This window comes from Phaseolus vulgaris, chromosome 10 (assembly GCF_051622355.1).
Source record: "Phaseolus vulgaris cultivar YP4 chromosome 10, ASM5162235v1, whole genome shotgun sequence".
In the NCBI taxonomy this organism is placed as follows: Eukaryota; Viridiplantae; Streptophyta; class Magnoliopsida; order Fabales; family Fabaceae; genus Phaseolus; species Phaseolus vulgaris.
Window position 1 is genome coordinate 6,751,195 of NC_143507.1, and position 288,358 is coordinate 7,039,552.

Genomic DNA, 288,358 nt, shown 5'->3' on the forward strand with positions numbered 1-288,358 from the left:
TACCCTTTTTACCTCATACCCCACCCATTAATGTTAAACCATATCGTTATCCCTACTCCCACAAGGAAATTATAACCCAACTCATCTCTGAGATGCTTCAAGAGGGTATCATTAAACCCAGCACAAGCCCGTTTTCTTCCCCCGTCCTCCTCATTAAAAAAAAGATGGTAGTTGGCGTTTGTGTGGACTACAGAGCCTTAAATGCAGCCACCATCCGTGACAGCTTTCCCATCCCTACCATCAATGAATTGCTCAATGAACTAGGCTCAGCTACAGTTTTCACTAAGATTTATTTATACTCAGGGTATCATCAAATTCGACTTATTCCTCAAGACACTCACAAATCAGCTTTTAGAACCATTGATGGACATTACGAATTTTTAGTCATGCCTTTCGGATTGACTAATGCACCCTCCACTTTTCAGGCAACCATGAATGACCTTCTCAGACCTTATTTATGGCGGTTTGTCGTTGTTTTCTTTGATGATATTTTTATTTATAGTCCCAATTTGCAGGAACATATTGTGCACTTAAAGATTATCTTAGAAGTTTTGCATACTAAGAAATTTTTTGCTAAGTTATCTAAGTGCAGTTTTGCCACTTCTCAAGTAAATTATTTGGGCCATATCATTTCGGCTAAAGGAGTAGCCCCTGATCCAGAAAAGGTGATTGCCATACACAATTGGCCGCAACTACGTTCACTCACGGAATTACGTGGTTTTCTCGGCCTCACAGGATTTTATAGGAAGTTTGTTTATCACTACGCCACACTCGCCGCTCCTCTCACTGATTTGTTGCATAATCAAAAGTTTACATGGAGTGTCTCGGCTCAGGAGGCCTTTACAAAATTAAAATTACAAATATCTCAAGTTCCTACACTACACCTACCAGATTTTTCTTTGCCTTTTGTTATGGAAACAGATGCGTCTGCAGTAGCCGTGGGGGTTGTACTCAGCCAAAAGGGGCACTCGCTAGCCTTCTTCAGCAAGAAAATGTGTCCAAGGCTCCAAGCTTCATCAGTGTATGTCCGAGAAATGTATGCAATCAAAGAAGCAGTAAAAAAATGGCGTCAGTACTTGTTGGGGCAACACTTCAAAATAATCACAGATCAAAAAAGTTTAAATACACTTCAGTCACAAACAATACAAACTCCAGAACAACAAAGATGGACATCAAAGTTACAGGGATATGATTTCCAAATTCTATACCGACCTGACAAACAAAATGTGGTTGCAGATGCTCTCTCACGCCAAGACACAGATCCACCTTCAATGTTGCTTGCACTCTCGACGCCAATACCATTGTTGTTTGAAGAGTTACATCAATTTTATTCCACTATAGAAGGAACAAGATTAGTAGACGCTTGCACTAAAGATACACAAGGACCCAACCTCTTCTCGGTTCGTCATGGTCTGCTCTTCTTTCTTCACCAAGTGTTTATTCCAGATACCAACAATTTCAGAAACCACATTCTCCTATAACTACATGAATCGCCCACAGCGGGTCATTCCGGTATTAAACCCACCCTTGCTCGCATTGCTGCTGCCTTCTACTGGCTGGGGTGGACTAGAGATGTCAAGAACTACATTCAACAATGCACCACATGTCAGCGTAACAAGTATTTGCCAACAAAGCCCCATGGATTACTCCAACCCCTCCCATTACCAGATCAAGTGTGGGAAGATTTATCAATGGATTTTATAACACACTTACCCTCATCAGTAGGTCACTCGGTGATATGGGTCATATGTGATCGCCTCACGAAGTATGCTCACTTTGTGGCACGTCCCAAACAGTTCAATGCCCACCAACTTGCCAAGCGATTCTCGGTTGAGATTTGTCGTCTACATGGGCTGCCAAAAACCATTATCTCAGACCGAGATCCCCTATTTATCAGCACTTTCTGGAAACACCTATTCAAGGCACAAGACACAACATTAAAGTTCAGTTTTGCTTACCACCCGCAAACTGATGGACATACAGAAGTTCTTAATCGAAGTTTGGAAGATTACATACGATGCTTTGCAGGCGAACATCCTCACACTTGGTTCCAATATCTTCATCTAGCAGAACTTTGGCACAATACGACTTACCACTCTGCCATTGGAACCTCACTGTTCCATGCTCTGTACGGAAGACAACCTCCCACCACCCTAGATCTGTTGCACAGTCCACGCTCAGGCACCACCGTTGCTGATTTATTGCACCAACACACGCTGGTTCTCCACGCCCTCAAACAAAACCTTCGTCGGGCTCGTCAACGAATGTGCGACCAGGCCAACCGCCACCGATCTGAACGCTCTTTTAACCCCGATGACTGGGTATGGGTACGTCTTCAACCTCACCGCCAACAATCGGTGGAGCGTCGTACATGTTCGAAGCTCGCCCTTCGTTACTCGCGACCTTATCAAGTGCGCTGCCGCATCGGTGTTGTGGCATACGAACTTTGTTTACCAGCCACCTCACGAGTACACCCGGTATTTCATGTATCCCTCCTCCGTGCTTTCAAAGGAACCCATGTAGCCACGAATATTAATTCACTCTCTCACGCGGATAGGGACTCGCCAAACTCTTTGAATACCCGCACGCCTAACCCCAAAAGCATTTCAAATGTCCAACCACTTCACTCACCTGACTTTGAAACCTAGGGGTGGCAAAGCGGGCTAGCCCGCCCTGCATTGGCTCGCTCGCGCTTGGCCCACGAAAATGCGGGACGGGTTGGCCCGCCCCGCAAAATTATTGCGGACTAGAATTCCCAACCCGCCCCGCATAAGAGCTGGCCCGCGGGTTTGCGGGCCAGCCCGCATTCTCTTTTTTTAATTTTTTTTTTTACATTTTGTTCTTAAAAAATTGTCAAATTAAACCTATATATTTGTTACTATCAAACCTATTTTTTTTTCTTCATTTTCAAACATAGTCAAACACCAAAACATTAAACATTAAGATAAATATCAAATATCACTATTCTTCCACTTTCAAAATATTAAAAATACCTAATTCTAAAACATTAAACATAAACATAAACATTAATTCAAAAACATTAAACATAAACATTATTGACATTCTTCCATTTCAATAACATTGGATGTCGCCTTAGAAAAACTTTCATCCATTTTTTTTTCTTGCGGGTTAGCGGGCCAGCCCGTCCCGCCCCGCTGCTGGCCCGCGCGGGCTGCGCGCTAATGAGGGGTGGGTTAATGCAGGTTAGCGGGTTGAAAAAGTCAGCCCACCCTGCGTTTTTTACCAGCGGCCCGCGGGTCGGCCAGCACGGCCCGCCTCGCTTTGCCTTCTCTATTGAAACCCCTTTAGAAGAGCAATTAATGCCCCACCTAACTCTACACCACGTGACTCATCACTTTCCAACCATCATTAATAGCCCCACCTAACCCTGCAGAACTTTTAAACCCACCATTAAGTCACTCACCTAACTCTCTGCCCCAACCACCCATCCAACCACTCACCCAAGGCCACGTAATGACCACATTACAGATTCCCAAAACAAAGACTTCACTCCTAACAATGCTATAACGTTCCAAAACAATCCACAAATAGGCCAACCCAATGTTCACCCTTCACACCCAACACATCCGCAAGCCCAATCCAATAATGACTCTTCAGCCCAAATCAATCAAACTACTCACTTTAAGGACAAAGTGCTGGAACCGGCGGATGGTACTGATACAACATGGCCCAACAATAATAGGCCCAAACGTCAGATTGTTAAGCCCAAATGGATGAAAGACTACATTATGTAATTAATTAGGTGTTATTAGAAAGTTTAGGGAACAATGTAAGGCCAGTTTGGCCCATACAACTTCTATTTAGGTCAGTTTTTAACAGTAATGAAAAAGAGGAGAATTTTGATGTTACCCTAGTGTCAATTATCTTAGTGTAGCTCTAGAAGGAGCCTATCACAATGAATAAGAGTAAGGATAAAGAGATTCACATAAAGATATTTATACTGGTTCACTCTTAACCAAGAGCTACATCCAGCCCTCAGCTAACCACTGAGAATTCACTAAGCAATCAAAGCAAGATTACAAAACACACACCAAGAGTGTTGATCTTGAACCTCAAGATCACACAACACTCATTGAAAACACCACAATTTTTAGAAACCCTTTCTGAAACTGCTTTACATAGATTACACATAATTATAGTGTTCAAAAGAAGTAAATAGAGTACACGTGGGTTTTACAAAGCAATAGTACAGAAGTATAAAAAACCCAGTTCCTATTTCACACACAAATGATGATCCAAAAGCTCTTGATCTTCTCTTGAAAACATTTTTAATAAACTTTCTTTCTTAGGTTCTTGAAAAGATCATAAAACAGTCTTTATATAGACTTAAGGAAGTGGTTAAAACTATTAAATCATAAATCAAAAGCAATTGGAAACATTTAAAAACAGTTTGGAACTCTTAACAGAATTCTGTTAGAAAAATAATAAACTGATTGAAATTATTTTTCTATTAAGGATTTCATATAAAATAGCGAGTTGTTTTATTGAAATAACCGGTTTTACAAAAAAGACAAAATAAAGCAAAGTTATTTCAAAACCTTTTAAAAATCACTAAGTGTCAAACAACCGGTTGTTTCGACAAATCAATTGGATAAAAACTTGTTATAACCTTAAGACCTTTGAGTAACACCGTTTTCAACATATTGATTTGAAAAACAACTAACTAAAATTTCACAACTTTTTAGAAAAAACTTCTTTTAAAAGAGATAAAGATTCAAGTGAGCTTGGATCAATACAAGGTGTGAATTAATAATTCAAAAGCTACTAAACAACACACACAAACACAACAAGTTTTTCAAGTCTTTTACTTAGATTTTGGAGGCATCAAAGCACCTTGTTCAAAAATATTTAGAATTACAAATCCAATTGAATTTGAATATAACACCTAATTAATTCAAATCTAATATTAATTTGAAATTAAGATCACTTTCATTTATAACAACAATTTGGAAGAAAATACTAATTTGAAATAAAAATCCAATTTTAGTGGATTTCAATGGTAACACATGTAATTACAATTTCAAATTCAATTCAAATTTCAAATTCAAAATTGAAATCCAATTCCAATTCCAAATTCAATTGTAATTCTAATATAACATCATCTAATTAAACCTATTCTAAATCAAAATCAAATTCAATTATAACACCTACAAAATTGGATTCCAAATGAATATTTCATTTGAAAACATGATTTGGTTATCAATTTGAATTTGAATTGAAATTCTAATTTTTTATTATGACAAGTGTTGTTCGACCTTTATAAGTTTAAAATTAAAATTAAAATTATTTTCAATATTGGAGGTGCTTGTATAATTTAGAACTTCAACTCCAAAGCAAGTATATAAAAATTATATCGTTAAGCAATAAACCAATGATTGTACCATTGATATTGCATCAATAATTTAAAAAGTATGATAGGCTAAAAATGACTAGAATTTGGAATAAATAATGTATGAAAATTGAAAATAAATATTACAAAATATAAGGAAAACAAATATTTTGTTTGAAAGCTACATAGGTTGGCCGAAACATCATAATGCATAGTCAATTAGAAGTATTTGTGGAAATAATTAAAACAATTATAATGAATACAATACTTAAGATGGAACAAGTGAATCCAACAATATATAATTGAAAATGATAAAATTATTACAATTGAATAAGAAATTATCATATTCCAAAATAATTTGAGAGAAGAATATATTACAATATAACAATAAATTATGATTTAAAGGAGACCATATATGTAAAAGTATGAGCTAGAAAGATAAGAAAAGTATGGTTTATAAAGAGTATGCATTTGTACTAATGACTAGGCACGTTTAGAGAACAATGAATTACCATAAGACTATTGTACAATTTAAAGTATCTAAAGATTTTTTTTATGTAATAGGAATAAAAGCTTTGAATTACTAAATGCTACAAGAAATGCAATTAGTATGGTGAGAGAGAAAAAATAAATTAGCCATTTACATTTTCATTTCAGTATGGCTACAACCACATACACCATCTTTTCATAATGTCATTTGTATCACTTAAGGTTGCCTGAGATGAGATAAAATGTTTTTGGTGGCAAGGATAGAACAAAATATATGGAGATCCAAAATGGTAGCTTTTTATGCAATCATAGCCATAGAAATTTCAGTATTAAAATATCTAACTATGCAGATCAATTGGAGTAAACTAGAATGTCCAACATAAATTAGAACTCAACATCATCATTTTTTCTATCGTATGTATGCTTATTCAATACATGAAAACAATTAGCAATTCATTTATCTCACAATGTAGGTAAACTTCAAGTAAGAGGTTGGTCATCAAAGTCTTCGACATAGTGAGAGTACACCTGACTTATACCTATTGGAGTGTCGCCAAATTTCTGTTTCATCTTCATGGTTAATTGTTGTTGCATCAACTTTACTTTGTCCTCCAATAAGGAATACCTTTAATTTTCTTCAAGAAAGCCTGTTGTTGTTGCATTAGCCCTTTCAATTGCTGCATTAGTCATTGTAGTTGCTTCTTGGACTTGTTGGTGAATTTGTTCATTCTCAACTAATTATTCATTGTGATAATAATGAGGGTTGAGTGATGGATGACACTTCATAGTGAACATTAGCAACCAAGTTCATAATGCGCAATACCTACTTTTACTCTTTCATCCAATAACATCCTTCCTTTATTGAAACTTTATTGCAACATTTATCTGTTGGAAGTTGGAGGCTGATCCTTTGGAACTGTCTGATTGGATGACCCTCAACTGCTTATGGTAGGTTTCCTAGTTGATTATTAGGAGTTTCAAATGTTAAGAATTTATGTTAAATATATGAATAAAGTGTCAAAATTTGAAACAATAACTTACATAGGTCTCACGAGCACGATCATCTACCCAACCACCATTCTTCTTGGTCTGAGTGGCGATAAATAATTCATTCGGTTCAATAGGTCAACCATATTCTCATAAGTTTTTACACTTACAAACATTATATCTTACACTACTAAATTGAATAACATGTAACCAGGTATACATAAGTCATGAAAAATACTTACTAGGCCCAATGTAATGTCTAGGTGTGATTTGCACCCAACCGAGTGAAATGCTCCACCTCAAACCAAAGACTGGTTGATTTTGTTTTGCGATGAATTTTCTTTGAACTTCTGGATATCCCAAGTTCAAAAGTTCAACCCATGCTTGTTATCCAATGCAACTGTGTATAGTCCCATTTACTTTAGCTTTAGTGAACATATCACAAAAACATTTTCTAAATTTTGACTCGTATACTTTTCTAATTTCCCAACTCACGAGGGACCCAAGTCACTCTAATAGGTAAAGTTAAAGAACAATTAAGTAAATTTGATCATATAAAAATTTGGTTAAATTGTAATCGTTGATATATAATTACAGTCACCTAAAATTTAGCCCACCATTTAAGTCGGGTTTCATAAGTCATTCCCTCATAATGATGGTAGGGACTCCTAAATTATAATCTAATTACATGGCCAATTGCCTTAATAACATCATGGTTATGTTTTTAACTATAAAACACAACCCAAAATGTTAAGCATTAAGTTTAAACAATAAAACAATATATAAATGACATAGTAAGTTTACCCTTTATCCACTGGTCATATGATGACCCTGCCATTAACATCATGTTGCACTTTTTCATTAGGGGCATCATGGTTCGAAGTAAGAGGTGTGGGATGAACTATAACAACATGGAATGGCTCGACTAGGGGAGCATAGGTGATCTGGACTGAGGGAGTAGAGGATAACTACATTTATGGAAGAAACATGGATTGTATTGTTGGAACCCAAGTGGGGTGGAGTGTCAAACTATAAAAAGTTTGGACTAATGGAATATGGGTGATCTGGACTAACCAAGCAACAAGTGGATTGACTAAGGGAGCATATGTGTGTTGTATCGGTGCATCCCGGGTGTGGTGGAAAGTTGGAGCAAAGAAGGATTGGACTAGTGAAGTAAGGGTGATACGTAGCAATGGAACAAGTGTATATACTAGTGGAATAGGGGCGAGATGAGGTGATGAAGTAGATCTTTGATGGGGTGATAAATTAAATGAGAAACCACTTAATCTATGCAACTACACAACATGTTCTCAAACCAAAATATGAGGAACTTAATGTATAGAACACATATATAACCGAAAAGATTTGACTTGATCACTGAAGAAAGAAGGAGTGGAGGAATGAGAAAAATGGATTTTTGGCATAAAACTATTGACTTGATGCCCGCCACTAGTAACATTATATCGTGATGATAGACTAGAATAAAGTATATGTATCAACTCTACTGCTAAGATAACTGTTATGTTTATCATATCTCTATTTTCTTTAAAATAAACAATCAACCTCACTCATATACAAACATTTGCAAGCTCAAATTTCTATTATATTAACTATATTAACTTCATCAACCAAGTGAGAAGAAAGTACATTTTATTATCAAAGTTTTCTATCAAGTATGTTTTGTCATTTATAAGATTGAAAAATAGTGAGCTTTTAAAAAAACAATGCGTTAATCATAGGTGTGTAGTGAAGTAATTGATGTCAACAACAATGTCAAGTTTTAAAGAAATAAAACTAGTGATTCATTATTTTATTATATAGTAAAAATATTATACAGTGTAATTTTATATTACTTGTGTATGATATAAATGTTAATATAATTTAAATTTTAGTGTTATTTAAATACTATTTTCAAAACAAAATGTTTGGCATCGCCCGGACTCGAACCGGAGACCTTCAGTGTGTTAGACTGACGTGATAACCAACTACACCACGACACCATATGTTATAATTAAGAAATATTAACTTTTTGTCTAAATGAAAATTCAAAAATTTCAATTAATATATTTGATTAAAAAAAAATGTTATAAATCTAAGCGAGTTTGTTTCTAAAACTTAAAACTTGATAAAATTCTCCACAAAATTAAGTATCCATAAACAAGTGTTAATATACATACCTTCATGGAATTTAAACCTACACATTTCTAATAGTTTTAAAATATAGTTTATATACTTGGAGTTGTACATAATAATTGTTTAAAAACTATATTTATTTCTTTAGTCAACAGATATATTATTTAAAAAAATATAATTTATTGTTTTAGATCATATATTTATTTTAAATAAATCTTATTATTGTAATGTGAAAATATGTTAAATTATACAAACAGTTAGAAAATTATTTATTGAAATTTTATTAGATAATTAATGAACTAAATATATTTATTAAAGGTAAGTAAATTAATATAATATTATAGTTTGTACTAAGGATGATATAAATCAAATTTATAATATACAAAAGTGTATTTCAATATATAATTGACACATAAAAAACCAGTTCAATACATGAAAAAATCATAATTAAAACTAAAAAATTAAATTAAGAAAATATCCAACTTGTTTCTATATTTTATTTAATGAATCTTATTCATCATTTCTTCCTCAAAATCATCTGCAAGCCAACTTAAAAAAAAGTAAGAAAACAACTTGAAAAAAAGAGTAAGAAAACAAATTATACAATCTAGACCAAATTTAATTATGTTGTAATAAATTTTTAACAACAATAAAAATTTGGAAAATGAAATTTGCAAGAAAAATTTTAGAATGTCATTAGAAAATGAATTCACCACTGAATCATAAAATAAAATATGTATTAATTGAGTTTCATCATCTAAATGTACTATAATATTACATTTCAACTAAAAGATTCTCCATGTTTCAATTTTTTTTTTCAGAAATTGCTTAAACATCTCATTTGCTTAAACATCTCAATTGCTTAAACCTCTACCATATTGAGAAGGTGTTCCTTCAACTGTAAGTTTAAAGATATGAATTTTATCTTATCTATTTAGGTCACACTATTCTATGTGTTGATTATTGATAAATTAGACAACATATGAAAAGTGTGGTTTTGTGGTAGTTTATTCACGTTTAGACAACAATTATATAGTTGCAAACAAGTTTAGTGTTGTATAAGGTAAAAAATATCATAGAGAAACTTTAAAAAGTAATTTGTATTTTCTTATAATATTTGATATAGTGTATTATTGTTGTATTAGAAACATTAAACCATTATAAGAAGATCTTGATTTAGTGTTTGCTAAAAACTAACACAAATTGACGTTATGACTTTTGCACCAACTCCCACAACAAACACTTTTAACATTGACTTTTTTTTTTATCAGCAATAAAGAATCAATAAATATGAACCACTTCAGGCGTGATTCAACCATTATACAAGGATTGCACTTTATCCTCCCCTAACGGCTAAAAACACCTCTAGCGGCTAAAAAAGCAACCCTACTGACAGAACCTCAAAAATCGACAATAGTAGTAACCCGTAAGGTACAACATCAAGAAACCAACCTCATAAAAACCAAATGGACTAGACACCAGTCAGTGTAAGAGAACGAAACAAAGCGTGACTTGGAAGAAATTCAAGACCAAACCTTTACTTGAACCAGTGTGAACAATTCTGACTCATCAGCCACGCCCCTTTTAAAGATGACATTGTTATTGTGTTTCCAAATTTCACTTACTACTCCAACCCAAATTGCTGCCCAAATGTCATTACCTGAATTAGAAGCATTGCACATCCTGAACTGTAAAAACTTTGACAAAGGATCATTGTGAAACACGAACGTCACTCCAAGCAAAACAAATCATTGACTCCAAACAAGCCAAGCTAATCTGCATTCGAAAAACAAGTGACAACAAGACTCATCCTCCATCTCGCACAAACTACACAAAGGGCTTTTGACCGCAATCTCACGCCTTTCCAAATTGACCATAGTAGCAATTTTATTCTCCATCACCCTCTAAGCAGTGATTAGTGTAGAAGACAAAGCTTCACACCTCCATAACTTATTGTACGTAGAAGATTCTCCCCCTTATTGATCCCTCCTTAAAGAAACATAGGCAGAGTTAACCGTATATGTTTGAAACTTCCCAACCTTATAAACCCAACTATCCTTCTCTTCCAAGTCCAACCTCAACCCTTGCTAAACTTGGAAAAAGTGACTCATCATAGGCTTCTCCCATTCGAAGAAACTCCTTCCCCAAGCTAAATGCCAAACCCAAACACCATTATTCCAGACCCCAAGATCGGCCACCTTAACAGCTTTGAACGAGCTCAGAGAGAACAACCTCAGGAAGAATCTCTTGAAAGCACCACAACTCAACCAACTGTCCTTCCAGAAAGAAATTTTTCTTCCATAGTCAATCTTCCACTCAAAAGCATATTCAAAATTTCTTCCCCAACCCTCTGAAGCCCACACCTCCTTCAAATCTTTCCACCAAAGAGAGCCCTACAATTTCCCCTTCCAAAGTCTACCCTTAACCGACCCCAACCTCCAAATCCACTTCCCTAACAAAGTCGTGTTAAAAATCCTTAAATCGATAATTCCAAGACCCCCAGCCTCGCGGGGCTCACAAACCTTTTTCCAAGAAGCCTATGCCATCTTTCTTCCGTTAGAACCCCACCCCAAAAGAAAATTCTTTTGAATCCTTACTAACTCATTTGACACCACTGAGGGAATTTTGAACAAAGACATATAGAATAGCAGGATAGAAGAAAACACTGACTTAATCAGACAAATCCTCCCAGCCAATGACAAAAACCTGCCTTTCCACCTACACAACCTAGCCTTAAGTCTCGCTACCACCCCACTCCAAAACGCACATCGCTTATGACACCCTCAACCGGCATACCCAAGTAAACAAAAGGAGTTACCATCACATCACAGTTAAGAATTGTCGCAAAACGCTGGAGCGTTAGCTGATCTATCCCCAACCCGCCTATTCTACTCTTCAAAAATTTACCTTAAGCCCAGAAGAAACTTCAAAGCAGTGCAAAATGGCCTTAATATTAAAGACACTTTTCGTGTTGGCTTCACATAGAAAGAAGGTATCGTTACTGTATTGTAACATGTTTAACTTCACTTTCGCCCTTCCAATCTACAAACTATCTATCAATTTTTTCTCTACTACCATCCTTGACACACCTGCCAAGCCTTCTACCGCAATAAGAAACAAAAAAAGGAGCTAACGGATCACCTTGACGAAGCCCCTTCTTTGGGAAAAACTCCTTAGTTAGACTACCATTCACTAGCATTAACACTGAAGCAGATTCTAAGAAACACTTTATCTAATGAATCCATTTGCCACAAAAACCTAACCTTTCTAACATATAATAAATAAACTCCCAACTGACTGAGTCATAAACCTCCTTGTAATCAAATTTAAAGAAAACACAACTCCTTTTCTTTCTTTTTAATTATTCTAAAACTTCGTTAGCTAGTAACAGACTATCCAACAAACCCCTTCCTTCAAGGAAAGTTGACTGTCTAACGTCAATAACTTTGCTAATCACTTTTTTCAAACATAGAGACAACGCTTTTGAAATTATTTTATATAATCATCCAACCAACGAGATGGGTCTAGACTCGTCGAGTTGTTGAGGATTTTCAACTCTTGGAATTAAGCATAAGAACGACACATTGGATCCCCGAGGCCATTTACTGTTGGCCGCAAAATCTTTCACCGCGACACCATATCCTTTTTAATGAAATTTTAACTAAATTTAATGAATCCAAAATAAAACCCATCACGGTCAGGACTCTTCGAACTGTCACAACTCCAAAATGCTGCCCTAATTTCTTCTTCGAAAAAGTTACCAATCAACATTTTGTTGTCATCCTTTGAAATAGTATTGATCCCAACATTGTCCAATTTGACCTAACAAGCATCGTTCCTGACAAACCTATCTTCAAAAAAAATCTCTAACCATGTCCTTGACCACATCCTTATCCTCACACCACCTACCATTAACAAAAACCCCATGTAACTCATTCCTTGCTCTCCTCCATTTAACTAACGAGTGAAAAAACTTTGTGTTAAGATCACCCTGTTTCAACCACTTTTGTCTTGCTTTTTGATGCATACTCTCCTCTTGCTTAAACAAAAGTTTGCTAAAGTCAGCTAAAAGAGACATTTTTCCTCTCTTTCTGACTCGTCTAAACCACATTCATCATCTCTTGCATCTAACTCATTAATCCTCTTTTGCAAGCCCTCACTTAACAAACTCTTAATTGCATTTAAAATAGATTGGTCAAAGCATTTAATGACTGGAACGTATTCAGTTAAAGCATTTAAAGCTCCGTCAAAGAAAACAGTTTTTCTGTTATGGTTTCAAAACAAACAATCGATTGTTTCCTCGAATCAATCGGTTGTTTTGTTACTTAACAGATTTCACCATTTAAAAACAGTTTTCAAACTTTCTCAAGACACGTAAGTGTAAACAATCGGTTGTTTCGACAAAACAATCGGTTGTTTCAACTTAGTTTGAAAAACATTTTACTTTGATAAAGATTGAGATGCTAATTGCTTGAGATTTAATCTAAGGGTGGATTACAACATTAAACTACCCCAGAACAAAGCTTAAACCAGCACAACAACACACAGCAAAGCAGAGGCTTCAACATCCTTCAACACACAGCAAAGCAGAACCGATTGTTTACACTTAGGTGTTTTGAGAAAGTTTGAAAACTGTTTTTAAATGGTGAAATCTGTTAAGTAACAAAACAACCGATTGATTTGAGGAAACAATCGATTGTTTGTTTTGAAACCATAATAGAAAAACCGTTTTCTTTGACTGAGCTTTAAATGCTTTAACTGAATACGCTCCAGTCATTAAATGCTTTGACCAATCTATTTTAAATGCAATTAAGAGTTTGTTAAGATTTTATAACAAACTATATTCTTGAATATATTCTGAAAAACTGTTTTTAAGGATTAAGAATCTTGAGACAAAGTTTTCAAGAACAACAACTAAGAGTTTTTCAACGAATTCTGAGATTGATCAAGGTGCTGGAATAGGATTCTACTTGTATTGATTTCAGATATTCATCTATAACAAGTGTAATCTTTGTAAACTGCTGAACAATTCGTTTGTGTGTTTTGCTGAGATTGGTTGTGTGTTCTTGAGGTGTTCAAGATCAGCAATCTTAGTGTTGGCCAAGGAGAGTGTGTTTCTTGAGGTTTTCAAGGTCACTCTCTTGGTTGTGGTGTAAGTGATCAAGTGGTGATTGCTTAGTGGATTTCCTCAGGGTTCTGAGAAGACTGGATGTAGCTCTGGGTTTGGAGTGAACCAGTATAAACAACTGTGTACAATTTCTCAATCCCTATTTCTTTAATTCAGTTTTGTGTTTTTGAGACTGGTATAAACAACTGATTGTTTCGCTAAAACAACTGATTGTTTCGCTAAAACAACCGATTGTTTTTCCAACTTTGTGCTTTTGCTGTTTTGTTTTGAAAAACTGAATCCTTAATCAAGGTTCTTTTGAAGAATTTTCATTCTAAGCTTAAAAATTTACTAAAATCTTTCTTAAACAATTCACCCCCCTCTCGTTTAAGGCCATATATTCTAACAGTTAACATCCTAAAAAACTTCTTTGTTCCAAACTTTTAAATTTGCTTTTAAGTTTTTTCAATTTTTCTTTGAAAATATACATTCCTCTTCATCGTGCGTACTCTAACACCTCCCTTTTTGTTGTTGATTCGTCTACCTCAATAATCTCCCCAACAAGAACCCTGATAATAACAAAACACTGACTACTCCAAAGCTGCATAGAGTTGCCTCTACAATTTATCCATGAAAATTCTCTTCAACCGCAAAAGATGTGTCCCAAGAAAAGACCGAAACAAGCATTCCATCGAACCATTTTTTGTTATCTTCAATAAATTTTCCAATTTAGTAGATTTTAATAGTAACATGTAATAATAAATTTTAATTTTAAGCCCAAATAAAATTGTAATAGCAAATCCAATTTAAATTCAAATTCTAAATTGAAATTCAATTTCAATTCCCTCAAAATTAAAATCCAAATTTCAATTTCAATTGTAATTCCAAACTAACATCAATATAACATGTGTTAATTAAGTTTAATTTCAAATTAAAACTCAAATTCAATTATAACACCTAAGAAACAATTGAATTTCAAATAAAAATGTCATTGGAATACAATATATGTTATCAAATGAAATTCCAATTTTATCTTTAACCTTTATAAGATTAAATTTCAAATGAAAATTCATTTTTAATAAGTTTGTATAGTTTATAATTTTAGTTCCAAAACAAACATTTCAAAATTATATTTTTAAACACATTATTTAAATACTATTTGAAAGAATAATATTGAAACCAGTATATATTAATATATTTAATAAAAAGAGAACAATAGGAAGTTGGCGTCGCCCGGACTCGAACCGGAGACCTTCGGTGTGTTAGACTGACGTGATAACCAACTACACCACGACACCATCTGTTCAATATTTTTACATTATTATATTTGACAAATAAACAAATGTTATAAATCTATAATGTACAAGCAAGTTGGTCTTTGATTGGGTAAATAAAATAATTAAAATTGTCAAAGTTAAAAACACGTGCCATTATATTTATTTAAGAATCAATTTTTTTAAGAACTTAATTTGTTTTTTTAATTTCATTGCATTATATGTTTTTAAAATTTTCATGTAAGTTTTATTTTAATAAAATATTTGATATGATTTCATACTTTATTAATGTTTTATGCAATTATTATATCTTATGATAACTAAATTTTAACTAATTAATATTTTACTTGGTTGTTAGTATTTGTAAAATAAAAAAGTAATTTTTTATGACCCAAAATTTTGTTTAAAATTTTCAGTTTTTTATTAGATGTCACTTAAGAATAATTTAATAAAAAAGTCATATTTTAAATTTATCACTTCATAATTTTGTAAATCATATTGTAATAGAAAGCTATCTTAATGTGTTTGATCATTATTTCATTCACAAAATTAATTTCGTGATCGTTTTTTGAATTTTACTATCCGATTTTGGTGATCGTTAAAACATCTTTTTTTTAGTGAAAATTGTAATTGCAAATCTAATTTCAATTATAATTTCAAGTTCAATATTAATATAACACCTGTTAGTTAAGTTCAATCTTAAATCAAAACTCAAATTCAGTTATAACATTTATGAATAAGTTGGATTCCAAATGAAATGTCTTTGAAAACAAAATATGGTTATCAATTTGAATTTGAAATGAAATTCCAATTTTATTATAATTTTATTATGACAAGTGTTGTTTAATCTTTATAAGTTTAAATTTTAAATAAAAATTTATTTTCAATATTGAAGGTGTTAAATAGTTTATAATTTCATTTTCAAAGTAAACATTTAAAAATTATATCGTTAAATAAGTATTGTATCACTAAAATAACAACTCAAAAAGTATGATAGCTTAAAAGTCGACTAAAAGTTGGAATAAATAATGTATGAAAATTAAAGATAAATATTAGATGATGTAAGGGAAAAAAGTGTTTCGTATAGTCAATTAGAAGTACTTATGGAAACAATAGAAACAATTACAACGACTACAACATTATACAACAGACGAATCCAATAATATATAACCAAAAATGATAATAAATATTAATAATAATAACAGCATAATTAATAATAATAATAACAATAATAACATTTCTAAATTAATCATTAAGGCTGTATTTCTAAATAAATGAAAGAATTTACTGTTTCCAAAGCACAAATATTAATACTCATAAAGACAAAATTATACAAAAATAAAAAAAAAAATTGCTCAAAACTTTCTTCGTTGGATTGCAAAGAAAGTTGCAATTTATTAAATTATATATATTTTTTAATTGTAATTTACTTTCTTAACCTTTTCATTTTACATTTAAATTATTATTCTTTTTATTTAAAATAAAATTATAATTTAAATATAAAATATAATCAAAATTATAAAAAAATAACATAATTAATCCTATTATATATAATAAATTATAAATATAAATAATGATAATAATAAATATATTTTTTAATAATATAGAAATAAATTTATATAATAATTATATTAATTACAAAAAGGTAAAGATAAAAATAACATTATTATTTAATATAAAAATAAGTTTTTATCAAATATTTATAATTATTAATATTTAAATAACATTTTAATGAAAATAATTCTAATTTATAAATAAACAAATCAAATTAATTTTTTAACAATTTTTAGATATAAGGGTAAAATTGTAAAATTACATTCTTATCAATTAAAAAATATATAATTTCAATCATACATATCATATCACTCACCAACTTTCATAAACTTTTCCTACACTTTCCACTCTATTTACCTTAATCAAAACACCCCAACTTTCTTTACACTTTCCCTTCAAATCATCTCAAATTCACTCCCTCATTTCCGCTCCCTTATCCAAACAAAGCATAAAAATGATTTTATTTTAATTATTAATGTTTTTGTCACTATTTCTATCATAACTGAATTTAGTGACCAAGACATATTTTTAGTAAAAATTGCAATTGCAAATCAAATTTTAAATTAAAATTCAATTTCAATTTCAAATTCAAATCCTATTTCAATTATAATTTGAAATCCAATAACAACATAACACCTTTTAATTAAAACTAAATTCTAAATCAAAACTCATTCATTTATAACACAAATAAATTGGATTCCAAATGAAAATTTCATTTGAAGGCAAGATCGGGTTATAAATTTGAATTTGAAATGAAATTTCAATTTTATTATGACAAATGTTGATTAACCTTTATAAGTTTAAATTTTAAAATGAAAATTCATTTTCAATTGCAGGTGTTTGTATAGTTTATAATTTACATTCCAAAGAAAACACTAAATTATATCATTAAATTAGTGATTGTATGCTTGATATGTCAATTCATCTTGTATGTTTTGAACTTCAACATGATCTTGGGGTTTTGTTGTGATTGTCATGCACTAGTCATAAAAGTTCTTACATATCTTTGGATAAGAGACCTTGATTTTTATGGAATGATGGATGAATCATAGAGAATATATTTTCCACTCATGTTGATTTCTACAATGTTATATTGCAAATGAACTCTCACGCCAACATCCATTGTTGGATAAAACCATTCACAATACAAAAGAGGACTCTTCTTACTCATTCCAAGATATTTCGTTCCATTAATATGTTGGATTATGCTAAAAAGGTCATTCTGTCTTCCTTCAGTCACACCTTTTACATGCACATCACAATTTGTGATTTTTCTACCATCACCCCATATCTTTGTATGAAATTTATATCCCTTAACGAAGTACATGTTCCATGATGTTGCACATTAATTAAGTCTCCAAGCTAGTGCCTTCATGTTTGGGTTGATCACCTCATTCCTTTCATCATCAACCTATGGACTAGTAATACACATAGATTAGATATACTTTTATTTTATTAATGAAATATAATCAACCAGTAATGACATTAGACTTACATAGTTCTCGAACCATCACGAAAAACACTTATGTATAGTAGTGGAAGCTTCTTAGTTATCAATGGAGTTAACTTGTGAGAATAGTCTTAAAAAATGAAATCATTCATAAAACTATAAAGGCTAGCATAATGAATACAAATTATGCCCAACTCTACTTACTCAAATATTTATTTGACCTCATTGCTTACTAGCTTAAATTGTATTTGCAGGTTATGGATATCAGTGAAGGAATAAAATTTAATTTGTGCATCACAACAAAGGCTATCACTTAGCCATGGAACAAGGACGTATTATCACTAAACATTACTGATTCAGTACTCTAAGAAATGACTGTCATGAATTTTCTTTACCCTACATCAACATTAAGTCTCCAACTCAGAGACTAAAAATTGCCTACAATTGAACTGAATTTATGAACTTTGGTTTTTGACTACCTACAAATAGTAACCTAAATCAAACACATTATAAAGTCACAAACAACAAAACAAACTTAAGCACTAAGTTATTTGTGAATTCAGTAAAAACCACACATTTCAATGTCAAAGCACATGCATATAATAAAAATGGTCACAACCTAAACCAAATAATAATTTCAAACAAAAAAACACATCAAAATCAACAATGCACTACACTTTTACAATACGAAGTAAAAAAAAAGTAACCTTTATGACATCCTCAATATAGGGTTTAAGCTCCATTGAAAGCCCTAGGCCCGTCGTCACAACACCATTTATTTTGACTCCACACCATCATGTCATGCGCATGGTCACCTATTTCAGCTCGCATTAGGGAAGATTTTAAAAGATTTTCGTTGTGAGATGCTAAACCATTATGAGCATACGACGCAAAAACTCAAGGTTTTCAAAATTTATTGAGAGAAATTTGGATAGTATTCTATTTTCACACCTGAATTGTGCATTGAGAGTTATATATATGACAAGGAAATGTGAAATTATTGCTAGAGAAAGGGGAAAAAGGGAATGTGAAACTAGGGCAGGAGAAAGTGGAAAATTGTGCTTTGAAGATCGAGGGAACTGTTAAGGGAAAGTCAAAATTCGCAATTAACACATTAAAACATGTGCTCGATAACTTATTACTTTATTTTTTTTTCTTACCAAAGCTCCACTAGTGGTGGTCAGACTGATGCTAATCTATTACTTCCCATTAGCATTGGCTAAACCCACACTACTTGCATTAAGAAATTGTTTTCTTAGTGTCTACTTAGCCAATACATACATTTCTTGAATTTAATTTATATTTATTTACTTTTGAGTTATCTAGACTGATACTAAATTATTGTTATTCAAATAAAAAAGAATAGTAGAGTCTACTTTAGAGTCGCATAGATGGATGTTGATTATTTTTCATTACTTTTTATTTTATCTTCTTAAAACATCGGTTTAGAGTTCTTTTAATCGACTCTAGATTATAATTAGCATCGACTTGACCAACAAAATCTTTAAAAATTTAACACTTAATTATAATAATTATAGTGTGGTTTTAGCATTGACTTAGCCAATTCTAATATGATTATTTTTTAGCGATACTATGTTTTGATAACTAATCTTTAACATTTTTGTAGTGAACTATTTGTAAGTTTTTATGTATGTTGAAACTGCTTAAATTAAAATGAAAAATGAGTGTTGTAGGTGTGTTTTCAAGGAGAAAAATGAAAAGAAAAACAAATATATTGTTTTGAATTTCTTTTTACTTTTTAAGTTGCACTGGTGCAAAAAAGGTGAAAAAATGACAGTCATTTTGACATTAAAATGACGACTATTTGACCGCTGTGTTAATGTCGATCTAAAACGACGGCTATGGTAAAAACTGTCGTTTTATACCTTCAAATAACTTGTATATATAATACATGCATGAGTTATAAAACAGTAGTTATGGTAAAAGGCATCGTTTTATACTCTCCCTAACATCAACACAGATGGTGCCCTAAAACGATGATTATTACCATAACCACCATTTTACACTCTCCCGAGAGATATAAAATGACGGTTTTGGTCATAACCACCATTTTTTATTGGTTTTTTTAGTTCATTATGTTTAATGCTAATTCCTGTTTAAATTGACATGTTCAATTAAAACCCAGTCAGCCAAATACATAAATTTAGAGAATCAAATTATGTATGTTGATAAAAATGTATTACAAACACTAATAACATATTCCTATATATCTATCTAATTCCTACACTATTGATTAACTATCTTAGAGTTATAGAAATTAAGGAAATATGTGGCCCAAGCATGTCTTACATATTTTGTGGCAGGCAAAGGTAGTGGTCTCTCATCCGTAAAGAACTGCATTACAAAATAAGGTTCACATTAATTAGTGTTAAGATACATATATGTTAAAGAGTTATAAAGAATAATTTAAATATTATTACCTGCTCTCAATCCCTTGTAATGCTTGCTCTTCAATTAGGGGACTTGGATAAACATCTATGTCATTTCATGGTTTTCTTGGAACGAATATCATCATAGACAACATCATGCATTTTCGTTTCATGCACATCAGGAGGTAAGTTGTAAATAACTAGTAAAATAGACAATGAACTGTGATTCGTACTCATATTCCAAACAAATTCATTCAGTCTATAGTTAAACCAAGTCAGATATTTCTTGATTCTTTACCTAACTCTGGAAACTCGTCATCAAATTACTTCCATTGAATAGAATCAATTGGATGTTGGTACATACCATCACATTTCCTCTCATCTTCATTGGGGGTCCATGCTTTTCTATCTCTTTAATAGTATCATCATATTTTTATTTCAACTTATAACATGATAACCCACATCTCGGACAAATTTTCAACAATTTAAATCTTTCCTGTATAATATACAATCATTAGGACATGAATGTATCTTTTTATACTACACACCCATCGGAAAAAGAATATTTTTGGCCTAATAATTACAATTCGGTAGAGTATTTCCCTATGGAAGCATATTCTTCAACAACTGAAGCAATTCCGTGAAGCTTTTATCAGTCCATCCATTTATTGCCTTCAAATTCATCAATCTTAACACTGTCGACAACCGTGTGAAGTTAGTTGATCCAGAATACGATGGAGTCTCTGCATCGCTTGGCATACTTCCACATGCATGTGCTTCGGAAAATGACTCAGCTCCAACATCATGAATCATGTCGTCCAATCGATCATCATGTACTTCACCATGTACTGCATCATCCATGGTGGACCCCACACATTCTTCAGATACAGAAACACGTGATAAATTTAATAATTCACCATGTCATGTCCAAGTTGTATAGGATCGAAGAAATCCATTACATAGAAGGTGCTCCCTGATTTTGTTAACATCCAGTCTCCTTCCGTCTAAACAATTAATGCACGACCACCTAAACTTTACTCCATCATGACCACTATTATTGGCGTTACGTTGCACGAATTGTATAAATTCTTCTACTCCTCTTTTGTACTCATCACTTATGTGAACAAAGTTATTCCAATTTTGATCCATTATGTTCTATAATGGTCATTCGGGTGTTTACTAATGAGTGTGAAATCTCACGTTTGCCAAGGGTCGAGCACCTTCTATACCAACACGTATCAATTGCTGAAGGTTGAACACCCTCAGACTCAATACCAAAATGATAATTCTATTATAACCTAACAAATAACTATAAATTAATAGTATATACAAATTATAATAAATACTAAATATACAAATTAAAAATCATTAAATTAATTATAAATATTAAATATACAAATTAAAAACCATTAAATTAATTATAAATACTAAATGTTATAAATCTATTTACAATATAACAATTTAATAATTCTATTCTGACCTAACAACTAACATAATATAAATTTAAACTAAAAATAAATACAAATTATAATAAATACAAAATATACAAATTAATAATACTAAAAAAATATTTAAAAAATTAAAAACACCACAAACCTTGTGTGTGAAGGCAACAGTGGTGAAGAGTGGCGGTGGCTAACAACAACAAAGAACCAATGGTGGCGAAAGGAAACTAATGAAAATAGTGGTGGAAAGCAATGAAACAGTAATTGGCAGTAGAGAAAACCTTTATCAATGGAGGACAGAAAAGATAAGAGAAACAAATAAGCAATGGAGGATGCCAGAATGAGTGAATGAAAGAAAGTTACAATGAGTAGAGAGCACGAAGATGAAGAAGAAGGAGAGAGCACGAAGGCAAAACACGAAGGCAAAGTGCAAGAAAAAAAAGGAAATACGATAGTATAAGTGACACGCTTCGAATTGGAATAATAAAATGACAGTAAAATGACGGTCATTTTCATTTTACACTCGCTTTAATTTTAAAAAGAGCACTGCGTTTTGTTGAACAATGTTTAACAATAAATATTGTAAATTTATTGTCAAAATTGTTTAAATCTATTATGGACGTAGAACTAATATAAAAAAGTTATTTTTGTTTGGTATAAAAAGTATATTTTTTAATAGGTAGTGAAATAACATGAAAAGTTTTCAATCAAATAAAATTCAGCATGATTTATCATTTCATACTTACATGAACACTTCCTATTCCAAACACCTTTATTTTATTTTTTAGTATCTTTACGTTTCTATCATATTTCTATTTTGCTTAAAATTATGAGTAATGCTTTAATCAAGAATATTGATGTGAAGAACAATGTAAGTTTTAAATGAATTACAACTTTTAGTATTATTTAAATACTTTTTGAAACAATATATTACATTTAATACTAGAAAAAAAAGAAGAACATGAAATTGAAATCTTAAAAGTTGAGTTTAGTTTATAGAAAAAAAGAAGAAAATTGGCGTCGCCCGGACTCGAACCGGAGACCACAGTGTGTTAGACTGACGTGATAACCAACTACACCACGACACCATTTGGTTTAGATTTTTCAATTAGTTTATTTCATACAATACATAAATGTTATAAATCGATAATGTTTAAGCAAGTTGGTCTCTAAAAGTAAAAACTTAATAAAAATGTCAGCTATTGGGTAAATAAAATAATTACATTTGTAAAGATAAAAACACGTGTCATTATATTTATTCTAAGAGTCAATTTTACAAGAACTTAATTTTTTTTAAATTTTATTGTATTATATGTTTTAAAAACTTTCGTGTAACTTTTATATTAATAAAATATTTGATAAGATTTCATACTTTGTTAATGTTTTATGTAATTATTATATCTCATGATAACTAAATTTTAATTAATCAATATTTTATTTATTTGTTAAATAAAAAGGTAATTTATTTATTTATTTTTATGACGCAAAATTTTGTTTAATTTTTCAGTATAAAAAAGTCAGGTTTTAAATTTGTTACTTCATAATTTTGTAATAGAGTATAAATTAATTTTAATTTTTTTATTTCCATTTTCTAATAAGAATTTTGAGAAAAATAATGATTATATTATTTTCACAAATATTTTAAAACCTATAAAGATTTGAGTTAGTTCACTGCAGAAAGCATCGTACACACGTTTTTGCAGTGCTTACGAGAAGCTAGAAGTGAAAGGTTGAGAAACGCAGGAGTGGGACACGTGGCACAATGCAGAACAACGAAACAACTTTTAATTTATTAAAATAAAAATAAAAATAATATTGTGGTGGAGCAGTTAGAGGCTCCAAACGACGAGTCCGTTGCGTTGTGACTGCGTTTCATGGCTTCTGCAAATCCAACACTCCCATTAGCCTTCGCCCCGCGCCACCGTCACGGTGTTTCGCAGCGTCCACTTTTCTTCTTTGCTAAATTCCGTAACGGAGTTTCCCTCTCTGCTTCGGCTTCCAAACGGAGAGTGTTGGCGAAAGCGCAGAAGGCTGTGAACGAGGAAGTTGTTGAAAGCCAAAGCTCGGAGTTGAAGAATGGTACCCAACGCACTCCTTCTTCCTCCAAATTGGTGCTTGTTGTTGGTGGCTCCGGAGGCGTTGGTAAACACACACTTTATCTTCATTTATTTATATTGCTCTTCAAGTTCTTGTTACCATATTTATTTCTTGAACATGTTGCTGCTCTAAAAATATATTGAAATTTAGTTCTAGTTTTCTAGATTTTGATTTCCGTGGTTTTGTCGAAGTAGAATATCGGTTTCTGTAAAAAAATAATTACACTTTTGAATACTTCAGTTTTCAAAGCTAAACGATTTTGTTGAGGTTTCTCTCTAACCACAATAGAATTGGATCATGTAGACCATAATTACTTAATTTTAGAAAAAACTGAAGAACCAAATGTGCTAAAATTGTACATTGACGAGACTATGAGAACCAAAAGTAGATTTAACTCTACTAGTGAAATATTTTATATTTTATCTTTCTTATTTCTATTTTTATTAGGGTGAAAAGTAAGAATATAACTGGTATAATAGCAATTAATGCCATTTCGAATTTTGAAAACCAAATATAGATGTAAACAAATTTTTCTCAAAAATAGGACAATTAAAAAAGGATGGAGGAAATATATTTTAGTTTTTTGTATTTATTAAAACCAAAGTGATTTTAGTTATGATTTTAAGTTACATGTATGTACTCTTAGGACATTTAGTAGGAGGATAGAACACATGATAAGGAATGATATGTGTACCGTTCAGGATTCTAGCAGTCGGTTATTAGACACGATCTGAGTCGCCAATCATTGTTTCATGAGTAATGTATCCGTTAGACGGTTGAATTAGCCCCTAGACGATAATAAGTTTTGTATAACTCAACTTATGTACTTCTATTATTTACTCAATGAAAAAAACAGAGTGCTAGTGTAATTGTAACTCCCCTTGAATATTTGGTAATTAAGTGGCAAACATAGTTGCTGTCGTTTTTTTTTCACCCTTTAGTCTTCTATAAGGATAAAAATGGTGATATTTAGATTTGTAAATGACTAATTTGGTGATAAAATGTTTGAAGGACTAATGCAGTAAAATGCTAATTTTTTGAGGGATTAATCTGGTGACAAACATCTTAGGAGGACCATTGTAGTGATACCCCAATTTTTAGAGGATGTAATTGAAGGTTTACTCTATAAGTAATTGAAATACTGCAATTAAATAAACATGACTGTAGTAGTAGTAACTTCTGTTATTTGTGTATCCTTGTGTATTTTTCAAGCCTTTTGGAATCCCATTTTTAGTGTTATTTTATGCATTAAGATTAGTTTTATAAAATGTGGAAATGCATACATAATTATTGACAATAGTTTGCTTGGGGAAGTTTGTTAAGCAGTTGTTCCCTTGCTATTCAGGGCAGCTGGTAGTTGCATCACTGATTCAGCAGAGTATTAAGTCACGGTTGATACTTAGGAATCCTGAGAAAGCCACAGAACTATTTGGTGAACAGGATAAGGAGAAACTGCAGGTACACCATCTACTCTTTATTGAGCTGTCAAAGTGAAAATTTAATTGCTTAAGTAGTCCCACTCAGGTATCCAGCAGGTGTGACTCAGTTGACATTACACAATGAACCTGTGGGGCAGGACTTGGGTTCAATTATAACAAAACACATTCTTAGAGATGCTTAAGGAGTTTTAAGTGTGACTAATCTCGGGACAGAGGATTAGCCTCATAGTAAATCCGAAAGACTGAAGCTTGTGGAGATAATTCAGGGTCTCATTAGGGTGCCAAACTAATTGCGATGGTTATCCAAAAACAAAAAAGTAGTTCCTCTGAGGAGCAACAAACTATGTTAATTTATTTTCATCCATTCTGGATTTATTTTCTACTTATATAGAGCTTCTGAACATAACAGGTATTCAAAGGTGACACAAGGAACCAGGAAGATTTGGATCCATCCTTATTTGAGGTAAGCTCTTCAGAGTATTTTACAGAATAATACTTGCTTGATCTGAATTATTTTCATTTTCATGATTCATTTCAGTTAGAAAGAAAGTGTAGGAAATAATTTCCATTTCTTTTGCTTTCCTTGCTTTTTATTTACTTGCTTTTTAGGGTGTCACACACGTGATTTGCTGCACAGGAACCACAGCATTTCCTTCAAGGCGTTGGGATGATGATAATACACCAGAAAGGGTTGGTAAGAATCATGTCATGCATATATTGCAGCATTTGATGTCATAACTAGAATGAAATAGAAGATTAGTTATCTGAAGATTCAAGAGTGGAAAATGTAAGCATAATACTGATGCCTTTTATTGAAAGTTGCCTACAACATAATCTTCATCTACTTTTCATGCACTTGTCGGTATTTTGATTTTGACTAAAAGTATTTAATTTGAAGATTGGGTGGGAGTAAAGAATCTAGTATCTGCATTGCCTTCCTCAGTGAAGAGAGTTGTTCTTGTGTCATCAATAGGTGTGACCAAATTCAATGAATTGCCATGGAGGTAAGCATACCTCATATTTTGTTCTTAATTCATGAAGGTTTTGTAGTATCATATGTTGGCTTGCTTGAAAGTAGAGTTTATTTTACTGGTAATTCTGAATAAGACCATTATAAAATTATAATGAGAAACTAATTTATACTTTAAAACACTTTTCCATCAAGGTATAAAGAGTTTTTCTTTTGTTTTTAAATTCAAGTGTTAGACGAAATGAAATTACCTTGTGTTTATATTGTTATTGAAATTCCATAACTGGTTTTCTGTTGGCTATTATTGATTGCAAACGAGGTTTCATTAGGTATAGTCAATATTGTGCTTCAAACTTAAATAGTCAAAATTGTCTTACTTTTCCTAGTTAATAATCAAGATTCAAGACTCAGACCCTAGACCTTTTCTTTGGTGCTGTCCAACCCGTTAACCAACGCTCATTGATAAAGTTTTAGTTTACGATATAACTAAATAGCATTGATTAATATATGTAGTCACTCCCACCTTGTGGGATATTGCATATGTTAAAAAAAAGTTACCCCTAATTCTGAGTGCATGATTCCCCTGTTCATCCTTTTGAGACAAATCTTTGTGCCTTACGCTGTTACTATGAGTCCAAACCGTGAGATGTACTATACCACTTATTATTCTCACCGCATCTTCATTTTAAATATTCATTCACTATCATAATTATTACCTATAACTACATAAAATACTTTTTTTTCTGGGGTAAATAATTTCCACTTTCCAGGCGATTAATTATATAATTATTCAATGACAAATATTATGTTTATTATGTTCCAAAACTTTTCTCATGGACTTGTCATTGTCCCTTTTTCATGTAGCATTATGAACCTATTTGGTGTCCTGAAGTATAAGAAGATGGGGGAGGATTTTCTGAGGAGTTCTGGCCTTCCATTTACCATAATCAGGTAAGGTGAAATTTTTGCATGCTCCACACCTGGTGTTACTACTTGATGAATATAAAGGTGTGAGACTTTTAATTTAAATGTAAGTCTTAAAATTTTGAAGTCTTCTCATAACACATTTAAATGCATTTTAGACCTGGAAGGTTGACAGATGGACCATACACATCATATGATCTCAATACTTTGCTCAAAGCAACAGCTGGCCAACGACGAGCAGTCCTTGTAGGTCAAGGTATGAGTAACACTCATTTATCAGTATGGAACAACACAAGCAATTTTTTTATTTTTGTTAATTTCCTAAGCAATGCTCACCTGAATCAATTAGCTAGATATACAAGATGTATGATTGAATATTTGAATATATACTAGCATTCTAGAAAATCAGTAATGTGACTTGCTAGCAGTGTAGCTTGTTTCAAAGACAAAAGAAGAAAGCAGATTCCCACCACTTTTTGTCTACTGAAGCAGGAGCCTGAGCTATGGTTGAATTAACCTCGGCTTGATCTAGATGTATAACTGGGTGATGGTCTTGGTAAACGTTGTTCAATAGTTACCCTTTCACACGTCTATTATGATCAGTAACTGCTGCTAGGTGCCTAAAAGTGAGTTCCCAGTGCTGATGGCATAAAAGGATTTCTGGTGTTTTTACTGTTGTAACTTGTAACAGTTTGATTGATTATCTCACCAACCAATCTTTACTGCCCTAAAGTGTAATAATAATTCTGATTGAATCACTGAGTGTGGAGTTGAATATGTAGAGTTTCATTCAGTAGGCTCATTGTGTTTGTAAGGGGGTTTATCATAATTTCATAACCATACAAATGCACGTGTGGAATCATAGCAATTAACAGAATGATAGGTAACCCCCGGTTGTTAGTTACATTGTTAGTAGACTAATTAGAGAAGGTTAGATATTGTTGCCTGTAACTAAGAAAAGGGTTTGAGAGGGAGATTTTAACCTGTGATTTGGGAGGGAATTCAGATTTTTGTGTGAGATTTCGTGCCTCTTCAAATTCTGGATAATCATTTATATACCCTTTTCTGTTAATAGAAGGTTTTTCTTTCTATAATTTTGATCCAGTCCAGTTCCTATCACACAACCAATCTAACTCTTTAGAAACTCATGTATCATGTTTAATTTTGACTGCAAAAGCTACACTTGCAACATACGGCATGTATGTCTTCTCAATGAAATGAAACATAATGCTAGGCATTACTCCTCTCAGCCATCATATTCTCCTGCATAGACTTTTGCTACACATCTTGTGTAAGACACTCAGACAAACTTTGGAACCGTAACAGATCTGGGAAATCAATGCCTCAACAGGAGGAAAGTCATAAACCATCATATAACAAAGGAGCTAGCTGGATAGAGGCAAAATTGCTTACTTCCAGCAAGCCCATGAGGCATCAAGAACAGTATTTTATCTGTTGGAGGTAGAATAGGAAGCGAAGGGACTATCCGTGGTGGTGAAGCTGATAGTAGATCAAGGGCTGCTGGTGGAACTGTGAGAAATTGTTGGTTAGGAATCTGAGAGGAACATCCCTTCAAGTGAGACACAGAACTCAATTCAGATGTAAATTCTTCAACAAAGATGAAGGAGGAAGGCGTGAATGCGATTGTAGCTGGAAGTATACAAAGAAACAATGCAGGAAAATGACTATGGTTCTTGTGGTGCACTATGTTGATGACCATTAAAAATGATCTTTGTGAACTGGTCGTTACATTTAAATGATTGTTTCTGAAAGAACCATCTCGTAACCGAGGAATCTAGTAAGGAGAAAGAAAATAGCAGAAGAGGATTGATTGGAGGCTTATATGGCACATGTGAAAGGTGTGAGATTGGGTCCGGCTAAGGGTAATTCAACTGTAGGCAAAGGATATCAGCATATCATGTGAGTTGGCTTGTATGTTGAAGAACAAAAAAAGAAACTGTTAACGCTTATACCATAAGATAATCATAAATATAATCTAACATCATGAAACATGTCTGGTATGATGACTACCTACCCCTGTTGACACTGTACATATGCCCACTCATTATATGAAATCTTATGGATAAAAGGCTTGAGCGAATGGGCATTTTTTTGGATGTATATGTTTCATCCCTACATGTGAGATTGATATTGAAACTAGAATGTTAATTTACCTTATTTCCCTTCGCATTTTAGATACATGACTATGACTAAGTTATAGTATACATTTTACTAGTATGTTTGTTTAAAGTTTTAAAAATTTGTTACGGGCTTTCAGGTGATAAACTAGTTGGAGAAGCCAGCAGAATTGTGGTTGCTGAAGCTTGCGTGCAGGCACTAGATCTCGAAGTCACTGAAAACCAAGTATATGAAGTTAACTCTATTGAGGTAAAGTTTAAGTGGTAATTTGTTTGGTATTAGCTTATATAAAATGATACATATTTTTTTAATAAAAAAGAAAGAATGCTTTTGCACATGGCTCTCAAACCTTTTTTATTAGTGTCAGTTTTTTAATCTCTTAAGAATTTGAACGTGTTTAATTCAATTCTACAAGATCCGCTTACAAATTGAGAGTTGTCCTCAACTTATAACTTATATTCTATATTCTGACCATATATATCTAGACGGTGTGCGATCTTCAAACATAATCCCATAAAGAATTAGACAACATAAGCATTAGACAACACGACATGTTATAATTAAAAAAACCTAACTTCACCCAGATTAAGATAATCAGTTAACTATATTAAATTTTACTAATCTCTTAATATTCTTCTTAAAATGTTCTTATGTAAAACAGTGTAATCAAAAGTGAGACATTAATTAAAGTTAGGGAAATTTTAGGAAAAATATCATTAAATGAAGAGTTAAAATATACTTATATTTGAATACAGAGTAAGGGTGATTTTTTTGCTTATAAATGAGAATGGGGATAAGAACTAACTCTTCTTTTGGTTACATTTTGTTAGCAATTTATATGGTGCATGTATTTTAATATAAGTAGCTATAATTTATAATATACTGTATATAAAAAAGTGCATATTTGTTAGTCGATCATATTTTTAGTTATATATTCTTTACTCCATCTGTGCATATTGTTGGTGCTAAACTGCAAACATTTTAGGGGGAAGGTCCTGGAAATGAAGCTAAGAAGTGGCAAGAATTATTTGAATCTGCACTGTCCAGCTAGCATTTCAAGCCATGTGTACATCCCAACATACCAAACACTGATTAAAGAAGACGTGCCTACAGAAGAAAAAGAGGGAAAACAAGGGGCAAATCAAAAGTAAGAAACCAGTAAATAAAAAATAAGATATGTTGCATCAATTTTCATTCTATTCTCTTACTGTAATAAATATTTTGTAGCAATATTATTTTGATATGATTTTTCTTCATACTTTGACAAATGATTTTTGAATCTATTAAGAGAAGAGGTGTAGTGAAAAAGAGAAGAGCTTCTAATACTTGCAATAAGATATGTTGCATCAATTTTCTTTCTATTCTCTTACTGTAATAAATATTTAGCAGCAATATTATTTTGATATGAATTTTCTTCATGAAAGTATGACAAATGATTTTTTGAATCTATTAAGAGAAGAGGTGGTGTAGTGAAAAGAGAAATGATCTAGTGTCTAGAAAAGCACTTATTGCAAGTATTAGAAGCTCTGAAAGGAAAATAATCTTTACTCTACAGATAGAGACAAATCAGAATTTTCTTTCCAATTTTGAGATACCAAAAATGTTTTTTTTTTTTTTTAAATTTGAAGATGAAAATAAAAATTATTTCAAATTTTAGGAATTAAAAGCATAATTAAACAAAAAAAAGTTATAAGAAACTGTTAAAGTATAATTTGAATAATTGATAGTTACCTTTTTGTCGTTGACAGAAATTGTATCACCTCATATCATTATGATGAAATTGAAAATATAAGTAGGAATTTGGTGATATTTTTGAGTCTTGAATCATCTGTTGCTGTCCTGGATAAAAAATGAGCCACAACATTTGCATGCCTCTAACTTTTTAGTTTAGATTGTGGTAGTTAAGAAATAATAGCAATTACTTTCTTCACCTCCATGATTTCCCTTGAATCTTTATGGGGTTGGGACATTATGGATTGGTTGATATATAATATTTCTGAATTGAATAATTTGAAATAAATAAGATTTTTTTGGATTGTTTAATTATATATGTATATTTCTGAATTATATAATTCAATATATATTTGTCAATATGAAAATAGATTTTGTATTATACAATTTTAAAAACAAATTTTAGATTGCATTTGTAATTAATTTTTTTTGTTTACAAATTGATCAATCTGAAAATATTTTTTTCAACGGATTAATCAATTCAAAAATGTGTTTTTTTATAAACATTGTTTTTTATTTTTATGATTAAGAAGTGTGGAAGTTTGTCTACCTTGACCATTCTCAAATAATAGTTACCATATACAAGCATACATACAATAGAAGAATGAGATCCAAAGAATGTAATAGATGTTATCCTTCCTTGTAAACTTATGGGGATGGTTCAAAACCATAAGTTTATGTCAAAAATCCAGAAATGAGGGACCAACAATAGGTTTGGTTAATGTATCAACGACTTGGAATCTGGCAGGTAGATGAAGCAAACGAATTTTGTTTTGTTGAACATAATCTCTAACAAAATGTAACTAATTCAAAATGCTTGGTTCGAAAATGCATGATGGGGTTGGCGATGAGAAGAACAACTCCCAGGTTGTCCGAGAATAACTGTGGTTGAGTGGAGGAAAGGTGCAGTTCATATAGGATAGATTGCAACAAAATGACTTTAGTTAGAGCTGCAACAATGCTGCGATATTCAGCTTCGGTGCTGCTACGTGAGACAACATGTTGTTTGTAAGAGGATCAAGCAATGATGTTGAGACCATAATAGACACAATAGCCAGTGGTAGACTTCTCGTCGTCAATGTTTCTGCCCCAATTAGCATCACTAAAAGCACGAACATCTGAGGAGGAGAGCGAGTACATCAAGATAGTGTAGAATTCGTTTTACTGCCTTCCAATGAATCTCTTGTGGGTTGTGCATAAATTGACACACCTTGTTCATCGCATAGGATAATTCTGGACATGTGATGAGGATATATTGAAGAGCTCCCACAACTGAACGAAATATGGATGGATCATGCATTACAGAGGACGCATCTTTCAGTATGCGAAGGTTAGTTTTCATGGGTGTGGGTAGAGGTTTAGCAGCATGCATGTTTGTACGTATAAGGAGATCATTAATATATTTATGTTGAGATAAGTGCAGACCACCATTAGGAAGACGATTAACCTGGACATCGAGAAAGTAATGAAGAGGGCCAAGATTCTTGCGTGCAAAACAATAGTTGAGTTTGAATATGAGGTTTTGAACTTCTTGTATGCAAGAGCCTGTGATGATAATATCATCAACATAGATTAGAATAAAGATTGTGTATGACGAATGAAACTGAACAAATAGAGATGAGTCACTTTTGAAAGAGTGAAAACCAAAAGCTTGAAGTGTGGTACTTAGCTTTTGAAACCCATATCGTGGAGCTTGATTTAAACCATATAAATCTGTGAAGTTTGCAAAGTAGATGAGGAGAATTGGACACAAAACCCGGTGGCTGATTCATATAGACATCCTCCTGAAGATCTCCATTAAGAAAAACATTATTTATGTTAATTTGATGGATAGGCCAATTAACAGAAACCGCATGAGATTAAGTACTGATGGTTATTGTTGGAAATAGGTCGGAGAATTTGGGTCATGAATTGTTATGATGACAAAAAGGTAAATTTAGAAATGTTAATGTTAGTAGGAGAGACTAAGTATTGGAAGTAGGTCAGAGAGACTAAGTACTGGTGGGAATTGTTGGAAGTAGGAAGGATAATCATTTCATAGGAAGTGTTTAAAATGATATTTTTAGAAAAGTATTTTCCCCATGGTGTAAGGAGATCAATAAAAGCTTGCATTCGAGAATGTTTTGAAGCTTCAAGGCGCATTAAATGCTCTTAACTTAGTATTGAATGTGTGTGACTTCTTTAGAAACACCTTTTTTTGCAACATGGTAGAAATTCATAGACCAAGACAAGTGTCTTCTTTTCTTTCTTTAAGCAAAGTGTAGGATCTACCACAGTTGATTAACTTCGCAACACTGATGTATGCCTTTATTCGAAAAGTTGTTTACATGAAACACATTTTAGCACATTCTTTAAGAGATTTTGATATTGATAAGATGTTGAAAAGTTTTATTAAAAGAATGAAAGAGTGACAATCCCTACAAGTACAAAATAAACATTTATTAAAGTTTAACATATATTATGAAATGTCTAAGGTTTAATTTTGTTAGACGAAGTTATTATTTGTTCAAGCAAAAGCTTGTTTGACTAAGTATACTACCTTGCATCTTTTCATGCAAAGTTTATTAGACAGTGAATGTGCACACCACTTGCATCTGTCAGAAAAAACACATTTAAATAACGGTTATAGACTGGATACTTTGCATCTAACATAATCTAATACACATAAAATTATGTTTTACACTTAGTGTTTTAAGCACACAATCAAAACCATAAAAATGATTTGATTAACTTGAATCTAACAAAGAAATACTTTATTTAAAGTATATTAAAATTATTTATAAAATTTAATTTTTTTATACATAATAAGAGGACTCAACTAAGCCTTTGTAAAAATATCATTTGTGGATATCATAGTTTTACTAATTATAAGTTAACTTATCATTTAACATCATCAATGGACATTTATTAAAATATACTTGATTTTTACTGAGTTATCAAGATGGGTTAATCAATGTTGCACGATATGACCCACTCCGTGTTGACCACTTAGTAGGTCAACTCAATCTAGCTTATTTATTAGTGAACTTAAAAAAATAAAAATTGATCTAACACAGCATGAGTTGGTGGGTTAAATAGGTCGAGTAACTTAATATAAAAAATTTATAACTTTTTAGTTTTTTTCTAATATATTTTTTTATATGAAAAAACTAGAATCAAAGTTCAAATTATATGAATAATCCTCACAAAGAAATCACTGTATTATATATATATATATATATATATATATATATATAAACTAGTACATGTAAATGGTAGTTTTAAACTATCATATTAATATGCATACCCAACACAAACACTAAATAATAATTCTAAATGGCGAGTGTTGGAGAGATTTTGTTTTTAAAATTAAAAAAAAGTAAGAGAGAAGGAGTCTTGGAGAAGAGAATGAGAACCTCTGGATCCTGTGTATTTTGATATTTTTTTAGTTGTGTTGAATTGTTATTAGATTACATGAAAGTGTTTCTATTAATTTTTTTTTATCATTGGATTAATGAGTATGTCTAACTCACTATGAGTAATTTTACTCCAATAAGTTAGGTTCTTAGTGGACTGAATTTAATTTTAACCTGTACCAAAATTAATCAATTTTCTTAATTGAATCTAATTTAAATCCATAATAAATTGGAGTGACTCACGAATTTTGACCCATTTTTATAGTTATAATTTTTTGTTCAGTTAAAAACTTGTATCGGTATGGGCGAGGCCGAGACCCAATTGGTTGCTCGAGGCCGAGTCTACCTGATCGAGATCAGGGGAACTTGGCGAAGACTTGAGAGATTTGGCCGAGATGACGAAGCCGATGACCCACTTGGTCGAGACCTTAAAAGACTTGGCCGAGACCTTAGAAGACTTGGTCGAGACCATGGGAATTTGGCCGATGGCCGACCCACACCAGGGGAACTTGGCCGACGGCCGACCCCTATTACCGTTAACGCTCAAACCAAGATCAGTGAAGTTAATCCATCATTAAGAATTAGGTAATACAACCCTAAGCGGTATCCATTTCGATAAACGGGCCCAACAAGGTAGGCCCATTAGAATAATATAAATAGCACGCATCCCAAGGAGTAAGGTATGTCATTTATTACTGTTCACCTACCTGAGAGTTGACCACCCGCTTTACTGACTTAAGCGTCGGAGTGCCTTCGTAGGTACCCCCACCATCCGGTGTTCATCTGAGACCGAGGGCCGAAGGAGAAGCAGGTGGACGAGAGGAACTCCAGTTCATCACCCAACAGCCCGATCGAAGGAAGGAGGAAAAGACTTCAATAGTTCTCTAGGTCTCATATTCCTAGTAAGAACAAAACTTAACAAATATGTAAGTTGGTGTGAGTATAAATTGATTTAGAAAATATAATAAATTGAAGTATTGTACCACTAAAAAATTAGTTAAAACAGTGATATAATGTACCTTATGCCTTTATTTTAGAGGATTGAACTTTTTATGCTGTAAATAATGTAAATAATATATAACAATGATAAAATAAACACACGTAAATGATGGCTTGCTGATGGAGAAATTATATATATATATATATATATATAAAATTAATTGAATTTAAAGTCCTATAATTCTCTAATAAACTATGCAAAACGATTATGTCATATTCTTGGAAGATGAATAACACATTTTTTCTTATAAAGTGGGTAACATATGAATTCACATGATTTGTCAAAATCACTAAAGTGATTTTTGACATCCTTAACTTTTTAAAAAGTTCTAGTTCACATTTGGACACAAGTCATTATAATTGTTTTTTGTCTCCTATTGCGTAGAGAAGAAGAGGATGATTGAGTGGAATTGTAAAAAAATGTTTTAGCAATTGATTTGGAAAATAATTAATGTTATATATATATATACTTGAAAATATTCAGAAATTATTTTATATTTTATTTTTAAATTATTATTAAAATGTAATTATATTTATTGATTTGAAAACATATTCATTATGTTTTATTTATTAGGTAAATGGTTAAGAAAACGATTTTGAAAGTACTTAGAATTATTTGTTTCGAGTCGTACTTCCAAAGTAATTTTCAATAATAAGATGGCTATTAAGCAAAAACTTTTTTTTTACTAAGTACACTAGCTTACATATGTTCAAGACAACACTTGAATCTGTCACGAAACACATTTAATTTTTTTATCAATAATAAAAAATAAATAAATGAAAACTACTTTAGGGATGGTTCAATCCTTATGCAAAATACACAAAAACCAACTTCAAACAAATACCACCAAACTAACGGACAAAAATCCTACCCATATTAAAAAAAAAACTTCAAGAAACCATCATCATACACACTAAAGGTTCCAAACACCAATTAGAATAGGAAAACTAAGCAGAGCAAGATTTTACCAAAATCTAAGACCAAATCTTTACTTGCACCAAAGCAAACACTTCTGACATGTCCGCCACACCCCTATTGAATATGAGAAAATTTTTGTGATTCCAAAGTTCATTCACCACCCCAACCCAAATTGTGCTCCACACGTCATAAACCGAATCTGAAGCCAAGCACATCCTGAATTGATCAAAGTTTGACGTAGGATCAATGTGATACACAAACGATACTCCAAGCCACTTAGAGCATAAACACCATATATGCCAAGCAAAACTACAATAGAAAAACAAGTGACGGTAAGACTTTTCATCCTTCCCACACAGACAACACATAGAATTTTCAATCAACACCCATCGTCTTTCCAAATTAATCCTATTAGCCAGCTTATTTTCAAGCATCCTCCAAGTAGTAAGAACAATAGAAGGTACAACTTTTGCACTTCCACAACTTACTGAACACTAGAGAACAAACCACCTCTCGGTCCTTCCTAACATGAATATAGGCAGAGTTAACTGAAAATATTTAAAGACCCCCAACCTTCCAAACCCAATTATCCGCCTCTCCCGGAACCAACTTAGCCTCAAGCAAAACCTTATGCAACTGATCCACCAAAGGTTTCTCCCAGTCGAAGAAAGATCTTCGCCAGGGTAGCTGCCATACCCAAACACTACTAGTTCAAGACCCGAGCTCAGCCACCATAGATTCTTTGTTCGAACTTATAGAAAACAATCCCGGGAAGACTCTCTTCAGCGCGCCATAACCCAACCAACTATCCTCCCAGAAAGAAATATCCTTTTCATCACCAACTTTCCACTTGAAACCATCTTCAAAACTTCTTCCCCAACCCTCCGAAGCCCACACCTCTTTTAGATCTTTCCACCAAGGAGAGCTCCTACTGCTTTTTCCTTCATCGGCCAAACTTCTCCAACCACCATATTTGGAAACAAGAATCTCATTCCAAAGACCACCCTTTTTCGAACCCAACCTCCAAATCCACTTACCTAACAAAGCCACATTAAACAACTTTGTATCAATGATACCTAACACCCCGAACTCGCGAGTCTTACAAACTTTTTCCCAAGAAGCCCAAATGATCTTCCTTCCTTCAGAACCCCATCCCTAAAGAAAATTCATTTGGATCTTGACGAACTTATCTGCCACCCCAGAAGGCAATTTGAATAAAGACATGAAGAATAACGAAATAGAGGAAAGAACAAACTTGATCAAACAAATCCTCCCAGCCATCGACAAGCACCTACCTTTCCACCTGCTTAGTCTAGCCTGAACTTTCTTTATCACCTCATTCCAAAAAGCATCGTGCTTATGACTCCCACCAACTGGCAAACCCAAGTATACAAAAGGAGAAACCACCGTGTCGTAGTTAAGGATAACTGCAAAACGCTGAAGCAAAAAATGATCCACCCCCGTCTTGCCAATTCTACTTTTCAAAAAATTCACCCTAAGCCCAGAAGAAAGCTGAAAGCATTGCAAAATCGCCGCTTTTGGTGTTAGCTTCACAGATGAACAGAGTATCGTATGCATATTGTAGCATATTTACCTTCACTTTATCCTTGCCAACCTCCAAGTTATCAATCAACTTCTTTTCTTCTGCCATCCTAGCCACCCCAGCCAACCCTTCTGCCACTATAAGAAAGAGAAACGGAGCAAGCGGATCACCTTGGCGAAGTCCCCTCCTAGGAAAGAATTCCTTAGTTGGACTACCGTTCACATGAACCGAAACAGAAGTTTGTTGGGTTTAATAGTGTCAAAGTTCAAGAGGGGGGGGGGGTGAATTGACCTTTTAAAACTTCTTCGCAGAAACAGTGTTTAACCCAGTTTTACAGAAAATAAATCGATTTATGTAAAAATGAACAGATTTATTTCAGCACTGTTTTTGTTTGAAAAGCTTTTAATACAGCAAGATTAATCACAAGATTATGCAGTGAAAATTTTCAGCAGCACACACACAAATATCAGATTTGAAAAATAGTGAAACACAAAACTGCAGGCTTCAATTTCAAGCAAGTGATTAAGGTTCAATTGATAGCATGCTAATTAATTGAGTGATCTTTGCAGACAAGCTGTTTCAGTGGCCTTTAACAGACTATGAATGTTCTTCTTGATGTTAAGCAATTTTCCAGAAATTAAGAACACTTAATCACAGAACAGCAAGCTTCAACTTTTAGCAATTTGTTTAAGGTTCAATTAATGATATTGACAGTTTCTTGATCAACCTATCACAGTCAATCTGTTCCAATGGTTTTAGCAGATTATGTATGTTCTTAACAGATTACAACAGCTTTTTCAGAAATCAAGAACAGTATGCACAGTGCCCAGAAAGAACGGATTTATTTTCAATTGAACAGATTTATTTCTTTGCTGTTTTATCAATTATGCAGAAACGAAATTGCAGAGTGAGGGAGAGAATGAACACAACCAATTATACTGGTTCACTCAACCTGAGCTACATCTAGTCTTCACCAACAACAGGTGGAATTCACTAACACACAGTACAATCAAGTACACTTCCCACTGTTCTTGAAACCTACAAGAACTTAGGTACTCTTGCTGAAAAAACCTATTTCAGCACTCATACACACACATCCACTCTCCAAGAACACCTATCAAGAAGAGGATTCAACCAAACTTTTACAAGTAATAAGAAGTGAAACGACTACACCTGATTGAGGTAACAAAGATCTGCCTTAAACCAGTAGGCAAGATTGCTAGAACAGTAGCTGCACCTCACACCAAGCTTTTGGAACCAAACCAAGAGCAAGCACTTTTTGATTTTTGAAATCTTTGAAGAACAAATGCTAATCCTTGAAAACACTTAACTCTCTGCTGTCAAAACTTGTTTTTTGCAAATGTATATATTGTTTGAATCGTTATTAACCTCAGAAACAAGTTTGCATTTTATAGAAAGCCAGCTTATAACAGAATTTTGAAAAACAGTTAAAGCTGTTATAAAATGAACATATTGAAAATAAAATGAACAGATTTATTTTCAAAAGCAGTTAGAGAATCTGTTAAGTGAGGAGACTTAGTCAACCATTCTGGTGCTGAGATAAAACTGAAAAACGTTTAAGCATGACATGGCACCAGAGGCAAAAAGAATCTATTCATTTACAGATGAACAGATTTATTTTTCAAAACGAAAACAGAGGAAGTTTAACTATTTGAAACTCAGTCGTTTTGAAAAGAAGAAGACTTAGTCAAAATGCCTGATGCACAAAATCAAATTTTTACAAGACTTTAGCCAAGGCATCAGTGAAGAAAATGAATCTGTTTATTTAGAAAAGAACAGATTTATTTTTATGCAGTAAAACGTGTTTTTGTGTAAAACATGTGAAAAACAGTTTTAGAAAACTTATGCTTGTTCTTAACACATGGCCAATGGTTATGAGGTGAGTTACTCAGCAAAAAGCTACTCTTAGACAACCTCTAAGCACTAACTAAGACATACTTAAAGCAAAGCACAAATACATGGAAAGTACATAAATGTCTTCATCAAACACTACATACAAGTCTTCATCAAACACAATCTTGAAGGGGCAGCAACCATCTTCAACAATCTCCCCCTGTTTGATGGAGACAAATCCCCATAGCTAAACCTCATAGCTTTGTTGCTTTAAGCACTTGTACTGCACCAGATTTTAAACCAAAAAAAACCTGCACTGCACCAGAATTTAAACCAGAAAAAAAACAGCAGTATTGCATAGCATATGAATTAATTTAAAGGTGCAGAATTAACTCCCTGTTACAGCTAGCATCACCTAGCATGGTGAGCTATTTTTCTCCCCCTTTGGATTCATCAAACAGCATATAAGCATAGGGAAATACAGGGGTATAAAGCAGAAATTATAACCATAATAGTTCAGAACCAGAAAACCAAATTGTTCAGCATTACAGAAACTTGAAAACTGATAAAGAAAGCATTAAAAGCAGAAAAACTACTGATCCTTGTAGTAAAGCTCTGCAAGCTGTGCCTGAACTCCTTCAATCTGATTATCAAGGTGTTGGAACCTTGCATGAGTAGCCTCAAAGTGTGCCATTTGTTCTGCAGACATGACATCAAGACGGTACAGCACTTGCCTCTCAAACAAAGACATTGGTTCTCCACGGTATTCTGGACTTTGATAGGCAACTATGGCATTTGCAGCAACTTCCTCATGTTCAGATTGGGCAGCAGGAGAGTCATCATCCATAGGAATAGCTTCATCCTCATCTTCATGTTCTGCTTGAGTGTCCTTCTCCTTGAGGACCACCCACTTGTTTTCAATTTTGTGAAAACCCATTTTGGTGAGAGTTGAAGTATCAATCTCACTTACAGCTTTGATAGGGTCATTTCTCTCATTTGTAACATCAATACCAAAGTAATCAATTAATTTGGAAACAAGAATAGCATAGGGAAACCTGTAATCAGCCAACCTTTTTGACTTGAGCATGTGTTCGTTGACAATGAACACCCAGTTTACCTTAATTTGGTTCATGATGCAATATAGGAGAATAAGATCCTCTTCATGTAAGACAGCATGGTTTGTCCCTCTAGGAATCAGTTGCCAAGCTATGATGTATGCAACTAGACGTGGAGTGAGGTTCAAATGTCCTGCATGGAATCTGTTTATGCTCTCTGTAGGATTCCTCATGCAACTTTTGTAGTATTGCAGCTTGTTGAATTCTAAAATTCCACTGGTATTTCCTTTCCCTACTTTCAGTCCAGCATATTTTATTCCAGCCACAGAATTCCACACCTCACTTGTGATCTTCATCTTTGTCCCTTTCACATAAGAGACAACATTCTTCCCATCCAATGTGAGGTTAGTATAAAACACCTTAACCAAGTCAGGATAGACATTACCCGTTAATTCAAGCATCTTTTTCAGTTTCTGGTGCTTCAACACAGCCCTTGTTTCTACCAGTTTTTCAGATTTCAGCCAGTTGAAATCCAGCACCTTAGGTATGTTGATCTGCTTCCTGCTTGTTTCATGAATGTAGGCATTGATGCCTTCTTCATTTCCAGCGAACCATCCTTCTAACACACCTTGAGAAGTGGTTTGCTTTCCCTTGCCTTTCTGTTTTTGTCTTGAAGACGAAGCCATGTTTTGGACCTGAATTCTTTTCTTGATTTCAAATGGTGAGAATAGAAAGAGAATGGCCAATGTGGGTAGCCAGTATTCACACAGATTTATAGCAGAATAAATGGATTGATATGGCAGTTATGAGAAGATATGCATGAAGATTTTATGCTTCTGAATTTTGTGCAGAGTATCTTTGAAAATAAGCACCAAATCTTTAGGGTCACGATGCATACACTCAAATTCTTATTGAGCACCCAAACCATCAAATCGGTTACATAACCATGACCAAAACCGTCAAAGGTACAGAGGTTAATGCCCACTAAGTCAGTAAAGCAGTCAAAGCTCAGAATTTTCTCTTTCCTAGTCATCAATGCGTATCAGTGCAGAAAATAAACACATTTAATTGCGAATAAACAGATTTAATTTTTCACTGCTAGGTACACTTTACATTTAAAATACCCAATTCATTAAGCAGAAAATTAAACCTATCTTTGGCTAATGGTTTTGTGAACAAATCAGCAAGTTGTAAATCAGTACCAATGAACTTAATATCACATGTTCCATTAGATATGTGTTCTCTTAGAAAATGATGCCTTATTTCAATGTGTTTGGTTCTTGAATGCATGACAGGATTTTTGGTTAAGTTGATTGCACTTGTATTATCACACAGCAGAGGTATATGGTTAAGTAAGATACCAAAATCATTCAATTGTTGTCTTAGCCATATAGTTTGAGCACAGCAACTCCCTGCTGCAATGTATTTTGCTTCAGCAGTGGAAAGTGCTACACAAGCCTGCTTTTTGCATTGCCATGAGATCAAGCTTGATCCAAGCAAATGACAGGTTCCACTTGTGCTCTTCCTATCAATTTTGCAACCTGCAAAATCTGAATCAGAATAACCAGTTAAGCTTAATGAAATATTACCTGGATACCACAAGCCAACTTCTTTAGTTCCTTGCAAATACTTCAAAATCCTTTTGACAGCATTGTAGTGTGATTCTTTAGGAGCAGACTGAAACCTTGCACACATGCACACTGCAAACATTATATCTGGCCTGCTGGCAGTAAGATACAGCAGTGATCCTATGAGTCCTCTGTATTTGGTTTCATCAACAGAAATTCCAGCTTCATCATGATCCAAATGACAGCTTGTTGAGAAGGGTGTGCTGATTGGTTTACACTTGTCCATTTCAAATTTCTTCAGAAGATCCTTGCAATACTTGGCTTGACTTAGGAAAATGCCATCCTTGAGTTGTTTGACCTGCAAGCCTAGAAAATAGTTCAACTCACCCATCATTGACATTTCAAACTCACTCTTCATGACTTTCACGAAAGCTTCACACAATTCTCCATTGTTTGATCCAAAAATGATGTCATCCACATATACTTGGACTAGAATTGAGTCATCTCCTTTCTTCTTAATGAACAGGGTCTTATCTGATGTGCCTCTGTCATAGCCTTGAGAGGTGAGAAAATCACTTAGCCTCTCATACCATTGCCTAGGAGCCTGCTTGAGTCCATAGAGAGCCTTTTGGAGTTTGAACACATATTCTGGATGTTGATGGTCTTCAAAACCTGGTGGTTGTGAGACAAATACCTCTTCATTTATATAGCCATTTAGAAAGGCACTCTTCACGTCCATTTGAAATAGCTTGAACCCTTTGATGCATGAAAAGGCAAGCAGCAGTCTAACAGCTTCTAACCGAGCCACTGGTGCATATGTCTCATCATAGTCTATTCCTTCTTCTTGATTGTACCCCTTAGCTACAAGCCTAGCCTTGTTTCTGGTGATCACTTCATGCTCATCCATCTTGTTTCTAAATACCCATTTTGTTCCAATTACATTCATCTCTGGTATTCTAGGAACAAGAGTCCAGACCTCATTGAGAGCAAACTGATTCAGTTCCTCTTGCATAGCTAAAATCCAGTTACTGTCCTTGAGAGCTTCCTTCAAATTCTTGGGTTCAACTTGAGATACAAAGGCCATTGCTTCACAGAAATTGTTCAAGGATTTTCTAGTTGACACTCCTTTCTCAATGTTTCCAATGACATTATCAAGGGTTAAGTCTCTTGGGGTTTTCCACTCTTTTGGCAAACCTGCAGCTGCAGTAGATTCTTGTACAATATGTGTATCAGCAGTATCAAAATGAATCGATTCATTTTGATTTAAAACAGATTTAAACTCATTACTGTCAGGTTCATCAGCAGTTTTAGATAGGCTATGATCAGTTTCATCAAAAACAACATGCATTGATTCTTCTACTATGAGCAACCTTTTATTGAAGACTCTATATGCATGACCATTCAAAGCATAACCAATGTGCACACCTTCATCAAATTTAGCATCAAACTTACCAAGATTTTCTTTACCATTATTCAATACAAAACATTTACACCCAAATACTCTAAGGTGACTCACACTAGGTTTTCTGCCCTTATACCATTCATATGGGGTTTTCTTAAGAATTGGTCTTATTAAGGTCCTATTTAAGACATAACCAGCAGTATAAACAGCATCAGCCCAAAAATACTTAGGAAGCTTAGATTCATTTAACATAGTTCTAGCAAGTTCCTCTAGTGATCTATTTTTCCTTTCAACAACACCATTTTGTTGGGGTGTCCTAGGGGCTGAAAAGGTGTGAGCTATCCCATGCTTCTCACAGAACCTCTCAAACTTAGCATTTTGAAACTCTCCCCCATGATCACTTCGAATTGATTTAATGCAGCAACCATTTTCATTTTGCAGAATTTTTGCTAATCTCTTAAAGGCAGAATAAGCATCATGTTTATGTGCAAGAAATAGAGTCCATGTAAATCTAGAGTAATCATCCACAACAACTAAAGCATACAAATTTCCAGCCAAGCTAGCAACTCTAGATGGACCAAATAAGTCCATATGCAACACATCCAATGGATTTTTTGTAGAGACAATATCCTTTAACTTGAAAGAGGATTTGATTTGTTTACCTTTCACACAAGCATCACAAAGCCTGTTATCCTGAAATTTAATGTTAGGTAAACCAGAGACTAAATCTTTAGATTTCAATTTATTCAAGTGATTTGTGTGTATGTGAGCTAACCTCCTGTGCCACAACCAAGACTCATCACTTCTGGACAGCAAACACTCATTTGAAGGGTTAGTTTCCATGATATTCAACAAGTAAATGTTATTCACTCTCTTACCAGTAAACAATGCCTTACTAGATGAATTACTTGAGATTGTGCAGCCACTTGACTCAAAATTCACTTTGTATCCTTTGTCACAAAGCTGACTTATGCTGAGAAGACTATGCTTAAGTCCTTCTACATACAGCACATTCTCAATGGTTGTTGAATTTCCTGTTCCAACAGTTCCTCTGCCCAAAATTCTCCCTCGGTTATTGTCACCATAGGTCACATGTCCTTCTGCTTTGAGCTTTAAGCTGGTGAACTTTGTAAGATCTCCAGTCATATGCTTGGAACAGCCACTGTCCAAGTACCACTGGTTTTTCTTGCTTCCAATCTGCAAAACAGAATAAATAATTTACAAATGGTACCCTTTTCAGTATAGGGTCCAGCACAGATTAACACCTTCTCTTTGGTAGCCATTTAGCTAAGTTCTTAGGCACAAGATGTCTTCTAGCAATGCAAGACCTAGATGTATGACCAGATTTCATGCAGTAAAAACAGGTTACATGAGATGCCTTTTTGCCACTGTTAAAAGCTGAAAAAACTGATTTTGCTGGAACAAAAAAACTTGAAAGCTTTTTGACATTGGTTGTATTTCCAGGGGTATAACCAAGTCCATTCTTATTGAAAACAGCATTCTGTGATCCAAGGAGAGACTCAAGGTTTTCTCTTCCCTTGGTGAAATTGGAAAGGGTTTTCAGCAAATACTCCACTTGTTTTTCCAATTTTTTGCAGTTTTCACAGGATTTAATCGAGGCATGCAATCAAGTCAGTTCAAGGCTTACCAAATCTGTTTTGGCCTTATGCAATTCTTCCTCAAGTGTTTTTACTTTAGGTGCAAGCACATTATTTACCTTTTGCAGCTTATTGCATATTACAGCTAGCCTATTGGCTTCCTCATGTGTTTCCTTGAAGGCAGCAAGCAAATCATCATAGTTATCAGAATCAGCAGAAAAATTACTTACTGATTCAGAGTTTGACTCCTCATCCTTCATCATGAAGCACAAATTATTCTCCTCATCTTCTGTTGAAGAACTGCTAGTTGAGGATACTTCATTTTCCTCCCATGAGATGTAGGCTCTTCTTCCTTTGTTCCTTTTAGATTTCTTGCTGGCAGATTTGTCCCTTGTTTGATTGTCTGGACAATCTGTTTTGATATGCCCTGTTTTGCCACATCCAAAGCAAGTATATTTAGAGGAATTTGAATCATTGGGTTTAGGATACCTTCTTTTTTGCTGGTTCCTGTTTTTGCTTTTCTTCCTCAGGAATTTGCTGAATCTTTTTGTAAGAAGGCTGATTGTATCATCATCTTCAGCATCTTCTTTTTCTTCCTTGATCTCATCCAATTCAGTTGCTTTCAGTGCAAGCCCTTTGGGTTTTCTCTCTGTTGTTTCCTGCTCTTTAAGTCTTTTAAGCTCTAGCTCATGCTCCATCAGCTTTCCAAACAATGCAGCAGTTTCCAATTTTGACAGGTCACGGCTTTCAGAGATAGCTGTCACCTTTGGTTGCCAGCTTCTGTCGAGGCACTTCAATATCTTTGTGTTGAGCTCCTCTCTGTCAAATTCTTTTCCCAAGCCAGTGAGGTGATTCACAATGTGGGTGAATCTCTTCTGCACATCAGCAATGCTCTCCTCGGGTTGCATTCTGAACAGCTCATATTCTTGGATGAGTGCATGTTTCCTTGACCTTTTCACATCTTCAGTACCTTCATGAGTCACTTCTAAGACTTCCCACATCTCCTTAGCTGACTTACATTGAGATATCCTGAAGAAATCATCCATGGTCAATGCAGAGGTTATGATGTTCTTGGCCACAAGATCATGTTGAGCCTTCCTCCTTTCGGTCTCATTCCATTCTGATCTTGGCTTTTCAACTTGTTCATCCTTGACAACCTGCATTGGCACATAAGGTCCATTGACCACAGCTTCCCAAATTAATGCATCAATGGATTCCATGAAAATTCTCATTCTAACTTTCCAAAATGCATAATTCATTCCATTAAACATAGGTGGTCTATTAACAGCAGAACCTTCAGCAAAAAGCACATTGAACTCAGACATTATTACAAACAAACTTGATTAAAATACAAGTCCTAGCTCTTGATACCAATTGTTGGGTTTAATAGTGTCAAAGTTCAAGAGGGGGGGGGGGGGGGTGAATTGACCTTTTAAAACTTCTTCGCAGAAACAGTGTTTAACCCAGTTTTACAGAAAATAAATCGATTTATGTAAAAATGAACAGATTTATTTCAGCACTGTTTTTGTTTGAAAAGCTTTTAATACAGCAAGATTAATCACAAGATTATGCAGTGAAAATTTTCAGCAGCACACACACAAATATCAGATTTGAAAAATAGTGAAACACAAAACTGCAGGCTTCAATTTCAAGCAAGTGATTAAGGTTCAATTGATAGCATGCTAATTAATTGAGTGATCTTTGCAGACAAGCTGTTTCAGTGGCCTTTAACAGACTATGAATGTTCTTCTTGATGTTAAGCAATTTTCCAGAAATTAAGAACACTTAATCACAGAACAGCAAGCTTCAACTTTTAGCAATTTGTTTAAGGTTCAATTAATGATATTGACAGTTTCTTGATCAACCTATCACAGTCAATCTGTTCCAATGGTTTTAGCAGATTATGTATGTTCTTAACAGATTACAACAGCTTTTTCAGAAATCAAGAACAGTATGCACAGTGCCCAGAAAGAACGGATTTATTTTCAATTGAACAGATTTATTTCTTTGCTGTTTTATCAATTATGCAGAAACGAAATTGCAGAGTGAGGGAGAGAATGAACACAACCAATTATACTGGTTCACTCAACCTGAGCTACATCCAGTCTTCACCAACAACAGGTGGAATTCACTAACACACAGTACAATCAAGTACACTTCCCACTGTTCTTGAAACCTACAAGAACTTAGGTACTCTTGCTGAAAAAACCTATTTCAGCACTCATACACACACATCCACTCTCCAAGAACACCTATCAAGAAGAGGATTCAACCAAACTTTTACAAGTAATAAGAAGTGAAACGACTACACCTGATTGAGGTAACAAAGATCTGCCTTAAACCAGTAGGCAAGATTGCTAGAACAGTAGCTGCACCTCACACCAAGCTTTTGGAACCAAACCAAGAACAAGCACTTTTTGATTTTTGAAATCTTTGAAGAACAAATGCTAATCCTTGAAAACACTTAACTCTCTGCTGTCAAAACTTGTTTTTTGCAAATGTATATATTGTTTGAATCGTTATTAACCTCAGAAACAAGTTTGCATTTTATAGAAAGCCAGCTTATAACAGAATTTTGAAAAACAGTTAAAGCTGTTATAAAATGAACATATTGAAAATAAAATGAACAGATTTATTTTCAAAAGCAGTTAGAGAATCTGTTAAGTGAGGAGACTTAGTCAACCATTCTGGTGCTGAGATAAAACTGAAAAACGTTTAAGCATGACATGGCACCAGAGGCAAAAAGAATCTATTCATTTACAGATGAACAGATTTATTTTTCAAAACGAAAACAGAGGAAGTTTAACTATTTGAAACTCAGTCGTTTTGAAAAGAAGAAGACTTAGTCAAAATGCCTGATGCACAAAATCAAATTTTTACAAGACTTTAGCCAAGGCATCAGTGAAGAAAATGAATCTGTTTATTTAGAAAAGAACAAATTTATTTTTATGCAGTAAAACGTGTTTTTGTGTAAAACATGTGAAAAACAGTTTTAGAAAACTTATGCTTGTTCTTAACACATGGCCAGTGGTTATGAGGTGAGTTACTCAGCAAAAAGCTACTCTTAGACAACCTCTAAGCACTAACTAAGACATACTTAAAGCAAAGCACAAATACATGGAAAGTACATAAATGTCTTCATCAAACACTACATACAAGTCTTCATCAAACACAATCTTGAAGGGGCAGCAACCATCTTCAACAAAGTTGACTCTAAGCAACCCTTTATCCACTGGATCCAAAGATCACGGAAACCCAACCTCCTTAACATATAGTAAATAAAGTCTCAGTTAACCGACTCATACATTTAAATAGCGGTTGCATATGTTCAATCGTACAACTTGCGTTTATTAGACTAAAATGGATACTTTGCATCTGACATAATTTAATACACATAAAATTATGTTTTACACTGAATTGTTGAAACCATAAAAAATATTTATTTAAATTTTTAGAAATACTTTATTTAAAGTATATTAAAATTATTTTTAATTATATTTTTTAGGTACAATTAATTTATATAACCCATGTTGCAAGGTGGATATAGTCTATTATAATTTATGACTTGAACTATACTAATAATTTTTGTTAATTGTGGGTTAATTTTTAGTTTAAGTGAGTTACCCTAGTTTTCTTGTTATGTTCAAAAGCAATGATATAAATGAAAATAGGTAAATAATGAAAGGATGGGTGGTAGGTAAATAATGAAAGGATGGGTGGTGGTGGAGGGAAGTATATATAATGTTCTCATCTTCACGTTTTTTATAAAGTGGAAATTATAGAATATTTTTTTATTCCTTATGACTTTTGAAAAAAATATAATGTTAAAGTGATTTGATCAACCTTCACAGACAATCATCGTCATTTATTTATTTTGGAGGATACGGTTGTCTCCAATCTTAGAGGAAAAGAAAAGCCTATGGAATCTTTTATAAAAAGGCAAATAATTTTTGGAAATTAATTTTGTTTAAATATTAATACATATATTTTCTTATAAGTATTTTTATATTTTTTAAAATTTTATTAGAATGTATTATATAAAAACAAATTTAAGGTTTTGAAAGCTTAATTTTTTTTATTAACAAGTAAAATAATATTAAAATAAATTTGTTAAATATTTTCAAATATTATATATATATATATATATATATATATATATATATATATGAACTCACATATACATAAGAGCATAAAAATAAAAATAAACTCGATTTAGCCTATATTTTAATTTCAATATAAATTTAAATATGTCATTAGTCCTTAAAAATGAAAAATTTAGTCAAGTGAATTAAATCCTATAAAGAACATAATCATAAGAAAAATAATTATTCTTGAATTAAATCCTATAAATAACTTATTTTTTATTCACCACTCTTAAATTTTATTTTATTTTGGTTTTGTGAATTATTTTTCTTTGATTTTTATCTCAAAAATATAAAATCAGTAAATTTTATTTTAAGATACATAACTAAAGTTTATTTTAGAACTTTAATACCCATAAAAAATCCTAACATGTTACCAAATTGCAGTAAATATCACTTAAGAAAGTCATTTGATCATTGTTAAACATATAGGGAATTATTAATTTTTTTTTATCAGCAAAACAAATTAATAAATATGAATTACTTCTGGGGTGATCCAACCCTTATACAATCGCGCTTTAACCTCCTCTACCCTCCCAAAAGACGTCTACCAAACAGATGAAACCATTAATACCAAGGTAAAAATCACTGAAAACCTCAACAAACCAACTTCATACAAGCCAAAGGGTCCAAACACCAATTAGGATAAAAGAACGACCTAAAACTAGACTTAGAGTAAAACTAAGACCAAACCTTGACTTGGATCATTGCAAACACTTTTGACACATCAGTCTTACCCTTATTAAAAATTACATTGTTCCTGTGTTTCCAAATTTCGCTCACCAGTCCAACCCATATTGTCCCCCAGAATTCATTAACTCCAACCCATATTACCTATTCTTATATAATGCTAAAAGTAAAAACCATTTATTTCTACAATCCAAACTATTTTTTAAGAAAGATTAAAATTAGAGTTATTTATGTTAGAAAACTAAAACCTTAATTAAGTCTTTCCTATACTATATATCATTAAAAAATAAACTATCTATTAAATATTATAAAATATAAGAGATCTTTATAAAATTTAAATATTGTATTACTATGCATAAATAATAATTCTAAATGGTGGGTGTGGTTCTTGATAAATATGCGACATTGCTAATGGTGGAGATGATGTGTGCAACAATTGGTGGTAAAAAAATAAAAATAAAAAAATCCTAGAGTAGAAGGAGAAAAGAACATGAATTGAGAGATTTTGATTTTGAAAAAAGAAAAAGTGAGAGAGAAAGAGTGTTGGAGAAGAGAATAAGAATATGTTGGTCGTGTGTATTTCCATCATCTTTTAAATGTGTTGGATTATTCTTGGATTACGTCAAAGTGTTTCTATTAATTTCTTTTATCACTCAATTATTAAGTTAACTCCAATAAATTAACGTTTTAGTGGGTCAAGTTCCATTTTAACATATACTATAATTAATCAATTTTCTTATTCGAGTCTAATTTATATCTTCTTATATTAAGAGGATTCTTATTATAACCGATTTTTTTGTGTACATAATTTTTCTTCTTTTGATTCTACCCTTATTTAATATATCTCATTTTATTGATATAATGAAGTACTTTATTATTTTATTTGAATTATTCAAAAAATAAAATTATTTTTTATTTTTTTAAATTAATATTAATGTACAGTTTTTATATGACTCTCAAACTCTTTTCTTAATTCCTTATTTTAAGGCAACAACAGGAAGAAAGAGAGAACACACTCTCACACATTTCCACACCAAATCTCACATATAAAATAAAATAAACTACATTTTCAATCACTGCATTCCATTTTTTGTTTTTTAATTTCGACTCGTACAAAATTATTTTTGTATGTATGTTAAATTTCTATTATCATAAAAGTTGAGTAAAAAAGGGAAATGGGGATACATAGGTGCGGTTGCACCTGTGTTTCCGCTAGTAGATAATAAAATGGATTGATTAATAAATTTTGATCCATTTTTATATCTATAATTTTTTATTCAATTAAAAACTTTACAAATATGTAAATTGGTGTGAGTATAAATTAGGGATGGCAAAGCGGGGCGGGCCATGCGGGCTGGCCCGCGGCCCGCATGTAAAAAACGCGGGGCGGGCTAACCTTTTCAACCCGCTAACCCGCATTAGCCCGTAGGCCGCGCGGGCCAGCAGCGGGGCGGGGCGGGCTGGCCCGCTAACCCGTAAGAAAAAAAAAGTGTCATTTTTTTTAATGTGTGCAGATGATGGGGAAGATTATAATTATGAAAAAATGGATGAAAGTTCTTCTAAAGCGACCTCCAATGTTATTGAAATGGAAGAATGTCAATAATGTTTATGTTTAATGTTTTTTAATTAATGTTTATGTTTATGTTTAATGTTTTAGAATTAGGTATGTTTAATGTTTTGGAAGTGGAAGAATAGTGATATTTGATATTTATCTTAATGTTTAATTTTTTGATGTTTGACTATGTTTGAAAAGGAAGAAAAAAAAATTTAGATTTGATAGTAACAAATATATAGATTTAATTTGACAATTTTTTAAGAACAAAATGTAAAAAAAATAATATTTAATTTAAAAAAAAAAAGAAACGCGGACTGACCCGCAAATCCGCGGACCAGCTCTTATACGGGGCACGTCGGAAATTCTAACCCGCAATAACTTTTTGTGGGCCAAGTGTGGGGCGGGCCAATGCGGGGCGGGCTGGTCCGCTTTGCCACCCCTAGTATAAATTGATTAAGAAAATATAATAAATTGAAGTATTGGAAAACTAAAAAATTAGTGAAAATAGTGATATAATGTACATTATGCCTTTATTTTAGAGGACTGAACATTTTATGCTTTAAATAATGTAAATAATATAACAATGATAAAATAAACACGTCCATGATTGGAAGATGATCAATAACACATTTTTTTATAAAGTGGGGAACATATGAATTCACATGATTTGACAAAATCACTAAAGCTAAAGTGATTTTTGTATATCCTTAACTTTTTAAAAAGTTTTAGTTCACATTTGGACAAAAGTCATTATAATTTTTTTCTGTCTCCTTTGCGTAGTGAAGAAGAGGATGATTGAAAAAATGTTTTAGCAATTCAATTGGAAAATAATTAATTAATATTATATATATAATTGAAAATATTTCGAAATTATTTTAGATTTTATTTTTAATTTATTAATAAAATATAATTATATTTAGTGGTTTGAAAAGTTAAAACATATTCATTATGTTTTATTTAATAGGTAAAAAGGTTAATCAAACGATTTTGAAAGTAATTAGAATTATTTGTTTGATTTCGTACTTCCATAGTAATTTTCAATGATAAGCTATCAAGTATATATATATATATATATATATATATATATATATATATATATATATATATATTGTTTTCCCACAAATTTTTTGGAGTTCACTTAGTCTGAAATTAATTCTATTTATAGTATTATATATTATTATTGATTTGAGAATGTTTACAAACATATATTCAATGTAACTGAGGCTTCAACACACACCTCTCCCTCACTTCTTTTACTTTTCTCCCCAACAAATTTTCTTTTAAGTTTTTCAAAACCACATATCATTTAAATATAATAAAAAAATTTATTTTAAAATTTTATTGTTCTATACTTTGTTTTTTTATGATTTTATCATTAATTTTGATGAGGATAATTGAGAAAACTAATCATCTCAGTTTGATTAATCTCATACTAAAAATTTGTTATGTCTAAATACTTTATTCGAAGTCTAGATTTTAAGTGATTCTCTTATTAGATTTGAAATTTTTCACAAAATAAGAAATTTCAGGTAGAACACACTTAACACGAGTCTTTAATAGAATGTTAGTTAATATTTCGTTTATTAAATATTTTTGATGGTATAAAATCATGTGTGATTTACATTGTTCTTGTACGTTGATATTTAAAAGAGATTGAATGATTATGATCTATTGATTAAAAATATCTTCTTTTATATATTTTTCTTATGCTAAAAGTTTATTTCAATAACTTATTTGTATATATCTTGAATTATGAGAAGATATACATAGAAGCGTAAGAGCAACATCTTGATGATCATAAAGACTTTATTTTATTTTTTTAGTGAAAAATTATATTTATATATAAACTCTTCTATGTTTAAGTTGTATTTATGAAATATATTATAATTTGTACAAATCCTCTATTAAGTTTATAGTACAATGAATAATTCTTTTGGATGTTATGCAACGAATAATCAAAGGAACTAGACTTTAATTATTCGTTTACCAATGAAGTCCTTCAACATTTTATATTTTATATTCATCAACTATATAAAAGTTGCAATTATTTAATTTTAAAAAATAACAACTTTTGACTATCATTATCAGAAAACAAAGTGTCAAAATTTCTAAGCTTAAGGTGTCCCTCCACTACTGAAAGAATCACATCGAAGTGTTTTAAAAAATGAGAGATCGAATCGAACTTTTCACAGAAAAGCAATAAATTTTAACAAAGTAAATAGCAATAAACAAAATTAATAATTATAAAAAAAGTTGTTAATGGTAAATTATTTTAAAAAATTCTCATTATTTCATGAAAGTAATTGAAAAAATCAAATTCCAATCACATACCTACCACTCAATTAAAGAGAAGGATATAGGGAAAATCTGCAAAAGAATAAGTAAACATAATAAAGAAAAAGTAAGATGCACAAAAATCTAGTGCACCTTTACACCTTTGTAGGGTTTGAAATGATCTTTAATAAGGCTCTTTTGCATAAAGTTAATTTAGTAACAATTATAATTAATTTTAAAAATACATAAAGACAACTCATTTAAAATAAAACAATTTAAGTATAAGACACACTGCAATTTTGAGATTGAGTAAATCCCTTTCTCTTGTTTAAATTATTTATTTTAAGTTATTGACTACGATATTGTGATAGTTCTTTTTAAGTGATTCTAAAAATATTTTGATTTTATTTTTCAATTTTCAATATTTTTTGTTATAACAATTTATATTTTGCATCATAGAAAAAACTAAAAAATGTAAGAGTTTCCAACACTCCAACACATGTCAGCCAGAGAATTGTAAGAGATAATGGAAGAGATATATATAAATTAAATTGTTTAACTTAAACGTTTTAAGTTTTTTTTTTTTATCTATTTTGAGTGTCTATTTTGGTATACACAATTTTATTGTAAAAATAAAAATGATAAACATAAATTATTAAATCATATTTAAATAATTAAGATAAGCAACTCATAACTTTTTAAAAATAATTTCGTAATTATTATCTATCTTTTCATTTTTAATATGTAAAATTCTTATTTCTCACATGCATAATTCTCACCTTATATATATCCTCTCTCTCTCTCTCTCTCTCTCTCTCTCTCTATATATATATATATATATATATATATAAGTTTCTTATTGTGAGTGATAAAGAATGGATGAAAAGCAGGTGAAGGAAGGAGGAGAGTTGGAGAGAATGGAAGAAACGAAACTGTTTTGTGAGGAAATGAAAGAAGCTCAAAAAGCAGCCATGGAGAAACAATGGAAAGAGTTCAAGAAAATAATGATGCAAAAGCCGGAGAACATTCTGAAGCAGTTTGATCTGTTTGGGAACACTGCGATCCATGTTGCAACTCGCTCCCACCCTCAACTCCTCTCAGAGTTGCTAGAAATGGTGCCTGATGAAGAAGAAAGGTGGAACGCTTTGTGCAGGAAGAATGTTGAGGGAAACACTGTCTTGCACGAGATTGTGTTTTCAAAAAAGGCCAAGAAAATGGTTGATGTGGTGTTCAGATTTGAAGATCAGTTGCTGACACCACAAAAGAAGCCATTGCTGGAGCTCACAAACAACCAAGGAGAAACCCCTTTGTTCGTCGCTGCCATGCATGGAAAGCTCAAGATTCTCAAGCATATGGCTAACCGTGTTCAGAATCTTGGAAAACATTTTCGTCGATCTGACAAATATAATGCTCTTCATGCGAGTGTCATTGGCCAACATTTTCGTATGTCTTTCATTTCTCTCTGTGTCTGCGAGTGTTAGGAGTAAATTTCTGATACGTTTCTATAGTTGATTCAAAGTGTTTGATTGTGGAATATGAGTAAGTTTTCTTGGTGCAGATGTTGCAATTTGGCTGGAAAGAATGGATGAAAAACTTGCTCTGGAAAAGGATGAGAAGGACTTAACTTGTCTTCAACTACTCTCCAAAATGCCACAGGTTTTCCGAAGCCATACTCACATGGGACCATTGAAGAACACCATTTATCACTGTACTTTCCCTATCTCTCTTTTTTCTTTAACCTTTATAATAATTGATGCCAAGATTCTAATTCAATTCTAAGCTATTAGTTTTTCACAAGTTAAAGAAGGTTAGGATTAGACACTTAATCTTATTTATTAAGACTTTGATCGTTTAAGCTAATACGAATCCAAGTCAAGGTGGAAGAATTTGTTTTTATTTTCTTTACATATTTCATTGTTTGCAATTATTGTAGATCAATTATTATTATTGTAGATTACGCTGATCCCAAAAACGGTCTTTAACTAGACTGTCTAATTTGTTAGTGTAGATTCTCTAATAATTAACATACTGTCTAGTTTGTTTCTCTAAACTAGAATTTATTCTATTGACAAACCATCTTGACAATCTTTTAATGCTAGACCGTCTAGTCTAATAAACTTTCTAAATTTTTTTCTGTTAGTTAGTTTTCTTTTACTTTTGTAGTGTATATTCATTACTTGTCTAATTTTGGCATTCTAGAAAATATATAAGTCATTTGTTTGTTCACCTCTTGTTTCTCTCTCTCTCTCATTTTCTTCTTTACATTGTCTAACCAGTTCTTTAGAGAATGTAATTGAAGAGCTCTGCTACGCAATCTCTTGTTTTTTTGTTTCACTCTTAAACTTTCTTTCATCAGGAGTCCAAGTCCATAGTTGCCTCTATCTACATCCAAACAAAAACCCTGCCACCGTCTTAGTTTCTCATGTTCTTGACTTCTCCAATTATTATTCTTGGAGCAGATCTATGACCACTACCTGTTGACTCTTTTTTACGGCAATGTACCGAGTTAGAAGTAATAATTTATTCCTAAACATAGATATCGAATCCACAAGGAACAATTATTTAAAATCCTAATAGTAGTATTCACTAAGTATAAGACTATGTACAATAATTTGATTTGATTTAATATCGACAATACTTTGCATGAAAATTAAATAAAAGTAAAGTAAATGAGTAAAATAATTCAATTAAGAAAATTGGGAATGAGGTTAATCTTTCTCACTCGTATGTAGTTTTAAACATATAATATTTCATCTTGACATTGATGCATATATAAAAATCATTCATATCGATTCCTCGTATACAAAATTATTGAGAGTCTCATAAATATTGATTCCTCACATACAAAATTATTAAGAGAGTCTTTCGATTCCTCGCATATTTATAAAAACTCCTTATCATTACGAATAGATGTTATAAAGCGATTAACATTTCAAATCTATTCCTAGCATTCAAATATGTTAAACATTATCATTTAGGTCAGATGCTTAGAAGTACTTTCTTGTCATAAATATTATAGATAAATATCACCTCAATACATAAAAGTTTGAATAGATTACTCACAATCCCAAAGAAAAGAGAATTAGCCACTCATGGTGGCTATTACAAGCATGAACAACAAGAAAACAAGATCTAGAGCATTTATCCTTGACAGCTACCTCATTTAGGGTTTTCTTCCTTTGGTTCTTCCCAATGATGCCTAGGGTTATGCCTCACGCCTCACTATTCATAATATATTCATATGTTTCATCTCTCCTTAAATTCTTGAAAATAACACAAAATTAGGAATAAATAATTCCTTTTCCTCTCATAATCCAAAAATATGTAAAAAGGTTCAAATTCCTAAATTAGATGTTGAATTATAACTATTTTATCAATTAAAGTGCACAAGTGTCTATCTTTTTGTATGAAATATTACTGAATTATGACACTTATCACTGTCCTTACTACCAAGAACAAGGTAAAATTTATCATTGGAAATATGTCGAGACCACCTAAAACGAATACAAATTACTCAGTCTGGAATAGGTGCAACAACATGGTTGTATCATGGCTACTCCACTCTATTTCTACTTCCATAAGACTGAGCATCATATAGATGTACATTGTTGTTGACATTTGGAATGATCTTAAGGTTAAATGCTCTTAAGGGGATCGATCTTCTTCATATTTTTGATTAGCAAATGGAGGTGGCCTCTTTGTATTAATGTGATCTATCTATTATTAAATATTTTACTAAATTTAGAGTTATATGGGATGAATTAGAAATTTTTTGGCCAGATCTTGTATGTACTTGTTAAACCAAATGTTCTTCTGGTGTTTCTTCCACTATTCTTCAGAGTGAGCATGAAAACCAAGCTAGTTTTTGCGTGGGCTTAATGACCAATATAACAACATCAAATTCAATGTTCTCCTCATGGATATCATTCCTCCAATAACCAAGATTTTCTTGTTCGTTTCCCAGTAAGAAAGACAATTGGCTAACAATGCGTTTATAACCAGTACAAAGAATGTGAACCTACATGTTATACTAATCAAGTTTCTTAAGCTTGCTCTCATTGTGAGCATAATGGTCACGTTGAAAGTGTTTGTTACTACAAACATGGTTTCGCTTCCAATCAAGATAGTAAAAATATCAAGAATGACTACAACAAGAAGATTTGTACGTACTGCAAAAAGTAAGGTCACTATTTAAGTCTACTACCTGCCAAGACATAAATTATACAATGGTAAGGATAACAAAATCAAGAAAGTAATTATATTCTAATTACCCTTTAACAATAAGACACTGATCAATCTTCTACAACAAAATAACACCGCCACACAGTCTCAGGTGAATAAGATAGGGTCAATATCCACTCACCTTGTTAAGCAAAACTCGTCAATGGATAATTGTTTTGTTAATCAGATTAATTCATATAAATATTCTTGTATAATTGGTTCAGAAGCTATTGACCATGTGTATGCCTTTTTATCCATTTCACAACTTAGAAATCTATAAAACCTATTTTTATTAAGCAATAAACTAATTATACAAGGCATACACATGGTCACAACATAATCTTTAAACTATAACATCTTAACCCTTTCTTTCCAAAACAAGTATTGACAGTGAAGAGCGTGATCAAGCTCCTCCTTAGCAATCTTTTCTTGATAGAGAAACCTATCAATATCAGACAAATTAATAGTCTATAAATTTGTTGAATACCAAGGAGGAGACTCTACTTAGGAGTAACTGCATTGTGAACATTACCAAAAGAATTTTTATTCCAGTCTCGGAGCTCAATTTTCAACCTTTTTAACTTATGTTGCAAAATAAACATAGGACAACCAACAAACTTATTAGCCTAAGAATCATGAATAAGCTTCATATACAAAGTGTCTTGAAGCCACATATAAAGAAACTAAAATTGATAACTTTCCTTAAAGAATTACTAGCAAGACTAACAAAAATAGGGGAATGATCAAAATAATTTTTAACAAGAACCTAATAAGTACAAGAATCTCATCCATCCAGACACAATCCATTATATAAAGACCTATCTAGTCTTCTATGAATTCTATGCAACCCTCTCCTTCCATTACATCAAGTATAACAAGATCCATTAAAAGGCATACAAGAAAGATCATCAGTTTTAATCCAATAAAAAAATTCATTACAAGAAACGTGCCTAACTAGTCTTGTTAATCCTTTCGTTACAATAAAATAATAGGATAAGAGCTAATGAATTCTCTTGCCTCAGCCTTTTAATTGGTGTAAATTACTTAGTTGGGTCCATTAACTAGAACTTGATAAAAATTCCAAACAACCATCTTTCTACTTAAACCATTTTGAAGAAAAAAAACCTAATTTTTCTATTATATAATATAGGAATTTCCAATTAAGTGAATCATAAACTTTCTTAAGAGCTACTTTCACAATAACCCGAATTTTCTTTTTCATTCTTATTTCATCCACCACTTCGGTAGCAACTACTACACACTACATTGTGTAATAATCCTACTACACTTAGTTATTTACCCATAAAGAAAGTAACCAAGAAGAATATTTGTTCTTCTTAAGTCTTATAGGAGGTGATCACATTTACTGGAACATTGAGTGTTACGATGGTCCTTTGTTAGACTCTTTTTAAATTTATTGCATACCTGGCCATGCAATAACTCAAACCAATAAATTTCACTTAAAGTTATGATTTAAACTATACCCAATAAATAAGTTTTGTTCTTTTTCTTAGAACTGATGCAATATTTATCATAACTCTTTCACCATTGATCCATATAATTGATGTTAGTTGGTTATGATTTGGGTTTCAGTGCTTCCTGATGGATATGATAATCATGAACAGTCACAATTGTTTAAACAAAAGAAGGATGAAGAAAATGGTAAAGAGGATGATGAGCCTACAATATGCAAATCAGGTATTCATGTAAATTTAATTTCTTTTTCCTAAAATATTGGGAGTGACATGTGTTTATAAATATTTAACATTAGAAGAAATTTACAAAATTTCAGCCATTTCAGAGATCAACTACAGGTTTTGGAAACGCATGGCCAAAGGTATTTCTTAATTACAAGCTTTTTCTCTATATTCCATTGTCTTCAATTAATCATTATTACATTAATTTTTTCCAAAAGTATCAATGTTTTAGCTACTAACTACTTATGTTCTAAAATCTTGGTAGTTAATGGTTAGATACTAATTTAGAAATTACTTTATAAATTTTTATTATACTTTAGATACAATAAATTTTTAGTTTATAAGATGATATCTGATTTAATCAATATAGTAACTAATTATTTTAATCTCTAAAATTACACACATTTATGTATTATAAAATATTTTTATTTCTAATCGACGTGTTCCAACTTATAATCATTTATATCCATCAATTATTTTTTTATGATAATGTTTTTATTGGATCTTGATTTCAGAGTTTGAAGGAATTGACCAAATGTGGAAGGAAAAGAAAAAACATAAGTTGGCTGAACATCTAGCGAGCATTTTAGTAACATATGACTTATCATGGCAAGTATCAAAAAATGAGTATAATAGGACAATATTGATTACAATGCCACGTGATCCTTTAAACGTGGCCAAAAGAAGAAGAGTAAATGCACAAAAAAGGGAAGAGAGGCGTAAGAACACAGAAGAACGTCCAGAACGCACTGCACTCTTCTTAGCAACTAAAACTGGAATTGTAGAAATTGTTAATAAATTTCTTCAAGTGCATCCTGCAGCTATATATCATGTTACTGAGAATCAGCAAAACATATTGACCATGTAAGAATATATCAGACTTCTCTCTTATTAGAAAATTATCATTTATACCACTATAAAAAAATAATTAATTATTATGTTGACTAAATTAAATATTATTTTAACAATTATAATTTTCTTACAGTGTACATACTAACTTTGTTTAGTGTAACTTATGCACAGGGCTGTTAAGTATCGACAAAAGAAAATTCTTAAACTGATAGAAAGAACAGGTACAATTGAATCATTGGTTGCTCAAATCACAGATAAAGGAAGAACTGTGTTGCATGAAGTTGCAAGAATGGATTACTACAAAGCAGAACACTTAGCTGGAGTGGCATTCCATCTACAAGATGAGTTGCGTTGGTATGATGTAAGTACTTAGTTAAACCTTTACAACTTACTATATATCCATTTCAACACTATTTTCTACATAAATTTTATTCACTTCTACTCAATCACAATTAATGGGTTAGGTTTTTATTCTCACCAAATAAAGTTACACCTATTCCTAATACTTTGATTTGTTAAAATCATCAATACATTTATTTCATTTTCTAAACATATGGAATCATAATTAAGAAATGTATTTATTTCATTAGCTTCATAGGGGTCAAACCTTATAATCTTCAAACTAATGAGTTAGAAAATAACTATTGTGTGTTCAGAGTGTGAGAAGATTCACTCCAAAACATTACAACATGCACTGTGACATAGATGGACACACACCAGAAGACATGTTAGAAATTGAGCATGATGGAATGCTTAAAGAGGCACAAAAATGGTTAAAGGAAACGGCTCAATCATGCTCCACTGTTGCTATTCTGGTTGCTACAGTTGTATTTGCTGCTGCATACACCATTCCAGGGGGAACTGAAAATGGTACTCCTGTATTCCTTCATTCAAGTGTGTTTCTCTTTTTCACCATCATGGATGTTGTGGCTCTTGCTACCTCACTTGCTTCAGTTGTTGTCTTCCTTTCCATCCTCACTTCCCCATGTGAGTTATGGGATTTTCATAAGTCTCTCCCTCGGAAACTGAATTTGGGATTTGCTTTGTTGTTCTTTTCTTTGATGACAACAATGCTTGCATTCAGTGCAACCATGTTGCTCACCATTCGATTGGAATGGAAGAATTGGACTTCAACATTGATATACAGTGCTGCTTTCTTTCCTGTCACTATATTTGCAATCATTCAATTTCCTGTTTATGTCATGGCTCGAAGTATCACCAAGCATCTATGGAAGCAACTTAAGAAGATTTTTCCAACAAGATTGATTCAACACTGCATGAGTCATACTTGATGTCATTAGTATTGAATGGACAAGAACACATTGTAAGAGCTTTTAACTTTTATGTGGACTTTGAATATACACTTTGGATTAAGAACAGTTTGTCATGTATCATCTTTAAAGCTTTCTTTGTATTTGAAGATGGGTTTGGACAAAATCATGAATTTGAGAGAAAAGAGAGTGAAAAATAAAGTTGTTTGGATTAAGGGGGGAGTGGAAAGTGAAGGAAAATAAAGAAAAAAAATTATGAAAGTTTGAGATGTGAGTGATAATTTTTTTTTAATTAATAAAATTCTAAGATTACAATTTTGCCATTGTGATTAAAATTAATTTTAAATAAAATATGATGTACATGAAACTTGTGATTAAAACATTATTTTCCCTACGATCTATGAACTTGAAAAAAAATATTAATATTATGGATACATACAAAATTATTGAATGTGAATTTTGATAAAATTAAATAAAATTAGAATAGAAATAATTGTAAAATTTATTATAAATTTATAAATTTAATTTTATTATTATTATTATTAGTTTTTTTTAATTATTTTATAATTTCATTATTGTAATTATTATTAAAGATTTTATTATTATTTTTATATTTTATTATTATATTATAAATTTATTTTGATTATTATTATTTTAAAATTTTATTCTTATTATTTTTATCCAAAATAAATCAACTATATCCTTACTATATTTTTTAACAATTTTAATAAAAAATATAAAGTATTAAATACATTTATATGAAGAAGAAGAACAACAACGATGAAGAAGAAGAAGAATCATCACCTCACACCACCACCTTGAACGAACATGAAGAAGAACAACTACCATCTTGCATGATCACGAAAGTCAACACTTGTATCCACCACTTGCAACACAACAACAAACGATGTAAAGATTATGCAAATCAAGCTTGAGCAAATATAATCTATTAACCCTTAGAAAAAAAAAACTCCATAATATATTATTCCTTGCTCCATAATCGATTATCACTAAAAAAATCACTCCACAACTCCTCCCCCTATAATTCTTAGATAAAGCAAGACTAATTTCGTATTTTCACGAGGAATATGTGATTTTCTACTTAGTGAGGATCTCATATATTAATTTTCATACTATTTTGGGAATAAATAGTTCTTATTCAAATTATAATCACAAAAATATGTAAAAATGTTTAAATTTATAAATTAGAGGTTATATTATAATTATTTTATCAATTAATATTCATAAGTGTCTGTCATTATTGCATACTTATTAATGTTGTTAGTATAGTGTCTAGGAAATAATTCAGCCAACGGTTTCCTCTCATGCCAAATAGTATTATAATATTATTTTCTCTTACCATTATTCATTGTTACTTTCAAACCAATTTCCATGTTCCTCATCGTTGGTTGCTATTCTAATATCCTTCCACCACCACGATTCCTTATTACTACTACTGTCCCTGTTATTTATGTTTTGCTAATTCTCATATTTAGACTCCTATATTTCCTTCCATGATTTTTTTTGTTTCTCTACATAAACTCCATGTCCATTTCCCTATAGCAATATTAAAAGCCTTTAGATCTCTAATTCCTAGTCATCCACTCTCTTTTGATTTGAACATATTTTCCCATTTTATCCACACTAGCTTCTTATCCTTGCTACCCCAATTCCAAAGAATTCTCTTTTAATTTTTCTTAATTGAATTAAACACTTTTGCAAGGATTTTCAACAAAAACATGTAAAACAAGGGTAAAGATGTGATTACTGTGTTTAGGGCCTCCCCAACAGTATCTTGTACGAGGTGTTGACCTCTACTACCAAATATCGTATCTTGATTGTCCAGATGAGCTTTCCCTCATTGAACTTGGTATACGATGTTACCTTGGGTGTCTACTCGCTCCTTGGAGAAACCGACGATCTGGTCCTCGTACGGTTGTATTTCCGACTTTGAAATTCTAATTATTTTTAAGGTCTTTCCAGTACAGGATATCGACCAAACTCCCTTGGTTGACCAAGGTCTTCATTATCGAGAAGTCAATCGCCTTGAAGTCATCGTTTATAAATGTGATGGGAGACATCATCGACCGAAAAGCGAATGAGGTCAACTTCACCGTTTGCACAAATCGGAGGTGTTTCTTCCGAGTTGAGATGGAACTACCGCCTATGGTAAAAATATCGACAATTGTTTTAATCACCTTCATGTTGTTAACGCGCTGGTTCATCCCTCCCTTAGGGCTCATCATGTCGAGACTGACGCTTTGGTCAGCACTTATCCCGACGCCCCTCCTCTCTCCTTCAATGTTCTTCCCTTTGTGGAGGGGACCGTTTCATGCTTTGATTGTCACTTTGCACGTATTTATGTAGGTGACCGCTTGGATAAGCTCCTCGATACCCAATTGTGTGCCCGATATTGCGATGATACTAACACTTACATGACGCATCAACATCCTTGGGACTCAGCACCTTCCAGGGAGTTGGTAGGAGATCGACATTTGGAATCTTATCCATGATCTTCCTCCTATCAACATTGAAAGGGGTATATCTGGTGAACTGAGGGTCGTAGTTCTCCCTGTACCCATCATTTCTGCCAAACCGGGGTTGGCCAACCTTTTCTTTTTCTTTTCAATTTTTGCCTACAGTATCTGCTCGGACTTGGTGGAGCTTGTCTAGTTGCATGAATTTTGTTGCTTGCTATTGGAGCTCGTCCACATTGGAGGTCGACTTCTTGCATAAGTATCGACGAAAGGGCCCGGTTAGAGGGTTGTCACCATGTGATTCATGGTGACTTCTGGGCTTAGATTTCGGATGTTTAGCGTGACCTTGCTAAATCTTTATATGAACACTCACACAGAGTCTCCCTTCTTCTACCGTATGTTCATGAGCATAATGGATGTTAGGTCATGCGGTCGACTTGTGGCAAACTACGTTATAAACTTAGACATCAAAGTTTCGAAATCAAATTAGGTAGGAGTCTGGTGAACCAACTAAGGGCCTCTCCCTTTAAAGACGCGGGGAAGACTCGGCATAACACCGAGTTATCTGCAGCGCATAAGCTCATCTGAGTAGTGTAGATGCCAATGTGCTCGTCCAAATCAGTCATCCTGTCATATCGGTCGATGTTCAACCCCTTCCACGTGGGGAGAAGTGATGACAATTATGGAAAAACAAGACTAAGACAAAACTTGTATGGATTCAAAAAGGAAAATACTCAAACATATGATAGGCAAAAGAATTAAAACAGCAAGCAAACTCAAATAAGCCTAAAAACAGAACCTAAAATTGCAAGAAATTAAAAGAGCTCTTGAAATAAAGTGCTACACAACTCAACAATTAAACAAGAACACACCTAAAATCTTGATGCCACATGATGTGATTCCACTAGCACAATTAGAATGATTCTTGACATTCTTAGGAATCATCTTCAGTTGGTTATGAGATAGGCACTTTATCATAGAATTGGATCAAGGTTCTATGAACAAGAACTCACCAAAACTAGTGCCAAAACACAAACTCATATGGAAGTTCCAATTATTGTCAAATTAAACCGATTAAAATGAGAGGAAAAGCAATTGCATCGAATAGAATTGACATAGAACTGAAATGAACCGATCAAAATGAAATAAAAGGCAAGAATACTGAAAAGAAGTGCTGGAAATGTAAAAGCACCGAACCAAAACACAAAACAAAGAAGAAGAACTTGCTGAAAAGTGAAATAGCCGAACCAAAAGACAAGAACACAAGCTAAGACATGAATATCGAAAGAGAAGGAAGGAAGGAGAAGAGAAAGCTCATGAAGATGGAAGAATGGTTGGATGATCACGCCACTAGGAGGATGGAGACTCCAAGATAAGTGTGCAAGCCGCCACTTGAGGTAACCATGGAACCATCAAGATAAGACTAGTGAAGAAGGCACAAAGCTCTCCAATGCTCTAAATCAAAATGTACAAGGGCAGCACCTTAATTTATAGCCTAGAGGTGCTGAAATGCAAGCTAAATAAATTCAAAAATTCCCCCCAAATTCAAATGAAAGTGGCGCCTAAACCAAGTCATGAGGAAGGTGTGATCTCTTCTCTCACTTTGGCACCTCCTTATTTACTCATACACCTATCTACTAACGCACCCCCCTTCCTAAGACTCCTAACTAAAGACTAAAAGATGCTTTAACAATAGAGGTTTCTAATGTTTCCCTCTAAGCACCTTCAACCAAAGAAATTACAAAAAGAGAAAATAAACGTCCCCTAGCTCCTAAAGCTTTGAACATGCTTCTTGTAAGCCTTTGAGGTGGGCTTTGACCTCCATGGGCGTCCTCCATTTGAGCCTCAACCTCTTCTTGCTCTTGATGATTGGCCTCCATGTCCACTTGAGCTTGATCTCCATCATAGTTTATGAAGGAATGTCTTCTGACAATCTCCAGGGTTTCGGTTGTGGAACAACTAGTTGAGTCGTGACTCTTCCACCATTTCTTGAGGACGCGTTGTAGTAGATGGGTCGATGGGTTGGACCGAGGGCTTCTCACAGTGCTGACTGTCTTGGGACACATCACGCTATTGTTGTTGCTTTGGCAACAAATTACCCTAGGTATGTTGTCGCTTCATGTACTCAATCTCCTTTCGAAGAGCTTGGATCTTCTCCTCGTTCTTGTGTTTCATCTCTGCCATCTCCTTTTGAAGGGACGTAAGCAAGTTCATCTTCTCGGTCTCGGACCTCTTCTTATTCGCCATATTCGTAGTGGATACCATCTGCTTCACTCTTCTTTCTACGGTTTCTCTCGCCCCTCTGGTGGCTCCAATTGTTTTCGTACAAAAGGGACTTAAAGAACTCCTACCAACTAAATAATTGATTTCTTCGTTTCGCTCAGTATTACCTTCCTTTGCTCTCTTTTAACTCCTCAAGTTTAGTCGCACTCAATTTCCTTCCTTTGCTCTCATTCACTACTTTTGGTTGGGCTTCGTTTCCTTCGTTCGCTCTCAATCGGGAGGATACCTACAAAAGGTACTCCAACGCTCAAGTAATTGTTCGATATTCGGTGTAATAAATGCGTAATCATAACGTACATTTTCTTAAAAGTTGTGCTTATTTATATGATTGTGATGGATCATGTTGGTGTTAGACCAAAATTAGAGATCAACACATTAATTGTAGTTAAGAGCGTATTACCTAGTTCTCGGTACAACTTAAGTTTGTTAATCATCTCTTAAATCTTATTTGTGCGATCCAACTGTTACAGTTACAATTATTTTGAATTATACTTTGCAATCAATTTATATAACCCGTGAGTTTTGCAAGATGGGTATAGTCTATTATAATTGAAAGCCGTATTATACTATTTTTTTTTAAGTGGGTATTTTTTAGTTTAAGGGAAATAATACCAATTCTGGCTTTCTTTTTATATGTTGAAAAACAATGATATAATAAAAATAGATAAATAATGAATGGATGCGTGGTAATGGAGGGAAGTATATGCAATGTTCTCATCTTCCAATATACAAAAAAAAACAGATGACAATACACGTTTTTTATATAGAATAGTTTTTATTCCTTATGACTTTAAAAAAGTGTTAAAGTTTAATCGTCATTTATTTACTTTGGATTTTAGAGGAAAAGAAAAGCCTCTTGCATGTTATATATAAAAAAATAACACTACAATAAAATCGTTAAATCAAAATTAATTAAAAAAAATATGAAATTTTTTGAAAACTTTCAAAAAATTTATTAACAAGTAAAATAGTACTAAAAAATGATTTGCTATCCGTACTTACAATAAATATTTTTTCTGATAAAAATACTGTCAAGTACATATACATTATATATATATATATATATATATATATATTTATCAACTCACATAGTATAAAAAAATTAACTCGATTTAGACTATATTTTAATTTCAATATAAATTTAAATATGTCATTAGTCCTTATAAAATGACAAATTTAGTCAAGTGAATATTTTGTACTAATAACATAATCATAAGAAAAATAAAAAGTTTTGAATTCAATCCTATACATTATTTTTTATTCATCACTCTTAAATTTAAATTACTAGTTTTTTGGTTTTGTAAATTATTTTTCTTTGTTTTTTAACTCTCAAAAATATAAAATTAGAACACTTTATTTAATATACATAACTAAAATTTATTTTAAACTTTAATATCCATCACATACTAACATGTTATCAAATTGCTGTAAATATCACTCAAGATTTTCTTTATATACTGTATTCCATTATTCATGCTAATCTCAAATCTTTTTAAAATTACGTGATTATGATAGAATTACATTAATCGAACATGATTTAATATATTTATAACAAACAAGTACTCCAAAAAATTCCTAACAAATTATATTATAGTTTTTTTTTTAATTCCAAACAAATTATATTGTAGTCTTTTTTTAAGTGAAAGGCTATGATGTGCTATATAACATATCTTTTATATATATATATATATATATATATATATATATAAGTAAAAAAATGAATTAATATATGATATTTTAAAGATGCTCTAACTCTATTAAAAAAAACAAGTTATGTATCCGCATAACTCCTAAAAATCGAGAAAGATTATCAAAATTATGATTAAAATGTATGATATGTAAAAAAACTGTCCATTATATACTCAAAATTAGTACAATATTTAAAATTAATGCAAATATATTTAATGTATGTCTCCCTCCAACACACACCTATTTTTTATTTTCTATACTTTCATTTTTTTTTAAGTTTTTGTTGTTAAAAGTGACGTCATCATAACTTATTTTTACTTTTTTACCTGTATTAATAACAGTTTTAATTTAAATGTCATAGATTATTTTTATAACAACGATTATATAATCGTCACTAATTTTTAACGACACCTTCATTAATTATAGTTAAAAAATTATCTTCCATTATTGTTAAAAGTTGTTTTTAGAGTAATGTGTTGTTTGCATTATAAATTTCGATGATTGTATTACTTAAACGAATAAATATAAGAATAGATATAGAAAGAATATATAGAGAATTATACAGAATTTATTGTATTTTTTTTAATAAATATTTATATGTATATGTGAACTTATTTATATTTAAATTTTATTTTAAAATATATTATAAGTTTTTAACCTTCTGTTAAGTTTATATTACGTGGATAGTTATTTTTTAGTTGTTACATTCAACTACTCACGTGAAAATCAAAGGAACTAGACTTTAACTTCCGCATTTTTATATTTTATATTTATCAATTATATAAAAGTTTAGAACTTCTAAATTAAAAAAATAATTTTAAAAAATAAAAACAACTTTTCACTGTCACTGTTACTAATAAGTGTCCCTCCACTATTAAAAGAATCATATATAAAGTGTTTTTAAAAATGAGAGATCGAATTGAATTTTTGACAGAAAAGGAATAAAATTTAACAAAGTAAATAGTAATAAACAAAATTAATAATTATAAAAAGTTGTTAATGGTAAATTATTTTAAGAAATTCTCATTATTTCGTGAACTAATTGAAAAATTCAAAATTCCAATCTTATACCTACCACACAATAAAAGAAAAGGATAAAGGGAAATCTCCATAAAGAATAAGTAAACATGATAAAGAAAAAGAAAGCATAATAAGATGCTCAAAATTCTTCTCAACTCTCACTTAATGCACCTTTAATAAGGTTTTTGCTTTAAGTTAATTTAGTAACAATTATAATTAATTTTAAAAATACTGAAAGCTAACTTCTTCTTTTTTTAAAGCATTTTAAGTATAAGACACACCGCAATTTTGGGGTTTTTGACCATGATGAGGTTATTTTTTTTTTGTTTTTTACTAAAATGGGATCCGTTTAAAAAAAATTACAAATTTAGACAAGTCGTGCCAATTCGACAGGACTTCATATGCACAAATCGTCCCAATTAGACACGAATCTGTCATGTCATACTGAAGTCGTGCCAACTTGACACGACTTCTGCCTTGTCATAATTTTCTTCAATAAAAATTTTCTTCATTTTTTAATTAATCAAATAATCAAGTTATTACATTATCGTCAAACAAGATCCATACACAATTATCCAAATTTTTGTTCCTTAAAACTAACACTCTTAGAAAATTATGTATCAAATTAATTTTTAACATTACATAATTTACTACCCAATATATAAACAATAAAAAAAATTATGACATGGCAGAAGTCGTGCCAAGTTGTCACGACTTCAGACGATTTGTGCATATGAAGTCGTGTCGAATTGGCACGACTTACCTAAATTTGTAATTTTTTTTAAACGTACCCCATTTTGGTAAAAAGCAAAAAAAAAATAACTCCATGATGATAAAAAAAAATCCGCAATTTTGATATTTAGTCAATCGCTTTCTATTGTTTAAATTATTTATTTCTATTGAGTCAATCGCTTTCTATCGCTTTCTATAAGAAGGCACACTTTAATTGTATAATATTTATATTTGAAAAATACATTACATTAGGGAATTAATTATTTTAATAAAAAAATTATGTAAAAATAAGACAGACTATAATTGTATCATATAAGTATTTAAAAATATATTACATTAAAGAACTAATTCTTTTAGTTAGGTATCTTCTGATTTTTAGTATGTAAAAGTCTTATTTGTCAGATTATACATGTATGTCTATATATAGTGAGAACTTACATAAAGAATGGATGAAAAGCAGAAGAAGGAGGGAGGAGAGTTGGAGAGAATGGGAGAAACGAAACTGTTTTGTGAGGAAATGAAAGAAGCTCAAAAAGCAGCCATGCAAAAACAATGGGAAGAGTTCAAGAAAATAATGATGGAAAAGCCAGAGAACATCCTGAAGCAGTTTGATCTGTTTGGGAACACTGCGATCCATGTTGCAACTCGCTCCCACACTCAACTCCTCTCAGAGTTCATAGAAATGGTGCCTGCAGAAGAAAGGTGGAACGCTTTGTGTAAGAAGAATGTTGAGGGAAACACTGTGTTGCACGAGATTGTGTTTTCCAAACATGCGCAGGAAATGGCTGAGGTGGTGTTCAGATTTGAAGAGCAGTTGCTGACACCGGAAAAGGAGCCATTGCTAGAGCTCAGAAACAACGAACGAGAAAGCCCTTTGTTCGTCGCTGCCATGCATGGAAAGCTGAAGATTCTCAAGTATATGGCTAACCGTGTTCAGAATCTTGGAGAACATTTTCGTCTATCTCATGACAAATATAATGCTCTTCATGCGAGTGTCCTTGGCCAACATTTTCGTATGTCTTTCATTTCTCTCTGCTTACGTGTCTGCGAGTGTCAGGAGTAAATTTCAGATACTTTTTTATAGTTGATTCAAAGTGTTTGATTGTGGAATATGAGTAACTTTTTTGGTGCAGATGTTGCAATTTGGCTGGAAAGAATGGATGAAAAACTTTCTCTGGAAAAGGATGGGAAGGACTTAACATGTCTTCAACTACTTTCCAAAATGCCACAGGTTTTCCGAAGCTGTATTCACATGGGACCCTTGAAGAACACCATTTATCACTGTACTCTCCCCATCTCTCTTTTTTTTTTAACCTTTATAATAATTGATGCCAAGATTCTCTAATAATTAACATATTGTATAGTTTGTTTATCTACACTAGAGAGCATGACAAACCATTTTGACAGTCTTGTTTAATACTAGATCGTCTAGTGTCAAGTCTGTTAACAAACTGTCTAGACCATCTTTTCTGTTAGTTAGTTTTCTTTTATTTTTTGTATGTGTATATTTATTGCTTGTCTGACTTTGGTATTGTAGAAAATATATAACTCCTTTGTTAGTTCACCTCTTTTTTCTCTCTCTCTCTCCCTCACTCTCTCCTTTTTTTCTTAAGTTGTCTAATCGGTCCTTGAGCGAATGTATTTGAAGAGCTTTGTTATGCATTCTCTTGCTTTCTTGGTTCACTCTTGAACTTTCTTTTATCTTGAGTGCAAAACTCAGTCCATAGTTGTTTCTATCTACATCCAAACTTAAGCTTATTCCAATTGTGTCTTCCATTTAAGCTGGAGACATTTTTGCTAAACCCCTTTGCCCTCCTATATTCAAAAGTTTATTTTCCAATCTAGCAAGGATAAACATATATTCCAAACTTGAGGGCTGATAAAATCACTATAGACAGTCTTCTGTTAGAACGTCTAGCTTGTTTATGTAGACTGACTAACAATAGATCTAGTTTGTTTGTTTACATTAGACCATCTAACATGTTGACAGACTGTCTAGATTATCTTTTTTGTTACTTAGTTTTCTTTTTTATTAGTTAGTTTTGTTTTTTGCTTTTGTTGCATATATTCCTTGCTTGCATGACTTTTGCATTATGGAAAATATGAGTTTTTTATTTGCTCACCTTTCTCTTTCTCGTTACATTTATTTGTTGCTATCATGAATAATTTCACGAGTTTCATCCAATCCATTCTTAAGAAAATATACCGTATACCATATTATAAGTATTAAGATTGACACTAAAACTATATTAACTATATTGATTATGATACAATTGTATTATTTTGTTTATGAGTCTCAAAATAGTGATATTGTCTTGTGTGAATGAGCTTGAATTTGTTATGAGGTGTTTTTTTATTAAATAACAATAACTATTACGGTGTGTTAAAGCACTTCCTTAAAGGAAAAAAAAAACAAAGAGACACCCCTCCTATTTTCAATAAAGTCATTTTTTAACAATAAAATTTGTATAAATATATAAAGAAAGTAGCCAACAAGAATATTTTTTCTTCTTTAAGTCCTATAGGAGGTGATCACATTTATTGGAACATTGATTGCTACGATGGTCCTTCGTTAGACTCTTTTTATCCTACAATGTAGGTGTCACACACTAATAACAATTTAATACACATATTTGTAATTTATTACTATACCTAATAAATAAATTTTGCTCTTTTTCTTAGAATTTTTGCAATATTTATCATAACTCTTTCATCATTGATACATATAGTTAATGTTAGTTGGTTATGATTGGGGTTTTAGTGCTTCCTGATGAATATGATAATGATGAACACTCCCAGTTGTTTAAAAAGAAGGATAAAGAAAATGGTAAAGAGGATGAGCCTACACTCTTTAAATCAGGTGTTCATGTAAATTTAATTTCATTTTTCTAAAATATTGTGAGTGACATGTGTTTATAAATATATAACATTAGAAGAAATTTACAAATTTCAGCCATTTCAGAGATCAACTACAGGTTCTGGAAACGCTTGGCCAAAGGTATTTCTTACAAGCTTTTTCTGTATTCAATTATCTAAAATTAATCATTATTACATTATTTTTTCCCACAAAGTATTTACTTTAAACAACAATACTAATTCTAGTTAAAAAATCTTCTTAAATTTTAATACAAGTTAAAAATTTATAAAAAATTATTAACATAATTAAGGTGAAATTTACTCCACTTATATAATTTATATAATATAAAATATTGTTATATTTAATTGACGTGACATAATATTATTTATATTCCACCAATTATTTCTTTATGATAATGGTTATGTTTGATCTTGATTTCAGAGTTTGAAGAAATTGACCAAATGTGGAAGGAAAAGAAAAAACATAAGTTGGTTGAACATCTAGCGAGCACTTTAGTAACAAATGACTTATCATGGCAAGTATCAAAAAATAAGTATAATAGGACAATATTGATTACAATGCCACATGATCCTATAAATGTCGTAAAAAGGAAAAGAGTAAGTGTACGAAAAAGGGAAGAGAGGCGTAAGAAAACTGAAGAACGTCCAGAAAGTCCAGAACGTCCAGAACGCACTGCACTCTTCTTAGCAACTAAAAATGGAATTGTAGAAATTGTTAATAAATTTCTTCAAGTGCATCCTGCAGCTATATATCATGTTACTGAGAAACAGCACAACATATTGACCATGTAAGAGTAGATCAAAGTTCTCTCTATTAGTAGAAAACTTACATATATACCACTATAAAAAAATTATTAAATAAAAAAATAATTTTCTTTTAATAGCATCATACTAATTTTGATTAGTGTGTCAATTTATGCACAGGGTTGTTAAGTATCGACAGAGAAAAATTCTTAAACTAATAGAAAGAACAGGTACAATTGAATCATTGGTTGCTCAAATCACAGATAAAAGAAGAACTGTGTTGCATGAAGTTGCAAGAATGCATTACTACAAAGCAGAGCACTTAGCTGGAGTGGCATTCCATCTACAAGATGAGTTGCGTTGGTATGATGTAAGTACTTAATTAAACCTTTACAACTTACTATATACGCATTTCAACACTATTTTCTACATAAAATTTATTCACTTAAACTCAATCATAATGGGTTAGGTTTTTATTATTAATAAATATTTTCTAAATTTATATCTAATGAGTTATAAAAAAAAAGATTTTGCTACCAACTTTAAATCTAAATAATTGATAACTAAATTATATATACATGCAATTGACTTAAAAAATAACTATTCTCTGTGCGTTCAGAGGGTGAGAAGATTCACACCTAAACATTACAACATGCACTGTGACATAGATGGACACACACCAGAAGATATGTTAGAAATTGAGCATGATGGAATGCTTAAGGAGGCAAAAAAATGGTTAAAGGAAACAGCTCAATCATGCTCCACTGTTGCTATTTTGGTTGCTACAGTTGTATTTGCTGCTGCATACACCATTCCAGGGGGAACTGAAAATGGTACTCCTGTATTCATTCATTCAAGTGTGTTTCTATTTTTTACCATCATGGATGTTGTGGCTCTTGCTACCTCACTTGCTTCAGTCGTCATCTTCCTTTCCATTCTCACTTCCCCATGTGACTTATGGGATTTTCACAAGTCTCTCCCTCGAAAACTGAATTTGGGATTTGTTTTGTTGTTCTTTTCATTGTTGACAACAATGTTTGCTTTCAGTGCAACCATGTTGCTCACTATTCGATCGGAATGGAAGAAATGGACATTGATATACAGTGCAACTTTCTTTCCTGCCACTATATTTGCAATCGTTCAATTTCCTGTTTATGTCATGGCTCGAAGTATCACCAAGAATCTATGGAAGCAACTTAAGAAGCTCTTTCCAACAAGATTGATTCAACACTGCATGAGTCATATTGGATGTTATTAGTATTGAATGCACCATTTTAACTTTTGTGTGGACTTTGATTATACATTTTGGACTAAAAATAGTTGGTCATGTATGATCTTTAATGCATTCTTTGGATTTGAATATGGATTTAGTGAAATGATGAATTTGAGGGAAAAGAGAGTAAAAAATAAAGTTGTTTGGATAATAGGAGAGAGTTGAAAGTGAAAGAAAATAAAGAAAAAATTTATGAAAGTTTGTGATGTAAATTATAAATTTATTTTTTAATTGTTAAAATTGTAAGATTATAAATTTTCTCTTGTGGTTAAAATTAATTCTAAATAAAATATGATGTACATGAAACTTTTGTTTGATTAAAATATTATTTCTACTACGGTTTATGAACTTGAAAAAAAATAGTAATATCGTGCAAGCATACAAAATTGTTGAAAGTGGATTTTGATAAAATTAAGTAAAATAGGAATAGAAATAATTGTAAAATTAAATTAATATTATCATAAATTTAATATTATTATTTTTAATTTTATTATTATTAGTTTATTATTATTATTATTATTATTTTATAATCTCATTATTTTTATTATTATAATGATTATTAATGATTTGATTATTATTTTTATATTTTATTATTATCTTATAAATTTATTTTTATTATTATTATTTTAAAATTTTATTATTATTATTTATAAAATTTATTTTAATTATTATTGCTTAAAATTTTTATCCAAAATCAACTATATCCTTAGTATACTTTTTAACACTAATTTTAATTTAAAATATAAAGCATTAAATACATTTATATGAAGAAGAAAAAGAAGAAAAGTCAACACTTTGCACCACCACCTTGTACTATCATGGAGAAGAGGAATCACTATCTTATACCGTCATCTTGTACAATCACAAAAGTCAACACTTGTATCCACGTTGAAGTCGCCACTTGCAACACAACAACAAATAATGCAAAAACTCATGCAAATCAAGCATGTAGCGAAAATCAACACACATAATCAATTATTAACCAACATAATTGATTAACTTTCAAAAAAAAAATCCATAATTTATTATCTCTAGTTCCTTAATCAATTATTACTAAAAAAACTCATAACCGATTATATCTGCCTCTCCTTTATAAAACTTAGATAAAACAAGGCTAATTTCATATTTTTCACATGGATGATGTGGCTTTCTACTTCTTTATGAGGTGGTGAGTGAGGGTCTCATATATTAACTTTCATACTTTCCCTTACCTTCCTTTCATCTCAAAGTAGTTGATCCAAACACAATGTGTCTCCATAATAAATACTATATTTTTAAAAAAAATGGTCTAAATTTAATTAATTATTGTCGCAACCGGATTTTGACGAGACGACAAAAATGTTTTTTTCAAAAATATAGAGAAGTTTCCACAGTAATTTATTATGGAAAATTGTGGAAAAACTTTTAAAAAATAACGGTCTTCGAAACCCAAATTGAGTTTGAGAGTCGATTAAGTATAGGAAAGGTATCAACATCCTACAACATTTATCTTAAGACGATTATCTTTAATTAAAAGTGCAAAATTAATGTAATTTGAAATATTTATCTTTTCCCAAAAATAAAATAAACATGTATATGAAAACTATTTTTGGTTATTTTTTTAAGCAAGAAAATATTGATGAAATTATATATTTATTCAAACAAGTATTAGACTCGTTACTACATATTTTCTTTCACAGTGAAAAATCAAGATTACATAATTGTTTTTGTAAAAAATATTTTGCTATGAAAATGTTGTATTTGTTCAGTTTTTAAAATTTTAATATTTTTAAATAGTTTAATGATATTTTATGTTTTTTATTGTAATTCACGCCAATTAGAGTATAAAATACTTCAAGTGATTATATCTGACACATTTACAAATCATACAATAAACAAAGATACTATAAATTATACATCGATATTGTAAATCTATTACCGGACAAAATCATTATTAGACTTAATTAGACTTAATTATAGGAATATAATCACTATTAATGGGTCTATAATTAGTCTTAATTATAGATGCTATGTTAGAAAAAGAATCTGTACGGTTCTAATGCTATGGTTATATATATGTATCATTGCTATAGATGAAGGACAGATTGAATAAAACAGAAAAAATATTCTTTTCATGGTATCAGAGCACAAAACTCTATACCCGACAAACACAAAGCAAAGGCAACGGTGCACAACCATGGCAGATGCACCAGAAAAGAATAATGCCAACAAAGCAGAACACGAAGGAGGAGGTGCTAAGAAGACCTACTCGCCATATGATCTCAACGCGAGTGACAATCCCGGAAACATAATCACGCAAGTCCAATTGCGCGGAGAAAATTACGACGAATGGGCAAGAGCAGTAAAGATCTCGCTTCGTGCCCGGAGAAAATGGGGCTTCATTGATGGAACACATATCCAACCAGAGGATGAGGCACCCGACCTTGAAGATTGGTGGACCGTGCAGTCCATGATTGTCTCTTGGATTCTAAACACCATTGAACCAAGCTTACGATCCACAGTAGCATATGCTGAGACTGCACATAACTTGTGGGAAGACATTAAAGAAAGATTCTCGGTCGTGAATGGACCTAGAATTCAACAACTAAGGTCGAACTTGTCAAGATGCAAGCAGGAGGGAATGGTGGTGGCAACTTACTTTGGAAAATTGAAGGTCCTTTGGGATGAGCTTGCTAACAGTGACAAAATTCCATCTTGTACGTGTGGTGGATGCAAGTGTGGGATTGGTGCTCAGTTGGAAAAACGAAGGGAGGAGGAGAAGGTTCATCAACTCCTTATGGGGTTGGATGACACAAGCTACGGGACAGTAAGATCAAACATTCTGGCCTCAGATCCATTGTCGTCTCTGAACCGCGTATATGCTATGTTGGTACAAGAAGAAAGAGTGAGAATGATGGCCAAATCAACGGAAGAAAGGGGGTTGGTCGTGGGTCTCACGATGCAGGCCAACTACAAAGAAAAAGGGCGTGGAGATATGGTAGAAAAATTAATGACGTGCAGTCATTGCGGTAAAAATGGTCACGACATGAAGGGATGCTTCCAATTGATCGGATATCCCGAATGGTGGGGTGACAGACCAAAAAGTGAAGGCAAATGGAACGACAGGGGACGCCAAGGGATGCGAAACAAAGGTAACCCGACACGTGCAAATGTGGCACACGCTAGTGGAAGCAGCAGTCAAGCCAACAATGACGACAAGAAACTTGAGATGGCAGGTCTGACCAATGAACAATGGAAGGTACTGGTTGATATGATCAGCAAACAAAAATCAAATGAATCAGAGAAAATGACTGGTAAGAGCATTTGGGATTTGTGGATTATTGACAGTGGGGCATCAAACCATATGACCGGGTCACTGGAAAATTTGAGTGAAAAGGAAACTATACAAGGGTGCCCCGTAGGGTTACCCGATGGTGAACGTGTTCTAGCTTGCGAACAGGGAACAGTGACTCTTGAAGAAGGACTTGAATTGAAAAATGTCCTTTATGTTCCCAAATTAAAATGCAATTTACTTTCAGTACCTCAATTGACGGATGAAGAAAATTGTGTTGTAACATTCACTGATAAATTGTGTATTATACAGGACCGCACTTCGAGGACGCTGATTGGAGCAGGTGAACGGAAAGATGGGCTTTATTGGTATCGTGGGGTACGGAAGACTCAAGCATGTCATGTCAAGATGGAAAATCAACTAGCACTTTGGCACCAAAGATTAGGACATCCGTCATTTAAGATTGTGCAAATGCTTCCTGATATAAGTGGGAAATGTACTCGTGATGAGTTGAATAAAATTTGTGAAGTTTGTGAAAAATCGAAACAAACGAGAGATAAGTTTTTCTTAAGTGCGCATCAAGCTTTGAATATTTTTGATTTAATTCATTGTGACTTATGAGGTCCTTATAAAACTCCTTCATCCTGTGGTGCTTCATATTTTTTTGACAATTGTGGATGATTGTTCACGGGCAGTTTGGATCTATTTGTTAAAAGAAAAAACAGAGGTATCAGTGACTTTGAAAAAAAATTTCACACTCGTTGAGAGGCAATACAACAGATGTGTTAAAATGGTTCGCTCTGACAATGGAACTGAATTCATGTGTCTAAAACAATATTTCATTCAACAAGGTATCCTTCACCAAACTTCCTGTGTCGGGACCCCGCAACAATCGGCATATTCTGAATGTTGCTCGGTCATTACGGTTTCAAGGCAATCTTCCCATTAAATTTTGGGGGGAATGCGTTTTGACTGCAGGCTACTTAATCAATCTCACACCATCCTCCATTCTAAAAGGAAAAACCCCTTATGATGTGATCCATGGATGTGTACCCAGTTACGCGCACTTACGAGTATTTGGTTCATTATGTTATGCTCATAATCAAAATAGACAGCGGGATAAATTTGATAGTCGTAGCCGAAAATGTGTGTTTGTCGGGTATCCATATGGCCAAAAAGGATGGAAATTATTTGATTTGGAAACAGAAACTTTCTTTGTCTCTCGTGATGTACATTTTTTCGAAAATAAATTTCCATATTTTGAAGCCAAAAAGATGGACACTGCACCACCATTGCAAAACCCAATTATTGCCAACTCTTTAGAAACTGGAACGGACCCACATTTTCTTCATGAAGTTGCCTCCTCAAACCTAGATGAATGCATCGTCAACCAACCCATTGCATCTCCCATCCCAGCCAAGGAGGATGCTACCCTCACAGATGACTTCGACCACACTATCAACGACTCCGATCCGTGTATAGAAGCCTCGACGCTACCCGCGGATCCACCGCCGCGTCCGACGGAGACGGCGCCGTCGGTTTCTTCACCACCGCTGACGGCCGCGGTTCCCCTTGGGCGAGGGCATCGCGCGAAGCTGCCTTCCGTACGGTTACGCGATTTTGTCGCAGCCACCACGATACCGTCAAGCCCCTCTGTTCCGTCACCTCCTTCAACAGAATCCTCAGGTGTTTCGTATCCTATACATGATTTTGTGAATTGTGATTCCTTTTCTAAACATCATCAAAGTTTTCTTGCCTCTTTACACACCGAGCAGGAACCCCTGTTCTTTTCTCAAGCGGTCTGAGAACCCCGGTGGCGTGATGCTATGGCACAGGAGATTCATGCTCTCGAACTCAATGACACCTGGAAACTCACCGCTCTCCCTCCTGGAAAGAAGGCACTTGGGTGTAAATGGATCTACAAAATCAAATACAACTCGGATGGAACAATTGAAAGATTCAAGGCTCGATTGGTAATTCTTGGCAATCATCAAGTGGAGGGTTTGGATTACAACGAGACATTTTCTCCTGTCGTAAAGACGGTAACCATTCGCACAACTCTAGCAGTAGCAGCCGCAAAAGATTGGGAGCTTCATCAGATGGACGTTCACAATGCGTTTCTCCATGGTGATCTTGATGATGAGGTTTATATGAAACTCCCTCCTGGCTTCCAAGAATCTCAACCAGGGGCAGTGTGCAAGCTTCAAAAGTCTCTATATGGCCTCCGACAGGCCCCCAGGTGTTGGTTTGCTAAACTATCTTCTTCTCTCACTCGTTACGGCTTCCAACAATCCCCGAAGGATCATTCCCTGTTTACTCTCAATAATAATGACATACAGTTGGTTGTGCTAGTCTACGTTGATGATCTTGTGATTGCAGGGAATAATGGTACTGCCATCCAATGTTTTAAAGGCTACTTAAATCAATGCTTTCATATGAAAGATTTAGGCCGCCTCAAGTACTTCCTGGGGTTGAAGTTGCTCGCTCCCCCAACGGAATCTTCCTTTGTCAGAGGAAATATGCCTTAGATATCATTACTGAAGTCGAATTGTTGGGTGCGAAGCCCGCCACTACATGTGAAGAAAATCACAAATTGAGCTCCGCTACTGGTTCTTTTCTTTCTGACCCGGCTACCTATCGTAGACTTGTTGGGAGGTTAATTTATCTGTGTTTCACTCGACCTGACCTTGCCTACAGTGTCCAAGCTTTATCTCAATTTATGCAAAATCCACGCTCCGAGCATTGGCAAGCTGCTCTTCGTGTTGTTCGATATTTAAAGGGGCATCCTGGACAAGGAATACTCCTACCTCGAGAGAACAACTTACAACTCTTTGGGTGGTGTGATTCTGATTGGGCAAGTTGTCCACTGACACGGAAATCTCTCACCGGATGGTTTATTCAACTCGGCACTTCCCCAATCTCTTGGAAAACCCAGAAACAACAAACGGTTTCTGCCTCCTCTGTTGAGGCTGAATATCGATTAATGGCTAAGACCACCCGAGAATTAAAGTGGATTAAAGACATTCTCGCTTCTCTACATGTTCCTCATCCTGACCCAATTCGTCTTTATTGTGATAGTCAAGCAGCACTTCACATTGCTAAAAACCCGGTCTTCCACGAACGCACCAAACACATTGAAGTTGACTGCCACCTTGTTCGAGATGAAATCATTCACAAGCGCCTTCTTCCATCCTATGTGCCCACACATACACAACTAGCTGACCTTTTCACCAAAGCTCTCGGTGCTAAAATGTTTGGAACCATCTTGGTCAAGTTGGGCATTCAAGACTTACATGCTCCAACTTGAGGGGATATTACCGGACAAAATCATTATTAGACTTAATTATAGGAATATAATCACTATTAATGGGTCTATAATTAGTCTTAATTACAGATGTTATGTTAGAAAAAAGAGTCTGTACGGTTCTAATGCTATGGTTATATATATGTATCATTGCTATAGACGAAGGACAGATTGAATAAAACAGAAAATATTCTTTTCAAAATCATTACGTGCATTTTAATTTGTGTAAGATTTATTATACTATAAATAAATATTTTAAAAAAACTAAATATTATATATAACATGACGCAATTTATCACACATATATTTTGAATAATTTATTGTTTCTAATTTATTCATTAAAATATTTTTTTTAAAATAATAAAATATAGAATATAACATAACATGTATAACCATATATATATATATATATATATAATTTATTTAAATGTATAGAAATAATTTAGAAGTAAAAAAGATAAACTCTATATTAAAGTATAGATACATATTTTAATTGCTACGCATTATATATAAGATGAGATGTGATCATAGATATATACCTTAACAACCCTTGAAATTATAAGAATACTGTAAACTACATAATTACCTTAAGAGAGAGTCAAATTTAATTATAAGAAAACCATATTATTAAAATAAATGGTATGTGAAAACCATACTATTAAAATATATACAGGATTGCAAAGCCAATAGGCGAGGGTTAAGAATGAAGTCAAAAAATATTTTGAGAATAAATTTAGTGCTACCTTTCAAACAATAAACGAATTTACTGTTTTTCTGTGGAGAAAATTAAACATGCTATATGGATTTAATTTTGGTTTCATTAAGAATTAATGGAAAACCCAATGTAACATGATTTTCAAATTTGAAACAATATGAAACTTCTAAAGGGATATATTTTTACATAGGATATTGAATTATCTAATAACAAAATATTTATATAATGTGAAGGATAAATATTTTTATATAGTGCTTTCATTAGTGCAGAAAGACGAAACAAGTGCGGCTATTTTATATTTATAAGGACGGCTATATAGCCGCACTTGATCAGCACGCATTCTTAAATCGAAGATTTACGAATGCGGCTCATAAATACGATTTATAAATGCGGCTATGGTAAATAGTCGCATTCTTATTTATTTTATTTTATTTTTAAATAAAACCTTAAGGCAGCAATAGCGGTGGCAGCAGCAACAATGGAGCAAATACAACATAGCAAAAACTCAACAGTAGGCAATGAAGCAGTGGTGACCTTCGTCAATACAAGAAAGGTGGAACGCTTTGTGCAAGAAGAATGTTGAGGGAAACACTGTCTTGCACGAACTTGTGTTTCCAAAATATGGCACACTTGCTGCATCTACTTGTGAAATTTAGTGGATCATCTACCTTCTAGAAGACCTTCATGTTCCTTTTTCCATGCCAACTCTTCTTTATTGTGACAACCAATCACTTATACATATTTCTTCAAATCAAGTTTTCCATGAGGGAATGAAGCATATAGAAATAGGTTGTCACATTATCTATGAGAAAATCAACACTAGATTACTTAAGCTTCTTCTAATTATGTCTTCTATTTAAGCTGTAGACATTTTTGCTAAACCCTTTTGCCCTCCTATATTCAAAAGTTTGTTTTCCAAGCTAGCAAGTACAAGCATATATTCCAAGCTTGAGGGGAGCTGACAAAATCAATATAGACGATCTTCTGTTAAAACGTCTAGTTTGTTTGTGTAGACTATCTAATAGTAGATTGTCTTGTTTGTTTGTTTACACTAGACTGTCTAGTCTATTTACCAGTTGTCTAAATCGTCTTATTTAACACTAAGCCATCTAGTTTGTTTGTTTACACTAGATCATCTAGTTTGTTTGTTTACACTAGACCATCTAGCATGTTGATAGACTATTTAGATTATCATGTTTGTTACTTAGTTTTCTTTTCTATTAGTTAGTTTTTTTTTTCTTTTGTTGTATATATTCCTTGCTTGCATGACTTTTGCATTATGGAAAATATATGAGTTCTTTGTTTGTTCGCATCTTGTTTCCCTCTCTTTCTCTTTCTCTTTACATTTCTTTTTTGCTATCATGAATAATTCCATGAGTTCATCCAACCAATTCTTAAGAAAATGTATTGTATACCATATTATAAGTATTAAGATTAACACTAAAATTATATTGATTATGATACAATCGTATTCTTTTATGCATGAGTCTCAAAATAGTGATATTGTCTTGTGTCAATGAGCTTGAACTTGTTTTGAGGTGTTTTTCTTATTGAATAACAACAACTATTATGATGTGTTAAAGCACTTTCTTCATGAAAAAAAGTAAGGACACACCCATCTTATTTTCAATAAAGTATTTTTTTAGCAATAAAATTTGTATAAATATATAAAGTATTTACATATATACATATAAAAATTCAAATTATTTGTGGTGGAACTAAAATTGATAGTAGTGACATCAACCTATCATGTTCCACCACTCTATTACCCCAACATAAAATCAATTATACATAAACATCTACATTATATTTTTCTCCTATTGTCTTTGTATAATATGCTCTTGTTTATACCACAAAAATCTTTGAGTTAGTTGTAGACCTCTTTTAGAGGGTTATGCACTCTAACATCATAAGAGTCTACTTTTTTTTGTACTGAGTCATACTTTTCCAGTAACCCAACCTAACTACAAAAAGTGTAGCATTTCTATAGGCTTGCCTCCCTATCATGAGAATGTTTAGATTTAATTTTCCATAGTCATGCCTCCTAAAGAATGTTCAGATTTATACCTGTTATCGAATGCCTAAATATAGACTTAGTACTTTCAAGGCATTTCAAATGTATTTCAAGACTCTAATAAATTTAATTATCTAAGGATTTGATGTGTATGAATGGACAAAATCACTAGTTCGAGTAGGAAAACTCCATTTGAAAATTTATTTGTAATCCAAATTCAAGCCTTAACTTGTGCTAAAGTAAGCACCTCCTTGGATGTTATTCATATGCGTACGAATAGTCCATATTATGGTAACCTACACATATCTCCATACAATTGGTGTTTTGCAACTTCTGTTTGAATCCTTTTTTTCTCCATTCCCAAGATCCATCTTTCCAGTTGCCTACCTCCCCTAATTTAATCTCCTTAGTAGGAGAATTAGTGTACAACCTAAGGAACCTTTTTAGCATCAAGTCATTTATCTTCCCAAAACAAAGTCTTATTTCCTCTTCAGTATTATTATCAAACAAGTTTCTTTTTTGTCGATTTCCACTTACTTTTCTTATATTCCTCCGCCACAAGGATTCACTATTGTTATCATTTTTTGTTGTTTAGGCATCTCCAAGAACCATACTTTGATTCCAAAATATCTTTCCACAAGCCATATGTTTCTCTTCCTAATCTTCACTTCCCTTTTTCCAATAAAGCTATGTTGAAATTTTCTAAATTTCTAACTCCTAATTCACCTTTTTCTTTAAATTTGCATATTTCATCCACTAAACCCATGCAATCTTCATACATCCATGTCCCCAACCCCATAAATATTTCCTTTGAATCCATAGGTTTGATGGCATCTTAAAGAGGGAAAGATAGAGTAATGGTAGAGTAATTATAATTGATTTTACCATTTTGATTATGCTTAAGATAAATATTTTCATTTCCATTTAGCCAGTTTCTTTCTAATTTTTTGCATCATACTATGCAGGAATTGACTTTTCCTTTGATTTCTCCCTACCAGCAAACCTAAATATGTAAACAATATTGTCATTATACTACAATTTAGAATCATCTAGAAGCTTACTACTGTGTTAAGCTCGGTGCCTATTCCCATTAACTTAGTCTTAGAAAACTTGACCTTAAACTCTAATGCTAGTTCAAAGAAATGGAGAATGCTCTTTAGTACAAAAATATGTCATCAGTGTGTCATCAGTGAACTACCACATGTTCACTTCCACTTCTTTCTTTCCAATCTTTATCCTTTCTAACAATATTTTACTTATTACCTGCCTAACTAGTCTTGTTAATCCTTCCACTACAATAAAAAAATAGGAAGGGAGTTAATGGATTCCCTTTTCTCAACCCTTTAATTGGTGTGTTGGGTTCCTATTAATTAAGACATAAGTTCATAAAGATTCTAAATAACAATTTTTCCAATTAATCCATTTTGAAAAAAGAAACCTAATTGTTTTATTATATAATAAAGAAATTCCTAATTAACTGAATCTAATTTTTTTCAAAAGCTACTTTCACAATAACCTAACTTTTCTTTTTCATTCTTATTTCATCCACCACTTCGTTAGCAACTACTATACACGATACTATGTAATAGTCCTACTACACTTAGTTATTTACCCATAAAGAAAGTAACCAAGAAGAATATTTGTTCTTCTTAAGTCTTATAGAAGGTGATCACATTTATTGGAGTGTTATGATGGTCCTTCGTTAGACTCTTTATAAATTTATTGCATACTTGGCCATGGAGTAAGTTTTGCTCTTTTTCTTAGAAATGATGCAATATTTATCATAACTCTTTCACCATTGATACATATAATTAATGTTAGTTGGTTATGATTTGGGTTTCAGTGCTTCCTGATGGATATGATAATGATGAACAACCTTCGTTGTTTAAACAAAAGAATGATGAAGAAAATGGTAAAGAGGATCATGAACCTACACTTTGCAAATCAGGTATTCATGTAAATTTAATTCCGATTTTCTAAATTAATTGTGAGTGACATGTGTTTATAAATATATAACATTAGATGAAATTTACAAATTTCAGCCATTTCAAAAATCAACTACATGTTTTGAAAATGCTTGGCCAAAGATATTTCTTACAAAGCTTTCTCTATATTCCATTCTCAATATGTTATGCTTACTCTCTAATCCAGATGGCATAGAATCATTTATATTACATCAATTATTTTTTTATGATAATGTTTTTGTTTGATCTTGATTTCAAAGTTTGAAGGAATTGAGCAAATATGGAAGAAAAAGAAGAAACATAAGTTGGTTGAACATCTAGCGAGCACTTTAGTAACATATGACTTATCATGGCAAGTATCAAAAAATGAGTCTAATTGGACAAGATTGATTACAATGCCACGTAATCCTTTAATTGTGGCTAAAAGGAGAAGCGTAAGTTTACAAAAAAGAAAAGAGAGGCGTAAGAACAATGTAAAACGTGCAGAACGCACTGCACTCTTCTTAGCAACTAAAACTGAAATTGTAGAAATTGTTAATAAATTTCTTCAAGTGCATCCTGCAACTATATATATATATATATATATATATATATATATATATATATATATATATATATATATATATATATATATATATATATATATATATATATATATATATATATCATGTTACTGAGAGTAAGCAGAACATACTGATCATGTAAGAATATATCAAAGTTTTGTCTCAGTAGAAACTGTCTTTTAGTAGAAAAATAAGATCATTACAAGAGAATTATTAAATAAAAAATAATGAGTATCTAAAATAATTTTTATTATTAATAAAATTTATAAACTTAGTTTATAAATTTTATTAATAATAAAAATTATTTTAGATATCAATAATTTTTTAATTTCTAATTTAGTCAATATAGCAACTAATTATTTTTTGTTTATAAAATTGTTTTTTATTTAATAATTTTCTTGTAGTGTATAAAAATAGTAGTTTGGTTTTATAATCATTTTCTTTTAATAGTGTCATACTAATTTTGTTTATGTAATTTATGCACAGGGTTGTTAAGTATCGACAAAAGAAAATTCTTAAACTAATAGAAAGAATAGGTATAATTGAATCATTGGTTGCTCAAATTACAGCTAAAGGAAGAACTGTGTTGCATGAAGTTGCAAGAATGGATTACTACAAAGGAGAACACTTAGCTGGAGTGGCATTCCATCTACAAAATGAGTTGTGTTGGTATGATGTAAGTACTTAATTAAACCTTTACAACTTACTAGGAAAATTCGTAGATAGAAACTAATTTTAGAGACAAAAAGTAATTAGTTGTTATATTAACTAGATTAGATACTATGTTAGAGACTAAAAAATTATTAATTTTTAAATTAGTTTCTATTATTGATAAATAGTTTCTAAATTGATATCTAATTAGTTACCAAAGTTTTTGTTACCAATTTAGGATCTAAATAATTGGTAGCTAAATTATATATACATGCAATGTGACTTAGAAAATAACTATTGTGTGTGTGTTCAGAGTGTGAGAAGATTCACACCTAAACATTACAGCATGCACTGTGACATAGATGGATACACACCAGAAGATATGTTAGAAATTGAGCATGATAAAATGCTTAAAGAGGCACAAATATGGTTAAAGGAAACAACTCAATCATGCTCCACTGTTGCTATTTTGGTTGCTACAGTTGTATTTGTTGCTGCATACACCATTCCAGGGGGGATTGTAAATGGTACTACTGTATTCCTTCATTCAAGTGTGTTTCTCTTTTTCACCATTATGGATGTTGTGGCTCTTGCTACCTCGCTTGCTTCAGTCGTCATCTTCCTTTCCATCCTCACTTCCCCATGCGAGTTATGGGATTTTCACAAGGCTCTCCCTCATAAATTGAATTTGGGATTTACTTTGTTGTTCTTTTCATTGATGACAACAATGCTTGCATTCATTGCAACCATGTTGCTCACCATTCGATGTGAATTGAAGAATTGGACTTCAACATTGATATACATTGTTGCTTTCTTTCCTGCAGTATATATGCAATCATTCAATTTCCTCTTTATGTCGTGACTCGAAGTATCACCAGGTATCTATGGAAGCAACTTAAGAAGCTCTTTCCAATAAGATTGATTCAACATTGTTTGAGTCATAGTTGATGTTATTAGTATTGAATGCACAAGAACACATTGGAAGACCTTTTAACTTTTGTGTGGACTTCGATTATACATTTTGGACTAAAAATAGTTGGTCATGTATGATCAATGCTTTATTTGGATTTGAAGATAGATTTGAGAGAAATGATGAATTTCAAGAAAAAGAGAGTGAAAAATAAATTTGTTTGGATTAAGGGAGAGAGTGAAAAATGAAAGAAAATGAATAAAAATTTTATGAAAGTTTGAGATGTAAATAATAAATTTATTTTTTTAATTATTAAAATTGTAAGATTATAAAAAAAATTCTTAATTTTAAATAAAATATTATGTATATGGAAATCTCATGTGATTACAACATTATTTTTATTAAGATCCTTAAACTCACTTGAAAACAATGTTAACATTATGGATACACACAAAATTGCAAAATTGTTGAAAGTGAATTTTGATAAAATTAAATCAAATTGGCACTACAAGAAGAAATGAGGCATCTATGTTGTGAATTAGAAGTGATTATAATTTTTTTTTAAGATCTCTGATTAAAGTTATTCAACTTAAAATTGGATGGTATGAAATATGAATTATGTGAATTTAGATCGAGACATAAATGAAAATACCATATTAGATTGTTAAGACTATTAATTTGTTTAGAAGAATATATTGTTTAGAAGAATATATCCTGCTTCTGATATAATGAAATTTTGAAGTTATGTAGTGATATAATGAAATTATATGTAGTTTGAAATATAACTAATTTAACATGATTATTATGCAAATAACTTTATGTATTCATAAAGTAGTATAACAAATAGAGATATCTAAGTCAAATGCACAAGTCCTTTATTTTATGAAAATGTTTATTTTATTTTAAATATTTTATTTTAATCATAAATATTTAAAATTTCTAAAATAAACATATATTTTTAAATATTGTATGAAATATATGCAAATATTTACTTTAAATTTTCATGTAAATATTAATAGTTTTTAGATGACATTTCAAATATTCTTACTTCTCTAACGTAGTATTAAATGTCTTGAAAACCTCCTTTTAATTTTTTTTTCAACATCTAAAAAATTACTATTATCAACAAAAGTTAATAAATTAATAAGGCTTTATTTTAAATCATTTACACCAACAAAGATAACATTTATTATATTTAAGCCACTATATTTATAAAAACATAATTCGAAAATTACAGTTACATTTTCTATCATCAATATTTTAATTTTTTTAACAAACTAAAAATCACAAATTTAATTCAAAATAACATTTTAAAACCATGTTTTACTTGCCCTAAAAAAAATTATTTTCCTCCTCTCAAACCAATATAAATTTATTCTCTCCATTTTTATAAATTATTTCAATTTACTTTTCTCTAATATCAATTTCTTTCTTTTTTTTATTATTTTTCATCTTTTTATTTTTCTTTCCTCCCCTTTTAGAAAAACCAAAGCCCCCTGAAATTCATCTCCACACAAACCAAGGCTCCGAGAATCGAATTCCCGAGATGAATATTAAAATGAATTCATTCAAAGAAATAAAATTAGCTTGGTCTATTTGGGATTTTTTTTTATAAAGGTAATGATTTGGAAAAAAAAATTACGTAAAAATGTACCAAACTAAATGAATAATCCTAACATTCATTCCATCAAGCAAACCCTAACACAAGTTCATTCAACGACAAGTTGGGGGTACTGAAAAAGGGTTCATGAAATTAGGTTTGATCCACAGAGTCAAATTTCCCTTAAACTGAGAAAATTATTCACATTTCCAACGAATTTAAGAGAAACTTGTTGATTAATTACTAGAGTGAGCAGATAAAGTGTTTCATGGCCATAATTATCGAAACCAAAATCAAATTATCGAAAGCAACTAGGGTTAGGGTTTACCCCCATTCCCCGCAAATTGCAGGGGAATCACCACAAAGCAGCTTCCATTAATGAAAATTAACGGCAAAATTGGGAATAACAGAAGTATATAATTTGATATAATCAAAATCTAGAAATGGTTCCGATTTAAAGCAGCGACAGCAGCAACATGATAAAGGTAAAGAGCATGAATGAAAAGCAAAAGTGAAAGTGAAATTGGGAGGTTTTGTGATGACAGATGATGGATCAGTACCTCCTGGTGAAGGGGAAGTTTTGTTGGACAGGGACAGGGTCAACCTGGGTGATGCCGCTGATTTCGTTGAGTCCGAGGGAGTGAAGCATATCCATGGTTTCCTTGTCCACCTCGATGTGCTCGGTGTTGATGGCGGAGATTTCGGGAACGAAGTCCATGCGTCGCTCCCTCTCCTCCTCCTGGAGCTTGAGCGAGATGCCGCGAACAGAACCCTTCTGGATCCGTTTCATGAGATGTGTGGAGAAACCTGCAATCTTGTTCCGCAGCCTCTTCGAGGGGACGATCGCCACTTCTTCTAGAAGCTTCTTGTTCGTGTGAAAATCCAGCGTCATCCTTGAGTAGTAACGCTCGATCACTTGGCGTGAAGATTTCTTCACCGTCTTCGTCCTCACGCGCCCCATGCTTCTTCTTCTTCTTCTTTCTTCTTCTTCTTTCTTCTTCTTCTTCCTCTCTGCGGCTTCTCTTCTCTTCTCTCGCAGTGTTACTTCAAATTTAGGTTTACATATTTTATCCTAAACTTGGGCTTTTTTACTTTGGGCTTCAACTTTTCAAAAATTATATACATTACTTTCTTTCTTCCTGTACCCCTTTTATATTCTTATGTCACTCTCATAATTTAAAAATATATAGGTTTTTTTTTCCTATTTGTTTTTTGGATTAAACTTTTTGAATAATACAATTGATGGTTAGAAGGTTAATAAATCTAAATTTGTTATAAAATAAGGGTATATTTTCGTTATAAAATTTGGAATAGTAGATTTGGAATTATTTTTTCATTTAGATAACTTAAATAAATATTTTTTTTACTTTTGTAACTTGGATCATGCATACATAGTTAACTCAAGTAAAAATAGTTAAATCAATTTGACAGGTGAATGTAAATAATAATATTGAATCGTTTAAATCATTTTAACGCAAATATTATATGTAATAAATAGAAATTAAAAATAAGAAATTATACAAATCATAATTAGAAGTAAGAAATGAGCATTATATTAGAAAGAATAATTGAAAAAGAAAAGAAACTCAGAATGATGAACTCCAAATATTTACACTAGAATTTTTTTTTTATCAGATAATCTATAATAAAATGAGAATGTGACAATAAAGGATTAATTGCAAATAGAAATAGTTAATTTTAATAATAATGTATGATACTTGTTTTGTATATGAGTTCATTTGAAATATAATGTTTTATTTATGTAACATGACATTAACACTATTAAAATACAAACAAAAAATTAAAAACTGCTTCACAAAAAAAACTGTGACTATGAAAATGGTTCGATTTGATATTTTTAAACTAATTGGGGTCACACTATTAAATTGCAAATTCTAGTAGTTTTTCTTTACGAATAGTGGTGATTAAAAGTTGTAACAATTGTTATCATTTTGAAAATATAAAATCACATTAGCAAAACACAAATTTAAAAATAGATGGAAAATAATACGAATTCCCAGTACGTTTATTCTTGCTTTAAAAAATAATTTTCAAATACTCATACAGAAAAAAAATATATACATCTTTTTTTATTGGTTTTTATATAAAATTCTTAAAAAGGGATAAAAAAAAGAACAATTATTAACTTATGATTATCTTTTACATTATTATTGAAAAGTGTATTATATTATTCCTTTTAGCAAAGATTAATTTTAAATATATTTTCGGTAGTGTTAATTAATATTGAGTTATAAACATAATTTATTTATACTTAAAAGTTTTAATTATAATTTTTTTTTGGATTAAAATTATGAATAAATTCATTCTCTTAAATAGGATTCTTCTTCTAATTTAGTTTACTTGTATCTTAACTAATTTTACTGGTAATATTGTATTTGTAATCATAGTGGACGGTCTAGTGGTTAAATAGGGTAAATGGTCAAGTAACTGAAGAAAGCACATCAGTAACATCACGTGTAATTAAGATGAAGGTGTAAAAAGAGTATGGTGTGAATATCTTAAACTAGACAGTTAGAAGGAAGTTTTTACTACACCAATGCATGAGTTTGATAGGAGCGCCTACTGATGTGACTGAGCCTTTGATAAATCAAGTTCAAGTGGCTTTTCTGAATTACAATGCAAAAAATTGAGTAAAAAAATATTTAATAAAATCTACAATATCTCATAAACAGATTGAGAAACATATCAGTTGACAAAATAAGAAGAAACAAAATTGCAACAAAACTAGAAACAAAATATAAAAATTATAGAGAGTTGGAAACTAAGAATTCATCAATAATATTTGAACCACGATCAAATTCCGAAATCCATGGAGCAAAGAAACTTATAAATACATATAAGCTTCAAGGATAAATCACAAATCGTACTAATTCCCACTATGGGATAAGTTCATAAAATAGAGTCTTAGTTTTTTCTTTATTTTCTTATTGTCTTTTTTGTAATTCTTTCATTTTTTTTCCGTATGGAAGGTTAAACTCTATTAGTGTAATTCTCTTATAATTTCACTATTAATTTTGAGGTTATTGTTCAATAAAATTTTGTTTTAAATATTTTTTACCAAATTATACTAGACGATATGATCTTTTTGAATTTTGGTTTCTGTTAAGGAATTGTGTTTTCATGCTTGTTGAGTATTTGGTTCTTTTCTTTAATTGGAGTTCTTACTTAGTTCACTTAATTCTAATCAATCTCTAGTTTGCTTAATTTAAGAGGTAGAAGATAAACATTTCACGAGCAGACACTTATAGACAAGTGAGATACTGAATATGTCAGTAGACACTTATTTTGTTGATAAGATTCTATAGAATTTGATTGAGACTAGTTGATTAAGTTCAACTTTGTTTGAGAATTGAAAGAATCATCATCTTATGTTAACTGATGAAAGATTCAATGTTGAAAGAAATTCCTAATCAACCTGTTTTCTCTATCAGTTTATCCCGTCTTTTTACATTATCTGCTAAACAATCTCAACATTTTTTTCAATTTAATGTTTTTGATAACTTTTAATGATTGCAGATAAATTTTGAACATTGATTAACTGAATTCACTATTGAATTAATTGACAAACTACTTGGAGTCAACTAATTCTATCTATTATATCATCTTTTAATGTTAAACAATCTAGCATTGTGTTAGACAATCTATACTGGAATTATTTTTATTTTTTATTGTAAAGGGACATCCATCAAATTTGGCATTGTTGTCGAGAAATTCAGTTTGAATTTGGTCCTCAATTTTCCAATTCACCTACAATTTTTCTACATTTCCTTATTTATCTGCATAATTTTTAATTTTCCTTTTTTTTTATGTTTTACATTCTACTTGTATAGAGATTTTTCAATTTTTGCATTAATCACAATATTATAAAAAAATAGTCTTTAATATATACTCATTCTTTAGGAACGTCTAATAGGTTATGATATGTTTATACAAATGTGTGTTTATCTAGAGCATGACTAGAACAAATCCAGGTGAATTACATTTATTTGATCCATAAATTAAATGTGCATACCATAGGCTAGCTAGACAACTTAGTATACTTAATCTTTTTATTGATAGACAATATAGCTATAGAGCATATAATTGTTTTTCATCACCTATTTCTACTTATTATGGAATAGAAACTGATATTATGGCTAAAAGAAAATTGAGAGAACTTATTGCACTAGATGTTTCCATTCAAACCTTATGTATTCAATATCCTGATTCAAATGTGCAATGTGAATTAAAATTTGGTTTAATACATTTATTGCCTAAGTTTCATGGTCTTGCAAGTGAAAACATACATAAGCACCTCAAGGAATTTCATATCGTATGCACCACTATGAGACTTTCTAGAATCCTAAAAGAACACATTAAGATGAAGGAATTTCCCTTCTCTTTGCATGACACAACAAAAGACTAGTTCTACTAACTTACACTAGGATCCGTCACTGGGAAAATTTGAAAAGAACACTCTTGGAAAAAAAAAACTCCCTACGTCTAGAGTGACTGGGATTCGGAAGAAGATATGTGGGATAAGGAAATTGGATAGGTGAAACCTATATAAGTATTAGGAAAGATTCAAGAGACTCTGTACAAGTTGCTCATACCACCAAATTCTTGAGAAATTGCCAATCTAGTACTTTTATGAAGGACTAACAATAATGGATAGGTAAATGATAGAAACTACTAGTGGAAGAACTTTATTGTATAAGATTCCAGCTACAACTAGACAATTAATTCAGAACATGGCTTCAAAAATAGTTCAACATTAGAAGTAACTTTGCAATAGTAACTAAAGGGGTCCATGAGATGGGGACTATGTGTGTTGATCACTCAAAGTTGGAAACGAAGCTAAATTATATAGTGTCTATGGTAAAGCAACTAGTCATGTCTCAAACAATTGCTAAGGTATGTGGTATTTGTACTTTTAATAATCATTATAGCTTAATGAAGGAGTAGTACTTAGTGCCCTCAAGCATAGCCTACCAACATTAACAATAATAGTATAATGTCCACTGGATTTCATTTTAACAGTAGATTGTCTAATTGATGTGACTTGATTTTAGAATTGCATATGGTATAGGTTTCACTTTGTTTATGATTTTTGAATTAAGTAGAATATGGTGATGAGCTCAAAGAAGATTGTCATTGGACACGAACTTAACCAAGTGGTTAAGTAAGTGTAAAGGTTATCTTCTAAAGAGCAAAAGAGAAAACACAATATAAGGTGAAGATGATGATGATTGCGGAATTAAAGAGCATAAGATAGAAATGACCAAATGTGAAAAGAGTGTTGAAGATGGGTGTTGCCCCTTCAAGATTGTGTTTGATGAAGACTTCTATGTACATTTCATTTGTATTTTGCTTTGCTTTAAGTATGTCTTAGGTAGTGCTTAGAGGTTGTCTAAGAGTGGGCTTTTTGCTGAGTAACTCACCTCATAACCACTGGCCATGTGATAAGAACAAGCATAAGTTTTCTTAAACTGTTTTTCACATGTTTTACAAAAAACACGTTTACTGCATAAAAATAAATCTGTTCTTTTCTAAATAAACAGATTCATTTTTTACACTGATGCCTTGGCTAAGTCTTGTGAAAATTATATTTTATGCATCATGTATTTTGACTAAGTCTTCTACCTTTCAAAACGACTGTGTTTAAATAGTTAAGCTTTTCTGTTTTCGTTTTGAAAAAAATAAATCAGTTCATCTGTAAATGAATAGATTCTTTTTGTCTCTGGTGCCATGTCAAGCTTAAACGTTTTTTCAGTTTTATCTTTGCACCAGAATGGTTGACTAAGTCTCCTCACTTAACAAATTCTCTAACTGCTTTTGAAAATAAATCTGTTCATTTTATTTTCAATCTGTTCATTTTATAACAGCTTTAACTGTTTTTCAAAATTTTGTTATAAGTTGGTTTTCTATAAAATGAAAACTTGTTTATGAGTTTATGGAGTTCAGTTCATACATTTGCAAAAACAAGTTTTACAGCAGAGAATCAAAAGTTTACAATGGATTAGCATTTGTTCTTCAAAGATTTCAAAAATCACAAAGTGCTTGTTCTTGTTTTGGTTCCAAAAGCTTGGTGTGAGGTGCTGCTACTGTTCTAGCAATCTTGTCTACTGGTTTAAGGCAGATCTTTGTATCCTCAATCAGGTGTAGTCGTTTCACTTCTCATTTCTTGTAATAGTTTGGTTGAACACTCTTCTTGATAGGTTTTCTTGGAGAGTGTGTGAGCTGAAATAGGTTTTTTCAGCAAGAGTACCTAAGTTCTTGTAGGTTTCAAGAACAGTGGGAATTGTACTTGGTTGTACAGTGTTTTAGTGATTTCCACCTGGTTTTGGTGAAGACTGGATGTAGCTCAGTTGAGTGAACCAGTATAACTACTTGTGTTCATTCTCTCTCACTCTCTGCAATTTCGTTTCTGCATAATTGATAAAACAGCAAAGAAATAAATCTGTTCAATTGAAAATAAATCTGTTCTTTCTGGTCACTGTGCATACTGTTCTTAACTTCTGAAAAAGTTGTTTGAATCTGATAAGAACATATAAAATCTGCTAAAAGCCACTGGAACAGATTGACTGTGATAGGTTGCTCAAGAAATTGTCAAAGCTATTAATTGAACCTTAAACAATTGCTTAAAGTTTGGAGCTTGCTGTTCTGTGATTCATTGTTCTTAATTTCTGGAAAATTGTCTAGTTTCAATAAGAACACTGATAATCTGTTAAAGACTAATAAAACAGGTTGTGTGTGATAGATTGTCCCACTAATTGTCAAGCCCTTAACTGAACCTAAATCACACGAATTGGAATTAAGGTTTGCTGTTTTTGTGTTTCACTGTTTTTCAATCTGATATCTGTGTGTGTGCATCTGGAAAATCTATCTGCATAATCTTGTGATTAACCTTGCTGTATTAAAAGCTTTTCAAACAAAAACAGTGCTGAAATAAATCTGTTTATTTTCACATAAATCGATTTATTTTCTGTAAAACTGTGTTAAACACTGTTTCTGCGAGAAAGTTTTAAAAGGTCAATTCACCCCCCTCTTGAACTTTGGCACTATTAAACCCAACAATTGGTATCAGAGCTAGGACTTGTATTTTAATCAAGTTTGTTTGTAATAATGTCTGAGTTTAATGTGTTTTTTGCTGAGGGTTCTGCTGTTAATAGACCACCTATGTTCAATGGAATGAATTATGCATTTTGGAAAGTTAGAATGAGAATTTTCATGGAATCCATTGATGCATTAATTTGGGAAGCTGTGGTCAATGGACCTTATGTGCCAATGCAGGTTGTCAAGGATGAAGAAAAGTTAAAGCCAAGATCAGAATGGAATGAGACCGAAAGGAGGAAGGCTCAACATGATCTTGTGGCCAAGAACATCATAACCTCTACATTGACAATGGATGAGTTATTCAGGATATCTCAATGTAAGTCAGCTAAGGAGATGTGGGAAGTCTTAGAAGTGACTCATGAGGGTACTGAAGATGTGAAAAGGTCAAGGAAACATGCGCTCATCCAAGAATATGAACTGTTCAGAATGCAACCCGAGGAGAGCATTGCTGATGTGCAGAAAAGATTCACCCATATTGTGACTCACCTCACTGGCTTGGGAAAAGAATTTGACAGAGAGGAACTCAACATAAAGATATTGAAGTGCCTCGACAGAAGCTGGCAACCAAAGGTGGCAGCTATCTCTAAAAGCTGTGATCTGTCAAAGTTGGAAACTGCTGCACTGTTTGGAAAGCTGATGGAGCATGAGCTAGAGCTTAAAAAACTTAAAGAGCAGGAAACAACAGAGAGAAAACCCAAAGGTCTTGCACTGAAAGCAACTGAACTGAATGAGATCAAGGAAGAAAAAGAAGATGCTGAAGATGATGATACAATCAGCCTTCTTACAAAAAGATTCAGCAAATTCCTGAGGAAGAAAAGCAAAAATAGGAACCAGCAGAAAAGAAGGTATCCTAAACCCAATGATTCAAATTCCTCTAAATATACTTGCTTTGGATGTGGCAAAACAGGGCATATCAAAACAGATTGTCCAGACAATCAACCAAGGGACAAATCTGCCAGCAAGAAATTTGAAAGGAACAAGGGAAGAAGAGCCTACATCTCATGGGAGGAAAATGAAGCATCCTCAACCAACAGTTCTTCAACAGAAGATGAGGAGAACAATTTGTGCTTCATGATGAAGGATGAGGAGTCAAGCTCTGATTCAGTAAGTAATTTTTCTGCTGATTCTGATAACTATGATTATTTGCTTGCTGCCTTCAAGGAAACACATGATGAAGCCAATAGGCTAGTTGTAATATGCAATAAGCTGCAAAAGGTAAATAATGTGCTTGCACCTAAAGTAAAAACACTTGAGGAAGAATTGCATAAAGCCAAAACAGATTTGGTAAGCCTTGAACTAACTTGCTTGCATGCCTCTATTAAATCCTGTGAAAACTGCAAAAAATTGGAAAAACAAGTGGAGTATTTGCTGAAAACCCTTTCCAATTTCACCAAGGGAAGAGAAAACCTTGAGTCTCTCCTTGGATCACAGAATGCTGTTTTCAATAAGAATGGACTTGGTTATACCCCTGGAAATGTAACCAATGTCAAAAAGCTTTCAAGTTTTTTTGTTCCAGCAAAATCAGTTTTTTCAGCTTTTAACAGTGGCAAAAAGGAATCTCATGTAACATGTTTTTACTGCATGAAATCTGGTCATACATCTAGGTCTTGCATTGCTAGAAAGCATCTTGTTCCTAAGAACTTAGCAAAATGGCTACCAAAGAGAAGGCTTTAATCTGTGTTGGACCCTATACTGAAAAGGGTACCATTTGTATCATTTTTATTCTGTTTTGCAGATTGGCAGCAAGAAAAATCAGTGGTACTTGGACAGTGGCTGTTCCAAGCATATGACTGAAGATCTTACAAAGTTTACCAGCTTGAAGCTCAAAGCAGAAGGACATGTAACCTATGGTGATAATAACCGAGGGAGGATTTTGGGTAGAGGAACTGTTGGAACAGGGAACTCAACAACCATTGAGAACATGCTGTATGTAGAAGGACTCAAGCATAGTCTTCTCAGCGTAAGTCAGCTTTGTGACAAAGGATACAAAGTGAATTTTGAGTCAACTGGCTGCACAATCTCAAGTAATTCATCTAGTAAGGTATTGTTTACTGGTAAGAGAGTGAATAACATTTATCGGTTGAATATCATGGAAACTAACTCTTCAAATGAGTGCTTGCTGTCCAGAAGTGATGAGTGTTGGTTGTGGCACAGGAGGTTACCTCACATACACACAAATCACTTGAATAAATTGAAATCTAAAGATTTAGTTTCTGGTTTGCCTAACATTAAATTTCAGAACAACAGGCTTTGTGATGCTTGTGTGAAAGGTAAACAAATCAAATCCTCTTTCAAGTTAAAGGATATTGTCTCTACAAAAAATCCATTGGATGTGTTACATATGGACTTATTTGGTCCATCTAGAGTTGCTAGCTTGGCTGGAAATTTGTATGCTTTAGTTGTTGTGGATGATTACTCTAGATTTACATGGACTTTATTTCTTGCACATAAACATGATGCTTACACTGCCTTTAAGAAATTAGCAAAAATTCTGCAAAATGAAAATGGTTGCTGCATTAAATCAATTCAAAGTGATCATGGGGGAGAGTTTCAAAATGCTAAGTTTGAGAGGTTCTGTGAGAAGCATGGGATAGCTCATACCTTTTCAACCCCTAGGACACCCCAACAAAATGGTGTAGTTGAAAGGAAAAATAGATCACTAGAGGAACTAGCTAGAACTATGTTAAATGAATCTAAGCTACCTAAGTATTTTTGGGCTGATGTTGTTTATAATGCAGGTTATGTCTTAAATAGGACCTTAATAAGACCAATTCTTAAGAAAACCCCATATGAATTGTATAAGGGCAGAAAACCTAGTGTAAGCCACCTTAGAGTATTTGGGTGTAAATGCTTTGTATTTAATAATGGCAAAGAAAATCTTGGTAAGTTTGATGCTAAATCTGATGAAGGTGTGCACATTGGTTATGCTTTGAATGGTCATGCATATAGAGTCTTCAATAAAAGGTTGCTTATAGTAGAAGAATCAATGCATGTTGTTTTTTATGAAACTGATCATAGCATATCTAAAACTGCTGCTGATGACCCTGTCAGTAATGAATTTAAATCTGTTTTAAATCAAAATGAATCGATTCATTTTGATACTGCTGATACACATGCTATACAAGAATCTACTACAGTTGCAGGTTTGCCAAAAGAGTGGAAAACCCCAAGAGACTTAACCCTTGATAATGTCATTGGGAACATTGAGAAAGGAGTGTCAACTAGAAAATCCTTGAACAATTTCTGTGAAGCAATGGCCTTTGTATCTCAAGTTAAACCCAAGAATTTGAATGAAGCTCTCAAGGATAGCAACTGGATTTTAGCCATGCAAGAGGAACTGAATCAATTTGCTCTTAATGAGGTCTGGACTCTTGTTCCTAGAATACCTGAGATGAATGTAATTGGAACAAAATGGGTATTTAGAAACAAGATGGATGAGCATGGAGTGATCACCAGAAACAAGGTTAGGCTTGTAGCTAAAGGGTACAATCAAGAAGAAGGAATAGACTATGATGAGACATATGCACCAGTGGCTCGGTTAGAAGCTGTTAGACTGTTGCTTGCCTTCTCCTGCATCAAAGGGTTCAAGCTATTTCAAATGGATGTGAAAAGTGCCTTTCTAAATGGCTATATAAATGAAGAGGTATTTGTTTCACAACCACCAGGTTTTGAAGACCATCAACATCCAGAATATGTGTTCAAACTCCAAAAGGCTCTCTATGGACTCAAGCAAGCTCCTAGGCAATGGTATGAGAGGCTAAGTGATTTTCTCACCTCACAAGGCTATGACAGAGGCACATCAGATAAGACCTTGTTCATTAAGAAGAAAGGAGATGACTCAATTCTAGTACAAGTATATGTGGATGATATCATTTTTGGATCAAACAATGGAGAATTGTGTGAAGCTTTCGTGAAAGTCATGAAGAGTGAGTTTGAAATGTCAATGATGGGTGAGTTGAACTATTTTCTAGGCTTGCAGGTCAAACAACTCAAGGATGGCATTTTCTTAAGTCAAGCGAAGTATTGCAAGGATCTGCTGAAGAAATTTGAAATGGACAAGTGTAAACCAATCAGCACACCCTTCTCAACAAGCTGTCATTTGGATCATGATGAAGTTGGAATTTCTGTTGATGAAACCAAATACAGAGGACTCATAGGATCACTACTGTATCTCACTGCCAGCAGGCCAGATATAATGTTTGCAGTGTGCATGTGTGCAAGGTTTCAATCTGCTCCTAAAGAATCACACTACAATGCTGTCAAAAAGATTTTGAAGTATTTGCAAGGAACTAAAGAAGTTGGCTTGTGGTATCCAGGTAATATTTCATTAAGCTTAACTGGTTATTCTGATTCAGATTTTGCAAGTTGCAAAATTGACAGGAAGAGTACAAGTGGAACCTGTCATCTGCTTGGATCAAGCTTGATCTCATGGCAATGCAAAAAGCAGGCTTGTGTAGCTCTTTCCACTGTTGAAGCAGAATACATTGCAACAGGGAGTTGTTGTGCTCAAACTATATGGCTAAGACAACAATTGAATGATTTTAGTATCTTACTTAACCATATACCTCTGCTGTGTGATAATACAAGTGCAATCAACTTAACCAAAAATCCTCTCATGCATTCAAGAACCAAACACATTGAAATTAGGCATCATTTTCTAAGGGAACACATATCTAATGGAACATGTGATATTAAATTCATTGGTACTAATTTACAACTTGCTGATTTGTTCACAAAACCATTAGCCAAAGATAGGTTTAATTTTCTGCTTAATGAATTGGGTATTATAAATATCAATTGTGCCTAGCAGTGAAAAATTAAATTTGTTTATTCGTAATTGAATGTGTTTATTTTCTGCACTGATATGCATTGATGACTAGGAAAGAGAAATTTTGATCTTTGACTGCTTGACTGACCTAGTGGGCATTAACCTCTGTACCTTTGACGGTTTTGGTCATGGTTATGTAACCGATTTGATGGTTTGGGTGCTCAATAAAGGCATGAGTATATGCATCGTGACCCTAAATATTTGTTGCACATTTTCAAAGATTCTCTGCACAAATTCAGAGCATAAAATCTTCATGCATATCCACTCATAACTGCCATATCAAGCCATTCATTTCTATATAAATCTGTGTGAATACTTGCTACCCACATTGGCTATTCGTTTTCTGTTCTCACCATTTGAAACCAAGAAAATAATTCAGGTTCAACCATGGCTTCTTCTTCCAAGAAACAGAAAAATAAGGGGAAGCAAACCACCTTTCAAGGTGTGTTAGAAGGATGGTTCGCTGGAAATGAAGAAGGCATCAATGCCTACATTCATGAGACAAGCAAGAAGCAGATCAACATACCCAAAGTGTTGGATTTCAACTGGCTGAAATCTTAAAAACTGGTAGAAACAAGGGTTGTGTTGAAGCACCAGAAACTGAAAAAGATGCTGGAATTAACGGGTAATGTTTATCCTGACTTGGTTAAGGTGTTTTATACTAACCTCACATTGGATGGGAAGAATGTTGTCTCTTATGTGAAAGGAATTAAGATGAAGATCACAAGTGAGGTGTGGAACTCTGTGGCTGGAATAAAATATGCTGGATTGAAAGTAGGAAAGGGAAATACCAGTGGAATTTCAGAATTCAACAAGCTGCAATATTATAAGAGTTGCATGAGGAATCCTACAGAGAGTATAAACAGGTTCCATGCAGGGCATTTGAACCTCACTCCACGCCTAGTTGCATACATCATAGCATGGCAACTGATTCCTAGAGGAACAAACCATGCTGTCTTACATGAAGAGGATCTCATTCTCCTATATTGCATCATGAACCAGATTAAGGTAAACTGGGTGTTCATTGTCAATGAACACATGCTCAAGTCAAAAAGGTTGGCCGATTACCGTTTTCCCTATGCTGTTCTTGTTTCCAAATTAATTGATTACTTTGGTGTTGATGTTACAAATGAGAGAAACGACCCTATTAAAGCTGTAAGTGAGATTGATAATTCAACTCTCACCAAAATGGGTTTTCACAAAATTGAGGACAAGTGGGTGGTTCTCAAGGAGAAGGACCCTCAAGCAGAACATGAGGATGAGGATGAAGCTGTTCCTATGGATGATGACTCACCTGCTACCCAATCTGTACATGAGGAAGTTGCTGCAAATGTCATAGTTGCCTATCAAGCTCCAGAATACCGAGGAGAACCAATGTCTATGTTTGAGAGGCAAGTGTTGTATCGTCTTGATGTAATGTCAGCAGAACAAAGGGCATACTTTGAGAATACTCATGCAAGGTTTCAACACCTTGATGATCAGATTGAAGGAGTTCAGGCACAGCTTGCAGAGCTTTACTACAAGGATCAGTAGTCTTCTATTTTTAATGCTGTTTTTATCATTTTTCAAATGTCTGTAATGCTGAACAATATGGTTTTATTTTTCTGGACTATTATGGTTATGGTTTCTGTTTCATATTTGCTTTCCCTATGCTTATATGCTGTTTGATGAATCCAAAGGGGGAGAAAAATAGCTGCTGAAAACTGAAACAGGGAGTTAATTCTGCACCTTAAAACCATGTCTTATGCTATGCAATACTGCTGTTTTTTTTTCTGGTTTAAAATCTGGTGCAGTGCAGGTGCTTAAAGCAACAAAGCTATGAGGTTAGCTATGGGGATTTGTCTCCATCAAACAGGGGGAGATTGTTGAAGATGGGTGCTGCCCCTTCAAGATTGTGTTTGATGAAGACTTCTATGTATATTTCATTTGTATTTTGCTTTGCTTTAAGTGTGTCTTAGGTAGTGCTTAGAGGTTGTCTAAGAGTGGGCTTTTTGCTGAGTAACTCACCTCATAACCACTGGCCATGTGATAAGAACAAGCATAAGTTTTCTTAAACTGTTTTTCACATGTTTTACAAAAAACACGTTTACTGCATAAAAATAAATCTGTTCTTTTCTAAATAAACAGATTCATTTTTTACACTGATGCCTTGGCTAAGTCTTGTGAAAATTATATTTTGTGCATCATGTATTTTGACTAAGTCTTCTACCTTTCAAAACGACTGTGTTTAAATAGTTAAGCTTTTCTGTTTTCGTTTTGAAAAAAAATAAATCAGTTCATCTGTAAATGAATAGATTCTTTTTGTCTCTGGTGCCATGTCAAGCTTAAACGTTTTTTCAGTTTTATCTTTGCACCAGAATGGTTGACTAAGTCTCCTCACTTAACAAATTCTCTAACTGCTTTTGAAAATAAATCTGTTCATTTTATTTTCAATCTGTTCATTTTATAACAGCTTTAACTGTTTTTCAAAAATTTTTTATAAGTTGGTTTTCTATAAAATGAAAACTTGTTTCTGAGTTTATGGAGTTCAGTTCATACATTTGCAAAAACAAGTTTTACAGCAGAGAATCAAAAGTTTACCAAGGATTAGCATTTGTTCTTCAAAGATTTCAAAAATCACAAAGTGCTTGTTCTTGTTTTGGTTCCAAAAGCTTGGTGTGAGGTGCTGCTACTGTTCTAGCAATCTTGTCTACTGGTTTAAGGCAGATCTTTGTATCCTCAATCAGGTGTAGTCGTTTCACTTCTCATTTCTTGTAATAGTTTGGTTGAACACTCTTCTTGATAGGTTTTCTTGGAGAGTGTGTGAGCTGAAATAGGTTTTTTCAGCAAGAGTACCTAAGTTCTTGTAGGTTTCAAGAACAGTGGGAATTGTACTTGGTTGTACAGTGTTTTAGTGATTTCCACCTGATTTTGGTGAAGACTAGATGTAGCTCAGTTGAGTGAACCAGTATAACTGCTTGTGTTCATTCTCTCTCACTTTCTGCAATTTCGTTTCTGCATAATTGATAAAACAGCAAAGAAATAAATCTGTTCAATTGAAAATAAATCTGTTCTTTCTGGTTACTGTGCATACTGTTCTTAATTTCTGAAAAAGTTGTTTGAATCTGATAAGAACATATAAAATCTGCTAAAAGCCACTGGAATAGATTGACTGTGATAGGTTGCTCAAGAAATTGTCAAAGCTAGTAATTGAACCTTAAACAATTGCTTAAAGTTGAAGCTTGCTGTTCTGTGATTCATTGTTCTTAATTTCTGGAAAACTATCTGGTTTCAATAAGAACACTGATAATCTGTTAAAGACTAATAAAACTGGTTGTGTGTGATAGATTGTCCCACTAATTGTCAAGCCCTTAACTGAACCTAAATCACACGAATTGGAATTAAGGTTTGCTGTTTTTGTGTTTCACTGTTTTCAATCTGATATCTGTGTGTGTGCATCTGGAAAATCTATCTGCATAATCTTGTGATTAACCTTGCTGTATTAAAAGCTTTTCAAACAAAAACAGTGCTGAAATAAATCTGTTCATTTTCACATAAATCGATTTATTTTCTGTAAAACTGTGTTAAACACTGTTTCTGCGAGAAAGTTTTAAAAGGTCAATTCACCCCCTCTCTTGAACTTTGGCACTATTAAACCCAACAAAGAGAAATAAAGAACATGAATGGAAAGACAAGGCGTAAATGAAGGAAGGAAAAAGAGAAAGAGTGAAAGAAGCTTATGGAGGAGATGACTATGGAGGGGTCACACCACTTGGAATGGTGAATGGTTCCAAGATGGGTGGTGAAGAGCCGCCACTTGAGGTGCACTACACTTAAGATAAGACTTAAATTCTAGGAAACTCGGCTTACTAAACACTCTGACATAGTTTCTTTTCTATTCAAAATTTAATGTGTCATTTACAAGAGGGAAGGAACCCTATTTATAGATATGAGTGCCTTGGAGAGGAAGACATGAAGGGTAGGGGTGTAAATGACTACAAGCTTCTAGAAACTAGGTTAAATGTGAGCACATGGGGGAGTCTTCTAGAATCTAGGTCAAAGGTGAGCACATGGGTGAGTTTCTAGAAGCTAGGTTAAAATGAGCTTTGGCACAAGTCCAATTTACTAAGTACACCCTTTTCTAGCTTAATTTTCTAATTGAAGCTCAAAGTGAGCCCAATTTATTTACTTAACTTGTCTTGTAAGAAGACTACAAGGAAGAATAGTTGATATTTTGGTTCATGTTCGGTTCTCCTTCTGTTCAGATTTGGTGGGCCTTGTCTTGTATGTTGAGATGACTGACCTAGTTGTGAAGAATTTGTGGTGTCCTTAGCCATTTGTTTGTCGAGTTGGTTTGTATCACTAATCAACAACAATAATACAACCATGATCTGTCATCCAACAAATACAACCCAGGTTGGAGGAATCATCCTAATTTAAGTTGGGGCAATAACTTATCACAACAATAGAAATAAGCTCACGTGGCATATAAATAAAATGTTATTAAACCTCCTTAAAATATAGCCATTGCATTTACGCCAACAATTGCAACCACTGCTGTTATATCATCCAAGAATGGACTTTCTCTAGAAGACATGATGAAGTAGAAGGTTGAGCACAACATGAATTTCCATTAGAGAATGAAGATAACCATTTAGAACCTCAAAAATCATATTGGTTAAATTGCCACTAGTGTAAATTAGATGGAATCTCAAGGGACCAACAAGTTGTCTTTCCAGACAGTTATCAACCTAAAAAATATTAGTGTAATTATGTTGAGATTATGGAAGAATATGCAAGAATCACAACAAGTTGAGACTTATAGCGCTAGACGATATGGCCAAACGGTCTAGTGAGTCTAATACAACTATAGAGGAACCTGAACAAAAAAGAGTTATGTCTACTCCTCAGAGAAGTTCAACTTCTCTTTCATTCTCTAAAATAGTGAATTCCATATCATAACTCAAATTTTGCTAATAAAAATTAGAACTCTGACAATAAAGACCAACCATCTACTAGTAAAAAAGAACCGTCTATCAGTTTGGAACCCTCATCTTTTTCCATAGAGGTTTAAATTAATAAAGAGATTTTAGAAACCTTCAGGAAGGTAAAGGTAAACATTCCTCTACTGGACTATATTAAATAAATCCCAAAGTATGCCAAATATTTAAAGGATTTATACACATATAGATGTGTCTAAAAGGTAATGAGAAAGTTAACATGACCAAGAATGTATTTGCACTTATTGTGAAATGTAGGGCTAAAATTCATAAAAATGAAAAGATCCAGGAGCATTCATTATTCCTTGCATCATAGCAATAACACATTTGAACACATTATACTTGATTTAGAAGCATCTATCAATATTATGCCTTTATTTGTTTTCACTTCCTTCTTTCTTGACCCTTTGGAAACTACATGTGTTGAAATCTATTTGGTCAATAGGAACATAGTCCATCCTACAAGACTTATATATTATGTGTCCAACCTAGCATGTCACACAATAGCAATACACAAAGTTCACTTTCTCCTCTGCCCATCTCTCATTATTCCTCTTTCATCCTTATTTCTCCTGTTGCAAGATCCACTTACAATATAATTCCACATCTACTTTTGTCCTGATTTTCATATCTATTCTCCCAGGTACTAAATTGCTACCCTCCAATTAGGTATTGCCTTTCTTTATATCTCTATACGCTAGTTGTGCGAATAGATAAGTTTATGTCATTGGTATGTTATACTCAGTTATCCTAAGCCATTAGTGGATGTTTCTAAATTTTTATTTTGTTTCTCTTTATACCTTATAGTCTACGTAACAACCCTTATGACAATACTTTCTCTCACTCTAATGCATCACCAAACTCCGATAAATATATATTTTTTCAATGACCGATTATATTTTTGACATATAACTTGGATACTTTTGCCTAGTCATGTCCCTTTATATGTCATCTCTTCATAGATTTTATGTGATGTTCATGAATGTACCAATCGAAGTAGGTGAAACTCGTCTTCAAAAATTTGTGTTTTATCCATGTTCACACCCTCATCTATTGGTTACTAAACACATTTTCCCTATCAACCTTCTCATTTCTACACACAACATTATTCTTTTGATTTCATAGACTCCAAATGACAGCTATCCACATCCTTTTCCATGTCATATTTCTTCTACCATTAAGCTCAAATAGATAACATTGTTGAAAGTTTTCTATAGCTTGATTATGATGCACTTACCCCTACACATTTATCACACATGTTCCACTACCTAATAACCACGTTACAGCCAAAGAACAAATGACTAATTGTTTCCTTCATCTCTTCACACATTGCACATTGCTAATTTGTTATATGATTTAAGTTTACCCTAGTAACCACAACATTTAGCATTTCCCTCTATGTAAAAGCTTGTGTTGAAGGTAGAGCATTTACCTTCTGGAACATAATGAATAATCCTATTCATCCCCACTGTTATTGTTCTATAGCCTTAGATAAGCTAACTTTACCTTGTATAATTCATCCTTTTCCTCTATCCACACTCAAGTATCCTCATTTTCCCTTCCTAAAGAATTCCCTTATACCTTTTATGAAAAAGTTAATTCATTCAAGTTAGTTGTTGGTTTCTTGTATAAACTATCGGCGAATGATCCAAATTGTAGCATTGTCACCAAGTGATGCATGGCCACCTCGAGACTCAAATTCTGGATATTCAAAGATAACTTACTGAACCTTTCTATGAAAGTTTGAAGTGACTCACCTTTTTCTTGTCGTATATTGACGAGTGCAATGGATGTTAGATGATGTGGTCGACTGATTGTGAATTGAGTGTCAAACATGGATAAAAGTGTTATAAAGCAATCCACCAAGCAATGGGGAAGCGTGGTAAACCAATTGAGTGCCCCTCCTTTTACTGAGGTCGAGAATACTCAGCACGACACCAAGTTGTCAGATGTATAAAGACTCATTTGAGTTTCACATCTATGTGCTTGTCCAGATATGTGGTTCTATCATTTAGATCAATGTTCAGCCATTTTCAATTAGGAGGAAGTTGTGCTTCCATGATCTAATCAGAGAAGGGATATCCCTTAGGTTTTTCTTAAAAAACAAAAGTGTAGTGTCTGGAGGATTGATGAGTCTGAGTTCGAATAATGGTAGTCTTCTGATTTTGTGTATCCTCAGATTTTTTTCGGGGAGGCTTGTCTTCCACCTTCCGGATCCAACACTTGAGGCCCTGGTCCGGGTGGTGGTTTTATCACTTTTGGGTCTGGCTTTCGAGGCCCTGGTCCGAGTGCGATCCCAGCTAATTGTTGCTTCATTTGATCGTTTTGCTCCTAGAGGATTCGTATTTCCTCCTCATTCTTCTAATAGAGGGTTTGTATCTCTTCCCTATTCTTCTGGCGCATTTTTGCCATCTCTTTTTGTAAGGTTTGGAGCATAACTATTTGGTTGGCCTCTGTCATTTTCTCACTTTCCATTTGCCTTGTCAAAACCATTTGTGGCTTTTTAAGTCTATCTCGGTGTCATGGTGGGTGTATAGGGCCTAGATAGTACCTGTTACTGGCTTGAACATTTGTCCCTTGTCCTTCGGTCGCTCCTCATTCTCCTTCTTGTACTCGCTCTTTGGTACTCGATCGGGAAAAAGCCTGCAAAAGGTTCTCTGACGATCAAGTAAGTGTTATGTATAAGAGTGAGTGATATATTGATAAAAACGTACCTTACCCTTGTATAATTAGACCTATTTATATTGCTAATAGTCGACTATTTCGTTTATGAGTCGTATCTAATATGCATCTTTAATAAAATAGTATTACTTGATTTATCGTTGTTTATCAAATTTATAACATATTACCTTAATTATTACATATCTTTTTACTCTCTATTAATGTACCAATTTGTCTTGTTGGTTAGCTACCGATAACGAATGACATGACTTGCTCTCCAATACACTTTTAATTATTAAATAAATAACATCACTATATTCAATTTTGTTTATATAATTTTTGTGCAACTATTGTTACGTAAATTTATTATTATAATTTAGCATATATACAAAACTAATTTTATATTAAAAAATATTCAATTTCAATTGTGAATTATCTTTCAAATTCACATTTCAAAATTATAATTTTAATACTTTTCCTACTCTACGGTTATTAGACTGTTCAAGCCACGATCATTGATTCACTCATTGGCGATAATCAACCCCTAAAATACCTCCTTCAATCTCGACAATACTCACGGAACAATTCTATTGAGATTCTAGCTAGGCTCACAATTTATCTTCAAAATTTCACTATATGTTTTCATCAGTTTCTCACACGAAACAATCCTACAATTATTTCTCATTTTTAATTTTTGTCACCACTTTTATCATAATAAATATTTATTTTTAATAATCATTTTAAATATTTTTACTTTTCTAACGTATTTAAATATCTTGAAAAACTCCATTAATTTTTTTTCAAGATCTACAAAATTATTTATTACCATAAAAAATGAATAAATAATAATATTTTATTTTAAATTGTTTAAATACCAAAAATAATATTTATTTTATTTAAACCATTATATTTATTTTTAAACGCATAATTCCAAAACTATGATTATATTTCCTATTATCAATATTTTCAGCTTTTAACAAACTAACAATCACAAACTGAACTCTAAACAATATTTTTAAACCAAATTTTATTTATCCTTAAATAATTATTTATTTTCCTCCTCTCAAACCAATTAAAATTGATTCTCTATTCTCAATTAACTATTTCGGTTAACTTTTCTCTAATATTTTTTTCTTTCGTCCCTTTAAAACATAAAAAAAACATCAGATTCGTCCCCACAAAAACCAAATTCTCGGGATTCAAGAATCGAATTCGCAAAATGAAGAGTAAATCAATTCATTTCGGGGAAAAAAAGTAGATTTGTCCATTTGGGAGATTTTTTTTTATAAAGATATTGATGTGGATATTCCTGCGTAAAATGTATTTTCATATTAAATATTAAATACCTTGCAACTACCCTGGAATGCTTGTGCTACTTTCTGAAGTAAGAACTAAAACAAACGAATCAGATTTTGGAACTAAAATTATAGTTTATAACACGTTTTCAGCATTATTCTGGTTGAGAAATTTGTAAAAATGGACCAATATTCCATTAAGCAAGCTCTAACACAAGTGCCCAAATCCTAATCGTGTTCATGCTAGAATTTCCAATGATTCATTTGGGGTACAGAAAAAAGGTTCATGAAATTAGGTTTCATCCACAGGGTCCTCTTAAACTGAGAAAATTATTCAAATTTCCCACGAAATTACGAGAAACTTGTTGATTGGGTACTGGAGTGAGCTGATGAAGTTTTTCTTGGCCATAATTTAAGCGATCAAATGCTGGTTTTAAGAACTAAAACCTAAACCCTAAACTACGGATCAAAATCCAATTATCGAAAGCAACTAGGGTTAGGATTTACCCCCATTCCCCGCAAATTGCATGGGAATCACCACAAAGCAGCTTCCATTAATGAAAATTAACGGCAAAATTGGGAATAACAGAAGTATATAATTTGATATAATCAAAATCTAGAAATGGTTCCGATTTAAAGCAGCGACAGCAGCAACATGATAAAGGTAAAGAGCATGAATGAAAAGCAAAAGTGAAAGTGAAATTGGGAGGTTTTGTGATGACAGATGATGGATCAGTACCTCCTGGTGAAGGGGAAGTTTTGTTGGACAGGGACAGGGTCAACCTGGGTGATGCCGCTGATTTCGTTGAGTCCGAGGGAGTGGAGCATATCCATGGTTTCCTTGTCCACCTCGATGTGCTCGGTGTTGATGGCGGAGATTTCGGGAACGAAGTCCATGCGTCGCTCACGCTCCTCCTCCTGCAGCTTGAGCGAGATGCCGCGAACAGAACCCTTCTGGATCCGTTTCATGAGATGTGTGGAGAAACCTGCAATCTTGTTCCGCAGCCTCTTCGAGGGGACGATCGCCACTTCTTCTAGAAGCTTCTTGTTCGTGTGAAAATCCAGCGTCATCCTCGAATAGTAACGCTCGATCACTTGGCGTGAAGATTTCTTCACCGTCTTGGTCCTCACGCGCCCCATGCTTCTTCTTCTTCTTCTTTCTTCTTCTTCTTCTTCCTCCTCTCTGCGGCTTCTCTTCTCTTCTCTGGGAGTGTTACTACAAATTTAGGTTTACATATTTTATCCCAAACTTGGGCTTCCTAATAACTTGTTTTCTTCTTGGGTGTTTCTTCCTACACCCTGCATTTTTCATCCTGCACCCCTATACTTTTTAAAATACCAAAATTAGCCTTGTTATTTTTATTTAAAAAGACACTATTCATGGCATGGCTACGTTTGTTTTTGTTGGTTGATTGTTGGTGCTGTAGAGAGTAATTTAAGTTGCACGAAGTAAGGGTGGAGATGTAACTATTGCTTTGAAGGGTCGATTGACTTTTAGAGTTAAGAATTGAGTTTTGTTGAAGAGGGTTTGGTAGTTATGGGGTTTAGAGGCTCTTGAAAATCGGATTTCATGACTGAATTATGAACCAAGCAATTTACAAGTGCGAAAATGAAGTACAAAATGGCTAATCCGTAAGTCAAGATTATGTATTTTGAATGGAGGGTGTTCCGGAAGCATTTATGTATAATGGATTTGCAAATCTAGAAAAGAAAAAATCTTTATGAAATGGTCGTTCGTTTCGGAATGTATATTTTGACTTATGGATTGGTGAATCTGGGATACATTTTTTCACTTATAGATTGGTGGATCCATAATGCATTTTTTGACTTATGGATTGGTGTGGAATGCATTTTGCGACTTATGGATTGGTGAATCTGGGATACATTTTTTCACTTATAGATTGGTGGATCCATAATGCATTTTTTGACTTATGGATTGGTGTGGAATGCATTTTGCGACTTATGGATTGGTGAATCTGGGATACATTTTTTCACTTATAGATTGGTGGATCCATAATGCATTTTTTTACTTATGAATTGGTGGATCCATAATGCATTTTTAGACTTATGGATTGGTGTGGAATGCATTTTGTGACTTATGGATTGGTGGATTCATAATGCATTTTTTTACTTTTGATGTTTTGTTGTGGTTTTTAATAATTTGTTGAAGTTTTATGGTAAGATGTTAATTTGTAGAAGAATGAATAATACCGAAGGATTTAAACAATGATTATATGATAAGGATCAATATATAAGCATACATTATGACTATTATAAATGCGGAAGAAGAAATTCACTCACAATCGTGTAAGAACTAACTTCATTACCATTAAAAATAATAATGTAAACAAAGTGTTCCTTCATCAAATTACAAAATAGAACTACAATTAAAAACATAAATAATACAAATAATCATTGTCGTCTATGTCGTCGTCTACGGACATACTTATCACACCATCCCATAATTATCTTATCACATGATTTTCATAAGTTATTATCGGTGAGTGAGTCACTAGACATCTAGATAACTTTTATTCTCTACTTCGAGTTCGCATTCATTCTCCACCTCCATATGGGGTTGACTTCTTCAACTTCATGTTGAATATGTTCTTCATCTTCGTTAACATGTCTTTTTCTACTAACAGAGGTTATGGGTCACCTTGTAAACCTCTTCCTCTAATCCTCACCATTTTTATTTGTGCACTTACATTATTAAAATTAAAACAAAACACCTCACAAAATCTGCCGAATGAATCACCTCACAAAAGAAACCACCAATAACAACCCAATGTACTGCCACTCCTTGCCATTTATTTTCTCTCTGAAAAAAGTGCACAACGATTGTAGAGAAGGAAGGAAGAAAGAATGACCGTGGTATGGTGCTTTAGGATTTTTAATAAGTGCCAAAGATACTTTTGTAATTACACATGAATGTAGGGAGTGTAGGAAGAAAAAATGTAGAGTTCAGGAAGAAACACCATTTTTTTTTTCACTTTGAGCTTCAACCTTTAAAAAAAACACTATACGATATTATAAAATAATTTTTTTTCTTATTATTTTTTGGATTAAACTTTTCTGAATATTAAAATTGACAAGGTTAATAACACGAAATTCATTATAAAAAATATATTTGTGTTATAAATTTTGAAATAGTGGATTTAGAAAAAAAAAATTATTTAGATAATTTAGGATAAATATTTTCTTTTCCAGGAGTTTGGAGGATAAGACTGATATTTAGAGAGATCTATTTAATAAGTGAGTCTCAATAATATTCGTAAACTCATTTAATAAGTTGAGGCATTTAACCATTTTAATACAAATTATGACTAATGAATAAAAATTAAAAGACAATTAAAAAAAATAAAAAAAAACTCCAAAAAGTTTGACAAGAAAGTATTAGTTGAAAGAAAAAAATAATTTATTTTAATAATTATTAAATAAAAATTAATTTTAGAAATAAAAACTAATTAATCATTATATTAATTAAATTATATATTATTTTATAAACTAAAATTTTGTTTAGTATTTAAAATAGTTTCTATTATTATTTAGTTTTCTTACAATAATCATGAATTAAGTAATTAGATAAATAACAAATATATTTGATAGTGGTCCAACCAAAGAAAATAAAGACAACATATGATACAATGACACAAACATGAAGTTGATATTCAATATTTAATGTTTACATAATAGACAAGACAAGATGTTGTGCAAGAAAGTTTTGGATTGTGGAGCTTTGTGTGGCTTTGCACAATGAACAATTTCAGATCCATCAATTTTGCTTTGCTTTGCTTTCTCACACTCATTCAAGAATGTTTGAAATGCATCTTCACAGTATTTAACTGCCTCTGAAACAGTCAAATTCTGTGTTAGTTTGGGGTATGTACTCTTATTATGATCCCCATTTAAAGTTGCTGTCATGTATATCAGTTCTTCCTGAAATTCACTCAGTTCTGCATTTTCATCACCACCAACCTCTCTTAGTTTCACAGGCTCGGGCATTTTCACTGAAATTTGTCTCAGAATTAGTCAAAAATGGAAAAGAAAAATTGCTAAAACATAATCTGTGTAACTGAAGATTCTGCATAATTTTATAAAATCATTGTAGAAAGAAAAAAAAAAATATTTGACCTGGACAATCAGTACGTGGAGTGGTTAGAGATAAGAGATTTTCAAATGTTCCAGCCCATGCATCACGCTTTGTCAAGAACTGAGGAAGATTGAATATTTTTTTCACAGTTGCTGGTATTGATGAATGTTCATACTGTGATGTTGGGAATGGCCCAGAAGGTTCATGCAACACTGTTTACAACATTCATACTCAGTTAATCACTAAAACATGTTTATTGCTAGTACTAAGGTTTCTATTTATTTCATTTGAACATATATATATATATATATATATATATATATTTTGATCATACCTGTTCCTGCTTGAATCCATGGAGAAATAAGGATGGTAGGAACCCTAACACCAAGTCTATCAAACTGAAACTTGAAAGGTGCAGGACCTGCAATGTCATCTGGGTTGGGAACTCCATCCACGGGTGTTGGAACATGATCATAGAAGCCTCCATGTTCATCATATGTAATCACGAACAATATTTCATTCCATTGAGGACTTGTTCTTAGTGCCTCATACACTTCTTTCACGAATCTCTGTCCCTCACCAACATCATGAGATGGATGATCATCATTTGCTGCCACTGATAACAACTCAAAATATCTTTGCTCAATCACCACGTAGTTTTCCAATCTCCCTTCTTCACAATGCTTCTTGAACTTTAAATCAAACAAATGAAAGTTGTCTATGTATTTCACTTTCCTCAGGTTTCTGAAATTCCTCCAAAAATTCACTTCTCAAACACTTGTATTTTCTCTTAATTTGTAAACCAACTAATACTATTATTAATACTAATACAATCCACTTATAATTAATCTTTATCATAAACCTCTCTCAGTAATTTTTTTCTATCACAAGACTGAATCTGAGAGTGAAGCCATTAATATATATAAATGCTACTTTACATTAACTTTTTCATTAATAAAGGAAAGAAACACAGGTTATGTCAATGTAAAGGGAAACATTCAGAATATATATAAAATATAAAATAATTTTGGAATCTAAATAAGGGACATGTGAATTACAGAGTGTATTTCTTTTTCTTTTTCTTCTAATATTGTGTTAGTTTATTTTATGGGATTTTGAATCCAAAGTTTTTGTTTTGCAGAGAAACACTATATAATCTTCATAAATCATTATATAATTAAGATAAACTTATTGATTTCATAATAATTATTTTGAAAATTATATCAATAATAGTTTACAATTAAATATCAGACAGAATTGTCGAACTATCTATTCCTCAATAATATGCATACACGAGTTTAACTAAAAAAAATGATATTTAAGAAGCAACAAAAATAATATTAATATTCTAAATTAAAATAAATATGAAAAAGAAAAATATTTCAAATTTAAAAATAATAATTTAAATTTTTAACTTTTCATGTATAATTAATGTAGAAAAAATTACTGTTAATAAATTACACTTATCTTAAATATAATTTTTTAAAACAATTATACAAAAAAAGGTTACCAGTAATTAAGATAATGCATAATGATTTCATAGCAAGATGAAAGTGTAAAATAACATCTCAATATAATGTAATTGAATTTTTATTTAAAAGTTAAATTTAAAACAAAATAAAAAATATTTTTTAATTATTAGTAACAACAAATCTTTGAATTTTGAATTTCAATAATAGAACCCTCAAATCAATTTTAAGTTTACATCTGATTCAATATTTTTTAGATTTAGCTAAAATAAAAGTTTTCTTTAAAATTTAATTAACTTAATATTTAAAATAAATAAAAATTAATTTATTTAAATAAAATTGAAGTAAAGTTAATTTTGGATTGAAAGTAAAGAGAGGAAAAGTGAGTAACCTATAAAAAAGAGTGGATGGTGGGTATTGGTAATATATTCCAAAACTGAACCCATTTTCGTCCAAAGAATCAAATATAGTCTTCTGTGGTAAACCTCCAATGAGTTTCTGCGTGTCCTGAGTGGTCAACCCATACGACGTCGCAGAGTGAACGTAGAGCCGGTTCGGTTGGGTCGGACCGGGAACCGAAGCAAACCACCGATCACACACCGCAAACTCCTTAACCAACTCTCTATAAACCGGTAACAGATCCGGTTTGTACCCGTTCATCACCGTCTCCGCCGTTGATCCCTTCTTTTGCTTCACCGAGTTTTGGGCGAACCCTTCCATTCTCGGCGACACTTTCTTCCTCGTCGAGGACTCGCTCCATGGCTCGCCGAAAACTTGCTCGTACACATCCTCGACCGTGTGACCCGGGTCCGGTTCAACAAAATCAGACTTGTCGGAAAAATAAACCCGGTTCGAGTTTGGCTCCGAGGTGGAAATCGGGTTTGACTCCGAACCGGTGACCCCATCGATTTCCGGGTTGAGGGACTTCATCCAACCCAACATGTGGTCAAATGAACGGTTTTCTTGAACCAAAACGACGATCGTTTTGATGGGGTAAGGCCATGCACTACCACCAGATCTTGAAGACATGTTCAATTATGAGTTTTGTTGAGGCAAAGTGATGAATTCTCAAATGGGATGTGAATAGAAGGTCATATATATATATATATATATATATATATATATATATATATATATATATATTATAATGCAGATGGATTAGCTAGCTCACACCTATGTAAGAATTAGGTGATGATTCTTTATCTTTTACTTTGAAATTTAAGTGGAAAATTGATTCTAGTTGTGGGCTCAATTTGACCTAATAATTGATAAATTTTTCATATTTGACATAATTTTTTCATATTAGTTTTTTTATTTAATTACATTCTGTGTGAAATAGTTTGTTTTAATTTATGTTTTTCCATATTTTTTTAACAATAATACATTAACAACTCATATTTTTTATAAAATCATATTACAACTTCAAATATTATTATTTTAATATTTTTCATATTATTTAATTTTAAATTTATTTTTTATTATATATATTTATTTTTAAACTCATAAGAATAAAGGTTATGAATATCATTTTTTTTATGCGTCTTAATTATGAGGTTGTGCTATATTTTTATTGGTTGATGTGATTTCTCTTTCTTTGGTTTATCTTTCTTTTTTTTTCTGATTAGACAGAGAATCTGCTTTCCTTGTTGCACCCACTAATTGAGGAAGAATCACGAGTTTAGCTATGTTAATTATTGAGACTCATAGTTTGTTTGTTTTTCTAAATACTTTAATTATGAAATTATATTTAAAGAAATTATAACAATTTTTTTTAAAACAAATTATATCGTAAGTTATTTTATATATGGAGTTTCAGAAAATAAAATATCTAGAGAGACTTGTATTAGTTTACTAAACTTTTATGAAAGAGTGAGATATACGATTAATCTCCTTTGTAAAGAAAATTTATGAGAAGTTGTGAATAAATGAAATGAAGGGCCAAAGTGGAGAAATTTGACCAAAGAAGAAATATGGGAAATAGAGATAACTCTTTGATTGGTGATATATTTAGAATTTATAATCTATCTTTTTTTTTTCTATAAATGTAATTTATTAGCTCTTCCTTATAGAAGAGTAAAATTGTAACATCCAATTGTTTGTTTATATTATCTTAAGAAAAACATTTATAATTAGAGATTTGTTTCTATCGAATTTGGAAGATATTTTAAAAAGACGAGATATTTATTTGTAAGTAGATTTTCAATTGGTTTCGACCATTCGATACTTAACTATGTAGAAACTCAAAGATGATGATAAATACATAATAATAGAGAGTTAAAATTATATAAAAGGATAAATTATATTTTCTAGAAAGAGTAGATATTTATAGATTTTTTGGGTGACGAACTTTAACTAGTAGTATGATGACCATTTATTACTTATTTATTCATGATTATATTAATAATAATAAATGATTGATTATAGGATTTATACAATCACAATATTCACGACCTTCTATAGAAATCTTATGTTAAGAAAAACTTTATAAAGATAGTGAAAAATAAAATATGGTCTTAGTTAAAGGTTTGGATAATAAATACTAAGTTTGTACCACCAATATTGTATAATAAAACGATAGTGAAAATAGGACTAATTAACGTTAAATTATTGTAGGTAATAATAAATTTATCTAAAAAAAATAGGCTATTTTTTTGTGTTATTTAATTCAATTTTCACAAATTTAATTATTTGTAAGTGGTGGTTGATTTTAAATTTTATAAAAATGAAGTGACAAATGTTGTGACCACGAATTGTTTTGGTTTTGGAAGTATTGAAAGATAAATAATGATGACGAAGGCAACTTGATTATAAAAGTGGTAATCTTATTAAATACATCGTCACTTGACATGAAGAAATTCATAAAATTAACAAAATAATATTTTATAATTAATATTAGGCTTCTTCTTCCTGCACCCCTACGTTTTTCTTCCTGCACCCCCACAATTTTGTAAATCCCAAAACTGACCTTCACCTTTTATTTAAAAAAACTAGAGTTTTTTAGGTTACCGGATTCATCAATCCGGAAGTGTGCTACGGATTCATCAATCCGAAAGTGATTTGTGTTCTTTTTCAAATAAAGGGGTGTTTCGAAAGCAACTTGTTGATTTCTGGATTGCTGAATTTGGAAGTCTAATTTTTGTTATGGATTGATGGATCTGGAAGATTACTGGATTCACCAATCTGGAAGATTACCGGATTTACCAATCCAGAATGCAAAAATAAAATGCGGATTTCCTATTCCGTAAAATTACCGAATTGCATTGTCTGGAAGAAGAAAGAGTAGTGTGGGTCTTATGTGTATTTTGGAATTTTTAAAAAATAATAGGAATATTTTTATCTTTACATTACATTGTGGGGATGCAGGAAGAAAAACGTAGGGGTGCAGAAAGAAACTGCCTTAATATTAATACTTATCAATGACCAATTTTAATTCTCATATCCAACTTCAGCAATATCATTTTCTGGACTCTGTTTTAAAGTAAACGAAATTAATGTGGTTACTTTAACTTTTATATAAAAGTAAGAGAATCCAGTATAAATCATTATTTAATTTCTTTTAACTTTAAAACTTTGTTATATCTAGTAAATCATTAAATAAAAAATAATTTTAGAGATAAAATAATTAATTATTATTTGATTAAATTAGATACTATTTTATAAATAAAAAATTATTAATATATGATGCAGTTTTTATTATTAATAATAATTTATAAAATAATTTTAAAATTGATATCTAATTATTAGTTACTTACTCATTTATATTCTAAATTATTCTAAGACTAATTTATAATCTAAAATAGTAATAGTTAAAATAGCTAATTTAGATACCAATTTATAAATTATTTTATAATTTTTTTATTAATAACAGAAAATACTTTAGATATTGGTGAAAGAATTATTGAATACTCACAAATATTGATGTTTAGTAGTAAAACTTAGAGAATCTAGTTATTGAAGAATTGATGACTAGTTATTTTTGTATGAGTACATTAGCATGTATAGATGAAAATTGATATGTATAAGTTATTAAAAAGATGCATGAGAAGTAAGGTTAATGTAGTTCAATCTCATGCTCTTACTTATTGATGTTTACTTAAGTTATACATGTTTTAGTGATTAAAATTATATATTTTATATCTCAATCAAACAAATTGAAAATAAAAATAATCACTGTGAATGTGTATATAAATTATATTACTTGAATAAATGTAATTGTAAAAACAACATAGTATAAGTGAGTCATTTCAAAGCCTCACTTATCTCCTTGCAACTAAATTGGAGTTGCATCATTAATTTAGTAGCTTTATTTTTACATCTATTTGAGTTTTTTGTTTGTTTGTTTTTGTTTTGTGTAGTTAGTTACATTTTCATTACTCACTTGTCCTTATTTATCCTTAGTTATAGAAGATCTGGATGTGGGGGTGACATGGTCACTAGTCTTAAATTTTCTTGCAGGGTTGTTTGTTTTTGAGAAAATTAGAGTGTTGATTGAGATTGAAATGTGAAATTGTAGGTTTTATGTTGATTTTGGTTTGAATAAGTTATTAATGATACTTTGTTTGAGATTGAAAGTATTGAATGGTAGTATAAAATGATTTGAATTACATTATGACTAAATTGAAGTATAAAAGTTGTATGTATATGTTTTGTAAATCGTAATGATTGGAATTGGTTTATAAATAATATATATGTTGACATAGTAGCTCATTGAGAGTACCTTTACCATTATAAGTACAGAAATATTAATTTTAATATTGTAGGTTTATGAAAATACATGTTTGAATGTAAATTTTGGTGAAATATGTTAAATAGGTCAGATTTTGGAAACTGTTTTTTGCACGTCTCGCTTAAGCGAGAATAAAGTGAAAAAAATAGGGTGATCTCAAGTCCATTTTAGTCCAAGTGAGAGAGGATCTCGCTCAAGCAAAAATGTAATGAAACCATTTTTTTGTATTGTATATTTTACACACACAAATAAGGCTTTGTTTTTTTACCATTTTTTATGTAGGATTTTATGTATGCTTGCATGCCTTATTGTTTTTAATAAATGCAATTCATAACAACTGAATGAATAAAATAAGAAAATGAGGAATTGAAAATGAATGAAACTCCTATTGAGGAGCTTTTGGTTGTTTTCTCTCCAATGGTGGTTTTTTAAGCTCCATCACCTTCTATGTTAACAACTTCTTATTATGTGATGTGTATTCTGCATGTGTATTGTGTGTGCATTGCATACTAACACCTTAACATCTTTTATGTATTTTTGTTATTTTTATATTTTTTTCATTGTATTTGTTATGAGGCAACATGTTATTAGAAGAAGAAACTAAGTTCAAAAGGGGATGAATTGAACTATCAAGATTTTTTAAACTTTTGAAGATTTAGAATTATCTTCTTGAAAAATTAATCGATAGAAGTAAATCTGACACAATTTTTTAAGAGGTTAAAATTTTAGTTACAACAAGAATAAGAAGATTACACGGTAATTTACATACTAGTTTACTTTTTTTCAAGAGTTACATCTAGTTGCTCAACTATAAGCTAAACTCACACTAAATCAAACATTTAAAATTACACAACATACAAAGTCCACCATTCTTGAACCCTTAACACTCTGTTACATAAGTGCAAGTGGAAATCAATCCAGTATAAGTAAACACCACAAAAAAATGTATACGATAGAATAATATCACCTGACACTACTAAAGATAAGACTATTTATAATGAATGTGCAAGACTTTATATGACAGTTTTACAATCGACATAAATACAAGAGTTATAGAAAGTTTACACTTTCTATGACAGTTAAAAATCTGTCATACTAAGTCCAACTTATTATGTTAGATGTATACTTGCTGTTATAGAATATGCAAAATCAATGTAAAATTTAATTTCTATACACTACATTTTATGATGGTTCTGATGGGAACCTTATAGACAATCTGACCTACTATGACAATAGTGAGAATAAATATCATAGTATCTTTAGCTTATGTACTTCCTTTATTTTTTTTAAATTGACATAGAAATATGAGTTATTATGACAATTATCACCACAACCGTCATAGTAAGCCAAACTTTTTATGATGGTTAATACAATACACGTCATAGTAAGTGGGTGTTTTTGTTTTTAATCTTTTTGTTTTACTAGTTTCTTCCATTCATACTAATATCATTCACCTACATATAAACAATGTACAATTCTCACACAAACCAATTCAATAATAATTAAATGGTATTATACAATAAACATTGTAAAAAAAAATAATTTAGGAAAAACTAACAATGTGTATGAAGTATATTAAAATTATTTTTAATTATATTTTTGGGGTTACAGGTAAGCCTGTATGATCTACAGGTGTTTTAGGGCAGTTGTGGTATATTAAAATTGTAACTCATTTAAGATGGGATATGGACTTTTTAATGTTTGTTATTGTTGAAAATAGACTTTGATGTCTCCAAATCTATGAAGATTGGTAGAAGGTTTTGTTGCTGCTTGTGTGTGTGGGTTCTAGATAGTTTGAATTTGTAATCCACTCGTAGTTAGGATCCAAAGTTGGTTTAAATCAAATCCTTTTGAAAAAGAGTGTTTTCCAAAGAAATGGAAAAAAACCTGTTGTTTTATCGTTTTAATTAGTTGTTTTACACTTAGTGTTTTTGAAACATGTTTTGACAAAACTTGAAATTGGTTGACCTTACTGTCAAACCAAATCAATCGGTTGTTTCAACATTTCAACCGATTGTTTTTTGAAATCCTTAACAAAATTTGTTAAGTTTGGCAAATCTATTTTAATTGATTCAAAACTGATTTGGTTTTTACATTAAATGCTTTTAACAACCATTTGGAGTTTAAATAATCTATTTTATGCTCCTGGTAGTTAAGATATCAGATTAAAATCTTTCAAATCAGTTTTCTCCAAGATTTTCTTCAAGCTTTGAATTTTGTTAAGAGTGGAAAATGATTGCTTTGTAACTTTTGAATTCAATCTGTATCAGGTGTGATCATTCATTTTCTCTCTTGAATACTGTAATTATGTGTAAACATGTTCTTACAGATTCACAGGGTGTTCTTTGATCTGTGGTGTAGTGTTAAGGAGGTGTGTGTTCTTGAAGGGTTCAAGATCACCTCTTTGGTGTGTGGGTTGTAATCAAGGTTATTGATTGTTTAGTGGAATACCCAGTGATTTTTGGGGACTGGATGTAGCTCTTGGATAAGAGTGAACCATAAATCTGCTATGTGATTCTTTCTATCCTTAATCTCATTTAAATTTGTTTTGGTTTGTTTTTATTAAACTGCTGATAAAAACAGTCGGTTGAATCGCATAAACAACCGATTGATTTTCTGAAAAAATAATAAAACATATTTGTTTCTTGGCTAACTGGGTTTCTTTCTCTTTGATTCTTCATTGGCTTCTTCTATACCTTCAAAATTTTGAAAAACTTTCATAAACAATTCACCCTCCTCTTGTTTAAGGCCTACAATTCTAACAGTTATTACAAGTGCATGTTTAAATAGGCGAACTCAACTACATACCCAACTCTATCTAGATGTGGTTATGAGCCTCCACCTCATTGAGAAAATTAATCTATAAACATGAAAGTTGTAAACAATATCCCCAATAATAAAAAAATAACCAATTAGATCATATCTATCATACTAAACAATTTACCTTTCCAAGAACTCAATTTGGTTTTAAAACTATTAGTAATAGATTTGGAGAATCTAATAGTAAAAAGAAGTTAACATCTATCAAAATCAATGATTTCTTTAATAACTTTGTTGAAGGAGTTAGAAATGTTGTAGTGTAAAAGTAACTTTTAGCACTATTGAACCACTGACCTAAAGTAGAGCGATACATATGAAACAATCTCATAATTCTTCTAAGACTTTTATTATTAGCTCTAGAAAGGACAAAAAAATAATCTACATATAGAGTAAAAGAGGGAAAGAGAGTACCATTAAAATTCACCATAGGAAGGATGTGCTTAGAATAAACCAAAATTGCAATCCCTTTGCTTAAAGCTTTCTCAACAATGCTAACCAAAAAAGGGAGAGGAGATCCCCTTGATGAACTTCTCTACAATATTTAAAATAGCATAATTAGAGCCAAGTGCAAAATAGTTTTAACCCAGCTGTCGAACTTATCATAAAAACCAAACTTATATATAATAAAAAGAAGAAAATCTCAATTGAGTGTCAAAAGTCTTCTTTATATCAATTTTCATAACTACATTATCTCCTTTTTGTTGAAGCTGGAGGAAGCTTCTTCCCTACCAAGGCTTGATGTGTGTTTGATGAAGAAAATGGCTTGAGTGCTTTGAAGATTGTAATAGGTTTTTTAGATTCATTTGTAATTAGGCTTGTAAGTGTGTATGATTGCCTTTTGCTGTGTAACCTATCCTAGATGCCTAACCAAGTCTAGATCAAGCACATGATATGGTTAAATGGTTTTTGAAAAGCTTTTTAAAATGGTTTTAACAGTTTTAAAACAGTACACAAATAAATCTGTTTTATGGAGAAAGAATATGTTTATTTCTTCTCTGTTAAAAGGCTTTTCTAAAATTCAGTTAGAGCACCACAGGCAAAGCTTAGACAGTTATTTCAGTTAAAGCTGAGCTGGCCTGTGTACTATATTTTAATCTGTTTCACTGAGAAAGAACAGGTTTATTCCTTGGTGAGTTGAAAGGTTTTTCACAAGCTAGTTAGGGCTCCAAAGGTACCACTCAGACAGTTATTTCTGTTAAGCTGAGTTGGCAGTTTTCACAAAATAAATCTGTTAAGTTAAAAAATGAATCTGTTGTTTTCTTAACTGCTTTTCAACTGTTTTTTGAAAAGAAGTTAGAAACTGCTTTCTATATAAAGAAAAGTCTATCTCACATGAATTAGTGCTGAGGAATTACGCTTTTGACAGAGATCAAACAATTTCCATGTGAGAAGAAGGATTGAAAGATTTTTTGAAAGGTTTTCCAAAGAGATTTTCAAGTGTGCTTGTTCTAGGAAACCTTTGAGCTTGGTGAAGGTGCTGGTGCAGTTCTGCAGCAAATTGAACTACTGGTTTTGAGTTCTTGCATCTTCTTTTCAGGTGTAATCTTTCCTTTATTCTGTTTTGTAAAGGTGTAAGTGTTAGTCACTCCTTGATAGGGTTTCTTGGAGTGCAAGGTGTGCTGAAATAGGATTTTTCAGCATTGTGTGTGTTGTTCTTGTAGTGTTCAAGAATTGCTGGTTTTGTAAGTGATTGGTACTGTTTTTAGTGAATTCCACCTTGGGGTAAGGTGAGACTGGATGTAGCTCTGTATGAGTGAACCAGTATAAAAACGTGTGTATCTTGTATTCTCATCCCTGCACTTTTTTCTGGTTTTTGCTTAAGTCTGTCAAGAACTAAATCTGTTCTTTTTAAATTGAATCTGTTAATTCTGGGTTAAGTGAAAACTGTTCTTCCTGATTTGTTGAAGTTTTCTGATCATATACAAGGTTGCTGCATGTAATGGTTTAAGTGAATTGTGAACAAACTGATCATTCATTAAAACCTAAGAAAGGATCATACTTCTTGAAATCTTGTGTTGTGTAACTTTTGATTGATTTCTAAGCATAGCTGTATCCTTCATCCTCACAATATTAAGCTGATCTGGTTCTGTTATAATTCTTTGTTGAACACAATTTTACATTGAACAAAATTCAAATTGTGCCAAGTCTGCTCTGAAGAATCAATCTGTTTCATGTAAAAACAATCTGTTCTTTTTGCCTCTGGAATACTGAAAAATTGTGTGTTCTTGTGAAAATTTTATAAGCTCAATTCACCCCTCCCCTCTTGAACTTAGACACTAATAGACCCAACAATTGGTATCAAGAGCTAGGGCTTGTATTTTGCTCAAGTGTGTGTATGATGTCTGAGTTTAAAATGCCTTTTGCTGAAGGTGCATCTATTAATAGACCTCCTATGTTTGGTGGTGTTAACTATGCTTTCTGGAAAATCAGGATGAAGATCTTTATGGAATCTATTGACATGGGAATCTGGGATGCAGTGGTCAGTGGACCTTTTATACCTATGCAGGTTGTCAAAGATGAAACAATAAAGAAGCCTTGGTCTGAATGGAGTGAAACTGAGAAGAAGAAGGCCTAATATGATTCTTTAGCCAAGAATATCATCACCTCTGCACTGAATATGGATGAGTTCTTTAGAGTCTCTCAATGTAACTCAGCAAAGGAGATGTGGGATGTACTAGAGGTGACTCATGAAGGAATTGATGATGTGAAACGGGCAAGGAAGCACTCACTAATTCAGGAGTATGAGCTGTTCAGAATGCAATCTGAAGAAAGTATTGCAGATGTGCAGAAACGATTTACACACATTGTAAATCACCTCACTGGCCTTGGTAAAGTCTTTGACAAGGAAGAGCTTAACATTAAGGTATTAAAATGTCTTGATAGGAGCTGGCAGCCTAAGGTAACAGCAATCTCAAAATCCAGAGATTTATCCAAGATGTCCACTGCTGCACTTTTTGGAAAGCTGATAGAACATGAAATTGAGCTGAAAAGATTGAAAGAACAAGAAATAGTGGAAAAGAAGGCCAAAGGAATTGCTCTGAAAACTGCCATAGAACATGATACAAGTGAGGGAAGAAGGTGATCCAGAACATGATGAGACTGTGAGTCTGCTCACCAGAAAATTCAGCAGATTTCTTAGAAAGAAAAACCGTGACAGAACTCAGCAGAGAAAGAGGTATTCCAAACAACCTATTGATTCAAATTCTTCCAATTACACGTGCTTTGGATGTGGTAAACCAGGTCATATAAAAGCTGACTGTCCAAACAATCAAAGTAAAGAAAAATTAGCAAGCAAGAGGAGTGACAAAGGGAAAGGTAGAAGAGCATATATCTCATGGGAAGAAAATGATGTATCCTCATCTAGTAATTCTTCAACTGAAAGTGAAGAAGCAAATCTTTGCTTCATGGTGAATGATGAGGGATCCAACTCTGACTCAGTAAGTAATTTCTCCACTGATTCTGAAAACTATGATCAACTGCTATTAGCCTTTAAGGAAACACATGATGAAGCAAACAGGTTGGCTATAATGTGCAACAGATTGAATAGAGTAAATAGGGTACTTGAACCAAAGGTTAAAGCTCTTGAAGAAGAACTGCACAAAGCTAAAACTGAATTAATTAGTCTTGAATTGACATGTTTACATGCATCAATTAAAACTTGTGATAATTGCAAAAAGCTGGAAAAACAGGTTGAGTATTTGTTGAAAACGCTTTCAAATTTCACTAAGGGAAGAGAAAATCTTGAAACCTTATTAGGTTCACAGAATGCTGTTTTCAATAAAAATGGTTTAGGATATAATCCTGAAATGAAAGGTAATGTGAAAAAGTTGTCCAGTTTCTTTGTTCCTTCCAAAACAGGTTTTTCCTCCTTTAGTAATTCAAAAACAATGCATACTGCAACATGTTTTTATTGTATGAAATCTGGTCATGTATCTAGAACATGTAAGGCTAGGAGATATCTTGTTCCTAAAGGATTGGCCAAATGGCTTCCTAAGGAAAGGTGTTAATCATGCTGGACCCTAGACTAAAGGGGTACCATATGTGCTAAATCTGTTTTGTTGCAGAAAAACAGCAGGAGAAACCAGTGGTATCTAGACAGTGGCTGCTCAAAGCACATGACTGGTGATGTGACTCAGTTCATAAATCTGAAACTCAAAGCTGAAGGGCATGTCACATATGGAGATAACAATAGAGGAAAAATTCTTGGAAGAGGAGATGTTGGTACTAAAGACTCAACTACTATTGAGAATGTCCTATATGTTGAAGGGCTAAAACATAGTCTTCTAAGCATTAGCCAGCTGTGTGACAAGGGATACAAGGTCAATTTCGAAGCCAATACTTGTACAATTTCAAATGAAAATTCTGGTAAGGTGCTGTTCACTGGAAAAAGGGTAAACAACATTTATCTCCTTGACATTATAAAGAGTTGTTCTGAAAATGAGTGTTTGCTATCTAAAAATGATGAGTCATGGCTGTGGCATAGGAGACTAGCTCACATTCACACAAATCACTTGAACAAGCTAAAACCTAAGGAACTTGTTTCTGGCTTACCAAACATAAAGTTTCAAAATAACAGATTGTGTGATGCCTGTGTAAAGGGAAAACAGATTAGAACTTCTTTTAAATCAAAAGATATGGTTTCCTCAAATAAAGCTTTGGATGTTTTGCATATGGATTTGTTTGGACCATCTAGGACTGCTAGCTTAGCTGGAAATTACTATGCTTTGGTGATTGTTGATGACTTTTCAAGATATACATGGACTTTGTTTCTTGCTTCTAAAAATGATGCATATAAAGCCTTTAAGGAATACATATTGGTTATGCTATAAATGGTCATGCTTATAGAGTATATAACAAAAGATTGCTTGCTGTTGAAGAATCTATACATGTTGTGTTTGATGAAACAGATTTTTCTGTGCCCAAATCTGTTATGGATGAACCTGGTATGGATGATTTAAGAACAATTATGCAACAGAATCAATCTAGTGAGCTTGATGCTACTAATCCAAATTCTGTCAAAGAATCTACTGTGAATGCAGGACTGCCTAAAGAATGGAAGACTCCAAGGGATCTCACTCTTGACAATGTAATTGGTAAAATTGAGAAAGGAGTCTCAACAAGGAATTCACTCAATAACTTCTGCAGAACAGTAGCTTTTGTGTCACAGATTGAGCCTAAAAGCCTGGAAGAAGCACTGCAAGACAGCAATTGGATAACAGCAATGCAGGAAGAGCTGAACCAGTTTGAATACAATGAAGTATGGACTTTGGTTCCAAGGAAGCATGAGATGAACATCATAGGAACCAAGTGGGTGTACAAGAACAAGATGGATGAACATGGAGCTATCACTAGAAATAAAGCAAGACTGGTTGCTAAAGGGTATAACCAAGAAGAAGGTATTGATTTTGGTGAAACCTATGCACCAGTAGCACGTCTTGAAGCTGTCAGACTTCTTCTAGCATTTTCCAGCATACAAGGTTTCAAGCTGTTTCAAATGAATGTCAAGAGTGCATTTCTAAATGGCTACATCAATGAAGAGGTGTTTGTATCTCAACCTCCAGGGTTTGAAGATCACAAGAATCCAGAACAAGTGTTCATGCTTAAAAAAGCCTTATATGGATTAAAGCAAGCACCTAGGCAATGGTATGAAAGGCTAAGTGAATTTCTGCTGTCTCAAGGATATAGTCGTGGCAATTCAGATAAAACTCTCTTTCTAAAGAAGAAAAGTGAAGATATCATACTTGTGCAAGTCTATGTAGATGATATTATCTTTGGATCCACAGATGAAGAGATGTGTGAAGACTTTGTGAAAACCATGAAAAGTGAGTTTGAGATGTCAATGTTAGGAGAAATGAATTTCTTTCTTGGTCTACAAGTTAAGCAACTCAAGGATGGGATTTTCATAAGTCAAGAAAAATACTGCAAGGAACTGCTCAAGAAGTTTGATATGAATCAATGCAAAGCAATCAACACTCCTATTTCAACAAGTTGTCAGTTGGATCAAGATTCTGCAGGAAAATCAGTGAATCAAACGAAGTATAGGGGTTTAATTGGTTCCCTATTATATCTAATTGCCAGCAGGCCTGACATTATGTTTGATGTATGTCTATGTGCTAGATATCAATCTGATCCAAAGGAATCACACTACAATGCAGCAAAGAGAATTCTGAAATATTTGCAAGGATCTAAGGATGTTGGATTGTGGTATCCTAACAAGGTATCTCTGAATTTGATTGGTTTTTCAGATTTTGATTTTGCAGGTTGCAAAGTTGATAGGAAGAGCACAAGTGGGACTTGTCACATGCTTGGATCAAGTCTAATCTCTTGGCATTGCAAGAAGCAAGCTTGTGTTGCTCTCTCCACAGCAGAAGCAGAATACATAGCTGCTGGAAGTTGTTGTGCTCAAACCTTATGACTAAGGCAGCAGCTAAGTGATTTTGGTATTCTGTTAAATAACATACCTATAAATTGTGATAATACAAGTGCCATAAATCTGTCTAAGAATCCTGTCATGCACTCAAGGACTAAGCACATTGAAATTAGACATCACTTTCTAAGAGAACATATAGCTAATGGAACATGTGATATACAATTCATTGGTACTGAATTTCAATTAGCTGATCTGTTCACTAAACCACTTGCTAAAGACAGGTTTCACTTTCTTTTAAATGAATTGGGTATTATTAGCTTGAATTGTCCTCTGCAGTGAAAATTTCAATCTGTTGTTTTATGTTTTAACATGTTTCGTTCCTTGTTTCAGAAATCACAACTGTGACTAGGAAAGAGAAAAATTTATTTTTCTCTCTCTCACTTTATTGTTGACTGCTTTTACGGTTATTGACCAGCAGATCCATGCAAATCAATGTGTGGGTATCCTAACTAATTGGATTCTGTGTAGATGCAACAGATTTGATGTACCAAAATCAGGTTCCAAGATATTCCTACGTGAATCCACACCTGAACCTGCTGCACCATTGGAATAAAATCTGCAGCATATCTGTGGGATTTGATTTTTCTTCAAAATTCATTATTTCCAAAATCTGATTACATTGCCCTGAATTAAAATTTGTGCTTTTCAATTTTGGTTTAACAATCCATATAAACCTAGCACAATTTAGCTCGTCTCTCACACCATCTCACTTGCACTATAAGCTGTCCAGGTGCACATTGCTTCACCACAGGTTTTGTTTCTGCTTTTGAATAATAATCTGTAATATTGTTTCTTCTAGAATTGTATGGTAATATATTGATGCAGGGAAAAACAGATTAAGCATTGCATCCTCCTCACATAGAAAGAAGAAATCCAAGGAGCAATCTCAAAGCAGCCAAGGTATCTTGGAAAACTGGTTTGTTGGAGATTCAGAGGCAATGACAAGGTTCATACATGAGACTGGCAGGAAGCAAATCAATGTACCCAAGCTGCTTGAGTTCTCATGGCTGAGAGAGGAGAATCTGATAGAAGCCAAAGACTTGCTCAAGCATCAAAAGCTGAAAGGATTTCTGGAGATGAATGGAAATGTTTATCCAGACCTTGTGAAGGTGTTTTACTGCAACCTTGAACAAGAGGGTAAAAATTTGGTTTCCCATGTAAAAGGAGTGAAGCTGAAGATCACTAGGGAAATCTGGAGCAGTGTGGGTGGAATCAAATATTCTGGACTGAAAGTGAGCAAAGGAAACACTGCTGGAATTCAAGGATTCAACAAATTGCAATTTTATAGAAGCTGTGTGAGGAATCCCACTGAACCAGTAGCTAGGTATCATGCAGGTAGCCTAACTCTAATTCCTAGACTCTTAGCTCATATAATTGCTTGGCAGCTTACCCCTAGAGGAAGTAATCATGTTGTACTTCATGAGGAAGACTTGATACTGCTGTATTGCATCATGAACCAGCTTAAGGTAAATTGGGTAAGTACTATGGTTGAACATATGCTGAAATCTGCAAGACTACCTGATTATCGTCTTCCCTATGCTATATTTGTGTCAAAACTAATTGATCACTTTAAAGTGGACACTACCAATGAAAGGAATGACTCTATTAAGGCTGCAAGTGAAATAGATAACTCCACACTCATGAAAATGGGATTCTATAAGGATGAGGATGGCTGGGTTTTTAGAAGAAATGCTGGACAAAGGGCTGAGCAAGAAGCTGCTCCTCAAGGAAATGAAGAAGAAGAAAATGCTGATGGTGTGCAACACATGGACGAATCACCAGTACATTCTGCTGAACATGAAGATGTTGCTGCCACTAGTCAGAATGCAATAGTTGCATATGAGGCACCTGAGTACAGGGGCGAACCTCTGTCTATGTTTGAAAGACAGGTGCTAAGCAGGCTGAACATACTCACAGATGAGCAGAAGGCACACTATGAGATGACCTACGCCAGGTTTCAACACTTGGATGATCAACTTGAAGGAGTTCAAGTGCAGCTAGCTGAGCTCGATTACAACAACAAGTGATCCTATCTCTAAGCGTTTATCTTTCATATGTTGTTGAACAATTTGGGACTAATCTGTACTATTTTTTTTCTGCACTGGTTTTTTAGTTGTTTTGTGGTTTGTAATGAACCTCTATGGTTTGTTGGTTTTATTTGAACTGTTATGTATGGCTTTTATGTTTTCTGTGGTATTTTGTGCTCCCATTCTGTTTGATGAATCCAAAGGGGGAGAAGAATATCCTAGTACAGAACAACCTAAGAATAGCCTGGTACAGGTTCTGCAGATGATATTCACAGTGGCTGCTGATATGATTCAGATGTTAAATCTGCAGGTATATCATTTCTAAATCTGTTTGTTCTGCTTTAACACCTGTTTTCTGTGTACATAGTTCTGTACAGTTTTGGTCATGATCTTTCTTCAAAGCTGTGCAAAGCAAAGGGAATTTGTCTCCATCAAACAGGGGGAGATTGTTGAAGCTGGAGGAAGCTTCTTCCCTACCAAGGCTTGATGTGTGTTTGATGAAGAAAATGGCTTGAGTGCTTTGAAGATTGTAATAGGTTTTTTAGATTCATTTGTAATTAGGCTTGTAAGTGTGTATGATTGCCTTTTGCTGTGTAACCTATCCTAGATGCCTAACCAAGTCTAGATCAAGCACATGATATGGTTAAATGGTTTTTGAAAAGCTTTTTAAAATGGTTTTAACAGTTTTAAAACAGTACACAAATAAATCTGTTTTATGGAGAAAGAATATGTTTATTTCTTCTCTGTTAAAAGGCTTTTCTAAAATTCAGTTAGAGCACCACAGGCAAAGCTTAGACAGTTATTTCAGTTAAAGCTGAGCTGGCCTGTGTACTATATTTTAATCTGTTTCACTGAGAAAGAACAGGTTTATTCCTTGGTGAGTTGAAAGGTTTTTCACAAGCTAGTTAGGGCTCCAAAGGTACCACTCAGACAGTTATTTCTGTTAAGCTGAGTTGGCAGTTTTCACAAAATAAATCTGTTAAGTTAAAAAATGAATCTGTTGTTTTCTTAACTGCTTTTCAACTGTTTTTTGAAAAGAAGTTAGAAACTGCTTTCTATATAAAGAAAAGTCTATCTCACATGAATTAGTGCTGAGGAATTACGCTTTTGACAGAGATCAAACAATTTCCATGTGAGAAGAAGGATTGAAAGATTTTTTTGAAAGGTTTTCCAAAGAGATTTTCAAGTGTGCTTGTTCTAGGAAACCTTTGAGCTTGGTGAAGGTGCTGGTGCAGTTCTGCAGCAAATTGAACTACTGGTTTTGAGTTCTTGCATCTTCTTTTCAGGTGTAATCTTTCCTTTATTCTGTTTTGTAAAGGTGTAAGTGTTAGTCACTCCTTGATAGGGTTTCTTGGAGTGCAAGGTGTGCTGAAATAGGATTTTTCAGCATTGTGTGTGTTGTTCTTGTAGTGTTCAAGAACTGCTGGTTTTGTAAGTGATTGGTACTGTTTTTAGTGAATTCCACCTTGGGGTAAGGTGAGACTGGATGTAGCTCTGTATGAGTGAACCAGTATAAAAACGTGTGTATCTTGTATTCTCATCCCTGCACTCTTTTCTGGTTTTTGCTTAAGTCTGTCAAGAACTAAATCTGTTCTTTTTAAATTGAATCTGTTAATTCTGGGTTAAGTGAAAACTGTTCTTCCTGATTTGTTGAAGTTTTCTGATCATATACAAGGTTGCTGCATGTAATGGTTTAAGTGAATTGTGAACAAACTGATCATTCATTAAAACCTAAGAAAGGATCATACTTCTTGAAATCTTGTGTTGTGTAACTTTTGATTGATTTCTAAGCATAGCTGTATCCTTCATCCTCACAATATTAAGCTGATCTGGTTTTGTTATAATTCTTTGTTGAACACAATTTTACATTGAACAAAATTCAAATTGTGCCAAGTCTGCTCTGAAGAATCAATCTGTTTCATGTAAAAACAATCTGTTCTTTTTGCCTCTGGAATACTGAAAAATTGTGTGTTCTTGTGAAAATTTTATAAGCTCAATTCACCCCTCCCCTCTTGAACTTAGACACTAATAGACCCAACACTTTTAACATTAGTAGTAATCATATTAATGACCTCTGATGAAATACAAATACTATCATTAATTTTTCTTCCTTAACAAAACCATTTTGATGACAGTTAATAATATTACTAAAAATACTTACGATATCTATCTACTATTTTAGATCCTCAACACCTTGTTCTTTAGAAACAAGAGATATAACAATAAAGTTTATATCAGGAAGGATCTAATTTTGAGAGAAAAATTTCTTAACAACTTTACGAGAATAAAAAAAAAAGTTCTAAAATCATCAAGGTCAGAGCACTATTAACATTAAGATTAAAAATTACATTTTTTTTTCTCTTCTTAGTAGGCCCAACAATAAATAAATTCTTTTCTAAAGTTATGTGTTACATTCATGATATATGGTTAGTAGTAAATATTTGCAAATTTCTTGTATTAAGTTTGTTGAGACCACTATAAGTCATGGTAAAGCATTGATAGGGAATTAGGAATCACTAGCAGTGTACTACAATAAAGACTTGAATGAAAGTATTTTTAGTGGTAAGTAAACGTCCGCAATAAAAGTCTAGCCAAACAAAAAGAAATTGTGCCTAAATTAAATTTAACCATTTTTTATTTTGCCTTATTCATAAAATAATAATTATAGTTTTAAAAATAAAATCTCTTACTTTTTTAAATCAATACATGTATTTTAGTTTTTATTTATTTATATATCAAATAATTATATATAATCAAATTTTATTTCATTAATATGAATTAAATTTTAAAATACATATTTTATTTATTTATTTTGTTTTAAATTTTTAAAGTGGGCCAAAAGGGCTCATTAACCCAACATAGTGCTGGGTTAATCCGAAAAATTGATATCTGTTCAGAAAATAAGTTAGACCGATGGGTGTTTCTTTATGCACTCCAATAACTTTCTTCCTGAACCCCATCATTTATAAAAAGATCGATTTACCTCTTTTAAAAATGAGTTCCAGATTACTCTTTCCAGAATGTTTTTGGAACATACTTTCTGAAAAACATTTTATGAATTTTGGATTTACAATTTCAGAAGTAAAAAAATGTATTTCAGAATGATATTTTTGTCTTTCAAATTTCCTATTTCAGAAACACAATTTTGCTTACAAAACACCTCTCTTTCAGAATTATCCAAAACTATCAAGAATAATTTGAGTATTTCAAAAAATATAGGGATGTAGGAAGAAACACCTAGATCGATTTCAATACAAGTTTTTAAGTGATCAATTGGGTCGATTTCAATACAAGTTTTTAAGTGATTAATTGGGTTAAGCTGACATGTTATATAACTCTATGTCCTATTAGAGTTGTTGTCTTTTCAATATTTTTTAATCTGAGTATCAGGTTTTGATTACCTTGGAAAATATGTAGTGTGGATAAATAAATAAATATATATATATATATATATATATATATATAACTCAACACCATTTAGTGATTTCTTATCATCAAGTCACTTTAAAGGAAATCTATAGGCTAGGATTGAAATCAAATAGATTAGTTCTAGAAGGGAGGAAGTTGAATAAAACTTTAAAATGTTTTTCAAGATGGGATCATCTACTATTTGAAAAGGGTTTTATTATGGAACATTACTAGAAAATTATTAAATAGAAATTAACTTTAGAGACAAAAAAAATTAGTTGTTATTGACTAAATTAGATAGTGAAAATCTAGATAATTGGTAGTTAAAATCTTGGTAGTTAATTAAATATTAATTTAAAAACTATTTGTCAATAATAGAAACTAATTTAGATACCAATAATATTTTTAATCTCTAAAATAGTATTTAATTTGATTAATATAGCAATTAATTATTTTTTATTTTTAAAATTGGGTTTTATTTCATGATTTTCTTTTTAAGGGAATTCATGAGCAAACATGCCAATGACTTCAAAACAATATGACAATTTAAACTGAATTTATATATGTGGCTTCTTATGTTCTATTGAGACTTGCATATTCTATTGTATGAGATCAGTCAAAGAGTGTCATCTAAGAGTCATATGAGACAAAACAAAACAATCAAATGACTTGACAAAATCTAAGCTTCTCAACACATGACGTTCTTACAATTCTTCATTATGTACATCCTTAATAGAGATGCTAGTTTACCAAAATGTAGACATTATTTATTATGATTTATGGTTGAAATCATTAGTTTTTGCCTGTACTATTTTTGTCTATTAAGACCAAATTGTCTTAATTTAATTGGTTGAGATTAAACTATTAGATAAAATTGTCGAATGGAGTCTAAAATTAACAAAGAGAACCTTAATCTGAGTGTGTAAGATGACAAACCTGGTGTCTCCACTCCATATATTGCATTGCAACTTTTATCTTTTGGATTGTATGTTATGCAATCCCTTACTTAATTGAGATACAATTGGTTTTGCTTTTACTCATATGTTATTGTTTCTTAGGTTACAATGCTATATTTTATTTCTAATTAGCATGTATGATTATTACTAGTTTAAAGTAAAACTTATTGGACTTATGCTAGACGCTCAGAAACAAGAAAATTTTAGCTCTAAACTTTTAAGAACTCTAATTAAGAGATTTATTTAAAAATGAACTTTCAACGATTACATTATCAATCTCATGCAACAAGAGGGGATCGTTGCAACAAGAGTGGATCGTTACAACAAGAGGTTTTTGATGACCTTGGCACATGTAGAATCCACTAATTTTTAAATGTTATGATATTGAAACATTCAAGGATCCATTGATTGGTGTGACACTTGTCTTCAATACTTTTGGCTTGAAAATATGAGAATTGTTATGCTTTAAAGCTTTGAAATAGCATATGTAGGAAGATTGTTAAACCTTTTAGGAAGTTCCAAATCTTCCCATTCTTCATCCTCAAGCTTAGTGAAGTAACGGTCGATATCTCTATCACTAAGAAGCTCCAATTTGGAAGGTTCCCACTGAAAAAGACATCATCAATATGATAACCAAAATACAACTTTTCAATAAAATTAATTTACGTGTAGGAATGTTCATGATGAAATGGGAAACGGTTGTACAAAATCAAAAGATCAGATTAGCTACCCACCTTTGGGTTCCTGTCCTTATCTAACAGTATAGCCCTACAACCCTGCAGTAAAGCATAACAATAAGCAAGCCATTGAAAGAAAAATAATCTAAAGCAACCATGGATAAGAATTATCAGATACCTCAAAGAAATCCTTGCTGTAGTGTCCTTTTAGAATATGACAAACAGTTCTATATTCAAGAACAAGGCATGGACCAATACCCAGGAGCCTGACTTCTCTAATCTGAAAATGGCAATAGGAAAAGATAAAAGTTGTTATAATTACAATAATGATATTATGACGATTACTTTGATGATGATGATGAGATGATAACAATCATAAGCAAGTTCAAAGATTATGGTGACATTTGCTAGAAAAGAGAAAATTCATAAAAAGTTATATTTGGTTCAACTCATTCTCAAGATGTAATCACTTATTTTTCCTAAATTTCTTAAAGAACTCTAAGAAATGAGCAATTATTTGCCGAAAAATAAACTTAACCAAACAGGCATTCTATAGGACAGATGTAAATCAAGGTCACAAAATTGGCTATATCCTTATCCATGTATTATGTTTCCAACAAGAAGTTGCAAGAATAAAAAATTGCTAATTGCAACAAATTGGCTACAATATCAACCTTGTGGCAATATGCAAGACTTGGAAAAGTATCACAACTCATGTGAACGATATATGTACTAATCTTTATTACTTGTGCAAACAGTGCACTTGAAAGTGTTTCCTTCAAATATTGTTCAACTGAGCCTCTCTTTCAACGTTTGCAAAATGTTTTAAAAGAAAGAATCCATTAAACTCTATCAAGTTTAGAAGGAATAATATTTTCTTCTATATAAATTATGAGGTCATTAGACCTATATATACATGAGAGCTTGCTAGTTATTTTAGGAAATATGGACAACTAATTCTAGAGAAACAAATCCCTATGATTGTGGGATTGTTTCTAAATACATAATCCTAATATTAATAGTAAGATACAGCTGTGATACAAAATAAAAATATAATAAGGATAAAATATAAAACTTCCTAAACAGTTTTGACACTCCCCCTCAAGCTGGTGAATAGATGTTCTCCATTCCCAGCTTGGATATAATTCTTTCAAAGTTACTGCAGTTCAGTCCTTTGGTGAGTATGTCTGCAAGTTGACTCTGAGTGGACACATATGGGGTGCAAATCAAGCCACTGTCTAACTTTTCCTTGATAAAATGTCTGTCCACCTCGATATGTTTAGTTCTATCATGCTGTAGTGGGTTGTGGGCTATGCTAATTGCAGATTTATTGTCACAATATAACCTCATAGGTTCATCCCATCTTATCTTCAAGTCTTCCAATATAATCTTCAGCCATAGAAGTTCACATATTCCTTGGGCCATTGCTCGAAATTCTGCTTCAGCACTTGATCTAGCTACTACACTTTGTTTTTTACTCTTCCAAGTCACTAGATTTCCACCAAGGAAGGTGCAGTATCCAGTAGTTGATCTCCTATCCACAACTGACTCTGCATAATCTGCATCTGTGTATGCTTCAAGACGAACACTTTTGTTTCGTTTGAACAAAATCCCTCTTCCTAGAGTCCCTTTTAAATACTGCACAATTCTAAGGGCAGCTTGCAAATGTGCCTCCTTTGGTTGGTGCATAAATTGACTGACTAGACTCACAGCAAAAGCAATGTCTGGCCTAGTGTGAGATAAGTAAATAAGCCTGCCCACGAGTCTTTGGTACATTTCCTTGTCCACGGCATTATCCTCCTCCGCACTTCCCAACTTTATATTTGGATCAACTGGAGTACTTGCTGGTTTGCAGGCTGTCTTTCCTGTTTCTCTAAGCAAGTCAGTAATATATTTTTGTTGAGATATGAAGATTCCTTTCTTGGAATGGGCCACTTCAATTCCCAAAAAATATTTAAGTCTCCCTAATGTCTTAATTTCAAATTCCGTGGCAAGACATTGACTTAACGTTTGCTGCTCCTCTTTGTCATCTCCAGTTATTATAATATCATCTACATACACCAATAATATTGTTACTCCTCCTGAAACTGAATGTTTAATAAATAAAGTGTGATCTCCTTGGCTCTGTTTGTAGCCCAAACTTGTCAAAACTTTGGTGAATCTTCCAAACCATGCTCTTTGGGATTGTTTCAGCCCATATAGAGCCTTTTTTAGCTTACAAACGGTTCCAGCAGCAACCTGTCCATCATAGCCAGGGGGCAACTCCATGTATATTTCTTCTTCAAGGTCTCCATGTAGGAATGCATTCTTCACATCGAACTGCTGCATATCCCAATCATGATTTGCTGCTAATGACAATATTACTCTGACCGTGTTCATCTTAGCAACCGGAGCAAATGTCTCCAAGTAATCCACTCCATAGGTTTGAGTGAATCCTTTGGCTACTAACCTTGCCTTGTAACGCTCAATAGTCCCATCAGCCCGATACTTTACAGCGTATACCCACTTACACCCTACTGGTTTTTTTCCAGTTGGTAAGGTGACAAGCTCCCAGGTCCTGTTCTTGTTTAGTGCCTCCATTTCCACATCCATGGCTTGTTTCCATTTCCTGTCAGATAATGCTTCAGATACAGAGGAAGGTGTGGGTGTAGAGTTTAAGTTTGTGAGAAAGGTTTTATGGGTAGGAGAGAATTTTTCAAAGGATAGGAAATTTGATAGAGGGTAAAGTGGCTGTTGGGTGCAGGTTCTGGTTCCCTTTCTAAGGGCAATAGGAAGATCCAGGTTTTGATCCTCCTGTGCTTCTGAATTTTCCAAAATAAACTCATTAGAATTATTGGAATTTCTAGGATTAGAAACTGTTACCTCATGTAAAGATGGTAGGTTGGATTCTTGGACATGGATAGATTCTGGAATGACCTTTCCTCTTCTTGAATATACCAGATTTTTTCCGAATTTCCCACCACCATTAGGTGCAGATTCAGCTGCTGATTCAGGTGCCTGTTCAGGAGCTGATTCAGGTCTTGCTGCTGGTTCAGGTGCTTGTTTTGTTCTTGTCTCAGTTTCAGGGACAGCAATGCTATTTGTCCCAATTTCAGGTCCAAATGCCATATTTGGAAGCATGAGAGGCTCATCTTCCTCTCTTACATTCTCCCCTTGAAGATGAGGCTGGAAGTAGCTCTCTTGTTCGTTGAATGTGACATCCCTTGACACAAAGAATCTCTTTGACGGGGGGTGAAAACACTTGTATCCTTTTTGTGTGGTTGAGTACCCTAAGAATACACATTTGACAGCCCTAGGGTCCAACTTTCCCCTTTCATTACTATGAACATGCACAAAGGATACACACCCAAATATTCTAGGTTGGAGTTTATTTGTAGGGTTTAGGTGTGGGTAGAAGGAGGATAGGACTTCCATGGGGCTTTTTGATGCTAAGATTTTAGAGGGTAACCTATTGATTAGGTAGGTGGCCGTAAGAAGGGCTTCCCCCCAAAATTTCTTAGGGACATGATTTTGAAAAAGTAGAGCTCTAGTTTGGTCTAATAAGTGCCCATTTTTTCTTTCTGCAATCCCATTCTGTTGGGGTGTGTTAACACATGAAGACTCATGAATTATCCCTTCCTTTTGGCAAAAAGAGTTTAGCACCAGGTTAAAGTAGTCCTTGGCATTATCAGACCTAATTCTCTTGATATTAACTCCAAATTGATTTTTAATCATAGACACAAACTGAACAAAAATGGAGCTAACCTCAGATTTATGTTTCAATAGGAAAACCCAAGTCACCCGTGTACAATCATCTATGAAGGTTAAAAACCACTTAGCACCTGAGATATTAGGAATATTAGCAGGACCCCAGACATCAGTATGGATAAGAAAAAAAGGGAAAGGACTCATTTTATTACTAATGGGAAAAGGTACACGCTTGTGTTTCGCAAGCTCACACACCTCACAATGGAGACTCTCCACATTTAAATTCTGAAACAAGGAAGGGAAGAGCACTTTTACAACTTGAAATGAAGGGTGTCCTAGCCGACAATGATATAGTTGAGCTTTCTCTTTACTGGTCATGGTGGATTCAGATATGAGAGAGTGACTATTGATACCAAGATTAGGATCCTCCATGTAGTATAGGCCATTCCATTCTCTAGCATGTCCAATCGTCCTCCCTGAGTTTTTGTCCTGAAATACACAATAGTTGTTATGAAAAACAACGTTACAAGAGAGATCTTTTGTGAGTTTCTGTACAGAAATCAGATTGGTGGACAATTTAGGGACATGAAGGACATGTTTTAATGTTATAGATGGGCTTATTTGGACTTCTCCTTGACCTGCGGCAGTTATACATGTTCCATCTGCTGTGGAAATTTTCTTGTTGCTAGGACATGGGATATATGTGGAGAAGTATTTAGGTAGAGGGGTCATATGGTCAGTAGCACCAGAATCTAGTATCCAGAAATGAGTAAAGGGTGTATCTGAAGCAGTAAGTCCAAAAGAAAATGGAAACTTACCAGAATATGTTAAGGAGCACATACCTGAGGGCTTCTCCAATTTACTAAGGAAGGACCTTACCCTTTCTATCTCTTCATGATTCAGCTGGACAGATTCTTCTCCTTGTCCATTAACAATGTGTGCTTGTCTTTGTCCTTCCCTTTTTGGAGGGCCTCCTTTCTGGCCCCATTCTCTGCTTGGGGGTTTTCCATGTAATTTCCAGCACTTTTCCCTTGTGTGGCGCGGCTTGTTAAAGTAGGTACACCAGACTTCCTCCTGTTTTTTCTCTATATTGGAAAACCCGCTTTTCTTCTGGTTAGTTAGCATGGCTGTTCCTCCTTCAGCTTTCATTGCTGAGCTTTCAGTAGTTGGGGTCTCCAACATCAGTCCTCTCCTGCTTTCTTCACTTCGAATAATGGCTACCACTTCATTAAGCCCTGGGACCTTCTCTTTTCCCAAGATTTGGATTCGAACCTGATCATATTCAGGATTCAGGCCTACCAAGAAATCATAGACTCTATCTTGTTCAATATACTCCTTAAGGATTGCTGAGTCTTCTGAACATTTTGCTTTTATAACTCGGTAGTGATCCAATTCCATCCATAGGGACTTGAGTTGATTGGCATATTCTGTAACAGATTTGTTTCCCTGCTTGGCAGCCACGGTTTTCACTTTTACATCATATATTTGAGCAGCATCCTTGGCCTTAGAATAGGTTTGTTCTACTGCCTCCCAAATTTCCTTTGCTGATTTAAGGAACATGCAGGTATCACTGATTTCTGGGACCATTGAATTCCACAGCCATGCCATGATCATGGAGTCTTCTTCATCCCATGATTTGAACTTGGCATCCTGTTCATCAGGGGCCATATCAGTCAGGTGACTGACCTTTCCTTTTCCTTTCAAGATGGTTCTAATGAGTTGAGACCATTTGAGATAATTTTTTCCATTTAATCTATAAGCAGAATGAACATTCTGCAATTCTCCAGCAGTTTGGGATCTGTCCCCAATAGGATTCACGATCTCAGTGATCTCAGCCATCACAGTGATGAACAGTAGCGGCGGTGAACAGTAACCGTGATGAACAGTGCGTGGTGAACAGTAACCGCGGTGAACAGTAGCCGCGGTGAAGGCTACACAGCAATGAAGGCTGCGATTAGGCCAAGGTTGTGCAGCAATGAAGGCTGCAGCAAGGCTCAATGTTGTGCAGCAATGACGGCTGCAACTTAGGGTTTTCAGGCACGGTCAGAGACTCCTAAAGATTAGGAGCTCTGATACCATATCAAGTTTAGAAGGAATAATATTTTCTTCTATATAAATTATGAGGTCATTAGACCTATATATACATGAGAGCTTGCTAGTTATTTTAGGAAATATGGACAACTAATTCTAGAGAAACAAATCCCTATGATTGTGGGATTGTTTCTAAATACATAATCCTAATATTAATAGTAAGATACAGCTGTGATACAAAATAAAAATATAATAAGGATAAAATATAAAACTTCCTAAACAGTTTTGACAAACTCCTATTGTGTTTTTTTGTTTATCCTTTCTCACTTTGTTGTTTCTGCAAGGCCGAGTAGAAGAATTTGTACTTTTCAAAAATGTAAATAAATTACAAAAGAAAAGGTGAAGATTTCCAAGCACTAACAAAGCCTGAAGAAGTCTTATTTCTATCAAGGGCTTGGATTAGCCTCATGCAGGCTTGACTTTCTACATTCCCTACTAGCTATGTTATTCTTGCCCTAGCTATAGACTGACAGTTGTTGCTACTGAAGAAAGTACAAAGGAATTATCTTTAGTCTAGTGCTACGGGTATGATATGTCACCAGTCCATGAGTTAGGAGGTTTGTTGTTGTTTAAAGGAGGAGGGGTACGGGTCTTGACAAATTGGTTTCTAAGAACATATTGTTATGAATAGGTCTTATTGAAATAAAGGAAAAGAAAAAAATAGGATAAATTTCCTTGTGTTTATTGGACACATAAGGTTATGTTTATATAGAAAAAAATATACAAAAAATATGAGCTAAGTCCATTACATAAATAGAAATATCTAACAATATCTACAATATCTAACCATATCTAATAATATTTATAACATCTAACACTCTCCCTCAAGTTGGTGCATATAATTCGTATACACCCCAGCTTGTTACAAATATAATCAATCTTAGGCCCTCATAAGGAATTAGTAAAAATATCTACTAATTGATCATTTGAGTTAACAAACTCAGTCTTGATATCTCCCGATACAATCTTTTCTTGAATAAAATGAAAATCAATCTAAATATATTTGGTTCTTTCATGAAAAATTGTAATTCTTTAAGTAATTATTTAAGCCAAATAAGCTCGCAAATAGTTGAGGCCATAACTCTATATTATGTTTCTGCACTGGATCTCGCCACAACACTTTGTTTCTTGCTCTTCCAAGAGATCAAGTTATCACCAATGGAGACACAATATCCAAAAGTTGATCTTCTATCAGATAGAGATACTACCCAATCAACATCTATTAATAACAAACGAATTTAGTCTGGTTATTAGGATAATATAAACAAACCTTTTCCAAGAAAACCTTTAATGTACTTTAGTTTGAGAATGACTGCATTCCAATGGTCTTAACATGGAGAATTAAGAAATTGACTAATCAAACTGACTATAAAAGAAATATTAGGACGAGTAACAGTAAAATAGTTTAATTGTCCAACCAACCAATCTTCTGTACTCTTCAAGAACTAAGAGAGGTTCCCCCTAATTGGTTAGAAGTTTGACATAGAAATCCATGGGTGTATCAACAAATTTCGAATTCATCAACCCAGTTTCCTCCAAAATATCCAATGCATATTTTCTTTGAGAGATAACAATACCAGTATTAGATCGTGTTACCTCAATTCCCAAGAAATATCTGAGTTTGCCAAGATCTTTAGTCTGAAAGTGTTGATAAAGGTGTTGTTTTACCAACAAGATGCCATGTTGATAACTGCTTGTAAGAACAATGTCATCAACATATACTACGAGATAGATACTCCCAACACTAGTGTGACGATAAAAAACTGGATGACCTACTTCACTACAAGTCATACCAAACTGTCGAACAACATTGCTAAATTTTCCAAACAAAGTCCTAAGAGACTACTTGAGACCAAATAAGGATTTGCAGAGACCAATCCAGGAGAATCGCCCTAAGCAACAAAGTCAGGAGGTTGCTCCATATAAATTTCTTCCTGCAAATCTCCATTAAGAAAGACATTTTTAACATCAGTTGATAGAGACCATTGTTAAAGAGCAGCCATGGCTATGAATAAGCAAACAAAAGCCATTTTTGCCATCGGAGAAAAACTATCACCATAGTCTAAAACAAAAATTTGGGTATAACCCTTGGCCACAAGGTTGTGGCTCCGACAAAGTTCCAACCACGAATCCGACGACGTTCTGCGAGATGGTGGTGGGGCGACGACTAGAAAACACGGTGAACGGTGGATTTATCAAAAAAAATTGAACCCTAACCTTATCTTCTGATACCATCTTAAGAAGTGGATTTTAGGCCTAACTCAACCTTACAAAATCATCTTATAAGATGAGGTTTGCACCCACTTATATACTATGAAATGTCCTTATCTCTAGTCGATATAGGATCTCCAATACACCCCCTCACGCCGAGACCTGCCAACTCGTTTGTGGGACTATACATTAATGGGTGGTTCGATTGCAACCCGATAGCGAGTGACCTGATAAGCTGATGAGAATCAAAAAGATGTTATCAATAGAAGAAATGGACTAGGGTCAAAGCATTTAAAGTTCTTCTTATTAGTCTTTGCAAAAGATGAGGCCCAAGCCCAAAGCCCAAGCCCAAGAAGGCCAAGCCCAAGAAAGCCCAAGTTCAAAACCATGAGGGGCAAGACCAAGCATTAAATAAAAGAGCATCATTTGAATTACTTTTGTATAGTTGTAGGAGGTGTGGATATTAAATAAATAGGTGTAAATGTATTAGAGAGAGTCACATTGTCCATGTGACTTAGTGGGAGGGTGTAGGTGTAATATAGGTATTGGAGATCCCACATCGACTAGAGATTAGAGCATTTCATTGTATATAAGTGGGTGCAAACCTCACCCTATGAGCCGGTTTTATGGGGTTGAGTTAGACTTAAAGTTCACTTCTTAATATGGTATCAGAGCCAATTCGAGCCTATCCTAGCGAGTGTTTGTGTTGGGGCTATCGTGCCACCCGCTATCGGGCCGCTATCGGACCACCCATAATATATAGTCCCACACACGAGTTGGCAGTCTCGGCGTGAGGGGGGTGTGTTGGAGATCCCACATCGACTAGAGATTAGAACATTTCATTGTATATAAGTGGGTGCAAACCTCACCCTATGAGCCGGTTTTATGGGGTTAAGTTAGGCTTAAGGTCCACTTCTTAATAATAGGAGGTGCCAAAACTAGAAAGGAAGTCACACCTTCCTCATGCTCTAGTTGGCACCATTTTAGTGTCATTTAGGGGGGAATTTGAATTTGATTAGCTTCTCATTTCAGCACCTCTTAGGCTATAAATAAGGTGCTTGCCTTTGTAAATTCAGAATTGGAAATTTGATATAGAGAAACTCTACTCATTTGGAGAGAGATTTGTGTGAGATTTGAATCTCCTTGCTTGGTCTCATCTTGTGAGCTATTAGAGAGCTTCAAGTGGCGGCTTCCTTCACTTATCTTGGAACAATACCTCCAAGTGGCGTGATGCAGTTCCAATTCACCATTCCAGCCGAGCTTCATTCCAATTTCAATTTCAATCGGTAGTTTAGTTTTCCTTTAGTGTTCTTCATCTTTCCACCGATTGATTTTGTGTTCTTAGCTTGTTCTTCACTTTTCTGTTCGGTTCCTTGTGTTATTATTTCATTTGTGTTTAGTAATCTTGTTCCATGGATGTTTACAAGGAGATAGCACTCTTATTGAGTTTGGACCATCATTTTGGAAGGCTATGTCTCCATTGATGACTCCTTAAGCTTCCTTGATTCCATTTCTGTTTTCAGCTTGTTGTTTTGTTGATGTAATTTCATTTTCATTGTTTAAACACTCTTTGATCCTTGAATTGTTGTTTTCATTCTCATATAATGTTGTGTTCAAGAGTTTAAAAGTGTCTATGTTCAATCCAACTCATATCATAAGCCCAACAAACTCTAGTTATGATAGGTTTTAAATGAATTTGATACCATATTGAAATAAAAGAAAAGAAAAAATAGGATAAATTCCCTTGTGTTTATTAGACACATAGGGTTATATTTATATAGAAAAGAACAAACAGAATATATATGGGATAAGACCATTACATAAATAGAAATATCTAACAATATCTATAATATCTAACCATATCTATAATATCTAATAATATCTCATAATATCTAATATCTTATAATATCTAACAAGTCTAAAAGTAATAGCCAAATAGAAGAAGGATTAGGGGCTCCAAATGCAAGGCACAAAAGTAATGCCACGGGGCCAAAGAAATGGCATGACTTTCTCCCATACAGAGAAGCTTCCAAGGATTGAATGACTCAACAAGTAATTATTGTTAGAATTCAGTTATGCACTATTGGTGGATTTTGTTAGATAGCTTTCCTGTTATAGTGCCTTTATATCCCTTGCACTGTTCGTTAGGAGGGAGGAAAAATATATCATATTGTCTCTTCCTTATCTTTCATATTTCTGGAGGTTCTTTGTCCTTGAAACAAAGCTCGTTTCTTATTAATTGTTCTAGAAAGTAAATGGTTAATGTGTTTTCCTTCTCCTTCCAATGGCATAAGGTTATCCAGAGAATTCAGCCTGATTGCAAAAGGTGATATTGTGCAATGCCTAGCTCAAAATCAGACCATATTCATACGTTGTTATATATTTGTTCCTTTATCGATTTCTTCACATCCCCATGTGAAGATGCCGGAGGTTCCCTGGGTCCTTGGACTAACTTTTGTTTATTAGCTACTAGTTTTGGTAGAAGTAAAGGAGCTAGAATAGTGATATCCTCAATATGTGTTAACACTTTGGTGATCTGATTGAAACTAATTTGGATGAGCAACTTGGGATATGAAGTTGAACAAATTTAAAAACAATATCTTTAAAGGGAAGTCGTTTATAGATTCAGAAGCATTTTTCTCTCTTCCTTTTTTGAAGTATTCTTATCCTCTTAACTCTTTGCTATTATCTCCTCTTGCTCTTTATGAATTCATTCCGTTATATATTAAAAACACTACAAATATACTTGGAAGTTTGGAACAGTTAAACATATAAAAGAGAAATGAACATTAGAATGTACATGAAACATAACTTATAATTCCTTCAGGACACATACCAATCTAAGAAAGATTTTCAGGCTTGTCGGAGATGCTTTCTTTAACGCTTGAACAGTTTCAGAAATCCAATGATCAGCCTTACCCATAGCTTCTATCTCCTAAAACAGCAAGACAAAATTCAAGTAGTTAAATGGAATAGGTTCATCCTTCATTACGCTAAAGAATATTAATCAGATACTTTCAATGGCATAACTCACACAACTTACAAGAGAAGATATTATTCCCTCAATTGATTTTCTTGAGAAGCACTTGTTGATCACATCCATCCTGCAATGACCCCCCACAAAAAGATATAAATGAGAAATATACAAGACTAAGCTAGTGTGCTATGTTTCAATCATTGAAAAAAACTATTAGAAATCTATAATGAAAAGCAGAAGAAAAGAATGTTCCTCAAATGTTCTGAAACTGAAAAGTGTTGAAATATGGTACAAATATTGCAAATATGGTACAATAAATATGAATTGATTGGATAATAAATATAGATTTGTTTGTAAGAAATCCCTAAAATTAAGGGATTGAGATTACGAGTTAGTTTGGTATATTTGCTCCAGATTTAGAGTCTTTGGAGATTTATTTCTTTTGTTTCAGGAGATTTATTTCCTGTGTTTTAGGAGATTTATTTTCTTTTATTAGTATTTCGTTTTTCACTTAAATACCAATGTAATGCTTTTTTTAGATCAAGAAAATTAATTCCATAATTATTGTTTATAGCCTACATTTTTCTTCACACGGTATCAGAGCTCCAGGTTTTTTGTGGAGCCCTGGTCTCCCTTTTTACCACTTAGGGCCTTTGTTGCCATTTTATCTTCAAGAGGGCGCAGCCTTAATTGTTGCAGTTTCATTGTGACAACAGTTGTTTTCTCTTTGTAAAATCACCCATTAGACAACTAGTTGCTGATTTGCATCTCCATGATGTCTGATCCAAAATCAACATATGGAGGATTCAATATTGAGGAGATAAAAAGACTGAAAGACCTACCGGGAACACTTTAGAAACCCTTTGAATTGTACTCTCTTGCTCTCTCAGGTAATGTTTCTTGTATGAGTGTCTCACATAGTGCTACGGATGACATGACATACTCGCCTCAACTCTTTCATTCTTGTTGCTAATGGCTCTTTAGCTACAGTTGCAGGAGATGGAGATATCTCTTTATCTTCCAAACTTACTCTTAAAAATGTTTTACATGTCCCAAAACTTTCGACAAGTTTTATCTCCATAAAAAAACTAACATATGACCCGAATTGCTTTGCAATGTTTTCCTCATTTTTGTGTGTTTTACAGGAGTAAGAGTCGGGGAGGAGGATTGGCCTTGCTAAGGAAAGAATTGAACTTTACTACCTAGAACCATCTCAAGAACCCATGTCTCTACCTAGCGTATCAAATAAAGACACTCTTTGGTTATACTACTATGCTTAGGACATCCATCATTTTCTGTTTTAAAAATTATGTTTCCCCAATTATTTGAAAATCTAGATACCTCATGCATTATGAGGCTTGTGAATTAACTAAACACACTCATGTATATTTTCCCATTAGCAATAATAGAAACTCACAACCTTTCCAATTAATCCATAGAGATATATGGGGACCATATATTGTACCTAATATCTCTGGGGTGCATTGGATTGCACTAGGGTTACTTGGTGCTATTTGCTTAAACAAAAATCTGTCGTGAGAACTGTTATTTCCTTTTTTATTCAATGATTCAAAATCAATTCGGGGTCAACATAAAATGACAATGCTAGGGATTATTTCAACCAAATTGTGTCTACTTATTTTTAATCCAAAGGGATTATTCATGACTCTTCATGTGTCTATACTCCCCAACAGAATGGAGTGAAAAAGAGGAAAAATAAGCACTTGCTTAACACCAGTGGAGCAGTTCTCTTTCAAGAGAAAGTTCCAAAAAATTATTGGGGAGAAGTTGTCTTCACTGTTGCATATATGATAAATAGACTTCCCTCACATATACTAGAGAACAAAGTCCTCTTGAAACCCTTAAAAGAAAATTCCCTGACTTTAAGATCTCAAATGGCCTCATTACTGGAATATTTGGGTGCACAACTTTTGTACATATCCACAGAGACAAACTTGATCCCTGGGATGTTAGATGTGTCTTTCGTGGTTATTCAACAACTCAAAAAGGTTACAAGTATTATAGGCTTTCATCTAAAAAATTGTATATCTCAATTGATTACATTGATGTAGATTATGCATATCATCTGCGGAATCAGAATTTAGGTCCATGGCACAAGGGCTATGTTAGGATACACAGAGAGGAGTTAGTTAGAATTAGAATAGTCATGAGTTAGTTATTTGTTTTGCTAATTAGATATAAATAAGAAAGAAGGAGTGGGGGAGGGGAGTGTGTAATATTTTTGTAGATTGAGCTTTAGCTCTTTGTGAAGGGGAAGCCCTTGAAGGAAAGAGTGCTCTCCTATTTCTTGTTCTTTTCTTTCTATTCAATAAACACCTTTCTTTTCTTCTCTTTATAATTCTTGGATCCTAACAAATTGGTCCGACCTGCCGGATCCAAAAAAACAGAGAGCGAGGAAGAGAGGATGGAACAGAGGACGGCTGCATTGGAGAAGTTGACCAGTGAACAAGGAAGATGGATTGCAGAAATGAGAGCAAACATTACTTGGTTGAAGGAAGGCATGCTGGAGTTGAAAGAAATGCTGCAAAATATCAAGAAAGGGGACAAAATGTCGGAGGGGGGAGAGAGTTCGGTGAATGGTGATGAAAGAAGGGAAGAACGTTCAAAAACAAGTTGGATAAGGAGGATGAAGGAGAGCTGAAACCGTGGTCCAGGAGGGTGGAAATACCGATTTTTTAGGCTGTGGACCCAATGGGTTGGCTGGCCAGAGCAGAAAATTCTTTGAGGTGTAGAATGTGTCAGCCAGGGAAAGATTAAAATTGGCCTTCATCAGTATGGAAGGAAGCATCAGTCCTTGGTTCAGTTTTTGGAGAAAGAATTCCAAGAACCCTTCTTGGGAAGAGTTTTCAATGGCGCTGAATAGGAGGTTCGGTGGAAAGGAAAGGAGTTCTGTTTTTGAGAAACTGGCAAAAGATCAAACAGAATGGAAGAATTGATGAATACATTCAAGATTTTGAGTTGTTAGTATCACAAGCACTACAGACAGGGGATGAACAGCTGTTGGGTTATTTCTTTACTGGGTTACAGTCCAAGATTCATAACCAAATCAGACCTCATGAACCCAAAGAGAAATCTGTTAATGAAGAGAAGAAGACCCGAGATGTGGAAGAATGTTCAGCAATGAAGAGTCACACCCTCTGCAGCAAAGAAAAAACCAAAAATGAAGGGAGATTTGCAAGAGAAGCAGAAATGATGAGGGCAGAAGGGGATGCATCAATAAAAATAATGAAGACTATGTGTTGTAATGATCTTTTTCCTGATAGCCCAATTATAGAGCTAACCAGTATGAAAGTTGAAGGTGGAGATGCAACCAAGCATCATTTTTTTCTAAATTCATATTTACTTAATATGCATAAGAAATCATTGTTGGATCTAGATTTGATAATGAAGGTGGCTAGAACATCAATGACATCAGAATCTTGGAATTTCAACTTACTGGGTGCAGAGATTTTTATACACAATCTCCTCTCATTCCCACAACCACCTAAGCCTCCAGACCTGAATTTTCATGCAGCAGCTAATGGGTTCCCTCCCTATGATAGACAATATCACAATACTTTCAGGAAGCGTAGATAAAGATCATGGTGATGAAGATGAGCCATGGAACCAAGGTTCCACTGTTCCAACCTTGAGGACAAGGTTGTTTTTTAGAAGAGTGTATTGTTAGGATACACAGAGAGGAGGAGTTAGTTAGAATTAGAATAGTCATGAGTTAGTTATTTGTTTTGCTAGTTAGATATAAATAAGAAAGAAGGAGAGGGGGAGGGGAGTGTGTAATGTTTTTGTAGATTGAGCTTTAGCTCTTTGTGAAGGGGAAGCCCTTGAAGGAGAGAGTGCTCTGCTATTTCTTGTTCTTTTCTTTCTATTCAATAAAAACCTTTCAGTTGAAAGAAATAGATGAAATATATTTCTAAGGTATTTTACAAATGTGATTACAGTCTCTATTTATAGACTATTTTACAACCTAACTAAGGAAAGAAATAATAGGTAATGAAAGCCAGAAATAATGGGTGTTTAAAGCTGTACAAATCAAATTACTAACAAATCTGTCCTAATAAATATAGAATGGAATCTGCACTTAATTATAACATAATTCTCCTGATTATGCAACACTTTCTTTTCTTTTCTTTATAATTCTTGGATCCTAACAGGCTAGTGAGTTATTATGGCCAAAAATTATCTTAGATGACTTGAAGATTAATTTGGAGGGACTCATGAAGCTCTACTATGATAATAAGTCAATAATAAACATTGCACATAATCCCATTCAACATGACAAAACAAAACATATAGAAATAGATAGATACTTCATTAAGGAAAAAATAGAAGAAGGTTTAGCATGCATGTCATGCATTCCGTCCAAGCAACATGCGACTGATGTGCGGACAAAAGGACTCAATACCTTAGACTTCTATAATCTCATAACAAAGCTGAGAATGGAGGACATTTATTCCTTAGCTTGAGAGAGGGTGTTGAAATATGGTGTAAATATTTCACATTTATTATACAATAAATATAGATTGATAGGATAATAAATACAGATTTGTTTGTAAGAAATCTCTAAAACTAAGGGATTGGAATTAAGAGTTTATTTGGTAGATTTGCTCCAAATTTTAGAGTCTTTATGTCATGGAGATTTATTTCCTTTAATTCAAGGGATTCATTTCCTTTTATTAGGATTCCGTTTTTCCTTTAAATACCAATGTATGTTTTTTTAGATCAAGAAAAATAATTCCAAAATATTGATTATTGCCTACACTTTTTTTCACAAAAAACAAATTACTTGACAGATACAAGTTAGGCTGCTTCCTTGTAAAGTGACAGAAGGGGTTGTTACCACTCGGTTATAATTAGATACCCCATGAAAGTTGTAACTTTCACAGCTAACACAAGCAGATCAACTGCTTGACCAGGGCATGCCTGACAGAGGCCGACACATGGCAGCAATGTAACAGAGGATTCAGTTGAGTGGAGAGGTTGTTACAGGGGAAAGAAATTATTACAAGGAGAGACACCAAAAAACAATATGATTTTTGGGCATATGAGAAGAAGACTAGTAGAAGGCCAAGTAAGAAGAGTCAATTGGGTGCATTATAGCTCAACAATTAGAGGCGGACTAAGACACTTAGTGAAATCATGATAAACAATATAGCTTTAAACCTAAAGATTTTGTTCATGTAACTGACTGCACCTATTGATTTTGGTTGCTGCCGCGTTGTTGTGTACGCTAAATTATCCATCTATCTATCTTCCGAAGGCTTTGGTTGTTTATTTATGTTTGTGTATATAATACGTTGTATTTATTTATATGCCTACCAACCTGTGATAAACACTGTCATCTTTTAGGAAAGGTTGCTCTGAGTACTTATCGATAATTACAGACACTGCATTTGGATCACTAGCTTCCACCTTGCATAATGCTTCTTCCAATAAAGACAATTTCTGCATATTGAATGATATAAAAGGGAGAGTTGAAATATAACATAATACAATAAGAAAGAACTATTATACATTATAAAATCATAATGATGTTCCAATAGAACATCCACCACAACAGATTGAAATCACAGAAGTTAAACTAAGACAAGTTTGTGTAAAAAAATCTCCAACTACCTAGCTAGGATAAGATTTAAGATTATGATATGGTTTTTATTGTAATTTCAAAATAAGGGAGCAAATGGCTTTAAAAGAAGAGAGGAGCAATACCCGGAAAAACAATTGAAACTACCCAAATTGAAAGAAATCTGATTCCCAACTACTCACGCTTAATGGTTGCAAACTTGCAGTAGGTGTTAGAGACCAATAAAACAACAGCTCATTAACTTAAGGTCAGCACTTCAACTGCCACCTTACTCAGCAGGTGCATTCACTTGCCTGAATCAGAGGGTAATAAAATTTGACACCAAATCCAAGATATGAAAAGCATCTCTAACTTCCTAATATTTATCCGTAGATATTTCATGACATACTTCTATTCCAGATTGGATTTTGATAGAAAAAAAAAATCCCCAGGTCGGATTACATTTGGTTGACCATTTTTATTTCAAAACTGCAGTAAATTTTTCAGTGATTTCTGCACACACATTTTTATGACTAAGTTTAGGCAAAGTAATGACGGAAGACACTACTTGCCAGAAAGAGCCCACAATTACAGTGGTAGGTAGCATACCGATGAAGGAACAAAATGTGTTGCAAGACCACAAGCAAGCATTTCTGCACCATCCAACCTAGCACCTGTAAGACCAACATATTCTCCTGCAATTTGTTTTCCAATAGAAATGAGAAAATGAGGGAAGTTACGTTTGAGGATGCTTAAAAAAGGTTGAAATAGTAAGTGTTCAAACAAAGTAGTATCACAAGTATTCTTTCAAACTGCTTTTCATTTAAAAATAAGTTCACAACTTTTTTATTTTTTTCACAAGAACAGGTGAAAACATATAAATCATTGAATCTTATCAATAACAAAAATTACATAGATTCATTAGCGTATAGTAAGGTACAAATTCATTTAAGATTCATCTTTTAAGATATGGATAGGTAGATAGCCAAAATCTATCAACTTTCGAATAGTGAATTGTAGGATTATGATACCTATGGTAACATGACAAAAGAATGTAGGACTGACAAATGGTGAGAACAATTAAAAGATAGAGAAATTATGTAACCTTAATACAAAGGATACCAATCAGGACTAAATATATTTGTAGATATTTTTTGAGATAAAACATGCATACCAAAAAAGCCAGGCAGTCTAGACAGGAAATATGTGGCACCTACATCAGGAAATAAACCCAAAGCTGTTTCTGGCATTGCAAAGACCTGAAAACACTAGAACATGTAGGTGATGAAGTACAAAGAGAAAATTTAGGTCAACTAAGACTTGGATGCTTAGATGTAATGAGAAAGGTGTACACCTAACCTTCCTTTGCTATCACAATTTGTTTTATTTGGACAGAAAACAAATTCCTTAATAAAAAGAAGATAAGTCTAAAACTAACAAGAAAAACACGTCCACAGAGGTGCCCGAGGGTATTTCACAATCATACAATTATTTGACACCTGCGGTTACAGAGAAATGCCAGGTATAAATAGGTCACATGATGAAAATATCTTTTGCTCTTTAGATATTAAGAAAACTTGACTAGTTGGGTTTTGAAAACCCTTGATTTATTCCCCAATCAAGTTAACAAAAATCACTTGAAAAACTCAATTTCAACAGTGAAAGAGACACGTGAAACCAACTGATAGCAGTTCAACAAGGATAAAAGGTTAGCAAAACGCAAAGAAATGATATATTCTTATGTCAGATCCTTTCCAAGTTGGCAGTTTAATACCATTACTAACATCATTTTAATATGCAAAATAGTAATAATTATACTGACTATAGTTATCTTAACACATTTAAAACATCTGATATATCTTGGAAAGATGATTCAGAATCCAATCAAATCTAATAGGGGCACTAAAATCAAGTATAAAATCCAGTATTCATATTTCCCTTTGAACAAGCTGATAATTAACAAAGAGAGACCTGATGAACCATGTGTTTTGTTAGTAGTTGAGACATGTGATCCAATGGTTCACCAGCCAGCAAACTAAGCACAGTGGAAAATAAGGTAAATGAAAAAAAAAGGAGTGCCAAAGCGAGTCCACTGGACAGGCACCATGTTAGGTTTGCGTCTCTCTAGGCAAGAGTCACAAAGAAAAGAGACATGGGCAAACCATGTGTCTAAACTCAACTACACAATGGAAGCCAAATATAACATTGAAGTAATTAATAAAATAAAATAGTTTTCCAATTGTTAAACTATAAGAAATAGAGAGAGCTGCCACCGTGTGTATTTGTGACAACACGGGTGTTTTATTTACATTGAAAAAATGGAGTTGATACAATAAATAGAGGAGATATGATATCGTCTAATAATAAAGATATGATACTAAAATAAATAATAGCATTTCAAATAATACAGATAAAATTTCCTAATTTTGAAAGTTTGCTCCTTGTTTTTAAAGATCTATAATTATAACAAGCCCCCATCAAGCTGAAACATATAAGTCATATGTGTTCGCCTACTGAAAATATGATTGATCCTTGGTTCTCTTGGAGACAGTGAATATGTCCCCTGACTCTGTCTTTTCTCTTATGAAATGATAGTCTACCTCGATGTGTTTGGTTATTTCAGGCAATGTGTAATGTTGCTTGGTTGTCACATATAAGATGATTTGGAAATTTTCTTCAAATTTGAGCTCTTTGAGAAGTTGCGTTAACTATAAGAGCTCATAGGTGACTAAAGTCATTGCCTTGTACTCTGCTTCACTTGATCTTGCCACGTAATTTTGTTTCTTGCTTTTTCATAATATTCAATTCCCCCCAACAAGAACACAATAGCTTGAAGTAAAGCATCTATCATTAGGTGAGCTTGCCAAGTCAACATCAGAATACACAGCTACATCTGCTACATAAATAAGGCCTTTGCCAAGGGGATTTTTTTACATATCTTAGGATTCATACAATTGCATCCCAATAGTCTTGACAAGGAGAGTTCAAACACAAACTTACCACACTTATTGCAAAGGAAATTAGGATGATGAGATGTCCCAAGATCTCAATACACTTCTCTTGAATGCGGTACAAGTTTGATACTTGGATCTATTGGTTTGTTTGTTGGCTTAGCATTTAAAATCCGTGTTCCTTCTAAAAGATCCAAAGCATATTTCCACTATGATATGACCAACAACCCTTGGACTAAGCAACTTCAATATCAAGTTAGTACTACAATTTATCAGGGTCTTTTATCTAGAACTACCGAGAAAGATATTGTTTTCGATGGATAATACCCTCCTTATCACTACTTGTAATGAGATGATTACTAAATGCCATAAAGAGACTTGTGAACACGACACATTAACTTAAATACTATAATTTGGCCTTATCTTTAGTCAATGTGATTTTTTCAACAATAACTTAGGTTAGTATAGTGGGGGAAAGGTTATGGGTAGAATGTATACCTTTTTTCAAACAATAGACCAGTCAATCTTATAATAAAATGGATCTAGTAGAGATAGTGTCAGGGAAAGATCGGACATGTCTTCCACTATAATATTATCCATTTGAGAATAGTATGGCATAGAATGTCAATAGGTCGTTGACAACATGATATAACTGAAATGGTGATACAAGAGAATCCTGATACATGGCAGAGTCATTTGGAGGTGATGAAAACAGATTAACAAAGGTGGGAAAGTAATTGCATATATCCTAATTAGAAGGAATCAGTGCAAAATATGGGACAAAATCAAAGAAAGAGACATCGACAAAAACAAAATACCAGTTAAGATTTAGAGAGAAACAACAATATGTTTTATAGAGTGATAATACCCCAAAAAGACATTGAAAGACCGAGGAGAAAGTTTGTCCCAACCAAGTAAGAGGTTATATACAAAACAAGTGGAACCAAAAATGTGGGGGAAGACTATAAACAAGGGAATGGTGAAAAAACATAATGAGGTATTTAATCAGTAAGGATAGATGATAAGTTTGATTGATGAACATGATGTTAGGTAATATCTCCCTAAAGAACGTTGCGGAGAATGACTATGAAGGAGAAGAGTCTAAGTAGTTTCAATAAGATTCTTTTTTTGCGTTCAACCACCCTCATTACATTGAGGACGTGAAGTTTCATAAAAAATACCATAGATGCCACAAATTGTTGGAATTCGTGAGACACGTATTCATTGGCATCATCACTACGAAAAGTTCATAGGAATATACCAAATTATGTTTTCATTTCATTATAAAATGTATGAAAGATGGGAAATAACTCTTATCGATTTTTCTTAACCAAATACAAATACATCTAGAATAGTCATCAATAAAGGAAATGAAATATTTAAAACCCAAAGGAGTAAAAGTATGAGAAAGACCATAAATACCATAATGAACTAAGAATTTAAGGAGATAAAGATCATTTATTAATGCTATCATGAAAAGATTGACGAATGTGTTTACTATCTGACACGACTCACAATTTAAATGCTGGGACCATCTTTTGCAATTTGGTCAACCCGGGATGTTCTAATTGTGCATGAATCATCATTGGATAGACAAGACATAATAAATCTGAAAAAATAAAATGAAATAATTTGAGAGAGAAATCAAACCACTTCACAAACACCGATAGAGCCGCCACCTCAAGGGTAGGGTCATATGGAAGAAGCGAATTTGAAGCAAGTAGGTCAATCGTCAAGCATAGTTGCATGCATCGGTGAGAGTCACAGAGCTATGAGAGAGATGAGCGTGTAAAGGTGCTTAGATGAGTGGTTTGTCTCAACATTTGAATGGTTGAATAGATCAGCCCAACACAACACCAACCTTGTGCTCACTTAAAAAAAAAATCCTCTAAAGATAGTGGGTCTACAAAGCTAACACAGATTTTAAAAAAGAGATGTTCTAGGTACCATGTTAAACTACAAGAAATAGAGAGACATTGAGTTGAAACTGTGTATTTGTGATAGCATAGGTGTTTTGTTTACATTGAAAAAATGGAACTGATACAATAAGTAAAGGAGATATGATAACCTCTAGTAATAAAAATATGATATTCGAATAAATAATAGCATTCCCAATTGTGAATATTTGCTCTGTATTTTGTAAAGATCTGTAATTATAACACCAACTACTATAATTGCATGATTTTGTAATGCTATATGATGAATCTAGGCATTATTAATGATCAATATTGTTTGGATATTTTAAAATTAATTCTAGAACCCTAACATAATAGGACCAACATACTGAAATGACGTGCATTTTATCAAAGATAATCTTGATAGGGGCCTAGTGGCTACAAATCATGTCCCTACAGGATTCAGATAAGAGACATTTTCACTGAATGGTTTCCTCAAGGCAGATTCCAAGATTTTGTAGGTAAGTTGGAGTTGAAAGGAATAGAAAGAAATAGATGGAATGTATTTCTGATGTGTATTACAAATGTGATTACAGTCTCTATTTATAGACTGTTTTACAATCTAATTAAGGAAGGAAATAATAGGTAATAAAAGACAATTATAATGGTTGTTTAAAGTTGTACAAATCAAATAAAATCAAATCACTAACAAATCTGTCCTAATAAATATAAAATGGAATCTGCACTTAATTAGAGCATAATTCTCCTGATTATGCAACAGTTGGGAATGATTCATATTCATTTACCACTTGAGGGGAAGTGTTGTAAATAACAGATTATTAAGATACAAAATATTTTCAATATCTCCAAAGTAATTTGGAAAAAGTATCTTCAAAATCTTCATATTCATTTCAATATATTTTTATTTCCTTTATTAAGGGTTTTGATTACTACAAATAAAGATGATGAGAATGTAATTGGCATGATTGTTATCAATTAAATAATTCTTTATTTTTTTACATAGTTCAACTTTACCTGCACAAAGATTATAGGTAGAAAACAATTTTGAACAATTTGTTATATCATAAATGGCTCCCAAATCAATGATCCAAGGAGTTTTAAAACTCAGTTTAGAACTGAAGAGTAGTGAGGTGGATACTGTTTTGATTCCTGATCCCGAGCATGAAGCTCTGACACCATGTAATTGAGAAGCAATGTATAAGTTTTAGATACTTAAAGAGTGCCCCAGGCAGAGGTCCATACTTCAAAATAACTGACCAATTACACAGATGCTTACCAAGTTATATCTGCTTCAGATAAATGGTCAACTTTAGATTACTCCACCTTTGGGTGGCGTAATTTATTCACATGAAGCAAAAATAAAGATAACATTGTAGCAAGGAATAGCGCTGACTACAGAGGCTGAATACAAAGCAATGGCACGAGGGGTGTGTGAGATAATGAGCCTAAACAAGATTGTTGAAGAACTGCATTTGCCTATGAATCTACCAATGGAACTATAATGACAATAAAGTTGCAATTACATATAGCACAAAATCTCATACAGCATGTCAAACTAAGTATGTGGAGATTGATACACAGTTTATAAAGGAAAAGGTTGTTCAAGTACTAATTTTATATGCCATTTGTCCCAACATTTGGCAGACATTTAACCCGATGGTAGCTTCGACCTAAATTTGAATTTATTGTAAGCAAGTTGGATATGATGGATATCTTTGTACAAACTTTGGAGGTCTAGAAGTTGTTAGGATATTTTAAAACAATTTAATTCTAGAACGATTAGGGTAGATATGATCAGTTTTTTTTTTCTGATCTTATCCTTATCTTTTCTATTTTATTTTTCCTGACTTATCTATATCTATTTTTTAATTTGAACTGTAATTAGATTGGTTAGAAAATCTATAACCAAACTCTTCCCATAAATCTCAATCTTTCAAAATTTGAATGATTAGTAAATACAATTTTCTTTCTTCCTTGAAACTACATTTAGATAGTTATGCTCTTAATAAAAAAGTACCGTATTCTCTGTAACAACACGAAATCTTCCATGTACAGAAGCACCAGCACCACCTCCCATAACAATTCCATTAAGAATGGAAACCTTCAAATGTTTGCAAACAAAGGTAAGGAAAAAGGTATGTGTCAATCATTACGAAAAAAAATAAGTACTGTAAATAAGAAGAGTTACCTGGGGCTTACTATATGTTGCCATCAAGTAATTCAATTTATATTCAGTAAGGAAAAATTTGGCACCAGTCTTCCAGTCACCTATTTTCATAGAAAATAAAAATTAATAACTTTACATTAAAATTAAATACAACATTTGAAAATTCATGCACTCAAAGTAATTGAATTCTTATACTAGCTAGACATGTTGATATGAATGAAGAACTCCAAATCAGCACAATATTTCACATCAAAATAGCTACCCTCTCAAACTCAGATTGTAGAAATGATCACAATACAATGTACCAGGAGGTTACCACAAGGAGAGGCAGATATAACTATTAAAGGAACAAACAGAATATCATCGATTTTATATGAGGAAATGTTGAGTGTAGTTAAACACATGGGTCTAGTTCACCTATATTGTAACTGACACACAAAGATTATTATTTGACTTTTCACCATACATCTGAATACGGTATCAGAGTATAGATTAGACTTGTGCCTTCCTAGTGGACTAGACCCATTGTTTTGTTGCTGTAAATTTTTTTTCTAGAAATCGTGTTCCATTCTGATTACTGGCTTCCATCACCATTCCTTTGGTTGTTTTCTGTCTTTTCATTGTTTTCGCTGTTGTCTGTCGTCTCATCATTGTTCTGCCTATAGACACCATTGTCAAAATCACCTCCATCAGACAATCATCGAGTTGTTGATCCTGCATCCAACAAAGCAGTGCATCACTTTCAGACACATCCCTCACTTCCTAGCTTCGCAGGCCACCATGCATGGTAGCGGATTCTACCTCCTTTCAAGCAACAATCACCGCGTCAGTCTTGTCGTATTGTCTCTGTTAGATATTATAGATATTGTTAGATATCTCATATTTATGTAATGGGCTTAGCCCATATGTTTCTTTTCCTATATAAACATAACCCTATGTGATCAATATACACAAGGGATTTACCATATTCTTTCTTTTCCTTTAATATGGTATCTAGAGCATAAGGTTAGGGTTTAGGGTTTAGGGTTCAATTTTTATTGGTGAACCCATTATTCACTGGAATTTTCCAGCCACCACCCCACTGTCTCGCCGGAGCAGCCGCCGGACCTCGCCGGAGCCGCCACCGGAATCTCGCTGGAAACGTCGCCGGAATATTGTTGGAGCCGTGGCTGGAATCTCGTCGGAGCCTCCGCTGAAGATGCTGCCAGAATCGCTGCTGGAGCCTTCATCTTTGTTGCTGCCGCCAATTAACCGGTGACTGGATTTGTCCTTATCTTCTATGGCTTCTTCCGCTTCTGCTGCCACTATGGCTTCTTCCGCTGCCACTACCACTGTGGCTTCTTCCGCAGTCATTATGCCGGATTCATCTATTTATACTAATTACGTCAATGTTCATCTTTCCATTGACAAATTGGATGGAACCAATTATGACATTTGGGCATCAGATATTAAATTATAGCTTAAGAGTCAAGGTTTTGTTGATCATCTTACTCATCCTACTCTTGCTGAAAATGAGGTTTTCTGTTGGTTGAAAATTGATGCTCAATTATGCATTGTTATCAAATCGACCATTCACTCATCTTTAAAACAAATTTTTCGTACCTATGAGACATGTTCAGAAGTTTGGGAACAAGCAAAATTATTATACACCAATGATACTCAACGTCTTTATGGTGTGTGTCAAAATCTTCTCACAATTGTTGCTCCCAAACGTCTTGATGGTACAATGGCAGAATATCTAGGTAAACTTCATGCTCTTCTTCATGATTTTAATGAGTTATTACCTCCTGCCTCTACTCCTTCTCAAGAACTAGAACAAAGATCCAAGTTCTTCATGTTATTGGGTTTACATGGCCTTCCTGATGATTATTCTCACGTTCGTGATCAAATTTTGGGATCTCCTATTGTGCCCAATTTTACTTCCACTTGTTCTACCCTTTTGCGCGTACCAACTAAACACACCACTGATATAACGTCTCATGTTGATGACTCTTTTGTTTTAGTCTCTCAGCATAATGATCGTACTCGCCCTCACAAGCCGGGCAAAGGGCGTCACAAATGTGACCATTGTGGCAAACTTGGCCACAAAATTGACAGATGTTATGCCTTACATGGTCGTCCTCCTAGATCTGTTGCGGTTGCTCAAATTGCCCTTGTGCAACCTTCTACCATGGACCATACTTCAATTGATATCCTAGGACAGCCTGCTATTTTCAATGAATTTCTTAAATGGTATGAGGATCATCAAAACCCTAGTTCCACAACTTCTGCACATTCAGGTACATCTTTTGTTGGCCTTACTCACTCCACTTCCCATGGCCCTTGGGTTCTAGATTCAGGTGCCACTGATCACATTACTGGTAATAAATCTTTTTTCTCTTCCCTATCTACTACGGGTTATTTACCTTCGGTTACCATGGCCAATGGATATAGGGTACCATCACATGGTGTTGGTACTATTAATCTTTTTTTTTTCTTTATCTATTGATAATGTTCTTTATGTCCCTGGGTCTCCATTTAACTTATTATCCATTAGTCGTCTAACCCGTTCCCTTGATTGTGTTATTTCTTTTACCAAAGATTCTGTTACTTTACAGGACCGGAGTTCGAGACGGATGATTGGCACCGGGTGTGAGTCTCATGGACTTTATCAACTATAGATCTCTGCACATGTTGGCGCAATTATGGATTCTCCATCTCTCATTCATGCTCGGTTGGGTCACCTAGTCTTGCAAAGATGCAGCAGCTTGTTCCAAGTTTGTCTAATGTGTCTACTTTATCGTGTGAGTCGTGTCAGTTAGGGAAGCACATTCGTAGTTCTTTTCCTAGTAGTGTCTCACAACATGCTTCATCTCCTTTTGCCTTAGTTCACTTTGACATTTGGGGATCAAGTCGTATTAAGTCTAATTTATGATTTCAGTATTTTGTTACTTTTATTGATGATTATTCAAGATGTACTTGGGTATTTTTAATGAAAAACCGTTCTGAGTTGTTTTCTATATTTCAAATATTTTACAATGAAATTAAAAATCAATTTGGAATTTCCATCCGAATTTTGCGCAGTGATAATGGACGTGAGTATCTTTCTCATTCTTTTAAAATTTTTATGGCTTCTCATGATATTCTTCATCAAACTTCATGTGCTTATACACCTCAACAAAATGGGGTAGCTGAACACAAGAATAGACATCTTGTTGAAACAACTCGTACTATTTTAATCCATGGTAATGTTCCTCAACGTTTTTGGGGTGATGTTGTTCTTAGTGCATGTTATCTCATTAATCGCATGCCATCTTCAGTTTTAGATAACAAAATTCCTCATTCTATTTTATTTCCACATGACCCTCTCCACTCTTTACCTCCCAAAGTTTTTGGGTCCACATGTTTTGTTCATAATTTTAGTCTTGGTCTTGATAAATTATCTCCTAAGTCACACAAATGTGTCTTTTTAGGGTTCACTAGATCACAAAAAGAATATAAATGTTTCTCATCGTCTTTAAACCATTATTTTATTTCAGCACATGTCACCTTCAGTGAATCTTCCCTTTACTTTAAGTCTTGTCTTTCTCCTTCAATTTCTTCATCTAATCAAGTTAATATTCCTCTTGTTGTGCCTAGTGCACCTAACAATTCACCACCGCCACTAACTCTTCAGGTGTATAGTCGTCGTCAAACGTCTCATCGTCCATCAGCGGACTCTATTCCGGTGCCAACACCTCATCCCCCTCCGGCTCCTACAGTTGAACCTCCGACTGTTGAACCTGATCTTCCTATTGCTATCCGTAATGGTATACGTTCTACTCGTAATCCCTCTCCACATTATACTGCTTTGAGTTACCATAGACTATCTCAACCCTTTATACCTGTCTTTCGTCTATTTCTTCTGTATCCATTCCAAAATCTGTAGGTGATGCCTTAGCTCATCCTGGTTGGTGTCAGGCCATGCTTGATGAAATGAATGCGCTTCAGAATAATGGAACTTGGGAACTTGTTCCTTTACCATCTAGGAAATCTTTTGTTGGTTGCAGGTGGATTTTTGCTATCAAAGTTGGTCCTGATGGTACTATTGATCGTCTCAAAGCTCGTCTTGTGGCTAAGGGTTATACCCAAATTTTTGGTGTAGACTATGGTGATACTTTTTCTCTAGTAGCAAAGATGGCCTCTGTTCGCTTATTCATAGCTAGGGCTGCTCTTCAACAATGGCCTTTTTATCAACTGGATGTTAAAAATGCTTTTCTTAATGAGGATTTGCAGGAATAAATTTATATAGAGCAACCTCCCGGTTTTGTTGCTTAGGGGGAGTCTTTTGGATTGGTATGTCGTCTTCGCAAATCCTTATATGGCCTTAAGCAGTCTCCTAGGGCTTGGTTTGGAAAATTTAGCAATGTTGTTCAACAATTTGGTATGACTCGCAGTGAAGGAGATCATTCAGTTTTTTATCGTCACTTGAGTGTTGGGTGTGTCTATCTTGTAGTATATGTTGCTGACATTGTTCTTACAGGCAGTGATCACCATGGCATCTCACAAGTAAAACAACACCTTTGTCAACACTTTCAGACCAAAGATCTTGGCAAACTCAGATATTTCTTGGGGATTGAGGTAGCACAATCCAATACTGGTATTGTTATCTCTCAAAGAAAATACGCATTAGATATTTTGGAGGAAATTGGGTTGATGAATTCGAAATCTGTTGATACTCCCATGGATCCCAATGTCAAGCTTCTACCCAATCAGGGGGAGCCTCTTTCAGATCCTGAGAAGTACAGGAGATTAGTTGGAAAATTGAACTATCTCACTGTTACTCGTCCTGATATTTCTTTTGCAGTCAGTGTGGTGAGTCAATTTCTTAATTCTCCATGTGAAGATCATTGGGAATGCAGTCATTCGTATAGTGAAGTACATTAAAGGCTCTCCTGGAAAAGGTTTGTTATATGGTCATAATAACCATACTAAAGTCGTTTGTTATTCAGATGTTGATTGGGCAGGATCTCCATCTGATAGAAGATCAACTTCTGGTTATTGTGTCTCCATTGGTGATAACTTTATCTCTTGGAAGAGCAAGAAACAAAGTGTTGTGGCAAAATCTAGTGCAGAAGCATAATATAGAGCTATGGTCTCGGCTACTTGTGAGCTTATTTGGCTTAAACAGTTACTTAAAGAATTGCAATTTGGAGAGGTTACTCAAATGACACTTATATGTGATAATCAGGCTGCTCTTCATATTAGCTCAAATCCAGTTTTTCATGAAAGGACAAAATATATTGAGATTGATTGTCATTTCATTCGAGAAAAGATTATATCAGGAGATATCAAGACTGAGTTTGTTAATTCAAATAATCAATTAGCAAATATTTTTACTAAACCCTTACGAGGACCTAGGATTGATTACATTTGTAACAAGCTGGGTACATATGATCTATATGCACCAGCTTGAGGGGGAGTGTTAGATATTATTATATATAATTAGATATTATTTGATATTATGAGATATTATGAGATATTATAGATATTGTTAGATATCTCATATTTATGTAATGGGCTTAGCCCATATGTTTCTTTTCCTATATAAACATAACCCTATGTGATCAATATACACAAGGGATTTACCCTATTCTTTCTTTTCCTTTAATAGTCCCTATTCCTGATCTGGGCTCCCTTTTGTGATCAGAGCCCGTTTGATGTTACACACCTTATTTGAGGACGTTTACTCTCTCCTGAAGTTGTTTTCTCTCTCCTTAGTGAACCATGACTTCTCCTAGTGGTGCTGCATCTGATTCTTCCACTTTTACTAATTATGTCAATATTACTCTCTCCATTAATAAGTTAGACGAAACCAATTATGACCTTTGGGCATCTAATTTAAAGCTTTGGCTTAAGGACCAAATTATGTTGACCATCTTACTCAAACGGTAGGCTCCATTGATGAAAAGAATCGTCCTTGTTGTTCTAAGATTGATGCTCAACACTGCAGCATCTTTAAGTAAACAAATGTAAACAGGCTCGACTATTGTAAACAAATGACACTCAACACCTCTATGGCGTTTGTCAAAATCTCTTGAATGGTGTTGGTCCCAAAATGTCTTGATAAGTTTAAGTATATACAAGGCTTCCAAGATCGGGAACTTTGATACCAACTTGAAAATTAAAGAATAATTTTATTGATATCTATCACACCAATTACATTTTCATCATCTGTATTTGTAATAACCAAAACCTTTAAAAAAAGGAAATAAAAATATGCTGAAATAAATAGGAAGATTCTAAAGATATTTTTTCCTGATTACTATGGAAATATTGAGAATACTTTTTATCCTAATAATCTGCTATTTACAAAAACATACCTTTACTTCCTTCACGAGCAACAGCTGCCACATCACCACCAGCACAAAAAGACCTTCCATTTCCCTAATATAGGTAGCCACAAGACAAGCCAAAGTCAGAAAATCAAGATTTTCTCCTTGAAAATAAGAAAAATTATGTTCAACAAATTATAGTTTTGTTCTATCCATGACTTCTCTTTCTAATTGTTAAAGTCAGAAATACATGCATTTACATATATTACATGAATTGTTTGAACAGTAGAAGTTTATCACTAACCAATGAGTATGCAACATAGAAGGCAACTTGCATCCTCTCTTATATTTTAAAAACAAATATTCATAAAAAGGCTAAAACTGGAATATTTGGAAAAATGGAAGCCCTGAAAAAGTATTATCATTAAGGAACAATTAGCCAAATTATTACAAAGTAGCTACTTTTATTACTTCCTGGTTCACTTTTCATAACTTCCCAACAAAATACTGCTCTGGATTTTCACCAAAAAACAGGTAGTCTAGGCAGAAAAATTCCTGAAAAAAAACCAGAGAGGACATAAAAAGTATACTGGCCCAAAGAAGGTCAATGGTTAAAAGCTTCCCTTAAAAATCCAAGCACTAAGCAGCAACCAGTTACCAACCCAACTAGTTTCATGATTCTTTCCAAATATCCTCTTCAGATTAATAATTTAAATTCTAAAAAATAAAAGTAAACTAAAGGTTGTCAAATTGAAGACACTAAGGAATATGTGGGGGGGGAGTAGACTTGAGTCACTTGACTTTCTACTATTGGTATAAGGTTGTCAAGCTTGACTCATAGGAAGGAGACTATCTTCAAAAACTAATATTTCATGTGTTTCAGTGCTTAAACTGCTAAATGTAAACAATATATATTCATAATACTCAGCATTACAAGTGCTCATAAAGCAAACCAATAATTACTATCACACCTATTTTACAAATATATCTAATCTTTCCACCTAATTCCAACAGTATCCTTCATAGTTTTAACTTATCTTGCCTAATTGGCCTGGGTGTGACCCTAAACTAGCAGTTGGCAAACATTTTCATCATCAACAAGACAGCAAAGCATTAATAAAAACCACAGAATATAATAGAAACAATCAAAATGCAAACAAAACGTAAAACCAGAACATCAAGTTACAGAACAATTATTAATTACAGAGCTCTGTAGACGAATTCACATAGTAAATATGCTGTGCATGCATTATGGAACATGGGCTCTGCATCTTGGTTGAAACTTCGCCATCATATAAAAGCTCGTAATCTTCATCTTTGATTGTCAACATTTATCTTCCCAATGCCCCCTTAACTTTTGTGATAAACCATATGAAAGGTTTTATATCAAATATGCCCCTTTAAACTATGGAAAATGCAATAGTGCACCCTCTCTTGTGCAAAATTTTCAATGATCATATTCTAGATTACATGGCAATGAAGGACTGCAACTGTAATGAAGGTGGAGTAGTACACTAGTGTTGACAGCAATCCCTTTGACAGCTATGCAACTGTAATGAAGGTGGAGTAGTACACTCACCCAATATCTATTTAATTTCTTTCATAATCACCATTTTCACTTTATTTAAATTGTGTCTATAAATGTTTATAAAGACAAATTTTAAAGTTATCTTCAGTGGAAATACATGTATATAATGCAGATAAATTTCATATTGACATGATGAGATAAATTCATATAGGTTGTTAAAGCATTTTCTGATGTATCCTTGGTTCCTTGGAAGTTAAGAAACAAGTGGAAAAAATTGTCTTAAGATCATGAAGCATATGTATTTTAGGGTTTCATACAATTTTAGAGAGGGAAATAGTTGAGCTGATAAACTTGTTGTACATGGTATTACTCTTTAGGATTTAGTTTAGTGGGATGATTTCCCGTTTTTTGTTAAGTGTCACTCTTTTAGAGATAGTTTTGGTCTGTCAAACTATAGAACTTTTAAGTTTTAGTGGGTTTGGTTTGATTTAGTCCCCACTCTCTTCTGCTTCTTTAATTTTGGTGTGCTGCAAATTATTGATAAAAGCTAGAGCGCCAAGTTGGTTGGGATTAAAATTTTGTATAGTGATGCCATTTCCACATTTACTTTTATTTGAAAAAAAAAGGTCCCCAAAAAATTTAAATCATTTTTAGGCTCTAAAATATATTTGAGGACCAAACGACAGGTTAACTTTTTCAGAGACTGATGTGCTTCAGCCAACCCTCTCAATTCAATTCCAATAGCAGCCTGTTTTGTTCCTTTTCCATAGAGTAAAAGTCTACTGAATGTGGTCACTAAAAGGAGATTACCTTCACGACAACCAATTTAATATCAGAATTTTCTTCATCCTCAGAAAAAACTTCAAGCAGACGTGAAACCTACAACAATTAACAAGAAGACAGAAAAAGATTGCAGATAAAAGTAAGAAAATAGGAAATTAGAAATGGAATTGCACTCTTTTAGTCCCTATAACACATTAATACTTATTTTTATATTTAATCCTTTTTCTCATTTTTCCTCCGTTCCCTGTTGTATGGGACAGAAGCATAATTATGTTTTATGTAGAGCCAATCTAAGGCATATGGCAGCAGTAAACAAATAATCAGACAAGACTTAGACAGTGAAAGAAATAATCAATAATATATTTTTTTTAAATCTCAATTCTCATTTCAACACACAGCTTCTTCAGGCATTTTGTTAGGCCCAATAGTATACTGGCCCAATAAACTATGTTAACCTAAATGTCACATATATAAGTGACATCTGAAAATAGAGAAAAAGAAGAAAAGTTTATAGTTAACCCTAGTTTCTAGTTTAATAATCTTAGTATTCTATAGACTATAGTCATAGTTTTGATAGAATAGATGCTAGATGCGAGGTTAACATAGTTTATAGTTTATTGGGGCAGTATACTGGGCCTATCCTAACACATTTAATATTAAAAATTCCTAATCAGTGAAACCATATTATCGCATTCATTTAGACTCTGGATCCAGCTGCTCTAAAGTGAACAACTTACTTTAGAGGGTAAAAAGTAATCCAATCAACAATCAATATTATGTTCATGTACATAACAAATCACGAATTTGTTGAAAAAAACACCCATCGATTTGATATTTTTCATCAACAACGCATTGAACCGATTAAAGTAGTACCATATAAAAAGAGAGGGCATTCAACTGCTTAGGCCTGTTTAGGGTCAAAACTCTCGCATTTAATTTGCGCTCCACCAGAATCTGCCAAACAAAACCAAAACTAGTTCAAATCAATTAAAAACAAAAACATCATTTTACTAATGTATCAAACCACAACAATAGCAAGAACAGAGCTAAGACACGGTTAATTTAGGAGTTTCCGGTGCTTTTTTGCAACAATTTTACTTCATTAATCGATTTTGATCTTCAATTCAAATGGAATGAATTCACAAAATATTAAGAAGAAAATAAGTGTTTAGAGAAGAAAATTGACATAATATTCTGATGAACGAAAACGAAGTGAAGTTTATGTGGAGCTTGTGAATCAAGCTACAAGATAGAGAATAGAGAGAGACCTGTTGGTGATCGCCTTGGGAGAGGGAAGCCATAACCGCAGACAATGGAAGGTTGGTTCCGTTGGGAAGGGTGAGTGAGGAAGAACCCAAAACGTGGTGGTTCCTTTGTTACTCACTACTTCACCACGTGCCAGGCACGGGACTTTTAATATTTTATTTATCTCTTATAAATATATTTTTTTTAAAAACATATATTCGTATTTATTAAAAATCAACTACTACTTTTATAATTATTAATTTTTAAAAATATATATAATTACTGTATTGGTTGTATTGTTATCAATATAAGTTTTCATAACAAAGATAAAGTTTATTGTAATATTTAAACAATGAATACAGTCTATAATAAATTAGAATAATATAACATAAATTTATAATTTGTTTTAATAAATATAAATACAGATAAATAACAACGTTGTCAAAGAGTAAAATATAATAAGTTAATCAGTATAATAAATAATTTTAAGTTTTAGAATCTATGCAAAAAAAATTTAATATATAATTTATAATAAAAATTAAATAAATAATAAGAACCTCAAAATACATATACTTTGTTTTGAAAAAAATGGTTATTATAGTAACTATGATACTGATATTTTTATACAAATAACTAAAATTATAAGTTCATGTACAATTAATAATCCAATATATTAAAAAAAATATTTACGTAAGATATCATCTACATGACAAAAAAATTACATGACTATATTGTGCTACATATTTAGTTAGTGAATAATTGATATTACTTGTATAATAAAAAAGTTGAAAGTAAAAAAGAAGAATGAAAATAACAAAAAATTATTAATTGAAGATTTGAAGAAGGGGTTATATGTTCAACAATAGAGTTACTTAGATGAAACAAATGTTGTAAGCAACATGAAAGTTACAATTGTATAGTGGACCTTTCTAGAAATAATAACTTGTGAACTTTTAACAAGTGTAATGTATGTGCCATGTAAAAAAATACATGTTAAAAGTTGTTTATACATAAAGATTTAAATTTCTTTTTAAGGATAAAAAATTGTAAAGTATTCATATTTATGTAGTTAAAAAGGAGAATCACTAATGTAACAATAGTGTATCAGTCGTGTTTTTATGACAGTTGGAAGTCTCAGCATTTAATTAGGGTCGACTGACACGATTAAATTTGTTATGACTAAATAGAATATTAATAAGACTAACCAGTAGTTAAGCATTAGGTAATACATTCTTATTCATGATCCAAAATCATAATCCAACCCAATAACAAATGGTCTATAATAATCTTATAAATACACAGATTTTGAGAAATAAGGTACGTCATCATTTTGCATTAATATACTGAATATCGAGATCTCACTTGGAGCGTATGAAGACGAGGAGGAGAAGCACGAAGGGAGAGTTGTGAAGTTGTTCTGAGAAAGGAGGGAGTAAGTGGAAGACCAATCGATCGAGGTAGAAGACAATCGTTCTTTTGGTTACAATTTCGTTCGAGAAAAATTAACCTATTGGGGGTTGATCACCCAAGTACTGACATCATACTAGAAAACTCCGATAATATCATCTAGATAATTATACCCTCATCAATAACAAATTCCACTAATTACTTTATAAATATAAAAAGATCGATTAACTAATATTATATAAGAGCTTATTCACATTATTACTTTATGAAAGAAGCAGTAACAACCATAATTTATATGATCAAAGGAAAAATAAGGGTGATGTCCCATGATTATGGTAAAATGAATATGAATAAGAGTCTTTGCATCCTTGTCGTAAAATGAATATGAAAAAGAGTTTTTGCATCCTTGAAAGAATAAGATATACACATTGAATTCAGCTTAGGATCTTCATACTTATTGCCTATAACATTTTGGAACTCACTTTTAACTTAGTAAAACACTTTTTGACTCCTTTATTTTATGTACGAGTAAACTCATGATCAAAATAGATGACATTATTTATTCAGTTTTTATTTACATTTGTCGCCTTTACTTATTTAAACATATATTTATTATAAGGAAAAATTGAAAATCATAAAATAAAAGTAGTTTAGTTATTTTGTTATGATAAATAAAGCCTATAAAAAAATTTGAATTATGCTAGTAAAATTAGAAATAATTTTCTATTATTATCTATTTAAAAAAATATAAAATATGTATTTTGATAGATAGTGTTATATGTATACATTTGTTGTGACTTCTATATTTTTTTTGGTGAGAATCACATAATTTTAAGATCCTATTTTGGTTTTTTATATTATGTAGTTATTTCAAAACTTTTAGGATCTTACATTATGTTTTTACAAAACTTCCTTATGGACTCAAAACATCATTTGCTCATGTCCTTGATACAATCAGTAAAAAATCATGTTAAAAACAAAAGAAAGGTATTAAGAATTTATGATCAATGTACAAATGTATTTAAGACATGATTCAAACAAAACCAATAAAACCAATTCATCTCAATCCAAACCTATTTGATCCATTTTAACTCTTACTCAAATGGATATCAAATAAAAAAGAAATGTCTTCCTGGATACTTGAATTAAGTGTCCCACCATATACTAACATTGACTCATTTTAAGCACTTTTAGTCTACTCGTGGACCTCAACTCCATAAGTTAGGGTAAATCAATTGTATAACCAAACGTATGTAATGATAATGTAATTTTTTTTTCTAACTATTTACCACCTGATGTCTTAATCTACGTGATTTAGATCATCAGTGAAGTTCTAGAATCATCCATATCCAATCTAACATAACTTACTCAATTCAATACACTTACATATAATTACTCAAATGCAAGCTCAAGAATCTCAAATATTACATCATCAAACAATTACACACATACACATATGATTAAACTAAAGAAAAACATACATTAACTTCACTTTCAATCCATTCACTGAATCTTATTTCTACAAATATATTAATGTCATATATACATAAATATTTCTAATTATATATAAATCATATAATATAACATGTCATCTTAAAATAAAATAGTAATTGTCTAAAGTATAATTCGCTCAACAATTTAAATAAAAGATTACTTCATTTCTCTCATATTAAGATTCCTTCTCATCCACTAAATGATTTGTCTAAAATCAAAAAATAAAATAGTAATTGTCTAAAGTATAATTCGCTCAACAATTTAAATAAAAGATTACTTCATTTCTCTCATATTAAGATTCCTTCTCATCCACTAAATGATTTGTCTAAAATCAAAAAATTTGTTGAATTCATAAACAATTTATACAACCAAGATCATCAATTCTAACTCTTCTATCTAGTTTTAAACATTAAAATAAGACTTTTCCCCTTTTGTCTATATATCCTCTTCTTTTATTTAATGTACATGGATTGGATTTTTTTTTCATATGTACAATATCATCGAAAATTATTAATATCTACTAGTTTATGTCTATAATAACGTGTTTAGTTTTTGAACCATACTTCCTTGATGTAATTTAGGACTTTTGTAGCTCTTCTCCTACTTTATGGGTGTTTTCTAGATGAGCACATAAATTTAAGGTAATGGAAGTTGTTAAAATGTAATTAACTTGAGTTGATGTGAGTACAACCCTATATTAGATAACTCATGATGGTTATTGTTTATTTGGTTCAAGTTTAGTTATTTTGATGTGGATTGATTTCAAAAATATTTGGTTGTTAGTAATGTTGAATGGATGATTCAATAGTGTTAAAGAATTTGAATTATTTGAACAATAATAGATTTATTTTGAGTTGAATTTGAGCTAATTAATGATGTGGCAAAGACTCATCACTCAAGCTCCCATGTAGTAGTTTAAGAGAGAGAGTATGTCATGACAACTTTTTCTCCTTTAATAGTTTGGTTAATAGTTTGGTCGTTCAAGTGTACAATTAGGTATCCAAGTGACAAGTCATATTGTTCAAGTGTCCAAGCTACCTTTTGAGCCAGGAAAAGACTAAAACAATTCTCTCACCTCTATTTCTCAAAGAAGGAGATCTCACTCAAACAATATTTTCTTATGGTTTAATGCATGTTTTTTAAGGTATTTTAAATACTTATTTGGTATTCAATTTATATAAGTACTTAGATAAATGTTTATGATTGTAATATTACTTGAATAAAATGGATTATATGTATAATGAAAGTTGTGTTGTTGTATTTTATTAATTTTGATAAATGAAAATGGTAGTTACCTAAGTGGTAATTTGAGGGTGGTATCATATATCTATACCTATATATATATGGGATTTCCCTCTTAACTACTCTTCATTTTTTTTCCCATTTTATCCTTATATTAATATTTAATTTTATCATTGTATTATGGTCATTGTGTCATTTTTTTTTCTACAATATTTGGTATACATAATGGGGGCAATTTTGAATTGAAAGAAAGGTGGAAGAGTGGTTTTGAATTGAAAGAGATGTGGAGGAACAAGTATGAATTGAAAGAGAGGTGGAGGAGCGGTTTGATTTATTTTCAAAATCAGTTACATTTTATTAATATTTTATTTTATTTCTATTGTGTTCTTATTTTTATTATTTTGTAATTGTTTTTTTTATATATAGTTTTTTTTAAAGAACAGTTAAAATAATCGTTTTTTGTTATTTTATAGACCGTTTTGAATTTAATTTTCTATTTGTTGCTTTTCTTTTTGAATCAGCAGAACGTTTTTTTATATTTTATTTACGAAATAATTTGAATCAGCAGAACGGTTAATTTATTTAGGAAACAATTTGAATCAGCGAGAGCAGTTCTTGATTTGATACAGAACAATTTATCATTTGATTTACAAAACAACAGTTTTCAATTTGATTCAAATAGATTTTTCATTTCCTCATATCTTACCTTTTTATTCCTTCAATCAACGAAATCTAATGTAAACTCTCATTTTCTCTCTATTGATGTTGTTTCGTCTTTCATTCCAGTAGAGAATGGAAATTCGTTCTATAAGGTAAATGTTAGATCTCAACGGTTTCCTCTAAATAATTCTCACTTTGCAAAATCCTTTCTATTTAGTGCTGCCCTTTTCATTGATTGGTTGTGGATGTTGCTTTTGATTTTCCAGAGAAAGTGGAGAAAGATCGAGAAGTCGATGTGGTTTCATGCGATTAGTCCTTTAAACTTGTTTTTTTTCAAGCCAAAAGAAAACCGTGAGGGGGAGTCTGAGAAAAAGAGTCATGCGAAGATTTCATCATCTTTCTCAGTCACATTATGCTTCTTTGCAAGTTCGTTTTGCATTGTGATTAACAAGGTTTTGCCTTCAATTTCTCGATTAATTTTACTCCAAAGTCAAGATGAAGACTAATGAAACTTTTTATTATAGTTCGTGTGTTTATGCTTGAATTAATACATCATGACCTGTGCAAGCTGGACTTGCTAAGGCTTATTGAACTCGACTCAGGTACGTGTGTGTTTGCTTCTGCATAAATAAAATCCATGAAGTATAGTTTTTTTATTTAATTATAGCTTTTATTTGTTTTCTATTTTTGGTGTGGTGAGATTTCAAGACATTGTTTGCAAACCCAAAAAAATACTTGCAGTTAGGGATTCGTATCTGTCATAACAGTTTTATCTTTGTATTTGTGAGAGATTTGTTTTGAATTTTCCTGATATATTCAACCTTGGTTACTTCATGAAGAATGCCCTACCTGAACAGGAGAGGTGAAAAGTGCTTCCTTCAAGATGTGGTTTGTGGGACATGATTTTAGTGATGCAAGTATTGCTGTTAAAGAAAACACAAAACCTGATATGGAGATTGTAACAAGGGTAATGAGACTTGAAGTTGGATATCTGATGACACCAATAATTATTTATTATTTTCCGTGTGCAGCCCAACGCAACAACATTCCAAATGTTCATATAATGAATTGGTGGTTGTCTTGCTATTTTTGAATTTAGGTTATTGGAGCAATTGATCAAATCTGAGAAGAATCCTGCCTCATTTGTAGGATATAGTCCTTAGGGTACCATATAAACCATATGGAGGTAACCCTTTTGTAATGACTTTCTTAAATTGATTAGGATTAGTAATTTATTTTAAATAATGAATAGTTGTAGTTATTTTTATATTTTTATATTGAAAGGTGTTCTCTCTCTTCTTTTCCCTTTCTATCTTTTTTTTTTCTTTCTCTTGGTTCTTCTATAATAATTTATTATTTACGTCTATCTCTCCTCTCCAGTAACTATACCAACCTTTTTTAAAAATATCATTATCTTTGAGTTGATTTGAGTTCTAATGGGATCATTCATTTTTTAAATTGTTTTTGTTCAATATTTCTGTAATATAAAAATGTGTATATTTAATTGTTGTATAATAACAGAAACGGTTAGTAGATTTTAATTTTTTTTTAAAACAAAAAGAATTTAACAAAATAAAATAAAATCAATAGATACAAGTTTATTATTTGTTTTTTTAATTTTTTTTATTCGCAGATTTTATAAAAAAAGGGTGTTGATTATTAAGGTAGTGTTAAAAAGGGTGTTGATTATTAATGTTTTAAAATAAATAATTAATATTATTTTGAAAAATTAATATATTTTGATGTCATAGATGAAAATCTTTTATTTTTAAAGATCCACTTTTTTGTGTGAGTATCATTTGGAAGTAAAATATTTTATTTGTTCTCACTTAATGGAGAGATTGGTACCTTAATTTTATTTTTTTGTTATCACCTAACTGTTAGGAGAGTGGAGAGATTGGTTACTTTCTGTTTTAAACTGATATTATTCTTTATTAAATAAGCATATTTTTAATTTTAAAATTTTATTTTATTTGTTCTCACTTAACTAGCAGAAAAGTGAAGAGATTGGTGCCTTTTATTAGGGAAGAGTGGATAGAGAGGGGTGAAATGTAGATTTATGAACAGTTACTCTTTTTTAGATATATAAGAAAACTGAGATAAAAATAATATAAAAACATCTTAATGTCTCCAATATACTCCAAAATCTTAATTTTGAGATTATGAAAGAGTGATATATAAGAAAACTATGAGAAAGAAATAATATAAAAACATGTTAATGTCTCCAAAATCCTAATTTTGAGATTCTGAAACTGTATTGTTGTTCTTTTTCACATTTCATCACCCGCCACTTCACCATGTCTTCCGTCTCCTCAATGCTCCAAAAACCCTAATGTTGAGATTCTGTGTATACATTTTATTTTATTTTTTTCAATAGAGATGATTAGTTTATTTTATAAATAAATTAATAATTGACATTTGACAACATTTGACATATCCACTCTTTGTTGTTGTCTAACACCACATGGTGGATTAATATGATGCACATGTCTATTGACAAAAGGCACCTGATGGATTGATAGCATTTTAAGCCATTATTCCTTGTTCTTGATTGTCATTCAACTTATAGTTTTTTCTATAGCTTCTTTCCACCATTTCTTCTCTTCGATCAAATTTTCCTCCATTGTAACCGTCACGTCTTCCTCCATTGTAGCTGGTAAGGATTCCTTATTGTAAATGTCAAGTTTTCCTTCATTGTAACCGTTATTGTCGGTTGTCTCTGAAAACAGGTTGTGACTCCATCTCATGTCCTTTCGCCTCCTTTCATCTTGTGTAATTATGTAGGGATCCACATGAGATTCTATCATTATTAAATTAATTACGTATAATTGCGTACAATAATTACATACAATAATTGCGCATAACTTTCTAATTATTATTTTTTAAAACATTCCCTCCCACGAGCCATTTATCTTTGTTCTTGATTTTCATCTAACTTATATTTTTTCTATAACTTCTTTCTACCATTTCTTCTCTTCGGTCAAATTTTCCTCCATCGTAACCGTCACATCTTTCTCCATTGCTGAACGTAACACCGGTGTGGATACAGATTTGCTAAACATAGTAACCTAGGGTGTGTTGGCTGCACATATGCTTTTAACATAATGTCCAAAGGTTTATATATAAAATTTCAGAGAGATTTCTTCTGCCCAAAGGTTTCGCACTGCACATCCTGCCATGTTCCTACTGCGCATTTTGCCTTGTTTAATTCTCACTTCGGAACCGAGACCATTCTAACTGCCAAATGTTTGTCTTTTTTTTGGTTAAAATTGTAAGTAAAAACTTATCTTTTCACTTTATATTTAATGATGCAAATTAACTAGTATAAGAAAAACTCAAATTGAATTATAGTTATTATAGGTAGATTGAATATTTTTAAAAATGTAAAAAGATAAACACCAATTATAAATATAATGTTTAAATGTATCATTACATACCCATAAATTCAACCCTTACAAATAATTACATACTATTCTATAAAATATGGTTTTGGTTGAATTCCAAATATGATGAGATGTGACTATACTTAGAACAACAATGTAGGTCAAAGAGAGGGAACTTAACATCACGTGATGAAATTAAACTAAGGAATAAGACATACTCATCCGGAAAAATTTCGGCTAAAATAGATTGACCTGGTGGATTGACAACATCTTGAAAGCTAATGATTGCTATAACTGTAGCAACCATGCTCAGATTACATTAGCTAATGAATGAATCTAAGAAACCATGAAGAAAATGATATGAAGGAAAATCTAAAACTGAATAGAAATCAAGAAAGGGAAATTGAACCTATAATATATTTTTAGCAGCACTCCCTTGTGTATCTTCTACAATATTTTCCCTAATATTTTTTTCTCTCTCAAATTTGAAGAGACATTCCCTCTTTCTATGCAACTGTTTTTTAAAATTAACCACTCTCTCAATTCAAAACCGCCCATCTTATCCAATATTTCCACTAATATTTTTCTTTCTCTCAAATTTGAAGAGACATTCCTCTTTCTATGCAACTGTTTTTTAAAAGTAACCACTCTTTCAATTCAAAACTTCCCCCAACCTCTATTTCAATTTAAAACTGTTCCTACACATATACTAAATATAACAGAAAAAAAAAATGACAACAATGTCCATAATATAATAATATCATTAAATATTTATATAGGGATAAAATAGGAAAAGAATTAAGAGCAGTTAAAGAGGGGAATCCCCTTTATATATAGGTATAGATACTAGTATAAGATAAAGAGGATGGTGGATCATGTTTGTGTGGATTACTAGTTGTTGAATAAGTTACCTATCAAGAATAAATATCCTTTATCTAAGATTGAATATTTGTTAGATCAATTATACATAGTATCCTTTATTTCTAAAATAGACATGAGATTGAAATATCATGAGATTATGGTGAAAGCTAAGGATCTTTATAAGACATTCAAATTTAAGTATAGTTGTGTATGAGCAAGTGGTGTGCCTTCAGTATGATGAATGCTCCAACTCTATTTTTGGATTCATTAAACAAATGATGTTTCATCCATTCTTGAAAAAGTTTGTTGTTTTCTTCATATATGACATCATTGTCTATTTTTGTACTCATGAGGAGCACCTTAGAATAATTTCGGGTATACCGAGAGAAAAACAACGTTATGCCAAAATATCTAATGGTTAAGGTGAAGTTTTAGAGGCATTTGATATCAAATGAAGAATTATAGTTGATCCCTCAAAGATGGAAGTAGTGATATAATAGAAGTGTCCTAAGACAGTATAAAAGATCATGAATTTTGTGGGTTAGTTGGTTACCATTGAAGGTTTATTGATGATTTCTCCAAGATGATGACACATTTGACAGAATTGACTCACAATAATCAACCTTAGACAAATAGGTGTGAACAAAGCTTTCTAGAGCTGAAATAACGATTAACCAATTCCTTAATCTTAATGATTCTTAACATAAGGATCTTTTAGGGTTTACAATAATGCATAACAATATTGATGCAAAAAAGGTGGGTAGCTTATCTTATAAGATGATTGAAAGTTAACAATAGGAGTTTCTCAATTGTGACTTAGAGTTATAAATTATGGTATTTACCTTAAAGATCTTGATCTACTACTATCTTCGTGGTGCTAAGTTTGAAGTGTTTGATGACCATAAAAGTTTTATCAAGATGAGTTAAACACGAGGCAAAAGAGATGAATAAAATTCATGAATAATTATGATTTTTACTTATCCTCTCTAAATAGATGGTCAACCTTATAAAACAATCAAATTTTTAGAAGATTTGTTGAAACATTGTGTCTTGAATTGTTTACGGAGTTGGAATGAAGTTTTTACTATAGTGAAGTTTACCCGCAACAACATTTTTCATATTAGTATGTATACGAGTCTTTTAAGCTTTATATAGGAAAAAATGTAAAATTTGAAGTTTTTAGTATTAATATCAAGATAATATTTTGTTAAGAAGTAAGTTGTTCAGACATACTACCCTAAGATAAATATAAGATAAGTGAAGACATTTGTAAATCGATAGAAATTTTATAATTAAAAAATGATTTTTGAAGTTTACAAATAATAATAATAATGTGCTTTTCAGAGTTACACTTATTAGAGTTGTTAAAAGTGCAGTTAGATAAAGAAAATTAACTCTAAAATTTATTGAAAAGTAACATATCAGATAAATTAGTTCAATAACTTATGATTTAGTCATATCACCATTTATTTAGAATATTTTGATTTTATTTATTATATTTATGACTTTTATATTAGATATACTAATTTTATACCAACTCTACATCTAATATTTAAATCAATTATGATCCTATTAACCGAACTAAATCTTCTTTATTCGAAAACCAAAATCAATTTAAATTGCTAAATTAATTCAAATCATTAAACATCTTTTTATCTAATAATCCTAATCACGCCTTCAATTCAGAGTGAAAGAACAGAAAATATTATTATTTTTCTCTTTCTTATTATTCAGAAACCATTATTTATATACTATATTTACATAAATATAAAATTATTTATAACTTGCGAGAGAAGAAATTCATAGAGTTTGTAACGAAAACGGAAAGTCCTTTGTAGAAATCAATTCGAAAGATCATAATAACTTATTATTATTATTATTTTAACTCATGACAGCAACACATTCTATTTTAAATATAAATATTATTTTTAATATATTTAAATTATATATTGTTTAACTAAATTAAATGAAAAAACTATATTTGTAAACGAATAATTATGATAATTATTGAAAAAAAATTACACGTTCATAAATAAAAGTGGAAAATTTTGATAACTGTTGAATTTAAATTTTCTAATTGTAAGTTTGCAATTATTATCTTAGAGAGTGCTTTATTTAATACTTAAATTGAAAAATCATTTCATAATTTAAATGTGAGAATTTATAGTCAATGGGTTACAAAAATAATAGGAAATTACCGGTTGATAAATCAAAAGTGATTGATTTACATTTTAATACCTAATTATTATTTTTTTTACAAGTTTTTCATCAAAAGTTTACGAATTTTATTATCAATTTTTTCCTCATATACTATTAAAAAAAATTGTTTTTACATATTTTATCGATTCGTTAAATCTCTAATAGAATGTTAAATATGTATCTTTAAATTAAATATTAGATATTCATATAGAATTTATATGTGAGTATATGAATAATTTTGCTTTTTTATTAAATCTATACAGTAAAAAAGAAAATAACACCTATTTTTTTCATTAATTTAGGAAATAGAAAAAAGAGAGTAGAATTTGTTAAATGAATGAATATATAAAGTGATAGCATTAAAAGTAAAAGAAGTCAAAAATGGTAGATAATAATGTTTATGTGATCTTTCGTGGCACCTAACGTTGTCTCTGTCAAGTGCGCACATGGTGGGAATAGATGCACTTCAATCAGAAATCACATGCATTGAAGCTGTTGGTGATTACGCTGCTTTGTAACCACACGATGAAGATCATACGGTTCATATTAGTGTTGTGAATCTAATCATGATTTCTTTTTATTGGGATAAAGTTTTATAAAAAAAATAAAATATAATCTGAGAATTTTTGTTATCAAATAAATAATGTAATTTTATACATCCATTAAAAAAATATTAAAATAGTAAGTCCTATTACTTTGTAATTTTAATTTTGGTTGATATCTTATCATATTATATATATAAACTTTAAACCTAACTTAATTTCATAAAATCGGTTTATGAGGTGAGATGTGTATCATTTATATACAATTTTTAGTCGATGTAGGATTTCCAACACACTCTCTCACGCCGAGAGTGACAGCTCGTGCGTGAGATAACATATTATAGTAGGTGGTCCAATAACGGCTCAATAGCGGGTGCACGATAGATCCAACAAACACTTAGAATAGACTTTAAATAACTCTGATATCATATTATGAAGTGGACTTTAAACCTAACTCAATCGCATCAAATCGGCTCACAGGGTGAGGTTTACACCCACTTATATATATTCTCTAGTCGACGTGGGATCTCCAACAATATATCTATTAGTTTTCTTTTAAAAAGTTAACAAAAAAAGTAAAAGTATATTTGAATAAAAGAATAAGTGGTGTGATGAGAATGGACGATGATGGTTTGTTGATTGCGTAAAAGCGCGTTGTGGTGCGGTGCAGGCAATCCAGATTCTATCCTTTGGTCCAAACACGGTGTTGACCACATCACAATAATGTTTACCCAGTCCTCTTTTCTCTTCGTATATAAGCCATTGGGTTGTGTTGAAGAAAACTCACAGCAAGATCTTCTTCATTTCATTCACTTCAATGGAGATTCCTGGTGATCTACCTGCAACTTACAAGTGCAGAAACTGCCAAATTCCTATTGCTTATCGTACTGAACTTCTTTCCAAAAGCTATATGGTAATATTGTTCTTCAAACTCAATGTTTTATTTTTTACTTTTCTTCATCACTCTCTTTCTGACTTTGGATATGGTTATAGTTATAGATGATTATTTGTAGATGAAAAAAAAACAAACAACCTTAAACTAAGCACTTTCTCTTTCTTTTTTTCTTTACCAAAATTGCGGAGTAGTTCTATTTTGTTTTCTTCATTCTTTTTTTCATACCTTTCACAAATTACAAAGGCTGAGATCAAAATTGGTATGCAAGTTGAACTTAGATTTTAGATAAAAACATGAGATTTTTCACCTTTTTGTAACTATTGGTTGAATTCTATTCTTAAAATGAATCAAATGATGGTACATTTATGAAAGAGGAGATAATGTTTGAAGGGTTCTTCCCTTTGGGTATTCAGGCAAAAACAGGGCAAGCCTTTCTGTTCTCTGATGCCAGGAACATTGTGTTTGGGCAAAAGGAAGAGAAAACTCTGATAACTGGTGTTTACACCATTGCTGCCATCTTTTGCACCAACTGTGGTGAAGAGTTAGGTTGGAAGTACCTTCAAGCTTCTGAGGCAAGACAGAAGTTCAAGGAAGGCAAATTTATAATTGAACGATCAAAGATTTCCAAACACTTCTAGCTTCTATCTTTCAATCATCTTTTAAATAAACACTTTTAAGAAACACAACAAACTTTAAGACCATGTTAGTGGAAGATCAAAGCTGGTTTGGTTATCATGAAAAAATTGTTTATGTCAGTTTCATGAATAGTAAACTTTTTTCTCTCATATGTGAAGAGAAGAAAAATTATGTTCCTAAGAGATGAAAAAACTACTTTATCCTTTGGATTTTATGTGCAATTAGTACTTGTTGAATAGCTGTTTAGAAATCACACTCATCTATACTGATATATAATTTATTTGGGTTATATCATAATTGGTTAAATTAATTTAAATTAAAAAAAGATAAAAATGATTTAAGAGTAAAATAGTACATTTGAAAAGGATTATTTCTCTTTTTGTTTTCCTTTAGAATCAAATATTTTTATCTATTTAATTTCACTCTAATAAAAAAATTGCTCTATTATTTTATTTCCCTTTTTTTTATCAAACAAAGGCTAAGTTCCTCACTAGAATTTGTGTCTTCTAAACAAAAGGAATCATACTACCCAATATCTTTCATCACTCTTTACATAAATAAAATGCACACTTCAATTGCACTTGGAAGAATAAAATTATAATAACTAAAAGCTTCAATTTTACCTTTGATTTTAGACATGGTTCTAAAGTAAGGGAGAAGATATATATTTCCCTATATGACTCTAAAATGTAGTACAAATGGTTACTTAGTGTCAAATAACATTTCCTTTTCAAAATAAATAATATTACAAGTTAATACACAATTTTATATTTTCCCAAGTTAAAATAAAATAATATTTCCATAAATGTTAATATTAAATATTTTAAGGAGATGTGGAAAATGAATATAAACTTACATAGACTACCATAAATATTTTAATATGCAAAACTTTTTCAATTTGTCCAAGGAAAGGTGAAACAAGTGTTGAAGTCACATACAACCATGACATTAGTGACAATATAACATTTTTCAACAAATAAAAGTGGATTTTTGCATGAACACCATTTATTTCACCTATATAAGTAATATCTAGAATTCCTCTTAATCTAGTAAAAATATATGGGTCAATACGCTTGATTAAGTATATAAAAATAAATTGACTTTTGAATTCTTACATTCTAATTTTATTTTAACTTGTACGTTCTTTCACAATATATCACATAATCTAAAAAAAATCTTCAATTATTTTAATTATTTGATGAACATTTAAAATTTTAGTTCTCCAAAAAGATATGTTATGCTTAATATATCTTATTACATGCAAACTCATTTTTTTATCATCCAATAAGCATGTTAATTAAATAAATTTTATTTTATATCTCATTGTCCCACATAGCAACCTAATCAACATAGCTCATTAATAGTGATGCATCTATTGGTCTCTCTTGAGTTTATATTTTCATGCACCACTCCTTATAGACGTGCATCTTTTACGCGCACATTAGCATCATCTCACATCACATCAGAGGACTCACCAGGTTGATTAAGTTCAAAATATTTGAAAACTTGAAGATATTTTTATGATAAGAAAAACCTTTTGTATTGTGTGCTACACATTTATTTATTCAACAAGTGTGAATCATAGATATAGAAATTTTTTTTATTCAACTCTAAGTAGCATGAATCGTTACACCTTAACATTATATCTTTATTATTGATGCTTAACATGAAAGCTTTTTATAAAAAAAAAAATCATTACAGCTTTAACAAATCTTTAAGAGTTTTCAAAAATATTTTGAAAAGACTTTATGAATAATTTAATTGATTATCTCTTTTAATAATCAACTATCAGGAAAACCAATTATGGTTTGACCAGCATTTATGCTTTCAAAATCTTTAAATTCGCTAATAATTGATTATGTATTGGAATAATCAATTAGGTTTTAGCTTGTTTGCATTTTGTAAATATTTGTTTATGTGTTGTTTGTTGATTAATATTTTAGATAACCGATTTTGATTTTAGTTTGATCAAAATATTTTTAATTGGCTTGTGGTGATAACCAATTAAATTTTAATATAATTGATTATCCTTTATTTTTGCTTGCACATATAATCGATTAGGTAAAGGAAATAAACAATTATATTGTGTCTCTGTTTCTAGAAATAATTTAAAACAACATAATTGATTAATACTTAACATAATTAATTAGGACATATTTGAAATAGTTTCTATACAATGAGTTCGAGATTTTCTTGGATCGCTATTGATTGCTTTCATAAATATTATTTATACACATACAAGAAATGCTTCAATAAGCTTTAATTGCTATAAAAGCTCATTCTTGCTAGAAGTTCTAAATTAAGGTTGTTTTGGTGAAGAATTTGCTTACTTACTTTTTGAATAAAATCTTAAGATTATTCACGAAAGCAAGTGATATATTTTCTACTTTATTGTTATTTATGTAATATATCTTCTTGGTGTATTGTTTGTAGACTGTATATGTATTTATTGGTAATTGTCTTAATTGTTGTTTAAGGGACTCTAGATGTATTATCTTGAGTGTGATTACATATTTTGCATGTATAATGTGGTTTTAATCTAGGTATTTCATGATATTGGAAACAATCACTCTAAGATTAGTTTGATTGATATTGGATGTATAATTGGTTGATTCAAACTAGTCTAAAAATCTCTTTTACAATCTCTCTCTCAAAGAAGAAAAAAAAAGGTTTCACAGTAAATGAGAAAATGTATTAAGGAAATGAATGATAAGAGCATTCCACCTTTGAATTCTAAATGATAGGTACTGGTCATCACTTGAATAAGCTATCCAAAATAAGAATCAATACAAGAGTAAAACACTATCAAAATTGTCTCGCAAAAATCAATTTGCATTTAATCATTAAGGTGTATTTACATGAGAGGCTTGACACCTTAAGCATGGTTTGGCCAAGAAAGAAAGAAGTTGGCTCAAGACACAAGAAAAGACATCCTAAGTATGATCATAAAAGCAATAATGACACTTTTGTATGAAAACAAGTATAATTAAGTCAATGGTTACACGTCTCACTACTCATATGTTTAATACAAAGTTAATTCCTTAATATTGATTATCACATAGACAAATCTTGATTTATGGAGGGGAATATGAGATGAGTCATGTGGGTATCCCTTGATTTGAGGAAGAAACATGTAAAGTAGCATAACCTTCACATGCGCTTGAAATTGATATGTGTAAGTAATTACAAAAGCACATGACCTTTAAAGTGATATATGAAATGTAGAATCCTAGAACTCTTCAATGGATATCTCATACATGCCTCTTAGGATTATAAAATATTGTTTGATTCCCTCATAATATTCTATAATCTAAAAGATTTACAAATTTATATGTCTCTTTATTTCTTCTTCCATCTCTTTTAGTTCTAGTGAATATTCATTAATATTTTCTTTTAATTTTTTTCTTTTCTAGTCATGTTATGTATTCATTCATGATCTTTATTATTGTTTTTTTTCTACAATCTCTCGTACAAATAGAAGTCGTAGGTCTCTAACACTCGCTAGGTTAAGAGACAACACACTTTGTTCTAGCTATATTTGTTCAAAGAAAAATAAAGTAATAAAATATAAAATAAAAATACATTTTGAATTGTGTAATCTGAAATACACTTTTAGATATTGTGATCTGTGTGAGACTTTCAAGTTATATATTTTCAACATAACATTTAATTCTAAAGTTTTTAGATTGATTGATTATTGATGCTATCCGAATTAAACAATTCAAAAATATTACGAATAAACTATTCTAGAATATACCTCACAAACTAAAAATAATAAAATAAAAGAAGAAACATACCTTAATAGAAAAGGTTAGTGGCACAAATAAGCGACAATGTTAACTACAACACAAAAACTCAAAATCGCGACAATAAAGTATGATGATTTGCAAATGTTTGGAGTGTATGGACATGTATGTAAACTATATATAAAAATAAAAACATTTTGAACTTTCACTACATCACTGAAGTATATGAAAAAAATATAAGAGTGAAGCCATTATCCATGGATTAAACCCACTAGTTTGTGTCGCATGCTTTGAGTTAACAAACACATATACAAATTTGTACAAAATTAAAGATTCCTACTTGAAACAATATCTAACTTAATCTTCAATATCCAACTCTAATGGACATAATTTGCTTTTCCTTCACCTTTATGCATATGTTGATTTATAAAGTCAAATTTAAGGTTCTTTTTACACCTAAACATTTATTGGACTTTCATGTAAAACCTCAGACAAAATCCTTACTAGTTGATATAGAAAGATTGAGAAATCTAAAGCAAATAGAAGGAAAGAAAGAACTTAAAAAAAGAATGAGAGAACTTCTTTATAGAAACTAAAGTGTTCCAATAAATGCCTATGTCATCATCAAAGTTGTATCTAGTAGCCATACACTTCTTCCATACATGGAGAAGAATGTGTCACTTCATGACAAACAAGAATTGTAATAAACTAGAAATACAAGAAAAACCAATAGAACAAAAGATATAGAAATTAAATATTTCATAAATCGATCATCTTTTACTTGCTAAAAATAACAAAAATAAACATTTAATCAATTATAAATAGTAAATAATTAATTATGTCAAGCATTCTAATAGTGGATATTTATGCATATTTAATCTATTATCAATATATATATATATATATATATATATATTAATCAATTAAATTTAACATTTTGGATTTGGTGGAAGAAATTTTGAAAGATTAAAAAATCTTTTTTTTTTAAAAATTCTCTATGTACCTCCATACCTTCTCCCTACACCTCCATATTTTTTTAATTCCATCCCTACCATTTTGAGTATATGTTTGGGTTTTTATTTTGGTGGAAAGTGTGATGGATTCTTCTTAATTGTCAAGTGGTATTGGTTGCCTGTAGTGACTGGTGGTTGGTGGTGAACATTGGTGGATGATGTAAGTTTACCATTCACTTTTCGTTCGTTTTTTTTTTTGTGTAAACCGGATTGTAAAATTCATAACACTCCCTTACTATAATATGTATTCTAGATTGTACAATCTAGAAACTATTTCTAAATCCATAATACATATTATAATAATTGGGTGTTACAAACTGTACATTCTAAAATATATTTCTAGATTCGAAAATACTTTTCAAATTTTGTAATCCATAATTTATTTTTAAAAAAATATTGTGAATTATAGAATCAGAAAAATATTCCTAGATTCGGAAATACCTTATAGATTCTATAATCTGTGAGCTCTAAATAGAAAAAAAAAATATTTTTTAAGATTAATTTTAAAATTCAAAATGTATTTTTTTAAAGATAAAGTAATTTTTTATACTCATCTATTAAGATTTAGAAGAAACTATGCATGGAGATGCACGAAGAAACAATTTTTTTAAAACTTGATTTAGAGAAATAAATACTTCTTTTAAGAATTTAACCAAAATTTTTATAATTTATTAAATATTAAACTTAAAAACAATAATTATTGGATACTCAAAGTAAAAATTAAATATATATTATAAATTTAAAATTTATTTAAACCATTTAATAAAAAATACAAAGATTAGATTCAATATCGGCAAAAACATATAAAGACTAAATTTCACATTCAACTTTAATAAAAAAAATGTCAATTCAAAAGATTTATAATATTAATAACTGTGACACAATAGAAAAAGGGATTAAACTTAAAACGTCAGAAACTAAATTAAGAAAAATAAAAGGAAAAAAGATAATTTTTAACGATAAAAAATTAAGAAAAATAAAAGGAAAAAAGATAATTTTTAACGATAAAAATCATCACATTAGAAAAAGAATTTGTGTCACTACCACTTTCCCCTTGTACTGGCCAAAAGAACATTTTTACGTGGCTTTTTGTTTGTGTCGCAGGAACAAGACTAAGTGCTGACACAGCCTCACAAACAAATCATAAAAACACTGTCCAATTCGAATTCGAAAAACACAAGCGAAGAATGGAGTTCAGTTTCGAGGAGAAAGACTTCGTATCGTGCTGTGGAAGCACCAAATTCGCCAAGGACATGGTTTTGGCCTCTCCTTTCAGTTCGTTGCAGCACGCTGTTTCTGTCGCGAGGGACGTTTGGTTCAACAGCGTTGATGTCAACGGTTGGCTTCAGGCCTTCTCTGCACACCCTCAGATCGGGCATACCCACTCTCCATCTGTTGCCTCTGAAGCCAGTGCTCAGTTCAGTACTTGATTTCATCACTTTTTTATCATCTGGGTCACTCTCCCTTTTGTGTTTGGTGTGGAAGATTTGAGTTTTGAGTGCAAAGGGTGTGTTTTTGTCTTTGTGGGTTGGGGGTTCTTTGGGTCTTTAGTTGGGATTTGTCAGTTCAAGTTCGGTAATTTTTCCCTTCCGATCATAAATTTAGCATGATTTTTGAAGTGGTTAATGTAAAAGTTAGAGAATTTTTAATACATGATAGTTGGGGGATATAGACTATTTACTCTCTTTTTTAATCACTTGGGTGGTTCTCTATTTTGTGTATTGATATTAAACTAAGAGTACATAGTCTATGAACTGACATGACAAAGATTTTACTTTATCATTCAGTTATAAATCATCATGTATGGTTAATTCTTGACTTTTTTGCTATCTTCAAAATTCCATACTTCTATGATTTCTGATTGATGGATATTGTGGAAATTCATACTTACCATATGAATTAAACTCATGAAACTAATGAATTAGGTATGATTGTGCTTTTCTCTTTGAGTGGCTGCATGTGTTCTAGGAAATGGATTCCCTGCAATCACGACTTCAGGTTGGAATGTTGGATGAATATTGGACAGCTCAATCCGAGATGCATATTTTAAGTCTGATCTACTGAGATAACATATGGGGCGACCAATGCTCATCCAAAAGTTGTAATTGTGTGATGGTGTGAATGTGCTAAATCCCTGACTACAGGAAATCTGGGTCTGGGATTTTAAGTTAGGTGTGGAGTTGTCAGTTCAGTTCAGTTATTCCAGCTATTCTGTTCCTGTTTGATTGCGTTCTGTTTTGTGTTTTGATATGAAACAAATGAATTAGAATCAAAAGGAAGTGTTTTCAACTTTTCATGGTGGGGCGTGAGTTTTTAAGTTAGTTATGGAGTTTGTGAGTTCAGTTATTCATTCCTCCAATTTTGTTTCTGTTTTTAACCATCTGGGTTGCTTTCTCTCCATTTTACAATGATGTGAGAAACATGAGTGAATGTTGTGATTGTGGCTTCAGCTGTGATTTATGCAAATGAAAAGGGTAAAGAAGTGTATCTCCTATTTGCTTGTTAGGAATAATAAGGAACTGTTTTTGGCAGGTGGAGTAAGGGAGAGCAATCAACTGCTTTATCTACTGCAACTGGTTCTAGCTTACAGGTTTGCTTGCTGCTGCTACTCAAAACATTCCTAATACTTTAGTGCTTTTTGTTGTACTACGAATTATATGGTTGGGAACCTGATTGATCTATGGGTCTGCTATCATAATACTGAACATACCATGTGTAAGATATTGAATTGAAAAGCACCTTCTGTCAAAGAGTTTTAATTTCTTAGCTGATATTTCACACGGTTAGCATTGTTCATTGTGGAACCTGCATCGTGGTTTACTATTGCTTTTATTATTATTGTGGTGGAAATTAGGTATTCATTAACAAACACTAGTCCATGTTTGTTGTGGTGGAAATTATTGTGGGGGACCTCAACTGAAATGTTAACTGTTGATAAATGAAAGTTAATTGTCTGCACATGGTCCATTTTTCAGGTACTATCTGAATGGAATGCTCGGTATAGGGAAAAGTTTGGGTTTGTTTTTCTCATTTGTGCATCTGGGAGAACCACTGATGAGATACTTGCTGAGCTGAAGGTAAATTTGAATATAAAGTTTAGTGTTGGCAATATTTACTTATTTAACTTCTATTCTTGATTAATGTCTATTTGGGTGAATTTTTGTTGATCTATTATGGTATGAACATAAATTTGTTTCTTATTGAAAGTATAAAACTATGGATTAATTACTTTTAGAACGCTGAGCTTGTATGTGTGCATGGTAGAGCTTGTGAGCTTCTTATTCAAAGGGTGGGGAACATTCCTTCGTTTGGGTTTTTCGCCTCCTTTGTTGTCTCTTATGTGCAAAATTCAATCACTGCACTTTCCTACATTGGTTAAGAATCCAAATTATTATGAAATTTTCACCAGCAAAAGAATTTGAGTGATAAAAGCAAATGTTGATATAAAACTTTTTATTTAAATTTAAGTTAATTTATTTTACACATTTTACACTGTGCAGAGGCGATATACAAACAGGCCAATTGTTGAATTTGAGATTGCAGCTCAGGAGCAAATGAAAATTACAGAACTACGCCTTGCAAAGCTCTTTTCGAGTAGAGAAGACATTTCTTCTAAAACTGGCAAGTATTCCACTGCTAAGAAGGCAGAAGGTATTTCCTATTTTATGTTTGGTTAGAGTTTAAGAATGCCTTTTGACATTCAAATCTGCTTAGAAAAGATATAACTTTCTGCTCAACTATTCAATTTGGTTTTGCTTATTGTCGTATTTATTAATTAAAATGTAGCATATCATCGACCTTTCATCACGAGTCATGACTTTTTGCTAGAAGTAGCATGATCAAATATTTTTGTTTTTCCCATTCTTTCAATATATTAAAGGTTGAGTTCTACTATATTCAAATCTGAGATACAAGTGATTTAATGTTAACTATTATCTCGTGTCAGAATCATGTGATTGTGACCTGTTATTAACTGCTATTTGAATGAAATAAAGGATAGGATAGAAGAGGTGATCTGCTTAAATCCAATTGTAAGTATGTAATAAATAATATGATACCGTGTTTTGCAAAAGTTTGAAATGTAATAGGTGTGTATTAGTGTTACTAATTCTCTGTGTAAGATTTATTTTCAAAGAAGGAAAACACAACTTGTATGTTTTTTATTATATCTGCTAAGCAGTGTTTGTTTAACCGCATTAGACCAATATAGTCTAACTTGATTGCATTTTTTTTGACCAGATTGAATTATCAGTTTGCTGCTACTTGATCTTCTGTTTTCTGAAATTAATTTCCCTTGAACTTCTTTCAAGTTGCTAATTTTGTGTATATATGAAAAACAATTTATAAAATTGTGTGTTTGGTGCTGATAAATAATAGGCAGACACCAATTGTGAAAATCCTGACTCATTTTATTTTCAAGTGGTGCATGTTATGTTCCATCATTTGAAGTGATCCCTAAACCATAAACCCTCATCTCATTTCCTTAATTTAAAGAAGTATGAAGAAGGAAGTCTGATTACATTTTATTTACTACATATACAGGAAATCATTGATTATTGCATGACCCAATTATTCTCTTCTTGTTAGTTGTAACTTCTCACTTCCTGCACCAAACTCTTCCTTGGGAAATTCAAAATGCATACACTGTGATTGGTTGCGAAAAAATTGTCGATTCTGTTTTTTTTCATGTAATGTATGTGTTGAAGGACAAAATCTGATTCTAATAAGATATTCCTATAATTATAAATATCCTGATTAAATAAGAGAGAAAACCCTATAACTATAGTAACTTTCACCTAAGATATTTCTTATATTTCTAGCTGTGATGCATGTGTTATCTGTGGATGGTGTTGGTTACTGAGTGCTTAATACAACCTTCCTCCTCCTCCTTTATTGTTTATAATATGTTGTGGTATGAATTTTCAAAACTCTCCAACTTCTACATCATGATATTTCCTTGTTTACAACAAGTTACCAATCTTGGTTTCTTATTCTCCCAATGCTAGAAGATCGTATTAGCATCATCAGTAGTCATGTGATTGCTGCTCCAGAGAGTTCATCAGGCAAACCAATTCACCATCCTGCAAGAACCCGCCCTCCCATTACCACTCATGTGTTGGATGTGTCGCGGGGCTCTCCGGCTGCTGGTATCGAGATACTTCTGGAGATGTGGAGGGGTGATCAGTCTCGGCCGACATTTGGGGCCACAGGTGGTGGCAGTTGGGTGTTTCAAGGGTCGTCGGCGACGGATCAAGACGGCCGGAGTGGTCAACTGCTGAGCATAGTTGACAATGTGAGTCCAGGAGTATACAGGATAAGTTTCAACACTGGAAAGTACATCCCAAATGGTTTCTTTCCTTATGTGTCTATATTGTTTGAAATCAAGGATTCACAAAAAATGGAACATTTTCATGTTCCTCTCCTTCTTTCTCCATTCTCATTCAGCACTTACCGTGGAAGCTAGGAATGTAGGAATAGTTGCCAAATGAATGCCACAAATTTTTTTTGTGGGGTTTCTAGAATGAATCTCTGAAGATTTGATGAAGTGAGCTTCATAGAACTTTGGTAAAAAAGGTACCAAATTTAGATAGGTAATAAGTTTAGTGTTGTTCAGTTAATGCATGTTATGTAAGTTCTTTTGAACTAATAATGGAGACTAGCAATATTTGAGACATGACTTCAATATTTAAATACCACTTTTTATTCAGTTCCATTCTAATGAAATTACATTTAAATTGTCTTCATAATTTGTAACTCAAAACAAGTTACAGTTAAATAAAAAAAATATTTATTTGAATAATTATTAATCACATGTATCTCTATTATTAGAACCAATAATTCATATTAGTGATTGACTAAAAATTATTCAAATCCTAAAGGTCTTAAAGTGAAGTAGTGTCAAATTTTATGTATCCATTAATAAAAAAAATTCCATAATTTTCTCTCATCCCATCAAATCTTCTACCAAACAACATAACACTAAATTAAAGTTTTGAATTCTTAATTAAGAAATTTTAATTGCATATATCAATTACTGCTTATTTTGTTTGGTCAAATTACTGCTTATTTAAATAGTTAATTATTCTTTAAAATAATTGTTTAATTTATTCCTGATAGATTCTTACATCAATAAAAAAAAATATTAGTTATGCGCTAACTCTGTTTTTAAATCATGCAAATGAATTTCTTTTTGACATTGAAAGATATTTAAAATTTTAAAAGAATAGGTTACAACTTTGCTTTTGAATGAAAATTATTAAGACTGTTTTTTAGAGAGAAAAAACACTTAAAAGAACATCATGGATAAGAATTTATGATAGAAAAGGCATTAACGAGCTATGTTGGAGAAGAATTTTTGAGAGAAAAGATATTAACAAGCTTTTTAGTAGAATTTTTCTTTGATTTTAGTCACATATCAAATGATATATATATATATATATATATATATATATATATATATATTTTAATTGACTGTTACACATTGGCTTCTGTATGTTGGTCTAATAAATTTCTATACCATGGTATTTTTATTTTGATAAATTCTCAAGAAATTACATATTCTTGAGTTTGTTGCATATGAAATGTGTATGTAACTTTGTTGATTTTAAAGAATAGTATAACAATCTATTTTAAATTGATTAAAATTAAAATTAAATATAAATTGAGAGATTAAATAAATATAAAAAAATATTTAAGTTCTTTGATCTTTATCTTTATTCTTTGAACTCTTTTATTTAATTATTTTTCATTTCGCAAAGGTCTTTGTATCAACTTCTTGTTAAATGTTTTAAGAAAAACTCGTTTGGGTATTTCAGACAACCATTAAGGTCAATGTTTGCCCGACTCTTATATGACCGTATTTGATTTTTTTTTAGTCATTATGACATGGGTCACAATAATGTGTTTAAACATTTTCCAATATGCATTAATAAGTACTTTTGGATTTTGGGGAGGTAGTTGCTTACCCTTTCGATTTCACTAGTAGAAAATTTGCAGAAGAGTTTATTTCCTCTTTTAACATATGTTATGATAGTATAAGCGGATTTATCATGACCGAAGCTTACGACCTAGCTAAAAAGTTGATATGAAACCAAGTACCAATAAAGAGGATTTCACTTTAGTGAGTTTAATGAACTCGACACACTCATTTTTCTCCTTAAACATGACCCCAAGTATCCCAAAAGTTGGGCCTTCTTAAAGGCCTTTCAAATACTTTGTAACTACCTCCAAAAATCTCCTACCATAAACAAGTTCATGTATTTTTTACTTTGAAGTCGGCTAGGTATGTTTGAATAATGTCCAACATGGTTGCCTACTTTCCATTTATACTTCTTCCTTCAAGAACTTTAAAAATCGATTTTTCAAACTCAAGAGTTCTCATGACTTTAGAAAAAAAATATTTTTCTATCCTAACCACACTCTTTGGTTCTCTTGTATTGGTAAATACTTGACAAGTTTAAATCAAAGGTCCAATACCTTCTTAATGCTAAGGAAATGATAGATATTGAAATCCTAAAATGTTTTTGATGGAAAATTTGTTGATGACTAAATGATTTATTTTATGTTTTATGTATTGATAACTAAGTTAATAAATCTGTTGTGATTGATTTGCACAATTTTGTATGACTTTCTAATGTTTTGATCTCAAATTTTGTTCATCCTTATTTGTACAACTTTTTTAAATTTGTGTGATAGACATTCTATGCAGGAAATTGAGAGAGTTATTTTCTCACATATTGGAGAAAGTTTATTTTACATCTAGAATATACATACATATTTGGATATTGAAAGTCTTAAACTTACATTATTCATAATTTTGCAATTATTTTGTAACCAAAATCTTAGATTAGACTATGTGTTAATATTTGATAGGATATACTTACTACAAATCTTTCGTAAAACATTAATTAAGATTTCATGTTTTATATCCATTTAATACTTAATTCTATCTATTAATTAATGTTTTATGTTATATATCCATTTGATATTTAGCTCAATGTATTAATTAATATTTCAGTTTATATATCACTTAGCTCTATGCATTAATCTACAATTAAATAAATGGATTATGAATTTTTATATTTATATGCATAGGACTTATTTAAGAAATTGATTTGGATATAATTATCTTGTATTTTACAGTTTACTTTTGTTATTTGGAATTTATAGTGATTATACTTAGTTTAGGTTAACTAAACCTGAATAGATATTTCTGTTTCTAGATGAATTTAAATATATTATTTTGAAATACTTGTATATCCTCTCTTAAATAATACATGAGTACGCATATTATAACTATTTTTTCTCTCTAGAGTTCTTTTTATTTATAAAAGATATTGAACAAAATTAATTAGTTCTACCTCTTTATACACTACAAAAAAAATCATGAAATAAAAACCAATTTTTAGAGACCAAAATAATTAGTTGTAATAGTAACTAAATTAAAGATCATTTTAGAAACTAAAAAAAATGGTTTCTAAATTAGTTTGTATTATTTTTAAATATTTTCTAAATTGGTATCTAATTAGCCACCAAAGTTTTAACTACCAATTATTTAGTTTCTAAATTTGGTAGTAAAAACTTTGGTTGCTAATTATATACCAAAATTTAGAAACTATTTAAGAATAATAGAAACTAATTTATAAACCAAAACTTTTTACTTTCTAAAATGGTCTCTAATTTAGTTACTATTACAACTAATTATTTTGGTCTTTAAAAATTGATTTCTATTTCATGATTTTCTTATATTGATATATTAGTATAATTTGCATTTATATAACAAAGTAAAAACTTTTTCATTTATTATTCTTAAGAATGATTTATATTTGGCTAAGAGAAAGTCACACACGAATGAAGAAGGTATATATATATATATAATTTATTGACCATCAAATTTTAAAAAGAAACCATGAAATCACCATGGCGACTATGATCTATAGGGTAAAACATTCATAAGAACAAACTATAAAATTAATTATTGTCGATTTTATTGAAGTATTAAAAGGATGATGGGACAATTATTTAATTACAGAATTTATTTTTAATTTTGAGTAACACACAAACACACAATTGATGAATTTTTTTATCATATTCTAAAATTATTTCTAGTATCAAGGATAATTATATATATATATATATATATATAAAATTAAAAAAATAGTGTAAGTATAAGAATGACGTAAAAAAGTGAAGAGTTAATTAGATTGTAAAAATAATATATTTACGAAATTTATTGAAGTACACCCACTTATTTTCTTTTAAATGAGTACTATTAAGAAGTTATATTAGAATATATTAAAAAACTTGTTAATATATAAATATTTAATTGTTTTTCTAAAAGTAAATTAACAAATTATATTCGAGTGTATTTTAAAATCAAGTAGTTACATTTTGTCACTGTATATACTTTCTAAGAAAATCAATAGATGTAATGTGTCTACATCCAATTAGCTTATTTTTTTAATATAAAGTGTATTTTTTCTTAAGCTAACAATATAATTGGTATTTTTTTGATAATATTTATACAACTATTTCAACAATTCCTCAACTACTGAAACTTTCAATATTCTCAACTAACACTGCCAAATTGGGTGAAACCATGTTACAAGTTTCAAGAAATTGGTGAGCTACCATAAGCTAAACCAGCAAAGAAATTTTGTTAAGAAAACTTGTGGCTTTAAATTTGAATATGTAACATTGAATTGTTCTTGATCCACTTTTTTTCTTAGGGTTTCTTTCATTCTCTTCACAGAAGAAAATGGCAAAAGAAGAAAAGAAGAAAGAAGAGCTTGAAGTGATCACTGCAATTTACAAAGTTAATCTTCATTGCAAGGAATGTGGAAATAAGATCAAGAAGCATCTCATGATCACCCAAGGTAATAATAATTAACATGTTTTAACTACACACTAATTTTGTTTAAGTTTAAATTAATTTAGTTTCATGAGTTTTTATAATTGTCTAATATTTTACTCTTTTTTCCTTTTTAATTTGTCTCTATAGTCTTTTTAGAAATTTAAAAACATTATATCTTTTCATGGTTTTCTATTCTACCATTTTTGTCACTTGTTTACATTACTTAAAATTCATCATTCCCATCTCACAATAATTACAATTTAAGGTTTTTTTTTAATACAAATTAATAACAACAATCTTACTAAAATAACTTTTTTAACAAAGTTTTACAGAAATAACTTCACTCACTCAATGTAAATGCAAATGTTAATGTAATGTATTTGGAGAAAATTAGAAAATTAATTTTGTTCTTTAACTTTAAAATTACAATTGAATAAACTGAAACGGAATTTTAAAAAAAAAAAGACCCTATAAAGAGATTGAAAGAGATATTCTTGCAAAATCTCCTAATTCCCTACTTTTTACTTTATAAAGATAGTATTAAATGAATAAATGCATTTAATTTCTCAAAAATATTGAACAAAATTAAAGTATAATGAATTTCCACTAGAAGAGAAGAAAAATGAATTTATTTTGTAAATTCAAATTATATTTTATATATACTGAATAAAATTTAAAAGAGCTTTTTTACAAATTCACTCTTACTAAAACTATTGCATTAATGAAATGAGAGATAATAACAAAATTCAAATTCACTTTTCTTCAAATTATTGCATTAATTATATGAGAAATAATAATTTAATTTCATGGTAATTATTGAACAGGGGTGCAGAGTGTGGAAATAGAAATTGAGAAAGGAGAAGTTAGAGCAAAAGGGAAAATAGAGCCTTTGAAAATATTGAAACTTATAGAGAAGAAAAGCAAGAAAAAGGTTGAATTAATATCACCAAAAGTTAAACCTAAGGAGATCACTACTATGGATAAAAAGCCAAAGGAAATCAAAGATGTAAGTTATTCTTTCTTTTATCATGTGCAAACAATTTTTTTATTTCATTATACATAAATTAATAAATTTAAAATTGAATAAACATTGACTAAAAGAAAAATAAACATTTAATAAAATAAGAAGTTTTTTTCTTTCCATAAAACTTAAATACTAGTGTTGTTGGCATTTATTTTTAAGAGTTAGAGTTTTACCTTAATAATAATAATATGTATAGTGAATAATCTTATTAAATATCATCACATATTATTGAGATAAAAAAATATATTTAATTTAAAATAAAATATCAACAATATTCACATTGTTTCATGTAAGTATTTTTTTGTTTTCTTCTCCTGTTTCGTTGTTGAGAGGAGCATTTCTTTCTAGCTTTTGCTTTCTGCACCTCTCATTTTTTGACCTATCACCCTCTTAATTGGGTGAAATAACCCAATTGTCCTTATGGGTTTTTTACATTTTTCTCTTTCTCCTTCCTTGCTCTGCTTCACTATTCACTACTGTATGCGTTCTCCGTCTGCATCTTTCTCACTGTATCACACAACTATTGTTGTTATCATTGTTGTGTTCTTGCACCATTATCGTCGTAGAAGAAGAGATGGAGAACATTGGAAAGGAAGAAGATCAGAGAGAACATTGTTCTAATTTTTTTTTTTCAAAATGAGTAATCTAAAAGTTATTTTAAAAAAAATGGTTATTTTGAAAATTATGAATGTGCATGAAGAAAAAGCAGCAATTTATCCGGTACTATATATTTTACATATGCACTTAACATAAGTTTTTAAACTCAACTTTGTCCTTGTCACATATATTTACCTACGGATATTCGCATATGGAAGTATCAACTTTGTCTGTGGATATTGGTATCCAAAAATGTCATGTTTGCCTACGAATATTGTCATCCGAAATTGTACTTTTTAACTATTATCTGGAAGGTACCATCATGCTTCTGGATATACATATTCGAAAGCCAATCATCCTCAGCTTTTTTTTTTTTGCAGTGTGATGATTTTGGTACAGCCGGACATAAGCATCCGGTATAGTCTTGGATATGCACATCCGGAATAGAAAAAACACTTCTAGATATAGATATCTTATCTAGAAGTTACAAATTTTGCGAAAACTTATTGCACTGCGTATCAGTTCCCGCAACCACAACTCTTCTCCTCCTCTGTGAACGACAACTCTTCTTCTCTTCTGTTAACGACGACTCTTCTCCTCCTCTCTGTTGTCATACCTTAGGAACTCAATGGTGTGTATGGGATGTCATCGTGTCTTAACTAATCAGTGAATGTTGGATACACAAGATTGCGTGTAGGGAATGCATTGTTATAGTAAAAGCCTAACTTTTATTTCATTGAGGATATAGACATTTCACATAGTTCATTAAAGAAACAAATAATATTTCACATAGTACTATTGGGTAGATCAAAAATATATGTTTTGAATCTGCCAGAAAAAGCCTTTCTTTATTGATTGTTGTTTATCATTGGGCTTTGAGCCCATTATTAAGCAAATACGTAAAATAACATAAGAAATTTTGTTATATTATTACAATTGCAAAATAAATTTAAAATAATACTAGAATTTTTTATTTTCAATTACGCTTAATTCTTTCATTTTTTTAATAATTTGATGAAAAAGAAATTTATAACACAAAAGTTAATTTTTCAAAGTTGTTGTACTATACATATGCGTGCAGGGGTGTTGGCTTAAATTAATTTAATCAACTTGGAATATAAATTAATTAGGTCCAACCTAAACCAAATAAATCGAATTGTAATTTGTTAGGTATTAGGTTGGTGGTTTGCAAACGAGATTTTTCCTTTTTAATAGAACCTTCCACACACTATTTTCCCAACTAGCATAAAAAGTTGTTCACGGTGAGAATTCGACTTCGAAAAAATGGAATTCTTATTTGGTATCTATATTGTAGTAATTTTTATATTGAGGAAAGTGTCAAAGATTCTGATTTTGAGATTTTTATGGCATTGCAAATCTAGGTTGTACTTGTTTGTACTCGTATGTAATGGTTAATTTCACGTGCTTAGATGTTCTTTCTTCGGTTTGGAACTTAATTTTGTATGAAAATTTTAGTCATTATTTTTTTTTGGCAAAGTGTCCTCGGTTCCTCCCCCTTAGTCTCCAGGCTCAAGGCTATGCCTCGAAGAGCCTCAAAGTTGTATGGGGTCCTCAGATCGTGAATTTTTCTTTGATGGGGATAAGTTGATGTTTTCGTTTTATTGGACTGAGAACCCCATCTATTACCATAGTTGATTGAGGTATATGAAGATCTCAAGAGACAGTACGATTTTTGAGGTATTGGATAAGTTGTCGTGAAGATTACCCACCTGAAAGATCCTTGCCATTTACCTTTCCTCCAATGATGGGTTGACCTTATCGATATGAATAGTTTTTTTTTCTCTTAAACTTTTATGATCTGCCTTAACTTTGCTTAATGCTTCGTTGAATTTTAGGTGTTCTAGATAACACTACCTCAAATTCAAGCAGGTCATTCGACAATTGCACCAACAATGCTACAAGATTGGCAAAAAGTGCCAAAAGAAGCTAGACCATCCCTAACATTAGGACTTGTGCTTGTCATTAACTTTATTCCTCCCTAGCTGATAAAGAAAAACATAAGAGGAAGGACAAGTCTTCTAGGAAACACTCTTCCTCTCCCAAAAGGTCTCAACCATCATCATGCCAGGACTAGTGTGGTCATGCCTCTACTTAGTGGTGACTTGTAGTTTGTTAAGGGACTTGACATTTCCCTTACTACAGTTGAGAAGGAGGTTGTGAACTCGGTTGTTGTGCTAAAGTCAATAGTGACTTGCATGGAGCTCCAAAGTTGGACCCTTGTACTAACTCAAGTCATAAGAACCAAAGTGTCCAAATGTCTGATATAGAAATGAAGAAATTACAAGAATAGTTGGTGAAGTTCACCAACTCTTTGAAGGTTGCCCAAAAAGCGCTTGTTCGTAAAGCTTCCTAATCCATTTCCTTTTTTATTTGGGAGGGATCAATGTGAATCTTGCTAAGACAACCTGGTTGTTAGGAGGGATCACATTGAAACTTCATCGGTCAAAATGTATATATCATAATCAACACATAAGGAAGATAATGTATTTATGATCCATTGTGCCTCGTTAAAACCTTTTCGACAAAAAACTTTTCGCTTCTCATCCTTAAAACGGATTTCTTTGGTGGAACTTTCTCGGTGTTACCTTCAAATTGTATTTTCTTGATGCTCGAACCTTGAAAGCTTCTTTTCTTATCCGAAATTTATCCCTTGCTGATTAAATCTAAGTTGGTCGTGAGACTCTCATTATTGATGTTCATGTCAAACAATTGTCTTCTTAGTAAAGGTTCTCCTACATCCATTGATATCATTGCATTTGTTCCATACGTTATGTATGAAGTCTCTTGCGTTGTCAATTGGGTTATGCACCGGTATTCTAATAGGACCTTGAGTAGCTCTTCTATCCAATTACCCTTTAGCCACACCTAGTCGTTTTTTCAACTCATTCAAAATGACTTTGTTGGCAGTCTCAGCTTGTCCATTCGTTTGATTGTGCTCAATTGAAATCGTGATATGACGAATACCGAGATCTTCACAAAAACTAATTATTCCTTGGTTAATAAACTATCAATCGTTATTCAAGATAATGGTATGTGGGATGTCATATCGACATAAAATGTTGTGTCATACGAAATGTTGGACGTTCTTGATCGAGGTAGTGGCAAGTGATTTAACTTCGATTTATTTTATGAAGTAGTTTATGACTATCAACAAAAATTTGCACTATCTTTTACCAGAATGAAAAGGTTCCACGATATCGATCCCTCACATAGGAAATGATCAATGGGAGCTAATATGGTGTAACTCCTCAAGCTTGGAATGTAACATGTTCCTATACTCTTGACACTTCATGCATTTTCTTACATATTCTGCACAATTACGTTGAAGTGTCAGCCAATAGTATTCAACTCTAAGAACTCATGCCAACATGGTTCATGCTTTTGAATGGAATCTACAGACTCCTCGATGGAGCTGCTCTAGAATGTAGGCAATTGGGTCTATGGATATGCACTTCATATATGCCTCTTCCTTGACTTGTTGCTGCACTGGTGTCATGGTGATCTCTTTTAAAGGATTGTGTTTGTTTGTCTCATGTTTAAAAGGGTGGCAGGATACCAAGACACTCTGATGCTTAAGTTAGTTGAGTATATTTATGAGTAGTAAATGCGAGTGAATTTAATGTTTATTTGTTTTGGACTAACCTGTCCTACACTAACCTATATAGGATTTGAATTCAACTTATGTGCGGATGAGCCTCAATCAATACAAACAAGATTGTTAATCTTGTATTACCAATAATACGAATAATTAAATATGTTTAATTGAAGATTATTGATATTCTTAATTAAATATTATATTAATTTCTCACATAATATTTTCAACAATGTTTCTAAAATCTTTTCAACCTTACAATATGTAGATTTCTCTTATCAAATTGCAATCAGTCATAGTCATATATAGGACACAACTAATAAAATTAATTAGTTAAAATTTTTGTGTGAAAATTTTCACACCCAAATTTTTTTCATTTTTCATTGGAAAATTTATATATATATATATATATATATATATTAACATTATAATTCGGTCAATCACAATCATGGAAGAAAAAAAGTTTTTTCTTCATTTTTTATACATGCAAGGTTTGTGGGTTTAAAAATGACTAGATTGTGGACCCAAAAAAGAATTGAAGAAAACAAATAATAATTATTTACGTTTTGAAAACTCCATGTTTAGGGTGCTCAAAGGTGTTTGAAGGATGTGGATGCAAATAGAGAGTGAGATAAATAAATAAATATTCCAAAGTCAATAGGTAGAATTAACTTATTTTAAATAGGTTGTGACTCTCGTATTTAAATTTTTAAAAATATTTTGAATTGTTTTTAACATTAAATTAAAAATGATAAAATTGTGAAAATATTAAATAGATTTTAGTTCCTCTTTTTTATTTGTTTAATGTAAAATAATATTAGAAAACAAAAATTAAATAGTTGTTGTAGAAAATTAACAGTTTATATACCTGAAATGGAAGAAATAGTTATACTTAAATGATAATATTTTAACCCATTGTACTGTTATAAATAATCAATTGAATTAAATTTCATAATAAATTTTCCTATCCAACTTAAACATCACATTCTAAAATTACACCGTTAGGATATAATCTATTAAAAACATTATCTATACAACAAGTCATTCGACAAATCACACAAAGAGAGAATATATTTTATCTAATGATTTGGAATGTTTTATGTGTTATGTAATTAATTAAATACAATTAACTATGTTGTTTTATATTTAAAAATTAAAAATACTTGTTAAATAGAGATTGATAGAGACATAAAATAGATAGGAATTCAGGACTATCTAATATATATATATATATATATATATATATATATAATTTGTCATATTTATCATAAAAATATTATTATTTATCATATCGTTATTATTTTATTATTCTTATTATTATTACTAGAATTATAATAATAATCACCATTAATTTATTTTTTATGGTTGTTATTTGAGCTTTTGGTCTCATTTTATTTGACCTATTTTCTAAATTAGCTACAAGTTTTTGGTTTGATCTAGTTTTATTCAAGGACCGTCAGTAAAAAAATGTTATTAAATAATAATTAATTTAAATTATAAATAGTTGATTGTATATTAATTAGTAAAATTATTATTATTACTATTATCAATTTGTTCTTTACTACAATTATTATCACGTTGATTATCTGCACTTTCACTTTTCATTATATGATCCTTTCGTGTTTCTTTATTCTTTTATGAAAACAAATTCTAAAGTTCTATCTAAATATCTACTAGTCCAACCTATAATTATTTTATCTAACTATCTACTCGTCTAACCTATAATATTATGTAAAAATAAAGAGATTAGACAAAAAAAAAAAGACAATGATACTCTTCCTATGATTAAATGCTTAAGTAGACTAATAATTTTACATATATTATTTTATTTTAAATATTTTTTTATGAAGTCTTAGCTTTTTAAAAAATTATTTATTTTAAAAGTTCAAAGATTTATTTTAATTTATTTTTAATTATACGTGTAACACCCTATTTCACTAAAATAACATATACATATTATCATAATTTTTTCTATATGCAGTTTCTTATACAAATCCTTATGTACAAAAATATATATAGATGTACTAAGTACAATCATAATTTTCATGTAGATATCAAACAAATAAAGTAAAGATAATAATATACAAATCATTTTTTAAATATTTTTTATGAGCACAAATCAAATCATATATATATATATATATATAAACAATTCTAGAATCCAAACTTTCATTCAATTAATTAATCATAAATCAACGTAAACTCGGTTTTTTTATCAGCAACACAAACTCAGTATCTAAAGGATATTCAAGAAAGAATATTATTGACACTTAATAATTATAAATTATGTTTTACTACTTTCATATGTTATTTTAAGTTTAAAAAATCCAAAATATAAACACATACACGTTATTTAGATTTCAATCAAGTTATCATATATCTGTTATATGATATGTTCCTCTAATTAATACTCTTAAATGCAAGGTCAATAAATAATTCACACATATATGTATAATTATAACCAAAAATACTCATGAATATCACCAACCATATCACTATTAGGTGCATATCGCTTGAGCGACATCTACTCTATAAAAGAGAGAATTGATGCGATCTGACTCTCGCTAGAACACTCTTTTATCATTTGAGTCACCATCCTTCTCTCGTATTGATCAAATGTTTTAAAACGTATCAATTTCATCATATAAAACTTGCTTGAGTGAAATTAAATAAAAGAAGAGAAAAAATTGGTTTATGATTGAATTTCTAATTTCAGCAAGAATTTCTAGTTGAACAAGAATATATCAAAGAAAAAAAAATCTCTCTACCTATCTTCATTTGAGTGAAAATGATAAAAGAAATAAATATATTTACCTTATTTTTGCTTAAGTGATAATGTCTCACTTTAATGAATATATAAAAAATGAGCATTATGCAACAACTAAAAATGAATTCAAAACTCTTCCAAAACTTTTTTTATTAGTTTAAATATTCTTAGTAGTTCATAATACATAAATGTGATCGTATATTGTCCAAATTTCATGTTCCAAACATTTGAACTAAAATGACTATTCAAAGCTCAATATCCAATTCAATAAAATCCAATTATCTTTAAACACAACTAAATTGATCACAACTAAAATTATTTGTCCTATGTTAGGGTAGTTCACTGCACTTACTTTATAATAACCTGATGCATAACCTGCCTTCAATTTTTCACCACCTATGTCTTAATCTATGTGATATGGACCATTAATAAAGTTGTGATATCTCATTTTTGTAATAGGTTCATGTACTTAATAATATGACTATTTGGATTATAATACCAACTTAGGTATTCTCCTCATAACCTCTATAGGCCATAATACTATCTCAAGTACCCACACACAACCATAATAGCTCCACAATATCATACATATATTCACATACAATATATAACCGTATGTATATCATACAATTACATGTAACTTGCATCTCATCATCATCATCACCATCACACACACACACACTCACACACATATATGTATATTTATAGCCAAAATACTCATGAATATCACCAAACAACCATACCACCATTAGGTGCACATCGTCTGAGTGACCTTGTTTCCTCACTTGAGCAATCTTGTTTTCTCGCTTGAGCGACCTTGCTTTCTTCACTTGAGCGACCTTGCTTTCTTCGCTTGAGCGACATCAACTATATAAAAGAGAGAATTGATGCAACCAGTTTATTGCTAGAACACCCTTTTATCACTTGAGCCACCACCCTTCTCTCGTATTGTTCAAGTATCACATTGAAACTTGAGTGAGGAGCATTGTTTAATCCAACAAGTTTCAAACACATCATTCACCACTGTTACCTCAACGTTTGAGAAACCACTTTGTCCCTTGAGTGTTGGATTGGAAGTCATAGAGGAGAAAGAATTTTCACAATATCTTTCGCACTCAAGCTTCAAGTTATACCTTAAACGACATGTACTCTTGCTTTAGCATCGATGATGGTGTTTGAATGATCTTGAGCAATGGATGCAATGATTACTTATCACTTGAGTGATATTTCAACACTCTAAGTGATAAACATCCATATTACTATAACCCAACAATATGTTTTAACACTCCAAAACACTAATTTTACATTCAATAAGCGTATCACTTTAGCTCAAAATAATTATCTCAAACTCTAAATGTAACTTAACATAAGTTAATTCAAACGTCATCATCATTCCTAAATAATTACCACATCAATAAAACTTCATCTCAACTAACAACATCAACACGGTCTAAAGTATTTAAATCAATTTGAATGAAGTAGATGTAAAAATTGATTCACCTTATGGAGGTAGTGTGTTTTTTAAGTCAAACAACTCCATTATCCAACAATTTCCTTATAGATAGATAGAAATTCAACTATCACAATAATCAATAATCCCTCCTTAATCAAACCAACATTAATTTTAGGTTCCTAATCCCACATAAAAGAAAAAAAAAAAAGAAGATTGAATCAATTAAAAAACTGAAAACTTACTCTAATCAAAATTTCAATCAATTTATCTTTATATGTTCTATGAAGAGAATGAATGACTTATCTACTTAAAATTTGAGAGAATATAGAAAAAATATTGTTTTTTAGAGATAAAATTTCTAATAAAATAAATAATAAAAATGTTACAACTTATTGATTTAAAATTACACTACTTATACCATCTAATTGAATTCTTTTAAAGTATTAGTAGAAGTTAGTCAGAGAAAAGTTGTCATTAATAAAAAGAATGGCAAAACACAAATTACTATTCAATTCATTATGTAAATATTTTTGGAAACTACTTGGCAACTACATTAATTAATTGATTATGTTTCATGTGTGGTTTCAAGCCAATTATCCGCATCATCGTGGTGAAGGTTCACATGCATTGTGACAAATGTGAAGCTGACCTAAAAACTAGGTTAATAAAGCACAAAGGTACATACATCCACAACTCCTACTGATGAACTGATATTGTTATAATATATATATATATATATATATATATATAACATTTTGAATAAATCATATAATCACACACTACTAAAAATTTATTAAATAAAAACTAATTTTAATTATAAAAATAATTAGTTATTATATTATCTAAATTAGATATTGTTTTAAAGACTAAAAACATTATTGATATCTAAATTATTCTAAAGTTGATAGTTAAAACTTTCACTACAAGAAAATCATGAAATAGAAACCAATTTTTAGAAACCAAAATAATTAATAGCAATAATAACTAAATTAGAGACCATTTTAGAAACTAATAAAAATTTTGGTTTCTAAATTAGTTTTTAGTTAAAACTTTGGTTGCTAATTAGATACCAATTTAGAAACTATTTAACATTAATAGAAATTAATTTAGAAACCAATTTTTTTTTTAGTTTCTAAAATGGTCTCTAATTTAGTTACTATTGCAACTAATTATTTTGGTCTCTAAAAATTGGTTTCTATTTCATGATTTTCTTGTAGTGTTTGGTAACTAATTATATACTAATTTAAAAATTATTTATCAATAATAGAAATTAATTTAGACACCAATAATTTTGTAGTTTTTAAAATAATATTTAATTTAGTTAAAATAACAATTAATTATTTTTGTTTTCTAAAATTAGTTTCTGTTTAATGATTTTTTTTTTATACAAACTAAAGTTTAAGGTTTTTGATTTGATGAATGAAGGTATTTTCGATGTGAAAACGGATCAGAAAGCAGAAAGTGTAACAGTGGAAGGCACCATTGAAGTGGAGAAATTGATATCATTTTTGAGAAAAAGGGTGCACAAGAATGTGGAGATTGTTTCCATAAAAGAGGTGAAAAAGGAAGAGAAGAAGGGCAAAGAAGAAGGGAAATCTTCAGAAACAACTAAAGAGAAGGATAAAGGTGAATCAACCAAGAAAAAAGGTGGTGAAACAACCAAAATAATAGAGGCTCGTGAAGAACACCAAAAAGAAGAGGTTAAGATTAAGGACAATGTTCCTTACATCATTCACTATGTCTATGCACCACAACTTTTCAGTGATGAGAATCCAAATTCATGTTCTATTTTATAATTGGAGTAAGACTATATACAAACACAAAAATGAATAAACGATTTAGTTTTCTTTTATGTATTTTCAGTGTAATTAATTTTCTATCATTAATCAATAGAAATTTGTTGTAATCTATTTTTCAAGATAATTATTATAAAAATAATAAAAATTACTGTACATAATTAACAAAACACAATATTTATTCATAATTCATATATGATCGTTGATGAAGAATATATAATTCTAAACAGTTTCTTTGTATTTAGAGATTAAACATCAATTAAGATTAGATAATTAAATATGATATATGTTGGGTATGAAGTCAGAATCAATTAGGTTGAGCTGACTAGACACATCATGTTTAGTGAGTGAGCTTAATCATTGTATTTCATTTATAATTTCTATTTAAAAAGATCATTGTACTTGTCATTGGTGTGCAATAGGACAGAAATGAAAACTTAATAGTTGTTCGTGTAAGTGTAGGTTGCATATGAAGACCGAACCACGTTAAATCTTATGTCGTCTACAATTGATTCGTGATTATGTGTGTTGGTTCCGTGTGCGTTTTTGCCATCAAGATGTGAATACTAAATATAATTTGGTTTTATGTGAAAAATTCTCTCATAGTTTTGGTTGATTACTTCTTTTATATTTAAAAGTTTCAAATTAGTTGAGAAATGAAACTACTGATTATTTATATACATATTAATGTATCAATAGATGTCTTTTGAAAAAATATTAACGATTCACTTTAAAATAGATTATAATTAAATACAATGATTAACCATAAAAATATATACTCATCACACTTAAATTTAGAACATAAAAAAGTTAGGACGTTGTTTGCTATAAAGGAATTAATTAATTGAAAAATCAACGAAAATAAACGTTGATTCACTTAATTAGTGAAATTTTGGTGTGTATTATTTGAAATAATGTATATATTTGACATTTCAATATGAATATTATAATGTATATATTTTTATACAAATTAAATTAGATTTTTATATTAATATTATAACTTTTTGTTAAATGAGGGTGCTTATAATTCAAAATACTACATGTACACTTGAATTATTCATCTGGCTGATGTATCATAGCATTATTTATTCAATAATGTGTTCCGTCAATTCAAAGGAGTAACCATGCAAGATGCAAATAATACTGTGCATTCGACTTCTTAATTTGATTGTTCTATAATCAAATTTTAAAAAAAATGAAATACTTTTTTTCTAAATTAAAATTATTTTATGCATAAATTTAAATAAAGAAGAAGATTCTTGCATCAAACTTTCTAGAGTGTGTTGAATTACTAAAAATGTTTCTAATGGGTTATGTAGTTCTAGTGTCAATTTTAAAATGATTTTTTTTAAGAAGTCAAACTACACACATGTATTAGTATGTTACTTAAAGACTAATACTTGTTTATCATAAACACTATTGGTAATAAAATCTCAAATTTCTATATTAGGAAGATTATTTATACTTACTCTACAAAGTTTTATGTAAGAACTTCCTTCAATATTTTACTGCTTGTTATCTTAGTAGATTTGATTTATACTACCATTGAAATCAAAATGTTCTCTTTTCTTAATGGATTCATTTACTTAATACCACAATCACAATTGGCCTTAATACCATCATAAGTATCAATGCAATATACAATATCATGTATATTCATTTATCATATCTCTGAATCCAAATAATCTCATCACATGCATTCATCTATTTATATGAAAGAACATGTTAGCTTTATAAATGGGACTTTGAAAAGAGTTGGATAAAACATTTTTGGAAAACCTTTTCACAACACACAAACACTAATAGGGGGTCAATCATCTTATGGTTTTATAAAAATGTTCACAAACATTTTCAAAAGGAATTACCAACAAGATATATTTGTGTGATAGAAGGTTAAGTAAAAACACGACTTTTATACTAGATTATCCCAACCTGACCTGTGTCTATTTCTCCAAAGACAACGATAAAGAATTCTACTAAACAAAATAGTTTACAAGTATCATTATTATCACTTTTGCTTACAAAGAGTACATAAAGTCTCTTCAAACTATCAAAGTACATAATGTTTCTTCAAGATAAGTACATCAAGTTCATAAAAAATGTACACTTAACTCCTCGTGAATTTAAGCACAAGTGCACAAGGCCTTTCTAGGAAAAGTACACAAAACATCTTCAGGCTATAGAATAAAGAATTGTTGTTTGATTATAAGGTTCAAATTCACACGAGTGGTTGTGAAAATATACACTCCTTGCTATAGAAATTACAACTTCAAAATAGTGAAAAGTTTACAATAATGACCAGTCTCTAATTCTATATCGTTTAGAAGACAGACTACAATTATAATAGTTGAAGGCACATCTATAAGCATTTTTCACATACACATGTGCATCCTTTTATATATAGAAGCCTTGCTTTTTTTTTCATGGAAATCCTTCCTTATATATAGGCATCTAGAAAGAATCGTTATTGGTTTCCTTATATAGATATCTAGAAAGAATCGTTATTGGTTGCATTCTTCAAAACATCTTAGGTTAGAGCTTTTTCAGAGGTTCATGACCTTTTGTTGGCATCTTCTGCTTTGTAGTATGATGAGGTGGTTAGATCACACTCTTTATCTTTATGATGTCTCAGTATAACTGAAAATAGCTAATAGAACTTACACACATAGATGAATCTTCCTTTGTGTCAAAGTCTTTATAGATAGTCATTTTGAAAAACTCTTACACAATAGGCAATATGGCATGTCAAGGATGCATCTAGTGTTAATCACTTTCATCAAGTAACTATTCTACATTATTTGAGTTGTTTGTTGATGGGTGTTTCTTATAAAGTTGTATGTTTTTTATTCTCCTTAAAAAATTGTCTACTCTTAGTTCTTAGGTTTGAACGTTACAATTGTCTTATTGTTGAGAAGAATATTTATTTGTTTCGTCTTACATTTTTTACCTTGCAACTTCTTTATATAATATTATTTTTTAGTGACAAACTTCGTATCTTTTAATCTCTCGTCTTATGACATTTACATCTCATATCGTATGAGATTAACTATAAGATCATGCAAGATAATCATATGTTAATAAAGATATATATATATAGCATATGTCTCCTAATAACATGGTTGTTTGAACTTACTAGAGTTGTTTAGAGCTTCTAAGGAATTGATCTATTTTTTTGTAACATATGTAAAAAGTTTATTCACTTTTTGTTCTTGTACTTTAAACATGACTTGTATCTTTATCAACGACTTGTTCCTTTGTGAAGACTTGTTATTTGCTCATGATCAACATTTTGACTTTTGTAACGCTTGAGTGAACATACATTATTTCAGTAATAACAACTTTAGAGGAGAGAGAATTTGTTTGACATTTTCCTTCCTCAAGTGTCAAACCAATGTCATCCAATACCTAGAGGAGAGAGAATCAACATTGATTCTCCCTTACTTAAGCATTATACTCGCACTCAAGTGACATGTCTTCATATCTCAAGGCACAACTTCCCCCTCAAGTTTTTGAATTTTATTACTTGAACAACCATGTATCACTTGAACAATGAGAGTTCTAAATGAGAGATAATTGTTATATTATCTCTCTTAGTTACACTCCAAGAAAATCATTAAATAGCAACTAAATTTAATTATCTCCGCTTACTTAAAGGTAATTTAATTTGCAAGAAAAGCAACTCCTACACCTAAAAGCTTACAATTCAAGCATATAATTCTTCAAAATTTCAACCTAAATAAATCAAAACCTTCACTCTTCTGACCTCAAGTCCAAGAGATAGCATTGCTAGGGTCAATCACCGCATCCAAGATATTGTTCACTTTGGAGATCGGTGCAAGTTCGATAAATAGCATCGCTAGGTTCAATTAATGCATCTGAGGTATTTTCCGCTTTGGAAATCGGTGTTTCGTCACGATTTTATCCTTAAAAGGTGTCTGGTGGGTTGTTGGATGAAGGAGTATATAAACTGTCATTGACATCGACTCCTAAGCGACGTGAGACTATATTTTTACTTATTCAAATTACCAAAAATTTATATTCTTCAATTGATTCAAACAAATATAGTATAAAACACCAATAACCTTTTAAAAAAAAATATAGAATCAACTGCAAAGAATAAGAAACTTATCTACATCAAAATTTTGATTAAACAATCTATCTTATCTATTCTCAACTTTCTCCTCAATTGTGTAACCTGAATTAGTACCAAAGCGTAACGAGAGTTTAAGGATTTAGAAAGATGGAGTTTATAAAGAATTGACAAATAAACTATATTTTTCAAACTTATTTATAAAATTTTCAAAAAAATATTTTAATTCTCCATTTACTTTAATTTCATGATTTATTTATTTAAAATTAAAAATAAAAGCGTCTTAACAAAAATACATTTGAAGAAGTATACATTAGAATGGGAGGTACTATTATTAATATATAATACTTATAATACATATAAATGATAAATAAATGTGAGAATAACTATTCCTAAAATTGAAGGAGTGTGGGTATAAAGACAAACAAGTGCAACAAGAGAAAATTAAGGTTATATATTGAGTGGAGGATGTTACATTACAATAACATGAATTTGAAAAAGAAACATCTCAAATTAATGTTATAAATGAGATCAATCATTGTTTTTTTAGTAGGGAAACTAAATTATTATTAACAAAGAAATGTGCATACTATGAAACCATGGATACATTATTTCTAGTCACATGCAATTTTACAATTGTGGTAAGTTTTCTTGCTCCATCAGATGAGGTCGATGGTTTGATTTTGTTGGTTAAATATTTTGTATTTTTGCTCTTTGAACTTCACTTGTAGAACACTTCAAGAGAGTAACGTAAGGGTAGTGACAATTCCAAAGTCATTTAGATAATTACTTTACATTCTAAATAATTTTCAAGGTCCAAAAAATCATACTTTTTTAATAATATTATTTATTATTAATTTAAGTCATTAAGTGATAAATGTTATTATGATATGTGATATATTAGTAGTTTTTATGAGTAGAACTGTCAAAATTTTATGAAGATAATGTATTAATTTTTGAAAACAAATTTATTTATAGTAAGTATTATAATGTTATATTAATATGTAGTTCCAACCATCAATTTCTCTCTGTTTTTTTTTTTTTTCAATCGAATCATATATTTAATATTTTTTAATGTATCATAAATATAATATATTCATTGAGAAATAGCTAAACATAAAAAAAAAATATATATATACAAAATATACAAAATCGAAAGTTGATAAAAAAATTGTGAATTTTTAAAAATTCAGAAACTAAAACCTAAAATAATAATAATAATAAAACTAAAATCACGGATAAAATATTATGGAAGGCCAAAATTAAAATTTATTTATTTTTAAGTAATGAGTTATTTTTCCAAAAAATATATTAATAACACTGATTGTTCTAGGAAATAATCACTTTGAAATTAAAATTACTAAAATAAACTGATATTAACTATCTTAAATGTGTTAATTGAATTTTTCTTAATTTATATATTAGACATGAAATAATATAAATACTAAAAAAAATTATTAAATATCAATTAATTTAGAGAAAAAAAATAGTCATTATATTAACTAAATTAGATACAATTTTATAAAATAAAAAATTATTGATATTTAAAGTAATTTTTATTATTAATAAAAATTTATAAAATACTTTCTAAATCAGTATTTAATATTAACTATCAAAATTTTAACTACTAACTATTTTAGATGAAAAATTAATATTTAATTAAATTAATAATTAATTTAAAATTTAAAGAAGTTAGTGGTTAAAATCTTAGTAGTTAATGTAAGATACCAATTTATATTTTAAATTAACAAATATTTGTTGGAGTGAAATATTTAGTTATTTTATATTTTTTTATACTTTTTCTTTCAATACAGAAATTTTACAATTCATATAAAAATATGTAAAAAATCCTTTTTTATGAATTTTAAAAATAAAAATTATTTGAAAAATCCTACAAAATATAAAAGATTAAGTAGTATATGGAGTGATAAACCTTGAGAATTGAAAAGTTATTAAAATTTAAAAAATACATTCTTAATTGTTTTGAGAGGCCTTTGTGAACTCTGGGACTTTACAAGCATGAGATTGTGAGAAAATAAGAGTTGTGGAAAGATTGTGTGGGAAACTAATATATTCACATGCATCACAGTGTGGACTTATGCATCATTGTGACTGCTATCAAACAAAAACTCAAGAATTTTGAGTGGGAAATTGAAGAAATAGTTTAAGAAGTTTTCTCACAAGATCATTAATCACCTTGTCTTCTTTTTCTTTCCTACCACATGTCAAAAATTAATTTCATTTGTGATATTTTGATTCAATTTGTTGAATAAGTTTTAATGTATGATGAATTGTGAATTGGTATCATTTTTATATATCAAACTATAACATGTTAATTTTTAGTATCCAAAAATTAATTGTGAATTGAAGTTATACATTAGATAAAAGTAGCAAAGATTAAATAACTATTTTCTAGTGAAAAGCTTTGTTTCATTTTATGCATATAAAATTTAAAGCATTAATTATATATATATATATATATTATTCAATTAAATATTTATTAAAAAAATTAATTTATTGAATGTTTAAAATATTTTTTTTTCTATATATCATTTCATTTTATCTTTATCAGAATGACTTAATTGTTATTTTGTTTTCCTATTTCAAATATTTCAAATTTATTAAGTGTGTTTTTCTTCTATAATCTTTTCAAACTCACTAGTTAACTTGCTCTTTTCCTTTTTAATAACAATTTGACTAGTAAATTGAGATAAATTAGAGAAGAAAGAAATAAGTTTATGGATGAGTTAAAATTAGGAAGACAAAATAAGTTATGTCCTCTATCTCAATAACAAAATCAAATCATAGGTATTTAGACAAAAAAAAATTGAAAAAAAATAAATTTATGAGTTAATATTTTGAAATGGACTTTAAGAATGACAACTCATACGTGAAATAACATATGATGGGTAGTCCGATAGCGAGTATCATGATAAATTCAACAAATACTCATTAAGATAGACTCGAAATGACTCTATACCATATTATAAAGTGACTTTTAAGTCTAACTCAACATCATCAAATCGATTTGAGGTTACTTATATACAGTGAATTATACCAATGTCATAGTCGATATAGAATTTCCAACAATTATTTAAAATTGAAACAACATAATGGTTATTTAAATATTTATAAATTATTTTTTGTATTGTATTTCATTTTTAATTTAACAAATAAAATAATAGAGCAGTTTTTCCATTCACTCGATCTTTCTTCCTCACGAAATTTCTCTTTCAGTTATGTCAATTCCATCTCTCATGGTGTGCCATGTATTATCAACTCTAACATAAACATTATTTAAGTGAAGCATTATAAATTTTAAAAAATAAATATAAATAATAAACAAATTGAGTTTCACATTATTTATAAAAGAATTGAGGTACTTAATTAGTTATAGTGACAGTTATTAAAATGATTAATTTTGGTTGGTTGAAAGTGTAACCAAACACGGAATAAACGCGGACAGACTCGTTCCAATTTGTGGGTACAGATAGTTAACTACACCACATAAGTATTCACACATACGTCAATACTATACAGTACTTGACAACCTTAATTCATTCATACTACTTGCACCAATAAAAATAAATAAAATATGACAAAATGACATAACCTTTTGAAAAAAATTATATTTCAATATTCCATTTGTCAGAAGTATAATCAAAATAATAATATAAAAATCAATAAATAAAATTTAATTTTAAAAATAAAATAATTAATATTTTAGAGATTAAAAAATTATCAGTATTTAAACTAATTTTTATTATTAATTAAATTTATAAATTATTTCTAGAATATAATAGTTACAAAATTTTAGCTACCAAATCTAAAAATTAATTTATATATTTTATTAAATAATAGAAACTATTTTAGATACCAATGATTTTTTTAATCTTCAAAATAATATCTAATTAATTTAATATAATAATTAATTATTTTTTTATAAATAATTTATATTTAATGATTTTTTGGAAGAAATATAAATTATGCAAATTTTATTTTTTTAAACCGATTTTTTAAGATTGAATTAGGTTTAAAGATTAATATAATAATATAATATCATAATTACTAACTAGTTAGATCAATTCAACTTATCATATCATCCACTCTCTATACTCAATATATAAGAATGTATTTTATGAAGATATTAAAAATATTTAATATATAAATGAGTAAAAAATTGAGATTGAATTATACCTTACTATATTACAATTTTGTTATAAAAAATATTTTAATAGGTTAAAATATAATAATATTTATAAAAACATTTTTTCTAATTTTAAATAATGAGTTTTGATGAAATAATATAAAATAATATTTTTTATTTATATTTAGTTAATATTTCTAAAATTCAGTTTCATTTTTAGCATAGTTTTATAAAGGAAATAATAAAAGGAATCTTTAATTCAACCTTTAGTAATATTTTTTAAAACTTTTGACAAATATATGGTATACTTAAAATTTTGTTGTCATTCAAATATGGTCGTATTTTTTCTCTATAAAATATAATTGTTTTATTTTATCATTATATTTTATATTTTGATTTAATATATATTTAGTTTAAATTAATGTAAAATATTCATTTATTTAGCCTATATGACCTTAGTTTGAATGAGGTTGATTCAAAATTGAGAAAATATTATAGAACTAAAAAATTAGCAACTAAAACAAAATAACAAGGAAACAAAACTTTTACAAAGACTAATTTTGAATAGAGATATTTTTAACTTTATAGACATTAGTCCTTTCTTTTTTACCCTAACCTTTATTGATAAATTTTATTGTATTATTATGTATGTTTTTAATTTCTGAATTTTATATTAAATATTTTAGTAAAATTTATAGTTGGGTGATTTAAATGTACCAACAATTATTTGATCCAAATAAATGAAAGGTTAACCGAAGTTATTAATTGGCAACGGTGCGAGAAACGTACGCAAGACGTAAGATTGCGGGATATTGAGGGAAAATGTTTGACAGCTTTAATTAAAAGTTTTCTTCGTAGAAAATCAAGGCCATTTTTAAATAAAAATTAATAAATAAAGTGTATTTATTTTTTTTATCATTCAGAAAATAAAGAAGTTTACCAATTTTTTGTTAATATTAGGAATAGTAAAACGGATCAAATGCTCCATTTTCATCCGATCAGTCATTAATTTATAAAAAAAAAGAATGGATTAAATTGATATGCTACATTAATATGGATTGACAAATTAAATGTCTAAATGATATATATATATATATATATATATATATATATATATATATATATATATATATATATATATATATATATATATATATACCGATCTGTCCCCGGATGTTGACCAAAATCAAAGTCAAAGACAAACATATGGCAGGATCCACTAAGGGGACTCCAAAAAGGGAGGTCAGAGTTGACCGTTTTGGGCGTCGCCAAGTGTGGGCGTCGCCAGGTTCAGGCGTCGATACTGCCATCCCCCGATACCCACGGGTAGGGAAGACCGTGGAGGGGATGACAGAATAAGAGGTCACGGTACGAACGAGGATGCCTCGGGCCCCGGTACCCCAGAACAGTAACAAGGGAAAAGAGAAAGGTGGCTTCAAGGCCATATCCCCAGTACCAGTGGGGAGTAACCTGACTCATGAAGTACCCAAGCCACCTCTAAGGAATCCTTGGGATAGATACGACCTAGGAGAGGGCCACGCCCAGGGGTAATCCATGTGCGTGGTACGAGAGGAAGATTGATACACTCCCATGGCGAGTGACTAGAGGTTGGGGCGCATGAGTTGGCACCCAGGTAGTCACCCCTTGCGCCAGATGCACTTTGAAGAAGGAAGACTTACACGCTGAAATTTCCCTAAGTTGGGTTACAGCTTCGTAAGGCCTTCCACGTGGGGTTGCGGTTAAGTCAGAAAGGCCACATGGTAGTAAGCACTAAAACCCAAGGTATATAAGCTTCTCCGAAAGCTTAGTAAGGTACGTTTTCACACAGTTTACACAGACTCTAATCATTTGCTTGCTTACTCACTGTACGCACGAGTGGTTAGAGAGAGATAGTTACGATTCAGTTACACACCTTCAGAGCAATTTGCTCCGATACAGAGGTGTTTGGTGTTTTGTGCTTGCTGACTTGATCGTCGGAGTGCAAACGACTGCGAGGGCGCCTTTTTGTTCTCTTCTTTTCAGGTGATCACGGCGGAGTAGGTGAAGATCTGAGTTGGAGACGAAGGAGTCCTTGTTCGTGAGCCAAAGCAACGTACGAAGATCTTTTCGATCAACCGGCAGGAACAATATATATATATATATATATATATATATATATATATATATATATATATATATATATATATACTATTTTATTCAAAATCATGAATTTGACATAATTTAAAGTATTTTTAAATTTTGTTTAGAGAGAATAGACGAGGAATTGCTTTTAATTGGTGAAGGATATTATAATATTTCTCTTTTAAGTATTAAAAAAATAATATAGAATAGTAGACTTTTTGTTAGGATGTAGAAATGTAATCATATAATAGGATGTATTTTTTTTTTGTTCTTCTATTTATAGTTACTAAGAAAATATGATTGTTAGATGATTTGATCTTTATAGAAAGTTTTATTTTATAGTTATTAATTTTGTTAAAAGATATTAATAATATTAATATGAATGAGTATGTGAATATAAATTATATTTTAATAAAAAATTATAACAAGTTTAATGTTTAGTTATATTTATTATTTTTAATTCATAGATGATATAGTACTTATAGAATATTTATGTATTAGATCGTAAGGGGTAAATTAGGTTTTAAAATACAAGACGATAATATTATATATAATAACATGCATCATATATATATATATATATATATATATATTATGCATATATATTAATTTGATAATTATTTTAAATGTTCTAATATTAATTGTTAAATCAAACATTTATTATTAAGTTATGGTAAGAGACAGTTCTTTCTACGTAAAAACATAGTAGTTAAAGTCACACATTTGATTTTTAATGGAAAAACTAGAAAGAGAGAAATTATTAGGTTGTATATGTGATATAATTGAACTATATTACATTCTTTCAAAGAAAAGAGAGTATCCAGAACATTAAATGTAATTTTTAGCTTAATAATAAATGTTTCATTTAACAATATCAATATGTTAAAGAATTATATCAATTTTTTCAAATGTCACTGATAATTAAATCAAACATAATATTTTTAATTATTTAATCAAAACACCTTCATCCATTAAAATCAAGTTCACTTAAGTTGATGACAACCATTCATAAATGTTTCAAGCTATCATAAGATGGAATAGAAATCACTTAAGAATTTATATAGCCTAACAACTTTTAAAATTGTTCTTGAGACTTAGATAACAATTACTCCAGTTTTCACCTTCGGTCGGTCACTAACACTCCAAGTTCTGTCACGCCTTCCTCCTCTCGGACGTCTGGCTCCACAGGCGGGGATGGTACCTGCAGAAGGCACGCTCAAGTCAGTCGGGGTGCTCGCACTCGGGTGTCAGAGTACTGTAGATAACGATGTATTTTTCTCCTTGGAATACGTGCTATTTATATTACCTTAATGGGTGGACCGGATTAAGGAATTGGTTCGTGTTTATGGTTGCACTAAACAACCATTAACTATGGATTAACCATGTTGACTTGGTCAACCTTTCGCTCAACGTCAAGGGTCGGTCGACCACGTGTCGTCATGTGGCCTTCTTGCCATGGTTTAGGCGGTAACTTGGTCTAAGTGCTGGCCGACTCTCTAAGTCGTCCAGTCGTACTAGTACAAAAACTATATTGAATTCAAACTTTTGGGACTAACACCTAATTTATAAATGTACATGTTACACAAGTACAATTATTTTTATCTCAATTAAAGATCTACACAAGATCAAGGTTTACACACTCATTCAACAAACTGGATCGTATGAACCTCTATCAACTTTTCATCACTTAATACATTTATCTATATGATTTAAGTAATCAATAAAACCTAAGTATCTCATAATTCCTAACTGAATATATATACCCATACCCAAACACTACTAGTATTACTGTATATCTTTTTTTTTAGAATGATCTCACTAATATGTGGTAAATTAGTTGATAATTATTATTTTAAAATTTAAGTTATAATATATTGGTCAACTAATATATATAAAGTCTAATAGGAACAATACTTAGAAATATCAATTCATAAAAAAACACTAATATATACGGTCCAAAATTAAATAAACAAATATTTTCTCTCTATGGAATAAGATTTTCTTAAGTGAGGATTGACCGAATCTTTCCTCACACATCTCAAAACTTATAATTTATGAAAATATTTATTTGATATTAAGAGTTCTATACATTGTGTATTTTTCACATAAAAAAAATGTATTATTGGGAATGTGAAAATGAAATTGCTATAAAGAAAAATAATATTGAGTGAATATTAGAAAAGTTTTTCAAAAAGATGATATTGGAAAGAAACCCACTTAGAAGAGTGATGTTCACATGACCGTTGACCGTAAGCAAAAAACAAAATTAATGACCGTTTGTTGCGGATAAAGTCAGGTTCTTTTCGTATTATTATCGTTTTTTTATTTTATATTCATATTTTTAAGGTTTATTTATTTTCTTTCCAAAACAAGTCGTTTTTTCTGTTGAAAGAGTCTTCTCGGAATTTCAGACATAAACGACACCATCCAGATACAACCTCTCGAGAGTTGTCATAGGTACACATCACTTTTCTTTTTAATGATTAATACATCCATTTATAGTATATATCTTTAATATTTATTGAATTATCTTAAAATTTCACTTATTTTTTATTTAAATTATTTCATTGTCATGTCATCTGTTGGAGATCCCCTAGAGATTAGAGCCTTTCATTGTATATAAGTGGGTGCAAACCTCACCTTATTGAGCCGGTTTTATGGGGTTGAGTTAGGCTTAAAGTCCACTTCGTAACACCATCAATATTTTTAACTTTAAATACAATACAAAATATAATTAGTTTTTTAAAAAAATTCCGATTGTTGAAAAGGAGCCGTATCTAATCCCTTTTCCTAAATTATCACATCAGAATCATCTACCAATTATAATGGATTAATTTCCATAAAAAGTATTTTTTTTAATTCTGTTTTGTTTTTTAGGTAAAAACATTTGATAAGAGAAATTGTTAATTTCTTAGGAATATGAGATTAGAAGACTAAAGTTTCCTAAAATGGTTTTTAGTCAAGTTTTTCCAAAAGAGCACTATCATAATAAACGTTTTTCGAGTTGAAATGAAAATTTTATTAAAAATTGACTGATATTATTTTTTATAAAAACTTTCATGATAGATATTATTATTCAATTTAATTTTTTAACTAAATCTTAAAAAACAACAATCACATATCATCACATAAAAATATATTATATATATAAATATAAATATGAGAAACTATACTAAAATTTATATGTTAACAAAAATATACAAATGTATTGATATTTTTTTAGTCAACCAAACCTATTTTAGTTATTTTTAAAAAATTATAAATCTCATAAATAATGATTCTCATATGTATGAATAAATTTATTTTGTAGAACCCCACACAAAAAAATAATAAAAAATAGAATATATATATAGAGAGATAATTGTCCATTCCATTTATACTTACATATTTTTAATGTTTAATATTATTGAACTTAAAAAATGAAATAAATTCTACGTGTTTAGTACACGTTTTGCTAGTTAGTATCATAAAAACATTAGCTAAGAAATTAATATTTTTTTTATAAAAAAGTAACATCTAAAAACTTATAAAAGAACACACTTTATGATTTTAATAACAAAATACTTTTAACTTCTTAACCGATTCTTTAAGGACATGTATTAAAACTTAATTTATCCAATGAATTTAAAGCCCCATCAATTTAAAACCACTTTTAAATTAAATTTGAACTTATTTATTAAATAACTTTAATGCATACTTAATTAATTAATTAATTTGAGTGATTCAGAGTGAAAAGACAAACATACCCCCATAAAATTTAAGATACAGAATCAATCAACCATGTTCCTAGAACTACGTCACACTGTTCTTTTTCTTTGTAATATAAGGAAGTTAAACAACGTGATGGATCAATCACTTAGTCTTTTGTACTAATTGATTAAGAAGCGCGTAAACAAGGTTTCAGTAAAACTATAAAAAATGGAAGAATTATGAGATACATAACATAACATAGCATTGAATCTTGAGAGTGTAACACTTGCAAATTGTTCATACGTCAAAAGTTGCCAACAAGAGTTTTTAAGGCATCATGTCCCAGAAACAATAAAGTCTCGAGCTTTCGAAGTCCAAAACTCAGCACAATTAATTTTGAATGTGACGAGTTATTGAGCCAAAAGGGTCTTCGATAGTTGTTTCACACAGAAAATTCAAGAGAGAAGAAGGGCTATAAATAGGGAAAGAGAGAAAATTTTCAGAAGGGGTGAAGAGAAAAACAAAATGGGTGGTGGTGGCGGTGAAGAAGGGAACAATTTGGAATTCACTCCCACTTGGGTGGTTGCTGTTGTTTGTTCTGTGATCGTTTCTGCTTCATTCGCTGCAGAACGGTTTCTTCACTATGGAGGGACTTTTCTCAAGAAGAAGAATCAGAAGCCACTCTTTGAAGCTCTGCTGAAGATCAAAGAAGGTTCTTATCTTCTTTCCCTTTCTTTTTATTGTGTTGGTTAACAGATGAAAGTGGTCAACAATGCATGTTTCTGTTGTTCTTTCGGTGTGGCTGTTGTATTAGAGTTTTGCAACACTAACTCATTGATGATGTCAACAGAAGATATTGAATATGTAGTTTTGATTGGCGAGTGTGTCCAATGGTGATTTCCTAAATTTTATCTTAATGTCTAATAGGTATGTAGATATATTTCTGATAAGAAAAATGGGATGTGATCAACTTTTTAGGCTTGCATGTGATCAATTTTACAACAAAATTTAGGTTCCTAGCCATATGCTTTTGGGGTTTTGGTGTGGTTCTCAAACTAGAACTCCACCGCAATTTATAAGTAGGGATGAGTTATCGAGATAAAACTCTAATTTTGCTTCAAGAATGTTCCTGTTTTTGCTTAATGTGTAGGCAGGGATTTCTGATATGAAACATGAGATGTGATTAATTTTTAGTGTATTTTTTTCTGTTTTTGTTTCAGAGTTGATGCTGTTGGGATTTATTTCTCTGCTACTGACTGTAACACAAAATGGGATTATCAAAATTTGTGTTCCTGAGAGTTGGACTCGCCACATGCTTCCTTGCAGTCTTAAGGACAAAGAAGAGTTAGAATCAGCGAAACTCACATCACATTTTCAGACTTTTTTCTCTTTCACTGATATTCCAGCCACTGTAAGGCACCTTTTAGCTGAGAATGAGAATGAAGATTACCAATCTGGTGAAAAACTTGGACACTGTGCTAAGAAGGTATTAAAGCTGTAGAATAAAATGCATGTTATGATATGATCATTTATCTGCTTCTCAAAATTATCATACTCAGTTCCTTTTGGCAACTTTTATCAGTTCTTCACTGCATATATGCTTAACCAAAGTTGTATGCAAATTTTGTTTTCAGGGCAGGGTTCCTCTATTATCTGTGGAGGCACTGCATCACTTGCATATCTTTATTTTTGTCCTAGCCATAGTCCATGTGACATTTTGTGTTCTCACTGTTGTTTTTGGAGGGTTAAAAGTGAGTGCATAATTTGTATTTTTTTACAAGATGTGCTTTTTGAAAGCTCTTTTTTACTAATAATTTACTCTACTTAACAGATACGTCAGTGGAAGCACTGGGAAAACTCTATTGTAGATGAGAATAATAGAAAACAACCAGGTAAGCAGAGATAAGCTATTGTATAACACAATAAAGGAAGAATTTGTTAATTTTATTCAAAGGGTACTTTACAGTGTTCCCAGTTGAAATAACATGCACATAATTTGTTACTCTCACATCTTCAATTATTTTTCTAACCTATGATGTATTTTATAGCCATCAAACTCAATATGCCTTTCAACTCCAATTTCAGTTGGTGTCACTGTGAATTATTAAAACATCTATTTATCATCATCATACATTTATAACAATTAAATTCCCGAATGTGAGTGAAATCTCATTTGTTCAATCAGCTTAAATTTCAATCTCACATTGTTAACTTAATATATTCCTTGATTTGTGCTTTTATATTGATCTCTCAGTTTTCAGTTGTTTAACATCTTTAGTACATGTTTTTTGAATGTCAAACATGAACCTTCAAATGCAAATATGAAACACATTAGTTTAGATAAGCAGAATGTGCTTGGTATTGAACATCATGAAAGCTATCCATTTTTTTTCCTCTGCTGAGTTCTTTCTGTGCATATTGGCTTCCTGCAGTTTTGGAATCAATAGTGACTCATGTTCACGAACACGCTTTCATCCAGAATCATTTTACTGGTTTTGGCAAAGATTATGCTGTTTTGGGTTGGCTGGTAAGTTATTTACAAGTATTTAATAGTCTGATGTGTGTGTTCCGATACGGCCAATAGTCCACTTAAGAAGTGAGGTTAAAAGAATAATTTAAATACACTTTCCACTCTTAATCTTTTGAGATGCCTTTCAGAGAAAAACTCTGACAGAACTTCGAGTTTCAAAGCGGACAATACTTTATATACAATGATTGACCCTAATTATGTCAACATACTTCAAAATATTAACACAATCCTCCCTCACCGAAGGCCAATAAAACCCTGCTCGAATCACCTTGGAAGCCAATGATCTTCCCCCCACGTGACTTCCGCAAATCCCCTCTAAAGCCCCTTTTAAACGTTTAAAGCTTTTAAAGCGTCTTAAAGCGAACTTGTGAACAAAGAGAAGAATTAGGTCGTTTCCATCAAATGATAATGGATCATGTGGGGCCCTCAAATGCACATTGCATGCAACCAGAGAGTGTTATTGGATCTGTTCCGAAAACACTTACACAAGTAGATTCATATGTGGTTTGTATCCAGTCAAGGAGGCACGTCCAAAAAGGAAACACGGAAAAAGATATAAAGAAGAAAAGCCAGGACGTTCTGTTTTCGGAAAAACAAGTTTTCCAGTTTTGTTTGCTCTCAGTCTGGGACTTATTACACCTTAGGAAGTTGCCCATTCCTTTTGTTTTTGGCAACTTCTCATAATATTTCTCTATTTGTTGTTGTACTTGTTCTTGAATCCTCTCGTGCACTTTTTTTATCAAATTCTGGTATTGAAAAGAGGTTCCAAAAGCGACCCATGCCACATTTGCATTACAAGTTATATAATTCAACCACACACATGCTACTTTGGTTCATTGTATCTCATCCTCTCCAGCTTCCTTTACCAATTAACAATTTTCCTAAGGGGTTAACATTATATAGTTGTTACTAATTTTTCATTTTTCTTTCAGAAATCATTTTTCAAGCAATTTTATGGATCTGTGACAAAGTTAGATTATGTGACATTAAGGCTTGGTTTCATTATGGTAAGGTTCTAAATGTTCTGTCAACTAAGCTGGTATTGCTATGATTGATGCATGACAGTATCTATTTTATATCTCTGTTTTAGACTCATTGCAGAGGAAATCCAAAGTTTAATTTTCATAAATACATGATTCGTGCCCTCGAAGACGATTTCAAGCAAGTTGTTGGTATAAGGTATGTGCCTCTGCAGAATAACTATTTGGCAATTATTTTAGCTTTTATCACATAACTTCATCCATAAATTTTTCTTTGTTGGTTTGCCTGGGCCAAGTTTTTTATTCTTTGTAGTTACAATTATTATGCAGTTGGTATCTTTGGATCTTTGTGGTCATCTTCATGTTGCTTAATGTCCATGGTAAGCTTTGGAGTTTCGGTAATCTCATACCTGAACTGAACTTAGTGTATAAAAAAGTTAGAAAAAACACTTAATTTAGCACTAAATTTAAAGAAATCCATTTAATGCCATGACCAATTTTGTTGGTAATTTTATATCATACGAAGGATTTTGTTTTAGTATGTGATTAATTTTGGTCAATGAACATCGTTAACAATAATGATTAATTCCATATAAGAAAATTGTATGGAAGAAGAAAGAAGAAATTTTATTCTCTTATGTGTATATTTACATCACTTCATGTATAGGAAATATATATTAGTGTAGGGAGACTCCATGTTTTGTTTTTTTTCTAGTTGTCTAAGAATATTAACTTGATTCCCAAATTACTTTTCCAGGTTGGCACACATATTTTTGGATTTCTTTCATTCCTCTCATTGTAAGTATAATGTGTATAGAAAAGAAGCAAACCAATTTAGGGTTTGTAAAAAAATCCTTCAAATTTATTTGATTTGCATTGTTCAGCTTCTACTGGCTGTGGGAACAAAGTTGGAGCATGTGATAATTCAATTAGCTCATGAAGTGGCTGAGAAACATTCAGCCATAGAAGGTGAATTAGTTGTTCAACCAAGAGATGATCACTTTTGGTTTCATCGCCCCCACATTGTCCTCTTCTTGATTCACTTCATCCTTTTCCAAAATGCTTTTGAGATTGCATTTTTCTTCTGGATATTGGTAAGCATATTCCACCAAACCACACTTTTTTCTTCTTGCTTTTCTCAATATAGTACGAGTAATTGCCAATTACTTCCTCATCAAATCAAGTTTCAAAGTGCACTCGATTTAGATCTGAAATAATAAAAATACCCTTAAATAAAAGGTGTGAATAAAAAATATTTCAAAAACTCTTTCTCGAATACGTTTTTGGATTTGGATTTTCAGAACATTTTTCTGAATTTCAGAAACCCTTTTTCGAAATGCATTTTCAGATATTGTTTCTCAGAATTTTTGTTCTGGAACATTTTTTTTTTATATTTCAGATTTGTTTTTCTAGAACGATATTTTGATTTTCGAATTCTATTACAGAATTTTATTTCCAGGACACAATAATCTATTCCAAATTTACTTTTTCAGAAGGTATTTTTAAAATTTTGAATTTTGAATTTCAAAATAAAGGATAATTTTGAAAATTCATCAACTGCATGTCACACTTGGTGAGGTGGAGGAAGAATTTGTCTTAATAATTTAAATGATTATAACCTTATTGGTTGATGTTTTTCAGTTTACATATGGTTTTGACTCATGTATAATGGGACGCGTCCGTTACATTATTCCAAGGCTCGTTATTGGGTAACTACAATATATCTCTTTTCTTTGCACAAGATATATACATCATGATTTATTTTATAAAAACTTTTATGATAGATATAGTTAGACTGAAATCTCAAGTAACAACCATCATTTAATATCACATGAAAAATGTATTTTAAAAAAAATACAAAAAAAAATATAGAAAGACTAGATCAAAAATCATATATTAACAAAATCGATACATAGATAGATTGTACCTATTCACACAGAATTATAAGAACATACTAGATGGAAGTCTATTATACCAATGAAATAATTCTATATATACACCATATTTAAATTAGGTTTTTTTTTTTAAAATTTAGTAGAGTAGAATCACTTGGTTGTTGATTAGATTATTCAATAATTTCTTTACATTTGGACTCCTTCATGAGCATTATAAATTTCAATCTTTTTCATGCAAAAACTACTTTTTTCCTTACCTTTTTTTTTTTGTTGGGTTTGTACTTTGTAGGATATTTATTCAAGTACTATGCAGCTATAGTACCCTACCACTTTATGCAATTGTAACACAGGTGAGTTATGAGTTTTGTTTCAAAGTGAAATGCAAAACCATTTTTGTTACATTCAAGGTTTGTTTGCATTCACGTCATTGTTCTAAGCTATGTTACATGCAATGTAGATGGGAACTCACTTTAAGAAAGCCATATTTGATGATCAAGTGCAAGCACGTCTTGTTGGTTGGGCACAAAAGGCAAAGAAGAAAGGTTTGAGAGGTGATAATAATGGCCAATCTGTTCAAGGAAGTCCTCATGTGGCTGCTGGAATTCAACTAGGACCAGTGTTCAGGAAGCCATCTCCCCCAGAAGACACTGTTTTTCCCTAGAAATATGAAAGGCCTCAATGCCCCAAAAAATATTATATAATTGTAGGTGTTGTGATTTTGGTTAGTATTAAATCAGCAAAAGAATACACCCATTAGAAGAAAAGTTAGTTTTTATGATTCATAGTTATAAAAATGTTACTATCAATCATTAAACTTTTACTAGTATTCTTGTCACTCTTGTATTTATGATAATAGTTTCAAATGTCACTAAAATTTAAACTATTTTAACAAAAATAACTGTCACTATTAATTAAATACAATAACAGCAACAATAAACTATCACAAATATGTAGGGTAAGAGTGATAAATTAAATGTTACTAACTAGTATTACTACAATAAAATTATTAAATAAAATTTAATTTTAAAAACTAAAAATATTAATTATTATATTGATTAAATTAAATATTATTGTAGAGAGTAAGAATTATTAGTATTTAAAGTAATTTATATTATTAATAAATAATTTTTAAATTGATATCTAATAATTAACTATCAATTTTAGAATTTAAAATAATTAGTAACTAAAATAGTGGTAATTAATTTAGATATCAAATTATAAACTATTTACTAATAATAGAAACTATTTTAAATACTAATACTTTTTTTAATTTCTAAATTATTGTCTAATTTAATCAATATAATACTACTTATTTTTTTTGTCTCTATTTTATTTCATGATCATCATCAAATATTTTTTATGATAAATATTTTATCATTACTATTAGAAATTATATTGATGCTAAATTGTCACATATTATTTTTATACCATAATAAATAGGCAAATCATTTTAAAATGTTAAAATAAATAAACATCAAATATAAATATTAAAATAAAGGTTCTAAAGATAAAACTACGGCTTTAAAAAATTCACAACACAAAATAGACTATAAAATAATTCCTAACATTGCTATAAATACGTTCAGAAGTCACTCTACATATTTTAACATAAAAAATTCTACCAAGAATTCAAATATTTTAGACTCAAACTTTAAAACTTTAACAAGAACAAATAACTTCTAAATGTTAACTTGTGTAAACTATAAGCTCAAATCTATTAAAATAAATAGGAAAAAAGGGGTTTTCAAGGTCCAAGGAAAAAAGGTTTCCTTAAAATATAAAATAATTTGGGTTAACAATACAAGTACTAATTAAGATTTATATGCTCAATTCAACAAACAAAGCGAAATCAAATGGTTCCAAATACAAGTAGCAATTTTTCGTGTGCTTGCTCAACATTGTAGATAATGAATAGGAGTGTACTATTCAAAGGCATGATACATAGAAGAATTAACCATAAATATATTCATTATCGTATTTAATAAACACTGAATTTGAAAGAATATTATCTGTTTTATTCAATCTATCTTTCATCTATAGCAATGATACATATATATAACCATAGCATTAGAACCGTACAGAACCGTACAGATTCTTTTTCTCACATAACATCTGTAATTAAGACTAATTATAGACCCATTAATAGTGATTATATTCCTATAATTAAGTCTAATTATAGACTCATTAATAGTGATTATATTCCTGTAATTAAGTCTAATTAAGTCTAATAATGATTTTGTCCGGTAATATCCCCTCAAGTTGGAGCATGTAAGTCTTGAATGCCCAACTTGACCAAGATGGCTCCAAACTTTTTAGCACCGAGAGCTTTAGTGAAAAGGTCAGCTAGTTGTGTATGTGTGGGCACATAGGATGGAAGAAGGCGCTTGTGAATGATTTCATCTCGAACAAAGTGGCAGTCAACTTCAATGTGTTTGGTGCGTTCGTGGAAGACCGGGTTTTTAGCAATGTGAAGTGCTGCTTGACTATCACAATAAAGACGAATTGGGTCAGGATGAGGAACATGTAGAGAAGCGAGAATGTCTTTAATCCACTTTAATTCTCGGGTGGTCTTAGCCATTGATCGATATTCAGCCTCAGCAGAGGAGGCAGAAACCGTTTGTTGTTTCTGGGTTTTCCAAGAGATTGGGGAAGTGCCGAGTTGAATAAACCATCCGGTGAGAGATTTCCGTGTCAGTGGACAACTTGCCCAATCAGAATCACACCACCCAAAGAGTTGTAAGTTGTTCTCTCGAGGTAGGAGTATTCCTTGTCCAGGATGCCCCTTTAAATATCGAACAACACGAAGAGCAGCTTGCCAATGCTCGGAGCATAAATTGAGATAAAGCTTGGACACTGTAGGCAAGGTCAGGTCGAGTGAAACATAGATAAATTAACCTCCCAACAAGTCTACGATAAGTAGCCGGGTCAGAAAGAAAAAAACCAGTAGCGGAGCTCAATTTGTGATTTTCTTCACATTGTGTAGTGGCGGGCTTCGCACCCAACAATCCGACTTCAGTAATGATATCTAAGGCATATTTCCTCTGACAAAGGAAGATTCCATTGGGGGAGCAAGCAACTTCAACCCCCAGGAAGTACTTGAGGCGGCCTAAATCTTTCATATGAAAGCATTGATTTAAGTAGCCTTTAAAACATTGGATGACAGTACCATTATTCCCTGCAATCACAAGATCATCAACGTAGACTAGCACAACCAACTGTATGTCATTATTATTGAGAGTAAACGGGGAATGATCCTTCGGGGATTGTTGGAAGCCGTAACGAGTGAGAGAATAAGATAGTTTAGCAAACCAACACCTGGGGGCCTGTCGGAGGCCATATAGAGACTTTTGAAGCTTGCACACTGCCCCTGGTTGAGATTCTTGGAAGCCAGGAGGGAGTTTCATATAAACCTCATCATCAAGATCACCATGGAGAAACGCATTGTGAACGTCCATCTGATGAAGCTCCCAATCTTTTGCGGTTGCTACTGCTAGAGTTGTGCGAATGGTTACCGTCTTTACGACAGAAGAAAATGTCTCGTTGTAATCCAAACCCTCCACTTGATGATTGCCAAGAATTACCAATCGAGCCTTGAATCTTTCAATTGTTCCATCCGAGTTGTATTTGATTTTGTAGATCCATTTACACCCAAGTGCCTTCTTTCCAGGAGGGAGAGCGGTGAGTTTCCAGGTATCATTGAGTTCGAGAGCATGAATCTCCTTTGCCATAGCATCACGCCACCGGGGTTCTCGGACCGCTTGAGAAAAGAACATGGGTTCCTGCTCTGTGTGTAAAGAGGCAAGAAAACTTTGATGATGGTTAGAAAAGGAATCACAATTCACAAAATCATGTATAGGATACGAAACACCTGAGGATTCTGTTGAAGGAGGTGACGGAACAGAGGGGCTTGACGGTATCGTGGTGGCTGCGACAAAATCGCGTAACCGTACGGAAGGCAGCTTCGCGCGATGCCCTCGCCCAAGGGGAACCGCGACCGTCAGCGGTGGTGAAGAAACCGACGGCGCCGTCTCCGTCGGACGCGGCGGTGGATCCGCGGGTAGCGTCGAGGCTTCTATACACGGATCAGAGTCGTTGATAGTGTGGTCGAAGTCATCTGTGAGGGTAGCATCCTCCTTGGCTGGGATGGGAGATGCAATGGGTTGGTTGACGATGCATTCATCTAGGTTTGAGGAGGCAACTTCATGAAGAAAATGTGGGTCCGTTCCAGTTTCTAAAGAGTTGGCAATAATTGGGTTTTGCAATGGTGGTGCAGTGTCCATCTTTTTGGCTTCAAAATATGGAAATTTATTTTCGAAAAAATGTACATCACGAGAGACAAAGAAAGTTTCTGTTTCCAAATCAAATAATTTCCATCCTTTTTGGCCATATGGATACCCGACAAACACACATTTTCGGCTACGACTATCAAATTTATCCCGCTGTCTATTTTGATTATGAGCATAACATAATGAACCAAATACTCGTAAGTGCGCGTAGCTGGGTACACATCCATGGATCACTTCATAAGGGGTTTTTCCTTTTAGAATGGAGGATGGTGTGAGATTGATTAAGTAGCCTGCAGTCAAAACACATTCCCCCCAAAATTTAATGGGAAGATTGCCTTGAAACCGTAATGACCGAGCAACATTCAGAATATGCCGATGCTTGCGTTCGACGCGTCCATTTTGTTGCGGGGTCCCGACACAGGAAGTTTGGTGAAGGATACCTTGTTGAATGAAATAGTGTTTTAGACACATGAATTCGGTTCCATTGTCAGAGCGAACCATTTTAACACATTTGTTGTATTGCCTCTCAACGAGTGTGAATTTTTTTTTCAAAGTCACTGATACCTCTGTTTTTTCTTTTAACAAATAGATCCAAACTGCCCGTGAACAATCATCCACAATTGTCAAAAAATATGAAGCACCACAGGATGAAGGAGTTTTATAAGGACCTCATAAGTCACAATGAATTAAATCAAAAATATTCAAAGCTTGATGCGCACTTAAGAAAAACTTATCTCTCGTTTGTTTCGATTTTTCACAAACTTCACAAACTGTATTCAACTCATCACGAGTACATTTCCCACTTATATCAGGAAGCATTTGCACAATCTGAAATGACGGATGTCCTAATCTTTGGTGCCAAAGTGCTAGTTGATTTTCCATCTTGACATGACATGCTTGAGTCTTCCGTACCCCACGATACCAATAAAGCCCATCTTTCCGTTCACCTGCTCCAATCAGCGTCCTCGAAGTGCGGTCCTGTATAATACACAATTTATCAGTGAATGTTACAACACAATTTTCTTCATCCGTCAATTGAGGTACTGAAAGTAAATTGCATTTTAATTTGGGAACATAAAGGACATTTTTCAATTCAAGTCCTTCTTCAAGAGTCACTGTTCCCTATTCGCAAGCTAGAACATGTTCACCATCGGGTAACCCTACGGGGCACCTTTGTATAGTTTCCTTTTCACTCAAATTTTCCAGTGACCCGGTCATATGGTTTGATGCCCCACTGTCAATAATCCACAAATCCCAAATGCTCTTACCAGTCATTTTCTCTGATTCATTTGATTTTTGTTTGCTGATCATATCCACCAGTACCTTCCATTGTTCATTGGTCAGACCTGCCATCTCAAGTTTCTTGTCGTCATTGTTGGCTTGACTGTTGCTTCCACTAGCGTGTGCCACATTTGCACGTGTCGGGTTACCTTTGTTTCGCATCCCTTGGCGTCCCCTGCCGTTCCATTTGCCTTCACTTTCTGGTCTGTCACCCCACCATTCGGGATATCCGATCAATTGGAAGCATCCCTTCATGTCATGACCATTTTTACCGCAATGACTGCACGTCATTAATTTTTCTACCATATCTCCACGCCCTTTTTCTTTGTAGTTGGCCTGCATCGCGAGACCCACGACCAACCCCCTTTCTTCCGTTGATTTGGCCATCATTCTCACTCTTTCTTCTTGTACCAACATAGCATATACGTGGTTCAGAGACGGCAATGGATCTGAGGCCAGAATGTTTGATCTTACTATCCCGTAGCTTGTGTCATCCAACCCCATAAGGAGTTGATGAACCTTCTCCTCCTCCCTTCGTTTTTCCAACTGAGCACCAATCCCACACTTGCATCCACCACACGTACAAGATGGAATTTTGTCACTGTTAGCAAGCTCATCCCAAAGGACCTTCAATTTTCCAAAGTAAGTTGCCACCACTATTCCCTCCTGCTTGCATCTTGACAAGTCCGACCTTAGTTGTTGAATTCTATGTCCATTCACGACCGAGAATCTTTCTTTAATGTCTTCCCACAAGTTATGTGCAGTCTCAGCATATGCTACTGTGGATCGTAAGCTTGGTTCAATGGTGTTTAGAATCCAAGATACAATCATGGACTGCACGGTCCACCAATCTTCAAGGTCGGGTGCCTCATCCTCTGGTTGGATATGTGTTCCATCAATGAAGCCCCATTTTCTCCGGGCACGAAGTGAGATCTTTACTGTTCTTGCCCATTCGTCGTAATTTTCTCCGCGCAATTGGACTTGCGTGATTATGTTTCCGGGATTGTCACTCGCGTTGAGATCATATGACGAGTAGGTCTTCTTAGCACCTCCTCCTTCGTGCTCTGCTTTGTTGGCATTATTCTTTTCTGGTGCATCTGCCATGGTTGTGCACCGTTGCCTTTGCTTTGTGTTTGTCGGGTATCAGAGTTTTGTGCTCTGATACCATGAAAGAATATTCTCTGTTTTATTCAATCTGTCTTTCATCTATAGCAATGATACTTATATATAACCATAGCATTAGAACCGTACAGAACCGTACATATTCCTTTTCTCACATAACATCTGTAATTAAGACTAATTATAGACCCATTAATAGTGATTATATTCCTATAATTAAGTCTAATTATAGACTCATTAATAGTGATTATATTCCTGTAATTAAGTCTAATTAAGTCTAATAATGATTTTGTCCGGTAATAAATTCAATAGAACAAATTATAGTAATGTATATAATAATATCACCAAAAAAGTCATGCAAAAAGACACTATTAGCATTGGCTTCATGGATGCAAAGCAGCGGGATAATATTTAATAACAAAATTTAGAGTGGATACATGGGATGATAATGTTTTTAAAAAATTGAAAAAAAAAATTGTGGTTTTGTGTGGACTTCACCATGTTGGAGATCCCACATCGACTAGAGATTAGAGTCTTTCATTGTATATAAGTGGTTGCAATGAGGAGGGTGTGTTGGAGATTCCACATCGATTAGAGATTAGAGTCTTTCATTGTATATAAGTGGGTGCAAACCTCAACCTCATGAGTCAGTTTTATGGGGTTGAGTTAGGCTTAAAGTCCACTTCATTTATAAAGGTGATGATAAGATCAAAATGGTGCGTCTTCAAACCCTAAGACGCCAATATGAATTGCTGCAGATGGAAACCACAGAGACTTATGAGATGCACATAGCTGAAAGACCGCATGTTTGATAAAAAAGATTTAAGAATCAAACTACCATAACCGCATGTTTCCAGTAGATATTCATATGGGTGATTTCAAGTGCTTGAATGCAATAGTGAATAATGAATCGCGGTTATGACATTTACGCTTTGGGCACTTAAATTTTTAGAGTTTGGAAAATCTCTCCAAAAGAAATTTAGTGAATGGTTTACCCCATATTCATCACCCTGGCCAATTGTGTGAGGCTTGCATTTTTGGAAAGAATAACAGGACACCATTTGTTAAGGAGCCTTGGCGTGCAAAATTTCCTTTGGAGCTTGTTCATACAGATGTTTGTGGCCCGATGAACATATCATCAGTTGGAGGTAATAAGTATTTTTTAACCTTTATTGATGATTTTTTCAAGGAAAACCTGGATTTATGTATTGAAAAGCAAGGATGAAGTATTCCACTACTTTAAAATATTTAAAGCATTTGTTGAAAGAGAGAGTGGCAGACAAATTAAGATGGTGCGTAGTGATGGAGGAGGTGAGTACAAGTCTAATGAATTCAAGAGGCACTGTGAAGAACTTGGGTTGCAACATAACATAACTTGCCCCTACACACCTCAACACAATAGAGTTGCTGAGAGAAAGAATAGAACAATCATGGACATGGCGAGGAGCATGCTTAAAGCGAAAGGTATGCCAAATTATTTTTGGGCTGAGGCCGTAACATGTGCGGTATATTTGATAAACAGATCACCCACTCGGAGTGTTCCTAACACAACTCCGATTGAGGCATGGAGTGGATTCAAACCCAATGTGCAACACTTGAAGGTATTTGGGTCAATTACTTATGCTCATGTCCCCAAGGCAGCAAGATCAAAGTTGGATGATAAGGCAGTGAAGACCATTTTCATTGGATATAAGCATGGGGGATACAAACTGTACAATCCAATGACAAAGAAGGTGATTGTTAGTCGTGATGTTACATTTGCCGAAGATGAGGAATGGCAATGGAATGCAGTAGCTGAAATAGATTCAAAAAACGATATATTTATGTTTTGAACGATGATATGGAAGATGGAGTCACTCTTGAAGCACCTGCAGTTCAACCTGAAGCTGCAGTTCAACTTGAAGTTGTAATTCAACCTGAAGTTGCAACTCCAATTGCAACTATGATGGAGCGACCAAGAAGACAGCAACGACAACCTGTACATCTTCAAGATTGTGAAGTACATCTTGATGATGAAGTTGATGACAATGGAGATTTGGTTCACTTTGCTTTTCTTGCAGAATCAGAACTTGTGAAACTTGTCGATGCCATTCAACATCCCAAATGGCAAAAGACTATAATGAAAAATTGATGGCGATTGAGAAGAACAATATCATGACTCAAATTGGGAAGGTTGTTCCAAATCAGAATTAAGGGAGGATGTTGGTTATTAATTCTGATTTTATTATTATTAATTCTGATTTTATTACCCTTAAACTATTTTACCCTTATATTGCATTAATGGTCAGTTTATAGGCTTGTTAGTATTCCTATTTGATAGCTTACAGTAATTGTAATTTTATTATATATATGATTGAGTGAGTAAATCAAAATGAATAAGATCAGTTTTTCAATTTTGTGCAATTACGTTAAATCAGTTGCTATAAGCTTTTTCTTTTTCTTATTTCCTTCAATTAGTTCCTACAACTGGTATCAGAGCCATTTCGAGTCTATCCTAGCGAGTGTTTGTTGGGCTTATCAGGCCACCCGCTATCGGGCCGTTATCGGACCACCCATAATATGTTATCGCACGCATGAGTTGTCAGTCTCGGCGTGAGGGGGTGTGTTGGAGATCCCACATCGACTAGAGATTAGAGTCTTTCATTGTATATAAGTGGGTGCAATGAGGGGGTGTGTTGGAGATTCCACATCACTAGAGATTAGAGTCTTTCATTGTATATAAGTGGGTGCAAACCTCAACCTCATGAGTCGGTTTTATGGGGTTGAGTTAGGCTTAAAGTCCACTTCATAACACACCATAATAAAAGGAAAAGAAAATGACATTATTGTTTTGGAGAAACTATATCTCTATGTTCTTCTTGTAGTGATTTAATTCAGTTTATTATATATAATTGATTTAATTTATCTTGCTACTTTCAATTACTTATAAACACATTACATATAATTATTTTCATAACAAAATTTATGTATAACTTAAATATAATGAGTAAAATTAAATTCAACTAAAGGTATTTAACTTTTTATGTTATTACTATATAAACGTCTATAACTATATGCGATATCCAATAACATGTTAAAATATTAAAAAAATTATTAAATTGCAATTAATAAATACAATATAAATATATTTGTTTACTTTATATAATTTGAAAGATTAGGGAGTCCCAACCTTGATTTTAGAGAAATTAACTTACTAAAATATTTAATAATTTAAGATTATTGGACTGATCGGTATCAGACGAGCCATGTCATTTGGTCTCGATGACCGACCGACCGGTCGAAGACACATTTAAAATAGTTAAAATAAATAGCAATTAGGACAATTGCAAGGACTTCTTGAGAATCAGGGGACACGTCCCACCTAATTCGGTTTCACCTCGAAAAATCAAGGAACCTCCTTAAAAATAAGCTAACAATGATACATGATAGATTCGATCCATTGTAACAAAGGACCCATGACTAAACACTATAAATAGACCCTCTACTGAGAAGTAAGGTACGCTTTGATTTAGTTATTGATATACACTCTGAATACTAAGTACTTACTTGATCTCAAATTACCTTTTGCAGGTCAACCCCGAATGAGCAAGTGAATTGAGCAAGGAGACTTAGAGTGTTGAAGAGAAAGGAAGTGACCGAACGACCAACACCTCAGCAGTTGTACAACAAGTTTCAGGTACTATCTAGACTCACTTTTTCAGGTAATATCACATAAGAGAACACTAAACATGTATATTAAGTTATTAAGTGTGAAATAAACCTTGAAAGAAAACATACACTATAGTTTTGAACAATACAACTTGTTTCTTGTGACGATTTTACATTTATTTTACTTTTGAAAGATAAAAAAAGATTTGGATAAATTATAATTTTAATGTCTCTTTTTATGTTTTGTGACAATCATCACTAACAATAAAAGAAGTTAATTATCATTTAGACAAATAGAAAATACATAATTAGAGGTAAACAAAAACAGTTGTTGAAAGTTCAACCAAACAATCCCGAGAGGCCACATGCATGTTCACACCAATATAAATAGCATCAACATCTCTTCACTCTTTCATCACAAAATAAAAAGAAAACCTCACGCAATCTCTAACACTTGTTTCTTCATTATCTTTCTCTATATAATTTCCGTAGCCATGACATCTCAATCATTCTCCATCAATTTCTTCCTCGTTGCTCTCCTTGTAACTTTTCTTTGTTGTTGTTGCTGTTATGAAACATTCTCCAGTTTCGACACTGACACTGTGACCTGATGTTGGCGAAACCGAATTTTCAAATTGACTTGTTTTTTGAATCTTGGTCACAAATAGCAACATCTCAAAGTTGCTTTCGGTTATGATAAAATAACGAAATAAGCATTAACAACAAATAAAATAAACTACGAAAATAAATAAAATAATAAGAAAAATAAAACAAAATTCAAATAATTGAAAAGAAAAGAAAATTATAAAGACAAAACCAAATATTTGCTCAATCCTTGCTTTCTAAGAAGTTATCCAGCTCCGTGTTAAAATCTTCATCTATAGTTGTAGATGATCCTGCTTCATTTGTTGGATCTACCCCCTGAATAATAAAACTTGTCCCTGGGCCAAAAGACATAAGCTTCAAATTGATCGAGTGGCATATAAGGATTGGATTACCTTTCATTTTTATTATTTTTTAAATTCTTCTAATTTTTTTTTGCAAAATTTGCTCGCTTGAGCGAGATTTCCTGTAGGAAACTCATATTTTTCGTCATAGAACTCGCTTGAGCGAGATCTATCTCGCTTGGGCAAGATTCTCTGCAGGAAAATCAAATTTTGCGTCGTCAAACTCGCTCAAGCGAGATTTACCTCGCTTGAGCGAGATGACTCCTTAAAGTACCCCTTTTTTCGTCATCCAACTGACCTAAGCGAGATTGAACTCGCTTGAGCGAGAATCCTAGCAAGAAAACATGGTTTTTGAAAGGTAAAATCAAAACAAAAATAACAAAACAACATAAAAATAAAATGTGGATTGGGTTGCCTCCTAATAAGTGCTCGTTTAACGTCATCTAGCTTGATGCCTGTTTATTTCAAGGTAAACAATTGTCTTTGGAACATGATGATGTATAACTTCCTCAATTAAATTTGAGAGGTTCAATTGCTCTTTAGTATAATTGTTGAAATGAATGAACAACATGTAATTGTTGAGGCAAATTAGGCATTTGTGCGGTTAATTTCTCAATTTGCTGCATTAGAATTTTATTTTGAGCCAAGAGTAAATAAAAAATATTTAATTATAACAATATTTTCTTTTGAATACCTTGTCTATCATGTTAGGCCTGATAATCAATACTAGAAAAATGCTTTAACCCTTGGTGCTTAGCATAATCTCCAAATGTTCTCGTAGGAGGTGGTGCTTGCTCTTCTGCCATGTTGCTTTCCTCCTAAAAAATATTAGTGAGAAAAGAAAAAGTGGTTGAGGATTACTTTCTAATGTCTCCTTTGTTGAAGATGGTTGCTGCCCCTTCAAGATTGTGTTTGATGAAGACTTCTATGTACATTTCATGTGTATTTTGCTTTGCTTTAAGTGTGTCTTAGTTAGTGCTTAGAGGTTGTCTAAGAGTGAGCTTTTTGCTGAGTAACTCACCTCATAACCACTGGTCATGTGATAAGAACAAGCATAAGTTTTCTTAAACTGTTTTTCACATGTTTTACATAAAACACGTTTAGTGCATAAGAAATAAATCTGTTCTTTTCTAAATAAACAGATTCATTTTTACACTGATGCCTTGGCTAAGTCTTGTGAAAATTAGATTTTGTGCATCAAGTATTTTGACTAAGTCTTCTATCTTTCAAAACGACTGTGTTTCAAACAGTTAAGCTTTTCTGTTTTCGTTTTGAAAAATAAATCTGTTCATCTATAAATGAATAGATTCTTTTTGTCTCTGGTGCCATATCTATCTTAAACATTTTTCAGTTTTATCTCAGCACCAGAATGGTTGACTAAGTCTCCTCACTTAACAAATTCTCTAACTGCTTTTTGAAAATAAATCTATTCATTTTATTTTCAATCTATTCATTTTATAACAGCTTTAACTGTTTTTCAAAAATCTGTTATAAGTTGGTTTTCTATAAAATGAAAACTTGTTTATGAGTTTTAGAATCGTTCATACATTTGCAAAAACAAGTTTTGACAGCAGAGAATTAAGAGTTTACAAAGGATTAGCATTTGTTCTTCAAAGATTTCGAAAATCACAAAGTGTTTGTTCTTGGTTTGGTTCCAAAAGCTTGGTGTGAGGTGCTGCTATTGTTCTAGCAATCTTGCCTACTGGTTTAAGTCTGATCTTTGTATCCTCAATCAGGTGTAGTCGTTTCACTTCTCATTTCTTGTAATAGTTTGGTTGAACACTCTTCTTGATAGGTTTTCTTGAAGAGTGTGTGTGAGCTGAAATAGGTTTTTTCAGCAAGAGTACCTAAGTTCTTGTAGGTTTCAAGAACAGTGGAATTGTGTTTGTTTGTACTGTGATTTAGTGAATTTCACCTTGGTTTTAGGTGAAGACTGGATGTAGCTCAGTTGAGTGAACCAGTATAACTGCCATGTGTTCATTCTCTCTCAATCTCTGCAATTAAGTTTATGCATAATTGTTAAAACAACCAAGAAATAAATATGTTCAATCAATAATAAATCTGTTCTTTCTAGGCTCAGTTCATACTGTTCTTAATTTCTGGAAAAGTTGTTTGATTCTGATAAGAACATATAAAATTTGTTAAAAGCCACTGGAACAGATTGACTGTGATAGGTTGCTCAAGAAATTCTCAAAGTTATTAATTGAACCTTAAACAATAGCTTAAAATTGAAGCTTGCTGTTCTGTGATTCATTTTTCTTAATTTCTGGAAAACTGTTTGATATCAAGAAGAACACTCATAGTTTGTTAAAAGCCACTGGAACAGGTTGATTGTAAAGGTTACTCAATTAATTGGCATGCTATCAATTGAACCTTAATCACTTGCTTGAAATTGAAGTTTGTTGTTTTGTGTTTCACTGGTTTTCGTTCTAATATCAGTGTGTGTGCATCTGGAAAATCTATCTGCATAATCTTGTGATTAACCTTGCTGTATAAACGCTTTTCAAACAAAAACAGTGCTGAAATAAATCTGTTCATTTTCACATAAATCGATTTATTTTCTGTAAACTGTGTTAAACACTGTTTCTGCGAGAAAGTTTTAAAAGGTCAATTCAATAGAATCAAATCAAATCAAATATGTAATAAAATAAAATAATCAAAATAAAAACAAATCTGTAAGCAAAATAAAACAGTAACAAATATAAACTCAATAAAGAAATATAAACAAAAATTAAGAAGTATTAAAAAAATAAAAACAGTTAGAATATTTAGGAATTCATACTCAAAAATCAAACTCTTTCTCGACAACAACGCCAAAAACTTGATGACTTTTTTAGGACAAGTGCACCGCGTTGTTAGAAGTAATAATGTGTCCATAAGGACGAATATCGAACCCACAAGGAACAATTGAATAATCAAGTAAAATGTTCACTAAATATAAAACAAAACAATAAAAGTGTGTTGAAAGTGATTGTATTGGCAATGATTAATCAGAAAACAGACAAATAATTGGTTGCTTCAAGTTGAAAAAATAGATATTAGGTTTCATCTTTCACACTCTTATGTATTTTGATTAGCATGGTAATATTATGTCCTTTGATTGATTGATGCCCATATAAAATTCATTTATATTGATTCCTCGCATATAAAATTATTAAGATGCTTCATAAATATCGATTCCTTGCATATAAAATTATTAAGATGTTGCATAGATATCGATTCCTCACATATTTATTGAAACAACTTAGAATCAAGCTCAAACGTTGATAGCAATTAACATTTCAAGTCTATTTCTAACACTCAAATATGTTAAGTATTATTTTTTAGGCCAGACTCGTAAAAATACTTTCCAGTCATATTTAAGATTCTAGATCAAGAATTAGAAACAAAACAACAATACCAATAATCAATCAAGAATAAAATATGATATTCTAATATCACCTCAATACATAAGAGTTCAAACATATTACTCCCAATCCCAAAGGGTAGAATTAGCCACAAATCTTTTAACACCTTTTGTTCTCCCAATTGAGTTATAAGTCACTCAATGGTGTTTTCCTCCCAATCTTGCACACTAGGGTTGTGCCTCAAGCCCCTTATTTAACCTAATTTGTTTGGGTTTAAGTGACTTCTCACTTAGGAGCTAATGGGCTCACTTGGGTGAGTAAAACATAAAAAGGTCCAACGTTATTGGCATTATCTCGCTTAAGTGAGATTCTACTCGCTTGAGCGAGATCCATTGGTGGCATCTTGACTTTTTGCGAATTTGGGCAGCTTTAGTGAGTGTTGATGTATTCCAACTTTCTCTATTTTCCTTTTGCCCAATTATCTCCATTCATTCCTAGAAACCTGAAATTAACACAAATTTGAGAATAAAATGTTCTTATTCAAATAAAAATAATAAAATATGTAAAAATGTATAAATATATAAATTAGAGGTTATTTTATACTTATTTTAGCAATTAATACTAATAAGTGTCTATATTTTAATATAAAATATTACTGAAATTTGGCACTAATCACACCATTAGATCCCCATCCATCCAAGGGTGTATAGTGCTCAACGTTTGAAACGACACGACTTCACCACCATTTGATCTGTTTGATCAAACAGTAAAAGCTTGAATGGTGCATTGAAAAGACACACGTCGCGTCTCTAACAAACATTTAATGTGTCCACGTCACTTCTCACCCCAGGATACCTAACAATAACATCTCAACTCTTTTGAAGTAAACGTTCCTCGAGCCTAAGGGCAAGTGTACCGGTGGGTACCGGATGAGCCATGTCACTCGGCCTCGATGACCGACCGACCAATCGAAGACACATTTAAAGCAATTACAATAAATAGAAGTTAGGGAAATTGCAAGAACTCCCTGAGAATCAGGGATACGTCCCACCAAATCTGGGTATCACCCCAAGAAATTAGGGAACCTCCCTAAAAATAAGTTATTGATGATATATGATAGATTGTCTCATTATAACAAATGGTCCATGACTAAACACTATAAATAGACCCTCTACAGAGAAGCAAGGTATGTTTTGATTCAGTTCTTCATTACACTTCGAATATTGAGTACTTACTTAATCGTCGGAGTACCTTTTGTAGGTCAACCTCGACCAAGCACCAATGAATTGAACAATGAGACTTAGAGTGTTGAAAAGCAAGGGAATGACCGAACAACACCTTAACAATTGTACAACGAGTTCCAGATACTATCTAGGCTCATTTTGTCTATACAAATACAATTATAATGTTTTTTATTAATTTTTTCGCTATACAATTTAAATAGTTACAAGGGATTACTTTCCTTAAGAATGTAACATACTTTTATACATTCACTAACAATTACTAGAATTAAATTTAATTAAAATAATTTTAAATTGTTTTTTTCTTAATATCTATAATTAAGTATATGTATAAAAATGTTTATTCTAACATTTCCCACTTAATAATATATATATTATACTAAAAAGTCATTAATAAAATTAAAAATAATTAATTACTGTATTAATTAAATTATACACTATCTTATAGACTAAAAACTTATTGATATTTCACTACAAGAAAATTATGAAATAGAAACTAATTTTAGAGACAAAAAATAATTAGTTGCTATAATGACTAAATTAGAGACCATTTTAGGGAATAAATAAATTTTTGTTTTCTAAATTAGTTTCTATTATTGTTAAATGGTTTCTAAATGAGTATCTAATTAGCAACCAAAATTTTTGCTATCAAATTTAGAATCTAAATAATTGGTAGTTAAAATCTTAGTAGCTAATTAGATACCAATTTAGAAACTATTTAACAATAATATAAACTAATTTAGAAACCATTTTTTTTTAGTTTCTAAAATGGTCTCTAATTTAATTACTATTGCAATTAATTATTTTGGTTTCTAAAAATTGGTTTCTATTTGATGATTTTCTTTTAGTGTCTAAAGTAATCAATGGAATACTTGTCTTAATTACTGTGGAAAAATCAGGTTTATGGTTACTCATATTTTTCGTGAGGAGAATGTGTGTACTGATAAGCTGACTAAATTTAGGATTTATTCATAGAGAATCATTTCATTAGTATAATAGGCTTCTATCTAGTTCTATTCTTAGAATTCTTTATGAAGAGGTATAGTCTACCTATGTATCGTTTTTGTTAACATATGGGTTTTTGTGTAATCCCCCATACTTTTTGTATATTTTTTTATAATACTTTTTTTATGTGATGACAAATGATTGTTGTTACTTGAGGTGTCACCCTAGCTGAGATGTCAAGTTGCATAGTGATGCATACCATGAAAACTTTTATATAAAAAAGTTGTTTCTATTATTAATAAAAAATTATAAACTAGTTTCTAAATTGATATCTAATTAACTATTAAATTTAAAAAAAAAACTAGTTTATAAATTTTTATTAATAATAAAAATTATTTTAAATATTAATAATTTTTTAATTTATAATATCTAATTTAGTTAATTTAATAATTAATGTTTATTTATTTTTAGAGTTAAGTTTTATTTAATAATATTTTTGTAGTAAACTTTTAATGAGAAAAGAAAAACTTACCCTAAAATAAAGTTCTTATTTGTATAAGCTAAACATACTCTCAATTATCTCTTCACTTTGTAAGCTCGAAAAGTGAAAGTAGAAGAGGATAATCTAAAATATTCAAAGAGAAGGTAGAGAGGAATTAGTGCGAATCTAGACAATTTGTAGAAATGGTGATTTTAGATAAATAAATAATAATAATTTTACAATATCATATTATATAAACATTGATATAATATAAATTTATAGAATATTATTATTATCATTTTAAATCTTTGAATTGAAACTAAGCAAAACTGAATAAAAAATCAATTGTCTTTTAAAATTGAATTGGATGGTTGATATAGTGGTTGGACGATCTCTCCAACTCTTATTAAGTTGTTAAGACGATTCATCATCATGTAGTATAAAATTTGTGTTTGTTTTTCACCTTTTTCGAAAATTTATCAAACTAATGACTTAATCTTACCATTAGTTATTGTTTTAGTTATAATTATAATTATTATATATAAAAATAGATAAACCTTCATAATTTTATTTATAAAAATTTTAATATATACAATTATTTTCTAAAATTTATATTATACTCCTAAGCATATAAAAAATCATATGACACTAGTAGGGAGATAGAAAGAGATTTTTAAATAAATTCAACTTGCGTTTGTGACTTAATTTTATGAATAGAGAAATTATAGTTGTTGGAGAAATTTAATTAAAAATTTCAATCATATTCCTTAATAGTTACTAATCATGAGTAAAATAAAAATAAACTTATATTTGAGTTATATATCAGTATTAAAATAGAAGAGGGTTAAATATATTTTTCATTCATATGTTTTCACGTGAAATTGAATTTTATCTTTAGTCTAAACTTTAGACCTCTTCAATAAATGTAAAATGGAAACTCTTGTTATGGATCATTGTTAGAATTTTTTACGTGGCAATCAAATTTTCGATGTGGATTAAGATGTTAACATATTTCATGGTGACTAATAGTTGACGTTGATGTTATAATATTATAATACAATCCATGCTGAAAATTCTTTTGTTATGAAAACAAAAATACTGGTAAAAACTCATTTCAATTCTTACTACAAATATCTAGAAGGTCTAAAGTTTGGACTAAAGACAAAAAACAATTTAACATTAAAGTGCAAAGAGAGATTATACCATGTTTATTTTTTGTGTCAAAATAGATTATACAAAAGAATGAAGAGCAAGAAGAAGAGCAATGTTCCGAATCCGAATTCAAATCCAACAATATCATGGTTGGAGATGGTGGCATGACGATTTCCACCATAATTGGATGAGTTGCCAAAGGGAAAAGAAGAAGGCAAGTGAATAAACACATATACCAAAAGAACAAGAAACACCAAGATTAGGGTTGTGACACTTTTCTCTTCAATTTCTGATACCCATTGAAATGAAGATGATAAGGTATCTAGAATGGGAAACAAACTAGGCCAAAAAATTAGGAATCCCAAGCAAAGCAAGAATAGAGAAGGCATCAATGGTGATGGCCCTCTTTCCATCTTCTCACTAACTAACATCTTACAATGTTCAAACAAGAATTCAAATGCAATTTATAAGAGAAATGTTATGTGTTGTAAGATGTTTTGCACATAGGAATTATAATAATCACATAAACTTTGTTCTCTTATATTTGGTGATATGTGTCCAATAATTGGTTGAGCTATCCCAACTCCTCATAATAAATACCACTTTTCAATGTTTATCATATTCTCATGACACAATATAATATTATCAACATGCAATTCATATATATGTGGATCTCTCTACTTTTAACCTCAAAACCTAAAATGGTCAATTATTCAAAACAATGGTAGTTTTGACTTTTCTTCAAACAAGTTTTTTTTTTTTCATTAAATTGAAAAAGAAAATACATTTTTTTTTTCTGATTATGATTCCCAGATTATCCAGTGAAACAAGAACAGTGTTTAATTTTCTTGGTTAGGAATTTTCCCTTCCATTCAAAGCAAGAACAATGTTACGTACGAATAAAAAAAACTCTTAACTTTTTTATCATTAATTGAAAATTATAAGATTGTATAAGTCTCTCATCCTATCTAATAAATCATTCGCATGATTACATAGTTTTAATAAGTTGTATAAATTCTAAATTCTAACCTTGATCCCCTTAATTAACGATCCTGTGCATCTTAATTTTTTTTATGATCAGTTCTTCAATTTTAGAAAATGTCTAATTTTGGTCTAAAATATTTAATTTTGCAGGCATTTATTTTACTTTTTTATATTTAAATAACAATTTTTTTCTTATGGCGTCTTAAATGAATACGTTATACCTAATTATATAAAAATGAAGAATTAAAACGAATACACAATCATGAATTAAACCAAAATTTAAGATTTTTGTGTTTGAAAAAAAACAGATAAATAAAACAAATTACATACTCTAATGATCTTAAGAACTTACTACCAGTAATATCAGAAATAAATTGACTTACATCATAGACACAGTAAAAGATAAATATTGCAAATATGTTGGTTTTAAAAATAAGTATAGTTTAATTATGTATTTAAGATTTTTGAAAACTTTTTTGTAAAAAAAAATTCTAATAAATTTGAACAGATGAAATTTAAAATTGGACAGATGTACTATTAATCTATTTCTAATAAGAGATGGATTTAACGAAATTTGTTAAACACAACTTCAATAGGAGATACATACTTCAAAAAGCTCTGTTTAAAACTTGTTTTCTTAAACTCTTTATTTTCAATTAGTTGCAAATAAATAACATGTAATATAAAATGGTAAGATATTATAGAGATTTATGTGTTATTTTTATATTGGTTTTTCTGAATAAATTCATTATACTTCATTTTAAGAAAAATCAAACACTCTCAAATGAATAACACTACCCAAAGTTGTCAAGAAGTAGAAGAGAGAGATCTTCACGCTTAGAATTTGTCATATCCTTATATCTAAAATAGCTTCTTGAAAGACATTGTGAGTGTTTATTCAATTAGCTACGAAAGTGAACTTACTCATTGTATTTGTCGAAAGATACAACCCTTTCCTAAAAAAGCAAAGAAAATTATTTGAACTAGGAGAGAAAACTTAAACCTTATACTTGTTGAAAGACGTTATCCTCCTTAGCGGTAAGATGAAATGATCTGTTGATCAATCATTAAAACCTTCAACCTTTTACATTAGTTAAGAGTAGATATTTGGAAAACAATACTCATTGAAATAGCCAAGAGTGATTAGGGGCCCAAATAATGTTCATTAAGTCAGAAGCCTAAAGAATACTCATTAAACTAGGAGTAGATAAACTCAAGAATACTCAAGAGAATATCTAGGAGTGGCTAGGTGACCAGATAATACCCAGTTAGGCTAGGAGTGATTGAAGTCAAAAATACTCATTAAGTTAGAAGTGGTTGGAGTCAAGAATACTTAAGGGAATAGTTAGAAATGACTAAGTTCCCAAAGAATACTCAAGGGAGTAGTTAAAAATGACTAAGAGCCCAAATAATACTTATTAAACTAAGAGTCGTTGGAGTCTATGTCTTAACCAGATTCATGACAGGATGATGAAAAAAAGAATGGAGGTATCGCTACCATAGTTTATTAACAAAAACTATAGAAAAACCGAAAGTAATGATCTACAAAACCAGATTTAGGGTCAGAGAGTCAGTTAGACATAGGAAAGGAGATAACACTTTTTTTTATCGACAGGGTTAAATGGTTAACACCCTATAACATCTTTCTTAAGACGATACCCATAATTAAATGTGCAAAATGAGTGTGTTTTTTAAAATATTTTTTTCCTAAAAATCAAACAAAAATACATGTAAGAAAATAAGAAAAATATTTTTAAATTTTTTTATTCGAACCCTACATATTTCCATTCAAAATGAAAATCATAGTTTTTTTTATTAAAGATTGTTTCATTATTTATTAATTTTTTTAAAGAGTAATTTTTGTATTGAAAATTTTAATTGTCAAGTCAAAGACTTAAAATAATAATTAAGAAATTCTTGAACTTTTGTGAAAAAAAATTAACTATCAAGCAATCCCGATACTCGACATGATAATTTTTGGAATTTATGGAAATGAAATCCTAATTATCAAGCACGTCTTATACTCAATGTGATAATTGAAATTATTGTTTCGTCCTTTAATAAATAAGTTAAAATCCAAAATCCTAAACATTTTCACAATTACAATTTCTCTTCTTGGATAATCTCCTTTCTTCTCTCACAATTATGCAAAAAAAAAAAAAAAAAACTCTGCATATTATTTTCCTTTTGAATTGGATAATCTGTAAGTCATTTAATATTGAATAATCCAAAAGTCATTTTCATACCAATGATAACATTTGGAATTACATAATCCGAAAACAATCCATCAATATTTTTACTTCATTTTGGGCACCTTTTTGGATTATCTAATTTGCAAGTTAAAAACATTAGCAATTTTATTTCAGATTGAATAATCTGAAACTTACTCCCTAATTCATATTAACATTTGGCTTATTTAATCTGTAACACAAGTATGAATTATGGATTACATAAGTTAGAATGTTAATCCGGACTCAGGAGTGAATTCTAGATTACTCAATCTAGAATAGAATTACTAATTTTTTTAAGTTACGAATTAGATAATCCGTAGATAACCGAATTATTCAATCCAAAACACAATTAAACCATGATACCTCTGCGTCAGAATAACGAAACAAGTTGAAAACTCATTTGAAAATGCCACCATTACAACAAACCGCCACCAACACAACCCACCACCACACAACAACCATCATCACCACCTTCAACCCACACACTCTCTTCACTCACCAACCAACAACTTTAACACCTCCATTGTGAATGCTCCATGTTTTTTACTTTTTACAGAAGAGTAATTATGAAATTTTGAAATTTATGGTAGTGCCTGAAGAACACATGGGGCAGGAAGAAGAAGCCTTTTATTTTCTTCTCTCCAAACAAAAAAACCTTATCGGATGAAATATGTAAGCAAGATACTTGCTCTTCAGTCAAACAAAACATATAGGCTTGTGTTTGTTATAACAATAATATACTTTCATTTATTCATCCAAACAAAACATTTATTTCTCACAAATTAAAAGATGATATATTTTACACTTTGTTGTTAATCACCTAATCAAAATCAAATTAAAAGATTTGTTGAATTTTGTTCTAACTGTTGATAATATATAAGGAAGTTTCTAAAGAAAAAAGAAACTTGTTGGAGACACCAGGAGAAACTCCAAAATATTTAATGCACTTATCTCTTATGCCCTTTACTATATATTTCTTCATTTTCTCTCACCTTCAAAGGTTTCCTTATAATATTGTTACTCTTTTCAAAGAAATTTACATCACTTTCCTTATCATCCAAATCTAGTGACACATTCATCTTGGTGAGTCACAAATTTTGAATTGTACATGACGTTATTCTCCCCATCAAGCGTGACCTTATCGCCAAGGTCAAATGAATATAGGACAAAGATTCCCAAGTGTTGTTGTGATTAGAACCAATCCACTCTATAAGGACTTGGACTTTCCAGGAGTCCCATATTCATCCCAAATTAAGTTAGGTTGTAAGGCTAATATATTACATGGTCAAATATGTGGGATATTGAATCTTTTTCTAATTGATATAATAAAAGATTTTTCGATGTTGAATCTTTTACTATTAACAAAGTTATGTAGATGTGATATTTATGTTTTGTTAGAAATTTAAAGGAAATAATCTCAAGATATTGGGATTTTATAAAGGTGGTACATGCTAGTTCGACCTATTTTAACTCAATTTATTGTTAGTTCGTTGAAAATGGGATGAGGCGAATAGACGCATCACAATAAAACGGGTTGTAAAGTTCGGTTTGCTTCATCAAAAGATAAGTCAATTCACCATTTTTTTTAAAATTTTGTATTTTAAATTTATTATATATATTAATATTAAAAGAATATTTAATCATACAAATATATTCTAAATTTGTAATTGATTCATTAGTGTCTTCATTAGATAAATTAAAACAACTTTTACCTTTACAAGCTAAATTATTTCATTATAATTAATAATTGAAACTTAATTTGTAAGTGTTAATGATTTATGTTACACTACTATTTGCATATTTGCATCCTTCAACTAATATAATACAAAAAAAAGTTAATTTTTTAAACTTTTTTAATTTAAGCTAGTCCACCCACCCCGCCTTTGACCTTCCAGTTTGATAGATTATACGAAATAAGCCGAAGTGAACTAATAAATTAAAAACATCAATCGAACCTATCAAATTTTGTGGCAAACTCTCCCTGCACCTTCCTACCTTTCCCCTGTACTTTTATACTCTTTTTTTTTTAATTTACCTTATAAATATAGTGGAGGATGTGATGTCTTCTTCTTCGTTTTCAAGTGGTGGTGGTTGCTTGTGGTGACTAGTGGTGAACGTTAGTGGTTGAGGTAAGTTTTGCAATGTTTTTAGTAGTGATGCTTGTGTTTTCGTTCGCTTATTACAAAATCCAAAAAAGTATCAGCAAAGTGCAAAAATGGAATACAAAACTTAAAAAAAAATTATCTTCACACGATAGAAGAAACTTTTGGTTCCAAGGGTTCACAATTTGCTTCAGGTTGCAATAACAATCCACTTCATGGAACCATTGTAGGTGCAATAATAATTATTCTTTATAAAAAATTTGCAATGTTACCTAAGGAAAAACTTTTAACTATAAGAGATCCAAACCCTCAAGTAAGTTTGAATTTATCTTATGAAATAAATTAAAACATGTCAAATGATGAAATTTCTCTATAAAGAATATTTGCATCTAGAAGGAAGAAAGATATAAGGGTTCCAGAGTACAAGTGATATTATTTAAAAAAGTTTATAGTTAATTTATAATTATTTAAATTTTTTTAAAACGGTAAGTCATCCTCACCCTTCTGTTCCTTCAGATCACTTCAACACTTTTTCCACTGTTCCATTTTTGCCTTCTTTTTAGATTTAAATTTAGTTCAAATGTTATAGGATTTGGAAGAATTAGGAGATTGGTGACTCGTTGTAGTTAATGATCCCTTCCTCATCACCGATTACACTCAAGAAATTATCAAACTCTTATAGTAACAAAGGTGTGTAGTAACAAACTGATAAGTGTCTAATTTCAGTAATATTTCATATTAAAATATAGACACTTATGAGGATTTATTGTTAATTTACATATAAAATAATCCCTAATTTATGAATTTATACATTTTTATGAGCTTTATTTGAATAAGAGTATTTTATTCCCAAATTTGGTGTTAATTGCATATTTTTAGGGACGATTGAAGATTTGGAGAATAATTTGAGCTAAAAAGAGAAAGCTTGAACTTCCCAGAATGAAAAAAAAGATGCAAATAAAGATTGGGCATTTTTTTATGTTTTATCACTTAGCCCATTAGCACAACATAGCAAGCCACCTAACCCTAGAAAATTAGGATAAATAGGGGGCTAGAGGTTCAACCCTAGTGTGCCAGATTGAGAGGAAAACACCATAGAGTGAATTGTAACCCAATTGGGAGAATGGAAGGTGCTAGAAGTATGCGCGGCTAATTCTACCCTTTGGGATTGGGAGTAATCTGCTCAAACTCTTATGTATTGAGGTGATATCTTATATATTAATATTCAGTTCTTTATTGATTATTGGTATTGTTGTTTTACTTTTAATTTTCCGTGACAAATTGAGAATCTTAAATCTGACCGGGAGGTATTTTTAGGGTTTGGACCTAAACAACAATACTTAACATATTTGAGTGCTAGGAATAGACTTGAAATGTTAATTGCTATTAACGTCCGAGCTTCATTCTAAGTTGTTCTTATAATTATGCGAGGGATCGATAGTTAGGAACATTCTTAAGGATTTTATATGCAAGGAATCGATATAAATGATTTTTATACGGGCATCAATTTCAATCAAGGAACTTAATATTGACATGCTAATCAAAATACATAAGAGTGAGAAAGATCAAACCTAATCCCTATTTTTCTAACATGAAGCAACCAATTCTTTGTTTGTTTTCTTATTGATCAACACCAACACAACCACTTTCAATACACTTTTAATTGTTTTGTTTTATATTTAGTCATTATTGTACTTGATAATTCACTGTTCCTTGTGGGATCGATATCCGTCTTTAGGGACAATCATTACTTCTGACAAAGCGGTGCACTTGCCGTAAAAAATCATCACAAACTTAATGATAAAAAGGAAACAGTTATAAATTAAAAACAATTTGATTGACCTGTATTCTCAATTGAAACCAGCTTGTTATATGTATAAATAGTAATAGATTTGTTTAATGCCTTGCATAACTTTTAACTATTTTCATTTAAAAAACTTAGCTGGGAATTCAAAACACCTATTACAACAACCAAAAGAAAAAAAAAACTTCACATGTATTGAATATACATTTAGATATGCCAGATTTATCATTACAAAATTTTCTTACTATAAAAGCAACAAAAGAAGCATTCATATGTTCATCAACTTTTCTGAACAATTGCTCACACTTTCAAAATAAGATTGAATTTTCACAATGGTCAATCCTTCGTATTCTTCACATCTGACATGTATTAGTTGTCTTTTTTTTTAACTTACATAATTTACCTACTTTTAATCATTTCTTTGGATTATCACTTGCTTAAGCGAATAACACCATAGCTAAAATTAGTAAGAAATGATGTAACATTTCTTTTTGCTTATGTACAGGTGAATGTGAAGTTTATCTTCAAAACAATGATATTTTCATTGTCAATACTCCTTATGTTACCTAGCACATCATTTTCACTATATCAAAGTCCTATAAATCTTGTCAAGAAAGCTACTTTTGTATCTGAAAGTTTTGAAATAGGACCAAGAAAAATTTCATCAAAAACATTTATGGATATAGAGTTTCCAAAAGGTCATGTTGGAGTTAAAAGTTTTGATGCCGAACAAGTTGATGAAGAGGGGAACTCTATACCTTCGTATTAAACATACCTTCACCATTGGTTTGCGATAAAGTACAATCAAAATATTACCATTGTTGAAGATGGTTGCTGCCCCTTCAAGATTGTGTTTGATGAAGACTTCAATGTAGATTTCATTTGTATTTAGCTTTGCTTTAAGTGTGTCTTAGGTAGTGCTTAAAGGTTGTCTAAGAGTGGGCTTTTTGCTGAGTAACTCACCTCATAACCACTGGCCATGTGATAAGAACAAGCATAAGTTTTCTTAAACTGTTTTTCACATGTTTTACAAAAAACACGTTTACTGCATAAAAATAAATCTGTTCTTTTCTAAATAAACAGATTCATTTTTACACTGATGCCTTGGCTATGTCTTGTGAAAATTAGATTTTGTGCATCAGGTATTTTGACTAAGTCTTCTACCTTTCAAAACGACTGAGTTTTAAACAGTTAAACTTTCTCTGTTTTCGTTTTGAAAAATAAATTTGTTCATCTGTAAATGAATAGATTCTTTTTTTTGTCTCTGGTGCCATGTCAATCTTAAACGTTTTCAGTTTTATCTCTGCACCAGAATGGTTACCTAAGTCTCATCACTTAACAAATTCTCTAACTGTTTTTTGAAAATAAATCTGTTCATTTTATTTTCAATCTATTCATTTTATAACAGCTTTAACTGTTTTTCAAAAATTTGTTATAAGTTGGTTTTCTATAAAATGCAAACTTGTTTCTGAGTTTAATAACAATTCAACAGTTCATACATTTGCAAAAAAAAACAAGTTTTACAGCAGAGAATCAAAAGTTTACAAAGGATTAGCATTTGTTCTTCAAAGATTTCAAAAATCACAAAGTGCTTGTTCTTGGTTTGGTTCCAAAAGCTTGTTGTGAGGTGCTGCTACTGTTCTAGCAATCTTGCCTACTGGTTTAAGGCAGATCTTTGTATCCTCAATCAGGTGTAGTCGTTTCACTTCTTATTTCTTGTAATAGTTTGGTTGAACACTCTTCTTGATAGGTGTTCTTGAAGAGTGGGTGTGTGTGTGCTGAAATAGGTTTTTTCAGCAAGAGTACCTAAGTTCTTGTAGGTTTCAAGAACAGTGGGAATTGTACTTGGTTGTACTGTGTTTTAGTGATTTCCACCTGGTGTTGGTGAAGACTGGATGTAGCTCAGTTGAGTGAACCAGTATAACTGCTAGTGTTCATTCTCTCTCACTCTCTGCAATTTCGTTTCTGCATAATTGATAAAACAGCAAAGAAATAAATCTGTTCAATTGAAAATAAATCTGTTCTTTCTGGGCACTGTGCATACTGTTTTTAATTTCTGAAAAAGTTGTTTGAATCTGATAAGAACATATATAATCTGCTAAAAGCCATTGGAACAGATTGATTGTGATAGGTTGCTCAAGAAACTATCAAAGCTATTAATTGAACCTTAAACAATTGCTTAAAGTTGAAGCTTGCTGTTCTGTGATTCATTGTTCTTAATTTCTGGAAAATTGCTTAACATCAAGAAGAACACTCATAGTTTGTTAAAAGCCACTGGAACAGGTTGTTTGTAAAGGTCACTCAATTAATTAGCATGCTATCAATTGAACCTTAATCACTTGCTTGAAATTGAAGTTTGTTGTTTTGTGTTTCACTGGTTTTCAATCTGATATCTGTGTGTGTGCATCTGGAAAATCTATCTGCATAATGTTGTGATTAACCTTGATGTATTAAAAGCGTTTCAAACAAAAACAGTGCTGAAATAAATCTGTTCATTTTCACATAAATCGATTTATTTTCTGTAAAGCTGGGTTAAACACTGTTTCTGCGAGAAAGTTTTAAAAGGTCAATTCACCCCCCCTTTTGAACTTTGGCACTATTAAACCCAACAATTGGTATCAAGAGCTAGGACTTGTATTTTAATCAAGTTTGTTTGTAATAATGTCTGAGTTTAATGTGCTTTTTGCTGAGGGTTCTGCTGTAAATAGACCACCTATGTTTAATGGAATGAATTATGCATTTTGGAAAGTTAGAATGAGAATTTTCATGGAATCCATTGATGCATTAATTTGGGAAGTTGTGGTCAATGGACCTTATGTGCCAATGCAGGTTGTCAAGGATGAAGAAAAGGTAAAGCCAAGATCAGAATGGAATGAGACCGAAAGGAGGAAGGCTCAACATGATCTTGTGGCCAAGAACATCATAACCTCTGCATTGACAATGGATGAGTTCTTCAGGATATCTCAATGTAAGTCAGCTAAGGAGATGTGGGAAGTCTTAGAAGTGACTCATGAAGGTACTGAAGATGTGAAGAGGTCAAGGAAACATGCTCTCATCCAGGAATATGAACTGTTCAGAATGCAACCCGAGGAGAGCATTGCTGATGTGCAGAAAAGATTCACCCATATTGTGAATCACCTCACTGGCTTAGGAAAAGAGTTTGACAGAGAGGAACTCAACATAAAGATATTGAAGTGCCTTGACAGAAGCTGGCAACCATAGGTGACAGCTATCTCTGAAAGCCGTGATCTGTCAAAGTTGGGAACTGCTGCACTGTTTGGAAAGCTGATGGAGCATGAGCTAGAGCTTAAAAGACTTAAAGAGCAAGAAACAACAGAGAGAAAACCCAAAGGTCTTGCACTGAAAGCAACTGAACTGAATGAGACCAAGGAAGAAAAAGAAGATGCTGAAGATGATGATACAATCAACCTTCTTACAAAAAGATTCAGCAAATTCCTGAGGAAGAAAAGCAAAAATAGGAACCAGCAGAAAAGAAGGTATCCTAAACCTAATGATTCAAATTCCTCTAAATATACTTGCTTTGGATGTGGCAAAACAGGGCATATCAAAACAAATTGTCCAGACAATCAAACAAGGGACAAATCTGTCAGCAAGAAATTTGAAAGGAACAAGGGAAGAAGAGCCTACATCTCATGGGAGGAAAATGAAGCATCCTCAACCAGCAGTTCTTCAACAGAAGATGAGGAGAACAATTTCTGCTTCATGATGAAGGATGAGGAGTCAAGCTCTGATTCAGTAAGTAATTTTTCTGTTGATTCTGATAACTATGATGATTTGCTTGCTGCCTTCAAGGAAACACATGATGAAGCCAATAGGCTAGCTGTAATATGCAATAAGCTGCAAAAGGTAAATAATGTGCTTGCACCTAAAGTAAAAACACTTGAGGAAGAATTGCATAAAGCCAAAACAGATTTGGTAAGCCTTGAACTAACTTGCTTGCATGCCTCTATTAAATCCTGTGAAAACTGCAAAAAATTGGAAAAACAAGTGGAGTATTTGCTGAAAACCCTTTCCAATTTCACCAAGGGAAGAGAAAACCTTGAGTCTCTCCTTGGATCACAGAATGCAGTTTTTAATAAGAATGGACTTGGTTATACCCCTGGACTTGGTTATACATTGAAGGGTACCATTTGTATCATTTTTATTCTGTTTTGCAGATTGGCAGCAAGAAAAATCAGTGGTACTTGGACAGTGGCTGTTCCAAGCATATGACTGGAGATCTTACAAAGTTTACCAGCTTGAAGCTCAAAGCAGAAGGACATGTAACCTATGGTGATAATAACCGAGGGAGGATTTTGGGCAGAGGCACTGTTGGAACAGGGAACTCAACAACCATTGAGAATGTGCTGTATGTAGAAGGACTCAAGCATAGTCTTCTCAGCATAAGTCAGCTTTGTGACAAAGGATACAAAGTGAATTTTGAGTCAAATGGCTGCACAATCTCAAGTACTTCATCTAGTAAGGTACTGTTTACTGATAAGAGAGTGAATAACATTTATCTGTTGAATATCATGGAAACTAACTCTTCAAATGAGTGTTTGCTGTCCAGAAGTGATGAGTCTTGGTTGTGGCATAGGAGGTTAGCTCACATACACACAAATCACTTGAATAAATTGAAATCTAAAGATTTAGTTTCTGGTTTGCCTAACATTAAATTTAAGGACAACAGGCTTTGTGATGCTTGTGTGAAAGGTAAACAAATCAAATCCTCTTTCAAGTTAAAGGATATTGTCTCTACAAAAAATCCATTGGATGTGTTACATATGGACTTATTTGGTCCATCTAGAGTTGCTAGCTTGGCTGGAAATTTGTATGCTTTAGTTGTTGTGGATGATTACTCTAGATTTACATGGACTTTATTTCTTGCACATAAACATGATGTTTACACTGCCTTTAAGAAATTAGCAAAAATTCTGCAAAATGAAAATGGTTGCTGCATTAAATCAATTCGAAGTGATCATGGGGGAGAGTTTCAAAATGCTAAGTTTGAGAGGTTCTGTGAGAAGCATGGGATAGCTCATACCTTTTCAGCCCCTAGGACACCCCAACAAAATGGTGTAGTTGAAAGGAAAAATAGATCACTAGAGGAACTAGCTAGAACTATGTTAAATGAATCTAAGCTTCCTAAGTATTTTTGGGCTGATGCTGTTTATACTGCAGGTTATGTCTTAAATAGGACCTTAATAAAACCAATTCTTAAGAAAACCCCATATGAACTGTATAAGGGCAGAAAACCTAGTGTGAGCCACCTTAGAGTATTTGGGTGTAAATGCTTTGTATTGAATAATGGCAAAGAAAATCTTGGTAAGTTTGATGCTAAATCTGATGAAGGTGTGCACATTGGTTATGCTTTGAATGGTCATGCATATAGAGTCTTCAATAAAAGGTTGCTTATAGTAGAAGAATCAATGCATGTTGTTTTTTATGAAACTGATCATAGCCTATCTAAAACTGCTGATGACCCTGACAGTAATGAATTTAAATCTGTTTTAAATCAAAATGAATCGATTCATTTTGATACTGCTGATACACATGCTATACAAGAATCTACTGCAGCTACAGGTTTGCCAAAAGAGTGGAAAACCCCAAGAGATTTAACACTTGATAATGTCATTGGGAACATTGAGAAAGGAGTGTCAACTAGAAAATCCTTGAACAATTTCTGTGAAGCAATGGCTTTTGTATCTCAAGTTGAACCCAAGAATTTGAATGAAGCTCTCAAGGATAGCAACTGGATTTTAGCTATGCAAGAGGAACTAAATCAGTTTGCTCTTAATGATGTCTGGACTCTTGTTCCTAAAATACCTGAGATGAATGTAATTGGAACAAAATGGGTATTTAGAAACAAGATGGATGAGCATGGAGTGATCACCAGAAACAAGGCTAGGCTTGTAGCTAAAGGGTACAATCAAGAAGAAGGAATAGACTATGATGAGACCTATGCACCAGTGGCTCGGTTAGAAGCTGTTAGATTGCTGCTTGCCTTCTCCTACATCAAAGGGTTCAAGCTATTTCAAATGGATGTGAAAAGTGCCTTTCTAAATGACTATATAAATGAAGAGGTATTTGTATCACAACCACCAGGTTTTGAAGACCATCAACATCCAGAACATGTGTTCAAACTCCAAAACGCTCTCTATGGACTCAAGCAAGCTCCTAGGCAATGGTATGAGAGGCTAAGTGATTTTCTCACCTCACAAGGCTATGACAGAGGCACATCAGATAAGAACTTGTTCATTAAGAAGAAAGGAGATGACTCAATTCTAGTACAAGTATATGTGGATGATATCATTTTTTGATCAAACAATGGAGAATTGTGTGAAGCCTTCGTGAAAGTCATGAAGAGTGAGTTTGAAATGTCAATGATGGGTGAATTGAACTATTTTCTAGGCTTGCAGGTCAAACAACTCAAGGATGGCATTTTCCTAAGTCAAGCTAAGTATTGCAAGGATCTGCTGAAGAAATTTGAAATGGACAAGTGTAAACCAATCAGCACACCCTTCTCAACAAGCTGTCATTTGGATCATGATGAAGCTGGAATTTCTGTTGATGAAACCAAATACAGAGGACTCATAGGATCATTACTGTATCTCACTGCCAGCAGGCCAGATATAATGTTTGCAGTGTGCATGTGTGCAAGGTTTCAATCTGCTCCTAAAGAATCACACTACAATGCTGTCAAAAGGATTTTGAAGTATTTGCAAGGAACTAAAGAAGTTGGCTTGTGGTATCCAGGTAATATTTCATTAAGCTTAACTGGTTATTCTGATTCAGATTTTGCAGGTTGCAAAATTGACAGGAAGAGCACAAGTGGAACCTATCATTTGCTTGGATCAAGCTTGATCTCATGGCAATGCAAAAAGGAGGCTTGTGTAGCTCTTTCCACTACTGAAGCAGAATACATTGCAGCAGGGAGTTGTTGTGCTCAAACTATATGGCTAAGACAACAATTGAATGATTTTGGTATCTTACTTAACCATATACCTCTGCTGTGTGATAATACAAGTGCAATCAACTTAACCAAAAATCCTGTCATGCATTCAAGAACCAAACACATTGAAATTAGGCATCATTTTCTAAGGGAACACATATCTAATGGAACATGTGATATTAAGTTCATTGGTACTGATTTACAGCTTGCTGATTTGTTCACAAAACCATTAGCCAAAGATAGGTTTAATTTTCTGCTTAATGAATTGGGTATTATAAATGTCATTTGTGCCTAGCAGTGAAAAATTAAATCTGTTTATTCGTAATTGAATGTGTTTATTTTCTGCACTGATATGCATTGATGACTAGGAAAGAGAAATTTTGATCTTTGACTGCTTGACTGACCTAGTGGCCATTAACCTCTGTACCTTTGACGGTTTTGGTCATGGTTATGTAACCGATTTGATGGTTTGGATGCTCAATAAAGGCATGAGTATATGCATCGTGACCCTAAATATTTGTTGCACATTTTCAAAGATTCTCTGCACAAATTCAGAGCATAAAATCTTCATGCATATCCACTCATAACTGCCATATCAACACATTCATTTCTATATAAATCTGTGTGAATACTTGCTACCCATATTGGCTATTCGTTTTCTGTTCTCACCATTTGAAACCAAGAAAAGAATTCAGGTTCAACCATGGCTTCTTCTTCCAAGAAACAGAAAAATAAGGGGAAGCAAACCACCTTTCAAGGTGTGTTAGAAGGATGGTTCGCTGGAAATGAAGAAGGCATCAATGCCTACATTCATGAGACAAGCAGGAAGCAGATCAACATACCCAAAGTGCTGGATTTCAACTGGCTGAAATTTGAAAAACTGGTAGAAACAAGGGCTGTGTTGAAGCACCAGAAACTGAAAAAGATGTTGGAATTAACGGGTAATGTTTATCCTGACTTGGTTAAGGTGTTTTATACTAACCTCACATTGGATGGGAAGAATGTTGTCTCTTATGTGAAAGGAATTAAGATGAAGATCACAAGTGAGGTGTGGAACTCTGTGGCTGGAATAAAATATGCTGGATTGAAAGTAGGAAAGGGAAATACCAGTGGAATTTCAGAATTCAACAAGCTGCAATATTATAAGAGTTGCATGAGAAATCCTACAGAGAGTATAAACAGGTTCCATGCAGGCCATTTGAACCTCACTCCACGTCTAGTTGCATACATCATAGCATGGCAACTGATTCCTAGAGGGACAAACCATGCTGTCTTACATGAAGAGGATCTCATTCTCCTATACTGCATCATGAACCAGATTAAGGTAAACTGGGTGTTCATTGTCAATGAACACATGCTCAAGTCAAAAAGGTTGGCAGATTACCGCTTTCCCTATGTTATTCTTGTTTCCAAATTAATTGATTACTTTGGTGTTGATGTTACAAATGAGAGAAACGACCCTATTAAAGCTGTAAGTGAGATTGATAATTCAACTCTCACCAAAATGGGTTTTCACAAAATTGAGGAAAAGTGGGTGGTTCTCAAGGAGAAGGACCCTCAAGCAGGACATGAAGATGAGGACGAAGCTGTTCCTATGGATGATGACTCACTTGCTACCCAATCTGAACATGAGGAAGTTGCTGCAAATGCCATAGTTGCCTATCAAGCTCCAGAATACCGAGGAGAACCAATGTCTATGTTTGAGAGGCAAGTGCTGTATCGTCTTGATGTAATGTCAGCAGAACAAAGGGCATACTTTGAGACTACTCATGCAAGGTTTCAACACCTTGATGATCAAATTGAAGGGGTTCAGGCACATCTTGCAGAGCTTTACTACAAGAATCAGTAGTTTTCTATTTTTAATGCTTTCTTTATCAGTTTTCAAGTTTCTGTAATGCTGAACAATTTGGTTTTCATTTCCTGGACTATTATGATTATGGTTTCTGCTTTATATCCCTTTATTCCCTATGCTTATATGCTGTTTGATGAATCCAAAGGGGGAGAAAAATGGCTCACCATGCTAGGTGAAGCTAGCTAAACAGGGAGTTAATTCTGCACCTTTAAAACATTTTTGCATGTTATGCAATGTTGCTGTTTTTTCTGGTTTAAAATCTGGTGCAGTGCAGGTACTTAAAGCAACAAAGCTATGAGGCTAGCTATGGGGATTTGTCTCCATCAAACAGGGGGAGATTGTTGAAGATGGTTGCTGCCCCTTCAAGATTGTGTTTGATGAAGACTTCAATGTCGATTTCATTTGTATTTAGCTTTGCTTTAAGTGTGTCTTAGGTAGTGCTTAGAGGTTGTCTAAGAGTGGGCTTTTTGCTGAGTAACTCACCTCATAACCACTGGCCATGTGATAAGAACAAGCATAAGTTTTCTTAAACTGTTTTTCACATGTTTTACAAAAAACACGTTTACTGCATAAAAATAAATTTGTTCTTTTCTAAATAAACAGATTCATTTTTACACTGATGCCTTGGCTATGTCTTGTGAAAATTAGATTTTGTGCATCAGGTATTTTGACTAAGTCTTCTACCTTTCAAAACGACTGAGTTTTAAACAGTTAACTTTCTCTGTTTTCGTTTTGAAAAATAAATCTATTCATCTGTAAATGAATAGATTCTTTTTTTTGTCTCTGGTGCCATGTCAAGCTTAAACGTTTTCAGTTTTATCTCTGCACCAGAATGGTTGACTAAGTCTCCTCACTTGACAAATTCTCTAACTGTTTTTTGAAAATAAATCTGTTCATTTTATTTTCAATCTGTTCATTTTATAACAGCTTTAACTGTTTTTCAAAAATCTGTTATAAGTTGGTTTTCTATAAAATGCAAACTTGTTTCTGAGTTTAATAACAATTCAACAGTTCATACATTTGCAAAAAAACAAGTTTTACAGCAGAGAATCAAAAGTTTACAAAGGATTAGCATTTGTTCTTTAAAGATTTCAAAAATCACAAAGTGCTTGTTTTTGGTTTGGTTCCAAAAGCTTGGTGTGAGGTGCTGCTACTGTTCTAGCAATCTTGCCTACTGGTTTAAGGCAGATCTTTGTATCCTCAATCAGGTGTAGTCGTTTCACTTCTTATTTCTTGTAATAGTTTGGTTGAACACTCTTCTTGATAGGTGTTCTTGAAGAGTGGGTGTGTGTGTGCTGAAATAGGTTTTTTCAGCAAGAGTACCTAAGTTCTTGTAGGTTTCAAGAACAGTGGGAATTGTACTTGGTTGTACTGTGTTTTAGTGATTTCCACCTGGTGTTGGTGAAGACTGGATGTAGCTCAGTTGAGTGAACCAGTATAACTGCTAGTGTTTATTCTCTCTCACTCTCTGCAATTTCGTTTCTGCATAATTGATAAAACAGCAAAGAAATAAATCTGTTCAATTGAAAATTAATCTGTTCTTTCTGGGCACTGTGCATACTGTTCTTAATTTCTGAAAAAGTTGTTTGAATCTGATAAGAACATATATAATCTGCTAAAAGCCATTGGAACAGATTGATTGTGATAGGTTGCTCAAGAAACTGTCAAAGCTATTAATTGAACCTTAAACAATTGCTTAAAGTTGAAGCTTGCTGTTCTGTGATTCATTGTTCTTAATTTCTGGAAAATTGCTTAACATCAAGAAGAACACTCATAGTTTGTTAAAAGCCACTGGAACAGGTTGTTTGTAAAGGTCACTCAATTAATTAGCATGCTATCAATTGAACCTTAATCACTTGCTTGAAATTGAAGTTTGTTGTTTTGTGTTTCACTGGTTTTCAATCTGATATCTGTGTGTGTGCATCTGGAAAATCTATCTGCATAATGTTGTGATTAACCTTGCTGTATTAAAAGCGTTTCAAACAAAAACACTGCTGAAATAAATCTGTTCATTTTCACATAAATCGATTTATTTTCTGTAAAGCTGGGTTAAACACTGTTTCTGCGAGAAAGTTTTAAAAGGTCAATTTACCCCCCCTCTTGAACTTTGGCACTACTAAACCCAACAACCATGTCACACAATTCTAAGTTCGTTCGTCCAGAAGATTTTATTTATCAAAGAAACGCAGGCACATGCAATGGATATATTCTTCCACATTACTAGGGATTTGGGGTCGAATCACGAGGAACAACATCAAACATTCCTGATCCTTTTGTAATTGAAGTAGGTAATCCTACAAAAGTTCAGAATGGATATGAAGAGAAATGGTTACTCAACCTCTTGGTTATTGATATACGTGGTGCAAATGACAAAAAAAGGTTGCACTCAATGTAGATGTGACCTTATTAATCTTCCGAAAGAATTTTATAATGTCACCAAAGATATACATAACCAAAAATTGACTACTACAAACTATAAAGGTGGACTCTTTTGTTGCCAGGATAATCTACAATGCAAACTAAGAGAAGATTTTCAAGGTCCAATAAGAATAGTTTCCTTAAGATACAAAATAAGTTGGGTTGATTGGAATGAATATCAAGTACCAGTTAAGGTTTATATACTTGATTCAACACACAAAGTGAAATCAAATGGTTCCCAAATAATTCACGATTGTCAGGTAGATAAGTTTTGAATATAATACTTAACAAAATAAACAAATTTTTCGATGTCCATTAAAGTGAGTAAAAAACAAATGTTTCTTAATTTATTTCAGGCAGAGTATACCATTCAACCAAATGGTACTGGTGACTCTCCTCATGTGCAAAAGGCTAACATACCAATGGAAAAAGGTGGTTATCTCATCTATGGCACTGCCCATATGCATTCAGGAGTTGTGAATGTTACTTTATATGGACAGGTGATAAACAATTTTGTAACTATAATCAATTCTTTTGTGATTTATTTGTTTGCTATGTTATTTTCTTTGATTTCCTTATGACTGTAAGATGTGTCATATGATAATGCATCACAAACTCTAAAATTTTCATTTTCTTTATATTTTAGGATGGAAGGATTTTATGCACTTCAACACCAAAATATGGAACAGGAAAAGAGGCAGGAAATGAAGAAGGATATTTAACTGGAATGTCAGTTTGTTATCCTCAACCTGGTTCTATCAAGATTAAAGATGGTGAAATGTTGACTGTAGAATCTAGATATGAAAATGAATTTCGTGCTGGAGTTATGGGTCATTTCTACATATATCTTGCAGAGAATATACCAGAAAGATATTAAATATGTAATTCAAAAATCTTTTATATTTCTTCACCTATTGCTTAATTTATTTTTAAGATAGTTTGTTTCATGATAAAAGAAGTTTCAAAATTTATTTTTCCCTTATCTTACTTTATCTTACTTTGTGTTTGGTTGTTTTATTGTATATGACATAAAGTCGGCTATAAAAGAGGAGGAAAACTATAAAGATTAAATAATTCCTTTTTTTTTTGTGATATCAAATATTTGACACTTTAAAGACGTATTTTTTTTTATACTTTTAAAGCATATTTGTGATGTCCCTTTTACGACAAGTGTACCGAATCAGAAGTAATACTTTGTCCATAAGGACAAATATCGAACCCACAATGAACAATTGTTTAAAATCCTAATAGTAGCATTCACTAAGTATAAGAATATGTACAATAATTTGATTTGATTTGATATTGACAACAGTTTGCATGAAAATTAAATAAAAGCAAACTAAATGAGTAAAAGATTTCAATTAACAAAATTAAGAATGAGGTTAATCTTTCTCACTTGTTTGTAGTTTTAAACATATAACATTCGATCTTGATTGGCATTGATGCACATATAAAAATCATTCATATCGATTTCCCGAATACAAAATTATTAAGAGAGTCTCTTAAATAACGATTCCTCGCATATTTATAAAACTCCTTATCATTACGAACAAATGTTATAAAGTAATTAACATTTCAAATATATTTCTAGCATTCAAATATGTTAAGCACAATAATTTAGGTCAAATGCTTAGAAGTACTTTCCAGTCAAATTTAAGAATCAAAATCATAAATAGTTTCAAGCTTTGAGAATAAAATGATACCAATCATCAATCAAGAACTTAATATTATAGATAAATATCACCTTAATACATAAGCGTTTGAACATATTACTCCTAATCCCAAAGAAAAGAATTAGCCACTCATGCTGGCTATCACAAGCATGGACAACAAGAAAAGAATATCTATAGCATTTCTCGTTGACGATTGCCTCTTTTAGGGTTTCCTTCCTTTGGTCCCTTCCAATGATTTGTAGGGTTATGCCTTACGCCTTTTACTTAATCTAATTGGGCTTGGACTATGTGACATCTCGCTTAAGTGAGATATTATCTACTTAAACAACTTTTACGAGAACACATTAGACAACATTTTATAGTTTTAAATTATTAACATACATATTAATTTACAAAATTATGCAATAGGCAACATTTTCAAATTGTTTTAAAACGTAATTACACATTTAAACCACATTTATAATTTTATATTTGGACCATTTTTATAATTTAACTAGTAACAATGTATATAATATTAATATTTCAAATATGCAAGTTACATACTCTATTATATTCCAAAATAGTAGAAGTTGTAATGATTACAACTAATTAGAGTTATAAATTAACAAAGAAAATCTCTCAAAAAATTTACATTTCTTCAATAAACCATAAATCCATTTCAGTATTAGTATTACCTTGATGTCCAACCTGGAAAAATTAAACAAAAATGTACAAACTTTTTAAATATTATCAAGTTTGTAAATAAAATTAGATAAATGCAAAGTACCCAATTGATAAGTGTCAGATTTCAGTAATATTTTATATTAAAATGCAAACACTTATGGGTATTAATTGATAAAATAAACATAAAATAACTCTTAATTTATGAATTTGTACCTTTTTACATATTTTGTGATTTTAATTTGAATAAGAATAATTTATTCCCAAATTTCTGTTAATTTCAGGATTATAGGAAAGAATGGAGATGATTGGGCAAAAGGAGAATATAAAAAGTTAAAAAGGGAAAGCTGGAACACATCAGCACTCACCAAAGTTCGCCCAAACTCGTCTAAGCCAGACGCCACCAGAGGATCTCACTCAAGTGAGCTCAATCTCGCCCAAACGAGCTCAATCTCACCCAAGCGAGATTGCTCCATTAACATTGGGCCTTTTTTCGTGCTTCTCGCACAAATGAGCCCAATAACGCCCAAGCAAGAAGATACTTAGCCCATGCAAATTAGGTTAAATAGGAGGCTTAAGGCACAACCATGGACGTGCAAGATTGACAAGAAAACACCATTGAGTGAAGTGTAATCGAATTGGGAGGATAGTAGGTGTTAGAATTCCTAGAGGAGGCAACCGTCAAGGAGAAACATCCAGAATCTTCTTTTCTTGCTCTCCTTGTTTGTAACAACCAACATGTGTTGTTAATTTTACCCTTTCGGATTGGGAGTAATTTGTTCAAACTCTTATGTATTGAGGTGATATCTAAACATAATATTTTGTTCTTGATTGATGATTGGTATTATCATTTTTTTAGTAATGTTTGTTCGCCATGATCTCGAAATTTAGATTTTACTGGAAAGTACTTCTAAGTTTTTGACCCAAATGATAATGCTTAACACATTTGAATGCTTGGAATAGATTTGAAATGTTAATTGTTATCAACGTCTGATCTTACTGATAAGAATTTTTTATAAATATGCGAAGAATCAATATATAGGAGGCATGTTAATAATTTTATATGTGAGGAGTCTATATAAATGATTTTTATACGGACATCAATATCAATCAAAGGACACAATATTGTCATGCTAATCAAAATACAAATGAGTGAGAAAGATTAACCTAATCCCTATTTTCCCAATTGAAGTAACAAACTCTTTGACTTGTTTTCTTATTAATCATTGTGATCTTAACAAACTTTATTATTGTGTTTTCTATTTAGTGAATTTTTTACTTGATTATTCAACAGTTTCTTATGGATTCGATATCCGTCCTTAGGGACAAATCATTACTTCTGACAACACGGTGCACTTGCCGTAGAAAAGTCATCACCAACCTATATGCAAATGATATGTCTATACTTGGTCCAAATAATGTCCAAAAGATAATATGTAATAAAGGATACTTAACAAGAATTATCTTAAACTTATTGTCAGTGTTTCCAACCATAAAGATGTGTTTAACCTTTGCCTCATATCTCAACTTGAAATTTGTTTCAATATGCATAACATCAAGATTATGTCTTAATATATTGTCTTTCCAGTATGGAAGGTCCCAAAAGATGCTTCTTTTTGTTCAATTATGCCACTCCCCGTAACCATGTATTCTTTGCACATCCCCTTTAGTTACTTTAGGATAAGACTTGACTTTATTCCAAACTTGTGTAGGTGTGAACTTAGGTGGTGGAGGATCCATGTCAACTTCCCCCTTCTGGAACTCATTTTTGTTCCTCCTAAATGCGTGATCATTCGATAAAAATCTACGATATCAAACCAAAAATCCCCCCCCCATGATGTAATCTAAATGCCTTTGAGTGCTCCATGTAATGTGGGCATTCCAATTTACCATGAGTTCCCCAGCCAGACAACACACCGTAAGCAAGAAAATCATTAATCGTCCACATTCACGCTGCCTCATCATGAAGTTTTCTTTCTTTGAAATATCGTATGTTGGGACACCACTCCACAATTTCTTCAAGTCGTATATCAAGGGCTGTAAAAATACATCAATACCAACCCCTTTGATTGAATGGGTCTGGTATGAGACAACTTAAAAACATATAAGGTTTAGACATGCACATTTCAGGAGGAAGATTATACAGAGTCACAATTATAGGCCAACATGAATATGGTGCATTTGATGCTTCCACATATGGATTAAAACCATCAGAGCATAAACCCAATAGCTCATTGAGTGCCTCCACAGAAAAATCAGGATATACTCTATCAAAATGTTTCCAAGCCTCACCATCACATGGATGACGCAAAACACCATTAGTGCTTATGTTATCATAATGTCATGTCATTTCTCCCGTAGTCTGTGTTGAAGCATACATTCTTTGCAACTTTGGCATTATTGGAAAATAGAACATTTCCTTTACAGGAACTGGTTTTTTGTTACTTGATCCGGTGTTCTAATGATGGTACCTTGGCTTATGACAAAATTTGCATTCAAGCAACACCCCATCATTTTTATTGTATTCGTTATCATAGAAAAACATGCAACCATCCACACAACAATCAATCCTTTTAGCCTGTAATCCCAACTTCACACTGGCCTTTTCGCACTATAATAACTTTTAGGCAAACCTATTTTGGAGGGTGTTGTATCCAAAAGCATTTTTGAAATAAACTCTAAGCATTGGTCAGAAATATTCCAATTGGATTTGCAAGCTAATAGTCTGACACACATTGATAATTTGGACTTTGATGCCCCTTCATACAATGGCGTATTTGCATTTAACAAAAGCTTATAAAATCTGAGTTTCTTCGTTTGGAGGCTCTTCCTTGTTATCTACATTTGGTTCTTGGAATGACTCTTGTTGCCTAAGAGCATCATACATCATGTCTTCCATCCACATAAATTGGTCATCTTGTGGTTGATTGTGTGCAACATCCATTCCCAAAGCCATGTAATTATCGTTATTATACAAGTCACCTTGTACCATGTCTTCACCATGATCAGTCAAAATCCAATAACTAGATCTGAAACCATATTTGTAGAGGTGAACCTTCACAACTCTTTCCTCCAAAAATTCTTGTACAATCACACTTACTACATAGACATCGTATTCCTCCATCATTCTGATAACATTCTTGTTGACAAGATTTGGTTATAAACTCTTCAACTCCCAATATAAAAGACGCTTTCAAAGCATCCCTTTCTCTATGACACCTATCATACATCCATCCACAATTTGATGGAAATTGATCCATGTTCTGTTGATAAAGCAATTCACCAAAAGTCAACGAATTTTAAAGACAATCATTGGAAGACTGAAAATATTGTCTTAAATAGTATTTGCAAATTAGTTATTAGAATAAATGTCATATTTGTTACAAACGAACATCTAAGAGTTCGTGTTAAAAACTCTTCCTAGTTTAACCATATATGGATTTCCATAAGTCATTCAGATTTGTCTAATATTTTTGTCTACTGCGTGCAGTATGAGTTTATACAAACTCAATTCAATGAAAGTGACAAACCTAGAATTATACAAACCACTAGAATTATACAAACCTAGAATTATACAAACAAGTAGAATTATACTTAAGGACAACCTGCATATCACTAATAAATTGTGTGCTTACTGTAACATTTTACTACAACCAATGATATCAACAACTGTGTAGTTGGTTTACAATAGAATGCAACAAATAGCAAATCCTCTACAAGTGTCATGAATTTGCAGAATTTTACAAATTTTTCAAACTTACAAATTGGACATCTTATGCAATTTCTTGAAATTCTTACAATATTATCAACTCTTAAATCTAACCTTTCAATTAGTACAAAAACATGATTTCAATGCCACATCTCTAACCTCTGAAGCAGCAGAATTTAAACACAAATAACCATGAAAATGGAACACAAACTCAATCTCCAAGTCAGCAGAAACAAGAACCAAGTTCAGCATAACCAAAAATGGAAACAAAAAGGAACTAAGGAACCAACAATGAACTTAGTATAAAAGTATAAAGGTTATCAAACAAATGATTAGTAGTGAAGGTTTCTAAATTCCTGAAAAGCTACACTCAATAATCTAGATACCATCCAATTTGAACTTTGAAGAAGAAATACATTTTAGGAAACAAATATAGATTACCGATCTCATTCTAAACCAAAAAGACCCAACCATGCATGAATTACCATTAGCCTGAGACCAAAGCTTCTATGAACCTAACTTCTCTTTTCATGAACTTAATTACTACATTAGATAAGAAAAAAAGAAATATCATTAAGGTATATGCATAATCCTACATAGACAAAAGATGTTATTGATCTCTACTAGGCTAAGGCAGCAATAAGATAGAAGGCAAGAATGTCATGCAAAGAGTAGTAGTGATCATAGTTGTTTACTAAACATGTTCAACAAAGGGCATTTATCTCCGTTAAACAATAGTCTAAACTTTCATAAGTGCTTGTAAGATTAAGCTTAACTAATTATGTAATCTTAGCTATTAGTGTTTCAAGGAGAAATTAATCTTCAATTTTTCTATTCTCTCCTAGTTCACTTTTAAGGTGTGCTTGCTTTTATTAAATGTCTAAAAAGTGTTACTACATATTAACAGGAATTTCTCAAGTATATAAATAATGGTACTTCACTTTTAAAAGAGAGGACTTTTGATGCAACTGTTACAACTTTGGAACTACTTTCTAAGGCATTGTCTATAAGTGTAATGAAGATTATAAAGAAGCAAACTTGGATTTAGAAGATGATGATTCCAATCAATAAAACTTGTATTTGATTAACAGTGATATAGATTTAATAAATGTATAAACATATTCAAAAATAGTAATCTGTAATTTATATAAGAACTGTTTGTTGAATAAATTTCCTCATGTTTCAACATTGTGGACCAGTCACTATGGAAAATTGCCCCTCATTTGAAATAGCATTGATTGATATGTAAACTAATAAATACTAACTATTAGTTTATTTTAAGATAGAGACATTTTACTTTACAATTCTAATTGGGTTATACACTTTGCCTAATCTACATCATAAGAAATAAATAAATAAAATCTCCACTTTAGCTTCCCATATATACATTGGGATCACAATTTCCATCAAAGCTTGACAATTTAAAATTATAGTTTTGTGGATTTGGATTATGCTATTGGCATCATCCTCCAAAATAGTTTATTCTCCAATCTTCTTCTTCTTGGTAATCATGTTAAAAAATTTCTCTCTGTTTATTGAAGACTTACATATTATTTCATTTATCATTTTTCTTGTGAGCCTTCTCATTTTTGTAATCTTTCCACCATTAACCTCAAATTTTCATTTTTCTTTTTCTTTTCTCCTTTTAGAAGCTTCTAAATTCATTGTAAGTTGTGGCAAGCTAAAGGAAACAAAGTTAGGAAAACAATTAGTGTCATTCTCTAAAAGTATACCCATGTTTTTTTAGTTTGTTTAGTGGAGATAGAAAAAGTTGTCATTTATTCATCCAATCTTTGAGATAAATATATTTAACTTTAAGAGAATTCAGTTCTTGAATCTAAGCATCAATTGATAAAGAATAACTCACTACACATTTTAAAAAAATTATACAAACCTATCAAGAACAAAAACTTCAGAAATTTTGAAGACAAATAATAAAGCACAAAAAGAAGTAGTTAAAGAGAGTAGATATGTGAGAAAAGAAAGAATAGAATAAAGAGAAAAAATCGCTTTAGAAGACTATAATAATATTATTTATATTATTATTAGAAGTTACTCAAGAAAACTAGTTAATATCCATCGATATCAGAATATTAGGATAACACAATATTGGAATATTTTGCCAAATAAAAACGAATCAAAAAATTATATTGTTCTTAATTTAGAACAAATTTGGTTAATAATGCCTCTTTTCAATTCAATTTTTTTTGTTCTTTCTTTGTTTTGTATAAGTATTTCTCACAAACAATTTTCAAACTATTTTGATTTGCTTTTGAAGTTATAAACTTAAACTCAATACTACTATGTGATTCAAACAAGGTATGATTACACTTTATCTAAAAATTTGTTTGATCAACTAGATTAGAAAGGAGCAAAAACTTCATGAAAATGACATAAATATGACTTAAACAATAGAGTAAAACTACACTAGAGGCAAATTTTAATCAATGAACATTATTAATGTACATGAATATATGAAAAAACATGATTCAATGATAAAAAGAATTTACCAAATGAACAAATGCACAAAACAAATTTAGCAATGAAAACAAATAGAAATAAAAATTAGAAACACAATTAACAACAAAAATACAAAACAAAATTAGAACTCAAATATTAGAAACAAAAATATTGATAAATTTTGTTACAAATTTAATTTTTTTGACAAAATTTAAAAAATATTTACTAATTCAAGCGTAAATAAAAAATCAACTCATCCTCATACAAATATGGATTATACCTTACTCTAGTAATCAAATGATGATAAAATAACTTGAATTAGATTGATTAAGAATAAGAAATTTTTATTTGTTTATCTTTCTATGAATTTTTAGAAGAAAAACAACAAATTCAAAGATGTTCACCGCTGAACATGAATTTAATTCATAAGATTATATAAATGTGAAAGCTTGTATTTATGTGTGAAACAAGAACATAAACATAACAAAATAATATGAAAAAAAAATAAAGTGGATATATAAATAGAATTATTATAAATTTGTTATTGAATATGAGATTAATTCATAGGATTATTCAAGTGTAAAAGCTTCTTTCTAAGAATAGTAAAATATGAACATACACACGAAGATAGGAGATGATTGAAACACAAAAAAGAAAGAACTAAATCAATTTACCAAAAAAGGTGAATAAAAGAAGAAAAAAATGAAAAGAGAAACTTATGAAATAATAAGTTTATCACACCACTTGAAGAAGCTTCGAGATAAGTGTTGATAAATTGTCACTTGATCTAAGGATCAAGATAGGATTCAAGTAAAACGGAACTTTGCATTTTTCTAATCATTCTATAAATGCTTTACAAAATCTCTTTAAAATTCAATTATATCAAAAATTGTTTATAAACAAGATGAATGATTATTTATAGACTACATAGTCAAATTTCCTAAACTAAATGAAATGGAAATGAACTTAGAATTACATTTAAATTCAAACCTATATCTAATGGTAGAAATTTAAATCTAACCTAGGGAGGGAAATTAAAAATTAAAAAATACAATGATGATAATCAAAGTTAGATGGAAGAAAATCTTGAAGCACATTTCATGCTTGAGCCACACTTTCTATCGTTCATTCACACTTGTCTTGCCTAGCTTATATCCTTGACTTTTCTTTGTCTTTGAATCTAATGCTTTGTTTGAGATTTAGGAGACTCAAATTGGATTTGATGGGCTTTAATTTTCTTTTTGTTTCTTTGCCTCTAGGACTCTTTCTTCCTACACCTCCATACCTTCTTGTGCCACCCCATACTAAATATGAAAATACCATTTTATCCTTTTTTTTTTCCACCCCGTTAGATTTGAAATAATAAGCCTATGGATTATGTAATCTGGATATATTCCGGATTACATAATCCGGAAGTCAATTTCATATTTAGAAAAGACTTCCAGATTATGTAATCCGGAAGCTAATAACACATCTAAAAAAAAGGCTTCCGGATTACATAATTCAGAAACTAATCTTATGTATAGAAAAGACTTCCGGATTATGTAATCCAGAAGCTAATTCTGAATCTAGAAAAAGACTTCCGGATTATGTAATCCGGAATATTGAAAAGGGTATTATTGGAATATGAAAAATTTATGGGGGTGGCACAAGAAGGTATGGAGGTGCAGGAAGAAGCAGCCTGCCTCTTGATGTTCACAACATAGCTTATTGGGCTGAACAGGCCCAATTGCAAAAATTACTATTTGAACTTATTTTTACATTGAAAGTAAAACAATTTACTTAATCTACACTTGTTTCTTTTTTTTCTTTTTCTTTTTTGGTAATTTGTGAGTATATGCCCCATGTATAATCACAAGTATAATTACTAGGTGTGTTTGTTTGATAGTTGTAGCTTTATTATTGTGTAGCTTTTAAAAGGTATGAGAACTTTTCTTTTAACATAGGTTGTTCAAGTGACATTCAAGTCTTAAAGGGTTTAATAATTGCCTAAGCTATTAATCACTTTAAAATTTTGTATCTTATCAAGATTGTGTCGTTAAAAAGTTTAATAATTTGCATATGAGATATTGAACACTTTAAAATTTTGTATCTCAATTACGATTGTATGTCAAAAGTAAGTTAGGAGATGAAAATACATATAAATATTAAAATTTTGTCACTAAATCTAAATCTATAAAGATTCAAATTAACATCTTATGTTACATGGGACTAAACTTCTATTAGCATTTGCATCCTCCATTACCATATTATTTTTTACACAACTTATAATATTATAATGACAACAATAACTTTCTAAAATCTTTACACTTTTTAGAAAATATTTTTCCAAATGTATTATAAAGTCTCTATATTACATGCTTGAAAACATTTTGAAAAAGTATAGTTTAGAACTAAATCTATAATGATTTTAAATTATTCTCAATGGATCATAGAATACTTCACAATAATTTTTTTATTATAGAATAATTTTTTCAAAACAATTGTTCTGGAACATTTGAGATCTTAACACCCTTCCAAAATATTATTTGAGAAAACTTTAGAAGAAAATATATTTTTGGATTCTCAAATAAATTCTGAATTATACTATTCAAAATATAATATATTCTAAATTGAAAATTTTAAAAAATATTTTTTAAATTTTTAAATACCTTCCGACAATTTAAAATATATTTATACTTGCTTTGGAGCAAAATCTATGTACAAGGGGACAGATTAACACCTTTAAATAGAATTAGAACAATCATATCACTTGTTCATGTTCTTTTCTATTTACTTTAAATGTAATAATATGAAAAACATTTCCTCAATTTATCTTATGCAAACTATTATTATAATTTTATTTAAATAATTCTATTTAATTTGATATTTTACATAGATTTAGTTCATGTAAACAATCTATGTACTAAATAAACTCTCTGTTTATTCCCCTCATCACAGTGCACTTATCTGCAAGCATTAATAATTGACTTAATTCTCCAAAATCTTCCTATTTGTTAAAGAAATCTCATTCAATGAAAGCTCTTTCCATCAATCTAAGTGCATAAATTGACTTTTTTATAAGAAAGACTTTTAACATTTTGCTTTTTTATTTCTGAAGTTTAACCAATCAAAATATAGGTAAAAATAAATAAATAAATAAATATACATGCATAATTATGCGTGAGTAGAGTTCAAGCATCAAAAAGTCTAATTTCATGAGGTATGACATTGCAACTAGCCTTCTAATCAAATCCCCTGTTCAAAGTTCATGAACAAATCTTACAACACAAATTTTTACATCAAGAAAAGAATATAACTCTATAAAATCCTCTAAAAACACTTCAAAAGGTAAAATTAAATAAAAGCAAAATTATAATCTTCTCTGAATCCAAAATCAACTAATAAAATTAACTTTTACAAAATTCCTCACCAAACATCTCTAAAACCAAAGTGCTGAGTAGTTGATTTTTGGTTTTATGAAAAATTCCATGCATTTTACTCCTTCTTTAATGGTAAATGACTGAAGAAATTTACCAAAACAAAACATGTATATATTAAAAGTTCAAAGAAACTATGTCATAATCCAGCATTTCAAGTTGAGTGAAATACGAGCATCAAAAAGTCCAATTCAACAAAGTTTGTTAACACTGCAAGAAGCAAATCTCCTTTTTAACCACAACCAATCTTTGCTCATGAAATCAATTTCCCTTTTCAAATTCACATTTAAATACAGTAAAAACAGGAGATTAGAAAAACCACCCCCTACCCAAATGAGATGAGACCACTACACTTAACTTGGATTAATAAGAAATCCAAAATAACTTCTGAAAACTGAGTGCTGCAAAAATAAAAAATTTCCAACAAAGTTTGCATCTCAAGTAGGAAGAAAACTAGATGAAACATAGCATTTTATTTAGTAATTTCACATGCAGTTAACTGTGGATTTTCCTGTATTTGGTTAGAATGAATTCAATTCAATCAAGCAGCATTTAAAATATAATAGACAAACATAAACTGATAATAAATAGCTATAAATTTCCATAAAATTCGACAGTATCCAAAATAGTTTTTCATTCCTGACTAACTAACTCTTAAGAAACTATTATGTCCAATCCTCATTTCTTGAGGAACTGAAAATATGTAGTTCTTTATGCCATCAGGTTGCATCACAGTATGTAGAAAGACAACCACTGGTTAAAATGTCAACACCTATATGTAACTAACAAACAACGCATTTCTTACCCTTTACCATCTTTTGCATCTACAAAAGATAATCTTACAAATAACTAAGTGTGGTCAAATCTGACTACATACTCAAAGAACCTTCAATACTTTATTCAGTCAAGATGTAGGGCTGTAGCGAAGATGCTGCTCATAGAAATTGATGAGCTGCAACATATGAAAAAGATAAGGGTTAGAATAGGCCTTAGAAACATTGTCAATGAAGTAATCAAATGTAGTAATGAGAAGGAATAGGGTACTACAAGAAGTGGATTAAATGCTTTTAGATACTTGTTGTTAACCATCACTTCTGTTCCATCAGACCTGCAAAGTTGATCACTAAATAATTCAGGTCATATAATATACTCAGAATAGACCTGCAAAGTCTTGATGTAATAAAAGAGAGTAAGGATACACATTTAGGAACAAAATTGAATAATGAAAATGAAACCCCAGGCTCCATAGAATAAAGTGATATAAGCCAAAAGCAAAGAGTACAGACATGTCTGGAGAAACTTCTCACTGAACACTTATAATAAGAGAAAAATGGGGGAAAAAATGAAATAAACTTCAAAAGCTAAAATTAACTTACAAAAAAGCTGATTTGCAAAAAAAAAAACACTCTCATATTAACTTCTTTAAAAACTAACTTATGCATAAGCTAATATTTTAACTTGTAAAGAAATTGAATTCATTTTAGCTTCTTATTTACTTTATTTAAATACTTAAGTTTATCTAACAGACAATAGCTACATTTGTTCAATGACCTTCAACAAACTTCTGTGGCAGTTAAGTCTTTAACTAAATAAAAGCATTTTGCTTCATTTGTTTCTCTCACATAACTATAATGATTTTCCTCTTAAAATGCTTTCAAAAAATGGCAGCAGGCAAGATCACCCTTCAGAAATATTGTAAATTTACATGCATATGAGAACATTCAAAACTTGCTATAACTTATGAGCAAAGGAATCAAATGTCTAAAGCAATAAGAATGAAGTGATTTAATCATGTTCTTCCCATACATTTCTTCTCCGGATATCAAACTCAGTTGAGTCAAAAAAGGAATCAACTGTCTAAATTAAAAATACCATATAACTTTAATATGATTCTTCTAAATAAAAATCATATGTAAAGATACCTATTCTAAAATGAAAACACTATTCTTAATCAACATATTTCCTTTCAGAAATCTAGCCTCTTGCTCTGATTCTAATTTTAGAGGCTGAACAAATAAAAAGATACATGCAAGACTAGTTCTTAAAATCATAGCTCTCAATTGCACCCAGTAAGGCTGCAAGCACAGTAGCATTGCAGAGCAGCACCGTGCTTCTCTAAGAGCAATCTCACTGCACATTTTGTGGCCATTTTCACAGGCAACCTCTTGTGTCTCACACCTACCTGACAGCAGACCTTAGCCAGGAAGCTTCTATTCGGAATTTTCCAAACTTGGTTACCCATCTTGCAGCAACCTCTAGTCAAAGAGGCAAAACATTAATGGGTGAGTGGGCATGGAGCTGATTGGAGAGGATAGGGAAATTTTGTTTCTTGGGATTGTCTGTTGGGGATGCACCTGCATCCCCAAATTGGACCACTCTACACCTCCAAACAGTCCACTATAGGAGAGGGGGTTTTGTTGTTCTCCTATTAATCATGGATAAATATGGCCCTACCTAACTCAAGCAAAATTGTCTCTGAAGGATAATTGTGGTCTCTACCAAAGCATATAAGAGACAAAACATATAACATGTGTGTGTGTATATCATTATACTGATATATAAACAGAACATATAAATAACAAATTCAATAATCAAATGGAATTAATATAATAATAAAATATATGCATGTAATAAATAAGAAAGAATGCAAAATATTATCAAACAAATACATACGTGTTTACATAACAGAAGCTATAAAGAGCAATGTTGTCAAACTCGAGGATCAGAAAGGGAATTGAAACTCAACTCCAGGATTGTAAGTCAATACGGATTGAATTACTACTATATAAAAAAATTATATTTAATACATAACACAAGATACAATGTTTTCAGGCAGAATCAGTCCTTCCACTTGCCATTATAATTATCAGCCAACACAATAAAAAAACTAAAACAAAATAGAGGAACAGTTCCACGGCTCAGCTGAAATCCAAATATAAAAGAGGAGCTCTCTCCCTCCTGCAACAGCTAAAGAAAAATGAAAAACGTTGAATAGAGAGAACAACAGCGACGAGCGAGCACGAGAAGACAGCGGAACCAGAAGAATAGAGAGGACAACAATTTGGGGCTCTTTTTAGGGTTCAGATTGCAAAGAGTTGCGCAATTTGATGAAACACATTTGGGCCTCATCCTTTGGCCTTCAAAACATCAGATAAATGTTTTTTTTTTTCAAAAAAACTGGCCCAAATTGGGGAGCGGGGACCTAGAACTTATAATTTATAAATAAATCACCAAGAACAGAAACAACAGGCACAAACAAACACCCAATTGACCCAAATAAACTGAGAACAAAGGATTGTAAAACATATATGCATTTCACATATTGACCTACAAGCCCAAACCCCACCTTCCCTATCATTTTTTTTTTAGATGTGAGTCCTAATCATGCAGTCAACCTGTCTCTAGACTCAACCTCTACAACACAGAAACCTTGCCACCTTTGCCATGATGCAATGTAAGACTCATAACAAGCATGGCAGTCACAGGGAGCAAGGCAACCACAACAGTGTTTCTCAGGAAACCTGCAACCGTGACAACAACATCCAGCTATGATTGTGGCAATGTCCAGTGATGGTGATGGGTATTCAAAGACAACTATGAAAGTATCAAGTTCATCTTCATTCATCTTAGAAAATATCAAAGCAGATCAATGATCTAATTATTTGTCAACTGAAACTCTTGATCCACAAGTGATCTACACAATTAGCAATCCCCTATGAGTTAGCAGGTGGACCCACACAAAACTTGTTGGATAGTACAAGTTAGCATTTTACTGAAATCACACAGAAACAGAAACAATATGTGTGTATATATATAGGAAAATTTAGAATAGCAGCCATCATACAATCCACCAGCCCACTATAATCCTTTTAAGTGGCTTTTCTTTGTGCTTTTAAATAGTGAAAATGCGGATCATTGCCAGGGCAGCATGGACTAATTTGCATTGGTAAAAAAATGCATGTAAAACGTGCATATTTAGCAAATAAGACTAACAATGTTGACCAATTAAAATTAACAAACAAACTTCACACAAATTGATAATATCTCAATTTCCAATTAACGCAGAAGCATAACAACTTTATCTAAGCCACAGGCTTTTCAGAATATTGAAACAAAGTTTGCATTTAGCACGTAATTTTGTCCATCAACAAGGAAACTAGTTTTAATTAGATAAAAAAAAATCGACAGATGTTTGCATGGATGAGAATATTTAGGTGGATTAGTAGACATGCAAGCAAGATAGAAATCAGCAATGAACGCATTGGGAGAAAATTAAAGTACCACTTAATAAGTAAAAGACATCGGTCTTGCCTAAAACAGCTTGGTCATAGTTATCAAACACAGATGGCAGCACGTGGCAGGAAGAAGGATGAACAATATTTTAAATATCATGATTCAAACTAAATAATTTATAATAAACATAAATACTAAAAAAACTAAAAGCAAGATAAATAAGTCATAATTCACTCAAAATCACCATCTATCCAGGAGCAGTAAGAGCATGTAAACAAGTAAAAATTGAAAGATGAAGGTGAAATTAATAGTAAGAGATATACAAAATTGACCAGGAAAGCTAAAGGAAGAAGAAAGGAAAAACCAAATGACAAAAACAGTCTTATAAAAGTGTGAAGGAATAGGGGATCCAAACAAAGGTCCCTTTCCATGGAAGAAAAAAACCACTACTGTAAGTAAATGCTACCAAATTCTTGTTCACAAAGGTCTGGAAGAGTTTGATTATATGCAGCTTTCCCCCTTGCATATGGAATATCTTTATAAATGAAGTAATGAGGGTAGACTCATGAGACGTTAGAATTCATAAAACCTTAAACATTCTTCATGAACATTTTTTTGCCACATATGAAACGTGATGTTCAAAGTTGTGCAAATTGGTTTACATGTGAAAAGGCCAAGTCCTAGGTTATGTCACGTGGTTTATATACACATCACTCATCCCAAAACATTCCTTGGTCTAACATGTCCTATGGACTTTATGCTTGGTTTCCAAAGAATAGAGAATGGCAAGAATTATATCTTATGGTTGTGGATAGATTTTTCAGGATGACACACTTTATACAAGACAACAAACTTCATGATGCTTGTTTAATTTCTAATATATTCTTTGAGGAAGTAGTTAGACTACTTGGTCTCCCTAGAAACATTGTGTCTAATAGGGATATAAAGTTCTCGAATTATTTTTGGATAATATTTATAGAGAAAAGATGGAACTAAACTTTTATTTTCTACAACATGTCATCCTCAAATGGTCAAATAGAAGTGATTAACAGAAATCGTTCTTGACTACTTGGGGTTGTGTTTGATATCCAAAAATCTAAGAAAGTCAAAAGATCCTCTTCCTCATATGGAGTTTGCTTACAATAAAGTAGGAAACTCCACAACTTGGCATTCTCCTATTACATCTTCCTAACTTTGGATCTATGATGTGTTGTGATAAGCTTAAGATGAATTTGTTAAAGACCTACAAATTAGAGTAAAAGGATAAGACAAAATAGAATATATAACAATATGAAAATTCAACAAACAAGTGTAGGAAGTAAGTCATTTTCCAACCAAGTGAATGGGTGTGACTTCACCTAAGAAATGATAGGTTCCCCACTCAAAGGAAGTCCAAACTTCAAGATTGAGTAAATGGATCATTCCAAGTACTTGCGAAGATCAATGGCAATACATACAATTTGAACATCCAAAGTTAGTATAGTGTAAGTCATACTTTAAATGTTAGTGACTTATCTCCTTTTGAAGCCTATACCATAATTGCACCATGGCCACGCTATAGTGCACTAAACACCACTACTTTGGCAGTTATTACTGCTGTCATGGTTACAATTAAAAACCACTTTGCTATCCTCCTATAACACATCATTACTACCAAATTTGACACCCTAGTATGCAAAGTAATTAAATGGATCATACCCAATAGACAAAGGTAGAGAAAGACCAAAGAAAAACAAATGAAAAAAATTATTAAATAGAGATCTTGATTTAATGGCCTTTCTAAAGACTTGGTTTTGGAAATGGAATATCATTTAATCTATATATGTTGCCAATCCTACCTAAAGAGAAAAGATTATTGTTGTTATAGACTATGAATGCTTACATCAATGTTATCGATATCAGATAACTGATCATATCGAATACCCCAAAAATCCTTTATAAAGTTGGAAACCATAACGGGTTATGACGGAAGCATTGCGGTCAAAAGAAATACAATATATACATATAGACAATTTCTTGCGTTTTGTTGTTATTTTATGTTTTGAACTTGAAATTTGTGGTGATTTGATTTGATGTTATTGTTATTTGAATTTTTTATACATAATATAATTATTAGTTATGATTGGCGACAACGAGCGACGATGATAGGCAACAATTGGCGGCGGCAACTGGCGGCGACGACTCGCAATAACAAGCAACAAATGCGGGCAATGGGGCAGGGAGAAATATTAGAGGTGTTGTGGTGGCAGAGATAAAATATGTATTGGATTGCAATAATTATAATGTTTTAAATGGGTCAAAAAAGGCCCAAAAACATAATTTTAAGTAGGTTTTGAAATTATAATTAGGTTTAACAACTCATTTCATGCAGGCACACAACACATTCAAATTTTAATTTGACTAATTAGGGTTTTAAGGTTTTATGATTAAAATAGTTGAAATGGGCCAAGGCCCAAACTTATTAGTTTTTTTCTCAAAATTAGGGTTTAGGGTCTCTTCTATCTTCTTCATTTTGCGCCGCACACAACAAACACAATCTCTTCTATCTTCTTCATTTTTTGTCGCCACCCACACTAGCTCACCTTGCATCGCTGCCACCGCCTTTTTTGCTATTGTCATTTTCCGTTAGCATTACGTGATGCAAAAAGCGACCGTCATGGACTACCATGAGAAATCCGCATCGCCACCACCTTGTTGTGGCAGTAGTCAAAAAATCCACCACCGTCTTCCACCATGGCACTGACATAACCAATTAGTGATAACATTGGTTTACATTACATGAATTTGGAATCCAATGTTATGGCCAAACTTTAAAAAATAGCCCACAACTACAACTTTTGTTGCAACTTTAAGGCTTTTAGACACTACCTAGCCATGCTAGAACCACAATTGCAATAACACTACAATTTTTAAACCTTGGTTATTCTTACTAAAATAGTTAATTTCTACCAAAAATAGTTAATTTTATACTAAAAATAGTGATAAAAGTCAAAATTAAATTTGTATATATAATCAAGTTTTAATAGTATGAAGTACCATAGAACACATTTGTGTCTAGCAAAAGCACACCTAAGGCTCTGGGTATTATCTAAGAAGACATTTAACATTATCCTTAGGAAGGGGAGAAGCCTTCGCTAGGCCTTGAAAATGATAAATAGGAAGCCAAGTGAAAGTGGTTCAATACTCTAACAAAAGCTACACAATAGTATTGTGTTAGGCTTACTAGACAATTTACTAGGAAGGTTGTGGGATCGAGCCCCATCCATCTTGAACTAGGATTCAATGAACTAATCAATTAATCTTTCAAAGGGGGCTAAGGATATAATTCCAATAGAAGAATCCTTCCATGGATTCATGTTTCTCATCAAACAAACAAAAGAATCAAAATTCCATTGAAGGTTTCACTATATTGAGCATACTAAGAATTTAAAAAGATACCATAAGTGTAGCTTTTTTCGATTAATCCTGGCCTATCAAAACAGTACCACTCCAATTTCTTTCCCAAAAGGGCATAACACTTTCCTTTTCTACGATACGTTATTAACTTAGCAAAGTTGAGCCCACAAAGTACATTATCAATTTGAAAAATCCAAAGCCAAGTGTCCTGACCCAAAGATCTATCAAGCTTATGAAAACAACCAAGTTATCCCTTAGCACTAGCACAAAGTAAGCAAGCTACCTTTATTCTATTAAAGAAAAAAAAACACCCCTAGAATCATATCATGAATCACGGTTACTTACTTTGAAGCCACGAAGGTTACCAAAACATCCTGCATTCCACTGGATACGGTAGCTGAATAGCCTATTGGCTTTATAATCTTTACGATGTTGCTAGCAGGTCTGGCATGATTAGTACCAGTACCAGCATTCCTTGTTAGTAGTGCTGACTCAGCTGTACTAACAGCTACTCCAACTGGATTTTGTGTATTGGCAGGCTCACCAGCATATAATTCTTTGTTGAACCTCCTTACAGAACCAGATTTTCTCCTTTTGGCTCCCCGACAGCGGCCACTTTCACTTATTTCCATGTGAACCCCCTTTGATTTAGCAACTGTTTGACCATTATTGCCAGCAAACCCAGGACCAGAAGGAATTGCTTCTGGAATTCGTATTGCAAGCCTGTCTGCTTCATTCCCACAGGCAGAAGAAGCTTTAAGCTCACTAAGCTTAGGATCATAATCATTTTCCTCATTCCTTTCAATATTTTGTTCTGAACCAATTGCTGACTTGGTAACATTAACAGGTGTGGCATTTTCAAGATTGCTGCCAGCAACATTTCCCAATTCGTCAGCAAAAAGAACAGTCTGAGGAAAGGCGGGAATAACAGGAAGGCTTGCATCACTAAGAACAGGTAGAGCAGACTGTGTATGATTTCCAGCCGAACTAGTCGAAAAGCGTCGAAGGCTGTATGGAGTGGTAGAACGCTCCAGCCGCTTCCTGGGTTGAGTATGATGCACCACATGCTTGCGTTTGCGCTTACGATGTCTTCCTGACTTCAAGCTTTGAAACCACAAAAATAAGTATTAGTGAACAGGTGATTTTCACAATCTAGACATGTTATATATCCAACCAGTTTCTGGCAGCTACAGTCTTTTTACCTCTGCTTATAAGCAAAGCAACCTATTCACAATCACAGCAAAACAGAACACAAACATAAAATAGAATAGGAATACATGCCTCTTCACATCGGTACTCATAATTTAACACAGGGTCCAAAGAAAGATATAAAAAAATTTATGGAAGGCAAAGAGAATACCTCTCCTCAAAAGCTTCAACAACATCAGGAACAGAAACTAGATTTTCTGGTGGCTCCCAAGTGTTGGCTGTCTCAGGCCACCCATTCCTTCAGTGACAAACAAACAAACAGATCAGCAAAAATACATATATAATTTTTTTCACTCTAGACCCTTTTTCCTTCATGTATTGACATTCATAATGCACAATCTCTTCCACCCCCATTTCATTGTAATCACTCTTTATTTGTGATCACAGTATTAGTCACATCCATCACTTTTTCTCTCTACATTTTTTCTTTTTCCCACTCCCTCTTTTTTCACCCCCAAAATGAGATGGGTGGTTATTTTACTTTTCCCGTTAGTTTTCATTATAACCCAGTCCATAAAATAAGAACAAAAGACAAAGGAGCAAAAGGGGTACTCACCATTTGATAAAGTATTGCACCTGACCCTGTATTTGCAACATTGGAAATCCACATTGTCATAAAGGAAAGCCCCCAACAGGACAAAAAACAAGTTAGACCAAAG

General features: G+C 31.9%; 12 protein-coding genes, 3 non-coding genes and 3 pseudogenes across 28 annotated transcripts in view; 9 read left to right on the plus strand and 9 right to left on the minus strand.

Annotated features, from left to right (window-relative positions):
* Positions 1–8,752: 8,752 nt before the first annotated feature.
* TRNAV-AAC (transfer RNA valine (anticodon AAC)) lies at positions 8,753–8,826 on the minus strand. The gene has a single exon. It is a non-coding gene; the product is annotated as a tRNA-Val (tRNA).
* Positions 8,827–15,290: 6,464 nt separating this feature from the next.
* TRNAV-AAC (transfer RNA valine (anticodon AAC)) lies at positions 15,291–15,364 on the minus strand. Its single transcript has one exon. It is a non-coding gene; the product is annotated as a tRNA-Val (tRNA).
* A 7,830-nt stretch (positions 15,365–23,194) lies between these two features.
* TRNAV-AAC (transfer RNA valine (anticodon AAC)) lies at positions 23,195–23,267 on the minus strand. Its single transcript has one exon. It is a non-coding gene; the product is annotated as a tRNA-Val (tRNA).
* A 585-nt stretch (positions 23,268–23,852) lies between these two features.
* Positions 23,853–31,016, plus strand: LOC137818671 (NAD(P)-binding Rossmann-fold superfamily protein). Of its 5 annotated transcripts, none has more exons than XR_016516251.1 (9): positions 23,853–24,321; positions 25,622–25,734; positions 26,125–26,178; positions 26,325–26,502; positions 26,614–26,719; positions 27,550–27,636; positions 27,768–27,865; positions 29,888–29,997; positions 30,734–31,016. XR_016516251.1 is itself a non-coding variant. In XM_068622227.2 (9 exons), exons 1-9 carry the CDS (start codon positions 24,054–24,056, stop codon positions 30,797–30,799), a joined length of 987 nt encoding a protein of 328 aa, XP_068478328.2. In that variant the 5' UTR covers positions 23,856–24,053; the 3' UTR covers positions 30,800–31,016. The 5 variants fall into 5 exon arrangements, 2 of the variants coding, with proteins under 2 accessions (XP_068478328.2, XP_090152477.1); XM_068622227.2 differs by having other exon boundaries at positions 23,856–24,321; positions 26,325–26,409; XM_090296351.1 differs by having other exon boundaries at positions 23,992–24,321; positions 25,627–25,734; positions 26,325–26,409.
* Positions 31,017–55,290: 24,274 nt separating this feature from the next.
* On the plus strand, positions 55,291–62,680 carry LOC137819023 (uncharacterized). The gene is made up of 7 exons (XM_068622724.2): positions 55,291–55,916; positions 56,032–56,181; positions 60,288–60,392; positions 60,487–60,531; positions 60,907–61,255; positions 61,415–61,604; positions 61,900–62,680. Exons 1-7 carry the CDS (start codon positions 55,349–55,351, stop codon positions 62,533–62,535), a joined length of 2,043 nt encoding a protein of 680 aa, XP_068478825.2. The 5' UTR covers positions 55,291–55,348; the 3' UTR covers positions 62,536–62,680.
* An 8,480-nt stretch (positions 62,681–71,160) lies between these two features.
* Positions 71,161–75,760, plus strand: LOC137818853 (uncharacterized). Of its 2 annotated transcripts, XM_068622479.2 has the most exons (7): positions 71,161–71,728; positions 71,849–71,998; positions 73,477–73,575; positions 73,669–73,713; positions 74,014–74,380; positions 74,517–74,706; positions 74,956–75,760. In XM_068622479.2, the coding sequence occupies exons 1-7, from the start codon at positions 71,161–71,163 to the stop codon at positions 75,592–75,594; spliced, it is 2,058 nt and encodes a 685-aa protein (XP_068478580.2). In that variant the 3' UTR covers positions 75,595–75,760. The 2 variants fall into 2 exon arrangements, with proteins under 2 accessions (XP_068478580.2, XP_090152478.1); XM_090296352.1 differs by lacking the exon at positions 73,477–73,575 and having other exon boundaries at positions 71,183–71,728.
* A 2,625-nt stretch (positions 75,761–78,385) lies between these two features.
* On the plus strand, positions 78,386–89,039 carry LOC137812834 (uncharacterized; annotated as a pseudogene).
* A 1,966-nt stretch (positions 89,040–91,005) lies between these two features.
* Positions 91,006–91,660, minus strand: LOC137812842 (small ribosomal subunit protein eS17y). Its single transcript, XM_068615072.2, has one exon. It carries the CDS (start codon positions 91,560–91,562, stop codon positions 91,155–91,157), a length of 408 nt encoding a protein of 135 aa, XP_068471173.2. The 5' UTR covers positions 91,563–91,660; the 3' UTR covers positions 91,006–91,154.
* A 20,396-nt stretch (positions 91,661–112,056) lies between these two features.
* LOC137812852 (small ribosomal subunit protein eS17y) lies at positions 112,057–112,691 on the minus strand. The gene has a single exon (XM_068615084.2). It carries the CDS (start codon positions 112,618–112,620, stop codon positions 112,213–112,215), a length of 408 nt encoding a protein of 135 aa, XP_068471185.1. The 5' UTR covers positions 112,621–112,691; the 3' UTR covers positions 112,057–112,212.
* Positions 112,692–115,128: 2,437 nt separating this feature from the next.
* LOC137819167 (non-specific phospholipase C4) lies at positions 115,129–118,141 on the minus strand. Its single transcript, XM_068622937.2, has 4 exons — positions 117,434–118,141; positions 115,908–116,317; positions 115,615–115,785; positions 115,129–115,490 (listed from the first exon to the last, which is right to left on the minus strand). Exons 1-4 carry the CDS (start codon positions 118,069–118,071, stop codon positions 115,159–115,161), a joined length of 1,551 nt encoding a protein of 516 aa, XP_068479038.2. The 5' UTR covers positions 118,072–118,141; the 3' UTR covers positions 115,129–115,158.
* A 19,483-nt stretch (positions 118,142–137,624) lies between these two features.
* Positions 137,625–171,680, minus strand: LOC137818313 (3-hydroxyisobutyryl-CoA hydrolase 1). 5 transcript variants are annotated; one of them, XR_016516218.1, is made up of 15 exons: positions 171,540–171,680; positions 171,145–171,225; positions 170,299–170,367; positions 168,009–168,072; positions 161,689–161,768; positions 161,518–161,601; positions 155,808–155,892; positions 155,243–155,328; positions 154,837–154,947; positions 154,394–154,515; positions 149,119–149,179; positions 148,912–149,010; positions 138,265–138,366; positions 138,144–138,185; positions 137,625–138,015 (listed from the first exon to the last, which is right to left on the minus strand). XR_016516218.1 is itself a non-coding variant. In XM_068621649.2 (14 exons), the coding sequence occupies exons 1-14, from the start codon at positions 171,570–171,572 to the stop codon at positions 137,875–137,877; spliced, it is 1,149 nt and encodes a 382-aa protein (XP_068477750.2). In that variant the 5' UTR covers positions 171,573–171,680; the 3' UTR covers positions 137,625–137,874. The 5 variants fall into 5 exon arrangements, 4 of the variants coding, with proteins under 4 accessions (XP_068477750.2, XP_090152405.1, XP_090152406.1 ...); XM_068621649.2 differs by lacking the exon at positions 154,837–154,947; XM_090296279.1 differs by lacking the exons at positions 154,837–154,947; positions 170,299–170,367; positions 171,145–171,225; positions 171,540–171,680 and adding an exon at positions 168,432–169,474.
* A 12,404-nt stretch (positions 171,681–184,084) lies between these two features.
* Positions 184,085–185,056, plus strand: LOC150024187 (protein yippee-like At4g27745). Its single transcript, XM_090296355.1, has 2 exons — positions 184,085–184,217; positions 184,613–185,056. The coding sequence occupies exons 1-2, from the start codon at positions 184,122–184,124 to the stop codon at positions 184,835–184,837; spliced, it is 321 nt and encodes a 106-aa protein (XP_090152481.1). The 5' UTR covers positions 184,085–184,121; the 3' UTR covers positions 184,838–185,056.
* On the plus strand, positions 184,090–195,301 carry LOC137812656 (transthyretin-like protein). 4 transcript variants are annotated; one of them, XM_068614791.2, is made up of 6 exons: positions 184,090–184,217; positions 190,699–191,011; positions 192,127–192,184; positions 192,570–192,671; positions 193,095–193,245; positions 194,601–195,301. In XM_068614791.2, exons 2-6 carry the CDS (start codon positions 190,782–190,784, stop codon positions 195,056–195,058), a joined length of 999 nt encoding a protein of 332 aa, XP_068470892.2. In that variant the 5' UTR covers positions 184,090–184,217; positions 190,699–190,781; the 3' UTR covers positions 195,059–195,301. The 4 variants fall into 4 exon arrangements, with proteins under 4 accessions (XP_068470892.2, XP_068470902.2, XP_090152479.1 ...); XM_068614801.2 differs by having other exon boundaries at positions 194,604–195,301; XM_090296353.1 differs by lacking the exon at positions 184,090–184,217 and adding an exon at positions 189,725–189,754.
* A 4,008-nt stretch (positions 195,302–199,309) lies between these two features.
* LOC137819595 (Heavy metal transport/detoxification superfamily protein) lies at positions 199,310–210,907 on the plus strand. The gene is made up of 4 exons (XM_068623491.2): positions 199,310–199,469; positions 200,272–200,453; positions 209,491–209,578; positions 210,327–210,907. Exons 1-4 carry the CDS (start codon positions 199,352–199,354, stop codon positions 210,695–210,697), a joined length of 759 nt encoding a protein of 252 aa, XP_068479592.2. The 5' UTR covers positions 199,310–199,351; the 3' UTR covers positions 210,698–210,907.
* A 13,998-nt stretch (positions 210,908–224,905) lies between these two features.
* LOC137819354 (MLO-like protein 1) lies at positions 224,906–231,018 on the plus strand. Its single transcript, XM_068623167.2, has 13 exons — positions 224,906–225,457; positions 225,966–226,231; positions 226,380–226,496; positions 226,577–226,637; positions 227,178–227,272; positions 228,208–228,282; positions 228,366–228,454; positions 228,586–228,635; positions 229,013–229,053; positions 229,140–229,349; positions 229,897–229,964; positions 230,440–230,500; positions 230,608–231,018. The coding sequence occupies exons 1-13, from the start codon at positions 225,271–225,273 to the stop codon at positions 230,809–230,811; spliced, it is 1,524 nt and encodes a 507-aa protein (XP_068479268.2). The 5' UTR covers positions 224,906–225,270; the 3' UTR covers positions 230,812–231,018.
* A 23,161-nt stretch (positions 231,019–254,179) lies between these two features.
* On the plus strand, positions 254,180–267,817 carry LOC137812893 (uncharacterized; annotated as a pseudogene).
* Positions 267,818–271,614: 3,797 nt separating this feature from the next.
* LOC150024188 (uncharacterized) lies at positions 271,615–272,533 on the minus strand (annotated as a pseudogene).
* Positions 272,534–279,439: 6,906 nt separating this feature from the next.
* Positions 279,440–288,358, minus strand: part of LOC137818544 (chromo domain protein LHP1) — a 10,441-nt gene continuing 1,522 nt past the window's right edge. Inside the window, exons 2-6 of one of the 2 annotated variants that reach the window (XM_068622037.2) lie at positions 288,256–288,281; positions 287,851–287,937; positions 286,836–287,594; positions 279,909–279,969; positions 279,440–279,813 (exon numbers count right to left, since the gene is read on the minus strand). In XM_068622037.2, coding sequence (XP_068478138.1) covers positions 279,766–279,813; positions 279,909–279,969; positions 286,836–287,594; positions 287,851–287,937; positions 288,256–288,281 — 981 coding nt within the window. In that variant the 3' untranslated portion in view covers positions 279,440–279,765. Of the gene's footprint in view, positions 279,814–279,908; positions 279,985–286,835; positions 287,595–287,850; positions 287,938–288,255; positions 288,282–288,358 lie in introns of both variants that reach the window. The other variant, XM_068622036.2, reaches the window with a different exon arrangement.

Coding starts and splice junctions, on each gene's coding strand:
- LOC137819354 (XM_068623167.2), top strand. CDS start 225,271: ATGGGTGGTGGTGGCGGTGAAGAAGGGAACAATTTGGAATTCACTCCC. Junction 225,458..225,965: donor TCTGCTGAAGATCAAAGAAG/GTTCTTATCTTC, acceptor TTTTTGTTTCAG/AGTTGATGCTGTTGGGATTT. Junction 229,054..229,139: donor TTTCTTTCATTCCTCTCATT/GTAAGTATAATG, acceptor TGCATTGTTCAG/CTTCTACTGGCTGTGGGAAC.
- LOC137819167 (XM_068622937.2), bottom strand. CDS start 118,071: ATGTCTTCAAGATCTGGTGGTAGTGCATGGCCTTACCCCATCAAAACG. Junction 116,318..117,433: donor CCATCCACTCTTTTTTATAG/GTTACTCACTTT, acceptor GAGGAATTTCAG/AAACCTGAGGAAAGTGAAAT. Junction 115,491..115,614: donor TCCACGTACTGATTGTCCAG/GTCAAATATTTT, acceptor GACAAATTTCAG/TGAAAATGCCCGAGCCTGTG.
- LOC137812842 (XM_068615072.2), bottom strand. CDS start 91,562: ATGGGGCGCGTGAGGACGAAGACGGTGAAGAAATCTTCACGCCAAGTG.
- LOC137818853 (XM_068622479.2), top strand. CDS start 71,161: ATGGATGAAAAGCAGAAGAAGGAGGGAGGAGAGTTGGAGAGAATGGGA. Junction 71,729..71,848: donor TGTCCTTGGCCAACATTTTC/GTATGTCTTTCA, acceptor TTTTTGGTGCAG/ATGTTGCAATTTGGCTGGAA. Junction 71,999..73,476: donor GAAGAACACCATTTATCACT/GTACTCTCCCCA, acceptor TTGGGGTTTTAG/TGCTTCCTGATGAATATGAT.
- LOC137818313 (XM_068621649.2), bottom strand. CDS start 171,572: ATGGCTTCCCTCTCCCAAGGCGATCACCAACAG. Junction 155,893..161,517: donor GTGTTGTTACAGAGAATACG/GTACTTTTTTAT, acceptor TAGTGTTTTCAG/GTCTTTGCAATGCCAGAAAC. Junction 138,186..138,264: donor ACAGCAAGGATTTCTTTGAG/GTATCTGATAAT, acceptor GCTTTACTGCAG/GGTTGTAGGGCTATACTGTT.
- LOC150024187 (XM_090296355.1), top strand. CDS start 184,122: ATGGAGATTCCTGGTGATCTACCTGCAACTTACAAGTGCAGAAACTGC. Junction 184,218..184,612: donor TTCTTTCCAAAAGCTATATG/GTAATATTGTTC, acceptor TTGGGTATTCAG/GCAAAAACAGGGCAAGCCTT.
- LOC137819595 (XM_068623491.2), top strand. CDS start 199,352: ATGGCAAAAGAAGAAAAGAAGAAAGAAGAGCTTGAAGTGATCACTGCA. Junction 199,470..200,271: donor GCATCTCATGATCACCCAAG/GTAATAATAATT, acceptor ATTATTGAACAG/GGGTGCAGAGTGTGGAAATA. Junction 209,579..210,326: donor TAGGTTAATAAAGCACAAAG/GTACATACATCC, acceptor TGATGAATGAAG/GTATTTTCGATGTGAAAACG.
- LOC137812656 (XM_068614791.2), top strand. CDS start 190,782: ATGGAGTTCAGTTTCGAGGAGAAAGACTTCGTATCGTGCTGTGGAAGC. Junction 191,012..192,126: donor GCCTCTGAAGCCAGTGCTCA/GTTCAGTACTTG, acceptor TGTTTTTGGCAG/GTGGAGTAAGGGAGAGCAAT. Junction 192,672..193,094: donor AGATACTTGCTGAGCTGAAG/GTAAATTTGAAT, acceptor TACACTGTGCAG/AGGCGATATACAAACAGGCC.
- LOC137819023 (XM_068622724.2), top strand. CDS start 55,349: ATGGATGAAAAGCAGGTGAAGGAAGGAGGAGAGTTGGAGAGAATGGAA. Junction 60,532..60,906: donor TTGGAAACGCATGGCCAAAG/GTATTTCTTAAT, acceptor TCTTGATTTCAG/AGTTTGAAGGAATTGACCAA. Junction 61,256..61,414: donor CAGCAAAACATATTGACCAT/GTAAGAATATAT, acceptor ACTTATGCACAG/GGCTGTTAAGTATCGACAAA.
- LOC137818671 (XM_068622227.2), top strand. CDS start 24,054: ATGGCTTCTGCAAATCCAACACTCCCATTAGCCTTCGCCCCGCGCCAC. Junction 26,410..26,613: donor TAATACACCAGAAAGGGTTG/GTAAGAATCATG, acceptor TTTAATTTGAAG/ATTGGGTGGGAGTAAAGAAT. Junction 29,998..30,733: donor ATGAAGTTAACTCTATTGAG/GTAAAGTTTAAG, acceptor CAAACATTTTAG/GGGGAAGGTCCTGGAAATGA.
- LOC137812852 (XM_068615084.2), bottom strand. CDS start 112,620: ATGGGGCGCGTGAGGACCAAGACGGTGAAGAAATCTTCACGCCAAGTG.